The sequence below is a fragment of the Hemitrygon akajei genome, chromosome 4 (assembly GCF_048418815.1).
Source record: "Hemitrygon akajei chromosome 4, sHemAka1.3, whole genome shotgun sequence".
Taxonomy (NCBI): domain Eukaryota; kingdom Metazoa; phylum Chordata; class Chondrichthyes; order Myliobatiformes; family Dasyatidae; genus Hemitrygon; species Hemitrygon akajei.
In genome coordinates this window covers 28,891,233-29,111,933 of record NC_133127.1, presented here as the reverse complement: position 1 = coordinate 29,111,933, position 220,701 = coordinate 28,891,233, and the positions used below count along the sequence as shown (strand labels likewise).

The window sequence follows — 220,701 nt, the reverse complement described above, 5'->3', positions numbered from 1 at the left end:
ACAAAGCAACAAAAAAAATTTACATTTTACTTTGAGGATGTTTATCATCTCAGCCTACCTAAAACCCAAAGAGATGCATCTACACAGCGCAAAGTACTAAGTTGCAAGTAAAAACAAATCAAAACAAATTACTCCAACCTAGTTGATTCTTCAGAGCTAACTCAGAATTTCGATTAGTTTGGTGTTTATGCAAACATCAACATTACTGTTTCATTCAGTGTTTAATTCTGTTTTATTGATATGCATCTGAAAGGGGGAAGAAAATCAACATACAATGAGCTGAAATGATTATTTGGTTCAAATACAAAGTCCAATCCATAAAACAAATATACCAAATTACAGACACTTTCTCACCATTTTACTTCATTGTGCCATTTACTGGAATTACACTGGAACAGTGAAGTCAGTAATAGTGCTTATGGGGCTGAAGTCCATTTTTCTGCTGTGTTAAGATCTGAGGTCTGCGTTCTGTCAAATTATTCTACTTGTGTGGTACCCAAACCCACTGCATTGGCATAAGCTGAAAGAATTTCTATAATTTGTTTTGTTTCAAGCGTTAGACGAGCCTCCGCTAGCCAATCTTGTGCAACCCTTCTTGGTTCTCCACGAAGCTGGTTCACAAATTTAGCAGCAAGCTCTAGGTCACCATGTTCAATGCAGAATGAGGCAAATGACAACAGTTTAAATGTATCCAAGCCTTCAAGGTGAAGTTCCTCAGGAGGCTTTGTTACTTGGGGCTCCATTAATAGAAAGGATTGCAGATAGGAGAGGAAATATTGAAACAGACTATTTCTCGTCTCATCTATCATGGCTACACGCCGTGCTATCTTCCGTACTGTGTAGAACCGATGACGCAATGCCTCTTCGCTGTACACTCCACGAGAAAGACACTCTTGAGGAAGGGCTCCTGCTAAGGCCTGGGTGAATTTGTCATCTCCACAGCTATTTGTAATGGCTTCTATAGCATTCTGCAGAGGCTCTGTTGGGCTATCACCAGAAGCCGTTTTTAATGTGTATTGCAGGGCTTCTATAGAGAGCCAAAGTTGATGTGCCTTTCTAGCCTCCTCTTCTGCAACAACATGACCTGAAAAAAGGTAATATTATTCAACTTACAAAGGGCAGGTATACAATAATTAAAAGTTTATTTTAGATATCTGGAAGCATAACAACAGTTTGAATAATACTGTGTTCTACAGTAACGAAGGTTAGGAAACAGGCTTGTGCAAGCATGCTTTCTGCTATATCTATGTATCCACCACTTTCTGTCCCATTTGAAACAATGACTTTTACTATTTATCAGGGAATCCATAATGTGTGGTCAGAGATGTAATTCCAACCCCAGCAACCACACTTTTGATTGATGAAGCCCTCTATCTTTTGTTCTTCTGCTATAAACATTAAAGAATCTTCATATTCATCTTTCATTTGTCTCATCTATCACTGCCTTTATCATGATACAGTCTCTTGCAAGTGAACCAACCTTGGTATCCTCCTCCCAAGCCAAAGTCTCTAGCAATGAAGATTTTAGTCCTGCAAGACTGTGCTATAATTTCTTCACACTCACTTGTTCTGGACTCCCCCCAAAAGAATACATCAGTTTATATCTAACCTTTTTAAACTGTTATTTTAAAGATTTAAAATCAAAATATTCCACTGCTGGAAATCTGAAATAACAAACTTTAAAAATGTTGCAGCTACTCAAAAGAATCAACAAGATCTGCAGAGAGAAACCAAATTAAACTTTTAAATGTCAATGACTGTTCTTCAGGACCTTGATCAGATTATGCAAACTTCCAGATCAGCAGAGTACTACTTGTATCCATAATTTGATCTGATTTGAGTCTTAAGAGAATAATTTTGGAGCCTACATGATACACCAGTTCATCACTTGCATGTTGTGTCATGCCTGAAAGTGGATGAAGCTCTCTGAATGCAATTGAAGGTTTTGTAAAAACTGATCCTAACTCCACCAAGCACTCCATGATAAAAATAGTAACAATCCATCGATCTTCTACATCTGTTACCCACAGGATCCCAGATGGATGACATTTACATTTCTCCCTGATTACATTAGCTAGAATGATTCTACACTTTATAATGGCCAGAAAGCTAGAACCATAACTTTTTTTTAAAAAAAACTTAATTTGTCATTCTGTCCAATTCCCAGCTGTATTTTTAAACAAATCCGTCTCTCAAAATTTAGGCCATACTATCCTTGTCTGTTTGTCCCAAGGTGCTGATGAATGGTATTGGAATTGGAGTTTGCATACAATGAAGAAGTGATGATAAATGTTTAAGTCAGGCTGACCCGTAACTTCAAGGTGACAGTGCCCCAGTAAATTACCCAGCACCTTTTTCGGTGATTGATGGTGCACGTGAAGAAGTCTTGTTGAATTAATCATGGTGACACAAGATATATGAATAGCAGAAAGTCATATGGCTCCTTGAGCCTGCTCTGCATTCAATTAGATTGTGGCTAAAACACAGTTTCCTGCATTATCTCCATAACCCTCAATTCCCTTGCAATCCAAGAATTTATCTCAGCCTAGAATGTGATAAGGACTCAGCAACTACATTCCTCTCAAATACAGAACTCTCAAAGAAATTTAACCTCCTCTTGGGTCATGAACAACCCATTCTAGATGCCTTCCTTTTCTAGACTTTCACACTCAGGGAAACATCCTCTCAGCATCTATCCTATTAAGATGAGGTGCTTATTGAGTGCAAGGTTAGGACTTAATTCCTTTGAACGTAGAAGGTTAAGGGGAGATTTGATAAAGATATACAAAATGATGAGGGGTATAGATCGGAAAAAGCCTGCTTACATTTACCCTTTGAGATTGGGTGGGACTACAACCAGAAGTCATGTCATAGAAAAAATTATGAGGGGCATCATCTAGCCCATCCCGACCATTTACATTGCCTACTTCCACAACCATAACCCTCCATACCCCTACTATCCATGTACCTATCCAAACTCCGTGTAAACGTTGAAATCACTTGTGCTGGCAGCTCATTCCACACTCTCATGACCCTCTGACTGAAGTTCTCCCTCATGTTTCCCCTCAAACTTTTCACGCTTTATCCTTAACTTATGACCTCTGGTCGTAGTCCCATCCAACCTCAGTGGAAAAATGCCTGCTTTCATTTACCCTATCTGTACCCCTCGTGGTTTTGTATACCTCTATCAAATCTCCTCTCAATCTTATATGTTCCAAGGAATAAAGTCTTAACCTATTCAATCTTTCTTTACAACTCAGATCCTCCAGACCTGGTAACATTCTTGTAATTTTTCTCCGTACTCTTTCAACCATATTTCCATCATTCCTGTGGGTAGGTGACCAAACTGCAAACAATACTCCAAATTAGGTTTCACCAATGTCTTATTCAACTTCAACATAACATCCCATCTCCTGTACTCAGTATTTTGATTATGAAGACCAATATGCCAAAAGCTTTCTTTAGGACCCCATCTACCTATGATGCCACGTTCAATGAATTATAGACCTGTATTTCGAGATCCCTTTGTCTTACTGCTCTCCTCAGTACACTACTATTCTCTGTACAAGGCCTAACCCATTTGGTCCCACTGAAGTGCAACACCTCACACTTGTCTACATTAAATTCCATCTGCCATTTTTTCAGTCCATTTCTCCAGCTGGTCCAGATCATTCTGCAAGCCATGATAGCCTTCCTCACTGTCCACCACACCCCAAATCTTGGTGTCATCTGCAAATTTGCGGATGCAGTTAACCACATTATCATCCAGATCGCAAACAACAAGGGACCCAGCACACCATTGGTCACAGGCCTCTAGTCAGAGACAACCATCTACTACCACTCTCTAGCTTCTCCCACACAGTCAATATCTAATCCAGTTTACTACCTCATATTGAATGCCGTGCAACTCAACCTTTTTGACCAACCTCCTATGCAGGACCTTGTCAAATGCCTTGCTAAAGTCCACATGGACAACATCCACTGCCTTGCCTTCATCCACTTTGCTGGTAACATCCTCGAAAAACTCGATGATTGGTTAGACCATGCACAAAGCCACGTTGACTATCAGTCCGCATCTATCCAAATACTCACACATCCCATCCCTTAGAATACCTTCCAATAACTTTCCCAATTATATGCTCACTGGCCTTTAATTTCCTGGTTTACTTTTAGAACTTTTCTTAAACAGCGGAACAACATTGGCTATTTTTTAATCCTCTGGCACCTCACTGGTCACCAAGGATGATTTAAATATCTCTACTAGGGAACCAGCAATTTATGCAATTGCCTCCCACAGGGTCCGACGGAACACCTTGTCAGGCCCTAGGGATTTATCCACCCTAATTTGCCTCACTTCTATAGACTGTGCCTGTCTCCTGAGTAAATACAGATGCAAAAAGTTAACTTAAGATCTCCCCTATCTTTTTTAGCTCCACACATGGATTTCCATTCTGATCTTCCAGGACCAATTTTGTCCCTTGCAATCCTTTTGCTCTAAACATATCTGTAAAATCCCTCAAGATTCTCCTTTACCTTGTCTGCTTAGGCAACCTCATGCCTTCTTTTAGCCCTCATTAATTATTTCTTCAGTGTTCTCTTGCATCTCCTATACTACATAAGCACCTCAAAGGCAGCATCCATTATTAAGGACCTCCAGCACCCAGGGCATGCCCTTTTCTCACTGTTACCATCAGGTAGGAGGTACAGAAGCCTGAAGGCACACACTCAGTGATTCAGGAACAGCTTCTCCCCCTCTGCCATCCAATTCCTAAATGGACATTGAAGCTTTGGACTCTACCTCACATTTTTTAATATACAATATTTCTGTTTTTGCACATTTTTTAATAATCTATTCAATATACATAATTAATTTACTTGTTTATTTATTATGCTTTATTTTATTTATTTTTTTCCCTCTCTTTGCTAGATTATTAGAGTTAGGAGTTTTTTCCCCATTGGGTGGTTCCGGAGCACGCGTGTTTTCTATATGTTTGTATTCTTCATCACCGCCATCTTTGATAATCCCGTATTGGTATGTGTTCTGTGCATGTATAAAGTAAACTGGAATAAAATTATAGTATGGCTGCTAAACGGATTAATGTAATAAGTTGGAATGTACGTGGTTGGAATCATCCTATTAAACAAAAAAAACTTTTAAAATTATTAATTGATTCCAACCTGATATAATTTTTGCTCAGGAGACGCATATCAGGATGGGAGATCATAATAGATTTTTTCCGCTGGTGGAATGGAATACAGCTCCATGCTACTTCTCAGAGCAAAACTAAGGGCGTGTCTATCTTTATGAAATCTAATATATTTACTCAAGAGGATATTGAATCAGATTCTAATGGTAGATTTTTAATTGTTAAAGGAGTGATTTGTAATAGAAAGGTTGTTTTGGTTAATTTGTATGGTCCTAACTTAGATGATCCTTCTTTTTTAAAAAAAAATTTGCTTTACTGCCAGATTTAAATTAGTATATGTTGATAATGGGTGGGGATTTTAACTGTTGTTTAAATTCTATGATTGACAAGAGCTCAACTAATCAGCAACTTCCAAATAGTTCTGCGTCAGTTATTAACTCCTTTTTGACTGATTTTGGGTTGATAGAATTATGGAGGCATTTACACCCTGATAACAGAGAATATTCCTTTTTTTCCCCCCACATGTTTATAAAAAATATTTGTGGATTGATTATATTATAGTTGATCCCCGCCTTTTGCCTAATGTTAAAAACTGTGAATATGACGCTATTGTTATATCTGATCATGCGCCTTTGAGTTTGTCCTTCGAATTTGATGACGTCATTTTTGGCCATCCACTATGGCGCATGTCTCAGACTTTATTGCAAAACTCTGACTTTATCACTTTTATCGAAAGCCAGATAAAAGAATTTTTTCTTTTTAATGATATAGGAGGCATGCCTAAATTAATTATATGAGATACATTCAAAGCATTTTTATGTGGTCAGATTATTTCTTATTCAGCTAAACTTAAAAAACAGACTAAAGCAGAATTAGATAAAATTTCAAAACAAATTAAAGATTTAGATAATATCTATGCGACTTCTAATATTGACTTATTTAAAAGGGTGGTGCGAATGTGGAGAGGGTAAGGGGTACGTGTAGAAGGGGGGGACAAGGTGTAAGTGTAGCAAAGTATGCGTACAGGACTGGAGACAGAGTATGTAATTGGGGAAGCGTAGGAGGGCAGGGAACAGGTAACTAAAATAGAATGCCAGACGGATATGGCAACCACAAAGAAAGGGGAACCTTGCCACCACAAGACAATGTGTCTGGCAAAGTATCTGAGCTATATACCTATGTCGAGTGTTTTGTTTGCGTCCATACTTATTCCAAGTATTTTGCTTGTGTCTATACTTATTCCGAGTATTTTGCGTGCTTAGCTATGCAATAGCCAATCAATCGATGAATTTGAATCGGTAATCATATTTGCGAATGTAGTGCCCCGTTTTTGGGTATAAGTATGACCTCTGTGAAGCGACAAATTGGGAGTTGGCTACCTTATGCCCGAAGTGCGTGTGTGGCTGCGAACTCCTCTCTGAATAAAAACCGCTTCAGAGGTAATTTCGTGTCTCTGGTGTTTTTCCTCAACTGAGCAGATCAATACTTTCAGGTTAACAGTGGAACTTCAATCATAATATAACCTATTATTAACTCATCCAATTGAAGGTTATCTTAAGTTAAAGAGCCAATTTTGTATGTTTGGAGATAAAAATAATAAACTACTTGCATCTCAATTAAAATTGGCTGGAGCCAAGAGGCAAATTTTGAAAATTCATAGAAAAGATGGTACCCTGGCTTGGGAATATAAAGAAATTAATAAGATTTTTCAAGATTTTTATACTGTACTTTATAAATCTCAATGTCCAGTAGACTCTTCTGAAATGAATGCTCTTTTTTTTTTTTTACAAAAGATTGCTTTCCCTAAAATTTCTGCTGAGGATCAAAAAACTCCCGATGCCCAAATTACTGAATCCGAAATTCATAAAGCTATTTTTTCAATGCAATCTGGTAAGGCCCCGGGACTTGATGGTTATCCTGTAGAATTTTATAAAAAATTTGGAAAATTGCTTTCTCCATATATGTTGGAGATGTTTAAAGATTCTTTCGCGAAAAGTGATTTACCCTCTACTTTTTATGAAGCTTCTATTTCTTTAATTCTCAAAAAGGATAAAGATCCTACTGATTGTGCCTCATACAGACAGACCTATTTCATTATTGAATGTTGATGCCAAGATTCTCTTAAAGATAATGGCCAATCGGTTGGAGAGTATTTTGGGTAAAATCATTTTTAAAGATCAAACAGGCTTTATAAAGGGTCGTTATTCTTTTTCAAATATTCGGAGATTATTTAACATTATATATTCGCCCTCTTCTAAAACTCCACAATGCGTTATATCTTTGGATGCTGAAAAAGAATTTAATCGAGTCGAATGGAAATATTTAATGTTTTAGAAAAATTTGTTTAGTATTAATTTTAATAATTGGATTAAAATGATATATAAAGCTCCTATTGCTACTGTTGTCACTAATAACTGTAGGAATCCTTTTTTTCCAGCCATCACGGGGAACAAGAAAAGGTTGTCCATTAAGTCCTTTGTTATTTAACTTAATATAAGAACCCCTTGCATATTGCTTTTCGTGAAGCCAAAAATATTCATGGGATTTTTGTGAATGAGACCATGCACAAGATCTCTCTTTACGCTGACGATTTATTGGCATATATATCTAAGCCTGAAGAATCTATTCCTGCTTTGCTAAAATTATTTGACAAATTTGAAGACTTTTCAGGATATAAAATAAATTTTAGTAAAAGTGAATTACTTCCTTTAAATGAATCTGTCTCTATATATGATAATATTCCTTTTAAAGTAATGGATTCTTTTAGATATTTAGGTATTATAAATACTAAAAAATATAAGGATCTTTACAAAGCCAATTTTCCTCCTTTAGTGGACTCTATGAAGTATTCATTTAGTAGATGGAGCCCACTTACATTTTCACTTGTTGGTCGTATTCATGTACGTAGTTAAAATGATGATTTTACCAAAATTTTTATATTTATCTCAGAATATTCCTGTTTTTTTGACTAAGTACCGGTAGTTTTTTGATTGGATTGATTCTATTATTATAAAAGACCAAGAATTGGTAAATGTCATTTGCAAAAGTTGAAAAAGGACGGAGGTCTCACTTTGCCTAATCTAAGAATGTATTATTGGGCTGTTATTTTGCAGCATATGTCCTTTTGATTATATTGGGGTGATAGGAATGATCAGCCAATTTGGGTAGACCTGGAACTGACAGCTGTGAAACAGTTTTATTTAACATCGTTATTAGGAGTTGCTCTACCTATACAATTAGCTAAAGTTGCTAATTTAAACCTATATCCTGTGGTTAAGCACTCTTTACAAATTTGGCTCCAGTTCCACAATTTTTTAAATCTTAAAAATTTTAAACTTTGTAGTATAATTTATCGTAATTACTTTTTTTAAACCTTCTTGGAGTGATCCAATTTTTTTACTTTGGAAAAATAAAGGTATTAATTCTTTTTTGGATTTATTTAAAGAAGGTTGATTGATGTCTTTTGAACAATTAGTCGATAAGTATTCTCTCTCATATTCACACTTTTTACAATATCTTCAAGTTAGATATTTTTTACAAAAATATTTAAGTAATTTTCCTTACATATTCGTGGCTGACTTGTTAGATACTACTACGAATATGAACCCCTCATTGAAAGGTTCTATTGGAAGAATTTATAATTTATTATTACAATGGGATAAGCGTCCTTTACTTAAGATTAAACAGGATTGGGAGAAGGAACTCAATTTGACTTTTATATGGGAGGATTGGACGCGGATTCTGAAGTTGGTTAACTCTTCTTCGATCTGTGCTAGTCATTCACTGATTCAATTTAAAATTGTACATCGTTACCATTTGACGAAGGAGAGGCTTTCTAAAATACTTCCCAATATTGACAAGTATTGTGATAGATGTAAAACTGAGATAGCTACACTGACACATATGGTCTGGTCATGTTATGTATTAAAACAGTTTTGGAAGTCAGTCTTTTCAACAATTTCTAAAGCACTCAGAATCAATTTACAACCTAATAAATTGACTGTGCTTTTTGGAATAATTCCTCAAAATATCCATGGTATTTCTGTGTCTGACCAACATGTTATTGCGTTTGTTACATTGATAGCTAGGAGAGCCATCTTGTTGAAATGGAAGGATATATCAGCTCCTACTTTGTCACAATGGTTCTCTCAAGTGATGCTGTGTCTTAGCTTGGAGAAAATTAGAAGTCGAACCTTTGAAACTTTATTTGATTTTGAGAAGAGATGGGGCTCATTTGCTCGTTATTATCATTTCAGTTAACTGATAAGATTTCCTCCACGACCTAAATGTAAATTTTATTTTGATATATCTTTTTGTCTTGTTGGCGGTTTGATGTTTATTTTTAGAAGCTTTTTGTATGACGCATGACTCTGGGATTGTAACTCCAATGGGTTCCTTTTTTTTCCCCTTACTTTTCTTGCTTAGTAGGGTTTTTTTTAATTCACAAAAATTTTCAATCCTTAAGATAATTTCTTCTTTTTTGAGGCATTGTAAGTGTTGTTACTTCAATGTACTATGCTATTTTTTGAATAATAATAATATTTGAAAAGAAAAGATTATGTATTGCATTGAACTGCTGCTGCAAAGTTAACAAATTTCACGTCACATGCCGGTGATAATAAACCTGATTCTGATTTACTCCTACCTGCATATACAAGCTATGCACCTCCTTTTATTTTTCTTAACCAGTGCCTCAATATCTCTTGAAAATCAAGGTTCCCTACAACTGTTTTCTTTACCTTTTATTCTGACAGGAACATTCAAGCTTTGTACTCGTCAAATTTCACTTCTGAAGGCCTCCCACTTTCCACGTATTCCTTTGCCAGAAAACAGCCTGTCCCAATCCACACTTGCCAGATCCTTTCTGATACCATCAAAATTGGCCTTTCTCCAATTCAGAACCTCAACCACGTATCTGACCTATCTTTTTGCATTTTACTTTGAAACTAATGGCATTGTAATCACTAGATGCCAAGTGGTCCCCTATAGAAACTTGTGCCCTGTCTCATCTCCTAATAGCAGATCAAGTACTGCACGCACTCTCACTGGGATTTTTACGTACTGATTAAGGAAACTTTCCTGAACGCATCTGATAAACTCTATCTCATCTAGTCCTTTTACAGTATCGGAGTCGCAGTCAATATGGGAAAGTTAAAATCACCTACTGTAACAACCTTGCATTTCTTGCAACAGCCTGCGATCTCTCTACAAACTTGTTCCTGAATCTCACCTCTCACTAAAAGCAGACATCGATTACGAAATTCACTGTTGCCTTCAGGGAGCTTGCACAACCTTTGTCGGAGGAAAAATGTTTTTGTAGAACGAAACCACAGACCCAGCCCAAAGTGCACAGTCCTTTAGGTAACTGTGGTCCCCACCATACTATATGCTTTGAAGACATCTACTACCTATTCTCTGGCACCTCCAAGGACTGGAGAGGTACGGCCAGTGCTGTAGAGTCCGGCAGCACAGAAATAGGCCATTCATCCCAACCGATCCAAGCCAAACAAGCTGCCCATCTAAACTAGCTCCATTTGCCTGCAAGTACTTTATCTCCTCAGAATCCTCCACATCCATTGAGAAGATAAGCAAACTAATGTCATTATCAAGGCACTATCTATGCTTAGACAGTTCCCATTAGCCGGCCACATCATTTACACCATTATTATGCCAGAGAAAATGAAGGCAAGCATCCAACATGACACCTTCACCAAATCCGATGGATTGTTGGACTTGAAACCCAAAGGTCATTCTGTTCATTGCGACTCCATAGAACTATAGCATTTTCTGTGTATATTCTACCCTTGTTTGCTTTCCAAAATGCATCATCCCTCATTAGAGGGGATTAAACTGTAACTGTCATTGCACATAGAAACCTACAGCACAATACAGGCCCTTCAGCCCACAAAGCTGAGCCAAACATGTCCCTACCTTAAAACTACCTGGGCTTTAACCATAGCTCTCTATTTTTCTAAGCTCCATGTAGCCATCCAGGAGTCTCTTAAAAGACCCCATCATTTCTGTCTCCCACTGCCGCCGGCAGCCCATTCCACACATTCACCACTCCTGTGTAAAAAAACTTACCCCTGACATCTCCTCTGTACCTACTTCCAAACGCCTTAAAACTATGCCCTCTCGTGCTATACATTTCAGCCCTGGGGGAAAAAGCCTCTGACTATCCACATGACCACACAATACCTGTAGAATGCTCTGCCTCAGAAGGCAGTGGAGGACAATTCTCTGGATGCTTTCAAGAAAGAGTTAGAAAGAACTCTTAAAGATAGCAGAGTCAAGGGATATGGGGAGAAGTCAGGAACGGGGTACTGATTGTGGATGATCAGCCATGATCATAGTGAATGGCAGTGCTAGCTCGAAGAGCTGAATGGCCAACTTCTGCACCTATTGTCTATTGTCAATGCCTCTCATTATCCTTGTACACCTCTAACTTTTTAGCTTGTCTACATCACACTGCAGCTTTAGGCAAACGTCCTCTCCATATACAACACTAATACTTTTTCGATCATCCGTAATCTTCCTCACCATACCTTGTCCATTCATAATGGAACTCGTTAGTGTTTGTTACAAACAACAAAGGTGGCAGCACTCACACAAGCTTCCAATTGAAAAGCAACTTTCCATTATCCACACCTATTGCTAAGCCAATTTTGATTCCAATTTGCCAGCCTGCCCTCAATGCCATAAGCTCAAACTTGAGGGTCAGCTTACCATGTGATATCTTGTCAAAAGGCCTCGTGAAAGTCCACATAGACAACATCTAGCATACTCCCCTTATCAAAGAAAAATTAGTAAAATCTGAGATAGCATTTCCCTTGCATTAAATTTAATCTGTGTACATTGTCAGTTCACACTGTAAGCAGATGAACTCCAGAACTCATTAGTTCCTAGTAGCCAAACTGAAAATGATCCATATATTCTTAATGTTTTCCATTAACTAATCCATGCCATGTGGATTGTATATACTTTTGCCACAGCGTTCTGACAAAGAGATGAATTTTAAACGCAGTGGAACAGGCAAGTAGGAAAAGTACTCTGTTAAGTGGACAAGAGCCTTGTTCAGTATTCTTTTGATGGTAACCATCTAAGTAACTGACAGTATTTCTCATGCTGCTAAACAAAACCTGGTAGTTGAGAACCTCAAAAGATGAGACAATTGTAACCATATTCAAACTCCCACTTCTCTTATGAGGTGAAAAGACTGGTCCTGTTAAGAACTTGGCTCAATGGATGTTTCACCTTAGAATTAATATATTTGGTGACCTTTCCTCTATATTTTGTAAGAATTTCCAGCAACAAGAATAGTTTTGAAATTACAGTGTACCCCCTAGTCATAGCAGTTTGCAAAATGGAATTTCCCCTTAAGAGTTCACAAATCACTACACAAAAAATTGAGATATAGAATAAAAAATTTGCACTTAACAAATTTAAGCAAATAAAAATAGATGAAGTGTAAATGAAACAACAAATTTTGAAAATGTTTTCAAGAGTTCACATTGCAGAAAATTGTGCTATAGTTTTCCAGGAACATAATCCCTCTATAACATGGGGGTATACTGTACTGTAGCTTTGAGTAAGTCTTACTAAAGCTTTTCATAAATTACATGAAATATGTGTAATGATGAATAATCACTCACTCTCCATTGCCTTTTCAATACCCTTCAGCCTGGAATAAGCTGCATTCATCTCCAGTGTAAAATTGTCCAGTTGTTCTTGAGATAAGCGTCTGTACTGCATCTCATATTCAGATAATTTCTGTTGTAGCTCCTATGAAGTTTAAAAAAAAAATCAAATGGCAGGAAACTTGTACAAACCTGCATCTAATAGCACTAAATGGCCTTAAGCAATTTTTCTTTATGGCATACATTTCCTTTTGATGTACTTTTAAAAGGAAAAATCAATAAACTCCTTAGAGTGAACATGAATTATAAAATTATTTAATGCAAATGAGCACAGGAATAGACTCTTCAGTCCATGATGTCTATGCTGAGCGTGCTGCCAAACTACATTAATCCTTTCTCTACACACGATCTATAACCTTCCGTTCTCTACATATTCATGCATCTAACTAAAGCCATCTTAAATTCCACTATTATACTTGTTTCCACTAACATCACTGATATCCTATTCCAGACATCTACCACTGTGTAAAAAAAACTTGCTCCGCAAATCCTCTCAACTTTTCCCTTCTCCTATTTGATGCTGCAACCCCGAGGGAAAAAAAATTCTGGTTATCTAAGCAACACACACAAAATGCTGGAGGAACTCAGCAGACCAGGCAACAGCTGTGGAAAAGAGTACAGTCAACGAGACCCTTCAGCAGGACGGATATTTAAGACTCACAGAATTTTATAAACTATTAAGCTTCCGTCAGCCTCTAATGCTCCAGAGAAAATGAATCCGAAAGGTGCAACACAGTCACTTAAACAAAATTCTTCCAAGAGGACCACAACCTTGTCATAGATTTTGGAGGTTTGTGCATCTCAATGATCCGGAGAGGTATATTGGCTGGAGTCAGAGCTTTATGCTTTGGTTCTTGGTAGGGTCACCCATGTCAAACAGGTCAAAGGGTAGAGGCCAAAACCAGAGTGGTCTATCATCCCCCAGGTTCAGTGGCTCAGCTCAGGGCCAACAACCCTGACTGGTCAAACAAAACTGTTATGGAAATAGCAATTAAGGATCCTTCTACATCTGTGTACAACGGTATTCTTGAATCTCCACCCGGGACTTGCATGACTGACAGTAGTGAAAACCGAGCTACTGAGACAATGAAGGAAGCCCTGAACACCGTAAGAGACGGATGACCTTCATTGCTGCCCTAAACATCAGCAGCCTAACAGGCAGTAGGTAGGTTAACAAAATATATTTTAATGTTTTAAACAGAAATAAGCAGGGGTCCATTCACAATCTGTGTCAAATTAACTTGAGCCAGTCAGAATATCATAACTGAATTCCATTCTCAATCTACATAGTAGTAAATCATTGATTACTATCCAGTATTCCACTACACTGATATGTTCCTTAGTGCACAAGATAAATGCCCAAGAATAAGAATGTTAATGGAAGCAGTACTAAAAGGAGTCTTTAAAGCATTATATACAAAGGGATGACAAAGGGATACTGTGCTGGGAAGTTGGCACCAGTCCAGCAATGAATCACACCATATCAGCATGAAGGAGATACCCCTAAAGGCTGGTGTTTGGCAGGTTGGTCAAGTGGAGTGACTTGTCACTCCCCTTTTAAGGATAAAGGGGAAGCCATTTAGGACCGAGATGAGGAAAAACTTCTTCACACAGAGAGTGGTGAATCTGTGGAATTCTCTGCCACAGGAAACAGTTGAAGCCGGTTCATTGGCTATATTTAAGAGGAAGTTAGATATGGCCCTTGTGGCTAAAGGGATCGGGGGTATGGAGAGAAAGCAGGTACAGGGTTCTGAGTTGGATGATCAGCCATGATCATACTGAATGGCGGTGCAGGCTCGAAGGGCCGAATGGCCTACTCCTGCACCTATTTTCTATGTTTCTATGTCACTGTTAAAAGCAAGTGGCTCAGGCTATAATGTGGCCAACACAGTAAGTGCAGGCTGTTGTTGGGAATTTGAGCCATTTCAGCTATAATTTGATTGAATGGCCCAGTCTAGAACCTACTAGTTTTAAATGGAAGTCAAGTAAGTGTTCACTTGGTTTAACATAAACAATTTTAAACATAACCCTGTACCGTGAATATGCAGGATAACCTAATTTTAAATTCAGTTATAATTCTGCAAAGTCAAGATCTCAAGAGCATTACGTGAAAGGAAATATTACTCTCCTCAAGGAGAAAGGAAACATGAAAGGTGGGTCAACCAACTGGTACATAACTGACAGCTAAATACACAAAATTCAGTTCACTCCATAAAATGAGGACATATCCAATTCAGCCAATTAAACCCTCATCAGCCCATGTCCAATCAAAAATGGAGATCACACTTTATATTATTTTTGAATGTAAGGGGGATTGTCCTTATAGAACAATATCGTTTAGCCGAGAGTGCAGAGGTGTTATGGGGATAATTTTATGACTATCTATACATCTTGTAATTTTGTATAAATCCATCAGGTCTCCTTCAACCCTCTTTGCTCCAAAGAAAACTAATCCAGTCTCTCCAGTCTCCCCTCACAACTGCGACACACCCTCCCAGGCAACATCCTGGTGAATTCCTTCAGGTTTCTCTGGAGAGGGTGCTTTCTATACTAAGGGAACCAAAATTGGGGCCTCACCAATGTTTCACAAACTTCCCTCCTTTATATTCTATGGTATGGCTAGTAAAGTAGCATTTTTCTCGACTTCTTTGCCACCTTATCCACCCGAGTTGCCATTTTCAAGGATCGTCGGCATTGTACACCAAACCTGCTGTACTTGAAAGTTCCCTCGGGACAAATCACTATATGACATTTGACCTCCCAAAATGCATCAATTCACATTTACAAGGACTAAATTCCATCTGCTATTCTTCTGCCCAATTTACCAACTGATCAAGATCTCTCCAACACAAAATATTCCTCCTCAACATCCACAACACCATCAAATGTTGTGCCTCCAAGTCCTCTTCTTCCACTTCTCTAACACGTATGTGTTAGTAAGTTTGTTTGTCAATATAAACTGCCACCAGTGTGTTAGGTGAATGTTAGAATCTTGATGGAGTTGAAAATGTGGAGACAGGATTGGAAGAATGGGTTTGCTTTATGAGCCAAACCAGGAGGGTCATTTCAGGCCATTGAGTCTATGACACACAGAAATAAACTTACCTCCTTATATTTCCCTTTGAACTCCTGTTCCTGAACTTTCAGTACATCCCTCAGATGATCAGTGTGAGCAGCAGCTTGCCTACGTAGTTGAGTTCGCATCTCTACCTCCATCGCTTCACGTACTTCTTCAATCTGAATTTGAAAACAATATTATTAACACAGAAATCTCTACCATGAAAAGTGCAATTAAAACAGGTCAACACAGGCAGGTTAATATTCTAGTTATTCTCACTCTTTAGTACTACCACATAACCCTGCATTAATCACTGAAAAATTCTTTATCCCTGCACTTCAAACTAGAAGATGACTGGTAATCCCAAAGGATTTTGGGTTGTCAGAAATGGTCATCGACCTGAGATTTAACTCTTTCTCCACAAACATTGCTTGATTTGCTATGTTTAGCATTTTATGTTCTATTCTTAAGATTTACAGCATCTGCAATTGTTTTGTTGGTAGGTTTTAGGTTCTCTGTACATAAGATTAAAGTACCAAACATAGAAACTGATCAAAAAGAAATGCTGTCTCTTGTAGCTGAAGGACTAAAATACAAGGTGGCAAAAGTTATGTTACAGCTACACAGAGACCTGGTTAGACTTCCAAGCATATCAGGCTGCCATTGCTAAGGAAGGATACATTTGCTTCATTGCAACTGCTGCATAATTTATAAGTCTGGCTCAAATCTTAAACTACAAGATTACATAAAGCAGAGCCGCATTTTGTAGAAAGTAGCTGAAGGGATAAGGAGTGGGTTAAGTGAGTTGATTGAGGTTTTCTAAACTTTAAGCAGAATCAATGGGTAGATAAACTATTTCCACAGATTGGGGATCTACGACGGGAGGTAATAATCTAAAAATTAGATTATGTCTTTGAGGACTGAAATTGCAAATTATTCTATCTGCAAGTGGCAACTGATGTTAGTCAGTTAAGTGACTAGAAGATGTGCAAAGGATTTGTTGTTTTTTTTTCATTGAGTAGTGGGTCCACAGAATGTGCTGCCAGAGGTGGAACTGGAGGCAGATATGACAGAGGAATTTAAGTAGTTCTTAGACACAGGAATATTAGTTTACTGCATGTGAAAAATCATTCTTCTACAATACATAATAAGCAGGTTTCAGACTAGCTTGGCACATTATCACCTCAGCAATGATTGATGCTGCTGATTAATGTTAAAAGTAATTTGTAGATATAGGCAGGATGCTTAGTAGTAAAACCAATAAGTGACTGAGCACAGATCTTGCCTTTTTGTCCTGTTCCAGAAGCCTTTCTGATTGATAATGCTCCAGGGCTTTTGTCACTGCCATTTCTAAAGCCTTCTTATTCTCCAATTTCTGATGCTCAAGTGCCTTTTCAATGTGTTGTTTCTCTCGAACTTGCTGTTCAGCCAGTTCTCTGTTCAACTGGTCAATGCGACGATGGGCATGGGCAATCAAAGAATTAAGGTCATCAGTGCTCAGCTGGCCAGCTACAGTTTGGGAAAAAAAACATTAGAACACAATAGAGAACAAGGGTATCCATGATTAGTAGATCAGGAATCAACCATGCTATGTATTTTGAAATGTCAACATAAGAGTCATCCTCCTCACTACCAAAAAAAAGATCAAATGTACACTTAAGTGTCAGCAAGTCTGCTGTGTTCAGTAATATAGAGGAACAGAAAAAAGAAATCATTGAAATACATGGGATTTACTAGGACTGGAGGCTGCTCATTGAATGCTAAAGGACAATAAGGAATGAAGTATTTTACTATAAAATCCTTGTGCATATTCCCTTTGTGAAAGGGAGATAAAAATGGCAAATTACAAACTTTACCAGCTTAGCAATATCCTCAGTTTCTGCAGCATTATGAATAACCCGTAAGTGAAAATATGTTAATACTGTTCATAAATCGAAAGAAAAAAGATAAATGACAACACTAACAGTAATAACATTAAACTTATACTTTTACTCAGAATATTTAATGAATGATATATGCACAAGGAAAGCAAGCACCAATTAAGGCATCTGGCAATAAGATGAATTGCTTCGATTGCTGATCAACAATGTATTACTTTCCTTTGCACAGGAGATGATTAAATGTAAAGTTTGTGCTCCAAACACTTAATTCCTGTTGCTCATCTGATGAATTAACAAATACTTCTAAAACTGTAAGTATTTTAGACTTAGAGTGTAAGCTTAATGAGTATAAAGGTGTGCTAAGGAAAGTACATACAAAATGCAGAATAAATATAAATAGCCTCAGGTAACATATGTCACTGTAACTCTGGAGGTAGTAACGCTATCCTGATAATTGAGATAAAAGCATCAGAGTTAGGAAATTCCTTTTCTTCCTTTCCATTTGTTCAAGCAGTTCATGGATTATGTCAGAGTTCCCTTCCTGAGAACTGTCCATAAACTAATTTTACTGTAGATCAGAAGTAAACAATTTCAATGAGGATCAATATCCTTATTGTCTTCCCCCACGTAGTTACAATTGGTACAAAATTAGAATGTCCCACATTCAGTGGCTAATTTCGATGGTCTTCATGTCAATTGATGTTGCACTGTTTGTTAAAATATTTAAAATATCATGGAAGAGAGTGCCTTGTTAGTTTCCAAAGCAAAGCTCTTAAGTAGCCAGTAAATATGCAATTGCATTTTTAAAAACAATGGTATCTGATTACTGTGGGAAAGTTACATATAAACAGTTTCCACACACATACACACACACACCACCCCCCCCCCCCCCCACCCAGGACCAGTTCATTAACTGCTACTCCATTCAATTAAGCCCTGAAAATGTTTGCATTTTGGAAACTAGCATTACTATCTTGAAAAGTTCTTTATGGAGAATTTGCATAAAGTCAGATTTCTGTAAGGCTTATGCTTTAATGACCACACTGTATCACCCAATAAAATGGTATCAACAATGAACTGAACTGAAAAACAGAATCAATTTATGACCAACCAATTTAATTCTCAAAAATAAACCAAGCCTCCTGTATAACAAACAACCTCTTCCAATAAAACCAGGATAATTTCCCTCAAGGAATACTGAGTGGAGGATAGCATCCTACTACCTGCTCCCAGTTATGACCAAAACCACAGAATAAAACATGTTCCTTAAAATGCATCGAAAGATCTCCTTTCATCCCAGCAGTACAAACAACTTACACCTCACACTTTCCTATTTCAACATCCCACCTCTCCCAGAGGTATAGAGTTGATGATCCAAATAGTGATTCTTTATCTAAGTGCAGAGAGTAAAGTCAATAGCTAATACCTAAATGTGGGGAAAAAACTCCATTAATTAAGGTCATGAGTGATGCCTCAATGCAATTACAAACAAGAAAAAATCTGCAGATACTGGAAATCTAAGCAACGCACTAAAAATTATGGAGAATTTCAGCCCGAAACGTCAACTGTACTCTTTTCCATGGAGGCTGCCTGGCCTGCTGAGCTCCTCCAGCATTTTATGTGTGTTGCTTCAATATAATTGTCCAGCACAACAGTCTATCCAATTTGGTCTTCACTACCCCAGGATCCACTGTAAACTTAAACTGATGCCTTGCCAAAAATCACAAGTTTCAGCACAGCAAGAATCCTTTGATCCTCTGCTTCAATATATTGCGATTAATTTATCCATTAAACAAAATGGAAAACTGAGATGATACTTAAATTTTTGAACCCTCTATACCTCACTACTGACAATCTGGCAGTTCTGTTTTCAGCAATGCTCCAGTTCCCTATAAGCAGCTTTTCCTTCATAAATTATAGAGTTTGAGCTTTCTAAAATAATTTCCCAATATTTGATCACTTTAATCTAAAAGCACAAGTATAGTTGTGCCACAGGCTAGCTTCTTTTCAGCATTTTATAATTTCAAGTAAGAATACTTGCTGCAATAAGTTCCCTAAATGTCACAGGACTGAAGAGATGGAGCAATACAATACTTCCTGATTTACAGTGACAAGGAATTCAAAGCTCCTGATTTGCTGAGTTGGAACTCCCAGCCTAATGAATGTAGCTGAAGTTCAATGATTTCAGAAGAGCTTGAAACAAACTCGCCAGTCTCACCTAGATCAGCCACTTCTGCAATGAAAAGGGTGGGAAAAATTATTCCATGTTGATAACAGCACCACTACAAGTAGTCACACAAACTGTTCCAGTCGAAATGAGAACAGCAGCGACACATTCACTTTCAAAATGTGTAATGTTACTACCTTTACCATGCTTCACTTCTAAACTGCTAGAAATAAGATATGAAATAAACCTAAACAAAAAGCTAATTAAAATGAAAAGAAAATGCTAAAAATACTGGACCGCCCTGCATCATCAGTGGAGAGAAGAGCAGTTAATATGACCTTCACACACGGTCATCAACTTCAAATGTCAACCGTTTCTCATTCCACAGTTGCTGGCCAACTCACACATCCAGAGATTCTCCTTTTCAATCTTTCATGCATAAACTAAATACACAACCTTGTTCTGAAAGTCATGATCAGTATAAAGAAAGCGAATTTACTTACATGAAGAAAGTACACTAGTGAAGTATGAAAACACGAAATGCAATATACTCCAATTCTAAAAAGATGTGTGTTCTCAGGATGTATTTATGCCCTATGCCAGCTTATTCCGAGATTTGCCTTCCCGAATGACTAGTAGCTGGCCCAAGGTTACGACAAAGACAAAATTATCTTACAATTAGTTGCACTCTCAGACATACCCATAATACTACTGAGAGCTTTCAGGCAAGAATGTTTTGTCGTTGTTACAGTTCTTTTTTTAAAAAAACAAGGGGCTTAAAGAACAATATAGTGTAGGAATCATTTGATTCCCAGCAACTTTCAAACATTCTTCAACTTTTATACTGCTAGATACACAATACTAGTACATAATTACAACAGCAGTCATGAAAATTACTTCCTCCCTCTCCTACGTATATTCTGCAGACCAAATATGTTCATTGTTCTCTGAACATTCCACACCCCAGAGTGACCACGCCAATTCTTGGCGGCTACACATCTGTTAAATCTGTACTTAACCTTTTCCTCACAGTTTAACCAAGTAAAAAAAAACACTACAGACACTAAAAAATTTTTTTTAAAAAAAAAGGTAAATCATTGGAAGTACCCAATAAGTCAGACATAGTGTGTGATGGAAGAAACAGATCAGTGACTTTACACCAGGCCACCGAAGAAAATCAGAATCAGACGTGCAAAACTCCGTCATGAATCTATAACGAAAGCAACAAATCCAAGTTTCCAACACATCTATCTTCTATCATATTCAGTACTTCCAGTATTTTTTTTACTTCAGAATCTAGCAACTGCAGTGCTCTGTAACTTAACTCCACTATTCCTCCCTTTCTCAGTTCTCATTCTTTTCTTTCTACCATCCTTAGGAGCTTAATGTGCAAGGATACACAGTTCATCAGAAGGACAGGCAGAGGTGGCATTGTTCTGTTCATAAAGTGAAATAAAATCATTAGAAAAAGGTGGCAGAGTCGGAAGATGTTGAATCATTGTAGATAGAGCTAAGGAAATGCAAGGGAAAAAGACCCTGATGGGAGTTGCTACGGAGACCCCCAAACAGTAATAAATAAGGATGTGGCCTACAAATTACAACAGGAAATAGAAAATGCATGCCAATAGAGCAATACTACAATAGTTATGGGGGATTTCAATATGAAGGTATATTGGGAAATTCAGGTTGGTGCTGTATTCCAGGATGGGGAAATTCTAGAATGCCTACAAGATGGCTTTTTAAGAACAGTTCGCAGTTGAGTCCACTCGGGGATTAGCTATTCTGGATCGGTGTTGTGCAGTGCACAGGAATTGATCATAGAGAGCTTAAAGTAAAAGAGCCCTTAGAGGCAAGTGATCATAATATGATCGAATTCACCCTGAAATCTGAGAAGTTAAAGTCAGATATATCAGTATTACAGTGGAGTAACGGGAATTTGAGGCTTGAGAGAGGAGTTGGCCAAAATTGATTAGAAAAGAACACTAGCAGGAATGACGGCAGAATAGCAATGGCTGGAATTCCTGCAAACAATTTTGAAGGCACAGGATATATACATTCCAATGAGGAAGTAGTATTCTAAAGGAAGAGAAGACAAAGAGAGGGCACATAATAGAGCAAGATTTAATAAGAGGTTAGAGTATTGAAAAGCTTTTAAAAACCAACAGAAGACAACTAAAAATATCATTAAGAAGGCAAGACGGAATACGAAAGTAAGCTAGCCAATGATATTAAAGATGATACCAAATGTTTCTTCAGGTACATGGAAGTGTAAAAGAGAGGCAATAGTGGATATTGGACCACTGGAAAATGATGTTGGAGAGGTAGTAAAGGGGGACAATGAAATGGTGGATGAACTGAATAAGTATTTTCTGTCAGTCTTCACTATGAAAGACACTAGTGATATGGTGGGCATGAAGTGTGTGAAGTTATAACTAGAGAGAAGGTTATTGAGAAAATGAAAGGTCTGAAGGTAGATAAGTCATCTGGTAAATAAGTCATCTTGGCACGTTGCCAAGTGGATAAGGCCTCAGTCTAGTGATCTGAAGGTTCAAGCCTTAGCTAAGGCAGCGTGTTGTGTCCTTAAGCAAGGCATTTAACCACACATTGCTCTGCCATGACACCAGTGCCAAGTTGTATGGGTCCTAATGCCCTTCCCTTGGACAACTTCGGCAGCGTTGAGAGGGGAGACTTGCAGCATGAGCAACTGCAGGTCTTCCATACAACCTTGCCCAGGCCTCAGTCATCATCGAAAATCAATGGACAGCTGAAAAAGTCATCTGGACCAGACTATGTACACCCCAGGGTTCTGAAGGAGGGTGTGAAGAGATCGTGGAGGTATTAGTAATGATCTTTCAAGAATCGCTACATTCTGAGGTGGTTTCGGAAGATTGAGAAATTGAAATGTCACTCCACTCTTTAAAAGGAAAGGAAACTATAGGCCAGTTAGTCTGAACTCAGTGGTTGGGAAGATGTTGGAGTCAATTATTATGTATGAGGTTTCAGGATACTTGGAGACACATGTCAATCACAAACAAGAGAAAATCTGCAGATGCTGGAAGTCCAAGGAAAAGAGTAAACAGTCAACATTTGAGGCTGAGACCCATCATCACCTGATGAAGGGATTCAGCCCAAAACGTCGACCATTTACTCTTTCCCATAGATGCTGAGTGGCCTGCTGAGTTTTTCCAGCACTTTGTGTGTGTTGATAAAATAAGCCAGAGTCAGCCAAGAGAAAATTTTGACTGAAAAATCTGTTGGAAATGGTGGATGTTGTGTACTTGGAATTGCAGAAGGCATTTGACAAGGTGCCACACATGCTGCTGTTTAACAAGCTATGAGCCCATAGTATTACAGGAAATATTCTAGAATGGATAAAGCAGTGGCTTATTGGCAGTAGGTAAAGAATGGGAATAAAGGGAGCCTTTGCTGGTTGACTGTCAGTGACTAATGGTGTTCCACAGGGGTCTGTGATGGGGCCAATTCTTTTTTATTTTGCATGTCAATGATTTGGATGATAAAATTGATGGCTTTGTTTCAAGCTTGCAGATGATATGAAGACAGGTGGAAGGGCAGGTAGTTTTGAGGAAGTAGAGAGGCTACAGAAGGGCTTAAGACAGATTAGGAGAATGGGCGTAGAAGTGGCAAATGGAATAGTGTTGAGAAGTGCATGGTCATGCACTTTGGCAGAAGAAATTAAAGGGTTGACTATTTCCTAAACAGAGAGAAAATACAAAAAACTGAGGCGTAAAGGGACTTGAGAGTCCTGTTCAGGATTCCCTAAAGGTTAATCTGTAGGTTGAGTCTGGTGAGGAAGGGCGTTTGACAGCTCTGTGCCTGTATTCACTAAAATTCAGAAGAATGAGGGGTGATCTCATTAAAACCTATCAAATCGTGAAAGGCTTTGATAGAGTGGATATGAAGAGGATGTTTCCTCTGACAGGAGAGCCCAAGACCAGAGGACATAGTCTCAGAATAGAGGGGTGTCCTTTCAGAACGGAGATGAGGAGGAATTTCTTTAGCCAGAGAGTGGTGAATCTGTGGAATTCTTTGCCACAAGTAGCTGTGGAGGCCAAGTCTTTATGTATATTCAAGGCAGGGGTTGATAAGATTCTTGATTGGTCAGGGCACGAATGGATATGGGGAGAAGGCAGAATATTGGAAACAAGAGGAAAACTGGATCAGCCATGATGAAATGGTAGAGCAGACTCGATGGGCCAAATAGCCTAATTCTGCTCCTGTATCTTATGGTCTTACATTTGCAGCTGCTTTTAACAAGCCTTCACCATCCTACCTGTCAGCATCACCAAAATTTATCATTCAATCACTCTTGGTCTCAGTCTTCCAATCCCCATACCCTTCTTTGAAACTAAATCCACATCAATTTTTCCTTGTTCTGATAAAAGAGCATCAACACAAACCTTCAGCAGTCTCCCTACACAGATGCCTCCTGATCAGCAGAGCACTTCCAGCACTTTGCTTTTGTTTCATCCCTTTTTAAGCTGTATTTGTTCAACCAAGTTTCTGGAAACTGATATACACATTTCTATTTCAATCATCCTTATGAAATACAATTGTCATCCAAGATCCTACTTTTTACCAGCACTATCCCATTTATGGCCTGTCTTTGTATAAAATACCAGTAACATTCAGCTACTTCCTTTCATTTGTCTATGCATACAGTATAATCCTCCATATAAATTATGGGCTTTTGCCCATATTACAATTCAGCGATCTTCTCACTATTACCTTTACAGATACATTAAAAATATCGAAACAAAACCTCTCCTCCCATTTGCTGTGAAGCAATAATGATTCACTTTAGAAGACATGATTAAACTAGAGAGTGTAGAAAAGACTCATCAGGACATTGTCTGGAGGCTTGAGTTAAAAGAAGAGACTGAACAAGCTGCATCTATTTCCTCTGGACTGAAGGAACAATAATCATATACTTACTGAGATTTTTCCAGCCAGTTTGTACCTCTGGAGTGATGCTTTCCAGTTCTTTCCTGAACTCATCCCTGGCCATAGCCACCAGTTCACTGTATTGAACAACTATTTTGGCTTCTGACTGAGCTGCCTCAACCTTAGTAAAAGAAGAGAAAAAAATGCAACAGGGATATCAGATTATATGAAGTGCAGAGCAATGCAATCCAAAAGAAAGCTGCTGCAGAAAATGGGGAAATTAAATAGTCAGAATATCAACAAATTAATTCAATTTAGCAGCTTTTAAGTCCTGGATTCCTGGTGCAAAAATAACCAAGTATATCATCTGGCATTTGTGAACAGATTTCATGTTTTAACCACATAAAATATGAGGGGGATAGATAGAGTTGACGTGGATAGGCTTTTTCCATTGAGAGTAGGGAAGATTCAAACAAGAGGACACGAGTTAAGAGTTAGGGGGCAAAAGTTTAGGGGTAACACAAGGGGGAACTTCTTTACTCAGAGAGTGGTAGCTGTGTGGAACAAGCTTCCAGTAGAAGTGGTAGAGGCAGGTTCGATATTGTCATTTAAAAAAAAAAATTGGATAGGTATATGGACAGGAAAGGAATGGAGGGTTATGGCCTGAGTGCAGGTAGGTGGGACTAGATGAGAGTAAGCGTTCGGCACAGACTAGAAGGGCCGAGATGGCCTATTTCCGTGCTCTTAATTGTTATGTGGTTATAAAGAGACAGGCATAGTTTGGACCTTCACAGGTTCCTATAGCTACATCCTGTATTTGGGGAGTGGGGATGATCACAGGAGAGTTTACTCAATGTAAAGACAAGTTCAGCCAGATAAAGTTATGTAGGGGAATTGGTTCAAGTCTCTGTACAGAAAGGAGCAAAGAGGCATCAGGATACACTTTATGCCTCCACCCAATATCAGGGTATGTGTAGGGGACTGGACATATGTATATGGGATTACAAATGGTGACAAAGCATAGGTAGGAAAAGGCTGTATAAACCCAGAAAGAATACAGTCATGGAGGAAAGTTAATAACAATGAGTTAAGTGACTCACTGAGAAACAATAGCAAGATAGTATTCACTACTCATGACATTGTCTCTACACTAGAAAAGGATTCTGTTTTTGAAAGGTGAAAAAAAAGTTAGTTTTAGCAATGAAGAATACTCAAGTAATGCCTAGTTCACATCACTTAGAACACAGGTGCACGTGCGCGCACACAGAAAATGGCATATGATAATTTATATTTGGCTCAAAAGCAGATGTGTAAACCATTAGATGGAAAAATTGATGTCTAGAATCCAAATATTACCCATTAAGAACTTCTCTCAAAGGACTGTTTAATGAGTAACATAAACATTAAGAGAAAGAGCAAGATGATTCAAGGAAAGTAAAGCATTAATTACAAATGGATCATCACTCCTACTTTCATTACAAACTTGGTCACTTTTTAAATCAATTGCAACTGGACTACCAAAATAATTGAGTATTAATACAAAAGGAAAGAGAATCTAGACAGGACCTCTATTCCTGCTAGCCTGGCCATCATCTTTTAATACCAAAACCCCATTGATACCTCGTCAAGTTAACAGAGGAACAGACAATTTGGCAAGTTGACGAAAGAGGATATCGAATCAAATTGTCTTGTCCTTGTTGCTGCATCTAATTTTTTTTTAAAAAAAGAGGAAGGGAGTTTTACAAAATTAAAAGCTGCTGATTACCTTCTTTACTACATTATCCAGATCTACTGCCATGTTGTTAAGATTTTTTTCTGCAGCTAGAAGCTGTGGTCTAACATCAGGGATCTGAGCCTCTTTAGCTTCTTCAATTGTATTCCGAAGATTTTTCAATTCTTCCCTTTAAAAAAAATAAGGAGACAAAACAAAAGTTAGTCATACACGTGCGTAAACACTTTGCAAATCTGCATATACCAAGAAAGATAGGCTTTCTCAGTCATTTTATTGCACAAACCAATTGTTACTGTTCACGCCATTTCAGCAGAGGATCCAACAGTTACATTACAAAATACCAGTCTTATGTTAGCTCCTTGTATGAAACTTTGTTGAACCAGGCATTCAGAACTGTTCCAATAATGCACTAAGCCCAGAAGATATTGATCTTGAGACAACACATCTCCAGGGGGAAAATAAAACTGTATTGCAGCCTTAGAAACAGTTTCTTAAACTACAGAAAGATCTGCTCTCAACTGGCACCTCCACAGAAGTCTGGCACATTACCCTATTGTTCCAAGTTTATTTTGTGAATGGTAAATACCACAAACATGGAGGCGTAGAGAATGAATGTTAGGGATGGTGAATGTGGAGTCCATCAATTGAAGTGCCATGATTGTGTCAAGACTATAATAAATCAGAGTTAATTTATCTTTATTTGACCAAACTAAGCAGCAGTAAACAGGTTATTTTTGAGGAAGTAATACCTGATTAATTAAACCATCCACGTTTGTTGAAGTAGAATTATAATGGGGCAAAAATGGCCAGTTTAGATAATTGCCAGGTGATTTTCCACAGTATTAGGTAGTGTTATGCCTGCAGCTCCCTCCTTTGTGAGAATCACAAGATCACTATTGGGTTGGGTCAGGGGACCCAGGAAATGAGAGAGAGACGTGCAAAATGCCTCGTTCCCTGGCGATATAAAACTACGAGACATGGCCATTGTCTCCTGGAGACAATGTTTGTGGATTGGGGACTATGCTACGTGCACACCCTCGGGCAAAGGGGGCTGGTTGAGAGAGAGATTGCATCATCCCTAACCTGATTGACATCTACGACCCTGCGAGTCAGGATAAAAGAGGGGCTGTAGGAACAGCCCCTCAGACGCACCAGAAGAAACGCTAACAATCCCATAATAGCGGGAAGCCATTTGAAGGAAGCCACGTGCGTTCAGTTCCATTGCCTGGGACTGGTGGCTGGTACCACGGAAAACGGCTTTGAACTAACAACGGGGAACCAGCTCCCCCGACTCAACGGACTGGCATCATAAAAGACCCGGGCAAGTTTAAAACCGTCTCTCTTAAACCCAAAGAGCTGCAGCTTGAATGACAGTGACTTTTATTTTTCCATCGGACAATACAGTATCCCCTAGACAACGATAGAGCTATTTCTTATTATTATTATTATACCCGCGCTTTTAGATTGAGTATTGGCGACGTATATAATCTGAATCTTTGTATTAATCTTATTTTTGTGCCCCTTTATCAATAAAGACTTTTAAAAATAGTACCATCAGACTTCAACGGACCTCTCTATCTTTGCTGGTAAGTGACCCAGTTACGGGGTACGTAACAGTAGATAATAATGTTGTTTGAGCAGAGCTGTAGCTGGCTCCAGAGCAAATATTTTCAGCTTCACTGCCAAATTCTACAGATCTTGCCATATTCAATAGTCTCAAACTTCCTTGATACTGTGCAGATGGAACCAAGGTGACTGACGCTGGATTCAAACTCAGGACTATTCACCACCAAGACTGGTGCTGATGCCACTACACCACTGGCTGCCTACTTCTGGCAGTAGATGGCTATAAACAGTACAAGCTTCACCCTCAATGTTCATGCCCTGGTTTGAGAGCATGGAGAACGTGTACCTTAGTTCCTTCCCCTTCCCAGTTTTGCTTCGGTCTTTCTTCTTTGCATTGCAAACTATGCTAGGAATGGTTTCTAGCTCAACGGTTGCAAAAAAAAGGGAAGAACCTATTTGAGGGCATTCCAGTGCAAAGAGTTGTCACCAAAGTATTCCGTCCTTGATGCTAGGATAGATCTTAACCATGTAAACATTAAGAACAAACAAGTAAGGAAACTTACCTGGCCTTTGCCAGTGCTTCAGCTGCACTGTCTACAACCTTGTTACGAGTGCTTAGTGCATCTTCCAAAGCTCGCCATTGTTCTGACTTTCGGTCTGCAGAATGCTGGCAAGGAAGAATTTAATCTCTATAAAATGGAACTTACTGCACAATAACATAGTAAATCTAGAATAGAACATTACCCTTGGTTTCTTGACTAAACAGATGAACTGAATCCATCTTATGGAATTATGCTGTATAAATTTACTTGCAGCAACTCCTTCCAATGCTTAACACAATGGGTAAAAAGTGCATAGGAACACCCAGGATATGAAAGATATTGAACAAAATATCTTTATATTTAAAATTGGAAAGAAAATGGAACCAATTGACAAATGATTTTAATCCCGAACACCTGGGATGTAACATAGCAGCAGATACTAGTCTGTTGCTGACAATACTGAATATAAATTGTTCATTGCTGGTCCTTGGATGTACAAATGCAGAAGAAATTCATCAAGAACGCAGATGCAACTTAGTTTTAAAAAGGTTATCCTAGAGATTTTGGACAAAAGTGTATAAATTCCATTTTAATTATTGTTTTAAAATAATTTTTATCATCAGGAAATGTCAGAACTCAGTGTTCTACAACTGTATACCCTGAGCTTGATCTGCTTTTTACATTTGGGCACAGTTTAAAAATAAAGCAGATTTCTTCTGGATGCAGAGGGCAATATATTTATTATCTGTTTGAACCAGAAGATACAGAAAATGTCAAAAATAATGGGGGAGGGGGTTCTCTGCATCCATATCCAATTTCCTGTGCTGTACCAAAGTAAAAAGAACATATCCATAGGACTGGAGATGAATTTGTAAGGGGACACTAGTACCATGGCACACACAGTAACCAAGAACATAAGCTGAACTAGGAATAAAGTTCTAGCAAAAGACTGTAACAACTAAAATAAATTAAAACACACTAACGCGGGGGTCACGACTTAAGAGTTATTACTGGAGGTACTTGCAAACTGGCATGGATTTGAATGGATTAAAATGGAATGTGTGGTTCAAAGAGTGTCATGAGGGAAAGGAGTTATTAAAAGAATTTGCTAACAATTAATTAATTTGGGTTTTTTCCTACATTAAGTTTTACCTCAGAATCATCCATGGCTTCTTTCAGTCTCTTAGCATGAGAGGTAATGGCTTTAACTGCTGAATCCTGAGCTTCAACTGCCTGGAGTGTTAGTTGAGCACTTTTGCCAAGAGCATCCTCCAAAGTTGAAGTTATTGCTACATAAAAATAATGTATATTTTGGTGAACATTTACAACAGTTTTACATTTCATATTCTTCAAATAAAAAACATTGTCCCAAGAAAGTCAGCAATATCAGATATTTAGTGAAGCTGTATAGGCACAAAAAAAAAAATCAGGTGGCAATTAGTCAACTAAACCTTTGAAGACTATTTGCAATATTGTAACTATGCTAAATCACACTGAATCATAATATATCCTCACTGACACTCATAGATCTGAATCATGAGTGTCATGTCCTCACTGACACTCAGATTCCCTCTGCCAAAATACATCCAGGAGGGAAACACCAACTTCAGCTTCCCAAGATTGCAGATAAAGTTTTGAACACTCTATATCATAAATGAAGAACACTTCTATATTTCAAACTTTATTTTAGTACCAAATGAATTATAGACAACCATAAATTTGATAATTTGTCATTCTTGCAAAGCTGGAATACGACCATAAGACATGGGAGAAGAATTAGGCCATTCAGCCCATTGAGTCTGCTCCGCCATTTCATAATGGCTGATCCTGGATCCTACTCAACCCCAAACACATGCCTTCCTGCCATATCCTTTGATGCCCTGACCTATCAGGAAACTAACAACTTCTGCCTTAAATATACCCAGACTTGGTCTCCACCACAGTCTTCGGCAGGGGTTCCCAACCAGGGGTGCGAGATAGAATTTCAGGGGGTGCGACAAAGAGTGGCTTGCGTCCTTGAGTGATGAGTCACGAGTCATCATTCAGCCAGCTGCCAGTGTGCCTTGAGAAGTGGTAGTAATGTTTGTCCCAAGCACACTCCAGTCTCCCGCTGCCCGAGTTAGCGTTGAGGATTCTCATCAGTGTTACCTGGGAGTTACACCTCAGAGTTGAGGAGTCTCATCAATGTTAGCTAGGTTACATCTCAGAGTTAAAAACCATCTTTATACATCCCCAATCAACCTTCGAGTAACGTCTTCATGCTAAAACCAAACCTGCAAACAGTAGGTAAATAATTCAATTATAAAATTTTAAAAAGCCGCATCTTGATAAAAAGCAGCTGAAGTCATTCATTCGTATTTGTCTCAATGCGTTAAAGAAGTTTTTGAATTTCAAAGGTTTTTTTCTTGAATCATTGATCATTTTGAATTGTGTTAGTTGAGGTATCAAGTTTAGCACCGAGGACTTCGAATCGTGTGATAGGAGTTCATATTTCCGGTAATCATTGGAAATAGGTGTGTAAATTCAGTGAAGAGTAGTCTAATAAGTCGCATCGTGTCCCCATAGCATTTCCACCTGACGATTTATCTTGGCGTAACCGCAGATAATATCGAAATATTCGAAAGCGTATTTCTTGCGATACTTTGCTATAGGCATGTCTGGTTGAGTAAAACGGTCATCCCTGACTTAGTCAGATAGAATATTAGCTCATATTTTTCTCTTTACCCTTAACCCTTCATCATGTCTAAAAGAAGGAAATGGAATGATGACTATGTGCTTTGGTTTCACTTGCACAACAGGAAATGATGGCTTGCAAAAACCCCAATACATTCTTTGTAGCATTGTGTTTTCCAACTCAAATCTGAAGCCATCCAAGCTTCAAGAGCACTTCAAGAACAAGCATTGCAGAGCTGATGTTGAAGGACATGATGTTGGGTCATTGAAAATCAAAAGAGCTTGTTTTGATTCACAAGGAACTCTTCCAAAATTAGGTTTCATTTCTGTTGAAAAACCACTACTTCTTGCTTCATACCAAGTGGCATATAAAGTGGCCAAATCCAAGAAGCCCCATACAATTGCGGAAGATCTCATCAAGCCACGTGCACTGGAAATGGCAACAATTATCCTGGGCAAAGAAGCAAGAAAAAAATTTGTACAGGTGTCCCTATCTAATAATGTCATTCACAACTGAATCAGTGATTTGAGTGAAGATATTTTGGACCAAGTCCTCTCAGATGTCAGAGCTAGTCCTCTTAAAATCTCTATTCAGTTGGATGAGTCAACTGATGTCTCCAGTTGTAGTCAACTCATCACATTAGTGAGGTACGTCAATGATGGTGCTGTGAAGGAAGATCTCCTGTTTTGTAAAGATCTTAAAACAAACACAACTGCAAAGGATGTAAGGCAGCTAGTGAAAGACTTCTTTGCCAAACATGATTTAGATATCAAAGTCATTGGTTCTGTGTGCACTGATGGGGCACCTGCAATGCTTGGAAATAAATCTAGCATTTCTGCATTGATGAAAAAGGAGATTCCAGACTTGCAAGTTACCCACTGTTTTCTTCATCGGCATGCTTTGGCATCAAAAACATTGCCTCCAAATTTGAAGAAAGTCCTTGATAACTGTGTGAAGATCATCAACTGGATCAGGGGATGTGCTTTGAACCATCGCATCTTCAAATCATTTTGTGAGGATCTGGGAAGTGAGCATTCAGTTTTGCTTTTCCACACAGAAGTCTGTTGATTGTCACCACGACAAGCTTTAACCCGCTTCTTTGAACTGCGGAAAGAAATCAAAGATTTTCTGGAGGAGTGTGAATGTGATCTGGTTGGGGCAATAGAATCACAAGAATTCGCCCAAATGCTGGTTTACTTAGCTGACATTTTCACTCATATGAATGACCTAAGTGTTTCTCTTCAAGGAAGAGGGACAAACATATTGAAGGCTTGTGAAAAGTTGAATGCCTTCAAAGAAAAGTTACGTCTTTGGTGTTGAAGGATTGAAAGAGGGAGTCTCTCAAATTTTCCTTCACTAGAAGAGATGGTTAATGATGCTGGATTCATAACTCCTACTGTGTGTGAAGAAATTGTGGCTCATTTGGAAATGCTGTCAGAATCGTTTGATGGATATTTTGCTGCTAGAGACCTGAAGATTTCAGAAGAATGAATCATGAATCCATATTCCTACAATTTGGAGAAAATGTCAGATGATGAAGAGCTGAAGGAAGATCTTATTGATTTGCGGACAAATCGAGCTCTTGAAATGCAATTTGAAAGCAAGACTTTGGAGGAGTTTTGGTGTGCAGCACTGGATATGTTCCCAAGCCTTGGTGGAAAAGCACTCCATGTCCTCATTCCATTTGCAACAACATACTTGTGTGAATCTGGATTCAGTTCTCTTTTGTCAATCAAGACAAAATCTAGGAATCGCCTGAATCCACAGGCAGACCTACGGATCGCAGTCAGCAAGAAAGTTCCACGTTTTGACAAAATCATGAATAAGAAGCAGGAGCAAAGAAGTCACTGAATTTTATGTTCACAATTGGGATTGATTTTACTGTTTACAATTTATATTTGCATTTTATGCACTGAGTTAAAAGCTTATTTTTTTAAGTTCAATTTGTTCACCCACAATATTGTATGCGGTTCAATTTGTGGTTCAAAAATTAGAAATTAGACTTCTTCATCTTCAAATGTGATATTACTTTTGTACGGGGTGCGAATATTAATCAAACATGTCCTAGGGGTGTGGGGCATAGAAAAGGTTGGGAACCACTGGTCTATGGCAAAGCATTCCACATTTACTTTTAGGCCGCCCTTCAATTTTTAAGGGCTGTGCCCTCTAGTTCTGGATACCCCCATATCCTCTCCACATCCACCCTTATCTAGTCCTTTCAACATTCAGTAGGTTTCAATGAGATTCCCCTGCATTTTTCTAAATTCCCGTGAGCACAGGCCCAAAGCTGCCTAATGCTCCTCATATTTTAACCCCTCCATTCCCAGAATCAGCCTCATGGACCTCCTCTGAACTCTTCCCAATGACAAAACATCCTTTCTAAGATACCGGACCAAAACTGTTAACAATACTCCAAGTGCGGTCTGACTCGTGTATTCTAAAGCTTCAGCATTATCTCCTTGCTTTTATATCCTATTTCCCTGGAAATAAATGCATTTGCCTTCTTTATCACAGACTCAACCTGTGAATAAACCTTCTGGGAGTTTTCCATGCCCAAGTCCCTCTGCACCTCTGATGTTTGAACCTTCTCCGCATTTACAAACCCCATTTCCAGAAAAGTTGGGATATTTTCCAAAATGCAATAAAAACAAAAATCTGTGATATGTTAATTCACATGAACCTTTATTTAACTGACAAAAGTACAAAGAAAAGATTTTCAATAGTTCTACTGACCAACTTAATTGTATTTTGTAAATATACACAAGTTCAGAATTTGATGGCTGCAACACACTCAACAAAAGTTGGGACAGAGTTAAAATAAGATTGAAAAGTGCACAGAATATTCAAGTAACACCGGTTTGGTAGACTCCACACTAAGCAGGCTAATTGGTAGCAGGTGAGGTATCATGACTGGGTATAAAAGTAGCGTCCATCAAAGGCTCAGTCTCTGCAAGGATGGGTCGTGGCTCACCCCTTTGTGCCAAAATTCATGAGAGAATTGTTAGTCAGTTCAAAAGGAACATTTCCCAACACAAGAGTGCAGAGAACTTAGGTCTTTCAACATCTACAGTACATAATATTGTGAAAAGATTCAGAGAATTCAGAGACATCTCAGTGCGTAAAGGGCAAGGTCGGAAACCACTGTTGCATGCGCGTGAACTTCGAGCCCTCAGGCGGCACTGCCTAAGAAACCGTCGTGCTACTGTGACAATTATAGCCACCTGGGCTTGGGAATACTTCGGAAAACCATTGTCACTAAACACAGTCCGTCGCTGCATCCAGAAATGCAACTTGAAACTGTATTACACAAGGAGGAAGCCATACATCAATTCTATGCAGAAACGCCGGCGAGTTCTCTGGGCCCGAGCTCATCTCAGATGGACCGAAAGACTGTGGAACCATGTGCTGTAGTCAGATGAGTCCACATTTCAGCTAGTTTTCGGAAAAAACGGGCATTGAGTTCTCCGTGCCAAAGATGAAAACGACCATCCTGATTGTTATCAGTGAAAGGTGCAAAAGCCAGCATCTGTGATGGTATGGGGGTGCATCAGTGCCCACGGCATGGGTGAGTTGCATGTATGTGAAGGTACCATTGACTCTGAGGCGTATATTAGGATATTAGAGAGACATATGTTGCCATCAAGGCGACGTCTCTTCCCGGGACGTCCATGCTTATTTCAGAAGGACAATGCCAGACCACATTCTGCACGGGCTACAATAGCGTGTCTTTGTAGACAGAGTGCGTATGCTTGACTGGCCTGCTGCCAGTCCAGATCTATCTCCTATTGAAAATGTATGGCGCATCAGGAAGAGGAGAATCAGACAACGGAGACCACGGACTGCTGAGCAGCTGAAGTCTTATATCAAGCAAGAATGGACAAAATTTCCAATTGCAAATCTACTACAATTAGTATCCTCAGTTCCAAAACATTAAAGTGTTATTAAAAGGAAAGGTGATGTAACACAATGGTAAACATGCCTCTGTCCCAACTTTTGTTGAGTGTGTTGCAGCCATCAAATTCTAAATTTGTGTATATTTACAAAATACAATTAAGTTGGTCAGTAAAACTATTGAAAATCTTTTCTTTGTACTTTTGTCAGTTAAATAAAGGTTCACGTGAATTAACATATCACAGATTTTTGTTTTTATTGCATTTTGGAAAAAATCCCAACTTTTCTGGAAATGGGGTTTGTAGATAATAGTCTGCACTATTGTTTCTTTACCAAAATGCATTATCATACATTTCCCAAAACTGTATTCCATCTGCTACTTTTTTGCCTATTCTTCCAATTTGTCTAAGTCCTGTTACAATCACATTGCTTCCTCAACACTACCCCCCTCCACCTATCTTCTTTTCATCTGCAAACTTTGCCACAAAGCCATTACTCCGTTACCCAAAACATTGACAAACAATGTGAAAAGTAGCGGTCCCAATACTGACCCCTGAGGAATACCACTAGTCACTGGCAGCCAACCAGAAAAAGACCCCTTTTTCCAACTCACTACCTCCTGCCTGTCAGCCATTCCTGCAGCTATGCCAGTATCCTTCCAGTAACTCCATAGGATTTTATCTCGTTAAGCATCCTCATGGGAGGCACCTTATCAAATGCCTTCTGAAAATTCAAATAAATGACATCCACTACCTCTTCTTCGTCCTCCCTGTTTGTTACTTATTTGAAGTACTCTTTAACGGATTTGTCAGGCAAGATTTCCCTTTACAAAAATCAAGCTGACTTTGATTTATTTTATCATTAGTCTCCAAGTAGCCCAAAACTTCATCCTGAATAATAGACTAAAACACTTTCCCAGCCACTGAGGTTAGGCTACCTAGCCTATAATTTCCTTTCTTTTGCCTTCCTCCCTGCTTAAAGAGTGGAGTGACATTTGCAATCTTCCAGTCTTCCAAGACCATACCAGAATCAAGTGATTCTTGAAAGACCATGTCTCTTCAGCAACCCTTCTTGGGACTCTGGAATGTAGTCCATCTGGTCCAGGTGACTTATCCAGCTTAAGAGCTTTCAGTTTGCCTAGCACTTTTTCCTCTGTAATAGCAATGGCACTCACTCCTGCTCCCTGACACTCACAGACCTCTAGCACACTGCTAGTGTCTTCCACAGTGAAAATTGATGCAAAGTACCATTAAGTTCATCTGCCATCTCTTTGTCCCCCATTACTACCTCAACAGCATCATTTTCCAGCGGACCAATATCAACTCTCACCTCCCTTTTATCCTTTATATAACTGAAAAATCTTTTAGTATCCTGCTGTATACCATTGGCTAGTTGCCCTCATATTTCATCTTTTCCCTTCTTATAGTTTTTTTTTAAGTTGCCTTTTGTTGGATGTTAAAAGCTTCCCAATTATCCAACTTCACACTCATTTTTGCTACCTTATATGCCCTTTCCTTGGCTTTTATGCAGTCCCTAAAATCCCTTGTCAGCCACAGTTGCCTACTCCTGCCATTTGAAAACAACTCCTTTGCAACTTATCTAACCTGCATCTTGTGACCTATTCCGAGAAACGTCAGCCATCTCTACTCTACCGTCATCCCCACTAGTATCCTCCTCCAATCCACCTAGGCAAGCTCTTCTCTCATACCTCTGTAATTCCCTTTGTTCCATTACAATATTGATACACGACTTATGCTTCTCCCTCTCAAATTGCAGTATGAATTCAATCATATGATCACTGCCTCCTTTACATTAATCTTCCTAATAAGATCTGGGTTATTACGCAACACCTAATCTAAGATAGCCTTTCCCCTAGCAAGCTCAAGCTGCCCGTAAGCATTCAACAAACTCCCTCTCTTGCAATCCGACACCACCCTAATTTTCCCAATCCCTTTGCATAATAAGAGATGAACAACAAATTTGCAATCTATAGTAATAATTTTAAAAGCGCTGGCATTACACCAAACTCTGCCCTCAAGGCTGGAAGTTTAAACAAAAAAGACAGAATTACATGGTATAATTTCAAAGTATAACAAAGCAGTTCCTCTGTGTTCTGTCAAATATCAAAGTTCAAAGTAAATTTAGTAACAAAGTACATACAGTTGCAAGAAAAAATTTGTGAACCCTTTGCAATTACCTGTTTTTTTGCATTAATTACTCAAAATGTGGTCTGATCATCTAATAAACAAACACATTCTGCCTAAACTAGTAACACAAAAACAACTGTACTTTTCATGTGTTTATTGAACACATTGTTTAATCTTTCACAGTCCAAGCTGGAAATACTACGTGAACCCTTGTATTTAATAAAAGGTAGAACCTCCTTTAGTAGCAATAACCTCCACCAAACATTTCCTGTAGCTGCTGAACAGATTTCCACAGTGACAAGGAGGAATTTTAGACCATTCCTCCATACAAAACTGTTTCAGTTCATCAATATTTCTGGGATACCTCGAATGAACAGGCCTCTTACCCACAGCATCTCAATTGGGTTAAGGTCGGGATTCTGACTTGACCATTCCAAAACATGAATTTTCTTCTTTTTAAACCATTCTGTTGTTGATTTCCTCTTCTGTCTCGGATCATTGTCTTGATGCATCACCCAACTTCTATTAAGCTTCAGGTGACGAACATTCTTCTGTAAATTGTCTTGACTCCATTTTGAATTTGTTGTTCCCTCAACGAGTGCAAGCTGTCTAGACCCCGAGGCAGCAAAGCAGCCCCAAACCATGATGCTCCTTCCACTATTCTTCACAATTGGGAGGAGGTTTTGGCGTTGGTGTTCAGTGCTCCTTTTCCTCCAAACGTAGTGGTGTGTATTTCTCCCAAAAAGTTCAGTTCAGTTGGTCTTTTCAGTTCAGCTGGTCTTTTGCAAACTTGAGATGTGCAACAGTGTTTTTTTTGGGAGAACAGTGGTTTACTCCGTGGTGTCCTTACATGAACTCCATTCTTGTTCAGTGTTTTTCTGATAGTCAACACATGACCAGAGACCTTAGCAAGTTTGAGATTTTTGGGATCTTTTTCACCCCCTTCAGCATTGCACATTATGCTCTTGGTGTGATCTTTGTAGAACGTCCACTCCTCGAGAGAAAAGCAACAGTACCATGTGTAGACAATTTCTTACTGTGGAGTAATGAACACTCAGATCTTTAGAAAAGCTTTTGTAGCCTTTTCCAGCTTCATACATCTCCACAATTCTTCTCTTAAGATCCTCCAAAAGTTGTTTTGATCGAGGTATGGTGCACATAAACAGATGTTTCTTGAGAAGAGCAAGATCTGTCAGTAACCTGACATGGTGTGTGTGGTTTTTTTTTTTTTACGTATGCAGTGCAGAGCACCTCTACAACCCCAATCTCATTTCATTGATTGAAACACCTGACTCCAAATAGATTTTGTAGAAAGCATTACCCCAGAGATTCACATACTTTTTTTTATACCTAGACTGAGATTGTTTAAATGGTGTACTCAGTATTGACAAGAAGTACAATTGTTCATGTGTTATTAGTTCAGGCAGATTGTGTTTATGTATCATTGACACTTAGATGAAGATCGGATTTTATGAGTAATTAATACAGAAAAGGAGATAATTGCAAAGGGTTCACAAACTTTTTCTTGTAACTGTATATATCACCATATACAAGCTTAAGATTGGTTTTCATCCACAGGAGAACAGAGAAATACAACACAATCAATGAAAACCTACATACAAACAAATACTGACAACTAATATCAACTAATACGTCCATTTAAGATGCATTATCAGGTCACATTGATCATTGTGGTACATGCAGTACCCAAATTGCCATATGTTTCCTGCATTGTAACTCTAAAAACACTTCAATGGCTCTGAAGCACACTGAAATATTCAATATGAAACAAGCTTTTCTTCATTTATTTGAAGTAATTAACAACAATCTGCAAGAAATTATAGAACCCCAGTGCTGTACAAGCTGCCACAGATGGGTGAAGGTTAAAATAAATCATTAAGCAATGCTGGCAGACCACCAACACATAAGGATGGACATACAAGGGCATTAGCTGAAATTTTAAAGTGATTTATTTACCTACAACTTTGGCATGCACCTCATGGTCTTTCTGCTTTAGATGTTTTGCCACCTCTTCAGGTGAACGTTCTTCTACGTGTTGTCCCTTCAAGCCTTCATTTTCACAACCACAGCTTTTACCTTTCCAGAAAGAAAAGTCAAGGACGTTTAATTTAATGACTAAAAGCCCACAATGCAAACAAAAATGAATTAGCCGAACCAAACTACTTTAAAATATTCACAAATCCTTTGACACTCCAGAAACTATTCAAAGTTCAAGGTAAATTTATTATCAAAGTACATATATACAACACTAAGATAATTTTCCTTGTGGGCATACTCAATATATCCATAGGATAATAGCCATTATAGAATCAATGAAAGACCATACCAACAGGTTGGACAACAAGTGTGCAAAAGACAATAAACTGTGCAAATACAAAAAGGAAAAAAAATATAGATAAGCAATAAATATCAAGAACATGAGATGAAGAGTCTTTGAAAATGAGTCCATAGGCTGTGGGAACTGTTCAGTGATGGGTCAAGTGAAGTTAAGTGAAATTATCCCCTCTGGGTTAAGAGCCTGATGACTGAGGGGTAATAACTGTTCCATAACCTGATGGCATGAGTCCTGATGGCAGCAGTGAAAAAAAGCATGACATAGATAGTGGGGGTCTCTGATGACGAATGCTGCTTTCCTGGGACAACGCTCTGTATAGATGTGCTCAATGGTGGGGAGAGCTTTACCCATGATAAACTGGGCCATATTCACTATTTTCTGTAGGATTTTCCATTCAAGGGCATTGGTGTCCATACCAATCAATGATGCAACCAGTCAATATACTTTCCTCCACATAACTATACAAGTCTGTCAAAGTTTTAGATGCCATGCTGAATCTTCGCAAATATATAAAGGGTAGAGGAGCTGCCATGCTTTCTTCATAAATGCACTTTCATGCTGGGTGCAGATCAGGTCCTCTAAAATGATAACACCGAGGAATTTAAGGTTGCTGACTGTCTCCTTCCTCTGATCCCCCAATGAGGACTGGCTCTGGTTTCTTCCTCCTTTTGCATCACAACCTGGTACTCCAGCTGCAGTGCTGCCAACAAAAAAGCCTTGCAGAGGGTGGTTAGGGGAGCAGAGAAGGTTATTGGGGTCTCCCTACCTTCTGTCCAAGACCTCTTTCAGAGTCGATGGCTCCAGAAGACACAGTACATCATTAAAGACCTCTCACACCCTCTCCATGAACTGTTTGTTCTTCTGCCATCAGGCAAACGTTACAGGAGCATCAAAACTAAAACCACAAGACTACTAAACAGCTTCCTCCCACAGGCAGTCAAACTGCTAAATAGCTGCTCTACCTGACTCTGCTTTGGACACAACTTGCACTGGACACTTATAACTTGATTTTAACTGATATGTGGCTGTTGTGTTTTACTATTTATTGTTATGTTTATTATTTAGTGTTGCGTTTGTTATGTTATGATTGCACTGCTCCTGGGAAATGCTGTCTCATTCTGCCCTGCAGAGCTGATGTACGGTTAGAATGACAATAAAGTTTTTGAATCTTGAATAATCAGTTCCATGGTGTTGCTGACACTGATGCCCAGTGAATCCTTTTGCATTATTCAGTTCAAGGGTTTTCCCTATATTTTATACTAATCACATTCAATAAGACTGCCTCTCACAAAAATAGGTGAGAACACATTGAATGGCAGGGCAAGCTTGATTAAACTTGCAATATAAAATAATGCTCTCCGGTCAAAATATGATCTCATGATGGTATACCAGTTTATATCTATTCATGAGGCCCTCCATTGGTTGGGGTTAACCATACATATTGTGCTCTATTTGTCTATGTGAATACGCAAGCCAGGCCACGACAGAGAGCAAGCTGATGCCCATGCAGCAGACTCCACCCCCCCCCCCACACACAGCTGACTAATCCAAAGGAGCAGTAGAGTTTGATATAGTTTGGAACCAGTGGCATTGCAAGAGTTACCAGTCCTACTCAATGTAGGACTGCCTTAGGGACTTCAGCTCCAGACGTTCCTTCTGGATTTACTCCCAAAGCCTTCCGCATGAGTGTGTATAGCCGCAAGGCAGCAGGAGAGGTTTGAGATCAAAGTACTCCTTCTTCTAGATGAGCTGTCAACCACAGCTGACAAGCCCCATCTGCCCAAAATGATTGCTTTTAAGGTGCCAGTAACCCACATTTGCCCCTTGTCCTGTCAGTTGAAGTGGTTCCACCGGGCTTAGTAGCAAAGCCACACGTAGCTAGGAGTCGGACTTGGTTGTCAAAGCTACTTGAGACACACGCTATTGGGAGCATTTAATAGGTAATGGGAGCCTACCTCCCTTGGCTATGACAACCTTAAGGAACCAAGGGATAATTATTATTTTTCCTAAAGAACTATCCACTTTACCTACCATTTTTGTGTTCCATTTCATGCTCACTCATACTTTCTGAACCCAGTTCAACTTGGACCACAGGTGCAGGTACTGATGGGGCATCACCAACAGCAGAAATAATTGCAGCTGCATCTTTAGAAGAATCTGAAAACAGTTTGGGTTTGTGATGAATAAGAAAATTATACGTCTTTCAATTAAATCTTTCAAGAGAAATGCTGTTGTTTAGGTCAACACTGAGTGATTTAAGATATTATACTAATTTCCAAGTACTAAACTATTTAACACCATATTTCAGGACCTTCTATGCACAAATCAAATTGCTCATAGAAAATCGAGTGTTATCAGAATATATTTTTTCATCTGGAGCTCAGTTCACTTGCCTCTTTCTGGGGAGATGCCCTTTCCACATACTTCTCCACACTCTACAATTCTATTTTCTGATTGAAAAGCAATTTAAAATATGTTTCCTTTTTCTTTAGTTATGTTATTGCATTTAACTACTTTGTTTCTTAAGTCTCAATTATTTATTTTGCACCTGCCACACCTCCAAGCCTTGAAGCACCTTCAGTTTAATTTTTTGGAGATCACACAACAAAAAAAAAAATTGACTGAGGTCTACATAATAATTATAAAATTAAGCTGTCTGGATTCAACCTACACTGCAGGAAAATAGATAAAATACTCCCTTCAGCTCAAGGCTGGGCAGAAAAAAAAAGCAGAAGCTAAATATTTTGATATCTTGACAACTGGCCATTGGCACTGAGTGTGATGTGCTTGCTTAGAAACAAATGATAGTATGTATTATGAGTAACAAGAGGGAAAATTAAAGATACATAACTGTCTTCTGAGAGATTAACATAAGCTGGAAAATAAGGCATAACATCTTGCAGTCTTTTCTGAGAAATGCAAATTATATTCAGGTTTAATTATGTGATTTTATAGCATATTTTCTAACAATACTAAATAAACACAGTCAAAAAAATCTTAAATTATATGATTCAAAATTACTTTCTCCTACAGTCTCTTCAATGGGTAAAACTTCTTTATCTTTATTACGCATGGTTTTCGGCTGTTTGGAATCTTTCAGCACTTCAGCAGTTGTTGATATTTTCAATGGTCCCGCCATATCCTTAAAACAGAAAATTAAATGTAGAATTAACCACTGCCATCCTACACATTTCAAAATACTCCAAAGAAAAAAATGCTTGAGCATATATTGACTCATGGCTATTAACTACTCTGATTAGAAATTCTATCATGACCAAAGCATTTGTTTGTAAAGATTTGAATGATACTGCACCATCTAATCTAAAAATTTATTTCCGTATAATAAATTCTGCAAAAGATAGTCATTATTTATCATTACTTTTTAAAATCAGTTCTTCATATTACTGTATTGTGTGTGAGAAACCATAAAAATGACTGAGTAAATTTTTGGAGAGGAGTTAACCAGTGCTGTTCAGTCACGGATTTGATAACTACTTCAGCCCACAAACATTTTAAAGAGTTCTCGATAAACATGACTAACTTTACATATCCAAGATCTAAGACAATGTTGAATTGCAACCAACTGAGGAAAGACAATAACAAGACATTAAGATACCAGAGATTAGAATGGCAACTGTTTCTCTCCACAAAAGCTGTCACGTTTTCCTAGCATTCAGTTTTCATCTCAAACAATCTCAGATTAGAGCCACATTTCAGGAGACAAAAGTCTACTAAGCTCTCCTACAGCTAGTCATAACTCATGATAGCTCAGAAATACCCCTTTGTGTTTTTTTTTATTGTAAGCTTGTTGTTTGAATATTGTGGGTGTATGCATTTGTAAAGTCCAGATACTGCCACTACTGTCTCACTCGTATATCTTATGGTTTTACAGTCTAAACAGGTCATTAGCAATTGCCAGTGGCAGCCATTTGAGAAGCAGGAAAAGAAGCTACAATACAATTAAATGAAAACCTGTTCCGTAGTTTTGACTAGGGGTCTTTGACTTAAAACATTTCATCTGTTTCTCTTTCCACAGACACGACTCAATTTACTAGGAATCTCCAGCATTTTATTCCCACCCCCAAAAAAAGTTAAAACTAATACATGGCCTGAATTCTTTTCAGGTTTGTTACCCAGTACACATTCCCACTTTCAAAGTTTTACATTTGTAATAGTGCACACAGAAAACAGAGGTATTTTACGTTTTAGCATTGGCAGAAAATTTAAAAAAATGTCACATGTAAACAGTTCTACCTAAGTGCAATAAAATAAACAAAAGATTAACAGTATAGATTGTTTCAATGGTTTATGAAGGCATACCTGTTTCTTTGGAGGCATGACAACTGATGGAGGCCCAAGGGTTAGTTCAAACACTTTATCAGAGTATGGGACGGCTTTCTCTACATTCTGTCGAAATTTGGGATCCCACTTTGCATATAATAAAGTGCCACCAAGGCCTCCTCCAATAAATAGGACACTCCCTCCAACAATTTTGCCCACTGAGGCACTATATATTTGAAGACAAAAAAATGTACACGATGATTACAAATTTCAAAGCTTTTTAAACATTACAATAGTCATTCGTTAAGGACAATCAGTTTCTGCCTTCTTTACCATTACTAAATGCAAGTACCACTATGTTAAACATGAGGATCAGGATAAAATTCTCTCACAAATTACTTAAAATTGCTCAACTTAGTAATTTTCAATACAAAACTGAATTTGATTTTATTTGGGTTAATTTTATACATTGTAAAACAAAGCCAAGTACTCAAGTGATAAAGAAACATTATTACCTTGTTTTTAAATTACCAGAATTTATTCTGACAAATTCAAACTTATCAACAGAATCCAGTCCAACTGCAACAACCAGAAATCATGCAAACTAACAAAAAGAACACCTGGAATGAGCAAAAGCTTTTCCCTTTAAGTGAGGACAAAGGAGAGGCTAAATAGAGGGGAAAATTCAATTATCACTGATCAGGCTCGATAGTTGCATCTTTACTATAAAGGACTGGGTCCAACCTTAGCTCATTTTTAATGGTACGCTGCAACAAAGAATACACACACCAGAAGTGTTTTGCTAAAATCAAGCACACACCTTTTTTTGGGAAGAGAAAGTCTACTCAAAGGAAATATACTTTAATAACTTTTATAAACTTAATGTTATATACACACCCAACATTACTTCCAGTTTGATACCCACGATACTGTTGCAAAGGACGGAGTTGTGATTTTCCACAAAGGCACTTCTATAGAGGAAAGAGAAATATATCTTATTAAAACTTATCTGTCCTCAATATTATAATTTAAATTAATATACTACAAATTGAAGGAAATATAAAGGTTTGTTATACAACACCTAAAATTATTTCTAATGTCCAAATTTTTATGAAATTGTAAAACGTGGGATCCAAAAACAACATATAGTTCTTCAGTTGCTCTCTTCTAACTTTCAGCCATTACTCATATGCTTGCAAGCCAATCTTTTGAACAAGATACATGAACACACAGTAACCATTTTTTTCATTTGTATATTGCTGGTTATGACACACAAGCTCACAAAATTACTTTTGAACAAAGTTTGTTGTAACAAACAATATACACAATTTGAATGAACTGATCTGAAATTGTTGTAATTTTCTATAGCTTTTTCATATTGGATTTTTGAAACTTATGCAGACCGTAGATAAGGTATAGTTCAAAAAGTTCAAAGTAAATTATCAAAGCACATATATGTCACCATATACAACTCTGAAATTTATTTTCTTGTGGGCATACTCAATAAATCCATAATAACAATACAATCAATGGAAGTCCACATTAATTTTAATCTAAAAAGTATGCTTTAATCCTAAAAAAAAATGATCTTTGTTCTAAAGGAGCTACAAGGAGTCCCCAAAATTCCAGTTCGAAATGCATTTTCCAAAGGAAATATGGCAAAAACACAAATGGAAATACTGTACTTTGGAAAACAAAAATGCCTAGGTATCTAAACGTTTGGACATCACTGGGTTAAAGTGGAGAGGAATGCATCAGGATACCAACAGACAAACAGAGAGCAATGATACAAGGACAAAGTTCAGGCCACAAATGTATTTAAAACACAAGGAAGAGAATTTTTAAACTTAAGGAGATGACGTGCTTGAAATGAAGATCAAACATTGATAGAAGCAAATGTGATCAAGTACCTTATGACAGGATAGGAGTTCACAGCAAGATGAAGTTTGTGCAAGATAGAAAGCTCTCAAAAAAACACCGGAATAGTCATTTCTAGAGGTGTAAATGGCAACAGAAGCTGAAGTAGGTATGAGCAACATTAGACGGAAATTATGATATATGAATGACTGAAGTTCACAATTAGAGATCAAATACAGTAGCAAGTCTGCAATCAGGATCAGTCCATAATCATGTATGAAGAAATTAATAAAACCAATGCCAAGAATAGTTGGACTGACCTCTACCTTGCTATGGTCCAGTGACAACTGTCACTCACCTCCTCCTACTTAGCCCCTAACAGGACCCCACTAAGGACCACCAGGCTATTGTCACCTGGACCATCACAGAACTTATTAACTCCAGGGATCTCCCATCCACATAGTTCCCTCACCCCACGCCTGTTTCTACCTCCTATCCAAGATCCACAAACTGGCCTGTCCAGGTAGGCCCATTGTTTCTGCTTGTTCCTGTCTCATCAAACTTGTATCTGCACACCTTGACTTTGTTTTATCCCACCAACACCTCCCCCAGTTCAATCCCTTCCTACCTACATTTGTGACACTTCATAGGCTCTGGATCTTTTCAATGACTTCAAGTTCCCTGGCCCTGATCATCTCATTTTCACCATGGATGTCCATCTCCCATCAGGAGGGCCTTAAAGCTCTCCACTTCTTTCTAAAGACACAACCTGTTCCCCTCCACCACCACTCTCCTCCATCTGGTGAAACTGGTCCTCACTCTCAATAATTTCTCCTTCGGCTCCTCCCACCTCCTTCAAGCCAAAAATGTAGCCATGGACATTCCGGTGGGTCCCAGCTGTGCCTGCCATTTGCAGGCTTCATGGAACAGTCTATATTCCAAGCCTACACTGGTATCACTCCCCAACTTTTCCTATGCTACATCAACGACTGCATTGGTGCTGCTTCCTGCATCAATGCAGAGTTCATTGACTTCATTAACTTCGTCTCCAACTTCCACCCTGCCCTCAAGTTTACCTGGTCCATTTCCAATACCTCCCTCCCCTTTCACAATCTCTCTGTCTCTATCTCTGGAGACAGTCTACTGATATCTTTTGTAAACCCACTGATTCCCACTGCTACCTGGACTCTACTTCATCCCACCCTGTCACCTGTAAAAGCATCATCCTCTTCTCCAAGTTCCTCCGTCTCTGCCACATCTGTTCTCAGGATGAGGCTTTTCATTCCAGAACTAATGAGATACACTTTTGCTTCAAAGAAAGGGGCTTCCCGTCCTCCACCATCAATGCTGCCCTCACTCCATCCTCCCGTCAACCCACCAGGGATAGGGTTACTCTTGTCCTCATCTACCACTCCACCAGCCTCCATGTCCAGCACATAATTCTCCATAAATTCCGCCATATTCTACAAGATTCCACCACCAAGCACATCTTTCTCTCCCCCCACTTTCCACAAGGATCACTCCCTATGCAACTCCCTTGTCCATTCATCACTCCCCACTGATTTCCATCCTGGTTCCTATCCGTGCAAGCAGAACAAGTGCTACACCTGTCACTACACCTCCTCCCTCACTACCATTCAGGGCCCCAGCACTCCTCCCAGATGAGTCAATTCTTCACTGTGAGTCTGTTGGGGTCATCTACTGTGCATGACTTGCTGTATATCAGAGAGACGCAATGTAGATTGGGAGAGCACCTACATTCTGTCCACCAGAAAAATAGAGATCTCCCTGTGGCCACCTATTTCAATTCTACTTCCCATTCCCATATGTCAGTCCATGGCCTCCTCTACTGCCACAATAAGGCCATGCGGGTAATGAGGAGCAACATCTTATATTCCGACTGGGTAGCCCATTGATTTCTTGAACTTCCAGTAATTGCCCGCCAATACCATTTCCGTTTTCCCTCTCACCTTATCTCCTTACCTGTCCATCACCTCCTTCTGATGCTCCTGCCCCTTCCCTTTCTTCCATGGGCTTCTACCCTCTCCTACCAGAGTCCCCCTTCTCCAGCCCTTTATCTCTTTCACCAACTTCCCAGATCTTTACTTCACCCCTCCCCTGGTTTCACTCATCACCTACTCCCCTCCCCCCCCCCCACCACCTTCTTACTCTGACGTCTTATCCTTTCTCCCCCTAGTCCTGATGAAGGGTCTCAGCCTGAAATGTCAACTGTTTACTCTTTTCCATAAAGGCTGTTTGGTCTGTTGAGCTCCTCCAGCAAGTGTTCCAAGAGCACTTAGATTGTGGCATTAGTAAAGCAAACAACTTTATTCTCCAACAAAACTGGATGTTAGAGCAGATGGGTAGTGAAAGGGTAGGGCATTTTCTGGGTCAGTGCAGATGCTTATGAAATACCTTCTAGACTCTTGCAAATTTCTAGATGTACAATAGAAAATATGTCAACTGGCTGCATCAAAGCCTGTATGGGGCCTCCAAAGTACAAGATTACAAGACACTGGAGAGGGTTGTACTACAGCCACAATTCTCCCCACCATTGAGGACATCGAGAGACAGTGCCTCAGATGACAGCATCTATCATTGAAGACCTTCCCCATCTCGGACATGGCCACTTCATGCTTCTTACAATCAGGGAGGAGGTACAGAAACTTGAAGACCCACACCCAACATTTTAAGAACCACAGCTTCTTCCCTTCCACCATCAGATTTCTGAATGGTCCACGAATATTTGAAAACTACTGTGTTATGTGTCTTTTGCAATATTTATTTCGCAAGAAAAAATGTGTGAACCCTTTGCAATTGCTTGGTTTTCTGCACTAATTATTCATAAAATGCGGCCTGATCTTCATCTAAACCACAACAATAGACAAACACAATCTGCCTAAACTAGTAACACATAAACAATTGTACTTCTTGTCAATTCTGAGCACATCATTTAAATAGTCACAGTCTAGGTTCAAAGGAGGAAGTGATCCTCTGGGGTAATGCCTTTGACAAAAGCTATTTGGAGACAGGTGTTCCAATCAATGAGGTGAGATTGAAGGTGTGGGCTGTAAAGGTGCCCTGCCCCATAAAGAAGACACATGAAGTCTGGCTACCGCCTGCTCTTCTCAAGAAAGATCTGTTTGCATGCACCATGCTTCAATCAAAACAACTTGCAGAGCACTTTAGAAGAAGAATTTCAGAGATGCATGAAGCTGGAAAAAGGCTAAAAATGCATATCTAAAGTGTTCATCAGTCCACAGTAAGAGAAACTGTCTACAAATGGAGGAAACACAGTACTGTTACTACTCATTCTGCAAAGATCACACCAAGAGCACAATGTGCAATGCTGAAGGAGGTGTAAAAGAACCCAAGGGTAACAGTAAAAAACCTGCAGAAATCTCTAGAACTTGCTAATGTCTCTGTTCGTGTGTCAACTACAAGAAAAATACTGGAAAAAAATTGTTCATGGAAGGACACCACGGAGGAAACCACTGCTTTCCGAACAAAATCATTGCTGAATATTCTCAAGTTTGCAAAAGATGACATAGATGTTCTACAATGCTTCTGGGACAATGTTCTGTGGACAAATGAAACTAAATTTTTGGCAGAATTACACACCACTATGATTGGAGGAAAAAAGACACTATACATCAACACCAAAACCTCATCCCAATGGTGTAAGGTGGAAAGGAGTATCATGGTTTGGGGCTGCTTTGGTGGTTCAGGGTCTGGACAGCTTGCACTCATTGAGAGAACAAGAATTCAAAATCGTATCAAAACACTTTACAGGAGAATGTCAGAGTAGCGGTCCGTCACCCACACTTAATAGAAGTGGGATGATGCAATAAGACAATGACCTGATGCAGAAGAGTAAATCACCAACAGAATGGTTGAAAAAGAAGAAAATTCACGTTTTGGAATGGCCAAGTCAGAGTTCAGACTTTAACCTAATTAAGATACTATGGCATGACCTGAAGAGGGCTGTTCATGCAAGGTATCCCAGAAACATTGATGAACTGAAACAGTTTTGTATGGAGAAATAGTCTAAAATTTCTCCTTGTTGTTGTGCGTCTGATCGGCAGCTACAAGAAATGTTTGGTGGAGGTTATTGTTGCTAAAGGAGGTCTACCAGTTCATAAATACAAGGGTTCACATACTTTTTCCAGCCTGGACTCTGAATGATTAAACAATGTGGTCAATAAAGTCATGAAAAGTACAACTGTTTGTGTGTTATTAGTTCAGGTAGATTGTGTTTGTCTATTAGATGAATATTAAACCACATTTTATGAGTAACTAATTCAGAAAACCGGGTAGCTGCAAAGGGTTCACAAAGTTTTTCTTGCAATTGTGTTGTAGTTCTTAAGCATTGCACTGTATTGTTTCCACAAAACAAATTTCACGGCATACAATGATAATAAAACTAACTCAATGTCATTAAAATGCCACCTGTACATGAGAAATTGAATACAAAATAATGCTTATGGAGAGAAGGGAAGCCCTGGGATAACAGTTCAGAGGAAATGAAGGAAGTCATGCACAGATACTTGGGTAATAAATGGATGAGTAAAACTAAAATCAAGGAAGCATAATCCAGGAGTGGTTGTGATAGATGTTTGTGTGTTCAATTAAACACTGTCAAAGACTGAAGTTACCAGAAATCAAAGAAATACCAATATATTATGGTTACATTCACAGAACATACAACAAGCCTGTCTCAGCTTCATCTGGCACAGAACTAACTGAAAAGACCTAAAGTGAAGTGGAGAAGAAAGAGATGGGGTGACAACTTACACTGAGGGTCAATGTTCAGATTTCAAAACAGGGGTCGATAATAGTTGGCTTCAATAGCAGAGTCACTATCCCAAACCTTTAAATACGTTTTTAAAAGATCACTTAGGATGCAAACCAAAATCAGATTTTGATCCATCAGGATCAAAGTGGCACCAGTTTGATTTCATCAGACAAAAAGAGGAATTGTGGAGAGACTTTTCAGCACCTATCCCAATATTACATCCAAACATAAGAAACCAGAATTGGCCATTCAGTCTCCCACATGAGGTCCACCACTCAATGAAATCATGGCCGACTTTTTTTGCACCTTGGTGCCACTGACCTCATAACCTTCAATTCATTTACAATCTCACAATACATCAGTCTTAAATACCTTTAATGACTGAATCGCCACACCCTTCTGTATAGACAATGCAAAGATTCACTCCCCACTGGAGCAAGCTTTTTTTTCTCAGCTTCCTGAATGGCCAGCCCCTTAATTTGAGATTGTAATGTCTGATTTTATACACCCCAGTCAGGTGAAATATCACCCCCATTTTTGCCTACCTCTCAAAAAAAAGGTTGGAACATATTGAATGGCAAGCCAAGCTTGAAGGGCCAGGTGGCCGACTCCGGTTCCTAGTTTCTAGTGATAATATAATTTAATCTTCTAAAACTGAGCTAGAATCGGGCACACTCAATAAATAAAATAACCTCTAACAGAATTAATGAAAGACCACTCCAACAGGGCAGACAAAGTGTGCAAAAGACAAACTGTACAAATACAAAAAAAAAGAAAAAGAAATAATAATAATAATAATAATAATAATAATAATAATAATAATAATAATAATAATAATAAATAAATAAGCAGTAATGAAGAACATGAGATGAAGTGTCCTTGAAAGTGAGTCCCTAAGTTGTGGAAATTGTTCAGTGACAGGGGCAAGTGAAATGGAATGTAATTATTCCTTCCGGTTCAAGAGCCTGATGGTTGAGGGGTAATAACTGTTCCTGAACCCAGTTGTAAGAGTATTGAGACTCCTGAACCTTTTCCTGTTAGTAGCAGCAAGAAGAGAGCATGACCTGGGTGATGAGGGTCCCTTACGGATGCTGTCTGCCTGCAACAACAATGGACTATGCTGTATCCACTACTTTTTTTTTTAGGATTTTCCATTCAAGGGCATTGGCATTTCCATACCAGGCTGTGATGCAGTCAATCACTACATATCAATAGTAGTTCATCAGCATTTTAGATGTCATGCCAAATCTTCGCAAACTTCCAAGAAATTAGAGGCTTTCTTCAAAATGCACTTACATGCTGGGCCCAGGACAGGCGCTCTGAAATGCTAACACCGAGGAATTTAAAGTTGCTGACCTCCTGATCCCCTGATGAGGATTGGCTTATGGACCTCTGGTTTCCACCTCAATAATAAACTTCTTGGTCTGGCTGACATTGAGTAAAAGGTTGCTGTGGCATCACTCAACCAGATTTTCAATCTTCCTCCTCTTTGCTGATTCGTCACCATCTTTGAGTCAACCAATGACAGTGATGTCATCAGCAAACTTAAATATGGCATTGGAGCTGTGCTTAGCCATACAGCCATAAATGTAAAACAAGAAGAGCAGGAGGATAAGCACACAGAACATGTATTGAAACATAGAAAACCTATAACACAATACAGGCCCTTCAGCCCACGATGCCAAACATGTACTTATTTTAGAAATTACCTAGGATTACCCATAGCCCTCTGTTTTTCTAAGCTCCATGTACCTATCCAGGAGTCTCTAAAAGACCCTATTATATCTGCCTCCACCACCGCTGCCGGCAGCCCACTCCACACACTCACCACCCTCTGCATAAAAAGGTACGTAAGGTTTAGAAAGCCAAAATCAAACAGAGCCCTTGAGGATTATAGGGAAGCCAGAAATGAACTCAAGAATTAGGAAAGCGAGGAAAGGCTATTAAAAGTCTTCAGCAAGTAGGATTAAAGAGAATTAGGGCATTTCAAGACATTTAAGAGGATAAAATGTTCAAGAATAAAATTAAGAATAAAGGAGGGAACATGCTTGGTTGTTGATGAGCTCCTAGATGAGTACAGTACACTGCATCAATATTACCAAGGAGAAAGACATGAATGACAGACAGATCAGCGCAGAGTATGCTAACTTACTAGAGCTTTTTAAGATAAAGGAGGTAAAGTTGAGTTCCTTAAAGAGTATCAGGTTGGAGAGTTCCCCAGGGCCTGATGTGACACAGTCCAGATTATTGAGAGCGGCAAGAGATGAGAGGCTGGGGCCTTGACCAATACCTTTGTGCTCTCTCTAGCCACAGGCAAGACCCAGTGGACTGGTGAGTAACTAATGTTCTTTTAAGTCAAGGGAAATAGGAATAATACTGGAATCTATAGATCAGTCAGTCTCATATCAGTCGTAAAGAAGTTACTGGAGAGGATTCTTAGGGATAAAATCTATGAACATTTGGAAAACCATGGCCTAATTTGGAACAGCCAGCATGGCTTTGTGTGGGGTAGTTCATGGACCTAAAAGTGGAAAAATCCTGACATTCCTCTCCCACCTCAAGACTGCCAGATCAGATTATAGGCCCAAAGCATACATCGTACACATCGCAAATAAATTATCAGTGTAATATCACTGGACTCATTCAAGGCTTTTTAAACAGAAAGTGTTACAAAGAATGACAATTCTTATTTATTTCTACTCTATTAGAGATTGGGAATTTACTTTGCAATGGTGAGCTTTAACTTCACTTTCTTTTTTAATCGAAACTTGCCATTGTTACATTACTACTTGCTGATTTGTGTTATCTACACTTTTTACCCTTCTTCCAATTACTCATGGCAACTAAAATACCTTGCTCTAAAATGTGTGATGATTGTCAATAAAGGATTTAGATTTAAATACATATTCAATTTAACAGCTTGAAGCCCTAAATTAACGCACTGGAAGAATTCTATAACGCTAAAAAACTATACGAAAGATGTAAAGCGAAAAACATAACGTCCAAGATGCCATGTTCATGCACAAGGTCACACCGTTTTCTCTTTAGAACTGCGGATCTTTTAAAATATACATCTTTTTAGACGTGCTTGTCTAGGCGGGGAAATGTGCAGGAGTACTACATTCGATATTTTAGCTTAATTAAATATTAACTTTTTTTTCATGTACATTTCCAAAAACGTCCCACTCTATCGTTGCGACTCAACCTACCCTGATAGATTTACCCAGCAGACTCTAACTCGGAACCTACCCCCTTCCTGTTGCTGATTGGTCGGGAATCCCGTTCCAATCTGTAATCACCCTGGTGGATTGGTGCAGACGCACGTCCATCACTCCTACCTCCCGGCTAATGAAGTTAGATTGAATTAACGGCCTGGCTGCAGCCCCGTGCGGCCTGATTCATTTGCACAGAGGGCAAACGAGCGCAAGCGGGGCCTAGTTGGGCACCTGAGGCCCTGCACCAAACACAGACTTACGGAAAAAATATGACTCCATGCAATCAGACATTTGGTCACCGGCAGACCGGCACTTACCTTCAACGGCGGAGCCACCTTCTTGGAAGCCCTCAACATGTTTCAGCCTCAGCAATGTACGTTGTTTCGTGAAGCAAAATATCACACCGTCCGAATTAAAACATTTTCAGAGAACGTAAAATAAAATGTGGGAAGATAAGCCTCAGGCCTTACTCCGTCCTCTGCGCTGAGGCGTCAACCTTAATTGTAGCTTCCACAGTCCGCTCGTCTCAACCGACCACAGCTGCGACGCCCAAATGCGCATGCGTACACCGCCGACCCTCAACCTAACTTGTCTGACAACCAAACTTACGTGGAAGGATTGATTTCACTGCAACGCGACGTAACTGCTTTGCTATGTGGGGAGCTCCGTATCTACATAGGAAACTAAAATGTAAGCATGGTTTACCAAAGCAAAGAAAACTCTGCGCAACCGATAGATTCTGGCATTGTACCGGATGACTGGAAAATTGCAAATGTCTCACTCCGCTATTTAAGAAGGGTGGGGTGCAGCAGAAAGGAAACTATAGACCTGTTTGCCTGACATCAGTGGTTGGGGAAGTTGTTGGAATCAATTGTCAGGGATGAGATTACGGAGTACCTGGAGGCACATGACAAGATAGGTCAAAGCCAGCATGGTTTCCTGAAAGGAGAATCCTGCCTGACTAATCTACTGCAATTGTTTGGGAAAATTACAAGCAGGGTAGACAAATGAGATGTAGTAGATGTGGTGTACTTGGGTTTTCAGAAGGCCTTTGACAAGGTGCCGCACGTGAGGCTGCAAGATAAGAGCCCATGGAATTACAGGGAAGTTACTAGCATGGGTGGAGCATTAGCTGATCAGCAGAAAACAGAGAGTGAGAATAAAGGGATCCTATTCTGGCTGGCTGCCAGCTACCGGTGGAGTTCCACAGGGGTTGGTGTTGGGACCGTTGCTTTTTACAATGTATGTCAATTATTTGGACGATGGAATTAATGGATTTGTGGCTAAATTTGCTGATGATACAAAGATAGGTGGAGGAGCAGGTAGTGTTGAGGAAACGATGAGACTTAGATAGTTTAGGTCAGGGGTGTCAAACTCATTTTAGGTCACGGGCCGGATTGAGCAAAATGCAGCTTCATGCGGGCCGGATCAGTCGGACGCGTGCGAACGCAGCTTTCGTTGCCTCCGTTTTTTCAGCCTGCTCTCATGTGTCTCAGTCTCTGCTATAACTACAAAGTGTTTCACTTTACAAATTCCGTTTCTTATGAAGAAGACTGCCGAATAAACACTAAAAACCCTGAAAACCTGGTACCTGAATAAACTCAGCATTAGCCATATCATACGCCATAGGCGCTTCGATTACTGGGGCCAGCTTTAATAGTAATTAGATATTATCTCGCGGGCCAAAGATAATTCCACCGCGGGCCTTGAGTTTGACATATATGGTTTAGGTGAACGGGCAAAGAAGTGACAAATGAAATACAATGTTGGAAAGTGTATGGTCATGTACTTTGGTGGAAGAAATAAACAGTCAGACTATTATTTAACACAAAGTACACTGCAGATGCTGTGGTCAAATCAACACGTACAAACAAGCTGGATGAACTCAGCAGGTTGGGCAGCATCCGTTGAAAGGAGACTATTATTTAGATGGGGAGAGAATTCAAAATGCAAAGATGCAAAGGGACTTGGGAGGCCTTGTGCAGGATACCCTAAAGGTTAACCTCCAGGTTGAGTTGGTGATGAAGAAGGCAAATGCAATGATGGCATTCATTTCTCAAGGTTTAGAATATAAGAGCAGGGATGTGATGTTGAGGCTCTATAAGGCACTCATGAGACCACACTTGGAGTATTTGGGCTCCTTATTTTGGAAAGTATATACTGACATTATAGAGAGTTCAGAGAAGGTTAATGAGAATGATTCCAGGAATGAAAGGGTTAATGTATGTGGACCATCTGGCAGCTCTTGGGCTGTATTCCCTGGAATTCAGGAGAATGGGGGGGGGGGTAATATCATAGAAACATTCCAAATGTTAAAAGGCCTAAACAGGTTAGATATGGCAGTTATTTCCCATGGTAGGGGAGTCTAAGACAAAAGGGCATGACTTCAGGATTGAAGGATGTCCTTTTAGAACTGAGATGCAGAGAAATTACTTTAGTCAGATGGTGGTAGATCTGTGAAATTTGTTGCCATGAGTGGCAGTGGAGCCCAAATCATTGGGTGCATTTAAGGCAGAAATAAATAGGTTCTGCCAGGGCATCAAAGGGTATGTGGAGAACGCAGGGGAGTGGGGATGACTGGAAGAATTGTATCAGCCCTTGATTGAATGGTGGGGCAGACTCGATGGCTCAAATGGCCTACTTCTGCTCCTATATCTTATGGTCTTATGCAACCACTAGATAAGTCAGCCACTTTAATGCTAGTACCCAAGTCTCTGAAAGGTAATAATGGAAATCTGAAATAAAATTCTTGGAAATACTCAGCAGGTCATACAGTGTCTGAATATTGTTTTCACGTCAATTAGCTTCAATTGGACCTGGAAATAGGTAAGAAGTTTTAATATGCAGATAAAGAAAAGACCAGAGAAGGACTGTGATGTTCTTATCTTTCTGTTTCGTCAATACATTTCTTGAACACCAAGCGTGTTGTTCTGTCCATCACCTGACACCAAGAGTTGTTCTGTTCATAGGAGTGGAATCAGGAAAAGGCAATCCCAGCAGATGTACATGGTGGGAACTTTCATCAGGACTGGAAAGGAAGGGAGCAGAAGACAGTTTAAGAAGGTGGGGCCTAGCTGGCAAGTGATATAGGTCAAGTTGGCCACATGAGGCAGAAGTCTTGATCGAGGGTTTCGGCCCAAAACATTGACCGTTTATTCCTCTCCATAGATACTGCTAACCTGCTGAGTTCTTCCAGCATTTTGTGTGTGTTGCTCAAAATTTCCAGCACCTGTAGAATCTCTTGTGTTTGTGACTCCACATGTAATGTACAATAATTACTTTGACCAATGCTGGAACAAGTAGATCAAGTTCGTAATTCTCTTCCTGCTGCTGACAATGGTCAGATTCAGATTTATTCGTCATATGTACATTGAAACATACACTAAAGTGGAGCATTTGTGTTGACAATCAATGTCCCTAGGGATGTGCTGGGTCAGCACACAAGTGTCACCACACATTCTGGCACCAATATAGTATGCCAATAATGCTTGATAGCTGTAATTTTCAGGACCTGTGGGTTTGTTGCTGCTTCCAAACTACTTGTAGCAATGGAGAACATATACACATTCTCCATTATTACTCTGTGCTTCTTCCAAATATCACTCGATGTGAGCCCATTTTTGGCCTGATGATTACTGTACTCTAGATGCAATCTCATTAGTGTCTTATATAGTTACAGTAAGACTCTTCTTCATTGAAATAAGGGCCAACATTCTGTTAACTTGCCTTACTATCTGCTGTACTTGTGTACTAGTTTAATGTGTTACAAGCACAAGGACCACCAGTTCAATTTGTCCTCCACCTTTCAGCAGGTTTTTCCCATTAAAATTATATTCCTTTGTTCTTTGACCATAAGTAACAATTTCACATTCTTCCAGCTTATACTCCGTCTACAACTTTTGCTCATTCTCTTGTCCTATCAATATAATTCTGTAAACTTATCCCTGCAAGCGGAAGAAGTGCTACACCTGCCCATTCACCTCTGATCAAGGCCCCAAACACTGCTTCCAGGTGAACAACACTTCAGCTGTGAATCTGCCGAGGTTATCCACTGTGTCTGGTGCTCCCGATGTGGCCTTCTCTACATTAGCAAGACCCGACCTAAATTGGGAGACTGGTTCGTTAAGCATCTCTGCTCCATCCGCAAAAATCAAAATTTCTCAGTGGCCAAATATTTTAATTCTATTTCCCATTCCTGTTCCTCTTGTGCTAAGATGAGGCCACCCTCAAGGTGAATGAGCAATACCTTATATTCCATCTGGGTAGCCTCCAGTCTGAAGGTATGAATATCAAGAAGAGGGACGCCTCACGTCTTAATAAGCTGGTAAGGAAGGCGGGCTCTGTCGTGGGCAAAGTACTGGAGAGTATAACATCGGTAGCTGAGCGAAGGGTGCTGAGTAGGCTACGGTCAATTATGGAAAACCCTGAACATCCTCTACATAGCACCATCCAGAGACAGAGAAGCAGTTTCAGCGACAGGTTGCTATCGATGCAATGTTCCTCAGACAGGATGAAGAGGTCAATACTCCCCAATGCCATTAGGCTTTACAATTCAACCGCCAGGAGTAAGATATGTTAAAGTGCCGGGGTTGATTGTATTTAATGTATTTAAGTAAACTACTTAAGAACTTTTTAAAAGCTATTATTAATGCTTTTTGAGAGAGTGATTTAGATGCATATCATATTTTTACTGAGTTAAGTATTGTATGTAATTAGTTTTGCTACAACAAGTGTATGGGACATTGGAAAAAATGTTGAATTTCCCCATGGGGATGAATAAAGTATCTATCTATCTATCAATTTCTCCTTCCTATGAAAAAATTTCCCCCTTCCTCCTCCTCCTGTTCCCCATTCTGGCCTCTTACCTCTTCTTGGGACCCTCCCTATTGCCTCCCCCAGGCCCCTCCTTCTTCCCTTTTTCCTATAGTGCACTCTCCTCTCCTACCAAATTTCTTCCTCTCTAGCCCTTTACCTTTCCTAACCACCTGGCTTCACCTATCACCTTCCAGCTGGCCTCCTTCCCCTACCCCCACCTTTTTATTCTGGCATCTTCCTCCTTCATTTCCAGTCCTGAAGAAGGGTCTCAGCCTGAAACGCAGACTGTTTATTCCTTTCCATGGATGCTGCCTGACCTGCTGAATTCCTCCTGCATTTTGGGAGTGTTGCTTTGGATTTCCAGCATCTGCAGACTTTCTGGTGTTTAGGATCAGAATCAGGTTTATTATCACCAGCATGTGATGTGAAATTTGTTAACTTAGCAGCAGCAGTTCAATGCAGTACATAATCTAGCAAAGAAAAAATAATAATAATAAATAAACAACTAAATCAATTACGTATATTGAATAGATTTTTTTTAATGTACAAAAACAGAAATACTGTATATTAGAAAAAGAAGTGAGGTAGTGTCCAAAGCTTCAAAATCCATTTAGGAATCAGATGGCAGAGGGGAAGAAGCTATTCCTGAATTGTTGAGTGTGTGCCTTCAGGCTTCTGTATTTCCTATCTGATGGTAACAGTAAGAAAAGGGCATGCCCTGGGTGCTGGAGGTCCTTAATAATGGACGTTGCCTTTCTGAGACACCTCTCCCTAAAGATGTCCTGGGTACTTTGTAGGCTAGTGCCCAAGATGGAGCTGACTAGATTTACAACCAACTAGATTTATCTCTGTAAACGGTCTCTTTCGTTGTTGTAATTTCCCTGCCATTTAACTTTGTATTATTTCGGATTTGGTCACCACACAGTTACTTTGTTCCTCCAAATCAATAATATATATTTTAAACAGTTGCAGTGTAGGAATCAACACACATAGAGATGTCACATCCCCTAAGAAGGATCAGATAAGTTGTGTTGTCTAACTTGAATGAGAAAGGGAAATAAGTTATTTTAAAGTAATTTAATCATGTATGGGAAAGAGGAAAACTTCCTAAATCATGGACAGAAGCAATCATAGTTCCAATACATAAACGAGGCAAAATTGCTAACAATCCAGCAAATTATAGACCAAGAGCATTAATCTCACATTTATGTAAAACCTTGGAAAAAATGTTTATTAAGAGAATGACATATTACATTGAAACCAGATGGAGTATTTTGAAATATCAGATTGGGTTTAGGAGAGGAAGAAGAAACATGGATCCAGTTCCATGTCTAGAATATGAGAGGAGGGCTCAATTGAACAGAGAAAGCGTAGTAGCAGTCTTTTAGATGTAGAGAAAGGATATGATATAATGTGGAAGGAAATTATGTGGATTGAGAATATGAGGTCAAATGCTAAATTGGATTAAAGATTTTTTTAATTGGTAGATCTATCATGGTGCAAGTAGGAAAATCTATTCCAAGTAAACAAGTTGTGGAAAATGGAACCCATCAGGGAAGTATTGTTCGTCCATTATTATCTGCTGTATTGATAAATGATACATTTCCTAATATGGAAAGTAGTACCAGAGTATGGTTATTTGAGGTGAGTGCTATAGTGCCTTTTCCTGGGGTACCTCCATGGTTGTGTGAAGCACCAGTGATGGATATTAAATTAAGTGAAAGGAGACAGAAAAATATAACTGATTTTATATCAAGTTATAGTCTAATCTGATATAAATAATAATTATTGTGGATATTTACAAATATACACAGATGCTTCAAAAATGGTAATAATAGATTAGGGATAGGATTTGTAGTGCCTGATTTCAACATTAAAAAGCAGCTGGGGAATAAATGATTTCTCAGTGTATACAGGTGAAATGACAACTGCACGATTAGCCTTGCGGTGGGTGGAGAAAGAGTTGTAATATTGTCTGATTGAAGCACAACAATCAGAAGTCTAAAAGATTTCCATTCAGAGGCAAGATCAGACATTCTGTATGAGATAATACAAACCTTATTTCAAATTCAAATGATGGGACTCTGTACATGCTTAATGTGAATTCCAGCACATGTTGGTATTGGAGGGAATGAACAAGCGAATAAATTAGCAAAGGAGGGAACAGGATGAGAAGTGGATACATATTCAAATAAATCACAGTAAAGGAGAAATGTGAAACGTTATTACAGGTGAAATAAAAAAATGTGGGGAAACCAATGGGATGAAGAGCGAACAGGAGGACATCTTTATAATATCCAGAAAGAAGTGGGATGGTCAAGGAAGGCAGGGAAGAGCAGGAGGAAGGAGGTGATAATATCGAGATGGAGGTTTGGGCATACACGGTTAAATAATACATTGTTTTTAATGAAGAAACACAATGATAGGAGGTGTGTGTATTGTAATCAACAAGCAATCGTTGATCATGCACTGGTGAGATCACAAGATTGTTTCTTTAAATATAGTATGCAGTTTCTTAAGAATACAGCTGTTTTATAGAATTTGATCCAAATATGATTTGATCTAGGATTTGGAGATCCTGACCTCCTCTCCCTTTCAGAAGGTGGCAATCTTAAAGCTGTTTGCCAACTGCCATAAAACCATAGAAGAACATTGGTTAGACCACGCTTAAGAGTATTGAGTACAGTTAGTTCTGGTCACCACAGCAGAGAGAGTACTGTAGCTATTGAGCAGGATGTCGCCCGGAATGGAGGACTACAAGTAATAAGGAGCGATTGGATCAGCTGGGTTTATTCACGATGGGAATTAGGAGGCCGAGAGGTGGCTATAAAGAATTTTTTTAAATTATGAGAGGCACAGAGAGAATTGATTGTTAGAATTTTATTCCTAGTGCAGAGGAGTCTGGGCCCACAGGTTTAAGGTGAGAGGGGAAAAATTAACAGAGATCTGAAATCAGAATCAGATTTATTGTCATTGACATATGATGTGATTTTTTTTGTTTTGCAGCAGCAGCACAGTGCAAGACATAAAAAACTTGTAACTAATAAAAACAAATTGTGCAAAAAAAGGAATAATAAGTTAGTGTTCGTGAGTTAATAGATCATTCAGAAATCTGATGGCAGATGGAAGAAACTCTCCTTAATCATTGACACGTGTGATTCTGCAGATGTTGAAAATCCAGAGCAACACGCACAAAATGCTGGAGGAACTCAGCAGGTCAAGCAGCATCTATGGAAAGAATAACCAGTCAATGTTTCGGGTCGAGACGCTTCATTGGGTCCTGATTCATTTCCATAGATGCTGTCTGACCTGCAGAGTTCCTCTAGCATTTTGTGTGTTTTACTCTGAATCAGCGAGTATGGGTCTTCAAGCTTCTGTGCTTCCTCTCTGATGGTAGTGACAAGAAATGGACATCAGACACAAAATGCTGGAGGAACTCAGCAGGTCTGGATTTACAGCATCTGCAGAATACTGTGTTTTTGAGAAAAGGGCATGTTCCAGATGGTGAGGTCCTTTAAGGATAAATGCCACCTTCTTGACACATCATTTCTTGAAGATTTTTATTTATTTACTTAGAGATACAGCATGGAACAGGCCCTTCATACAATTGAACCGCACCACCCAGTAACCGACCGATTTAACCCTAGCCTAATCATGGGACAATTTACAATGACCAATTAACCTATTAACTGGTATGTTTTTGGACTGCAGGAGGAAACCGAAGTATTCAGAGGAAACCCATGTGGTCACAGGGAGAACATACAAATACGTTACAGATGGCGTTGGAATTGAACTCCGAACTCTGAGCTGTAATAGCATCACTCTGATCACTACACTACTTGGCAGTGATGCCCTTTGAACACAGGGAAGGTCACGTCCATGATGAAGCTGGCTGAGTCTAGGACCATTTTTCACATAGAGTGTTGAATATCTGGAACTAGTGGAGGCAGAATCAATTACGACGTTTAAAAGGAGTTTGCACAGGTTTGCATAGGAAGGGAGTACAGGGATACAGGCCTAATGCAGATAAATGAAAGTCACATAGATAGGCATGAGACAGCATGGACATAAATGAGCCAAAAGTCCTATTTTTATTCTGTACATTTCTATGATCTTGATCCAAGAGAACTAGGCTGACAAAAAAATCCAAAAATATTCCAGTTATTTGCTCTGGTCACACTGACTTTGTTCAGTTGTGTTGCCAAGAAACAAGAGATGTTAAAATACTGGACACAAGCAAGAGAAAATCTGCAGATGCTGGAAATCCAAGCCACAAAATGCTGGAGGAACTCAGCAGGCCAGACAGCATCTAGGAAAAAGAGTACAGTTGACGTTTCAGGCCACTTCAGTCCTGCCAAAGGATCTTGGCCCAAAACATCAAATGTACTCTTTTCCATAGATGCTGTCTGGCTTGCAAAGTTCATCCAGCATGTTGTGTGTTAAAATGCTTGAGTTTGCACAGAGAAGCCAAACAAAAGCAGTGACCTCTAGTGTTAGGGACCTGAGTTGCAGGCTGGATAAAAACCTTCACCCCATCAATCATTGAAAACATTAATTTCTTCATTTATTAGTGTACAGTGCCTGCAATGTTGTAAGCTCTCTAGGGTGAACGGAAAATCCTACAGAAGGTAGTGGATTCAGCCCAGTACAGCATGGGTAAAGCCGTCCTGAACATTGAGCAGATCTACATGAAAAGTCACTGTAGAAAAGCAGCATCCATCATCAAACATCTTCAGCTCCCAGGCCATGCTCCATTGCCGCTGCTGTTATCAGGTAGAAGTTACAAGTGTCTCAGGACTCGCACCACCAGGTTCAGGAAACACCAGTTACTACCCCTCAATCATCATGCTCCTGAGCAAAAGGAGGTAACTACACTCATTCTATTTCTGCTGGTCCCACAACTAATGGTCTTACGTTAGGGACTCTTTATCTTGTTATTTCATGCTCTTTCAGTTTGGATTATTTCATACCAGTTATTTATCGCTATTTATTTATATTTGCGTCTGCACAGTTTGTTGTTCATTGATCCTGGTTACAGTTATTGTTCTATAGATTTGCTAAGTATGCCCACAGGAAATAGAATCTCAGGGTTGTATGTGGTGACATATTTGTGCTCTGATAATAGACTTTACCTCTGAGCTTTTTGAAAATGCACTGTAGTTACTCACGTGGGCTACTCTGGTTGCAGCTTACAAATCCCTGACTTCAACCATTAAGCAGCAGGTATATGGGAGAACCACCCTCAAACATCCCACCAAATCACACACTAACCTGACACAGAAATACACCGGTATCCTTCCTTCATCACCACTGGAACTCAGTCCTGAACCTCACCAGGACCACGGCACTAACTTCTCCCGTACTTCCTGTGTTAATTCAAGAAGATGGCTTACCAACAACTTCACGAGGGTATGGTAGGGTAATAACTAGTACAACTTTTTACAGTACCGGGGACCCAGATTCAGTTCCGGCAGCTGCCTGTGAGGAGTCTGTATGTTCTCCCTGTGACTGGGTGGGTTTCCTCCAACAGTCCAAAGACGTACCAGTCAGTAGGCTAATTGGTCATTGTAAGTTGTCCCATGATTAGGCTAGGATTAAATCAGAGGATTGTGTGGTGGCTGGAAGGGCCTATCCCTCACTGTATCTCGATAAATAAAATTAGGGAAGGCCAATAAATTTGGGATAGCTTTGCCAGCTATCACAAAAATGAATAAATAAAATAAAAGTAAACAGTCTTGTAAATCTGTAATATTACCTCAAATCAAAATGTTTTATAAGGGAAGAGCTACTGGTTCAGATTAATAAAAGACAGTTTTAAGATTGAAAGCAAGAAAAAGCTGCAGAGAGTTGTAAACTCAGCCTGCTCCATCACCAGCACAAGCCTCCCCAGCATTGAGGACATCTTCAAATAATGGTGCCTCCAGAAGGCAGCATCCATCATTAAGGACCCTCACCATCTAGGTCAAGCCCCCTTCTCATTACTACCATCAGAGAGGAGCTTGAAGACCTACACTCAGCGTTTTAGGAACTGCTTTCCCCCCTCCCCCATCAGATTTCTAAAGGATCCATGAACACTATCTCACTATTCTTCTTTTTCATGATTCATTTATAATATGTTTTATTATAACTTAGTCACTTATTGTGTCTTGCACTGTTCTGCTGCCACAAAAACAACACATTTCACAACATACACTCAGTGTCTATTTTATTAGGTCCACCTACTTATTAATGCAATTAATTAATCAGCCAATCATGTGGCAGCAAATCAATGCCTGAAGGACATGGTCAAGAGGTTCAGTTCTTGTTCAGACCAAACATCAGAATGTGATCTTAATTATTTGTCTTAATGCCAGACAGGGTGGTTTGAGTATCTCAGAAACTGTTGATCTCTTGGGGTTTTCACACACAGCAGTCTCTAGAGTTTACAGCGAATGGTGTAATAAACAACAACAACAACAAAAATCAGTGAGTGGCAGTTCTGTGGGTTAAAACACCTTGAAATGAGAGAAGTCAAAGGAGAATGGACAGACTTGTTCAAGCTGATAGGAAGGCAACAGTCTCTTAAATGACCACATGTTACAACAGTGTTGTGTAGAAGAGCATCTCTGAACGCACAACAGGTTCGACCAGGCATGGGCAAACTACGGCCCAGGGGTTAAGCTTTTTAATCCGGCCCGCAGAACTTGATGAAATTATATTAATAAACCTTGTTAACGTTTTTTCCCCACAATTCTGGCGTTATTTTTTTCAATAAGCCTTACATGTTACATGTCATTTCTGTTAAGTGATGGACATGAGTAGTGCGCAGGTGCACGTACGTTCTCAAAATAAAAAATGCGCTCCAGATCAAATAACGCGCTCTGCATACTGGCGCGCTGTCACTGTTCTGTCAGTGACACTGGTCGTTGTTGAGTTTTGGCACGGGGACAATTGAATAAGAAGGAGCAGGACAAGTAGACCTGCATCTCCTACCGTTTTTGAAATAAAGACAGTCAGGAGGAGAGTGATGATGATAATATCTTGAAGGATAACAGAATTTTCAGTGCTTTAAAATAATAACTGTTACTATTAAAAAAGCTGTATTTTATCCATTTAATTTTCAGTGTTTTAAAAGTCATTTCAATAAATAGCTAAATACCATGGGACTTCAAAGACAGATATTTTGTTGTAATGCATTTGTTCATTTTCAATTGAAATTAAAGCACATGTTTTCTACATATCCCATGATATTTTATTTTCTCTTATGAGGTGTATTACCAAAACACTCCGTCCATCTGCTCCTGGTCCGGCCCCCCTGTCAAATTTTAGAACCCTTTGTGGCCCACAAGTCAAAAAGTTTGCCCACCCCTGGGTTAGACCTTGAATTGGATGAGCAACAGCAGCATAAGACCATGAGCATGCACTCAGTGGCCATTTAATAGGTACAGGGGATATGAAGTAAAGTGCCCACTGAGTGTATGTCAGATAGATAGATAGATAGATAGATACTTTATTCATCCCCATGGGGAAATTCAACTTTTTTTTCCAATGTCCCATACACTTGTTGTAGCAAAACTAATTACATACAATACTTAACTCAGTAAAAAATATGATATGCATCTAAATCACTATCTCAAAAAGCATTAATAATAGCTTTTAAAAAGTTCTTAAGTCCTGGCGGTAGAATTGTAAAGCCTAATGGCATTGGGGAGTATTGACCTCTTCATCCTGTCTGAGGAGCATTGCATCGATAGTAACCTGTCGCTGAAACTGCTTCTCTGTCTCTGGATGGTGCTATGTAGAGGATGTTCAGAGTTATCCATAATTGACCGTAGCCTACTCAGCGCCCTTCGCTCAGCTACCGATGTTAAACTCTCGAGTACTTTGCCCACGACAGAGCCCGCCTTCCTTACCAGCTTATTAAGACGTGAGGCGTCCCTCTTCTTAATGCTTCCTCCCCAACACGCCACCACAAAGAAGAGGGCGCTCTCCACAACTGACCTATAGAACATCTTCAGCATCTCACTACAGACATTGAATGACGCCAACCTTCTTAGGAAGTACAGTCGACTCTGTGCCTTCCTGCACAAGGCATCTGTGTTGGCAGTCCAGTCTAGCTTCTCGTCTAACTGTACTCCCAGATACTTGTAGGTCTTAACCTGCTCCACACATTCTCCATTAATGATCACTGGCTCCATATGAGGCCTAGATCTCCTAAAGTCCACCACCATCTCCTTGGTCTTGGTGATATTGAGACGCAGGTAGTTTGAGTTGCACCATATCACAAAGTCCTGTATCAGTTTCCTATACTCCTCCTCCTGTCCATTCCTGACACATCCCACTATGGCCGTGTCATCAGCGAACTTCTGCACATGGCAGGACTCCGAGTTATATTGGAAGTCTGATGTGTACAGGGTGAACAGGACCGGAGAGAGTACGGTTCCCTGCCGCGCCCCTGTGCTGCTGACCACCGTGTCAGACCTACAGTCTCCCAACCGCACATACTGAGGTCTATCTGTCAAGTAGTCCACTATCCAATCCACCATGTGAGAGTCTACTCCCATCTCCGTTAGTTTGTGCCTTAAGATCTTGGGCTGGATGGTGTTAAAGGCACTAGAGAAGTCAAGGAATGTAATCCTCACAGCACAACTGACCCCCTCTAGGTGAGAGTAAACCTGATTCTGGCTGAATACAAGTTGCTGCCTATGGAACTGTCAGCCAGAGCCAGCAAGATTAAGCTCTATCTGATAATATAATCACATGGATTCAGAATAAATTAATTAGATAAAATTAAATGATAATAGATGTTAAAACTCATGAATATACTTGAGTCAATTCGTCTGTTTACAATCCAGAGAAAACTCATAAACAGCACAGAAATGGGCTTTATGAATCTCTTCCCATGCCCTTGCGACCTTTAAAAATATATTTAATTTTATAGATGAGGTTGAAATTCAGTTGTATTCTGTTCTCCCAAATAAATTATTACAAGCAAACTGAATATTATGTCTTCCGATTATTCATATATTTGCTTTGAAATCGATTAATAGAACAAACGATAAATACACCCTGTTCAGAGAATTGGTGTTAGATTTTGGGTTGCGCGAGTCGGGAAGTTTGACTCCGTGGAACCACCGTAGGTGCGAGTCCCGGGTGAAGATGGCGCTACTGAAGAGTGGAATCGGTGGGTTGTGCAGAACGGTGGCTGGTGATTGTGGGTAGGAGTGGGCGGAAGAGACAGTCTCAGAGGGGAGGACAAGGGTGCGACGGGTAGATTCAGACCCCCCCCACCCCCATGCACTCTACCGAAGGCACGATGTCCCCGAGCCTCGACCCTCACTGCTACCCCAGGGCCCGATTCACTCCCTCTGAGCCCGGCTGCCCCTGGAGCTTTACCCCACCCGAACCATATTCTTGAAATGTTCAGTGTACCTCACATTTTCTGTGTATTTTCAGACACGTTAAATAGACGTTTAGCATAAGTATTTCAGTGTCACAAGTAACATTCAAATATTTAGGCAGGTTTGCTGTGTTGCTTAGCCATTCTAAATGACACGTACTTGTAGGTAAAAGTCTTTGTTTTATGAGTGAAAGCTAAGTAAATGAGCACGGTTTTCAAACTGTTTTATTGCATTTAAAGGAGCATTGAGGCTGCTCCTTCCTCTAGCCCAAAATAATGCTTCAAGAAACGCCTCCATGCAGCAGCTGGTCTCCAAGTTTTCCACCTTCAGCCTTCGCCATGATTCATCTCCGACCATTTCTTCAGTAACCAAATTGAGATCAACTATGGAGCATAAATTTATTTGTGCACACAAACTTGCTGTTTTCGAAAGGTAAGTGTTAAATCTCTTTTCATATTCAGGGAGGAAAGTGAATTTTGATGCAGTTTAACAGTTGAAATGCCAATTTTCTGATCATTACTGTGTCTATTTGGTTGTATTATTATACCATTAGTAACAGAGCAATGAGCCTGTTCTTCTTAATTTAGCTTGGTATTGTTTATACTTTAGAGGGTAGGAATTCACCCTCTGTCTTTGTACTAAACATGCATTACAGTAATTATTGTCAGAATTTTCACATTTCTGTTTCCAACAGGATATCGGTCCTTTTGGAAATAGAAAAAGTGAGGAGGTCCTGAAAGGATAACTAAGGGCGCTAGGTAGAAAGTTGAGAAGCAGGACTTCCAGGGTAGCAAATCTCTGGATTGTTGACTGTGCCAAGCGCCAGTGAGGATAACAATAGGATGATTTGGCAGATGAATGTGTGACTGAGAAACTTGTACAGGTGACAGGGTTTCAGATCATTATGATCTCTTCTGGGGAAGATATGACCTGTACAAAAAGGACAGATGACACTTGAACCCAAGGGAGACCAAGATCCTTTCAGGAATGTTTAAACTAATTTGGCAGGGAGATGCGGATCCAGGGTGATAGGGCTGAGGAAGGGGTGTCAGTTTACAAGCAGAGGAAGAGTGTAGTGAGAGGCAGATGATAGGGCAAATTGCTGTCAGTGGGATGAATTGCAATGTTAATCAAAAAGAGTGAGAGACAAAGTTGAAGATTTTGTATTAGAAACCATGCAGCATACAGAATAAGGCAGATGATCTTGTAGTGCAGTTAGAAATTGGGAAGTATGATATTGTGGGTACCACTGAGTCGTGGCTGATAAAAGAATACAGTTGGGAGCTTAACATCCAAGGATACACTTTGTATCAAAAGTAAAGGAAGGTAGGCAGAGAGGTGGGGTGGCTTTATTGGTTTAAAAAAAAATCAAATCCTACAAAAGAAGTGACATATAGAAGAAGATGTAGAATCGTTGTGGGTAGAGTTAAGAAACTGCAGGGGTAAAACAACCCTGATGGTAGTTGTATACAGGCCTCCGAACAGTAGCCAAGATGTGGGCTACAATTACAACGGGAGATAGAAAAGGCATGTCAAAAGGGCAATGTTATGGGGATTTCTCATGCCTCTGTAGATTGGGAGAATCAGGTTGGTGCAGGATTTCAAGAGGGGTAATTTCTAGAATGCCTACGAGATGGCTTTTGAGAGCAGCTTGTGGTTGAGCCCACTAGTGGATCAGTTGTTATGGATTGGGTGTTGTGTAATAAACTGAATTTGATTAGGGAGTTTAAGATAAAGGAACCCTTCGGAGACAGTGATCATAATATGATAGAATTCACCCTGCAGTTTGTGAGGGAGATGCAGAAGTCAGACTTATCATTATTACAGTGCAGTAAATGGAATTACAGAGGCATGAGAGAGGAGCTGGCAAAAGTTGATTGGAAAGATGATGGCAGAGCAGCAATGGCTGGAGTCTGTGGGAGCAACTCGGAAAGTGCAGGATAGATACATCCCAAAGAAGTAATCTAAAGGCAGGATGACACAACCGTGGCTGACAAGTCAAAGACAACATCAAAGCAAAAGAGAGGACATGTAATTGAGCAAAAATCAATGGTAATTTAGAAGATTGGGAAACTTTAAAAATGCCGACAGAAGCCACCAAAAAAGCCAGAGGTGGGAAAAGATGAAATATGGAGGTAAGCTAGCCAACAATATCAAAGAAGAGACCAAATGTTTTTTTCAGATATATAAAGAATGAAAGAGAGGCAAGAATAAATATGGACTGCTGGAAATGACGCTGGAGAGGTAGTAATGGAGGACAAGTAAATGGCAGACAAACTAAATAATTATTTTGCATTAGTCCACCATGGATTGGTAGTATGGTAGTAACTGGTAGTATGTTGAAGATTCAAATGCGCCAAGGGGCAGAACTAAGTGCTGTTACTACTACTATGGAGAAGGTGCTTGGGAAACTGAAAGGTCTGAAGGTAGGTAAGTCACCTGGACCAGACGGACTACACCCCAGGATTCTGAAAGAGGTAGCTGAAGAGATTGTGAAGGCATTAGTAATGAACTTTCAAGAATAAATAGATTCTGGCAAGGTTCTAGAGGACTGGAAAATTACAAAGTCACTTCACTCTTCAAGAAGGTAAAGAGGCAGAAGAAAGGAAATTATAGGCCGGTAGCTTGACCTCAGTGTTTAAGAAGATGTTAGAGTCCATTATTAAGAATGTGCTTTTGAGGTACTTGGAGGCACATGATAAAATAAGCCAAAATCAGCATGGTTTCTTTCAGGGGAAATCTTGCTTGACAATATCTGTTGGAATTCTTAGATGAAATAACAAGCAGGATAGACAGAGGAGAAACAGTGGATGTTGTGTACTTGGATTTTCAGAAGGCCTTTGACAAGGGACATGAGGCTGCTTAACAAGATGAGCCCACGGTGTTGCTGGAGAGATACTAGCATGGATAGAGCATTGGCTGATGGGCAGGAGGTAAAGAATGGGAATAAAGAGAGCCTTTTCTGATTGGCTGCAGGTGGTTATTGGTGTTCCACAGATGGTGCGACTGTTTCTTTTCACATTGTATGTTAGTGACGGATGACGGAATTCATGGCTTTGCAGCCAAGTTTGCAAATGATACAAAGATAGGTGGAGAGGCACGTAGAACTTGGACAGATTAGGAGAATGCACAAAGAGGTGTCAAATTGAATACAGTATTGGCAAGTGTATGGTCATGCACTATGGTAGAAGGAATAGATGTGTAGGCTGTTTTCTAACTAGAGAGACAATTCAAAAGTCCAAGATGCAAATGGACCTGGGAGTCCTTGTGCAGAATTCACTCAAGATTAATTTGCAGGTTGAGTTTGATGAGGAAGGCAAATGCGATGTTAGCATTCATTTCAAGAGGACTAGAATATAAGAGCAAGGATGTTATGTTGAGACTTTATAAAGCACCGTTGAGGCCTCACTTGGAGTATTGTGAGCAGTTTGGGCCTCTTATCTTAGAAAGGATGTGCTGAAACTGGAGAGGGTTCAAAGGAGGTTCGCAAAAATTATTATAGGATTGAATGGCTTGTCATATGAAGAGCATTTGATAGCTCTGTGCCTGTATTCATTTGAATTCAGAAGGATGAGGGGTGACCTCACTGAATCCTATTGAATGGTGAAAGGCCTTGATAGAGTGGATGTGGAGAGGATGCTTCCACTGGTGGGAGAGTCTAAGACCAGAGACCAGGTTGAGTCTGTGGTGAGGAAGGCAAATGCAATCTTAGCATTCAATTCGAGAGGACTAGAATATGATAGCAAGGATGTAATGCTGAGACTTTATAAAGCACTGGTGAGGCCTCACTTGGAGTATTGTGAACAGTTTTGGGCCTCTTATTTCAGAAAGGATGTGCTGACATTAGGGTTCAGAGGAGGTTCAGGAGAATGATTCCATGTGTGGAACAATTGATGGCTCTGGGCCTACACTTGCTGGAATTTAATAGAATAATGGATTGAGATATTGAAAGGCCTTGAGAGAGTGAAAGTGGAGAAGATGTATGGTGGGGGAGTCCAGGACCAGTGAGCATTGCTTTAGATAAGAGGGACATCCATTTAGAACTGAGATGGGAAGAAATTTCTTTAGCCAGAGACTGGTGAATCTATGGAATTAGTTGCCACAGGCAGCTGTGGAGGACAGTGGCTGGGTGTATTTAAGGCGGAGGTTGGCAGGTTCTTCATTAATCAGGATGTGAAAGGTTTTGGGGAGAAGGCAGGAGAATGGGGTTGAGAAGGAAATGGATCAGCCATGATGAAATAGCAGAGCAGACTCGATGGGCTGAATGGCCTGATTCTGCTCCTATGTTTTATGGTCTATGTTGATATCCAAAAGAGGAAATAAGTAGTAGTTTAACTGCCAAGGTTTTTAATTGATGCCCCCTGTCAAGCTGGTCTGTTGATTTCTCAGGTTGACTTATACACCTCACTGTAAATGATCCAGCAATGTCAAGTTCCACTGTAAATTTTTTTTTGCATTCCGGTGTCATTGATAAGAAAACAAAAAAGGTTTCCTGAAACTGTTAATCAAAGGGTGAAAGTAATCAGGGGCACCTACCCTGAGAAACTTGAAGTATACAGAGAACAATTTTATTTGTTAAATTAATCTCCAAAATATTTCTTCTTGTGCATAGTGTGACTCCTCAGTTTCCCAGTTTTCAACAGCCTGTAAGAACCCTTACCTATTGTAGCATCCGCAAAGGAAAGCGTAAAACAGTGAAATCTGTTGTCAAGAGATTCCTTCGGCTACATTGTGGACTCTGGGTGCGAAGGAAGGTAGGTACTTCCAGCATTCTGTACATTCTAAAGGAACTATCACAAAATGAATTATGAACTAAATGAAGAAATTATACAGCTGGAGTTTTTGTTGACGAATAGGTGTAGGATAGTTATGGAGCAGAATTCCAAAGAAATTTCACTTCACATTTAGTGGAGCAACTAGTGCAAGGTCATTGCAGCATGTAGTTAAGAATTAACTGGCATCTTGGCCATTGCAATAATGATTGCAATAAAGTTGGCATTTAGAAATAACAAAGTTTGTTGCAATTGTAAAGGGTGTTTTTGCGTCCACACGTGGAGAACTGTGCAAAGTTTTGGAATCCTTGTCTAAGGAAGTATATTCTAGCATTAGAGACAGTCTCTAAGAGGAGATTTGCCTTGCTGATTCCTGGGATGAGACAAAGGCAAGCCTTAATGCAAGAAGTACTTGTAATAAGATGGATTGTATTCTTCAAGTAGCTACATTTTCCAAAATGAGAAAGAAATCATGGAGGGTATTCCTAGAGTAATGCAAACAAAGAATCAGGCTTTCTTAAATCTGGTCATGGATAATGAGGCATGTTCTCAGTATAAATGTTCCCTTAGGACAGGGGTTCCCAACCTGTGTTCCAAGAACTCCTCAGTTAATGGTATCAATCCATGGCATTAAAAAAGGTTAGAAAGATATTTCCAGGAGGTACTTCATTACACTCAACAAAAATTAATCCTACTGTGAGGAAAGATTTTAAAGAGGAATAAACCAACTACAACTGACCAAATAATTTATCATTTTATAAGAGGAAACATGCAAAAACGATAAAATTAACAGCAGACTGGAAGACTGACACAAATTCAGAGTCCATCAAAAATGGACAAAAAATAACTGGAAAATAAGCAATCGGGGAAAACGGGCAATTAATATAAAAACAGCCAATAAGAGTTAATCTTTAAGTATATAGCGCAGAGGAGAGAGTTCCAAATGAACATTGGTGCTTTAGCAAATGAGGTTGGAGAAATATTTACGACGAACAAGAAAATGCTATAAGAGTTAACTTACTTTGCTTCGATCTTTATGGTCAAAGATACTACAAGCAACCCATGAGTACTGAATACTATTAAATAAGGCCTGTGGGAAAAGCCTAAAAATTACAGACCCGTGATCCTCACATCTGTAGTAAGGAAGTTATTCCTGAAAGATAGAATTAATGAGCACTTAGAAAGGCAGGAACCGATTAGAATTGGTCCAAAAGGCTTTGACCCGTGTGATCCAGGGAAAATTGGATTCAAAGTTGCTTGGCAATAGAAGACAGAGGGTGATGGTAAAGAGTTGTTTATTTTGATTGGATACCTGTGACTAGAGGTGTTCCACAGAGATCAGTGCTGGGTCTGGGTCCCTTGTTTCTTAAATAAGTGAATGATTAGGATGGAGATGTAGGAGGCGTGGTCAGTAAATTTGCAGATGAGATAAAGGTCCCTGGAGTTGTTAATAATATAGATAGTAGACTTGTGTTACAGTGTGATATTGATGTGTTGGTGAATTGGACTGAAAAATGGCAGAACGAACTTTACTCTTGATAAGTATGAAGTGATGTATTTTGGAGTTCAGTGAGTCTAGGATAAACACATGAGGGACTTTAGTATGCAAGTCTAAAGATCATTGAAGGTGGCAGCACAGTTGGATAACAGTTTAGCAGGCATACTAGCCTTCGTTAATCAGGCCATTGAATACAAGAGCAGAGGGGTTATGCTTCCACTTTATAAAATATTGGTCAAGCATCAGCTAGAGTAGTACATGCATTTCTGGTAAACACACTATAGGAAGCATGTGATAGGGCTAGAGAGGATGCAGAGGAGATTCCCCAAGATGTCACCTGGGATGGAGCATTTCAATTATGATGAAAGTCTGGAGAGTATATTTCTGCTTTTCCTGGAATGGCGGAAGTTCAGAGGGGACATGACTGCGGTATATAATGCTATCATGAGTCTAGATAGGTATTCTGCAGGAAACTTTATCCCCAAGGACAGTTGGATAAAAATAAAAGACATAGACTTTGGGTAAGAAGTAAGAGATTTAGAGGAGATTTGACAGGATCTTTATCACTACCAGAGAGAATGGTGGAAGCAGAGTCACTAAGATGGAAGAAGTGCCTAAGCATTGAAGATTATGTGCCAAATTCTGGAAGATGGGGTTAATACAGATGGGTGCTCACTGGTGGGTGTGGATGTGGTGGCCTGAATAGCCTGTTTCCATGCTGCGTGACTACATTATGACTAAGGTCAGTGAGGAATTAAATTCCATCATCATCACTAGTATTAGGCAAACTAATACTGAGGATAAAAACTGATGTCCCATTATCTTGATGGCTTGCTTTCTCAGATCCGAAGTAAATGGATTGGTTGTAATCTTCCAAAATTCCTTAGAATCTGGAAAAGTGCTGTGAGGAATTGAAAACAACCAATTCATAAAGGGCAACACAGTAAAAAGTGGGGAGCTATATGCAAATTAGCCTAGTATATTTTGTTGAAAAAATGCTGGAAACAGTTGAAGAGATAATAGCATATTCATGAAGAAGGAATGTCTGATAAGTTTATTAGAATTCTTTGAAATGACAGCCAGAATAGAGAGAGGGGAGGCAATAGAGAGAGGGGAAGACATTCAACAAAATGTCTCATGACACGTTCAGTAACAAGATCCCATGGTGTTCGAGATAATAAACTGGCATTGATGGAGAGTCAGTGAATAGGTGGGAAGCAGTAAGGAGGGAAGTGGGGTTCACTTCCACACTGGCAAGATTACAGTCGAGAGCGGCAGGGCTCAGTGTGGGACAGCTACAGGTTACAATATTAACAACTTGGAACAAGAAACTTACTGCCCCTTACGCCACTGGTGTTTAGAGCAGCAATGAAGGTCCTCCATATAGAAGGAATCCTCATTGCTGTTTCCATAACAATTTATTTTTGGCCATTCAGGGTTTTCCTGAGCTGAACCCCCAAACCTGGAAGACCGGTGGACCACTCTTAGTCTGGCCTCAACCCTTTGACCCGTTTGACATGGGCGACCCTACCAAGCATAAAGCCCTGACTCCAGCCAGCATAGCTCTCCGGGTCATTGAGGCACGCAAGCCTCCAAACAGGGTTATGGTCCTCTTGGAGGTGGAACAAGAGAACAAATATACTACTGACAAATACACAGAAAATACAAAAGTAGTTGGGAAGGCACGTGGGGAAATGTGAAATTCATTTTGGAAGTAAGAGTGTTTGTGGCATGGTAGGGAGTGGTTAGCACAACACTTTACGGTACCAGCAACATGGGTTCATTTCCCGCTGCTAACTGTAAGAAGTTTCTATGTTCTCCCTGTGTCTGCATGGGTTCCCTCCGGGTGCTGTGGTTTTCTTCCACAGTCCAATCAGTTGGTATGTTAATTGGTCATTTAAAATTGTTTCGTGATTAGACTGGGGTTAAATTGGGGGATTGCTGGTCAGTGCAGATTGAATGGCCTATTCCACACTGTATCTGAATAATTTTAAAAAACCTAAAGAATCAAGCTTTATCGAAATGGAGAAAAGATGAAAACTGCAGCATGGATAAATTGGGCCAAAGGGCCTTTTTCTGTGCTGTATAACTCTTAAAAATACATGAATTAAACAAAGGAATTTTGGGAGTACCTTGTTCACAGAAAACTAACATACGTATGCAGCAGGTAATAGGGAAGACTTTGGTGCCTTGTAAATGTACAGTTTTTCATAGCTTTAATTATGACCATTGTTGTAAGACCAGTTGTGGTAGTCTGCTCCACCACTCAATTGGATATTGGGTGATCTGGCATTATAATCTAAAAAGGGTAGAATTATAAAAGTTGGGAAATCTTAACAGCAATTGCACAAAATATTATTCACACCTCATCTAGAAAGTTTTAAGTCCCCCTATTTAAGGAAAGATATTATTGAAGTCAGTTCAGAGAAAATTCACTAAGATAATCCTAGATTTGAGGGGATTGTGGTATGAGAAAATGTTAAACAGATTTGAATTCTGTTCATTTTAGTTTAAATAAATAAAAGGTGATCTTGAAACATAACATTTTTGGAGTGCTGGACAGGGTAAATACTGAGAGAATATTACCTCGCATAGAAGAGGCCAAAACCAAAAGGTATGGTCTCAGAATTAGAGAATTCCCATTTGAGGGGAAAATTCCTTCTGAGAGTTGAGAGTTTTTGTAAATTTCTATAAAGTGCTGTGGAGTCTGAGCCCTTGTTTATTTAAGACTAAGATAGACAGTTAGTAACATAATAGGGGATTATGGAGAAAGGGCAGCAATGCCGGATCAACATGATCCTACTGAATGCTGGAGCTGCCTACCACACCTGTTCTTACTATTTATAATCTTATAAGTGAACCTATGAAATACATGTGAGACCAAGTTTAAAAAAAAAATCAGTAATTGTTTGCTAAACCTATTTTTCTTGTGTGTATTTGTTTGTTTATTTTTGTTTAACGATCCAGTGCCGAGTGGGCTCCTCTGGCCCTTCAACCCTTGTCCCCCAGCAACCCCTGTCAAACTGAATTAACCCTAACCTAGTATTGGTACAAATTACAATGATCAATTAACCTACTCGGTACTTCTTGGACTGTGGGAGAAAACTGGAATACATGGGGAAAACCCACATATTCCTCAGAGAGGACGTGCAGACTCCTTACAGAATGGTGCCAGAATTGAACTCCGAATTCTGGAACATCCCGTGCTGCCTGCTACACTACTGTGGCGCCCATGTTTCTTTGGATTGTCCAGCAAATGTCAAAAAGCATGAATTTTTCACTCAAACCTGCTTTTTCTTTTTTGAGAATGAACAGGCAGTGTCCTCAGGGTTTGAACCGAGAATGCACGTGAGTTCTGCTAATCAGATCCTCAACAATGCTCTTTTATTTCAGGCAGGTTATAAGAAAAAACTTTGGAAAAAGAGACCTGCTAGAAAAAGGCGACTTAGACAACATGTCTTCTGCAACAAAACCCAAAGCAAGATGCTGGACAAAATGACCACTGATTTCTGGAAAAGGCGGAACTGGTATGTGAATGATCCATACCAGATGTACCATGATCGAACAAACCTGAAGGTTTGAACATCTGTGACACTTATGCCAAAATCTGCAATTGGTGGCTTTGTTCCTGGAGCAGAATTAGCAGCTGCTGCACTGAGCATACTTGGAGCTTGATGGAGACCAACTTTAAAATCATTGACATTGTGAATGCTGAAAAGCTGGAAAAGATGGTCCTTTTGTCCTTTGTTTCATGCACGTCTGTATTTAATGTAATAAAACTTCCCAACAATCCAACAATGTCATTTCTTACTATGTTTTTGAGGATCTGGCACTTTCAGTGTCATTGGGACATTCCCTAACAAGAGTTGCAGAAGATTTTTACTGAGGTCCATGTCTGGTTGTTCAGTAACAAAGAAACTAGGGCTAAACAATACAAGGGAAAATGGGCCCTCAGCTTTCCAGCCCAGAACCTTCAGATTCCCTCAATTTTCTCACTTCTGTTTCTTAAATATCCTCAATATCCAACGTCATGGCAAGCTAACAAAGACTTAGTCAGTGCCTTCTCCTTTAGTTGGGAGTTATTTTAAGTTTGTATGATTATGCACACTTAAATCATCTTTAAATACTTCACCATCACATGGGGGGCATTCTATGTTGATGATATGTCAACTTGCCAAGCAAAATTGTGGGTCTGCTATTTTGGTACCGGATTGAGTGTTTTGATGCATTTCACTCTGTTTTGATGTGCACATAAGTAAACTTGAATTGTGATTCATATTAAAGGTAACATAAATACAAGGTCTTGTTGGCTTCCAAAAAATGTTAGAATTGAAAGACTTAAGTTACTATTCTTCTTATGAAGTATCTTGTCTCTATTTCATATCTCTGTACTGGGACGCATCTCATGGGTAACAAGGTCATGAGACTAAACAAATTGATGAAGGTGAAGTAGTGTATATGGATTTCAGCAAGGCATTTGATAAGGTACCCCATGCAAGGCTTATTGAGAAAGTAAGGAGGCATGGGATCCAAGAGACCTTGCTTTGTGGATCCAGAACTGGCTTGCCCACAGAAGGCAAAGAGTGGTTGTAGATAGGTCATATTCTGCATGGAGGTCTCTGACCAGTAGTGTGCCTCAGGGATCTGTTCTGGGACCCCTTATCTTTGTGGTTTTTATAAATGACCTGTTGAGGAAGTGGAGGGATGAGTTAGTAAATTTGCTGATGACAAAGGTTGGGCGTGTTGTGCACAGTGTGGAGGGCTGTAAGAGGTTACAGCAGAACATCGATAGGATGCAAAACTGGGCTGAGAAGTGGCAGCTGGAGATAAGTGTGAGGTGGTTCATTTTGGTAGGTCAAATATGATGGCAGAATATAGTATTAATGGTAAGACTCTTGGCAGTGTGGAGGATCAGAGGGATCTTGGGGTCTGAGTCCATAGGGCATTCAAAGCTGCTGCGCAGGTTGACTCTGATTAAGAAGGCATATGATGCATTGGTCTTCATCAACCGTGGGATTAAGCTTAAGAGCCAAGAGGTAATGTTGCAGCTATATAGGACCCTGGTCAGACCCCACTTGGAATACTGTGCTCAGTTCTGGTCACCTCACTACAGGAAGGATGTGGAAACCATAGAAAGGGTGCAGAAGAGATTTAGAATGATGTTGCCTAGATTGGGGAGCATCTCTTATGAGAATAGGTTGAGTGAACCTTGTATTTTCCCCTTGGAGTGGCAGAGGATGAGAGGTGACCTGATAAAAGTGTATAAGATGATGAGAGGCATTGATCGTGTGGATAGTCAGAGGCTTTTTCCCAGGGCTGAAATGACTAGCACGAGAGGGCACAGTTTTAAGGTGCTGGGAAGTAGGTACAGAGGAGAGGTCAGGGTAAGTTTTTTATGCAGAGAGTGGTGAGTGCGTGGAATGGGCTGCAGGTGATGTTGGTGGAGGCGGATACGATAGGGTCTTTTAAGAGACTCCTGGATAGGTACATGGAGCTTAGAAAAATAGAGGGCTATGGGTAACCCTAGGTAATTTCCAAAGTAAGTACAGGTAGTCCCAGAGTTACGAACGACCGACTTACGGACAACTCGTACTTACGAACCGAAGAAGGAGAACACCGTCTGCCATCTTAAGTCAGATTGTGACGTCGTCCGCTATTTTAAGTCATTGCTATTGACACTGTGTTGAGTGTTTAACTTTGTATTTGGCTTAAATTTTTCTTAGTAAGATTCACCCTGACCCCCCCCCGTTCCGGTCGGCTGGTGGCGCAGTGAGATCAGCGCCGGGCTCAAGAACAGAGTTTCCCGAGTTCAATCGAATGAAAGACCGCTCCCGTGCCGAGTTGATGTTGATCCAGTGACTCCCGTACCATCCATGCCGGGTTGATGTCGAGCTCGCAACTCGACCTCTTAAAAAAAAAACACGGCCACCTCCAGTTTAAATTCCCACGTGAAATATTGTGGACGATCAAATACCCAAACCCAGCACAGCTCCCACTTGTCCCATTTAGCCTGTCTCAGTGCGGTGGAGTTTAGGACCCAGGGAATTCAGTGCAGTGGTCCTTAGGACCCATCGGACCTCAAGAGCTGGCACAGCTCGGAACCCACCACCCACAGTGTTTCTGTTCCATTGATGGGAAGCGATCGCGACTGAAAATAAAGTGGAAATAATAAAGCGTTTGGAAAGAGGTGAAATGCCTCTGGAAACGTCATTGGAAAAGCGTCAGGCTACAGTCGGTCAACGATCGGAACAATTTTAAAGGATTTAGGATAAAGTGAGAATAATGGAGCATGTGAAAGCCCTGCCCCGATGAAAGCTACAATTATTACTAAACAATGCAGTGGTTTAATTATTGGAATACATACGTTTCTTAAGTGTTTTATATGCATAGAAAGGTAAAATATATACTATATTCTAAGTCAAACGTTTGTCTGACGCTAAATAATACCAGATGTACTTGTTCCGACTTGCGTACAAATCCGACTTAAAGACGGACTCAGGAACGGAACTGGTACGTAACCCAGGAACTGCCTGTATGTGTTCAGCACAGTATTGAGCTGTAAGTTTTCTATGTTTCTGTGTCACATGTGAACAATATATAACAGTGGAAATCAAATGCCCTGCCCTAATCCCTTGCAAAGAACATACTATATGCAAAGTGTGTGTGTATAAAGCATGAAAGTGAAGCCATCCCCTTTACAATCTTTCAGTCTTTTATTACAATTCCAAGAGTTCTGTGATAAATGTAAGACAACAATCCCATAATTCATGCAGTACTCTGAATGCAACCAGTGTAACGGCAACAACAATTTCCCTATATACAATTAACATCTGTATTTAGGCGAAACAAACGTGAATGAATACAACTGTAAAGTGCTCTGGCCTGCCAGATCTGCAGTTTGCAAATTTAAGGAAATAAAAAGGTTCTTGCACACTAGAAGGGCAAAAGAAAAGAAAATAGTAGAAATTAAGACAATCACCATCTTCACTGATCTATTGTGAAAGGTCTTTAAAAACCAGTGCACATAGCAAGTAAATCTTTTTAAATATAAGTAGCTGAAAATGCTTGGGAAAATGCAAGTATTTTGACCTGTGCATTATCTCCCATTTAGTTGCACAATGGTATTCAGCATAGTCTGCATTGTTACAAAAACATGTAATTATTTTTACATTTGCATTCATTGTGTCTAAATGTGAACAAGCTAGCAGAGTGGTTTAGTACCGGTACTCTGATAAGGCAGCACACATCCATGCCATTGCCTGCTACTGCAGAGCAAGGAAAAATTAGTTAATAGGTGTGTGCTTGACATGTAACACTAGTGTATATTTTCTAGCCCACCTACCTACTTAACGTTTTGTTCAGCTTGCATGAAGGGTGTATGAGATAAATGCATCACCACTCAAGAAAAGAGACGGTTTCCCTCAGAAACTCTACCGAAGCAGTTTTAAAACCTTTGAATGATGGGAGATAATTGTACCTGTAGATACATCTAATTGTAATTACGGTGATCTGCCATATGTCTCCAGGTGCTGTGACATTGGACTGCGCCAAGTAGGTTATTGAATCATTCATGAGAGATGGAGTCAGTACAGCCTATTATGTTTATAGTGAATTTTTGAAATAGCGACCCAATTATTCCAGTCACATCATTCTTTTCATGTACTCTGGAAAATCTTTCCCGCTCAAGTAAATTTCATTCTTACTATTGAATCTGTCTCCATCACTATTTAAGTCCATGAAGTACAGACCAGTAATAAATTTGAAGTTTAGATACATGACATATTTGGAAAAATAGTTCTTCTATGAAAGGAGGAAGTGGTGATATCTAGCATTTAACTGCAACCTGCACTCATTTAGTATTTTCAATAAAGGAAAAAGAAATGGATCCTATAAAAGAGGTTCTGTCTTGTTAAAGGAGGTGGAGAGGCTCGGTGGTTGGAGAGGATCCAGTGATGAATTCACATTTGCCTTTGGTGGGACAGAGATTTAGGGGTGACTCATAAAATACTGGATTCAAATATGGTATTGGTTGGAGGAACTTAGAGACTATGGGGTGAAGCCATGGCAGAATTTAGGCACAAAGTGATTTAAATTGTGATTTGCAAGAACCTCTCCATTCCTTCATGGACCATCCAAAATTGAGAAGCTACTGAAATCTCTTCTACATTGTTTTAAAATTATCTACCTGCAACCTTCATTTAATACCACACAAATTCTCCTGACACATAGGTAACTGCAGAATTGCATGGTTATATCTTAATTTGCTAATTAGAAGCATCTTGAAATCTAAAGTGCAATATATTATTTTTAAACAGTTGGAAAAGAATCAATATCAATGAGGAAACCTGTTTGATCAGAAAATGGATGAGGAAAAATCCAATCACCCTAAAAAGAAAACTTTACATTCCTTTCAGCCTTATTTTAATAGTCTGCTTCGCTATTTCAATGTCTATTCCATGTGGTGAGCTTAAAATATTTATTTATGTCTGCCCAAAAATTCACTTGCATTACCCCTTGCACTTGGGCATTGATTTAGCTTAATTTGGGGTTCTGGTTCAATGAAGTCAATAATATAAAATCATCAAATCTATCAATGAATTTTGTATTTTGTTTTCTATTTTGTCCTTATACTAGTAAGGTATGTGATATGGTAATCATGCTATTTGACTAGTAATCCATGTAATATGCATTCATATCAAGCTCTGGTTGTTCAGTCTTTGCAATGAGAATTCCAAGCATGCAATCAATAAGAAGCCAGTATTGAAATTATGGTTAAATTCCAATTTGTTCACCAGTGTCATTCTTACATGGTCTATTGGTATGAATCTTTAACAACATAATTTTAACATCAAATGTTATCTCAATATTTGGCTAGATTGATTCCATGATATCTGAAATAAATCTCACAAATTCAAACACAGACGGAGGGCAGTTTGTTTCGACCTGTGCAATTGATTCACATTGGAACAATCTACCTTAGTTTTACATTCCTACTTTCTCCACATATGCTTCATAAAATCTGTTCTACTTTTTTTGCTACATAGTTTATAATACTCTATCTTGGAATATGCATTAATTGTTCAAAATATTAAATATTCTTCATAGTATACTCAATCTGATTAGAACATTGCACGAAAGGCATTAAGAGTGCCTACAAACTTGTTATCAAATTCACACGATCTATACAGAGTTCCTGCTTCCAAAAAACATCCTACTGGACTGAGGACTTGTAGACATAGGGAGAATTTGAGCCATAAATCAATTTGGAGGGGGTGCACTTTTTCAGTACTGAGAAATTTCTGACTGCACCCAGGGAAGGGGTTGGGGGCAATCTCCCTCACAGATTCAGGGATGAGCTGCCTGCATCCAGCCTGAACCCAGTGAATTTCCTGTCTTTTACCTGTAGCCAGTGGTGGGCTGCCAGTCAGAATGTGCTGCCTAACTCTAACCTGGACCCAGGGATAGTCATAGGGCATTGAAGCAAAAATGGCAATATTTTTTCTTTTATCAGTTCACAGCTGGCCAAACTGATGGTCAACCATAGGTCATGCATTCATTCTTCAAAGTTGAATATCAGTTCTTTCATCTCTACCACTCCCAGCTGTACAAATTAAAGATCAGAGAACAGAGTTTCACACAAGCTTCTTGTTCTTTTCTTGCCTTCTGTGGTACCAACAAGCATTCAAGGTTTGATGATCAGATGATGTTCCAATGAATTTTCATAGATTGCTTATCAGATTTATCTAAAATATGGTTTGGCACTAAAAATTTCTTCCAGGAGAAGTTTATTGTAGGCTTACGCACAATTTTCTTCTCTCTGAAGCAAGGCCTTAAAGTTACCACAGAGAACTTAGAGTTTGAGCTAGCTGAGTTCTCATCAGACCAAGGTAAGGATAGATTCTGTAAACCTCACATGAACACTGCCCTCTTGTTCATCGAGGATGTCTATCGTGATGGACTTAGACAACATTAAGAAGGGCTTTCAGAATTGTTTGGGGATGCTCATTCAGAGTGAAGGAACCACACATGGACTCACATCAGCGCATTCACAAAGCATGTAAGAAACAGTGCAAGCCCAATGAATATTATTGGTCAACAGATCTGCATGAGTTCTTGGGCCTGATTTCCCAATATCTTCAGGTGAATTGTAATATGGCTTAATGCACTAGTTTGTTGTCAGTGCTTGGTGTCACTGTGTATATACTTTCGTTGCTAAGTGCTTACACTGTAGCCCACTTTCTATTTCTTTATAAAACAGGAATCTGCACCTTGATCTGATATCTAACCTATATCAGAAGTCCAGAGCAATGCAAAGAAAGAACTATACAAAAAGAATTGGATCCAATGGAAAATAAAAGACCATAACAAGAATTCTACTACAGCTCTTTCACACAAGTCAATGTTGCTAGTCCCTCGCTAAACTCCTTCCCATGATAGAAGATAGTGTGCATCTCTTTGAGGTTGCAGTGCCAGCGATTCCCAAGCTGAACAATGTTCTTGGTCAGGAGATCCAAACATGCCTTCTGAAACAGAAGTTTATTAGTGGATCCAACCGCAGCAAACAGCTCATAGAATTGGATATAAAGGAACAGAAGAAATGCACTGCTGAGAGTATTCTGATTGTCCAATTAGCAGCTTGCCCACTAACAACAAACTCCTTAAGTGCTTGTCCACATTGGAACCCTGACTGATGGATATAGCATCAATTTAAAATACATGAAACACTTACCAACACTCACCTCAAAAGTGTTCAGTTAGGGCCATGACCTAGTAGTTACAAATTTTCATTCAGACAAATATTTGCCTCAAGTTGAAAAGGAAGCAAAGTTGGACTTGTGATGAATTAAGTTTACAAAAGGCAACACTCTGATATTTGCTGTAATGAGTTGCTTCTTTGAACCTAAACTGTAAAGACTTCTAGGTAACATCATTGATTACAATGCCATCTATACCATAAAAGATGCACTTAAAGCAGAGAATGTCCAAGATACAGTAGTTTGTAAGGCAAATAGTGGTCTTGTCTGTGGCAAGCTCAACAAGTGTATGCAAGAGGCCAAAAAGAAGTATTCAAAGAACAAACACCGGTTCATAAAGTAATAGGAGCAAGAGAGGAAAAGCATCAAGAGATGATCACACACCAGAAACTCTCAGCAAAACGCTCTACCTAAGCAGTTGTGATAGTTGCTGCTAAAAAAGCAAGGAAAGCTGTTGTAAGAAAAACTGATCCAGTTAGTTAAAGCAATGTTTGAGACAAAGGATGATTTATAAGTAGCTCTTCAACACCATGCTAGATTGTTCGTTATAAATTTCTTAGAGCCTCGTATCACAGTGACTTTGTTCCTTTACACGATTTCTCATCAAAGTAACGTCTTTACATCTTCTTGTTCTCATCACTCTCATCATGGTATTTCGGCAGACCATGAGCCTCCTGGAAAACATAGAACTAATTTCAATGTTGAAAGCCAGTTCCAGTGCTCATTTCACCTCTGATTGTCCAATTAGGTGCTTGCGATACAGAGACACTGGGCATCCAGGTACTGGAGATCCTAAACAATAGCTCTCAAAGCACTAAAACATTTTAAGTTACTCTTAGTAAAGTTGGAGAAAGCAGAAGCTCTACAAAACTATAAGAAACACAGGGATTAATTCCTTCACTGATATTTCCCTTGACAGCACCTATCAAATTTGTGACATCTATCATCTAAAAGCTGTAGATGACTGACACATGAAATGCCACCACTTTAGAGACACAAGAGATTCTGCAGGTGCTGGAAATCTTGAGCAGCACACAAACCAAATGCTGGAGGAACTCAGCAGGTCAGGCAGTATCTATGGAGGGAAATAAACAATTGATGTTTCAGGCTGAGACCCTTCACCAGGACTGGAGGCCACTACTTGCAAGCTACCCCTGCAAAGTATCACCATCTTGACTTGGCAACATAGTGCAAGTCCTTCATTGGTATTGGGCTATCTCCCTTCAAATGTACTCTGGGAGTACATTTACCCCAATGGTTTAAGGCAGCAGTTTATGGATACGACAAATACTAACATCCCGAAAGAGGATATGAAATATCAACTAGTTTAAGATCAGTTTCACAGAGGGATTATTATTGTTAATGAACACCTATTTACAATGGCATTTGGTGGAAAGCTATGGAAAGGGGGCACAATTAAAATAAGCAATTTTCTACAACATTGGATTGATAGTAAGACCTGTAATATTAAGACATCTTAACATCCCCAACCCCACCACTCCCTAATGTTGTACATGGTTCTACCTCACAGCAAGTTTGGAACTCTGCTTCTTTCATACTTCTTATAATAACATCACCATCAACAGTAAAAACTGGTCAGCAGATCACCAGTATTATGTGACAAAGTTTCCTCAACATTAAAGGGATTAGCACTAACACATATAGCCCTTTGACAAGCACACTATCCTTATCTTTACCCTTTTCCAAAGATTCCTACTTGGAGTTTTAGGATTTAATTCTAGGACTTCCACTTTTAACCCTTGGCTCAGCCCTTCACCTGGATTTCCAGATTTGAAAACAACCAGCAGTCTTAAAATTCATTGCAAATCATACACTTACCACAAAAAATATTGCTTTATGTATACTAGACCTAATTGCATGATCCAACATTTTAGAGATAAGTTGATAAGTAGGAAAATTGTTCATAACTTATAACTGATGTCCAGAAGAGAATCAAGGGTTTTAAACTTTAATGTGGGTACAGATGGAAGAGACCTGAAGCAGCTGGTGATTTGACATGAAATTTGGTGACAGGATCAGTTTAAACTTGCTCTAGGCAATAAAGATTTGCATTTGTATGGTGTATTTCACAGCAATAGGATATCCCAATGTGCTTTAAAGCAATGAACTGCTTTGCAAAATAATTCTGACAGCAAATTAGCACATTGGAATGTGACAATGACCAGATTATCTCTGCTGGGTGTTGAGTGATATGAACCACTCTAGTTCCAACTAGCATCTATACCTCGGAGACCTCACAAGGCCTTGGTTTTACCAACCTACATGAAAGATATCAACCTGCTCAAAAGCTAACCAATGAGTTACTAAGTGACGAGCTAATGAAATTCTAAAGTACACTCAAATCAACACAAGCCAGCTGTTCTAGACAATCACTACCACGCCTGATAAAAGGAAGTTCTAGCAACTAAACACATCCCCAAATAAGAAACCCCAGTATCAGTGTAAACCTCTACAACTTCACTTTTGCTCCATACAATTTGAGAGTTCGAAATCTGAATGGAAAGCATGCAAGGAAAGGGTTAATTAAATATTTCAATCTTTTTTCCCCCACAAGCTACTTTATAATAAAAACTGTCTCAAAATTGCTACAACTACTTGTCAAGTCCCATCCAAGTGTATGAACTTTCAAAACCACTGCAAAAGCCAGGCTATTCCAAGGCTTTAAAAACCACAAAGTACCAAATGTATAGCCTACAACACTCTATCACTAATGATTATCTTAGCCTGCCACTTACTTGTACATCATTAATCATGGGCTCAGGGTCCTTGTCCATTGTCTTGCCTCCTTGGAGCCTATTGTAATCCTCAATAGAAATGGGACCTCTGAGGCAGCAAATGGACACACTCTGCCATTCATTCATCTGCCTCCATCACCTAAATGTAGGATTACAATTTCAGATATATATCTCATCTGCTACAGTGTTGATTTTGAGAAGATCTGAGCCTGAGTTTAAAATAAGACACTGGTTATACTCTAAAGCCACAATTTGACACCCTCGAGGCCAAAAGGATATGGTTCTTCCCCGATATCTAAAGTTAGCTGTTTCACCTCCAGTTTCAGCAGTTCATCTTCATTTGAGCCTGGTGTGGGCACAGTCCTTTCATAGTTCATGGACCTCTTCTAAATTCAAACGTCTGGAGGACTTTAGCAACACACTTGCACTAAAAATGTACGAAAAGTGTACACTTGCTAAACTGAGCCACAGCTGAAAACTCCCCTTTCTTCACAAAGAGACAAGGGCACGTTACAGAGCAAAGGAAAATCTTTAGGGCGAAGGGGAATGAAAATACATTTTTAAGCAGCCAAGAAGTTTCCAGGATTGCTTTTTAATGTTGAATGAGGCATGCCATATAATATTAGTAGAAAGAACATTTGCTAAAATGATATTTAATTCTGCTGCTCAAAGCACTAACTAGCTGATGAGAATCCACTGTATAATAATCCTGCCCGATGTAACTTCCCCACTGTGGCATTTTCCAATATTTCCTTCCACAGCCATAGTTGACTCTAACAAAGCTGCACACACAAATGTGAAATAGCTTCATTCAGCTTTACAGAGATGTGGTTACGATATCTGGGTGACCATATTCCTGCAATTTTCACTGCTGGAGAAATTGTGCTAAATATGCATGAAAACGAGAGAAATGCAATGCTCACTCCTCCCTCCCTAAAAGAAAAATCACATTTATTGGTGCATTCTTTCTATTGTCTTATTTATTTTCAATAATATTCCACTGGGATCCTTCAACTAACTGACAAATTAATCATGTGAATTACCATTACAGAATAGGACTTTCAAAGGAAGGAATATATTAAATTTCATTGTGAGTTTGAAAAATGGAGCGAAGGCAGGTTAATGGATTTGAGGCAGCAGACTGGCCATAATCTAGCTGAACGGTAGGACATGCTCAAGAGTTGAATGTGTTCCTCTATCATTTCAATGTCCATCCTTGCCTGAGCATGTAATGCTTTTATCATAAGTGACAGTTCTCACTCGATACTTAAATTGTCTCGCTGGAAGAAGTAGTGAGAGGAAATCAGCCCTTTGGCTTCCTAAATGGATAGTGTTCTGTTTGAATATGATGCAGCAACGAGCAGAGACCAGAAGAACACCAATCCAATGGAACCAGGTAAAGAAACATAAAAGCTGCTACGCCTTTTGTTTTTTTGTCTAGGTGCAAAAATAAAACGTTGACTGTCATCATCAACAGTGCAAATCCAAGGAGATTCATCCCAGTAGCCTGGTCAGTCTTCTCATTGTGCACAGTGTGATTAGAGTTTCAGGTCATACATTTAATGTGTTTATGTACAACACAGCAGACACACTTGTGCAGAGTCAGCAGACATACCTATGAATGATGCAATTGACATTCCAGTGCAGACGACAGCACATACTGTGCACAAAACATTATTTATACCTGTGCATAGTACAACACATATACCTATGCATACATCACATACACCAGTGCTCAGAATAATGCATTTGTGTACAGGGTGTGACAGAAATCCTTGTACACAAAATAGCATAAGTGCCTATATATTGAAGAACGGTTATCCCTGTGAGTAGTGGAACAAACGTACCTGTATATTGTAGAGTAGATTTCCCTGTTTACATAAGATTTTGATCAATTTTTGTTTCTAGATTGCTCCAAAGTGAAAACACTACATGTTGGAATGTTCTTACATAAATCTGAAGACACTTTGGACCTACAAGCATTTCAATCACTTCCCCATCACTCCTGAATTTTTGTTTCAACAACCACGTGTGAATTTTGGAAGCTAACAGAGACAAAACAGAAACACGTTACGATGCGGTTTATACCCATGAACAGTCGCTGAAGGCATCTGCAGAAAACATGAAGCACTCTCTAGCCAGGGGTTCCTCTGCAGTTCCCTGTGTGTCACTTGTTGCTTGGCTCGTGAAGGCAGGACAAAAACAAAAAGGAGGGCAAATCCAGTCACTCCAGTCCGATGGTTCCTTGGCGTCACGTGGATTCGCTGCTACAGCCTGAGGTACTTTTTCTCCTGGGTGGTGGATTAGGGTGCCTTTGCTCTGCCTATAAAAACACATACAGACATTCAACCACTAAAATGGCCAATAGACAGACAGCTGTTCCACTCATCATTTAGCAGCTAGGAGGAGAGTTAAGAAAAGAATGGGTGCAGGTTCAATCTCCAATCTGTGCTGAGGTAGCTAATCTTATCTGGCCAGCTAAAATGACCTTGGCAAATAAGGCAAGGGTTATTTCCTTACATACAGTACTGCGCAACGTACACACATAGATATATATATATATTTAGGGTGCCTAATACTTTTGTATTTGTCAACGTGAAGCGGAGAGGAAGTTTGTAAATCTGGCGGGAGCAAAGGATGTTAGGAATGGCAAGAGTGGTGCACCATGGGAAGGGTGTGGGAGAAGTGGCAGAGAAGGAGTGCTGGGGCAGGGGGTGGTACGGGTGCAGACACAACCAGCCCTGAGACACCAGACAAGGTCATTAGATTCCAAACAACTGGTTTATTGATCATTACAGAATGTCCCTCTGGTGCTTCCCCTCTCCCTTACGCTTTTCCCATCCGTGATTCCCCTCTCCCTGCCCCCTTCCCACTCTCAGTCCACAATATGGACCCATATCAAAATCAGGTTTATCATCGCTCTCATATGTCATAAAATTTGATTCTTTTTGCAGCAGCAGTACAGTGCAATACATAATATTATTACAGTGCTGTGCAAAAGTCTTAGACTCCCTAGCTAGATAAATATATGCCTAAGACTTTTGCACAGTACTGTAGAACATAGAGCATTACACACAGGAACAGGCCACGATGTCTTTGCTGAACATGATGGAGAATTAAACCTCCCTTATTCTGTACATAATCCATATCCCTCCATTCTCTATATTTTCCAATTTAAATGCCTCTTGAACAACACCACTGTATCTGTTTCCACTACCACCGTGACAGCCTGTTCCAAACACCTAGCAGTCTCTTTCTAAAACCTTTGCTCCTCACATTCTGTTTGAACTTTCCTCTTCTCCCCCTTAAAGCTATGCCCTCTCGTAGTCAACATTTTAACCCTGGAATAAAAAGATTCCGGCTGTCCACTCCACCTCTGCCTCTCATCACTTTATAAACTTCTACCAGGTCTTCCCTCAGCCTCTGACACTCCAGAGAACACAACCCATGTCTGTCCAAACATCTTCATATACCTGATACCCTCTAATCAAGGCAGCAACTAAGTAAACCTCTCCTGCACCATTTCCAAAGCCGCCACATCCAGAGCTGCACGTACCATTCCAAGGGCAGCCGAACAAAGGTTTCATAAAAATATAAGTTGATCATCGGGCAGAAGATACAAAAGTCTGGGATATCGTTACACCCTACAGTTGAAGAACAGGACTGGCGGAGAGGCACTTGTTATCTAGATGCACCATGGTTGTGCAGGGTAACTACTTGGCCTGTGACTGCAAGAAATGCAGCTGTGGACACAGCTCAGCACATCGTAGAAAACATTCTCCCCTCTATGGACTCCGTCTACATTTCTTACTGTCTCAGTAAAGCAACCAGCAAAATCAGAGACCCCTCCCACCCAGACATCCTCTCTTCTCCCCTCTCCCTTCGGACAGAAGATACAAATACAGGTGTGCCCCCCCCCTTTACTAAGGTAGAGCGTTCCTATGAAACCTTTCTTAAATCGAAATGGTGTAAAGCGAAGAACCATTAATTTATATGGGAAAAATTTTCGTAAAAGCGAAAATCCTCTTTGTAATGTGAAAACAGGTTACTAATGTAGGTCTTTTGTAAAAGCGAGGTGGCGTAAAGTGCCCATTTGTAAAGCGGGGGACACCTGTACTTGAAAGCACGCAGCACCTAGCTGAAGGGAAACTTCTACCTCGTTGTTGTAAGGCTACTGAATGGTCCCCTGGAACAATTAGATAGACTCTTGACCTCTCATCATGGCTTGCACTGCGCTTTCTCTGTAACACTTTATTCTGCACTCTGCTTTTCCCCTGTACTACCTCCACGTACTGATGTGATGAAATGATCTGTATGGATGGCACGCAAAGCAAAGCCCTTTTACGCTACCTTGGTACATGTGACAGTACTAAGCCCATTTACCCATATAATTTACCATCCAATAATCAGGAAAAGTCGCATGCCCCTATGTGACAGACTGGACACAGTTGGACTCAAGATTGTGCATCAGTTCCACTGGTCAAACTCACTGTTAGTACTCACCTTCTGAATGTATGTTTGGTCACTTGGTTGGGGTAGCAGGAAGGCTGCCTGCTACCCGAACTCTCTACCCCGCCCCTCCCCACCCAAGTCACCCCCTGATGTGGTATAAACCACCAAACAGCTCACAGCCTGCAATTAAAAAAGGACACGCTGGAAAATTCAGCAGGCAAGGCAGCCCAGAGACGCTTTATCAGAAACACTAACTCTGATTCTCTCTCTGCAGGCACTGCCCGACCTGGTGAGTCATTCTGGCATCTTCTGTTTTTATTTCTAGTTTCCTCTCTCTTCAGTTTGTTGATTTTCCTTTTCTGCTCATGGTCCAGACTGTTCGTTTGAAAAGGGGGAAGGCAAGTCTGACATTGTCTTAAAGAAGCTGCTACTGAACCACATAGTCACTGACCATGCACAAGTAATCCTTGTCGTCAGATGCCCTTTCAATTACCTCAGTGTTTAGATAAGCTACAGTCAGTAATTTTCTAATATACTTTGTTGATCATGTTTGGTCCTTGTATAGTTATTTTTAAAATGCCATTTTCCCTCAAACTTGGCTTACCACGCTATTTCGTTTAGGGCTGCAGTTTATAATCAATACTCCAGCAGCTGCTTTGCTGATTCAAGATGCTGCTCAGCAAATAAAAGTTCTCCCTTACAGGGTTGAAGGTCAATTGAACCACATCAGTTGGAACTTGATAATTATGACCGTACGTTTCAGAATCAGGTTTAATATCACAGCAATACGTTGTGAAATTTGTTGTCTTTGCTGCAGCAGTACAATGTAACACATAATAATAGAGAGAAAAAAACTGTGAATTACAGTAAGTATATATAAAATAGTTAAATTAAATAAGTAGTGCAAAAATAAAAATAAAAAGAGGTAGTGAGGTAGTGTTCACGGGTTCAATGTCCATTCAGAAATCAGATGACAGGGGGGAAGAAGCTGTTCCTGAATTGTTGAGTGTGTGCCTTCAGGCTTCTGTACCTCCTTCCTGATGGTAGCAATGAGACAGGGCACTTCCTTGTTTTCATCACTAAAAGTAACCACATCAGCAAGCAAACATCATAGTTTCTCATTGAGAAAGGAGGAGATAAAGCAGGAGATAAGTTGGGGGTGGAAAGAAGGGGACAAACAGGAGCCAGAAAATGGATTTGTATGGTTGGTCGTGCTTTACTTGACAAGAGCTTCCAGTTTCTTTTGAAAGGATCAATTTGATGAAATAAAAGAAAAGCTTCGTTTTTCTGTTTAGCACAGCTGAATTTATTTTAGCCAGCTGGAAAGTAATTCTTGCCATACAGCCCCTCAGAAGACCTGGCACTGTAGCGTAGTGGGTAGCACCACAGATTGCAGTGCCAGCAAACCGGGTTCAATTCCTGCCGCTGCCTGTAAGGAGTTTGTACGTTCTTCCTGTGACCATGTCGATTTCCCCTAGGTGCTCTGGTTTTCTCCTACATTCCGGAGACATATGGGTTAGTAAGTTAATTTGGGTGGTGTGGGTTGTTGGATAGGAAGGACCTATTCAAATGTTGTACCTCTGAATAACTAAAATACAATTGAAAGATGAGGCCCGATTGACTTGTTTTTGCTAACTCGCTCAAAAGCAGAATATCAGGTAGCAGGTCCCATAACTTACCTCACTGCGTTGCCTTCTCTTTCTAAGTAGTTTAGAGGATTGTTGGAGCATGCGTCCTGTTATCTCATTGTCAGAGCGCTCTACTGTTTTAGTCTTACTCTGTTCTTCATCTGACCTTGGGCCCTGATCAATATTTACTTCATCATCTTTTAATGTCCAGTTAACCAGCTAAGGGATGAAGAAGAGTGATACAAAAGATAAAGCAATGGATCTGTCTGTTTGCTTTAAGGGAGTGCTGCTAGCAACCAAACCAAAGCACACTCAGTAGTGTTACACTGGAAACACAGAAGGTGCAAGCTCTCCACACACAACACCCTTCTGAACCACACTTCAGTTCTGGTCACCTCATTATAGGAAGAAGGTGGACAGAGGGTGCAGAGGATTCTGCCAGGATGTTTTACAAGCTTAGCTTGAGCGAGCGAGGGTTTGGAGTGAAGGAAGATGAGAGGTGACTTGTTAAAAGTGTACAAAATTATAAGGCATAGATCACATGGACAGCCACAGACTTTCTTCCAGGGCAGAAATGCCTAATACACAGGGGCATAACTTTAAGTGTACGAGGGAGGATGTCATAGGTAGGATTTTAACATAGAGTGTGGTAGGTGCATGGAATGGCATTGCCAAGGATGGTGATAGAGGGAGATATATCAGAGGCATTTAAGATACTTTTAGATAAACACATGGATAAAAGAAAAACGGAGGACTATGTAGGAGGGATGGGTGGCAGATTGGAGGTATGTTTCTACCAAAAGAGGTGTAAGTTGCTCCTTCCCTCCACTAGCCTACAGGCCACCCTTGGGCAAGGTGCAGCACTTGCTTAGCCCCCCCAGTCAGGGTCACATGAAGCCATGGGAGCAGTTGGTGCAAGGTCGCATGAGCAGTTGGTGCATATCACAAGTCCTGGTTTTACATCCACGGACAACCTCTGAAGGGTAATGATAATAGCTGGGGGGGGGGGGGGTCACCCATCCTGTAAAGACACTGCCCTGAAGAAAGCAATGGCAAACCACTTCTGTAGAAAAATTTGCCAAGAACAATCATGGTCATGAGAGCATGATCACCTACGTCATATGACACGGCACATAATGATGTTGATGATAATTCTGTAGGAGGGAAGAATTAGATTGATCCTTAAGTAGATGAGAGGTAGGCACAACTTCGCGGGCTGAAGGGCCTGTATGGTGCTGTACTGTTCTATGTTCTACGCTCAAGGGTAGCTAGTGAAGTTAAACATACTAGAAGTGATTCTGTGGAAATAAATTCTGATTAGTAAATCATGACAAAAGAGCGAGCAGAAAGATGCTGGTGTAGAGCTTGTACATGGCCATGCAGTTATGCTGATCAGTTGTCTGGGTTCTGTCAATCCCAGGCAAAGCTTAAAAGTAATGCTGACAAAACTGAGATAGTGGATGAATCCTGACACCCAGCTAAGTTAACAATACTTTACAAAACAAAATTGTTTTCTGTTGTGGATACCAAGCACATGATACATTGAAGACTACTTCTGAAATAGAACATAGAAAACCTACAGCACAATACAGGCCCTTCGGCCCACAATGCTGTGCCGAACATGTCCTTACCTTAGAAATTACCTAGGGTTACCCATAGCCCTCTATTTTTCTAAGCTCCATGTACCTATCTATGTTGTAACCTTGTCTAAAACAAAGACAAAGTCTAGACACAATGCATTCTTTACTATCTTGAGTTTAGTGCATATGATCAATGTTGAATTTTCCTGTCACAGCATTCCACTGAATATTATGCAGCAACTTAACGTAATCTCCTTTGCCTTTAAACCCATTAACTAAACAGCAGTCTGCTTTTAGGATAAGAGTTGGGATATTTAGACCTGAATGTGAGGAAGATACAAAGACGTGAGGACGCAAACGATCAGACTCAAGGACAGCTTCTATCCCGCTGACCTCAGACTCTCCAACGGACCTCTCATACACTAAGGGACGAACTCTTGATCTCCCAGTCTAACTTGTCATGGTTCTTGCATTTTATCTGTCTGCCTGCACTGCACTTCCTCTGCAAATGCAACACCATATTCTGCAGTCTGTTTTCCTTCTCACTTCTTCAGTGATCTGTCTGGATGGCACAAAAAAGCTAAAGGCTTTCACTGTAGCTTGGCACATCATGTGACAATAATAAAGCAATCAAATGTTTGTGAATCTTTGGAATTCACTGTCTGAGAGGGCCCCAAATGCTCAGTCATTGAATATATTGAAGGCTATAAAATTCGTGGATTTCTTTGCCCTGATGTGGAAGGCCGATTGTGAAAGGCCGATACTGAAAGGTGAAGATCTGTGCTGGGGCCACGTGCTTTCACTCAAGTTCTTATGAGTGTTCCTGAGATACAGATCCTTTACAGTGCCATTCTCTTCCAGCTTGTGTGAACAATATTTTTAAAAAACTGTTCATGCTTTAAGAGGGATGAGAGGCAAATTGGAGAAGATGCCCAATTACACAAAAAAACAAACAATTTACCCAATAAAATAATCCAAGCATTGGGAATGGTAGCTTTGTCTAATCAGACAAGTAATCAGGCCCCGGGTTGACCGCAGTTGTAAACACACAACTCTGCTCAGAGTGAAAATGCCAGCTTGCTGCACCAGCAGGGAGGATTTGAAGTCAAGCTGACTGCATGAGCATCAAAGACAGCAGTGTGCACAGCTGATCACAGCAAGCCACGAGCATGTTTACTCCATTGTACAATCAAGGCAGTGCTCTTGAATGAGTTTGATAAAGACATGATGAATTTATAGAGTAACAGAACATCATTTAATCATTGGCAGATTGTTCCAAAAACACTTTCAAAAATTCACTGACAAATAGTTTGAGTGTATTGGATTATCCATTTCAAAAGTATGTCATAAAATAGAATATTGACAGCCCAGTGCATTAAAGTGAAATCGTTATGTCAGCATTCCTTAAGCACTGGACTCTCACAGTGACTGAAGCACTAATCCTGCTTGGCAGTGCCACACAAGCAGTAATGCTCAGCAGGTATACAACAGAGCGGACATCAGAGACCTACTTTTATGCTTCTTGAGCCAAAGGCAGTTCATGCAGACTGGAAAAACTTACACAACATTCCATTGCGTTGATGAAGAATGAACGGACAAATTAAACAGGCAGAAAAAGAAAAAGAGAAAGCCATTATTACATTTGCAATAATTATGCCAAACTCCAGGTGCACCTGGCTCCTTGCAGTTTGGTTACACATGTTGTTGATCAACTTTCCAGCCCAAGACCCCTCCCCAGACACTAACTCTGCCAGCAGGAGAACACACAATAGCTCTATTTGGTTCTGTTTGGTGGCCATTCAATTGCAGTGCCCATACGTCACCTAGGCAGAGGTTGGTCACATCAGTCTAGGTGATGTCCGAGGACCTTCACCTTGTCTTGGCGGAGAGGCCTGTGAGCTCCTGAGGTCCCGAGAATGATACTGTCTGGAGTTTAGCTCCTGTTAGGATCACCCATGGTGGTAAGGTAAAGGCCAAGGTTCCAGACAAAGAGCGATCCAACCAAGACCTCAGTGGTAGAGCTAGTGGAAGATGATGACCTATCACAAGAGCAGTGAAGGCAGAGGAAGCCTGCAGCAGAGAAGGGTCCCCTGTCATCTTGGATAATGCCACTGGACTGTAGCCCCAGTCTGTGCATCAGCCTCCCCAAGTTAAACAAAGTCACACACAGGCGTTCTCCATTAAGGGAATGACCCCTTGAGAGAACATCATATGCAACACGAGCACTACCTCAATGCAACTCAGAGTAGGTTATTCTGAAAGCTTTAGGGACAAGCCAGGGCCACTTATTGAGGGAGACAAAGCAAGATATGGTTGAGTTTTCCTAAACCTCTCCTTATATTTCAAAATAAAAACTAAAAGATTGGGTGAAAATCAGAACAGAAATTGAATATTTCTTTAAAGTTGTTTACTCAGGCCATTGAACTGAAGGGGTGCCATCCTGGAAAAGTAAAATTTGAATGTTCAGAATTTGAAGGATATCTCTTGGTATCTATGCCTCTATGTCAGCCATGCAGTGGGCAGAGCAATCATGCAGTGAGCCCAAGGAACCTGTTTGAATGCCAATCCTACTATAACAGTAAAAAAAAACAATGCACCATGTTTGTTAGGGGAAAGAATCATGAGTTTAGTTGGTGAACATGGGAAGAATGTCATGTTGTAATAACTCAAACAGCAGAGCATTTTCATTTTTAAAAATCAAAAAATTCATTTTTAACTATCAAAGGGTACTGTTTAAAAATATGGGATAGTGAAGATGTAATGGGTGAAACATGGAAAGATCTAATATTAACCCAAGAGGTGAAAGCAGGATGGAATGGGAGCAAATCTAGAACTGCACATAAGGGATTCTGCAGATGCGGGATATCTTGAGCAACATGTTCAAAATACTGGAGGAGCTCAGCAAGTCAGGCAGTATCCATGGAGGGGAATAAACAATTGACATCCCAATGAGTAGGTCTCGGCCTGATGCCAACTGTTTATTCCCCTCCGTAGATGCAGCCTGACTTGCTGAGTTCCTCCAGTATTTAGTGTGTGTTGTTCTCAAACAGAAGTTGGACTTAAGTTAGAAATCAGAATGGAAAAAAGCTGCAGGCATATCCAAGACATTTTCTGTAAGATTTAAAGGAAACACATAACCATAAATTCACCTTTGGCTTACTCCCAAAGTGTAAGTTTCACTATCCCAAGTTTCACTATCCAAACTACACAAGTTGCAACTACACAAACTACACAATCCGATGTTGGGATCTGGCATATTTTAAGCCTAATTCAAAGTTTATTTCATTATAAAGTATTCCTCAAATACTGATTCTTTTCAATTATTTAGAGGACATCTTTCTGAGGTGAGTGGAGGAATGTTTAGGGGAATTGTCAGCCATCGTTTTTCTTGCACAGGGAATGTCCTACTGAGAGTAATGGTAGAGGCTGACACATTAGAGACATATAAAAGTCTCTTATAAGAAAAAATGTGAGTTATGGGCTATGTATGAGGGAAGGATTAGATGGAATATGAAGGGGCTTCAAAGGTTAGCACAACATTGTGGGCCAAAGGGCCAGTACTCTGGTGTACTGTTCTATGTTTAATGCTCTATTTGAGTATCAATTCTTCAATGGTTAAAAAAAAGGGATTGTGAATCAGATCATTGAGAATTTCCATTTGCCTTGGCATTTATTAATTAAAACCATTATGTGAGCACTTATTAAAATCTATAAGCAGACACACTTCAGCAGTCAGTTAATTTCAGTCTTGTCAGCACGTAGTTGTTAATTCCATCGCAAGCTGCTTCATTCTTGGGCGGTAAAGTGGGACATTGATTATAGTGCTGCTCCCTCACAGATCCAGATGCAATCCTGACCTCTGATGTGGGATTTCCACGTTCTCCCTGTGTCTGCTTGGCTTTCCTCAAGGTGCTCTGGTTTCCTCCCACCTCCCAAAGTGCTGAACTGGCAGCAGTAAGTTAATGCGTGGTGGGAGAATGTGTCAGTCTGATGGGAATGTGAGGGGGAAGATGTTACAGAGAAATAAGTGGAGGGTTTGGGACTGGTGTCAATTGGCAAAGGCATACATCTGCTCATTGGGCCAAATGGCTGCACTGGAAAGTAATGTATGAATATGCGTAATTCAAAGTTATGGCTGGTATGCAATGCAGAAACATTTGCTATGTTACGTAAGATTTGATCATTCACCAGTTAAGGGACAGATGCTGAAGACTCCAAGGACCATGGGTCTCTGGTGCACCCACTCTACTGATTGAGAGCTGCTGCCCCCTTCCCAGAATGCCAAGCCTGAAACTACCATCACTCCCGTTTCCTAATCCCAAAGTCTATCACCAGTTCCAGGAGCTTCTTTCATAGTTGCTCACATCTCACAGTAGTGTTGGTTGTGAAGGCCAAACCGGGAGTTACAGGAGGCTGCCATACAGTGCGCCTCTCCTCGATTCCAGGCCTCAGGAGAAAGCACTGCTCAGCACCCTCCCACGCTCCCATCCTATCCCAGCTTTCCAGTGACAGAGCCGGTATATTCATCAGCTGATACTCATTTTCTGCAAGTCCTGTGCGTTGCCTCCCAGGGAATGACAAATACTTCCCCAATGGTCTCACACCCTCGCAGGAGCTCTAATATGACTCTCTGATGCATTCATTTTGCTTACTTAGTTTGTAACAACCATGAAGAGCAGCCCGAATTAACTCCTCAGGCTCCCATGTCACTTTGACTGGGGAGGTAGTGTTAAGCATGGGTACCATTGGCTGTCTCCTATGATATAATCCATCATTGATAAGGCCAATTCAAGGGTCTCCATTGTCTCCCTTATGGAAGTCTGCTAACTCTGGACTTACTATCACTTCCCTTTTACAAGGCTGTTCAACTCCCTCCATAGATGCTGTCTGATGTGCTGATGAGCCACAAAATGGAAACACGCCCTTCAGCCCATCTAGTCCGTACCGAAATATTATTCTGCCTAGTCCCATTGATCTGCACCTAGACCAAAGCCATCCATATCCCTGCCATCCATGTACTTATCCAAACTTCTCTTAAAAGTTGAATTCAAACCCGCATCCACTACTTCTACTGGTCACTCATTCCACATTCTCACCACCCTCTGAATGAAGAAGTTCCCACTTAGACATTTCACCTCTCACCTTTAACGCACGACTTCCGGTTGTAGTCTCACCCAAACTCAGTGGAAATACCTTGCTTGCATTTACCATGTCTATACCGCCCATGATTTTGTATACCACTATCAAATCACCCCTCATTCTCCTGCATTCCAGGGAATAAAGTTCTAACCTATTCAATCTCGCCCTATGAACTAGATCCTCAAATCCCAGCAACATCCTTGTAAATTTTTTCTGTACTCTTTCAACCTTCTAGAATTTTGTGTGCGATTTTCAAGGATATCTCTATCTGCACAATCTCTTGTATCTCCCTCTAACAAGGCTCTTCCCTTAATGCAGAAACTCCTTCCCCTTCCCCAGCTGCTATGTAGAGCAGTGACTGGATGATTATTCTTCCCTTTATGGGATGTAGCCTCAAGATTCAGAGGGGTAGATTTAGGATGGAGATGCAGAGGAACTGCATTTTGCAGAGGGTGGTGAATCTGTGGAATTCTCTGCCCAATGAAGCAGTGGAGGCTACTTCAGTAAATATACTCAAGGCAAAGTTGGATAGACTTTTGCATTGTAGGGGAATTAAGGGTTCTGGGGAAAAGTCAGGTCGGTGGAGATGAGTCCATGGCCAGATCAGCCATGACCTTATTAAATGGTGGAGCAGGCTCGACGGACCAGATGGCCAACTCCTACTCCTATTACTGATGTTCTTATGTTCTTTACATTTAACGTTTAAATTAAGCTGCACCTGAACTTTCCAATAGTATTTATTCCTTTGCAAAACTGACTGTGAGAGACATGACAGTGATCTTAATCTGAGACACAGTAGCACTCCAGAAAATAATGGAAATCTTGTAAAATTAAACTACTTATGCTACAGAAAATGCAGCTGGTCACTGCCAATACATTGAATCGACTCAGCATATTCTTTCTAGAAAGAAAGCATTGGCAGCTCTCAGCTGATCAGGTAGCATCAGTGGGAAATAGAATTGATCTTCTGAGTCAGAGCAGGTAAAGTGAGAAATTAATCATGTTTGAAGTTGCAGAAATGGGGAGGTGGAGAGGACAGAAGGGAATGGAGAAAATTGAGACTGCAGCTGCTGGAATCTGGAGTGGTTCAGCAAGTCAGGTAGCATCTATAGAGAGAAGGGGACTGTCAACATTTCAGGCCAAGAACTTCCAAGTGGACTGAAAGATCAAGTGACAATTAGCAGTACAGAGTGGTGTAGGGAAGAGATGGGAAAGAGCAGGAAGGATACAGGTGGATCCAAGTGAGAGGGGGATAACAGACAGATGGGGGAGGGAGACTGGGAACAGTGCCAAAAGCTGAGAAGTGACAAGGGGCTGAAGATGTTGGAATCTGATAGGAGTAAAAGGTGGAGCAGAGGAAAAGGGGAGAGAGGTGATGGGGGCAACTCGTAGGAGGAGTGGGTGGATGATGGGAGGTGGAGGGGGTGGAGGAGGGGACTGATGGGAGCTGGACAGATCAGGCAGAAAAGAAAAGAGACGGAGAAGAAATTTACCAAAAGTTGGAGAAGTCAGAGTCCATGCTGCCAAATTGGAGAGGGAATGTCTGTGACAGAATGCAGACCAAAGTTATCAAGGTAATAATTACTTTAAAAAGTAATTGTTGGGACAAAATGATTCACTGACAAATTGAAACAAAGAAACAACCACAAAAGGGGGTTCCCTGAAACGGTGGGAAAATGCTGAAATTGCTGATCTCAATATTTTGTCCCAGGGGTTGCTGTGTCCCTGTCTAGAGGAGGATGTCCTGGAACATAGGAGGTGGAAGATGCTGTTTTGGATTTCCAGCATCTTTGGTGTTTTGGCTTAAGTATAATTTTCAGCCTTGTTTGCAAAATAGTATGTCACTCACATTCTCTTTTGGAACTTCCTGCTTGACAAGAATAGATACAACTTCTGTCCTTAATGTGAAGGATGTAAGAAATAAAGTCAATTCAATTCAATAACTCAGACCTACACTGCACTGAAAGTTATTTACAATCTTTGACAGAGGCAATGGAAAGTTCCTCAGAAACACAAGAGATTTTGCAGATGCCGGAAATCCAGAGTAACACACAAAAAATACCGGAGGAACTCAGCAGACCAGCAGCATCACTGGAGAGAAATAAATAGTCAACCTTTTGGGATAAGACCCTTCATCAGAACTATTTCTGATAAGGATAGGTCCTAATTACAAGTCTTGGCCCGAAACGTTGATTGTTTATTCCTCTCTATGGACGCTGCCCAACTTGCTAAGTTCCTCCAGCACTTTGTAGGTGTTGCACCTGAATCACGTCATTGAACATCTTGGCATGCTTGAGAAGGAAGTCAATGCAACACTCTTCTCCTCTTGGGAACAGTTACCTGATCCTCCTGATGAGGGCCAGATGCATGGTTTATTGTTAAAGAGCTCCTATCTGCATAACACCTGGTAAAAGATTCTAGGATACCCTCTCCTGTTCTACTACACAGATGTAATTCAGGCTCTTGGCTCTTTCTCCAAATACATTTCAATAGTGGCAATCCCAATTTAGTGTTTGGACCGTCAAGCTTTATTTTCCATCCTTTAATCATAAAATATTTGTGATTGTGTCTTTTATACCATTACCATAAAACCATAAGACATAGGAGAGAACTGGGCCATTCAGCCCATCGAGTCTGCTCCACCATTCCATCATGGCTGATTTATTACCCTTCTCAACCCCATTCTCCTGCCTTCTCCCATAACCTTTGATGCACTGACTAAGCAAGGACCTATCAATCCCTGCTTTAAATATACCAAATGATTTGGCCTCCACAGCTGTCTGTGGCAATGAAGTCCACATATTTGCCACCCTCTGGCTAAAGAAATTCCTCCTCAGCTCTGTTCTAATAGGCAGTCGCTCTATTCTAAGGCTGTGCCCTCTTGTCCTAAACTCCCCCACTATGAGAAACATCCTCTTCACACTCACTCTATCTAGACCTTTCAATATTCAGTAGGTTTCTCAGTACCTCCAGTTGAACTTTGTCTTTTTGTGTGCTTTCCCCCCAGCCGTCAGTCTGTGGTTTTGTATTGCCATGTGTTCTAGTTTGTTTTCATGCTGCATGCGCTCCTGTCCCCGCCCCTGCTCTACTCTGCCTCTCACCTGTTTCTCATTATTACCTGTATTGCTGCCACCTGTGCCTCATTGTGCTCCACCTATCATCTACCTCTCTGTTTATTGCTCAGTGTATTTCAGCCCTGTGTTTTCACCTGTTTGTTGCTAGATTATGCCAGTGAATTTTTCTGAGCCTTTCCAGCATCGTATTTGCACTTTATCCGTCTGAATATTGACTCTGCCTGTTTCCTGATTCTGGTTTTTGGATTTCTCTGAATGTTTTGGTCTCTGCCTGAACTTTGATGCCAACTTTGTTTGCACCTCGAGATTTGTTACTCAATTAGTATCACTGTGTGCACGGTAATTGGTCTGCAATTGGATCCCTGCTCCAGCATCATAGAAACATAGAAAACCTACAGCACAATACAGGCCCTTTGGCCCACAAAGTTGTCCTGAACATGTCACGTTTCAATGAGATCCTCCCTCATTCTTCTAAACTTCAGCAATTACAGGTACAGAGCCATCAAACACTCTTCATATATTAATCCTTTCATTCCTGGGATCATTCTCATAAACATTCTCTGGATCCTCTCCAAAGCCAGCATATCTTTTCTTATCTAAGGCACCCAAAACTTCTCACAATATTCATAGTGTGGTCTGACCAGTGTCTAATAAAGCCTCAGCTTGCATCCTTGCTTTTACACTTCAGTCCTCTTCAAAGGAATGATAACTTTGCATTTGCCTTTCTTACCTCTAACTCAACCCGCAAGTTAACCTGCACTAGGATTCCCAAGTACCTTTGCACCTCCAATTTTTGAATTTATTCCTTCTGCTGAAGTGCATAACAATACAGTTCCCTACACTATATTCCATCTGCCACTTCTTTGCTAATTCCCCCAGTCTATCTAAGATCCTCTGCAGTCTCTCTGCTTCCTCAACGCTACCTGCCCCTCCATCTATCTTCGTATTGTCCGCAAACTTAGCCACAAAGCCATCAAATCCGTCATCCAAATCATTGACATATAACGTGAAAGAAAGCAGTCCAAACACCAACTCCAGCAGAACACCACTCGTCACTGGCAGCCACTCATTACTTGGCAGATAAACCCCCAACAGCATCAGCCACTCTCTGGCTGTGGAGCCACTTCCACGCATATCAGCAGGGGCAGTTTATTTAAACACTGAGGGCTCATTTGGACATGTCCTCACCAGTGTCCATTGGTGACCAACCTTCATAAGGAGGGGAGGAGAAATGGTTTTCTGCAGCAAGTTTCCATGATCTAGACTGTATTATTCTGTTGGAACTTTCAAAAGAAAATTAGATAAAAAGCTTATACATGGGGAAAAAAAGGCAAAGTGACCTGCTTAGGACAGTGAGGTGGATAATTCCTACTTCCAGCAGATGTACAATGGGTTGGTGGCCTCCCCCTGTGCAGTATGATTCAAAGTCAAAGTAAATTTATAATCAACTACGCATATGTCACCATATATGACCTTCAGATTAATTTTCTTGCAGGAATTTACAGGAAAATAAAGAAATACAACAGAATTTATGAAAAGCTATACATAAACAAAGACTGGCAACCAAACTATGTGCAAAAGAAGACAAATTGTGCTAATAAAAAATTAAAAATAATAAAACTGAGACCATGGGTTGTAGCATCCTTAAAAGTGAGTCTGTGGGTTGTGGAATCAGTTCAGTGTTGAGGAGTTATCCATGCTGGTTCAGGAGTGTTGTTGGGTAATAACTGTTCCTGAACCTGGAGTGTGGGAACTAAGGCTCCTGTACCTCCTGCCCGATGGTAGCAGTGAGAAGAGAGCATGTAGAGAATGTAGGACTGGACAGCTAAGACAATGGAATAAGATATTCAAATTAGATAAATTCTGGTCTGGTTAGATATCAAGCACATGCTTTATAACCTATGGATACCTTAAGCAATGCATTTTACTGTAGAGACTTTAGGGCCGTTATTTCAGAAAGGCATTGGAAAGACCTAAGATCACGTTAGTGTTAGCTTTACCATAGCAATTCATCCTTTAGTACAATGCCATAATAGCCAACAGGTTAGTCAGCACAGTCAATGGCTCAGACACACAGAATGAGCCCAGGATGAGTTCCATTGCCTAATCCCAGCAGTTTATGACTCACCTGTTATTATATTGAATATGATGCCATTTTTAAAAACTGGAGGAAAAAGGAACAGCAATGGAAAAGGTATAGCATCAAAATTAAAGCATCACCTGAATTTGCAAATAACCATTAATCAAAACCAAATCCCAATAGCAGTCAGTCATTCTGGTCATAAATTGATCATTCAATTCATTGCTGAGTGTGGGGATCTTGCTGCATGAGGTGTTTCTACATAGAAACTGTGAATGCACTTTCAAAGCCATTTGGGATCATTTACAACAATACAATAACACAGTATGGAAAACACAATTTGGGGAGGGGGGTTGGCATGGTAGCTAGCGGTCAGTGTAACGTTGTTACAGTGCTAGTGACCCAGGTTCCATTCCTGCACCTGTCTGTAAGGAGTCTTTACGTTCTCCCTGTGACCCCACGTCTTTCCTCAGGGTGCTCCAGTTTCTTCCCATATCCCAAGGAAATAGGTTATTATTGGTTGACAATCTTTTCACAGGGCTTGTATTCTTAAGGGCTGACAATCTTTTCATGGGGATTGTACCTTTAAGGGCTGTCAATCTTTACATGGGATTGTACCTTTAAGGGCTGACAATTTTTTCTAAGTCGCACAATGCTACAAAGATACTGCTGACAGGTGGAAACTGCCCTTTTGTGGTTTCACACTTGTTTTTAAACAATCTCACGCTCTTTTGTAGGGACCTGACCTGATGCTACTGCGACATAAGACTATACAACATAGGAATAGGGTTACGCTGTTCAGCCCATCAAGTCTGCACTGCCATTACATCATGGCTGATTTATTACCCCTCTCAACCCCATTCTCCTGCCCTCTCCCAGTAATCTTTGATACCCTTACGAATCAAGAATCTATCAACCTCCATTTTTGCGGACACCAAAGTCCATAAACCAAGTCATCAAATCTGTCATCCAAATCATTGACAAATAACATGAAAAGAAATGGTCCAAGCACTGATCTCTGCACAGCACCACTAATCATCAACAGCCAACCAGAAAAGTTCTCCACTGTTTGTCTCCTGCCAGTCAGCCAATCTTCTATCCATGAAAGTATCTCTCCTGTAACACCATGGGCTCTGGTCTTGTTTAGCAGTCTCAAGTGCAGCACCTTGTCAAAGGCCTTCTGAAAATCCAAGTAAACAACAGACTATCCTGCCTGTGTCAGTGCCAGACACCCTGAGCCAATAGGCTGGTCCTGGACTTATTTCCACTTGGCATGATTAACTTATTATTATTTAATTATTTATAGTTTTCTATTGCTATATTTCTACACTATCCTTGGTTGGCACGGCTGTAACGAAACCCAGTTTCTCTCGGGATCAATAAAGTATGTCTGTCTGTCTGTCTATTATTTCCTCAATGAATTCCAAAAGATTTGTCAAGCAACATTTCCCTTTAAGTAAACCATGCTGACTCCGGCCTATTTTATCAGAAACCTTGTCCTTAACAATGGACTCCAACACCTTCCCAACCACTGAAGTTAGGCTAATAGGCCTATACTTTTCTGGCTTTTGCTGCCCTCCTTTCTTAAAAAGTGGAGTGGCATTTGCAATTTTACAGTCCTCTGCAACCATTCCAGAATCTGCTGATTCTTGAAAGATACTTGGGTCAATGATTTGATACATCAAAAAAGTTGCCATTCCATTTTGGATGTTCAAGGAATACTCAAGGATTCAGTTATCCCAGTTCTGGAACAGAATTACAAAGCTTACACAAGGCCAGGGAAGTTTCTACAAAATTCTTCTCTGGCGAACAATGCGTAGAGGCTGATAATCACCTCAGCAACGTCTAGCAGCCGCCATCTGGATGTTTTTTTAATTATTATATTAAGTGCAATCGTGAACAATAGCCAGATCAGAAATGCTGATCAAGTCAGCTAGTTCCCAAAGAGAACTTTGATAGGCCAATCAGACAGTTCACTGCTGCTCAGCGACTGAACACAAAAAAATGTACAATTAAGAAACATTTAAAAAAAGTAGAAATACTGGAGTCATGATAATCATGATGAAGTCTGGTGGAGAGAGACATTTATACACATGCTGTCCTCCATAATTCAGAGAGATTGAAGGATAAGGTTGCAGGGTGACAAAACGTGGCAGGAGCACTTGGAACGTTCTCTCCATTTGGGCAAAGATGGGCGTGGCAAGCGTAGCACAGATAACTAAATCCCTTTTATGTCTCCCTCCGTTTTCCTCACCCTCCCATATAACCAGCAACAGAAATTAACTATCAGGATTTCAGAATTCTGATTGTAACATCCAGTGGTGAAAGTGGGCAATGACGAATTTATTGGGAAAATTATAAACAGAAACAAAATGAAAGGAAAAGCTGGCAAAGGACTCAACCTACAGGGTAAAGAAACAGGAAAATGTTGAAAAGATTATAATAAAGTTTCTGGTTAAGGATGCCAACAGGATGTGCAGGATTATTCCACTGTTTCATATTATTTCTATGTAGTGATACAGCGTGGATAGACCCCTCCGGTCTTTCGAGCTACACCACCCCGTCAACCCCCAACAAACCCCATTAACCCCAACCTAATAACCTCATCATGGAACAATTTACAATGACCAATTAAATTACCCACTACATCTTTGGACTGTGGAGGAAACTGGAGCACCCGGGGTGGGGGGGGGTGGGGGGGGGTGTATCTACACACTCCACAGGGACGACGTACAGAGACTCCTTACAGAACGGCACTGGAATTGAACTCCGAACTCTGGAACACCCAGAGGTGTAATTGAGTCATGCTAACCGGTACTGTGGTTGCCCGTTAACGAACAGAAAATAAACTTGGGTTAAAAAGATCGTTTCCTGTGGGGTGCCACAGGATCATTACTGGGGTCTCAATTATTTATAATCTATATCGACAACTCGGGTGAAGGGGCCCAGCCCGGAAACAGTCTTCTTAGCCCAACAGTTTAATAACCAAGTACACTGCCTCACACCTTACTGACCAAACATGCCCTTCTGTGTGTTTTCTTTTCCTCATGTTTATCTAGGTCCTCCAATCAATGCAAGTTAACCACAATATAGCACATTTTATATTCTCACCACTCTTTGATTTAGGAGATTTCTCCTTATTTCCTTATTGGCTTTATTGAAGATTGCCTTGCATTTACAATCTCCCGGTAAGCGTGAAGCTTATTTGAACGAATGCTTACCCGAGTTATCAACTGTCTCTGTGATGTTCCGTGGTGTACTCTGGGCTTGGCTCTGTGCACTGCTTATCTGTTCAGTGGGATCATCGATGCTCTCTCCTCGAATCATCGTTAGGTCTTGCATGCTGAAGCTTCTTAGCCTCTCTGAGAGAGCTCCTTGTCCCTGGAGCAAGGGGGAAGGTTAGTTTCATCACATGACTTGTGAGCATTATAGAGACATAAGTGTGTGTGTGGGTTGGGGCACTGCTTGTAAATATTGTACACATACTGCTCCATTCATTATCATCATCATTAGATAGATAGATAGATAGATAGATACTTTATTCATCCCCATGGGGAAATTCAACTTTTTTCCAATGTCCCATACACTTGTTGTAGCAAAACTAATTACATACAATACTTAACTCAGTAAAAAATATGATATGCATCTAAATCACTATCTCAAAAAGCATTAATAATAGCTTTTAAAAAAAAGTTCTTAAGTCCTGGCGGTAGAATTGTAAAGCCTAATGGCATTGGGGAGTATTGACCTCTTCATCCTGTCTGAGGAGCATTGCATCGATAGTAACCTGTCGCTGAAGCTGCTTCTCTGTCTCTGGATGGTGCTATGTAGAGGATGTTCAGAGTTTTCCATAATTGATCGTAGCCTACTCAGCGCCCTTCGCTCAGCTACCGATGTTAAACTCTCCAGTACTTTGCCCACGACAGAGCCCGCCTTCCTTACCAGCTTATTAAGACGTGAGGCGTCCCTCTTCTTAATGCTTCCTCCCCAACACACCACCACAAAGAAGAGGGCGCTCTCCACAACTGACCTATAGAACATCTTCAGCATCTCACTACAGACATTGAATGACGCCAACCTTCTAAGGAAGTACAGTCGACTCTGTGCCTTCCTGCACAAGGCATCTGTGTTGGCATTATGTGCCATGTCATATGACGTAGGTGATCATGGTCTTTCCATGACCATGATTGTTCTTGGTAAGTTTTTCTATAGAATTGCTTTACCATTTCCTTCTTCTGGGAAGTGCCTTTACAAGCCATTAACAATACTGTTCAGAGATTGCCTGGCGTCAGTGGTTGCATAACCAGGACATGTGACATGCACCAGCTGCTCATATGAGCATCCGTCACTTGCTCCCATGACTTCACATGACCCTGATCCAGGGGCTATGCCTTGCCCAAGGGTGCCCTGCAGGCTAGCAGAGGGAGGAGCGCCTTATGCCTCCAACCTGTCACTCCATTAAAGTAACAAAATCATCAAAACTGGTAAAACTGACTTTAACTTCGAGCTTCTACTACGGTGGGACAAAGTTGAGATGGATCATCCATTCAGTATATGTAGCCGAAATTGTTGTCAATGCTTTGACCTCACCTTCAGCCATCAAATGCTGGGCCTCACTATTGATAAAGCTGGGGTGACCCATAGACCCAATCCTAACTAGGTATGGCACATTAGAAATGCGATATGTACACGTTCCCCTTCCCCCACTTTCTTACTGTGGCTCCATCCCTTTTCCTTTCTGTTCCAGATGAAGGGTTCCAGCCCAAAACGTCAGCTGCTTATTTATTTCCATAATCTGTTATCAGTTGGTGGAAAACTACTACCGTGCCAGCTGTAAGATGGTGGTTCATTCCCTACCACTGTAAGGAGTTTGTATGTTCTCCTCCATGAGAACGTGTGGGTTTCCTCTGGGTGCTCTGGTTTCCTCCCACATTCCAAAGACATACTCGTGAGTTGTGAGCATGCTCTGTTGGTGTTGGAAGCATAGCAACATTTGTGGGCTGCTCAGCACAATCTCGCTGATTTGATTTGACACATTTCACCGTATGTGACAAATAGAGCTAATCTTTAATCTTTTCTTTGCCTGTCCTGCTGAGTTCCTCCAGCATTTTGTGGTGTGTTACTCTTCGATACAACCCATGTGATTCCATAGTAAACACAAAACTTCCTCCGTTAATAGCAATCATTCACAGATGGAATATTTTGTGTTTTTCTGAATAAGGTGCAGAGAAGTTTGCCTGGTAGAATGTCTCATTTATAAAGAGAGATGGGATAACCTGGGTTCGTTCTCCTTGGAGCAGAAGAAGCTGAAGAGGAGAGGGAGTCTGACAGAGGTATATGAAAGTAAGGAGGGTAGATGGTAAGACACATGGCAGAGGTGACCAAGACCAGAGAGCATAAGTTTAAGAAGAGGAGGAAAAGATTTAGGGAAGCTCTAGGCTTTATAAAATTTGATGATAGCCTAACTTACAAATAAGACATTCAATTAGCTCATCATTCCTGGATTTCTATCCCCAGGATCATTCTTATGAACCTCCTCTGAATCCTCTCCAATGCCAGCACATCCTTTTTCAGATAAGGGGCCCAAAATGTTTGGGGGAGGGGTTGCAATCAGTGCAAGAGTTCATTTGTTGGTGATGGCAGTACGAGGTTTTAAAAGAGCTCAGGCCCTTTTGGGACTTCTCGGCGGGCTGTTATCCATGTGAGAGGTCATTCATTCTCCCACATCATTGAGCACATCTACACGGAGCGCTGCTACAGGAAAGCAGTTTCCATCATCAAGGACCCACACCACCCAGGTCATGCTCACTTCTCGCTGCTGCTATCAGGAAGAAGGGTCAGGAGCCTCAGGTCCCACACCAATAGGTTCAGGATCAACCGTCTGACTCTCAAACCAGAGGGAATAATTTCATTCAACTTCACTTGCCCCATCATTAAAATGTTCCCACAACCTATGGACTCATTTTCAAGGACTCTTCATCTCAAGTTCTTGATTTTTATTATTATTATTATTTCTTTTTTTATTTTGTATTTGCAATTTGTTATATTTTGCATATTGGTAGTTTGTCCGTCCTGTTGGGTGCAGTCTTTCATTGATTCTATTATGCTTTTTGGATGTTTTGAGTATGCCCGCAAGAAAACAAATCTCAGGGTTGTATATGGTGCTATATGTATGTGGCTGCCTGTAAGCTAACAAATCTCAAGGTTGTATAATTTATACATTCTTTAATAATAAATGTACTTTGAATCTTTGAATAAGTACATTGATAATAAATTTACTTTGTACTTTGTACTTCGCTTGTTGTGAGTGAAAAATCCCAGGAGTTCAGCAGTTTTTGAGGTACTCAATTCACCCTGAATGGCACCAACAATCATTCCTTGCTCAAAGTCACTCAGATCACATTTCTCCCACATTCTGATGTTTTGGTCTAAACAACAACTGAACCTCTTGACCATTCCTGCATGCGTTGATGCACTGAGTTGCTGCCACATGGTTGGCTGATTAGATATTTGGATTAACAAGCAGGTAAACAGGTGTACCTTATAAAGTGGCCTCTGGGTGTAGTCAACATTCTCTACAAAATGGACTATGCTGCAAACCACAGGACATATAGGGTGTTCCAAACTGTACACTTCATGCAGTCAGACAGACTGAGCCCTGCAAGATTTGCACTCACTGCCAGTTTGCAAACTCTGACAACACAGCAGTGTGTTAGGATTACTCAATCAACCGGGGTTTTAAGAAGCTATAGCACAATGAGATACAGTTTCTATTCCACAAGAGTTCCAGTTTCCATGCTAGTTAACCTCTCCCCATGCAATTACCGAAGAAATTTTCCCCTTTGTCTGTGCACTCACATGTATAAAGCCAGTATACCTTGGAAGGATGCTTGGGAAGCAGAAGATAAAGGAGTATGACTTAAATTCTCAAATATTTAATACATCCCTGCATTTATTTGATCCTTTAGTTTAATGAAATAATTAAACAGATGCCTGTGTTGCAATATTGGATTCAGAGGAGGCTCACGAGAATGATCTCGGGAATGATATATGAGGAGTGTTTGATGGCTCTGGGCCTGTATTCACTAGAGTTTAGAAGAATGAGGGGGGATCTCATGGAAACCTATTGAATATTGAAAGGCTAGATAGTGTGGATGTAGAGAGGATGTTTCCTTTAGTAGGGGAGGTGGTCTAGGACCAGAGGGCACAGCCTCAGAAAAAATGGACATCACTTTAGCCAGAGGGAAGTGAGTCTGTGGTATTCATTGCCACAGACGGATGTGGAGGCCAAGTCATGGCATATACTTAAAGCAGAGGTTGATAGGTTCTGGATTAGAAAAGGTTTCAAAGGTTACAGGGAGAAGGCAGGAGAATAGGCTTGAGAGAGATAATAAATCAGCCACAATGGAATGGCAGAGCAGACTCGATGATCCAAACGGCCTAGTTCTCCTCCTCTGTCTTATGGTCTTATGGTTTTATAATTAACACTCTTCATCACACCAAAACTGTAAAGCACATCCAAATATAGAGAACCTCTGTAGATCTGCTCCCCTTGCTTGATCATTGATAATACACTTGACTTCATCCTTACTATCATATTGGAAGTCACAGGTTTCTCCAGATCAGTGTTACTTGTCTGTGGGAGTTCATATTAGTTACCTATGCTTTAAACGCAGAAACCAACAAATGGCAAAAAGCAAGGAATCTGAATTAGGCAGGGTTTATTAGTACGGGGTTAGTAGCTACACATTCCAAATTATCTTCCCCTCTTTTAACTCCATATAAAGGATTAGGTTGAGAAGGCTTGACACCTATTGCAGAGAAAGCAGTTCTGATAAGCTGAAAATCATAAACACACAAGAGATTCTGCAGATGCTGGAAATCTGGAGTAACACACTCGGAGAAGCAGGGTGGACTCAGCAGCTTTGGCCGCATCTATGGAGAGGAATAAAAAGCCAACGGGCCTCCGCCCGAAACGTCTATTCCTCCCTATATTAAGGGGTTCCCAACCTGGGGTCCACGGATCCCTTGTTTAATGGTATTGATCCATGGCATTAAAAAATGTTGGGAATCCTGCCACAGATGCTGCCTGACCTGCTGAGCTCTCCCAGCATTTTTGTCTACTATGATAAGCTGACATAGTACAGGGAAGGGGAAAGACATCTCAGGCTACTCACATTGAACATGTGTATGAACATTGCCTGTCACTTCCTGTATATCCAACCTCATGTAGTCAGCTCCACTAACTTCAGTCACAGAACTAAGAATGCCTGGCTCTTCCCACAAGAATTCAAACTTCTTCCCACAGACACCACCTTTAACAATCCAGCAGAGACAAGGACTGCCACAGTAAAAATAATTCACTATTATAATATAGTCATAGCTGCCTAAAAGCAGCTATTCCAGTAGGAATTGTGAAATGAAGTAAATAAAATACTCTAATGAATTCATTGGAATGACACTATTTTATGTCCCATGAACTGATCTGAATAACACAATATCAACATGGATTCAAAAATATAAAGCCAAGAGATTCTGCAGATGTTGAAAATCCAGAGTAACACTCACAAAATGTGCAGGAACTCAGCAGATCAGGCAGCATCTATAGAGCTGAATAAAGAGAGGATATTTCTGACTAAGACCCTTCATAGTTCTCTGGATGTCCAGTCTCCGCAGAATCTCTTGTGTTTAGAGAAATTAGGTGGTTTATGTGCATAATCACATGTGCTTTAAACTTATGCTCTATCAAAAGCATTCTGAAGATCCAAGAATGTCCATTGGTTGTCCCTTATAGAGTCATAGATTCATAGAATAGTACAGCATAGAAACAGGCCCTTTGGCCCATCTAAACTGCCTCTTCCCATCAACCTACGCTGGGACCACAGTCCTCCAAACCCCTCCCATCTATGTATCTATCCAAACTTCTCTTAAATGTTGAAATCGAGCTCGCATGCACCACTTGTGCTGGCAGCTCATTTCACGCTCTCACAAACCTGAGTGAAGACATTTCTCCTCATGTGCCTCTTTTTACCTTTCACTCTTAACCCATGAACTCTAGTTGTAGTCCCACCCAACCTCAGTGGAAAAAGCCTGCTTGCATTTACTCTATTTATACCCCCCATAATTTTGCATACCTCTATAAAATGTCCTCTCAATCTTCTAAGTTCCAAGAAATAAAGTCCTAATCTATCCTTATAACTCAGGTCCTCCAGTCCCAGCAACATCCTTGTAAGTTTTCTCTCTACTCTTTCAATCTTGTTTACATCTTTCCTGTAGGTAGGTGACTAAAACTGTGCACAGTATTTCAAATTAGGCCTCACCAATGTATTATAAAACTAAAACATAGACTCCCATCTTCTGTACACAATAATTTGATTTATGAAGGCCAATGTGCCAAAAGCTTTTATTATGACCCAATCAACCTGTGATGCCACTTCCAATGAATTATGGACCTGTATTCCCAGATCCCTCTGCTCTGCAGCACTGCTCAGTGCTGAACCATTCACTGTGTAAGACCTACCCTGCTTGGTCCTACCGATGAGCAACACCTCACATTGTTTACATTAATTCTATCTGCCATTTTTCAGTCCATTTTTCCAGCTGGTCCAGACCCTGCTGCAAGCTCTGATAGCCTTCCTCACTGTCCACTACACCCCCAATCTCGGTGTCATTCACCAATTTGCTGATCCAGTTAACCTCATTATCACTCAGATCGTTGATATAGATGACAAAACGTTTTTTTCTAGTTTACTATTTGCAACCTCAAGAAATTCCATTAGAGTTGTTAGGTTCTATAGAAGCTAGAAACCCAGTGTAATATACACACACAATGCTGGAGGAGCTTAGCAGCATCTATGGAAAGGAATAAACAGACATTGTACATGCCAAGGCTATTCATTAGGAATCTAAAGGGTCTTGTCCCGAAACGTCGACTCTTTATTCCTCTCTGGAGATACTGCCTGACCTGTGGAGTTCCTCCAGAATTTTGTGTGTTACATGGAATCAAAGTATTTAATTGCTTTTTCACCATTACTAATATCACCAAACTCATATAGCAAAAGGGCAAGGCCATTACATCAATTTAGGTTCATTGAATCATAAAGCGTTCAGTGGGTTTCTACCAATACTGGAGTTGATCTTGCTAAAGATGCTGATCTTGCTATCAGTCTATTGGCGTTACTTCCCCCAGATCCCAGCTGGATGAACATGAACGGAATACAATTATCATATTAGCATTTTGGAATCATTAACGTTTCCACTAGAATTCACAGAGTCCACACCTGGAGTACTGTGCGCAGTTCTGGTCTCCATACTTGAGAAAGGATACACTGGCTTTGGAGGTTCACCAGGTTGATTCCAGGGATGAAAGGGTTAACCAATTAGGAGACTTATTGAGTCGCCTGGGACTATACTCTCTGGAATTCAGAAGAATGAGAGGGGATCTTATAGAATCATACAAAATTTTGAAAGGGATAGATAAGATAGAAGTAGAAAAGTTGTTTCCATTGGTAGGTGAGACTAGAACTAGGGGACATTGCCTGAAGGTTCGGGGGAGAAGATTTAGGACGGAGATGAGGAGAAACTGTTTTTCCCAGAGAGTGGCGAATCTGTGGAATTCTCTGCCCAGGGAAGAAGTTGAGGCTTCTTCACTAAATATATTTAAGATAAGAGTTAGATAGATTTTTACATACAGTAGTAGAGGAATTAAGGGTTATGAGGAAAAGGCAGGTGGATGAAGCTGAGTTTATGGACAGATCAGCAATGAATGGCAGGGCAGGCTCGATGGGCCGGATGGCCTACTCCTGCTCCTATTTCTTATGTTTTTATACAAGCAAGGAAACAAGTCCTTCAGCCCAACCTGTCCATGCTGACCCAGTTGCTTACCCGAGTTAGTCCCATTTTTCTATGATTAGCCAATTTCCCTCTAAACAGTTCCTATCCGTGTACATGTTCAAATGCTTTTAAACATTGTAGTTGTGCCCACTTCTATCACTTCTTCTGGCAGCTCATTCTATTATCACCATCACCTTCTTTCTGAAAAGGTTTCCCCTCGGGTCCCTTTTAAACCTTCCCTCTCTCGTCTTCTATCCGTGTACCAGTGTAAACTCTTTTTAACATTGTCTGATACCACCAGCTTTAAGAATAGCTACTTCCCTTCTACCTTTTGGTTCTTGAACCAACCTGCACAACCCTAATCACTATCTCAGTATAGCAACACTTTGCACTACAATGTACTTCTATTGTAATAACTATCTATATTTTCTCTTGTATAATTTATCATAATTTATGTTTGTTCTTGTGAGTGATGCGGCTCTGATGATACCTATGTGTTTGTGATGTTGTTGCAATTAATACTTTTAATTGCATATTGCATACCACCCTCAGACTCCTACCTCCAAGCCAATTTTGTATCTAGTTTGCTAGCTTACCCTGATTCACACTGACCTAACCTTCAAGACCAGTCTACCATCTGGGACCTTGTCAAAGACCTTGCTAACATGTAAGCAATGTTTACCACCTGCCATCGTCAATCCTCTTGACACTGTGACAAGCAGGGAGGACGCTGTGAAGGGCCTGATATCATGCTCTATTTTGCTATGACTCTGAGTTTCAGGCAACCAGGTGAAGGCAAGAACACGAGGACCGTGCAATGTGCTCTTTACGATTGGAATATGGCTTCAATTCCCCAGGCTGCTTATTTTGTTTCTCAGGAACCACAATCACCCAAAGTTCTTTGTTGGTTATTTGGTAATTTCATATAGAAGTTCAAGATCTTTAGCAGCAGGTGGAGACTTGATGGCTCAACACTTAGGTATTTGATGTCAGTAATATAGAAACATAGAAAACCTACAGCACAATACAGGCCCTTTGGCCCACAATGCTGTGCCAAACATGTGCTTACTTTAGAAATTACCTAGGGTTACCTGTAGCCCTCTATTTTTCTAAGCTCCATGTTCCTATCCAGGAGTCTCTTATTAAAAGACCCTATCATTTCCGCCTCCACCAATGTCGCTCATTTCACGCACTCACCACTCTCTGCAAAAAAAAACTTACCCCTGACATCTCCTCTGTACCTGCTTCCAAGCACCTTAAAATTGTGCTCTCTCATGTTAGCCATTTCAGCCCTGGGAAATAGCCTCTGACTATACACACAATCAATGTATCTCATCATCTTATACGCCTAATCATCAGTTCATCAGTTGGTGCCAGAGTAGCAACCAAGGCACAAGAGTCTCTCAATAAAATTATCATCCGAATACTTCCATGATCTTGGTCCCACAGCATTCTTCCACTTTGGAATCGTTCTGTAATTGTGTAAAAAAAAACCTGCTTCTTTGACAAAGTTTATGGTCCCTGTCGACATATTATCCTGTCTAATTACATTCCTGTGATGCGAAATGGGATTTTGAGGCCTCAAAATTCCAAATCAAAATCTTTTGTGTAGAGGCAACACTTCATTCAAAAATACATCACGTTAAATCAAGTAATTTCCTTGTCGTCTTAAGCCTGCGGGGAAAAATCCAACAGAAGTACAAAACAGGGAGAAATATGCAAATTGTCTATAAGACTGGAATTTCATAGCGGGTCAATCAATGTGTCAGTGGCATCACTGTCCAAAAAACTTCTGTTATTGAAACAGATGTACAGGAATCATGTCAACATGACTGCCTTTGGGAATGGCATTTGTTGAACTATATCGGAGCTAACAAGAATAGGAAGCCAAATGTAGTAAGAGTAGAAAAATACAGCAGACTGTCATAAGCACAGATCCTCAGACCTCCAGCCCAAGGTTGGCCTGGAAAGTAATAGTGTGTTCATGCATCAGGAGAACTCCTTATCGGTTAATTTTGGTGCAACACATTCAACATGCTGGAGGAACTCTGCATGTGTGGAAATGAATAAACAGTTGTCATTTCTGGCCAAGACCCTTCTTCGGAACTGGAAAAGAAGGGGGAAGAAACCAGAATAAAAAAGGTTGGGGGAGGTGAAGGAGGTTAGCTGGTAGGTGGAAAAGGTAAAGGACTGGAGAAGAAAGAATCTGATAGGAGAGGAGAGTGGACCATAGGAGAAAGGGAAGGAGGAGGGGACCCAGGGGGAAATGATAAGCAGGTGAGAAGAGGTAAAAGGCCAGTGTGGGGAATAGAGAGAGGGGGAAGGGGAGGGAACTTACTTTAACCTGAAGGAGAAATCAACATTCATGCCATCAGAGTGGAGGCTCCCAGACAGAATACAAGGTGTTGCTCCTCCACCCTGATAGTGGCCTCATCTTGGGACAAGAGGAGGTCATGGCTCATGGACCGACATGTTGGACCAGGAATGGGGATGGGAATTCAAATGTTTGGCCTCTGGGAAGTCCCGCTTTTGGTGTATGGAGCAGAGATGCTCAACAAAGCGGTGCCCCAAAGTTAATTTTGGTTTTAATGTGGGATTACTCTCTTTTTGTTACTAAATCTGGAATTATTTCCTCGTTAATGTTCTGGGTCTGATTCTGAACTCAGCTGTTTGACAGCTGCTCTTCAGCGGTGTTTTTGTGTACGTAACTCCAGTTAATCTAGAGATACGGAGAACTGGCTGAGCAGAATTGCTCAAATCAAACTCAGTTATTGGCCACTGGGTTTGTTTAATTGGAATAGAAACATTTTCACAGCCAAAGGTTGAGAGCTGAATGTGCTGATTTCTATTAAAAAAAACAGCGTGAACTTGAACAATTAGTCGATGCATTTGCAAAGATCTCATGCTCCTTATACTATTATCTGGTTAAGCAAAACACAAGTTAAAGTCAAGCAATCTACTTTCTTGTTAGAATACATGGCAAAAAGATGGAGAAAGTTTAGATTCATCCCACTACATTCTATACAGAACAAATGGAGAGAGAAAAGGGTAAGTGGACATTGAGCAGAGGGATGGATGGTGGGGGAGGTGGTGTCACATCGTCCAACTGACACTGAATTTGTCAGACTCCGATGGGCAAGTTGAAAATGTACTTTAAGTACATTCTATTGCTGGAAGTTTTGCAGCTACCTCTTAGCCTCATTCCATTGCTTTTTTAAGTGAACACAGAGCAAATGTACGACATGGAAGGAGGAATCATCCGCTTGGTCTTTTGTGCCTGCTGCACCATTTAATGAGATAGGAAACTCCCTCTCTGTATCTATCCTGTCAGGAATTTTCAGGATCTTACTGTGTTTCACTTAAGTCCCCCATCACACTTCTAAACTCTGGCGATACAAGCAACATTCTCTATAATTGTTTTACAGCTGCGCGGACCAACCCTTGTTCCGAGCAGGAGATGTTTACACAGCCTGAAAACTGTGCAGCACTTTATATAAAAGAAAATTCTGGCTGTGTGGCAAAAACGGAAATGTGCACAGGAGCATTTCAGTTACTGTACGGCCTCACAACTGCGCAGCTCAGAGGGAACAGTAGATACAAGCCTAACCTGTCCAACCTTTCCTCTTCAGGCTGCTCACTCATTCCTGGCATCAGTTGAAAGAAAATCTACTGGGCTGTTTCCAATGCATTAAAAGCCTTCCTGAAAGGAGCCCAGTGCCCTACATAGTACTCCAGAGTAACACATACGAAGGGGGAACGCAGCAGGTCAGGCAACATCTACACTGAGGAATAAACAGTCAACGTTTCACACCAAGACTCCTCATCGTGAAGGGAGAAGAAGTCAGAATGCGAAGGTGAGTCAGGGGAAGACTTCTGTTACTGCCCCTTTCCTTTCCAATCCTGATGAAGGGTCTTAGTCCAAAATATTGACTGTTTATTCCTCTCCACAGGTGCTGTCTGACCTGCTGAGTATCTCCAGCATTTTGTGTGTGTTACTCTCAATTTCCAGCATCTGTAAATCTCTTGTGTTCATCGCACCCCAGACCTGGTCTCATCAAAGTCCTATATGATTCAAGCAGTTAACATTTTTTGCTAGGGGGTGCTATAATCTATTCAACAATTTCTAAACCACCAAATGCGCTTATCTGTGGGGATCTACCTCACACTTGGTTCCTGTAATCATAATCAGGTACTCTCATAATGTAGGTGCTTCTAAACTGTTGTACACCTGCACCTGGGGAGACATTGTATGACATCAACAACATAACAGTAGAGTCAAAGCATGTCACAGCACAGAAATAGGTCCTTTGGCCCATCTAGTGCGTGTCAAAATATCATTCTGCTTAGCCCCATCAATGTACCATGACCATAGCTCACCATACACCTCCCATCCTTGCACTTATCCAAACTTTTCTTAACTTTTGAAATCGAACCCACATCCACTACTTCTGACAGCAGATTGTTCTGTACTCTCACCACCCTGAGTGAAGAAGCTCCCCCTTGGGTTCCCCTTAAATATTTCACCTTTCACCCATAATCTATGACCTTTATTTCTAGTCTCAGGGTTTGATTTATCTATCCATTTTTTGGTTTGAATGTTAATATAGTTCAGTCAGACACAGACAATTCAGAAACGAGAAAATAAAGATCAAGTTCTATACCAGAGAAGAATTCTTTGTGTTGCTTTGTATAGCTCTTTCTTTATATAAAAGATGTGTCAAAGGCACTATAGAAACTTACTCTGTAACTAATCATGCAAAATGCGTAACCATTTTTATTCATTTTTCAGAAACTGGACAATGCTGGCAAACTTAGCAGCTCTTGCCCATCCAAACTGCCATTGAGAAGGTGGTAGTGAACGGCCTCGTTGAATAGTTGTATTATTTTATCTCCGTTTTGTGTACCACATTATGAAGAAAGGAATAGAATACAGCCATTGTTTAAGCCGGTCAGAACCATGCATTAAATCAGAAGCATAAATGAAATAATGTTAAAGTCTGATTCTGAATCACATTGAAGACCAACCCCAACTCAGAAAATGTTAGTGAATCAGATGAGATTTTACAATAAGATTCAGTATTTGCATACAAAATGCAGGAGGAACTCAGTGGGTCAGGCAGCATCTGTGGAAATGGGCAGTCAAGATTTCAGGTCATCTGGATAGAGGGAAGAGAGCCAGGACAAAGGGCGAAGCAAGAGCTACAAAGAAAAAGGTGGACTGAGGTGAGCAGGGGTAATAGGGGCAGGTGGAGAAGGTAAGAGTGGGAACCGCCAGAGGCTGGGAGGTGTTGGTGGAGGCAACAGAGGTGGTAGATGGTGGAATCCGATAAGGAAGGAAGGAGGTAAATAAGGAAATGTGAGCAAAAACATTGACATAGGGTGGATGCAACCTAGAATATAGAACCTGCAATGATGAGGAAGAAGGAGTCTAACAGGCTTCAGATAGAAATTGGAAAGATATGGGAAATAAAATAATTTGCAGGTCTAGAGGAGAAAGCAAGAGTATAGACCGACTGAACTGGTCTGCAAAGAGCTGACATGGACTCAGTGGGTGGAATACTCACCTCCTAGGCTGGAATGATTTTGTGCTCCCATTGTTTAGTGAACTTTGTTTCTGAATTCCCTTCATGATCTCAGCAGTACTTGGACACATCACTGGCATGTTTAAGTTTTGGTAATACTAACAGGAAGGAGAGGAATCGTAGTTATAAGGGAAGGCTGGAGAGGCTAAGTCTCTTCACACTGGAATGTAGGAGTCTGAGGTGTGAACTTATGTCGAGGTTTATAAGATTATAAGGGGCATAGGTAGGATAGAGCTTTTTTTCCCAGGACAGAGCTGTCTAGAAATTGAAGACACAAGTTTAAGGAGAAATTTAAAGGAGATTTGATGGGTAGGGTGATGAATACCTGGAACAAGCTACCAGAGGCCATTTAAAAGGCATTTGAGCAAGGGACTTAGATAGGAGAGGTTCAAAATTCAAAGTCAAAGTAAATATTCTTATGTGACCAGATACTACCTCAAGATACATTTTCTTGTGGTCATTGACATTGGATACAAAAATATACAGAATCAGTGAAAAACTGCACACAAAGACAAACAACTAGTGTGCAAAAGAAGACAAAATGTGCAAATACAAAAACAAACGAAGAATAAATAATAACTCATATTGAGAACATGAGTTGTCGAATCCTTGAGAGTGAGTCCATAGATTGTGGAATCAGTTTAGTGTTGAGGTGAGTGAAGTTATCCACATTGGTTGAAGAAAATGATCTAATGGGGACCAAATGCATCCAGTGTAGCTCAGTCTCACAGTTGACACAGTGGGCTAGAAAGAGCCTGTTTCTGTACTGTACATTTCTATGATTCTATGGTCTGATGGCAGAGGTGATTCCCCAAGATGATGCCTGGCCTGGAACATTTCAGCTATGGTGAGGTTGGCCGTTTAACTTTGGAGTGGAGAAGGGTTAGCGATAATCTAACTGAGGTGTACAAAATATGAGGGCCAAGGAGAGGGTAGTTTTGGGAGAAAGTTTTCCACTTGGTTGGGCTAGCTATAAATAGAGAGCATAGGTTTAAGTGAGGTGTAGGAAGTTTACAGGGGATTTGAGGATGATTTCTGTTCATCTCAAGGGTGGGGTGGTGCAGGTGGATGTTCTCATAACATTGAAGAAGGATTCGGATGAGCACTTGAAACATTATGGTATAGAAGATGGGCTGGAAAATAGGAACATGATGTTCAGCACAAACACAGAGGCCCAAAAAGCCTGTTCCCACACCTTGGGACACTAAGCACAGATTTTCATCAAACTGACCTATAATCACTATAGGACACGTCAAATGCTGTGGGGTTCTACTGGGATATTATGAACTGTGATGATGAGCTTGTAATCAGGCTGCTGCAAAGCAGGAAGTCAAATATTATTTTGATTAAATGGTTCCAGGGATTACATTCTATCCGTAACGACGGGTGTCGTGTGCTGAGGTGCCGAGGGACGGGTTCTGCGGTGATTACCTTGGCAGCAGCTGTGACAGCAGCAGTCGCCGCCACATTCAGCCCACGCCTTCCAAACTGCACCACCGCCTCGTAGCTCCGATCCTTTGCCTGGCTCAGGTATTCATCAATCTCCTGCAAGGAAAACAAGCAAAGTGTGAGAAAGAGTCTTCTGCTGGGCTAGGCCACACCTCAGGCAGGCTCACATACACGAGTCTGGTACTCTCTCCTTCTCCCCCACAATTAGAACAACCATCCTGTCCTGGCCTACCTGTTTTTGTCCAGGCCTAACTCTACTGCTGTAGCTTTTCTGAAAAAAAAAGAGAATCAAAAGTATAATTCTTTGATTTTTGGTCATATTGTAGCCCATTCTACAGTCAACAATTACCGTGGACCTGTTCAATTTGCAAATAGTCCTAACTCATACATTGTCTCACTTGGCACAAGACCTTGTCCCTTGAAGACCTGAGTTTTCAAATCAGTTGTAGCATGGAGAATCAAGACTCTGACCAGATCACGCGTAAAGGATAATCAAATCTCCCTCCCATTCACCACATGGCGAACAGAAAGCACAACTCACTCACTTATGAAGAGCAAATGGACCTATCATTCCTGTCCCATCATCGTCCCTGTCTCACTCCCATGAAGAAACAAAGCCCCCACCCAATCAACACACGAAGAGCAGAAGACACGAACAGACCTACCACGCAGTAAGACTATCTCTCAGCAGACCCTGTTTTAACCAGTTACTTATATATCCACGCCCGTAGAATATCTTCCAATAACTGAAGTTAGCTGTGATCTACTCTTGGGTAATGGAATGGGAATTGGAGCTGTACACCAAATGGAAAATCAAACCCCATCATATTTGCTCAATCCAACAATGAGAATCCAGAGGAACCAGATAAATTACACAAGTTCCAAACATTCTACACTTACAAGTCACAGCATAGAATTTCCTGACTATCCACTTTACTCTAAAGCGAAAATCACCACAGTGCAATTCTCAATATGGGAAGTTATGCTTATTTTAGAAAAGCATTGAGCCGATTTCCCCAGCAGAGGCTTTCTGTTTCCCTGTAGTACTTTTCTCTTAACACACAGAGCAAACTAAAAATTAATTAAGCTACAGAGTAGCTGTTACGCAATTCAGTCACGAGGGGAGGGGTGGGGGGGGGGGGTTGCGACACATGTTGCAATTAATCAGAGGCAAAAATCTAAGTCACGTTGTCTGGCATCTTTAAGTTACACTGGAATGTCCGGTGCAGGTGCAGGTGCAGCTTCAAAGGGAACAGGGTGTTTTCCAGGCAGGTCACAGTCTGTGCTGGGTGAAAGCTTTAACTAGTTTGTAAAATAAACCAACTTGTTTATTCAATAATCAAAAATTGTGTATTCAACAATTTTTCTCTCAACAAACGGCTTTGCAAACTTGTACTGATGTTTTTCCAAACTAATTTTAGGTTTGGCAACCTAATATCGGTACACATACGTACCTTTCAGCAACTGTCAACAATTTATCGTGCTATCCAGCACATCTATGACATTTTTTTAACCTTGCCCAACCATGGCTTTGTGCCAAAGCATTGAAAACGGATGGTAAACAGTTCTGACCCTTTACTGCTAGTCTTCTAATGGGAGACAGGTCTACTTTCACAGTGCTGCTAAAGTCAATCAGCTTATAATTCTGAGGAACAAGAGTTAAGTATAGTGGCTGATTTTGACAAACTACAGTAAAGGGTCCAGAGGAGGTTTCAAAGAATTCTCCCGGGATTGAAACAAGGAGCATTTGATGGCTCTAGGCCTGTACTCACTGGAGTTTAGAGGAACAAAATCAGGGCTCTCATTGAAACATAACAAATATTGAAAGGCCTTCCTCCGTTTTGTAGTTCCAAGAACTAATTAAAAGAAAAGCACGGGAGCCTGGGATAACTCGTATAGACTTAGTTTCTCTCTTTAGTAAGGAATGCACTTCTGACATGGCAGTGTAGTGACATACGCCATTCACGTACTTTGTACATATAACCCGTAATGAATTATGTAAACAGCAAAGAGTGCTTAATCAAACAATATATTTACAAGATTACTCAAATAATAAATACACACCACTCCTCCCTGCTTAGCTGTAAACTCCAACTCAACACAGAATGCATCTCAACTATCCCGCCACTGCCTGTTACAGTTCAAGGTCGTACACAGGGCCCATATGTCTAAAACTAAATTATCTCGTATTTACTCAGATGTTAATCCCTGATGCGACAAATGCAAAAGGGGCAAGGCTTCCCTTATTCACATGTACTGGACATGCCCTGGCTTGGAAAAATACTGGAGAGATGTTTTCCAAACTCTATCCCAAATACTTAATTACAACCTGGAACCTAACCCTTTGATTGCTCTTTTCAGCACCTTGGGAGAGGGGGACATGCGCCTAAGTCCGACCAAACGTCGCATACTGGCTTTTGCCTCTCTTCTGGCCAGGCGCGCAGTCTTGCTCAGGTGGAGGGATGCCGCCCCGCCCACCCACGCTCAGTGGCTCAGGGACATCATGTCCAGTCTACACCTTAAGAAGATCCATTATTCAACTCTCAATTCAGACATAAAGTTTCAAAAGGTGTGGGGACCCTTTCTTGAATATTTTCAGAATTCCCAGCCAAACTAAAGGTTCATCCCTTCTTCCTTTCCTCTGCACATAACTCCCTGACTTTCAGCATTCTCCAGTAAAATTCTACAAAGTCAGACATGTAAACGTACAACAGTTTATGCGTTAGGAAAATACACCTTCTCTATACCATTGCAGCTCTGTGGGGACAAAGGTTCTGTTTAACCCCTTTTGCTAATGCAATGATGGCTTGGAGATAGGAATTGGGAGGGATGGGTCGGGGCAGGGAGGAAACCAAAGCATGATTGTACTATGGGTGCATCTCCTTCATAGATGTGAATTGCGTATTTGTTACATTATTCTGTACTGCACAAACCTCCTTTGTACTATGCTTTCTTGATTTAAAAAAAAACAATAAAAATATTGCTGAGAAAAAAAAGTACAAAAATCCTATAGCCGAGTCCATCATGGGTAAAGCCCTCTTCACTATTGACCACATCTACATGGAGCATTGTCACAGGAAAGCAGCATGCATCATCAAGGATCCCCACCACCCAGGCCATGCCCTCTTCTTATTGCTTCCATCAGGAAGAAGGTACAGGGGCCTCAGGACTCACTCCACCTGGTTCAGTAACAGTCATTACCCCTCAATCATCAGGCTCTTGAACCAGTGGGGATAACTTCACTTGCCCCATCAATGAACTGTTCGCATAACCTACGGACTCACTTTCAAGGACTCTTTATCTCATGTTCTCGATATTTATTGCTTATTTATTTAATATGATTATTTCCTTTTTTTCTTTTGTATTTGCACAGTTGTCTTTTGTACACTAGTAGTTTGCCCATCCTGTTGGCTGCAGTCTTTCATTGATTCTATTGTGTTTCTTGGATTTACTGTGTATGCCCACAGTAATAAATCTCAGGGTTAAATATGGTGACATATATGTACTTTGATAATAAATTTACTTTGAATTTTGAACAGGAAGTTTCTCATTGTATCTTGGTACATGTAACAACAAGAAACCAGTAATAACTTGAACCAATTGTTGAAGAATCTTGTTCCTCTGTTTATCTGTAACTAGGAGGGTTTACATTAACTTGATTGCCTTAACACTGTTAGCTGAAAGCAAGGTGGGTTTCCTATTCATCTTGACAGTATCAATTGCTTTGCATACGCATCTTTTTCATGAACACAGTTCATGATTTGATGGAATTAGAAGAACAATGAAGGCAGCATAGTGGTGTAGCCAGTGGAGCTGCTGAATCACAGATCCCAAGACCTAGGTTAATCCTAATCTCTGATGCTCTGTGTGTAGAGTTCACATGTTCTCCCTGTGACTCTATAACTTCCTCTGGGTGCCCACATCAATATGCCAGAGTGCTAGTTAGGAGGTTAATTGGCAATTGTGAATTGGCACTGGTATGTAGGTGAGTGGTAGAATCCGGGAGTATGCAGAGAAAGAGGTAGGACTAGCATAAGTGGGTGGCTGATGGTCAGTGTGGACCTATTAGACTAAGGGCCTGTTTCCATGCTCTACCATGTGCTAGATATGTATCTTATGGATGGGGGAATCAAGGGATATGGGGACAAGGCAGGAACCGGGTTTTGCTGGTAGATGATCAGATATGATCTCGGAATGGTGGTGCAGGCTCGAAGGGCCAAATGGTCTACTTCTGCACCTATTGTCTATTGTCATATGACCCTATCACTCTATAAGGCTTGATGACTATCAATAAACTTGTGCTTGTGACTTCCGAGGTGACAGGGCTTGAGTTAGCAGAGTTCAATGAAGTCCTTGATGCTGGAAATCTGGAACAATAGCAGGTCTTTTACCCTAAATGTTAACTCCATTACTCTTTACTGATGCTGCCTGAGTGTTTCCAGCATCTTCTGCTTGCATTTGGTTCAGTTAAATAGATTGCTCCATGGTCTTGGAGAAAAAGTAACTCTCATGAAGGGCAAGTGGCACCCACAAATCCTTTCATCCCTTGTCACTAGTTACTTTTCCAGCAATATTATGTCCAAGCAAACATCAAGAAAAAAACAATGTGCTTCAGTGCAGATGGCTCCTTTACTGTTATCATCCAACCACTAGAGGGAGATGATATCAATCCAGTCACAATAAATCTATTTAAGGAACTAACATTCTGTAGATGCTGGATATCTGAAATAAAAACAGTAAATGTGGGAAATGCTCAGCAGATCAGACAGCATCTGTAAAGAGAATTAACATTTCGGGTTAAAGGAATTTAAACAGAAATGCTAATTATTTCTGTTCAGCCTGACCTGAGTATTGCAAGCAGTTTTTGTTTTTAAACTCTTAATGGAAAGATTCTTAAAGAATTGCTGCACTTTCCTATCATCCTATAGCTGACAAGTTGCAATTGGAAGGGGTGTTTTTTTAGAACAAAGATGAAGAGAAATTTCTTTAGCCAGAGAGTGGTGAATCTGTGGAATTCGTTGCCACAGATGGCCATGAAGGCCAAGTCTTTACGTATGTTTAAGGCAGAAGATGATAGATTCTTGATTGATCAAGACGTGAAGGGATACGGGGAGAAAGCAGGAGATTGGGACTGAGAGGAAAAATGGATCAACCATGATGAAATGGCGGAGCAGACTCGATGGCCCAGATGACCTAATTCTGCTGCTATACCTTATGGTCTTATAGAATTGGAATTGGTTTGTTATTGTTACATATACAGTGAAAAACTTATCTTGCGTACTGTTCACAGAGATCAGATCATTACACAGTGCATTGCAGTAGAGCAAGCTAACGCAATAACAGAATGCAGAATAAAGTGTAATAGCTACAGCGGAAGTGCAGTGCAGGCAAACAATACAGTGTGTAAGATCATAACACAGTAGATTATGAGATCAAGAGTCCAATGTTATCATACTAGACAACTATTTAATAGTTTCATAAAAGCAGTGTAGAAACTGTCATTGAGCCTGGTGGCACGTACTTTCAGTTTTTTGTATCTTCAGCCTGATTGAAGACGGGAGAAGAGAGAATATCCAGGGTGGTTGGGGCCTTTGATTATGCTGGCTTTTACTGAGACAGCGAGAGGTATAGACTGAGTTCATGGAGGGGAGGCCTGGTTTCTGTGCTGTGCTAAGCTGTGTTGACAACTCTGCAATTCCTTGTGGTCACATGCAGAGCAGCTGTGCTCCTGCAGATATAGATTTACCTTCAGTAAAAGTGTATCATAAAGTTGCCAGCCAAGTTATCAACAAGACTTAGAGACCACATTAACCACAGCCATGCAGGAAGCACACTACAGGTTCTGGCAAGCTGCTGAATTCATCTCGTCAAAATCAACTTTGATAAATATCACCCTAAGTACTTTGAAAAAGTTGGCACGAGGCATTACCATCTAAAAGAGAGCCACTTATCCCCTCCCATCATAAACCCGGATTCATTCTGTGCACTGGTTAGTGAATACGTCAGGTGGAGAAGCCTGAAGAAGCATCTCTGATCATCCCTGTCACCCGTGGTTACTATGAAGTTCTGGGAAAGGAAAGACTGAAAAGCAGCCAGTTGCTGTCAGGAACTTCAGCAGGACAGCAGAGAGAACACGAGGGGATCTGGCAGGTCTTATTAACCAATAGCAGAAATTTTGATGCAAAAAAAGGGAAACTCTCACTTTTGGAAAGGTGAAGGCCTGATCAGTTTTTTTTCTCTTTCTGTGTTTGGTTTTCCTTCTGCTTCCTAAAGACACCGTTGAAACAGGGGCCTTCATTTTATTTTATTTTATTTAGAGATACAGCGTGGAACAGGCCCTTCTGGTCCAATGAGCCGCAGCACCCAGCAACCCACCTAACCTAATCATAGGACAATCTACAATGAACAATTAATCCACTAAGATGCATATTTACCTCATTATTCCTTAGCACTTATACCATCCTTAAAATTTTGCACACATTTGGCTTGGTTCTAAATTTATTAGCAAGATTGTGGGAATGCCACTTAAACTACACCTTACTTTATCCTTTCACACAAAGCCTTCAGAACATACCATCCATGTGCTGAATATCATCCCCACACTGACAGACAAATAAGCTGTTCTACGTAAAATTCCTCACCAACTAAGAACTAAGCTTTGATACGAGGTGGCCCAATGCTATAAGGATATCAGGGCACAATGCAGTAAAAGAGATGAAAGATTTTGTTATTTAACAACAGAGGAACTTCTCTGCTTTAGGAGCCAAGAGGCATTTTTCAATGTTGTGTAACAGCCTGGTTTGTTACATCACAAACCTGTGTTTGAATTGCCACAACATCTTGACTGATTTAGAATAATCCATGTTACTTAGATTTAGCTATTATAAACAAGGAAGGTTCTCCCTACAAGTAAATGATTCAAAGACCAAGGTATACAGATTTAAAACTTTACAGAAAAAATTTAGACCATGTTGGGAAGATGTTTTTCACTCAGAGAGAAACTAAGATCTGGAATTCACTGTCTGCAAAGGTGACAGAGCAGAATCAACCAGGATCTTCAGAAGGGAATTGTGGATTGAAGGGATCATCGTCAGCCAAAGGGCCCGTACATCGTGGGCTGAAGAACCTGACATTATGAGCTGAAGAGCCTGTATATCATAGGCCAAAGGGCCTGTACATCTTGATTGAAGGACCTGTACATCATGGGCAAAAGGGCCTGTACATCATGGGCCAAACAGCCTATACATTGTGGGCCAAAGAGCATATACATCATGGGCTAAAGAGCCTATACATCGTGGGCTGAAGCGACTGTATATCATAGGCCAAAGAGCCTATACATCGTGGGCTGAAGAGCCTGAAATCGTGGGCCAAAGGGCCTGTACATAGTGGGCCAAAGGGCCTATACATCGTGGGCCAAAGAGCATATACATCATGGGCCAAAGGGCCTATACATCGTGGGCTGAAGAGCCTGACATCGTGGGCCAAAGGATCTGTATTGTGCTGTAAAGTTCTATATTGAATTGAATGGATATGACTGAACAAAATATTTTGCAGGACAATGGGGAAAGAGCATGGGAATGGAATTGATGGGATTGCTCCATGTGGAGCTTGGGTAAATATAAAGAGCCAACGGACCTTCTTCTGTGCCATAACAATAGAACAAATTTATGATTCCAGGGTGCATTTACATGGAATGCAAATTGATCTTAATCCTGGACCCGTCAGCCCATGATTCTCAAGTCTTGGCTGAGACAGCATAGACTGAGGGATTGCTCATACGATGGCAACAGGGACATGTGAAGGTTGGAAGGTTAATAGGGCACAACCCCCATTCGCTACTCCCAATAACCTAGTGAGGTTATGGGCAACTGCACACAAGCCCACTAAGGTGCTCGCATGATACCTCTTACAGAAAGAGACAGTGCCTTTCAAGGATGTTTCATCTCATCAGTATTTATTGCTTATTTATTTATTTATTATTATTAATTCTTTCTTCTTGTATTTCTTCTTTGTATTTCTTCTTGTATTATTAATTCTTTCTTCTTGTTGACTTTTGCACATTGGTTGAATGCCTAAATAGGTGCAGTCTTTCACTGATTCTATTATGGATTTATTGACAATGCTTGTAAGAAAATGAATTCAGGGTTGTATCTGGTGACAATAAATTTACTTTGAACTTTGAACTAAGAACTTCTGAACTTTGATCCACTCCAACAGTACAATATTTTAAGGAGAAGGACTTGACCAGATAGGATGGTGTCAGAAAGTACCTCTTCCTTCAATGTGAAGAATAATGCTACAATTCTTTCTCATAGAATGCTGTTCAGACAGGGACTTCAGAGAACCTTCCAGTAAAATGGTGTCATATTTGGTCGCAGTGGCCTTAATGGGTCCAACAAGTGGTGCAAATGTTTGTCTTAAACATTTTTTCTTGTGTTTGCAAGACCCTGTTGGACATTGGTAACACAAAATACTGCAAATCTTGTTCAATGGTGAGACTGACGGTGGGGGAGCTGTGTTCTTGAGCAGGACAGGCCATCATGCCACAGCATTGCCTGTTACAGCTAGCAGGAAGCGATGAGGGAGAGAACAGGGTCGCGACGGGTGCACTCAAATCCACGATGGGTTGGGGGCTATGCCCCTGCAGACTGATCTCCCGTCGGTGGTGTTCTACAGCGTTCACTCCCAGGAAGACAAGCTGGATTGCCTTAGTCTGCATCTGACCCAGCGCAAGATGAGCAACTGCCATGTGCTTGTTTTTGCGGAAATGTGGCTCCAGGACAACATTCCAGACACCATCAATCTTCAGGTCATGCCACTCAGGGTCTTGTACTAATATTATTTTGTGACTGTCTGTGCTGTTGTAACTATTTTACATCGAACTGCTTGCTGTGAGTTTGCATCTGTTTTATCTACCGGGTGAGTTCAGCCACGCCATATTACTAGTTGTCTACATTCTGGCTTCCCGATGCAGTCTCAATGCTACGTGTGATGTCATACACACTACCGTCACAAGACTCCAGATTCAACACCCCAATGCGTACATTGCAGTATCGGGAGAGTTCAACCATGTTTCTCTCTTGACGACCCTACCCACCTTAAATCAGCTTGTCAAGTGTCATACAAGAGAAAATAAAACATTGGATCTTGTGTATGCAAAAGCCGCACAGCTCTTCTCTCACTAGGAAGATCAGATCACAACCTAATTCCCCTCATGCCCTTGTATAAGCCCAAAGTTCTGCAACAGCTAGTTACCACCAAGACAGTAAAGATATGGTCTCCAGAAGCCATCAAGGCCTTGAAGGGCTACTTTGAGGTTACTGATTGGAATGTCCTTTGTAAACCAGATGGGGAGGGCATTAACAGACTAACTGATTGCATCACTGGCTACATCAACTTCTGTGTGAACACTGGAATACCATCAAGGACAAATCGCTGCTTCCCTAACAACAAATCATGGGTCACCAGTGATCTTCTCAACCACAGAAAGAAAGCCTTTAGATCAGCAGATGGAGGGATTGAAACATGTGCAGAGGGAGCTAAAGGAGAAAATCAAGGAATACTAGAAAGAGCTGGAGAACAAGCTTGGGCAGAGTACCACATGGGAGGTGTGGAGAGGTAAGGAGAACATCACTGGCTTCAATCAGTCTAGCTGTACAGCATCAGAATGCAGCTGTGAATCGGTTAATGAGCTAAACCAATTGTCCAAAAGGTTTGACAATTGCCCTCCTGATCACACACCCTTCAGCAGAGGGACCCAATGCTCCCTCAACAACAATGCCTCCCCTCTCCCCTCTTCCCTCCTCCTCACTCCAGTTCAACACATGGATGAAGAAGATAGCCTACTACAATCTACATCCCCTCCTTACCCTGCACCTACCATCCACACCTCCACGTAACAAAGGCCATCGTCCCAATCTTCACTTCCCCCAGCCCCCACCTTCCACCATCCCCCGAGTCATCATGAACTGCCCTTCACTACTGAGCAGGTGTGAAGGGCTCTGGGGAAACTCAGACATGGCAAATCATTGAGATCTGATGGTGTGAACCCCAGGGTCCGGAAGGAGTGTGCTGAGCAGCTGTGTGGAGTTCTCCAGCGCATTTTCCATCTGAATCTCAGTCTGGAAAGGGTCCCAATTGTGTGGAAAATATCATGTGTGGTTCCAGTACCCAGGAAGGGCCTAATGAAAGTCTTGAATAACTCAGGGACACGTACTACTATTATTTTGTGACACTCTGGGCTGTTGTAACTATTTTACATTGAACTGCTTGCTGTGAGTTTGCATTTGTTTTATCCATCTATCCAGTGGCCCTGACCTCACACATCATGAAGACCCTAGAGCAGCTGGTCCTGGCTCACCTCCGACCCCTAGTCAGATCAGCCCTCCATCCCCTGCTGCTTATCTACCAGGAGCTAGAGTCAGTGCCTTGTGCTTTGGGTGTTGGTAGGGTCACCCATGCCAAACAGATCAAAGGGTAGGGGCCAGACTAAGAATGGTCCACTGGTCCTCCAGGTTCAGGAGGCTAACTACCCTGACTGATCAAAAAAAATAGTTGCAGATACAGCAATGAAGAATCCTTCATCTATGTGTGATGGTACAGACAGACAGACAGAGATGGAGGACCTTTGCTGCTGCCCTAAACACCAGCAGTGTAATGGGCAGTAAGTAAGTATGTTCTTGGTACAATGACAATCAAACTTGAACTTGAACGTCTAAGTTAATGGTTCTTGGACCAAGATAAACAGATGATGAAGATACCGATTAGCCATGGTCTCAGGAATTGGTGGTATGGTATCGATGGGCTTAATAGACAACCTGTGTTAGTGAGCAGAATTGGTTTGTAAACCCAGTTTACCTATTGTAATTAACCAGTGTACTGGAATAGTAAAGTTACTTCATAAGCTGACTCACCTGCTCTTTTGAAGAGAGTGTTGGATGCACAAATTTCCTGTAGAGAACACTGGAGCCTTTCGTGTAGGGGGACAGCAGCCAAATTACAAAGGCAATCTTAAGTTCATAATAAAACGGAAACCTGGCCGAAGAAGAAGAGATGTTTCTAAGATATATCTCATCTTTCCTTATAGAATAAGAGTACACAAGATGCTCACGTTAAAAGCTTTCATCTTTAACCACTCTCTACCACAGATGTATACATACACACACTCACACACATTAAATGTGCACTCACTAATACAGATGTATACATGCGTGTTATGTTGTAGAGAGTGCAGAGCTTATTTATTTATTACTATTATTGTTGTACTTTATTTTTTCTCAGCTCAAGCTGGTAAAACCTGAGGTACGGGCACAGCCAAGCACACCAATTTTTCAATTGCCAGAAATTTTCAGACTATTCTCGTGGTAGGCCTAATTGTTTAATGCTATTGTGTAGTGACTTTGGAATGACACTAGTTTTAGATATTACTATTGGGGCAATGTATACCCTTTTCAGGTTCCATGGTCTTTCAGTTTCCTCTTTTAATTCAGCATATTTCAGGTGTTTTTCACTTCGTAATTTCTGTATGTTATGTGTGTTTGCAATGGCAATATCTATTAAGTAAGTTGTTCTTGCTTGTTTATTCTGTAACATTATGTCTGGACGGTTATTATGGATTGTCCTATCTGTAATAATGGATTGGTCGTAATATAAGTTGTAGCACTCTGACTCTAAAACTGGATTAGGCTTGTACTTATAGTAAGGTATGGTGTCTTTTTTGAGTTTGTATTTTAAAGCAAGATTGTGGTGAATGATATTTGCCACTTGATTCTGCCTGTGTAAGTAATCAGATTGAGTTAAACTGCTGCAGGATCCTATAATGTGTTCGATTATTTCTGGTTTCCCTTGGCATTTTCTGTATTTATCATCTTGAATTTGTTGAGTCTTTTATTATGTATTTTTGATCATTTTTTGTGTTAACCACCTGGTCCTGTATTGCCACAGGGAACCCCTCTGTTTCAGAGAAGAGGTCTCCAAGTCTGAGCCAGGCGTTTGACGCTTCCTTATTGACATCTAGTCTACTCAGATCATGGGGATGTCTTCCACAGAGTGTCATGCTCTTCCATTGGCTAACTTAATCTTCTGCAGTGATCATTTCTTCATTTTTCTGGGTTGTGCTTTCATTTAAGTTTAGTGGTGTATACTTCTAAACAGAATTGCATATGGAGTGCTGAATCCTGTTTTCATTGATGAAAATATATCCTTAGAAGTTTTATCTGACTGCTGTGTAAACTTTTATCTCTCTTCCTCCTTCTGTCCTAGGTAGGGTTAATCTAAGTATGTTCCAGTGTGACAGTGTTTTCTAAAATTTATCATTTCAATTCTTATTTTTCTATGTAAATTTTTTGGATTAGTTTCAGACTAATTATTATTGTTCTTTCTTTTTTTTTTGTATTTGCTCAGCTTGTTGCCTTTTGCACGTGAGTTGTCCACCCTATTGACGCGGTCTTTTATTGATTCTATTATGGTATTGTACTGAGAATGCCTGCAAGAAAATGAATATGGTGACCAGATTCATGTGATATCATCAAAAGAGTTTATTTTATGTTAGGACTCAGATTGTTCAATGCAAGCAGATGATTTTCAAAATAGAATTAAATATACCTGAAAGGGAAAAGCTTGCGTGCGCTATGGAAAGGTCAGGATGATGAGATTAACTGGATCCATCTTCCAAAAAGCCAGTCGAGATGTGTGGAATTAAAGAGCCTTCATGTGTATCCAGCTTCCACTATCAATGGATGTGTATTGATCAAACGATTAAGTCAATTAGAGAGTGAGATCATGCCTGACTCTGAACAAATTGGATCTCCGGGACAATGAGCACGCGCAGCTCTTAAATCTGTTTCTCTATATTCCTCTGTGTGATTAGAATATTTTCCATTTCACCTTTGGAAAGGGGGATACGCTGGGAGAGTTGAGCTGAGATGGAAGACCATGTTAGTAAATGCAGGGCAGAGTCAAGGACACATTAGAAGTCTTCGTCAATCTAATTCCTATGTCCTTACTAGGTACAGAAGATGCAGCTGCCTTTACAGCATATTATGTCCCATTTACCAAGCCTTAGCCCTTCCTGATTTCATTGCCAACAAACGCCAGTAGTCTGCAGAGTCCCACTGATGCTTGACTGACATTGTCCAAATTTATTTCACTACAGAGTCCCACATCCCGCAAGTCTTTATCATGGGCTCAATATGAACCAAATCCCCAGGGAGGATTAGTGTATGACATCCAGATTGCCTATTCCAGTGCCATAAATCTCAATGATTTTGTTAGGAACAGGGGCCAGTTAAAAACCTATTGTGTCACTAGTCTCTCTAAATATGATTCTACAATCTGCAGTAATTCTGGTCTAAATGCAGGAATGATTTAATTTAGCAAGAAAAACAAATTTAAAGAAGTTTGAAAAAGTCATGATGGTTGATAGTGGACGTAAATGGACTAGATGGGCCAAAAGAGCTGTTTCTGTGCTGTAATGCTCTATGACTCTATGGATAGAGGTTGGCAGGGCTTTCTGAGGTTATAAGGATCAATGGTCCAAGCAGACTGACTCAGTGTGTGGAACGTCTCCATAAAACGTGTAAACACTCAGTTGACAGCAGAGCACAACCAGAAAAATTGTGCTAAAGTTCTAATCAATGCTGGGTGGCGGGGGGAGGGGCAATTACCTTTACATTAAATATTCCAGGCACGTCACTGTTAACAATGTACCCATTGTCTTCCATTGAATGTAATGTGCAGTTATTTCATAGTGTCTGAATAATCATGATGAGCTCTGGAGTGTGGGGGGTAGGCTGCGGCGAGAATAATCATGGTATTGACCAGTTTGGATGCACATTCTCTTCCTCTCTAGGGAAATTCTACAAATCAGATCAGATTATTTTATTTTATTTAGAGATACAGCACGGGGTTGCAGCTCCTTCTGGCACAAGGAGCCTGCACCGCCCAATTACACCACGGTGCAATGAAATCATTTCCTCACTTGAAGCTCACAGAGAAAACGGCATTCATGGTAATAACAAGTAAAACAATAAATTCAACAACAACGGCAAAAAGCAGAGTGATGCAAAAGTTCTACAGTTTCCAAAATTTTAGCACTGCACTTTTCATGAAAAGCTCACAACTTAAAAAATTGAATGGTCCTTATTAAATGCAAGGATTTAAAACTGCTACGATAGATGAAGCCTGTGAAAGGGAACTTGGCCCTGAAAATGCAGAAGGATCGAGCTATTTGTCTCAACTGTGGCTAAAAGCATTTTCCAGCTTGAAGGATGTAATGCTGAGGTTTTATATGGTGTTGGTCAGACCACATTTGGAGTATTGTGAGCAGTTTTGGACCCCTAACGAAGAAAGGATATGTTAGCATTGGAGAAGGTCCAGAGGATGTTCTCAAAAATGATCCTGGGAATGAAAGGGTTAACTCACAAGGAGCATTTGATGGCTCTGGGCCTGTACTCTCTGGAGTTTAGAAGAATGAGGAGGTATCTCACTGAAAACTATCAAATACTGAAAGGCCTAGACAAAAATGAACATAAAGAGAATGTTTCCTATAGTGGGGGAGTCTAGGACCAGAGAGCACAGCCTCAGAATAGAAGAATGTCTCTTTAGAACAGTGATGAGGAGGAATTTCATTAGCCAGTGGGTCTGAATCTGTGGAACTCATTGCCACAGACAGCTGTGGAGGCCAAGTCATTGGGTACATTTAAGCAGAGGTTGATAGGTTCTTCAATAGTAAGGGTGTCAAAGGTTACAGGGAAAAGGCAGGGGTTGAGAAGGATAATAAATCAGCCCTTATGGAATAGCAGAGCATACTCGATGGGTCAAATGGCTTAATTTTGCTCCTACATCCTACAGTCTTATGGTCTAAGTCATGTTGTCAGTCTGCATTGCAATGACTTGACAAATGAATTATATCCTTTCAATGTAATTTGGATGTATCTTTTTACATCTCTATCCCTTGAACCAAAGGGGTAGCTTCATTCAGTTTCACTTGTCCCATCATTGAAACGATCCCACAACCAATGGACTCACTTTCAATGCTTCTTCATCTCATGTTCTTGACATTTATTGTTTATTTATTTATTATTATTGTTTCTTCTTTTTGCATCTGCACAGTTTGTTGTCTTCTGCACTCTAGATGAACGACTTAGTTGAGTGGTCTTTCATTGATTCTGATATGGTTATTATTCTATAGATTTGTTGAGTATGCTCACAAGGAAAGGGTTGTATATGGTGACGTATATGTTCTTTGATAGTAAAATGATGAGTATTTATGATGAGTGCCCTGCTTTTGGGTGAGTGTACATTCACCACACTTTACCATTCAGCTCTGGGGTTTACATTACAGTAAGTTCAGAATCAAGGCTGGGATGCAGTAAAATAAAGACTGAATCTTACCATGGAAGAAATAGGTCTGTGAATGTTTCCACTGTGGTGAACAGTGCAAATATGATCCAGTACATCATCCATTTTACCTGGTTTACAGAAAAAATTTAAAACATGTTGGCTGAAGATATGAAGGCAAGGTACAATTTGTGCATCAAATTCATTTTCATTATTAATAAATAAGTTGTTCCATGATTTAAACATGCTAAAATTAATGTATATAAAATATTTCTCAACAAGAAATTGATTATTTAAATTATGCTGAACCAGAAATGCAGAACAGACTCAATGCACCAAATAGACTAATTGTGCTCCTATGTCTTATGATCTAATGGTATCCACATCGTCTAGTCACTCTTTGGTTGCATTGGGAATAACCAGCTGCACTACTCGGAAAAACAAGGAAGGTCTGTGTAATTTAGCTGCTTAACTGCACCTACACATTACACAAGGATCAAGAAAATAGGAACAGGAGTTGATCACCAGGACCCTCAAATGTGCCCCACCATTCAATATGATCTGCCCCAGATTCCAGCTCCTCTACACAAGATCCTCATACTTCTCTAACCCCAAATCTTTCAAAAATGTATCTGCCTCCATTTCAACTACTTTCAACCTGGGCTCCCCAACTGACACAGTTCTACAGATGTACAGAAGAAAGCATTCTGACTGGCTGCATCATGGCTTGGTAAGGAATCTCCAATGCACAGGACTCAACCAGTCCCATCATGGATTCGGGTCTACCCATGATTGAGGACATCTACAAGAGACAATGTCTTGGGAAGGTGCTATGCATCAAGAAGGAACCCCACCATGTTATTTGGCAGGAAGAACTGGAGCCTGAAACCCACACCTCAAGGCATAACAACAGCCTCTTCCCTACTGCCATCTGGTTCTTGAGCTGAACTGAAAAACCCCAACACTGCCTCAGATTATGACATGATGTTTATTTTATTTATTTTGTCATGTAAGTTATGTATAAGTGATGTTAATTTAAGTTTATGTTAACTTACGATTGTCATGTTTGCACTATACTGTGCTACAACTGCAGAAATCTAATTTTCATGGCATTTATTCCTCAGGTTTATTGCCCAGGACAATAAGCCTGGTTTGAACTCTCTGGAGCAGGGAGATGCCAAGATTCCCTACATCTTGTGAGAAGAAATTCTTCCATTTGAAATGACCGCTCTCTGTACCCTTATTGAAGACCCTACAACAAGAAAAACATCTCAGGATTGCCCTTCAGATCTTACATGTTTCAATAATATCACCCTTACTCTTCCAAATTCTAAAGAATACCAACCTAATATTTTTAGCTATTCAAGACTGGACAACCCTCTCATCCCAGAAATTAGCTTGGTGAATCTCTTCTGATATGATATCCTTTATTAAGTAAGAATTTCAAAAGTGTATACATTATTCCACGTGTGGCCTCATTAGTATCCTATATAATCGTAACAATAATTTATTTCTTTAAACACTCTAGTATTTAAAGGCAATATGCCATTTGCTTATTACTTATTTGTTGCACTTGCTTGCTAACATACTGTGTTTGGAGCTCCAGAAAACCTAGATCACTCTCTACTCCACCTACTTACAGTCTCTCTCCATTTAGAGAACAGCCTGTCTTTTTGTTTCTTTTATTTAAAGCACAATCTAACACTTTCCTACCTTAAAACCTATTTGCCATGATTTTGCTCTCTCATTCATCTACAAACAGTATATCCTGTTGGAGAATCCAAATATCCTCATTCCAACATGCCTTTCCATCTATTTTCGTCATCAGCAGATTTAGACACCTTACACTCTATTTCCTCCTTCTGCAATTCATTCATATAGATGGCAAATAATGCAGGCACTGATCCTTGGGACACAACGTGAGCTTTCTAGTCTGAAAACAATCCATTTATGCCACTCTCTCACTTCCAGTCGTCAGTCCATGTTAACAAACCTTTCCCAATACCATAAGTTCTACTATCGTGCACCAGCCTATTATGTGGCATCTTATCAACCCTGACTTTAAGGCAGTATTCATCATTAAGGACCCCCATCACCCAGGACATGCCCTCTTCACATTGCTACCATCAGGGAGGAGGTACAGGAGCCTGAAGGCCCACGCTCAATGATTCAGGATCAGCTTCTTCCCCTCAACCATCAGATTTCTGATGGACATTGAACCCATGAACACTACCTCATTACTTTCTTTTCTCTTTTTGCACTACTTATTTAATTTAACTTTTATATATACCTCTTACCATAATTTACAGTTTTTATGTTTTGCAATCTACCACATAACATCAAATTTCACAACACGTGCCAGTGATATTAAACCTGATTCTGATTCTGAATAGAAATAAATGATAAAGTAGAGCTTGCAAAATTCACATTGCATCAAATAAAATTAGACTTGAATTTGCTAGCAGAATACAAATCCTCTCATTCACTGACTAAATACACAATGCTTTATTCTACACTGTCATAAGTCACATAAGACAGAGCTCAAAGCACAGTTGCTATCTATACATAGGATATAATGGTATCTTCAGTTACATTTTGTTTTGTGTATCTGTATTCAAATATTATGCACATTCATGAAAACTAATAGTGTGCAATTTTCAAAATACACAGAACCACAAAAGGAATTTAAATTTATTCCCTATTCTATATGTACATTGTTTTCTTTCTCCCTCTCTCACTCTTTCTCTCTCTTGTTCTCTCTCTCTCACACACTCTCTCTCTCTCTCTCTCTCTCTCTCTCTCTCTCTCTCTCTCTCTCTCTCTCTCTCTCTCTCTCTCTCTCTCTCTCTCTCTCTTATATTCAATCCATACATGTTACCACATCAAACATTTAATGCATAAAACAGAGGATAAATTTCCACCTTCCTGATTACTGTAAAATAAGAATAATCAGGATAAGTATATTAAAACAACTTACAATACAATTAAAAAGCAGCAGTAGAACTAAATTCATGTAATCAAATCTTCCACAAGTGTTAAGGGGACAGTTTATTTCTTGCAAACTTCTTTCCTCTCCTTCCCACTTCCTACTGTTGTGTTTTTACCACCAGTGCATTATCCCATCCAGCAATTCAGGGGCATCTGGGAGTTATGGAGCAGCTCCAACAAATAGTTACAAACTCAAGCATCATGTTCCCATTTATTGCAAAGAAATTGGAGTTTAGAATTGGGGAGGTTTTGTTGCAGTTGAACAGGGGAGGCTACATCTAGAACACTGTACACAGCTTTGGGCCCCTAGGAGCCTTGGAGATGCTAGAGGAACTCAGCAGGTCACGCTACAACCAGAGAGGGAAAGAACAGATGGCACTTCAGGCCAAGACACTTCTTCAAAAATGAAGATTTCTTCTGTTCTCTTCCCCCCACAGATGCTCCCTAACCTGAAGAGTTTCTCCAGCTGTTTGCTTTTTACTCCAGATTTCAACACCCGGAGCCTCTTGTGTCTCCAGAACCAAAACAATTGTTTATGATGTAATGATTAGTTCTCTCCTCTCAGTTTTGTTCTTTTTTCTGACCACTTATGAATATTCAAGCTACTCATGGTCCAACTACTAATCAGTAATTTACCTTGTTTTCCTCCTATCCTTAGCCATCTTTGGTGGCATACTTAGTGTCCTACCCCCGAACACCATTCCCAACTATTTTAATCAGATAAAGAGGGAATTCAGGAAGGTGATGGGATATGGGAAACTGGAATCATTCCGAGACTTTCCCTGTAAGGGTTTGTTTTCAGATTTCTTAATAAAATTTACATAATCAGATTGGTAACTACAAATACAAATTTAAGAAATTTCACAGAACAAGGAGATCTTTGGAGAATATTTTTAATGTAGTGTGTTACTGATATCTGGAATATGAAATTGCTGTAGATTCAATTGCAACTGTCAAACAGGTATTAAATATACATAAACTTGAACAGGTAGAAAAAATTTAGAAATAGGGTGTTAGAATAATCAGGTATTGTTACAGAAAAATGCGTGGTAATAATTAGATAGTGTTGCAGAGCCAAAATGGGATAAATGGTCTCTTTCTGTGCTCACTTAGTGAAAATGCTCAAGGGATGGAGAGCACTGTTCCATCTAAGCTCACCAGTACACGACTGTGCAGTAACTGAAATGCTTCTACGCACATAGCCTTTGTCGCCATGCAGCTGAAACTTTTTTTTTTATAATGTGCCATGCAGTTTTCAGGTCATGCAAAGCTCAGAGCAATGGTTGGTGCACACAGCTGTAAAAAAAAACAATTAGAGGGAACATTGGTGGTGAGGGAAATTGCCCCAAGTTGAAATCTTAGGAGAGCTGAGAAAAGTTATTCCACAATTTTGGTGCTATTGGAGGAACGCTGACCATCGCCGCAGCAAATGCTAAAACAAAAAGTCAATACTTACATATTCTTTTACATTCTTTGTCTTTACAGCCTTGTATGAAGAATAAGCTGGATAGAGTGTGCCAAAAATCAGCCTACAAAAGATAACATCTGTTACACTAATGCGTATCGTATGCCAATGAAGTATTAGCAGAAGAAGGAATCACAATACTAATTCACATCCCTAGAGAAGAGCATTTCAAATGTTAGCTGTGACTCAGGGGGGTAGCCTTCTTGCCTTTAAACTGATTGGTTCAAGTGTCTATCCAAAAGCGTAAGCCCAAAGTCCAAGCTAATACTAAATTGAACTGTTGGGCGAACTGTCTTTTATATAAGACATTAAACTGTGGGCTAAACTGCCTTCTCAGGAGGACCTAAAACATCCCATAGTGTTACTTTGATGAGGAACTAGTGAGGTATCTTGTCTCCTGGGTAAGGATACTCTCTACTCTCTGATGAAAAGATTGAGTGGTAATCAAGTCACACGTGATTCTAAAAAGGGTTGATAGGTTAACTATTAAGAGATTGTTTTCCATTATCCAGAGAGTAAGGTTAGGGGGCATATTCTCAGGATAAGTGATTGGCTATTCACAAATGAGTTGACAAGAAAATGGCTTACACAGAGCTATAAATCATTGCAACTCTCCATCCCACAGTGCTGTGGATGTTCAGGTTTGAGACTGATAGATTTTCAGGCACTTAAGGGAATCAGGCAAGAAAGTCAATGAGGCACCATTGAAGGGCATAAGGAGTTTGAGCAATTATGTGGCCTATTCCTCCTCCCAGTTCTTATATCGGTACATTTCAAATGCCACCAACATTTATAAAACAGATAACCAGGCGCCTATTGCATTGTTCCATGTTGCTGTGTGGAATCTGACCGCACTAGACAATAATTACATTTCAAAGGCAATTAATTACTTTGGGATACCCAGGGATACTGAAAGGCTCTAAATGGAAGCTTCTTTCAATAGAATGGCATCAAATGACTGAAATGAGTTAAAAATCAGAACCAAAATTGCTTTATTGGCTCAATAGCAACTCAGGAGGAGAACTATTCCTTACGGTGAAAGATAGTGAGTATACTGTAATGTAGCGCATCACAGTTGGCTTGGAATGTATTGGTATTGGTTTATCAATGTCACAAGTACTGAGCTACAGTGAAAAGTCTGCCTTGCCTACTGTTCATACAGATCAATTCATTACACAGTAATCACATTGAGCTTAAGGTTTAAAAAGTACAGTACAATAGCATGGTGGTTAGCCTATTGCTTTACAGCACCAGTAACCTGGGTTCAATTCCCACCGTTGTCCTTAAGGAACTTGTACATTTTCCCAGTGACCACATGGGTTTCCTCCCGGTGCTCCCACATTCCAAAGGCGTATGAGTTAGTATGTCAATAGATCACACGGGTGTAATTGGGCAGCATGGGCTCATTGGCCAGAAGCGCCTTTTACCATACTGTATCTCTAAAAAACAATTGTGCCATTGTGAAAGAGCTCCCAGATTCATGAGCAGGTTAAGATGTTACAGAAGCATACTGGAGTTTGAAAGGTTCTCAAGATTGGAATCCCAAGGGGGCTGGTGGCCCAATGTACACAGTTAAGAGCTTGAAATAAAGACTGAGGACCCATCCATTCAGGTAGGATGGGTTGTCAGGAGCCAACGTGACTATTAACAAAGGGTGCTGAACTAACAATTCCTTTCCATTATGATACAAATGTAGGGTGGCAACAGCTCATAGAAATACATCACAGGCAAAGCAATGCACCACGCAGCGGGGGGGGGGGGGGGGGGGGGGCTCTGTACTACTAAAGGTACCCTCTTCAAGGTTAAACCAAAACCCTCTCTGCAGTCACGGGTGTTAGATAAAGTCTTTGTCCATGCAATCCAGTAAGAGGCTGATTATGATCCACAAACCTCCCTCCTATCATTCATCAAATTCAAGCACTAAACCATTACAAAATATAACAACATGTCCCAAAAGCAACAAGGGTCAGGACATACTGTACAAAGATTCATTACTAAGTAATGTATCTGATTTTGTTATCAGATTAATGACGTATAAATATTTATTTAATTACTGTCATAGTATAACTGCATTCAATGAAAAAATTTGATAGGGAGAAGCTAAAACCACTACTAGAAGTTTACAATAAGCCATAGAAGGTCTGCAGTGAGCTCAACAAATCTGGCAAGTGATAAACCATCTGAAGATCAATGGGAAAAGTCACAAAGGAATTAGATGTGCTGCAGAATCAGCTTATGCAAACAAGGCCAATATTTTATCCAAATAAATATCCAGGGCAATTAAAGAATTTAGAAAAAACTGAAAGAAAAACTTCATGGTATAAAGAGAATCTGAGGGCAGAATGAAGTCTAAGATTCAGTAGACTCTGAAGATGGAGGATGGTAGAGCTAATCTGGGATTGGAATTGGGTCTGATGTTAGTGTTGGTCTGAGGGTAGTGGTGATCTATGGATGGAGTGAGGTCGGGGATGGAGCTGGTCTGACAATGGAGTTTGTCTAAGGATGGAGTGGGGTCTGGGGATGCGGTTGGTATGAGGATGGAGTTGGTCTGGCAAAGGAGTTGGGTTTGAGGATGGAGTTGTGTCTGAAGAGGTGGGATCTGAGGATGTAGTTGGTTTGAGGGTGGAGTTGATCTGAGGATGGAGTTGGTCAGACGATGGAGCTGGGACTGAAGAGGTGGGATCTGAGGTTATGGTTGGCCTGGCAATGGAGTTGGGTCTGAGGAAGTGGGGTCTAGGATGTGGTTGGTCTGAGGATGTCGCTAGTCCTAGGATGGAACTGGTCTGAAGATGGAGTGGGGTCTGTACCTGGAGTTTGTCTGAGGATGAAGTTGTGGCTGAGGAAAGATTGGGATTTGCAGCTGAATCAGAATCAGAATTAAGTTTAATATCACCGGCATTGGTCGTGAGATTTGTTAACTTTGGGACAGCAGTGCAGTGCGATACTTGATAACATAAAAAAACTCTGAATTACAGTAAATATATATATAATGTGTGTGTATTAAATAGTTAAATAAGTAGTGCAAAAACAGAAATGAAAACGTAGTGAGGTAGTGTTCATGGGTTCAATTCCCATTTAGGAATCGGATGGCAGAGGGAAAGAAGCTGTTCCTGAATCGCTGAGCATGTGGCTTTAGACTCCCGAACCTCTGAGAAGAGGGCACGTCCTGGGTGGTGGGTGTCTTTGATGATGGACGCCGCCTTTTTGAGGCACCGCTCTTTGAAGATGTCCTGGATACTATGGAGGATGAGATGGGCTGAGTACTGAGATTACAATATCAAATATCAACAGCAACTCATTATATTGCAGACCTGCACAAACATGCAGCCACTTTCTGCTGTTTAAATAACGACACCAGCGTTGTAACTTCCAAATCCAAATTCGGAGCTTTTCATTTTTTATCATTTCAATTTAAAAAGTTGCACTTTGAAAATGAATAACATGGCATCACTGAAGCTAATATCTCGTATAAACTTCAATTATACTGCGAAATTTCTCAGACGAACATTACTTATTGCTGGTTGTAATAGTTAGTGTGTATGGCATTGTTGAAATGCATTTGGGCATTTAGCTTTCCTGATGCAGAGCCCGGGGAATTACATTGGATTTCATTATAGGCACCGATCAGACATTAGATTTTACTGACCGCCATGTGATACTCCCAATGCTCCGTTTTATTTAACATTGTGTTAGAGACAGTAAGTCCACTCTCAACAAGTCACAAAACGGACTTATCTATCCTCACCCGACCGACTGTTGCTGGGAAGCACCAATTCATATTTACATTTCTACGTAGTCATTTTTTGTGTGTGCTTGTATCGATGGTGCGAATTGTAGTTCGCCATTTTTACATTGTGAGCCTACAACCACCTCGGGAGTTCCATCTCACGCCTGTCAGTTTGACGATGGCATCCGACTTCAGGACGTCTCCAGGTTACAACAGACTTCCATTCCCAAAGAGAGATTGTAATCCAAACTGCTCATCAATTGGAAGTTAATAGAAGTAATGTGTAGACGGGGCTCACAGACACAGCTGTGACGGGAGGGAGCGAGAAGTGACTGGGTAGATTTTCTCAGCGCTCCCTGTTGTTGAAGCTCGGGGTGGGGGTGGTGGTGAGAGAGGACACGCGAAAATTACCTGTTCCCGCCTGGCAGAAGTTGCCTGCTGCTCCACATCCCATCCATCCCTCTGGTCTCCCAAACACTTGTCCAAGTATACGGAGTGCCCATAAATCGGACGTTCATAACTCTGGGAGGGGGTGGGCATGTCTCAGATTTGGGATTGGTTGAGTCAGGGCTTACTCCCGATCAGGGGAATCCGTCTGAAATTCATGAAGGATCCAGCCACCCTGCTTATGGACTGTTTGACCCACTCCCATAAGGGAAGAGGCTACCTTCGCAGCATCCACGCCAGGACCACCAGACTCAAAAACAGTTACTTCAACCCACCCCCCCCCCCAGCATAAATGCTGATAAACAACTCCCTCCCACCCCCACACCATCCCTCATCACCACTACATACACATCACCAGCGTCACTTTATGGACATACAATAAGTCTGGGTATATAACAGTTATTTGAACATTGTGTTTTTTTTAGGATTGCATTTTTATTTATGTTTATTGTGAATTTAATTGTGTTCTTTATGCTTATAGCGTAGCAATCATATTCAGACTAACAATCATTTCCTTTCACTTTACACTCAGGTACGGAAGCAATCTTGAATTGCTTGACCTGTCATCTTTGCTTGATTGTTACCTTCACACAATGCAGTACAGGAAGTCTCCCTTTCCACTTCTCCATAACTGCTGAGTTTAGAGTCACAGAGTCATGAAGCACAGGAAGAAGCCCTTCAGCCCATCTGGTCTGTGCCAAACTTTTATTCTGCCTGGTCCCATTGACCTGCTCCAGGACCATAGCCCTCCATACTACTGCTCTGCCCCCTCCCTCCCCCCCCACCCCCCCCCCCATCGTCATCCAACATCCTTGTAAATTTTCTCTGTACTCTTTCAATCTTATTGATATCTTTCCTGTAGGTAGGTAATTAAAACTGCACACAATACTCCAAATTTGGCCTCACCAACATCTTATACAACTTCAACATAATATCTCAACTCCTGTACTCAATATTTTGATCTGACTAATAGTGCCGAAAGTTCTTTTATGACCTTATCTATCTTTGACACCATTTTAAAGGAATTATGGATCTCTGTTCCCAGATGCCCCTTCCTACCACACTCCTCAAGTGCCCTACTGTTCACTACCCACCTCCTCCCAAAATGCAACATCTTAAACTTTATGCATTAAATTCCATCTGCCATTTTTAGCCATTTTTCCAGCTAATCTAGCTTCCTCGTTGTCTGCAAATTTGCTGATCCAAAACATAGATTATTTTGGAAAAATAATCATAGAAAAAAAAAGACAGACTCATGTTGAGTTCAGACTGGCAATGCTAGGGTTGTGCTTGGTTCTGGTATTTGCATTTTATACCAGAGCAAATCTCTATTTAGGACAAAAAAAACCTTCAGGCATTTCAGCCCTCCTCCATTATCTGTTATTTGCAGTTCTCTCCAACAGAGCCAAGAGAATCAGCTGAACCTACATGAACTTAACGCGTTTACCAAGACATCTTAAGCTTTGCATAGGGTCGAATGACGTGGTCACGGGGTTGCACAGTACGTAGTGGTTAGCACAACACTTTACAGTACAGGCAAACCGGGTTCAAGCAAGGAGTTTGTACGTTCTCCCCGTGGGCACATGGGTTTCCTCCGGGTGCTCCAGTTTCCTCCCATAGTCCAAAGAGGTACCGGTTGATCGGTTGATTGGTCACGGTAAATTGTCTAGTGATTAGGCTAGGATTAAATCAGGGGACTGCTGGGTAGCGAGGCTCAAAGGGCCAGAAGGGCCTATTCCACGTGGTATCTCAATAAATAAATAAAGCTATGATTAGAAAACTCAACAGCTTCACAAACAAAATAAATTTTATGGTTTGGATATGAATTCTCTCAAAGGTGGCCGAGATATTCAAACCTCAGTTGATAGCATGAAATACAATAACAGTGTCAGCACCATTGCACACAGCTTTTAACTTTAACTGCTGCTGCCAGATGGAGATGAAATTCTAGACGAGCTGATCTCATAAGATCCCAGAGCACAGAAACAGACCCTCCAGTTCACTCGGACCATGCCTGATATCAAGTACTCAGTTTCTTTTTGGCTTACTTATAAATATTCTAAACTTTGTTTAGCCCTCTTGTATAATATTTAACAATAAGTGAAAATTTCACTCTTGCTGCTGAGCTGTCCGTCAGAACTTGTTAATGTGGTTGTCCGGCCAGCCAGCTCGTTGGTACCAATGCTGTTGACCGTGAGACTATAAGACTTACAAGCAGACTTAGACAATTCGGCTAATCAAATCTGCTCTGCCAATCAATCATAGCTGATTTATTATCCTTCTTAAAGCCATTCTCCTGCCTTCTCCTTGTAACTTTGACACCTTTACTAATCAAGAACCTATCAACCTCCTCTTTAAATATACCCAGTGAATTGGCCTCCATAGCAATGAGTTCCACTGATTCACCACCCACTGACAAAAGAAATTCCTTCTCATCTCTGTTTAAAGGGACATCCTTATACCCTGGGCTCTACCTTCTGGTCCTTGACTCCTCCCACTGTAGGAAATAGCCTCTTCATGCCCATTCTATCCAGGCCTTTCAATATTCAATAGATTTCAATGAGATTCCCCTCCACCACCGCCACCATTTTTTCCTTAAAGTGACACCTGAACAGCTGATGTTCAGAAAGGGAAGGCACACAAGAGAAGTTAGTCCAGTCTCGTGGGAGGTTCCCCTCAAGGTCATTATTGAGCACTGCCACTAACCGGGGATCTTAGTTCTTGTAGTATACTTGACTGCAGTGGTCAATGACATCTTATAGAGGCATGCTGGTCACGTTGAGAGTTTGAATCCCAGTAGGGATGATGGGGTATTTAAATTCAAATAGTTAAATAAATATGAAAGTAATGCTTATATGAAGTAGTTGTAACCATGAAGTTATCAGATTGGGTCAAAAGCCCAATTGGTTCATTAATGTCCTTCAGTTCAAAGTTTAAACATCAAAGTACATTTACTGCAAAGTGCAGACTGTGTACATCACCATATACAATTCTGAGATTCATTTTCTTGTGACCGTTCACAGTAAACATAAAGAAACACAACAGAATCAATGATAAACCACGCCTAACAAGACAAACACCAATATGCAAAAGACAACAAGCTGCAAATACAGAAAAGAGAAAAATAATAATAGTAAGTAAAAATGCAATAAATGCCGGGAACATGAGATGAAGCATCATTGAAAGTTAGTCCATTAGTTTTGGAAACAGTTCAGTGATGGGGCAAGTGAAGAGCCCCATCTGGTTCAAGAGCCTGATGATTAGGAGTAATAACTGTTCCTAAACCTGATGATGTGAGTCTTGAGGCTCCTGCACCTGATGGCAGCAGCGAGAAGAGAGCACGGTCCTGATGGTGGGGGTTCTTAATGATGGAGCCTGCTTTCTTGTGGCTGCGCTCTATGAAGACATGCTCAATGCTGAGTGAAGGCAGGAAATCTGCTGCCCTTCGCTTGTCTGACCTATGAGCCAAAAGTATGGCCATTTATTATCTATTTCCTCAGTTCAGGGACAATTAGGTTCATTTCAACAGAGAGCAGGAGTAGGGAGGGAGATATTTAAGTTTCAGATACAGCATCTAATTATTGTCAAGACTTCTCCAGTACACTTTTCTTAATTAATAATTAACATTTTTCTAAATCAACAAATAAAAAATTGACCAGGACACGAAAGATAGTGGTGCATGTTATTGAAGTTATTTCCTGTAATCTTTTTATGCTAATCTGCCTGAGTAAACAGGACCTCAATTTAATGTTTCTTTAAATAAAGCAGCACCTACAACAGTGCAGAACTCCACATTGGCACTGACATCATCCTAAATTGCGCCCAAGTGGGAAATGAACCTTTAACTTTAGAGCCACTCCTTTTATTACAAATATTGTACATGAGCTTGATAAATGAAAGCTTATGCTAATATCAACAACAAACAATGGATCTCAGAAACCCCATTCAGTGTGCATTAAATATGATCTTATTACAACATATCTCTAAATTACATAAAACACTGACTTTTCATTCTTTCTTTCTATTAAAAATATTCCTCCTTGTGTCACTGCATAATTTTTGACTCTGTAAGCAGACTGACTGAAAGTCCAGTTTAAGGTCAGTGTTCTGTGTAACAGAGACATATTGTAAGCCAAAACCTTTTAATGAATGCCCTAAGGCATTCCTGCAGCAATGATGTAGTTGGGAGAGGAACCAATGCATATGCCAAGAGGCAGAATCAACTGACACCTTCCAAATGATCTCTCCAGATGTACATTCAGTGGCCACTTTATTAGATACGTCCTGAATCCAGTAAAGTAGCTACTGAGTGTATGCTCGTGGTCTTCTGCTGTTGTAGCCCATCCACTTCAAGGTTCAGAGGGTTGTGCATTCAGAGATGCTTTTCTGCACACCATTCTTGTAATGTGTGGTTATCTGAGTTCCTGGCACCTTCTTGTCCCCTTTGACCTCTCTCATTAACAAGGTGTTTTTGCCCACAAAACTATCACTCACTGGATTTTTTTTTGTTTTTTGCACCATTCTCTTGTCAACTCTAGAGACAGTTGTGTGTGAAAATCCCAGGTGATCAGCAGTTTGCTGTGATACTCAAACCACCCCATCTGGCACCACCAATCACTCCTGGGTCAAAATCACTTAGATCACATTTCTTCCCCATTCTGATGTTTGGTCTGAGCAACAAATGAACCTCTTAACCATGTCTGCAAGTTGTTATGCATTGAGTTGCTGTCACATGATTGGCTGACTAGATATTTGTATTAATGAGCAGGTGTACAGGTGTGCCTAATATAATGGCCATGGAGAGTATATAATCAAGATGGGCCTTTATTATCACAACTCCTGCTCTATTGGATTTAGAATCACATCTTTGTGGGCCTCTATGTCATCTATTTCTTTCTGATATTCCCCAGAACCAGTTCTTGTGCAGGATCTCATCTCAAAATATTGACAAACATCATAGCTGTAAATGACAGGGCATAGATAAGAAGGATGCAAGCAGCAGATTGGAGGGGGATGAACATTGGCTTCTGTCCCCATGCTTTCCAGTTCTGACCAAGGGTCTCAGCCCAAAATATCGACTGATTATTACCCTCCATAGAAGCTGTCTGCCTTGCTGAGTTCCTCCAGCATTTTGTGTACTTTGCTCAAGATTTAATAGGAACCTAAGAGACAATTTCTTTACATTAAGGATGACACCTATGTGAATGAGCTGCCAAAGCAAGTGGTTGAGGCAGGTACGATAAAAACTTCTAAAAGACAATTGGACAGGTACATGGATAAGAAAGGTTTCAAAGGTTATAGACCAAGAGCTGGCAAATGGGACTAGCTTGGACGGGGCATTCTGGTTGACATGGACACATTGGACTGAAGGGACTATTTCTGGTCTGACTCCCTGAGTCTATGATCCTGATCATCTTCCCTCAAGTTTCCTTAAATCCATATTCTTCACAATAGGCTGCAGCTGTTATTAAGGATATGCTGGATTCACATGGGTTTATGAGGGGTTTACTGCTTTGGTTTTAGTCAGGCCGCCATGTTGCTTCCCGTTTTTACTGTTTTGGTTTTGCAAAAGAAAGTTAAAGACTGCCTATGTTAAAACTAACCCAGCAAATTACTGCTCAAAACATCAGATATAAAATGCTGGCAACTCAGGCTGCACCTAGGGAAATGAATAAACAGTGCCATTTCGGACCAAGACTCTTCTTCAGGTCTTGAAAGGAAAGGGGAAGACACGTCGGAATAAACAGATGGGGGGAGATGAAGGAGGATAGTCAGAAGGTGATAGCTGAAGCCTGGTGGGCAGAAAAGATTAAAAGCCGGAGAGGGAGGAGAGGAGTTTGGACTAGAGGAGAAAGGGAAGGAGGAGGGGACTCGGGGAGGTGATAGGCAGGTGAGGAGAGATAAGAGGCCAGAGTGGAGAATAGAAGAGGAGGGAAAAATATTTTTACTGGAAGGAGAAATCAATTTTCAGGCTATCAGGTTGGAGGCTACCCAGATGGGATATAAGGTGTTGCTCTTCCACCCTGAGGAAGTCATGTACTAACATGTCAGAATGGGAATGGGAATAGGAATTAAAATGTTTGGCCACCAGGTTGTGCCACTTTTGGCAGATGGAATGAAGATGCTGCTCAATCCCTTTTCTCTCAATCTTCAGCAAATTGATTGAAAGCATTGTTGGCAGTGACGTCCAGTAACACCTAAAGGAGACTTGGCTGATGATGTGTACTTGGATTTTCAGAAGGCCTTTGACAAGGTGCCATACAAGTGGGTGCTTAACAAGCTTTGAGGAAAGATTCCACCATGGATAAAATAGCAGCTGATTGGCAGGAAGCAAAGAGTGGAAATAAAGGGAGCCTTTTCTGGTTGGCTGCTAGTGACTAGTGGTGTTCCGTAGGGGTCTGTGTTGAGACCGATTCTTTTTATGCTGGATGGCAATGATTTGGATGATAGAATTGATAACTTTGTTGCAAAGTTTGCAGATGATATGAAGATAGGTGGAGGGCAGGTAGTTTTGAAGAAGTAGAGAGGCTGCAGATAGACATAGAGAGATTAGGAGAATGGAGAAGTGGTAGATAGAATACAGTGTTGGGAAGTGTATAGTCACACACTTTCATAGAAGAAATGAAAGGGTTAACTATTTTCTAACTGGAGAGAAAATACAAAAAACTGAGACATAAAGGGACTCGGGAGTCCTTGTGCAGGATTCCCTAAAGGTTAATTTGCAGGTTGAGTCTGTGGTGAGGAAGGCAAATGCAGTGTTAGCATTCATTTCAAGGGGACAAGAATATAAAAGCAAGGATGTAATGCTGAGACTTTATAAAGCACTGATGAGGCCTCACTTGGAGTATTGTGATCAGTTTTGGGCCACTGATCTTAGAAATGATGTGCTGAAACTGGAGAGGGTTCAAAGGAGGTTCATACAAATGATTCCAGGATTAAACGGCTTGTCATATGAAGAGCATTTGATGACATTGGGCCTGTATTGACTAGAATTCAGAAGAATGATTGAAACCTAACAAATGGTGAGAAGCCTTGATAGAGTGGATGTGGAGAGGATGCTTCCTATGGTGGAAGAGTCTAAGACAAGAAGACACAGTGTCAGAATAGAGGGGCATCCTCTTAGAACAGAGATGAGGAGGAATTTCTTCAGCCAGAGGGTGGTAACTCTGTGGATTTCTTTGCCAAGACAGTTGTGGAGGCCAATTATTTATGTATGTTTAAGGCAGAGGCTGATAGATTCTTGATTGGTCAGGGCATAAAGGTACACGGGGGAAAAGCGGGAGATTGGGGCTGAGAGGAAAAATAGATCAGCTGCGATGAAATGACGGAGCAGACTCGATGGGCCAAATGGCCTAATTCTGCTCCTATATCTTATGGTCTTAAACTGCTCCTGACACTTGATTTGGGTTTTCAGTGGACCAGCAGGTTCCAGACCCTTATCCAAACGATATTCCAAAGGTAAAACTTCCAGAGATAAAATGCAACTTCATCTCCTTAAGTTAGTGGATCAATGGACGTACATCTCCACCTCCAGAACTGACTCTAAGACTTGAACCCATAAGTTTAACCTGAGGAATAAGAAGCTTAGAGGGGATCTCACCCAAAGAGTGATTGTGATGTGAATGCAGTGCCCCAGAAGGGGGTGGAGGCAGATAATCTCACTACATTTAAGAAGTGTGATGTTATAGGATACAGACTAAGTGCTGGTTAGTGGAGATAGCTCCATTGGTTCTTGTTGATTGGCACAGACCATGACTTGACTTGTTGGCAAGACCCCACATGCTCTATGAGTCAGAATGATCTGGTTTCATTTGTGCTGACAAATTACTCTTGGAGTAGGAGGAGGCAGGAGAATCAAAAGGGAATTACACATTGAGAGGAAAAAGCAGAACAAGTGCTACACCTGCCCCTACACCTCCTCAGGGCCCTAAACAGTCCTTCCAGGTGAGGCGACACTTCACCTGTGAGTCATTTGGGGTCATAGTGTGTCCAGTGTTCCAGTATGGCCTCTTGTATGTAGATTGAGAGACCGCTTCGCTGAGCACCTACACTTCAACCACCAGAACAAGCAGGATCTCCCAGTGGCCGTCCATTTTAATTCCACTTTCCCATTCCCATTCCGATATGTCTATCCATGGCCTCCTCCACTGTCATGATGAGGAACAACACCTTATATTCCGTTCGGGCAACCTCCAACCTGGTGGCATTTCTCAAACTTCCAGTTATGCCCCACCCCCTTCACCATTTCCCATCCCCTTTCTCCCCCCTCACCTTATCTCCTCGCCTGCCTATTGCCTCCCTCTGGTGCTCCCCCCCCCCCTTGCTTTCTTCCATGGCCTTCTGTCTCTTTCACCAATCAGCTTTGCAGCTTTTTACCTCATTCCTCCCCCTCCGAGTTTCACCTGTCACCTTGTGTGTCCTGCCAAAAGGTCTCGGCCCGAAATGTGGGCTATACTCTTTTCCATAGATGCTGACTTCCTCCAGCATTTTGTGCGTGTTGCTTGGATTTCCAGCATCTGCGGACTTTCTTTTGTTTATAAATTGAGAGAGAATGTTACTGTGAAATAATTGGGGAGTGGGGAGGCAGGATTGCTCTAAGATCTAGCATGGATTTAAGGAGACAAATCTATGCCATACGTACTATAAATATGTAAAGGAAAGAGAAATTTGACTGAGTGATAGCAAGAAGCCCTAATTAATTACATTCAATGGTAATCAAAGCGAACACTCCATTGACTGGAGAGTTGTCTGGCTAAAACGAAGATGGTTTTAATTGTTGGTGGGAGGGGTGGAGGGGGGTCAGAGACACCTCGACAGTGGTTCAACAAGGTAGTTCACCACAGGTAATGAACACAGGCATTGTTCACGATGTGCATTCCTACATATGAGAATAAAAAGGCCTTCGGTATTTGTTAAAATGTACAACATTAATTAGCAATGAAAAACAAACAGTGGAAAAATAAACTGAACCACATGGCATGTCCGTGTCCAATCATGCAGGTACAAACATTGCTCTTTCAGACATTTTCAGTCTGTTGAGATGAAAGCATTTAGTGAGTCGCTATAAAATCTCCTCTCTAATTTCCATAAGACCATGAGACCATAAGATACTGTATAGGAACAGAATTAGGCCATTTGGCCCATCGAGTCTGCTGTGCCATTTCATCATGGCTGATCCATTTTTCCTCTCAGCCCCAATCTCCTGCTTTACCCCCCCGTGTCCCTTAATGCCCTGACCAATCAAGAATCTATCAATTTATGCCTTAAATACACATAAAAACTTGGCCTCCACAGCTGCCTGTGGCAACAAATTCCACAGATTCACCACTCTCTGGCTAAAGAAATTCCTCCTGATCTCTGTTCTAAAAGGACGCCCCTCTATTCTGAGGCTGTGTCCTCTGGTCTCAGACTCTCCCATCACAGGAAACATCATCTCCACATCCATTTTATCAAGGCTTTTCACCATTTGATATGTTTCAATGAGGTCACCCCTCATTCTTCTGAATTCCAGCGAATACAGACCCAGAACCATCAAACGCTCTTCATGTGACAAGCCATTCAATCCTGGAATTGTTTTTGTGAACCTCCTTTGAACCGTCTCCAGTTTCAGCACATCATTGTAAAATAAGGGGCCCAAAGCTGCTCACAATATTCCAAGTGAGGTCTCACCAATGACTTATAGTGTAGAACTGCAACATAAATGCCACATCTCCTATCCCCACAATGCTGTGCAAAAGTCTTAGGTCCATATATACAGCTAGGATGCCTAAGACTTTTGCACAGTACTTTACATGGAGTCAAGAGCGAGTTTGTAAATCTGGCAGGAGCAAAGGACACTGGGAACGACAAGGGTGGAATGTCACGGTAGGAATGTGGGACAGGTGACAGAGAAGTAGTGCCATGGGTGGGGTGTTGGCATTGTTGCAGACACATCCAGCACTGAGACACCAGGCAAGGTCATTTGATTCCGAACAATTGGTTAATTGATCATTAGAGCATGTCTTTCTGTTACTTCCCACTCCCTCCCTTCTGCCTTCCCCTTTTCCCAATCATGATTCCCTCTCCCTGCCCTCTTCCCATCTTCCCACTCTCAGTCCACAACAGAGATCTAATTCAGAATCAGGCTTATCATCACTCACAAGTCATGACATTTTGTTTTTGCAGCAGTAGCAGTACAGTGTAATACATAAAATGACTGTGCAAAACTCTTAGGTGGCCTAGCTATAAAGTACTGTTATGCCCTGACTGAAGCAAACTAGTGTACTAATTGTCTTTTTTACCACCCTGTCTACTTGTGATGCCACTTTCAATGAATTCCGGACTTGTACTCTGAGGTCCCTCTCTAGGCGCCTACTAGTCATAATATAAGTCCTAAGCTGGTTTGATTTTCTAAAATGGACCACTTCACACTCATCTGTATTAAAATCCATTTGCCATTTCTCAGCCCACTTCACTGACGGATCAAGATCCCCCCTGTAATCTTTGATAACCTTCTTCATTCTCAACAATACCTCCTAATTTTATGCCATCTGCAAACTGACTGATCAAGCTCTGTGCATTCACAGACTAACATTTACATGAAGTATCAATAGCAAGTGCCCATAACTGCAGCACACCGCGAGTCACCAGCCTCCATTCGAAGAAACAACACTCACCCACTATCCTCTGCTTCCAACCACCAAGCTAATTTTTAATTCATCTTACTAGCTCTCTCTAAGTTCCTGGGACTTGACCATCTAGATCAGCCTCAAGGTGTGTGACCTCATTGAAGGCTTTACTAAAGGTCCACACAGAGAATATCTACTGCGCTACCCTCATCTATCTTTCTGGTTACCTCCAAAAAATTCCAAGAAACACATCAAACACAAATTTTCTACGTGCAAGTCATATTAACTCCTCCTAATCAGATTCGGTATTTACAAATGCTGGTAGATCCTGTCCCTCAGAATTCCCTCCAATAATTCCCCCACTACTGATATCAGGTTGACCTGCCTGTAGATCCCTGGCTTGCCCTTTCCATCCTTCTTAAACAACAGACTTACATCAGCAACCTTCCAGTATTCAGGAACTTAACTGGAGTCTGACAATAAAGCAAGTATTTCTGTAAGGCCCACCACAATTTCCTCCCTTGCCTTTCAACAAAATCTGATGGTGCACTTGGGCAGGCCCTGTGGACTTATCCTCCTTAATGCTCTGTAAAGCTGCAAATATGTACCTTCTCCCTGTAATACAAATGTTCTTTAAAACATATTCACTTGTTTCACTTACCTTTTAAGTAACTATGATTTTCTCGTCAGTAAACACGGAGGAGAAATGTTTATTAAAAATCTCACTGGCTTGCGACATACGTGGCCCTGCTGATCTTTCAGAGGATCTACTCTCTCCTTTACTCTTAATATAGCTGTGGAACCTCTTGAGATTTTCTTTACCCTACCTGCCAGATCTATGTCTACCTTCTTTACCCTCCTGATTTCCCTCTAAGAATACTCTTAATCATAGCCATCAAGGGATACTCTCATCCCTGAACTTCTAAACCTGATATATTTTTTTTCTTGACTATAGTCTGAATATCTCATGTCAGCCAAGGTTCCCAAAACTTGCCAAGTTTACCCTTCACTCTTACAGGTCCTGGACTCGTGAGGTGCTGCTTAAAGATGAATGACAATTATGATAAAATATTATTGACCTGAAATGTTAACCCTGTTTCTCTCACCACAGAAGCTTCTGAACCTGTCAAGTACTTTCAACATTGTAGTAAGATATTGGTGATACAAAGCTGTTGGTGAGGCCTGTTTTGGAATACTGAGTGCAGTTTTGGTCACCCATCTACAGGGAAGATGTAAACAAGCTTGAAAGAGTACATGGAAAACTTAGAAGGATGTTGCCGGGTCTGGAGGACCTGAGTTATAAAGATAGATTTAATAGGTTAGGACTGTATTCTTTAGAACGCAGAAGATTGAGAGGAGATCTGATGGAGGTATACAAAATTATGAAGGGTATAGAAAGCTTTTTCCATTGGGGTTAGGCTGGACTACAACCAGAGGTCACAGGTTAAGGGTGAAAGGTGAGAGGTTTAAGGGGAACATGAGGTGGATCTTCATTCAGAAAGTTGTTTGAATTTGGAATGAGCTGCCAACACATGTGGTGCATGTGAGCTCGGTTTCAAAGTTTAAGAGAAGTCTGGATAGGTACATAGATGGTAGGGGCATGGAGGGCTGTGGTCCCAATGCAGGTCGATGGGAGAAGGCAGTTTAAATGGTTTTGACATGGATAGATGGGCTGAAGGGCCTGTTTCTGCGGTGTACTTCTCTATGACTCAGTGAGTAGTCAATGCAGAGTATGACACTGTGTGATCTAGTTATTGCACAGCAACAGCTATTGTATTCCTACCAGCCCATGCTATTAGAGCCGGCTGTATATTGTATTTGGTTATCACACTAAAAGCACTGCTGAATGTCTACTCTAGTTGACAGTTGGCAGTGACAGTACATTGGCTTCCCTGGAGGAAAGGTCTGCAGTTCTTCAGCAACGTTTACAACCACAGCTTCTCCCATGCCCTTTAAAGCCAATAAAGTACTTTTTGAAATGGAGTCACCATTTCCACATTGGAAGCATAGCAGCCAGTTTGTACACAGCAAGTTCCCATAAGTAGCCGTCAGAAAACATCAGATCGCCAGATAACTTCAGACACAACAGATTCTGCAGACGCAGAAATCTTGAGCAACACAGACTCAAAGTGTTGAAGGAACTCAGCAAGTCAGGCAGCATCAATGGTGGAAATAAGCCCGGAGTGTCGACAATTTGTTTCCCCTCATAGATCCTGCCTGACTTTCCAAGTTCCTTCAGCACTTAAAAGATGAGAGATTAGCTTTATTTGTCGCATGCACTTTGAAACATAAAGTGAAATGTGTCATTTGCGCCAAATCAAATCACTGAGGATCTACTAGACGGCAGTGCTTCCGACACATAACTTACTAACCCTAACCATATTTCTTTGGAATGTGGGAGGAAACTGGACACCCGGAGGAAACCCAAGCAGTCATGCGGAGACTGTTCAAACTCCATACAGAGAGCAGTGGGAATTGAAACCCGACCTTACAGCTAGTGCCATATTAGCATTATGCTGACTGCCACACTAATGTGCCACCCCATATAATGTGGAACACTTCATGAATTTACGTCTGTTCCTCTCCAGATAATTTACTTTTCTGATGTTTATTGTGACCAAAAACAAAATGGTCAAGATCTGGACTGCTCAGTACTTGCTTGAAATACTGCACTGGGATACTTTACATCCAGCTGTGAGAGAAGACGGTTATATTTTACTGATATTCTATATGTGCTTGTCAAAATTGTATGTGCAAGGACTAGGCCTCAAGCCACAGAGTTGTCTGTTAACAGCCGCCAGGAGGGAGGCGTTGGAACTGGTGCGCCCCACCGGGGGAAGTGTGGCACAGCATCCAGGCTGGAGTCAGTGCTGCCCCCCAGTGTTCACTTGGCAGAAGACAAGCTCTATTGTGTCTTGAGTCTGGACTTTTTTATTGCGCGACCGTGTCTTACCAATACCTCTACGTGCTTGCTGTCCTGTATGTGCTATGTGTGCTTTGTGCTATGTGATTATTAGTATTGTGTTTTGCACCTTGGCCTCAGCATAAGCTGTCTTGTTTGGCTGTATTCATGGGTATTCATGTACAGTTGAATGACAATTAAACTTGAATTGAATTAAATCCTCTCTGAAGGAAGGCGCTTGCCACTACGTAGCATGCCCTTAGCCAAGGTTGCTGAGCTCAGGGACACTGCCTTGGGTTTCTACCATTTAAGTATTCCCAATCAGAACTGAGTTTATTGTCACTGATTTAATTTGTTGTTTTGTGCAGCAGTGCAATACATAAAGAACTACTGTAAGTAGGATAAGAAATACATTAAAAATAAGTAGTGCAAAGAGAGAACAAAATACTGAGGTAATTAGTGTTCATGGGTTCATGAACCATTCAGAGATCTGATGGCAAGGGCGAAGAAACTGTTCCAAAACTCTTGAGCGTGGGTCTTTAGGCTCCTGTCCTTCCTCCCTGATTGTAGCAGTAGGAAAAGGACACGTCCTAGGTGGTTCAATCATGCCATGCGCTAAGGTGACTAGAGACCTTGGGCATTTTCCACCTATTTATTTTAGCGATCTAGGTAGCACTGGCATAACCATTACTTATTACCATTGGGAAGGGCCCATGGCAGCCATTGCAGTACTTCTGGTGAAGGCATTCCCACACTGGGGTTAGAGAGACAGACAGACAGACAGACATAGAGCGAGAGACAGACAGACATAGAGACAGAGACAGAGAGAGAGACTGAGACATAGAAACAGAGACAGAGACACAGAGAGAGAGTTCCGTGTCTCCGAATATTTCCATGTCATAAGGAAATATAAAATGAGTGTTGCCAGTGTTTTCCTGTGGTTTGCATTGGTGTTTATGGATGATGTTTCGATTAAAGAGAGATTAGCTTTATTTGTCACATGTACATCAAAACATACGGTGAGATACATTTTTTGCATCAGTGACCAACAAAGTCCGAGGATGTGCTGGGTGGAGACAGCCAATGTGTTTCGCCTTGCTTCTTCCAGCCAACATAGCATGCCCCTCCCTACAACTCACTAAGCATAACCCGCAGATTTTTGGAATGTGAGAGGAAACCCACGCAGTCACGGAGTAAATGTACAAACCCCTTACAGACAGCAGCAGGAACTGAACCATGATTGCTGGTGCCTTAAAGCGTTACAATTCCTTAAATTGTTATAGCCGGGGCTGGAAGTAGAGATAGCGTCTCGACTGGAACTAGTAGCTCCAACTATCTATTAAACGCTCCCAATGGCGCACGTCTCAAACAGTCTCTTAACAACCCAGTCTAGCTCCTGGCCTTCGCATGTGGCTTAGCTACTAAGCCCGGCGGAACCGTTTCTACTGATAGGAGAAGGGGCGCCTTAAAACCAGTCGCTTTGAGCAGACGAGGCTTCTCAGCTGTGGTTGGCAGTACATCTAAGAGAGGGCAAACTGATCTCGAACCTCTGCTGCCTTGCATTTATACAATGCTCATGGGGAAGGCTTCGGGAGTGAACTCCCAGGGAAAAATCCGGAGCTGGACTCCCTAAGGCAGTCCTACATTGAGCTCAATGCTGACTGGCCATTCCTGTGACGCCACTGGTGCCAAACAGCATCCGTTTCTGCCGTCCCTTTGGGGTCATGGGACGCGTGGAGAGGGGGACTGCTCAGGCTTGCTATCTAGACAGCCAGAACGCAATATCCAAGGGTTTCAGCCAGAAATGTCAACTGTACTCTTTTTCCATACATGCTTCCTGGCCTGCTGAGTTCCTCCAGCAATGTGTGTATCTGTCGATCCATGGCCGTCCCTGGGCCGACAGAGGTCTATTCCTACTACTTACTACCCACTACGCAGCCATGCTGGCCACCACGAGAACTAGGAGAGGATCATGGTGTGAGTTTGAGGGGATACCAGAGACAGGAGATCAAATCCATCCATTTGATCACTTCGACTCCCTTTGCCAACAAAGGCCTCTGCGGAACGCCCCCAAGCGCCTTCTTTCAGAATTTGACCCCAGCTCAGAGAACGGCACCACAGGGTCCAGCAGCCTTTCACAAACACCTGCTTCCACTTCTCCTGCCCTTACCATCCCCTTTCATCCACCTGAGTGTATTGGTCCGCGGTTCGCCACCAAGACCCCGTACATAGGAAGCAGCCACCATGAGAGGGCATCTCGAGACGCCTGAGCGGCTATTAGCGTCCCGGCGAGATGCAGAAAGGGGAAGCGAGGCGAACTGCCGTTTCCACCCTTATCATGCAGAGCCTAGTGAAAGCAAATACTGAAATAATAGAGGACTCCTTCCCAGTTAAACATCTGCTGAGCAGTCGATGAAAACGCCTCGTAAGGCGGTGCTGTTTGGATGGTCTGCTTACAGCCACGCCCAGTTTCCCGGCGAAGACACAGCATCCTCATCCCTTGTCAGTGCGGAGTATTCACGCCCACTGCCGGGAACTGGCCGATCAATACATCTCGTCCAGCCGCGACGTTGCCAGTTTTAAAACCTCCATCTCTCAACTCCATCATTACTTCGGGGCATTTGGTTTCTTCTCAGACGCATGGGATATATTTGGACTGTTTTGTTATTAGGGAAGAATTGGGGTGGTTTTTGGATTTGGAGAGGTGCCCTGCGAGGCACTTGGTACACTGAAATGCTTGTCCAGACCTGGACTCGCTCTGCTTCGGCAGATGCAGCAACAACTGCAGGGAAGTCTGATCTCTCAGTCCGTCCCGCGGCTGTCCTGATCAATGCGCGCAGATAAAACCCAGTCATCGGCATGTACACACGAAACCAGGCCCTTCCCTTAAAACGTTTACGTTGCAGGTCCAGTCCTGACTCAGCGATTTGACTCGAAACGTCGGCAGTACCTTTCCTCCCTCTGACCCGCTGAGTTCCTCCAGTAGAATATTTGTCAGAATCACAATCAACTCCATTATCATCGGCGTCCATTGTGAAAATTGTTGTTTTGTGACCGGTCAACACATAAAAATTACTGTAAATTATAAAATACATTAATAGTGCAAAAGACCAATAAGCCGGTGACTCAGCCTCCTGGGCCCCTTGGGGCGGAGAATTCCAAAAATTCACCACCATCTGAGTGAAGAATTATCTCCTCATCTCAGTGCACTGCCCACTGCAGCCTTCCATGGACCTGCATCGCGTGCTGAAGGCGGCCCAGTGAATTGTCAGGATGGAGCTCCCAAGACTGGACACCATATATTCCAGCAGACGCAGGAGGAAAGCAATCAGCATAACCAGAGGCACCATACACCAGGGCCACTCCCCGTTTGACCCGCTGCTGTCCAGCAACTGATGCAGAGCCAACAACCTGTCTCTTAATTTGAACAAAAGAGATGGTTGTTGACTTCAGGAGGGCACAGAGACGACCACTCCCCCTCGACGGCTCCTCTGTAGAGATCGTAAAGAGCACCAAATTTCTTGGTGTTCACCTGACGGAGAATCTCACCTGGTCCCTCAACACCAGCTCCATAGCAAAGAAAGCCCAGCAGCGTCTCTACTTTCTGCAAAGGCTGAGGAAAGTCCATCTCCCACCCCCCATCCTCATCACATTCTACAGGGGTTGTATTGAGAGCATCCTGAGCAGCTGCATCACTGCCTGGTTCGGAAATTGCACCATCTCGGATCGCAAGACCCTGCAGCGGATAGTGAGGTCAGCTGAGAAGATCATCGGGGTCTCTCTTCCTGCTATCACGGACATTTACACTACATGCTGCATCCGCAAAGGAAACAGCATTATGAAGGACCCCATGCACCCCTCATACAATCTCTTCTCCCTCCTGCCGTCTGGGAAAAGACTCCGAAGCATTCGGCCAGACTATGTAACAGTTTCTTCCCCCAAGCTATCAGACTCCTCAATACCCGAAGCCTGGACTGACACCTTGCCCTATTGTCCTGTTTATTATTTATTGTAATGCCTGCACTGTCTTTGTGCACTTTATGTAGTCCTGTGTAGGTCTGTAGTCTAGTGTAGCTTTCTCTGTGTTGTTTTTTTACGTAGTTCAGTCTAGTTTTTGTACTGCGTCATGTAACACCATGGTCCTGAAAAATGTTGTCTCATTTTTACTATGTACTGTACCAGCAGTTATGGTTGAAATGACAATAAAAGTGACTTGACTTGACTTGAAAAGCCAGGACACTAAAGGCCCGAACAAATAGACTGAGGAACAGCTTCTACCCCAGAGCTGTGGCCTCCATCACACCACTCCCACAGAGCAACGATTGAAACTGTGAGCACACACAAGGACTCAAATACTTGCACTAACGGCACTTTGTGCATTACTGTGACATTCTGGTGCTGCTGCAACTTATTTTCTGCTACTTATCTAATTAATACCGTTTTTCTATTACTGTCTTGTTTTTATCTACCGCTTTGTTTGATTGCCTGAGAGGAAGCCAAACAGAGTTTCAATGTACCTATGGATAATGAGAATAAAGATAATTCAATTCAATATCTTTTAACTTTAAGACCAGAATACATAGGTGCAGAATTGGGCCATTCAGCTCATCGAGTCTGCTGGCCATTCCATCATGGCTGATCCATTTCCCTCCCAACCCCATTCTCCCACCTTCTCCCTGTAATCTTTCACGCCCTGACTTATCAAGAATCTGTCAACCTCCACCTTAAACACCGGAGAATACAACCCTAGACTCTTCAATGTCTCCTCATCTGAAAGTCCCACCACCCCTGAAAGCCAAACCTTCTGGAACTCCCTGTCATAGGAATATGCTTCTTTATGTAAAGCAGCCACAACAGTACACAATATTTAAGAAGTGATCTCAACAACACATGGTTGATGGCGGGATCCTCAGTGGTGTGAAGGAACTGTGGGATCTTACAGGTCTTTTACACAGAGAGTGGTGGATGGGTGGAACGCCCTGCCAACAGTAGAGGTAGAGGCAAATAGACTAAAGCCATGTAAGAACCTTTTAGGTAAGTTCAAGGAAGGTAGAAAAATAGAGGGCAATGTAGGAGGGAAGGGTTTACAATGACCTTGGAGTAGGTTAAAAGGCTGGCAAAACGTCACGAGACAAAAGACCTGTAATGTATTGCAGTGTTCTATATTCTATATTATTTATTGAAGGAAGTTGCTTCAGGTTTCTCCAAGTGTTCTGTTGCTGCCCTTCATAGATGCGTCTTCTAAACAATAGACCATGGATAAGCTACCTTAACTATTTTTGCGTTCATTATTGTACAGTACACTGGACTACAGCTTCCAACTCATTAGCCTACTCAGTGATTCAAAGCCCGAGCCTTCTAACCCACCTCACCAGGGCTCACTTCCCAGCACTTACCCATTTTATCCCATACTCTTTTCAGAAATAGCATAGTCTAGTCCAGAAACTCCATCTCGAACAGCACTGTGGGAGTGTTGTAATATTGGGATCTGGTTGGTTTGTGTTGTGATTCGGTTGGTGTACGCCTTGCTGGGATCCAGTGTGCTGATACAGTGTCGGAACATGGTGGGTTTATGCCGTGTGGAGGCCTTGCATTTTTGTGCTGCATTAATGCATGGTGGGTCCATGCTGTATTGGGGCCTGGTCAGATTGTGCTGTGTTGGGGCCCTGGTGAGTCTGGCATATGTTAGGATCCAATAGGTAAATTGGCTTATTATTCAAACTTGGACCAAATTTAATTTCCAAAATTTATATGATACTATATTGGAATTAAATTGTTAAATTGATACGATAGTTTATTATTTTCACAGAATGACAAACTTTGTTTTGCATGCCATCCGCACTGGTCATTTCGTGAAGGTAGTACAAAGAAGACAATAGCAGAGTGCAGAATAAAGTGTCCCCGTTACAGGGAAAGGGCAGTGGGGGCAGTTAAAACGGTGCAAGGTCATAACGAGGTAGATGGTGATGCGAAGATTCCATTTAATGGTACAAGGGAACCGTTCAATAGTCCTATAACAGCGAAGCAGAAGCTGCACTTTCAGGCTTTTGCATCTTTTGCCTGATCGGAGGGGGAGAAGAGGGAATGTCCGGGCTTGGTGCTGTGTTGTGGTATCGTGGGTTTGTACTGTGTTGGGATCTGCTGGGTTTGTAGAGGTCTTTCTTTCAGCGGTCTTGAATTGCATTCACGAAGGTGACTAAACGCTCAGCAGGTCTGACATCATCCGAAGTGGGGTGAGGGGAGGGGGTTAATTCCAGTGTCATTTGCATCTCAATATTTCTTGTTGGGATTACTCCCTTTTTTTGGTGGGGTGGGGGAGGACACTGGGAGGCAGGGATCGGAGATCCGCAACGCAAGCGCCCCCACTGCAAACTGGCAATTTACCGCTGTCATTTAAGCATCGTATTAAAAACTAAAACAAAGAAACAGCCTGAGCAGACGGAGCAGTCGAGTTTACACCCAACAATAAATCCAATTGGAGCAGACTCAGTGATTGCGTGCAACCTGTTTATTGTCTCAAAATAAGAAGCAAGAATGTGGAGGAAAGGGGCGACGAGGGGTAGGGGTGTGGCTGACCACCAAAGGACTTTTTGCAGAGAAAAACTGAAAGGTAAAATTGGGAACATGTAAAAACCCGCCTCAGATTTCCCCGGAGCGTTGGAAGAAAGAAAACGAACTTTTCGGGGCAAAAAAGAGAACAAATAGTTTAACACAGTTAGAGTGTGCAACGTTCACCTCGAACCACGGGTGTGGGCACCACTGGAGATGAGTATAAGCCTTAATAACAACCTCCATCTTCGGCAGCTGCTGTTGTGACCCACTGAGACCTAACCGAACACGCCAGTGAAACTGGATCCGTGTCGGTCTAATTATAAATACCGTTTAATGCGACTGTGATCTGTACAGCTGGCCCAGAGAGCTCCAGACCCTGCCTGTCGGTTATGGGAGGCAGCGAGGAGCGAGCGTTCCCTACCCTACTCCAGTTTTTCTTTCATCAGACAGCGATAATTTCAGTCTCTCATCCACCGCCTTTATTTCAGTGCGTTCCGTATCAACACATGAATCAGCTCCCACGCACAACTCAGTTCCTTCTCTGAACACAGACCAAGTCATCATTGAAAGACATTTGCAGAGAATATCACCGGTCGATCTCACACACACCTTTTAAGCTGCGGTCAGCGCGGAGCCTGTCTCAGACACATGGCCAGTTAAAGAATTCACGCCATTATTTACAGGACTAACACGAGCAAAATGATGAAGGGTCTCCGCCCGAATTTAGATACTGCCTGACCTGCTGAGTTCTTCCAGTGTGTGTTACTCTGGACTTCCAGCACCTGCAGAACCTCTTGTGTTTATTATTTACAGGAGACCCTGGCTCCTGTCATTTATTTAATTTGGGGTCGTTGGTAACGCGAGACCGTTGTTCATTCAGTGATTATATATAGACCTGTCAAATGCCGAAACACCCCCCCCCCCCAAATATTCCTCGACACCCAAAGAATAATACCCCTCTTTGCGGCGGGGTTGCTTAGATCTTGAAGGTTAGGAAAGAGTATTTTAAATAAACAAGGAAAGCGACAATATTTCTGTCGGGGCGTACTGCGTTCATCTAATGAGCTGTACTACAAAGCAATACTCCATTATAGCTGCAGTATCAAACGGCAGAGGGACAATAAATAAACGCGAACATTTGAGAGAGAATAAAACATCTTAAAACCTACAATACTCACACGACTAGTCTAGAAATGATCCATGAGACCATGGCGGTTGGAAGGGCTTGTTTGTCTGCTAGCAAGGGAGGAGTTTCCTCTCTAACGGATCCCGGGCTCGACCATTTGTATGTTTCGTCACTTCACCGTCAAGCCCAAGTGCTCCGGGAAGGGATCATAGAAAGATAAGGACTATTCTTTAACCATGTCCTCTCACGCAGGACAGCGGGTAGCGCTGAAGCTGAATGCGCCTCCCCACATCAGTATTTACATAACCTCTCTCGCAACCGAACTCTTCCCCCGACGGACACCATATAAGGCAAAGGCGAATAAACTGGTAGATTGTGCTTTTAATTCTCCGCTGGTGATCATCCGGGAGGACAAACCGGAATAATCCTCTCGGGCGCTTTGTGCTTTGTCATGGTTACTTGCAGTAACCCTGTTCCCAGCATAATAGCGATGGGCCAAATGGAGTTAATCTGTGCTGCATCATTGCAGGAACAAGATGCTATGTTCTGGGGCAACGGGCAAAACTCAAAGGGTCGGGCAGCACCTATGGAGAGAAATGGACAGGTGATGTTGTGGATCCAGCCCCTTACTCAGGACTGACCACCTGAGCTGTGTGTTGTGCTGCCTCATTCTATGACCCTACATAACAATACCTATATTTTAGATACTTCTGTTAACCAGTCCGGCCTTGAATTTGAGCTTGCCTAGAGGCCAGGCAGCTTTTGCTCTCTCTCTCTCTCTCTCTTTCTCTCTGCAGTCCATTGCTGGGTGGGACCAGCAGATCCTGGTTCTCTGCATCACTTCACTGGGCAATGAATTGGTTCTTGGTTACTGACAGAACTCACATCATCTAGAAGGTTCACCATTTTAATGTGTTTTTTACAAGTTCCAAGTTCAGTTTATTGCCGTTCAACTGTATACATGTACACCGCCAAACGAAATGTACCTCCAAACCAAGGTGCAAAACACAGAACATATCATTCACATCCTTAACATTACCACAAATAAGTTAATAAATAATAAGGTGCATTTGCAACACAATTTCGAACGAGGTTGGAGGCGACATTGGATGCACAACAACTCTGGCAAGGTCTGCAAGACATTACTTCCTACAAAGCGAAACCCAATAGCATGAATGGCAGCGTGGCTTCACTACCAGATGAACTCAATGCCTTCTATGCACACTTTGAAAGGGGGAACACAACTACAGCTGTGAAGATCCCTGCTGCACCTGATGACCCTGTCATCTCCGTCTCAGAGGCAAATGTCTTTAAAGAAAGTGAACCTCGCAAGCCAGAAGGTCCCAATGGAGTACCTGGTAAGGCCCTGAAAACCTGTGCCAACCAACTAGTGGGAGTATTCAAGGACATTTTCAATCTTTCACTGCTACAGGTAGAAGTTCCCACTCCTTTTGAAAAGGTAACAATTATACCAGTGCCTAAGAAGAAGAATATGAGCTGCCTTAATGACTATTGCCCCGTAGCACTCACGACAGTGATGAAATATTTTCAGAGATTGGTCATGACTAGACTGAACTCCTGCCTCAGCAATGACCTGGACTCATTGCAATTTCCCTATTGCCACAATAGGTCAATGGCAGATGCAATCTCAGGATGCTGTTCATCGACTATAGGTCAGCATTTAATACCATCATTCCCACAATCCTGATTGAAAAGATGCAGAACCTGGGCCTCTGTACCTGCCACTGAAATTGGATCCTTGACTTCCTAACCAGAAGACCACAGTCTGTGCGGATTGGTGATAACATATCCTCCTCACTGATGATCAACACTGGTGCACCTCAGGGGTGGGTGCATAGCCTACTGCTTTACTCTCTATATACACATGACTGTGTGGCTAGGCATAGCTCAAATACCATTTTGCTGAAGATATAACCATTATTGGGAGAATCTCACATGGTGATGAAAGGATGTACATGAGTAAGATATGCCAACTAGGGGAGTGGTGTCGTAGCAACAAACTGGCACTCAACGTCAGTAAGACAAAAGAGCTGATTGTGGACTTCAGGAAGGGTAAGACGAAGGAACACATACCAATCCTCATTGAGGGATCAGATGTGGAGAGAGTGAGCAGCTTCAAGTTCCTGGATGTCAAGATCTCTGAGGATCCAACCTGGTCCCAACATATCGATGTAGTTATAAAGAAGGCAAGACAGCAGCTATACTTTATTAGGAATTTGAAGAGATTTGACATGTCAACAAATATACTCAAAAACTTCTATTGTTGTACCGTGGAGAGCATTCTGACAGGCTGCATCACTGTCTGGTGTGGAGGGGCTACTGCACAGGACCAAAAGGAGCTGTAGAAGGTTGTAAATCTAGTCAGCTCCATCTTGGGTATTAGCCTACAAAGTACCCAAGACATCTTCAGGAAGCGGTGTCTCAGAAAGGCAGCATTCTTTATTAAGGACCTCCAGCACCCACGGCATGCCCTTTTCTCACTGTAACCATCAGGTAGGAGGTACAGAAGCCTGAAGGCACACACTCAACGATTCAGGAACAGCTTCTTCCCCTCTGCCATCCGATTCCTAAATGGACATTGAATCTTTGGACACTACCTCACTTTTTTTAAATATACATTATTTCTGTTTTTGCATGTTTTTAAATCTATTCAATATATGTAATTGATTTACTTGTTTATTTATTATTATTATTTTTTCTCTGCTAGATTATGTATTGCATTGAACTGCTGCTGCTAAGTTAACAAATTTCACGTCACATGCCGGTGATAATAAACCTGATTCTGATTCCGATTCATTAAAAAGTAAACAATATAACACTGCTGGTACTTCATACATGATGAGACCTGGATAGTGACAGGGAGTTCAATAGTCTAATGGCCTGTGGAAAGAAGCTGTTTCTCATCCTAACAGCTTTTGTCCTAATGCTATGGTACCTCCTGCCTGATGGTAGGGAACCTCTCCAGTTTCAACACATCCTTCCTAAGATAAGAGGCCCAAAAATGCTCACAATACTCCAAATGAGGCCTTACTATTGCTCTATAAAGTCTCAACATTACATCCTGCTTTTATATTCTAGTCCTCTTGAAATTAATGCTAACATTGCATTTGCCTTTCTCACTACAAACTCAACCTCCAAATTTTCCTTTAGAGAATCCTGCACAAGGATTCCCAAGTCCTGTTGTGCTTCAGAATTTTGTATTTTCTCACCATTTAGAAAATAGTCAACCTTTCATTTCTTCTACCAAAGTGCATGACCATACACTTCCTGACACTGTATTCTATTTGCCACTTCTTTGCCCATTCTCTAATCTGTCTAAGTCCTTCTGTATCCGCTCTACTTCATCAGAACTACCTGCCCCTCCATCTATCTTCATATTGTCTGCAAACTTTGCAACAAAGTCATCAACTCCAACATCCAAATCAATGACATATATAACATAAGAACAATCAGTCCCCACACAGACGTCTGTGGAACACCACTAGTCACTGGCAGCCAATCAGGAAATGTTCCCTTTATTCCCATTTTTCATGCCTGCCAATCAGCCACTACTTTATCCATGTCAGAATCTTTCCCATAACACCATGGGCTCAAAGCTTGTTAAGCAGCCTCAGGTGTAGCACCTTGTCAAAAGCCTTCTGACAATCCAAGTACACAACATCAATCAGTTCTCATTTCTCTATCCTGCTTGTTATTTCTTCAAGGAATTCCAACAGAAACTCCTCAGTGCTGTCATTTCAGAGGGCCTGTTCTGGGCCTGGCATGCAAGTGCAATTACAAAGAAAGCATAGCAGTACCTCTACTTGCTGAGAAGTTGGTGAAGATTCGGCATGACATCTAATGCTTTGACAATTTCTATAGATGTGCAGTGGATAGTATATTGGCTGGTTGCATCACTGGTATAGAAACACCAATACCCTTGAACAGAAAATACTAGAAAAAGTAGTGGATTCAGCCCAGCCCATCATGGGTAAAGCCTTCTCCTTCACTGAGCATATTTACATAGAGTGTTGTCGCAGGAAAGCAGCATCGATCATCAGGGATCTCCACCACCCAGGACATGCTCTCTTCTTGCTGCTGCCATCAGGAAGAAGGTACAGGAGCCTCAAGATTCACATACCAGGTTCAGCAACAGTTATTACCACTCAATCATCAGGCTCTTGCACCAGTAGGAATAAATTCATTCAACTTCACTTGCACCTTTACTGAACTGTTCCCACAACCTATGGACTCACTTTCAAAGACTCTTCATCTTTGTATTAATATTTATTGTGTATTTATTGACTTATTTATTTTACATCTGCACATTGACTGTTTGCCTGCCCTGTTGGGTCCAGTCTTTCATTGCTTCCATTATGGTTCTTGGAAATACTAAGTATGCCCTCATGGAAATGAATCTCAGGGTTGTATATGGTGACATATCTGTACTTCAATACTAAATTTACTTTGAACTTTGAAATCTGATGGATGTGTATGCTTTAGAGAGCATACAGAGGAGATTTACCAGGACGATGCCTGGTTAAGAAAACGTGTTGATAGGTTGAACAACCTAAGGCTTTTCTCTTTGGAGAGAATGAGGATAAGAGGTGATTTGAAAGAAGTATATAAGATGATAGGAAGCATAGATTGACTGGAGAGCCAGGTACTTTTTCCCAGGGTGGAAATGGCTAAAACAAGGGACATATTTTTAAGATGATTGGAGGAAAGTGCAGGATGGATGTCAGAGGTAGATTTTTTTTTATACAGAGAGTAGTGGGTGCATGGAATGCCTTATCAGTGGAGGTGGTAGAGGCTGATACATTAGGTACATTTAAGTAACTCTTAGTGGATGATGCTAAAACAGAGGGATAAGTGGGAAGGAAGGGTTAGATTGATGTCAGAGTTGTTTAAAATGTTGGCACAACATCATGGACTGTGTTGTGACTGTGAACAAAGTCACTGGAAAGACGCTGAAGCTGGCAATATAGATGTCTTTATTCAGCAAAACAAGCAAGCATCATACTGGAGATACTCTTGGAAGAAGAGGCTCCTAAACGCAAAGTGCATCATATTTTTATACCCTTAAGATCAAAGGTAACTCAATGCAGTTTCAATACTTTGGGTTGACAATGCTTCCTTTAAGTTGCATATAATTTTCAAACACCAAGATCTTCACACTAACACTCCAGAGTCCTTAGAAAGAATGTTAATCACTACTGTCTCCTAGCTGTGTTCATGCATTTGCAGGCATTTCAGGTCAATGAGGTGCTTCCTGGTTTGTAATCCACCCCAATCTCCAGCTCCAAGAAGACCATTGTTCTGAGCTTCATTTTAAATTCAATCTGCAATCCACATTCAAATCTGAAGACTGATTGCTGTTGAAATTAATATTTGTTATATTCCATAACTCCAGAATACACCCTAACTAGCTGAAAGGTCTGTACTGTGCTGTAATATCCTATGTTCTAACCATAGTGTGTGACTTGGAGGTGGTGGATCATGTGGACTCCCACACTTCTTCCTCTGATGAGCGAGCGACAGAGAGGGAACAATATGGATTGCGCGCAGGGATGGAATAGTGGGCACCCAGTCGTGATGGTACAGGCAGTGTGAACAATAGACAATAGACAATAGACAGTAGGTGCAGGAGTAGGCCATTCAGCCCTTCTAGCCAGCACCGCCATTCACTGTGATCATGGCTGATCATACACAATCAGTGCTCCGTTCCTGCCCTCTCTCCATATCCCTTGACCCCACTATCTATAAGAGCTCTATCTAACTCTCTCTTGAATGCATCCAGAGACTTGGTCTCCACTGCCTTCTGGGGCAGAGCATTCCACATATCCACCACTCCCTGGGTGAAAAAGTTTTTCCGTATCTCTGTTCTAAATGGCCTACCCCTTATTTTTAAACTGTGGCCTCTAGTTCTGGACTCACCCATCAGCGGGAACATGCTTCCTGCCTCCAGTGTGTCCAATCCCTTAATAATCTTATATGTTTCAATCAGATCCCCTCTCATCCTTCTAAATTCCAGTGTATACAAGCCCAGTCGCTCCAATCTTTCAACATATGACAGTCCCGCCATTCCAGGAATTAACCTTGTGAACCTACGCTGCACTCCCTCAATAACAAGAATGTCCTTCCTCAAATTTGGAGACCAAAACTGCACACAATACTCCAGGTGGGGTCTCACCAGGGCCCTGTACAGCTGCAGAAGGACCTCTTTACTCCTACACTCAATTCCTCTTGTTATAAAAGCCGGCATGCCATTAGCTTTCTTCACTGCCTGCTGTACCTGCATGCTTGCTTTCATTGACTGATGTACAAGAACACCTAGATCTCGTTGTACTTCCCCTTTTCCTAACCTGACTCCATTTAGATAGTAATCTGCCTTCCTGTTCTTGCCACCAAAGTGGATAACCTCACATTTATCCACATTAAACTGCATCTGCCATACATTTGTCCACCCACCAAACCTGTCCAAGTCACCCTGCATTCTCATAACATCCTCCTGACACTTCACACTGCCACCCAGCTTTGTGTCATCAGCAAATTTGCTAATGTTACTTTTAATCCCTTCATCTAAATCAGGGGTGTCAAAATCATTTTAGGTCACGGGCCGGATTGAGCAAAATGCAGCTTCATGCGGGCCGGATCAGTCGGACGCGTGCGAACGCAGCTTTCGTTGCCTCCGTTTTTTCAGCCTGCTCTCATGTGTCTCAGTCTCTGCTATAACTACAAAGTGTTTCACTTTACAAATTCCGTTTCTTATGAAGAAGACTGCCGAGCAAGACTGCCGAATAAACACTAAAAACCCTGAAAACCTGGTACCTGAATAAACTCAGCATTAGCCATATCATACGCCATAGGCGCTTCGATTACTGGGGCCAGCTTTAATAGTAATTAGATATTATCTCGCGGACCAAAGATAATTCCAGGCCCGCGGGCCTTGAGTTTGACATATATGATCTAAATCATTAATGTATATTGTAAACAGCTGCGGTCCCAGCACCGAACCTTGCGGTACCCCACTGGTCACAGCCTGCCATTCCGAAAGGGACCCGTTAATCACTACTCTTTGTTTCCTGTCAGCCAGCCAATTTTCAATCCATGTCAGTACTCTGCCCCCAATACCATGTGCCCTAATTTTGCCCACTAATCTTCTATGTGGGACTTTATCAAAAGCTTTCTGGAAGTCCAGGTACACTACATCCACTGGCTCTCTCTTGTCCATTTTCATAGTTACATCCTCAAAGAACTCCAGAAGATTAGTCAAGCATGATTTTCCCTTCATAAATCCATGCTGACTCGGACTGATCCTTCTACTGCTATCCAAACGTGTCATAATTTCCTCTTTTATAATTGACTCCAGTATCTTTCCCACCACTGACGTCAGGCTGACCAATCTATAATTCCCTGTTTTCTCTCTCCCTCCTTTCTTGAAAAGTGGGACAACATTAGCCACCCTCCAATCAGCAGGAACTGTTCCTGAATCTATAGAACATTGGAAAATGATTACCAATGCATCCACGATTTCTAGAGCCACCTCTTTAAGTACCCTGGGATGCAGACCATCAGGTCCCGGGGTCTTATCAGCCTTCAGACTCAACAGTTTATCCAACACCGTTTCTTGCCTAATATAATTTTCCTTCAGTTTATCCTTTACCCTAGTTCCTTTGGCCACTATTACATCTGGGAGATTGTTTGTGTCTTCCCTAGTGAAGACAGATCCAAAGTACCTGTTTAACTCATCTGCCATTTCCTTGTTCTCCATAATAAATTCACCCGTTTCTGTCTTCAATGGCCCAATTTTGGTCTTAACTATTTTTTTGCTATTCACATACCTAAAGAAGCTTTTACTATTCTCCTTTATATTCTTGGCTAGTTTACCTTCGTACCTCATTTTTTCTTGGTGTATTGCCTTTTTTGTTATCTTCTGTTGCTCTTTAAAAGCTTCCCAGTCCTCCGGTTTCCCGCTCATCTTTGCTATGTTATACTTCTTCTCTTTTATTTTTATACTGCCCTTTACTTCCCTCATCAGCCACAGCCGCCCCTTACTCCCCTTAGGATCTTTCTTCCTCTTTGGAATGAACCGATCCTGCACCTTCTGCATTATTCCTAGAAATACCTGCCATTTTTGTTCCACTGTCTTCCCTGCTAGGGTATTGTTCCATTGAACTTTGGCCAGCTCCTCCCTCATAGCTTCGTAGTTCCCTTTGTTCAACTGTAATACTGACACATCCGATTTTCCCTTCTCCTTCTCAAATTGTAGGTTAAAACATATCATATTATGGTCACTACCTCCTAATGGTTCCTTTACCTCGAGGTCCCTGATCAAATCCGGTTCATTGCACAACACTAAATCTAGAATTGCCTTCTCCCTGGTAGGCTCCAGTACAAGCTGTTCTAAGAATCCATCTCGGAGGCACTCCACAAACTCCCTTTCTTGGGGTCCAGTACCATTCTGATTCTCCCAGTCTACCTGCATGTTGAAATCCCCCATGACAACTGTATTACCTTTGCGACATGCCAATTTTAACTCTTCATTCAACTTACACCCTACATCCAGACTGCTGTTTGGGGGCCTGTAGATAACTCCCATTAGGGTCTTTCTACCCTTAGAATTTCTCAGTTCTATCTATACTGACTCTACATCCCCAGATTCTATGTCCCCCCTCGCAAGGGACTGAATATCATTCCTCACCAACAGAGCCACCCCACCCCCTCTGCCAGTCAGTCTGTCCTTTCAATAAGATGTATATTCTTGAATATTCATTTCCCAGGCCCTGTCCGCTTGAAGCCATGTCTCAGTTATTCCCACAACATCGTACTTGCCAATTTCCAACAGGCTCATCTACTTTATTCCTTATACTTTGTGCATTCATATATAATACTTTTAATTCGGTGCTCCCCTCTCCTTTCATATCAATTCCTATTTCACTTGGCCATACTGTATGATCTCATCTTGAGCTTTCTACTCCATTGATTCTGTTGTCCTTTTTAACTTTTCTTATTTTCACTTTCCCTTTAACTCCATCCTTGTATTTCCAATGTGGGACATGAAGGCTAATACAACAGTAAGAGGGTGGAGTGGTACACAGGAGGTGTGGAGAGGCATGAAGAACATCACTGGCTTCAATCAGCCTAGCTGCAGAGCCTCGGAATACAGCTGTGGATGGGCTAATGAGTTAAAACAATTCTTCAATAGGTTTGACAACTGTCCTCCTATTCACATCCCCTCAGCATCCCAGTCTGATGTCAAGGCACCCAGTGCAACAATGCCTCCCCTCCTCCTGTTCAACATTTGGATGAACGCAGGCTACCATTGTCTACATATCCTCCTTCCCCTGCATCTAGCATCCACACCTCCACATAACAAAGGCTATTGTCCCAATCTTCACCTCCCCCAGCCCCCACCTCTACTCCCCACTCATCATAGATTCACCTTCACTACTGAGCAGGTGAGAAGGGCTCTGGGGAAACTCAGACATGGCAAATCATCGGGACCGGATGGTGCGAAACCCAAGGTCCTGAAAGAGTGAGCTGAGCAGCTGTGTGGAGTCTCCAGAGCATTTTCAATCTGAATCTCAGCCTGGAAAGGGTCCCAATTGTGTGTGGTCCCAGTACCCAAGAAGAGCCAACCAAAAATCTTGAATGTCTACCGTCCAGTGGCCCTGATCTCACACATCACGAAGACCCTAGAGAGGCTGGCCCTGGCTCACTTTTGACCCCAGGTCAGATCAGCCCTTGATCCCCTGCAGTTTGTCTACCAGGAGCACATTGGAGTCGATGGTGCTGTGATCTACCTGCTGAACAGAGTCTACTCCCATTTGGATAAGCAGGGCAGAGCTGTGACGATCATGTTTTTTTTTATTTCTCAAGTGCCTTCAATACCATACAGCTCTCACTGTTGGGGTAAGTGCTCTGTTCAATGCAGGTTGGCACTTCCATTGTATCCTGGATAATGTTTGACCTGACTGGCAGACCACAGTTTGTGCAGCTTCAGAGCTGAGTGTCAGACATGGCTATAAGCAGCACTGTGGCTCCACAGGGGACTGTATTGGCTCCCTTCCTGTTCACCCTGTATACCTCGGACTTTAGATACAACACTGAGTCACGTCATTTGTAGAAATTCTCTGATGACTTAGCAATAGTTGGGTGTATAAAGGGAGGATGAATACAGGGCCCTGGTGGAGAATGTTGTCAAATGGTGCAAGCTGAATCATCTGCAGCTCAATCTCAGTAAGATAAAGGAGATGGTGATGGACTTCAGGAAGACTAAGCCTGCATTGCTCCGTTATCGATGGTGTGGACCTACAAGTACTTGGGGGTGCACTTGGATGACAGACTTGAGTGGAGCACCAACACAGAGGCCATGTACAAGAAGGGCCTGGGTTGCCTCTACTTCCAGAGGAGACTGAAGTCCTTTAAAGTATGTAGGCCTCTCGTCCACATGTTCTACCAGTCTGTTGTCGCTAGTACAATCTCCTATGTGGTGGTGTGCTGGGTCAATGGCATCAACACGGGTGATGCCAACAGGCTCAATAAACTGATTAGAAACTGTGGCTCTGTTATAGAGTTAAACTGGGCACACTCGGAGCTGTGGTAGAACAAAGGACCCTATGGAAAATCCTGGCAATTCTGAACAATGTTTCTCACCCTCTGTATGCCACCTTGGCTGAACAGAGGAGCACTTTTAGTATTAGACTGAGACAACTGCACTGCTCCAAAGAGCGGTGTATGAGGTCATCCTCACCCTTGGCCATTAGGCTCTATAATGAGTCAACCTATAGCCAGGAAAGTGATATTGCCCTCCTGTTAGACTGTTTGAGGTAACTTGTTTTTTTTATTCTATCTTACTTCTCTTCTAATATTGTTTCTCTGTGAACTTACCGTGACACTGTAATTTCCTTTGGCGTCAATAAAGTATCTACCTATTTATTTGGAATTTCATTTTCTTGCAGGGGGCTCCCCTCACACCTGTCATCCTTGTACATTAGTAATAAACCTGCGGTTAATTTAAATAAATAAATTATTAATTAGACTCTCTGAAAAGGCTAAAGTCTGTTTTCGTTTGCCTTGATCAGCTCACCAATTACCTGGCTCCTTACTCATCTTGCTTACACTTTAGTCAAACATGTGACACTTGATCTGACTCATCGTGAATCTCCTCAATCAACATTGACTGGGTCCTGCCAATAAGTATATAATTGGAGACTTGAAAATATCATTTGACCAAGTGGAGCCATTGTCCAGAGGTCATCCAGAGGACAAAATATTTAAATGAAGCAAAGATGCTAGTAGAATGCATAAAATTTAGTAATTTGAAACAAGTTTGCTATACAACAAATAACAGAATGAAAAGGGGTTTGAAATCCAGCAAAATAATTATCCGTTCTAGACTGAAGCGATATAATCTGACTGGCTTTCAGCTATATTTCTTTTACTAACACATTGACCCCACGATGGAGTGATCTATTGCCTCAAGAGGAAGTTGACTTTTCTGTTTTATTTTCCTCCTCATACTCGAATGTTGATGAATTTGTCAATTTCACATCTAAGTGTAATGCCCTGGTTCATATTTCTGCCAGGGGGTTTCATAAGGATTGTCATTGATGTGTTGTGTGAATCCTCCAAACCTGCTGTTTCTAATTACTGAACATTGCACATTCAGTGATTGTCAGTCTTTCTGTGTAGCTTTTCATTGATTCTATTGTATTTCTTTGTCCTGCTATGAATGCCTGCATGAAAATAAATCTCAGGGTAGTATTTGTGACATACACGGACCTTGATTATACATTTGCTTTGACCTTGGAATTCAAAAGGCATTATTTACCATAAAGAAGATCATGCTTTGGAAAAACAAGGCAGAATGATTGTTTGAAATCTGCAGTTATTGAAGTGAATTTGATAACTGTTTATGGTTTCTGTCTCCTTACTCAGGTATTATTTGGGTCCTGCAAGTTCTCTTCCAAATTATTGCACAATAAACTGACCGGACAAAATCGCATGGAAGCCATTCAAGGCTGTTATTGAAAATTTTCTTTGCGATTACAGAGCACCAATCTATGTGCAGCTGGTTGACAACATGCTTCAAGCATACAAATCCATAAAGTGCAATATATCACTAAAGATTTATTTTCTGCATTCCCATTTAGACATCTTCCCTGCAAATCTTGGAGTCAGTGATGAGCATGGTGAAAGGTTTCACCAGGACATTGCAGCCACAGAGAAATGGTATCAGGGCAACTGGAATCCATCCATGCTGGCTGATTATTGTTGGACACTTAAGCAAGAAGCCTCAGACACTGAGTACAAATGAAAATCATCAACAAACCATTTTCTGCTTAGTTGAACTTTTGCAAAGCATCAGCACTGTTATGCAATTAAATGCATTATATTCAATAAAAGTTCACTTCTTTCTCCAAACTCCTGCATGATACAAGTAGTCTGAAATTATATTTGTGTTCAGCTTCAAGTGGTCTATCATAAACAGAAATTTTTTTTTGAGGAAGTCACACTTTTTAAAAATTTATTTATTAAATTTTTAGAAAATTACAAGAATAAATGTAATGATAAAATAGTAAGAGAGAGAAAAAATAATATTAACCCTCCCCCGCCCCCCTTAACCCTTGTCTAAAAAAAGAAAAAAAGGAAAGAAGAGAAAGATTGCCTGGATATCGGAGGATCCCCACATGCTCCATGGAGTTCAAAATAATTTTAATTTTAATTTTTACTTTCCCCAGGAAGCCACACTTGAGAAAAAAAAATTGCTGTCCAGTGAAATCAGCACCCAAATATTCTAAAAACATAAGAGAGGGTCAGTTATTATACTGACACAATTAGAATAGGCTGTCTGAATTAATTCCAAAACATGATCATTGATGATTGATCGAAATACATATAAATTTATATACACCAATGGCCACTTTATCAGGTAATCTGTATACCTGCTCGTTTTATGCAAATATCTAATCAGCCAATCATGAGGCAGCAATTCAATACAAAAAAGCACAGAGACATGGCCAAGAGGTTCATTTGTTGTTCAGACCAAACATCAGAATGGGAATGAAATGTGTCCTAAGTGACTTTGACCATGTAATGATGGTTGGTGCCAGATGGGGTGGTTTGAGTATCTCAGAAACTGCTGATCTCCTGGGATTTTCACAACAACATTCTCTTGAGTTTACAGAGAATGGTGTGAAACAAAACATCCGGTGAGCGGCAGTTCTGTGGGCAAAAGCACCTTTTAGTGAGAGAGGTGTTATAAGGATTAACCCACAAGTATTAACCATCAACAATAATGATCATTTAGGTACAGGGCAGCTCTCTATTTACTGACAAGTACCTTTATTGGCTCTGTTAGCAAACATTAATTTGTTTCTGGCCAACAAAGTTCAGAGGAGAATGGCCAGATTAGTTCAAGCTGACAGGAAAACTATGTCACAACAGTGGTGTGCAGGAGAGCATCTCTGAATGCTTAACATGTCGAGTCTTGAAGTGAACCTTGCGGCTACAGTGTAGAAAGTGTCGGTGATGGTTATTAGATGTGCTGAATACAATGTCCACTGAGTGTAAATAGCACCAACTTCAGCATTGCTATTTCTTCCTTTTACTTCATTAAGTTGTTACTTTCTGGCTATAATCATCACATTCATTCAATCTAAACTCCCAGGAGCTGTAATCAAACTTTCTCCATCACATCACAGTAAAATGACTTTAGACTAGTCCCCGGTGTGGATACCCTGGCAACACCAGGCTGCTCTGCCAGTGCTCCCTACAAATATGGTCTTGTCTCGTGATGTCACTGCAGCTGATATCTTTCCAAAATAGAGAACACAGCTGTTGCTTGATGAGCTCATTAGCACGTGTAAAGCAGCAAGACAGGTACAAGAAAGTACTTACCGACTCCCCTCCTCTACTGACACTGAGGCAAGAGATTCAAGATAGTTTAATGCCATTTCCAGCTAACAAGTGTAAAGAAGATTAAAATAATTGTTCCTCTGGATCCCATGCAACACAAAAAGAACACACCCAAAAAGATGAGGAACACAGTAATTATAAAAACACACTAAATATAAATACGTAAGATAGCTTATACATAGATTGATTGTGAAGTCATAAAGAGTGTCAGTACAGAAGGTGACTCCAATAGGGAATGATAAAGCAGTGGTGGTGGGGTTGTGGGGGGTGGATTACTGGGTGCAGGTGTTGATCAGCCTTACCACTTGGGAAAAGGAACTAACTTTGAGTCTGGTGGTCTGGCATGGATGCCACATAGCCTCCTCCTGGATGCAATTGGGATAAATGGTCATTAGCAGGGTGGGTGCAATCCTTCAACTGGCCCTTTTCGGACGCCTTTTTGTATGTACTACATGCCCTTGATGGGAGGTAGGCTGGTGCCTGATGCGTTGGGATCACGGACATTTACACTACACGCTGTATCCGCAAAGCAAACAGCATTATGAAGGACCCCATGCACCCCTCGTACAATCTCTTTTCCCTCCTGCTGTCTGGGAAAACGCACCTAAACATTTGGGTTCTCACGACCAGACTATGTAACAGTTTCTTCCCCCAAGCCATCAGACTCCTCAATACCCAGCACCTGGCCTGACACCTTGCCCAATTGTCTTGTTTATTATTTATTGTAATGCCTGCACTCTTTTGTGCACTTTATGCAGTCCTGGGTAGGTCTGTAGTCTAGTTTAGTTGTTGTGTGTTTTTTCTCTTTTTTTGTAGTTCAGTCTAGTTTTTTGTAATGTGTCATGTAACACCATGGTCCTGAAAAACGTTGTCTCGTTTTTGCTATGTACTGTACCAGCAGTTATGGTCGAAATGACAATAAAAGTGACTTGACTTGACTTGACTAACTGTTGTGGAGTTTTCCTGTCCACCGCAGTGCTGTTTCCGTCCCATGTGGTGATGCAGCTTGTTAGGATGACGTGAGTGTAGATGTACGTAGCTCAGCTCTCTTCAGCCTCCTCAGAAAGTTGGTGAGCTTTCCTAATTGTGTATGGTGTGTTCTGGGATCATGATAGATTATGCAAGATGCATGCTGAAATTGTTCACACATTCACCTGCTGTACTGCCGATGCAGAAAGGGGTGTGAATGGTGTGAGTTCTTCTAAAGTCAATAACCATCTCCTTTGTCTTGTCAGCAATGAGGAAGGGGAGGTTATTTTCCTAGCACCACACCTCGAGCTCTTCATCTCCTCTTTGTAGGCTGCCTTATTGTTGTTAGTGATGACCCTCACCACTGTCATGTCATGCTAGGGAGAGAGGAGCAGTTGTGCATCGTGACCATCTGAGGTTTGAGGCTGAGTAGTGTGTGTAGACCAAGGATTTGGAGTTTAGTCACCAAAATCTGTGGGACAATAGTGTCGAATGCCAAACTGAAATCCAGAAACAGCATTCTTGCATAAGTCTCCCTGTTTTCTAGGTGTGTCAGGGCCAGGTGCTATGGCATCTGTCATGGAACGGTTCTGTCAGTAAATGTATTGGTGAGTGTCCAGTGTGGCAGGAATGGAATTTCTGATATGCGCCATTACCAGCCATTCAAAGCACTGCATGACGATTAGCGTCAGTGCCAATGGGTAGTAGGTATTTAGTTCTGAAGGTGTAGCGTCCTTCAGTACAGGGATGATGTTGGCTGATTTGAAGCATGTGGGGGCACCAGCCTGAATGAGTGATGTGTTGAGGATGTACTTGGCCTGGGATGTAGTCAGGCCCGGCTGCGTTACGAGGGTTGACTCTGCAGAGTCCTTCTTATATCTGCTGCTGTTACAGACGGGTGGCTACTCACCTGGGAGAGGGATAGCTTTCATGACTGGCATTATGTTGCAAGCCTCAAAGCGTGTATAAAATTTGTTTAGAGCATCAGGGAGGAATCATCACTGATAGAGTTGATACGAGGAAATCTGCAGATGCTGGAAATTCAAACAACAACACATGGGTCTCGGCCCGAAACGTCGACAGCGCTTCTCCCTATAGATGCTGCCTGGCCTGCTGTGTTCCACCAGCATTTTGTGTGTGTTGTTGATACAGTTGATGTTGTTTTTCCTTGCATAATCAGTAATGCCCTTGATTCTCAGCCACCTACAATGGAATTGTTATTGGATAGGTGCTCCTGAATTTGTTTTTTGAACAAAGGTGGTCTTAACCCTCTTGATGTCCAGGAAGAGATTTCTCCTGGCTGCACTGAGGGCTGGTCTGTTAGCAGACTTGAAGGCAGCATCCCAGGCTTCCAGTAGGGAGCACAGCTCAGCTTTCAGTCAGGGCTTCTAGTTGGGCCGTAAGATGACTATTCTTGAGGTAGCAATATTGTCTACACACTTACTGATGTACTGATGACAGATGAAGCATATTCCTCGAGATCTGTGCCTTCTCTGTTTGTGGTGGCCTCCTTGAACACCTGGAAATTAATCTGTCCAAAACAGTACTGAAGCACAGAGATTGCCTCATTAGGCCATACAGTGAAGGTTGTCTTGACTGGTTTCTCCATTTTCAGCAGTGGTTGATCTGCTGGGATTAACATTATGGAGATGTGGTCAGAGAGATCAAGATGAGTGTGTGGAAAGTACCACATACATTTGTGTAAACATGGTCCAGTCTGTTTGTTTCCCTAGTGGCCACGGTGACGTGTTGGCGGAATTTGGGTAAAATGTCCTGCAAGTTAACATAATTGAAGTCTCCTGCAATTATGAAAAGACCATCTGTAAATTCCCTGAGCAGGTAATATGGCAGGCATTTTTTTTATAAGATGTTCAACTTCCCCAGAGCTGTGACTGCTAACCACAGATGAGCTTGTGCACCATTCTTTGTTAATGTCCCCACAGATTCCACCTCTTTTGGATTTCTGTCTGAGTGGAACAGAGTCATCCCATCGAGTTGAAGCACTGAGTTGGGCATGTTGTTGAGGCACGTTTTGGTGAAAACCAGAATGCAGCAGCTTCTCCTCTCTTTGTGAGTTTATGGTTTGCACATCAAGAATGCACTTCTATCACCTTTGCACATGGCATCAGGTGGAGTTTTTAAACTGTAAGGTCGTTATTGAAGCATATATGATCCCCAGGGGTTTCAACAGGGTGGATGTGGAGAAGATGTTTCCCATTGTGGGATAATGCCCTTAGAACATAGAAATCTACAGAACATTACAGGCCATTCGGCCCACAATGTTGTGCTGACCATGCAACCAACTCTAGAAATTGCCTAGAATTTCCATAGCACATAGCCCTCTATTTTCCTCCAGCATTCTGGGTGTGTTGCTCAAGATTTAATAGGAACACAGAAACATAGAAAACCTACAGCATAATACAGGCCCTTCGGCCCACAATGCTGTGCCGAACATGTATTTACTTTAGAAATTACCTAGGGTTACCCAAAGCCCTCTATTTTTCTAAGCTCGATGTACATATCCAAGAGTCTCTTAAAAGACTCTATTGTATTTGCCTCCACCACCGCCACCGGCAGCCCATTTCACACACTCACCGGTCTCTGCATAAAAAACTTACCCCTGACATCTCCTCTGTACCTACTTCCAAGCACCTTAAAACTGTGCCCCTTTGTGTTAGCCATTTCAGCCCTAGGAGAAAGCCTCTAGCTGTCCACACGACCAATGCTCCTCATCATTTTATACACTTCTATCAGGTCACCTCTCATCCTCCGTTGCTCCAAGGAGAAATGGCTAAGTTCACTCAACCTATTCTCCTAAATTACACCCTCCAATCCAGGCAGCATCCTTTTAAATCTTCTCTGCACTCACTCTATAGTATCCACATCCTTCCTGTAATGAGGTGACCAGAACTGAACAGTGGGGTCTGACCAAGGTCTTATATAGCGGTAACATTACCTCACAGCTCTTGAACTCAATCCCACAGTTGATGAATGCCAACACACCATACGCCTTCTTAACAACCCTGTCAACCTGCGCAGCAGCTTTGAGTGTCCGAAGGACATATACCCCAAGATCTTCCTGATCCTCCACATTCAGGTCATTTATAAAAATCACGAAGAGTAGTGATCCCAGAACAGATCCTTGAGGAACATCACTGTTCACCAATCTCCTTGTAGCATACAAATCATCTACAACCACCCTTTGCCTTCTGTGGGCAAGCCAATTCTGGATCCACAAAGCAAGGTCTCCTTGGACCCCATGCCTACTTACTTTCTGAAGGAGCCTTGCATGGGGAACCTTACCAAATGCCTTACTGAAATCCATATACACTACATCCACAGCTCTACCTTCATCAATGTGTTTTGTTACACCCTCAAAGGATTGTATCAGGCTTGTAAGGCATGACCTGCCCTTGACAAAGCCATGCTAACTATCTCTAATCAGATTGTTTCTCTCCAAATGCTCATAAATCCTGCTTCTCAGGATCTTCTCCAACAACTTGTCCACCACTGAAGTCAGACTCACTGGTCTATAATTTCCTGGTTTATCTCTACTCCCTTTCTTGAACAAGGAAACAATATTTGCAACCCTCCAATCCTCCAGTACTTCTCCCATCCCTATTGATGCCACAAAGATCATCACAAGCTTGACAATCTCCTCCGTCACTTCCAACAGTAGCCTGGTGTATATCTCATCCGGTCCCAGTGACTTACCTAACTTAATGCTTTTCAAAAGTTCCAACACATCCTCTTTCTTAATGTCTATATGCTCAAGCATTTCAGTCCGCTGTAAGTCATCCCCATTATTGCCAAGGTCTTTTTTCCCTGGTGAATACTGAAGAAGACTTTCTTGCCTTGAAATCACGTGTTTATAAGTGACCATTAATGGAATCGGAATTGGAACTGGTTTATTATTGATACATGAGATTCTGCATATGCTGGAAATCCAGAGTAACACACACACACACACACAAAATACTGGAGGAACTCAGCAGGTCAGGTAGCATCTATGGAGTTGAATAAAGAGTTGATATTTTGGGCTTCAGGAGCATCAAGTCAATGTCAACCTCATCAACTCTGGAGATCCCCCATTCACTGCTACTAGCCTCATTGTCCCCTTAACCCTTACTTCTCATTTCTATCTCCTACTCAAGGGATGAAGGGTCTTGCCCCAAAACACCAACTCTTATTCCTCTCCATAGATGCTGCCTGACCTGTTGAGTTCCTCCAGCATTGTGTGTGTGTGTTATTCTGGTCTAATATTGTCACAGGTACCCAGGTACAGTGAAAAGTTTATCGTTCACACAGATCATTACATGGTACATCAAGGCAGTACAAGGTAAAACAATAACAGGTGTAGAATAAAGTGGAAGTGCAGAGCAGGTAAATAGAGAGATGCAAACTCATAGTAAGGTAGATTGTGAGGTCAAGAGTCCAACCTATCATACTAGGGAAATATTTATAAAAGACTATTAAATAGTTCCTTAGAGTGATAAGTTAGACAAAAAGGGTAGAAGCTCCCCTTGAGCCTGGTGTTTTTGGGCTTTTGCATCTTCTGCCTGATGGAAGAGTGGGGAAGAGAGAATGTTCAGGGTAGGTGGGGTCTTTGATTAGACTGGCTACTTTACTGAGGCAGTGAGAAATACAGATAGTGACCATGGAAGGGAGGCTGGTGTGATGTGCTAAGCTAGACTGGCAATTCTCTGCAGTTTCCTGCAGTCAAATGCAGAGAGATTGCCATACCCAGCCACTATGCATCCAGGTAGGATGCTTTCTATGGTGCATTAAAAACAAATGATGAGGGTCAATGGGTCAACAAATCAAATTTCCTTAGCATCTTGAGAAATTTCACATGCCATCTTTAAAAAAAAAATAGAGTATCCAATGTGCCTGTAACTTTTAAAGCATCCAGTTAGTTTGTAAATTTTACCTGGATTTATGCCAGCAGAGATGACTTGCTTCAGTACAGACCTGGCTAGTGATACATCTTCTGGTTTCCTTATACCATTCCTGGAATTCCTTGCCAAAGAATATTGGAAAGGACACACTATTTCCACAAGCTCAATGACAGTACAATTTGGGAAATTCTGTGTTTAGCTGCTCTAACAAATTAAGAACCTGCTGTATCAACCTTTTCATTAAATATACACAATGACATAGCCTCTGCAGCTGTCTGAGGCAACAAAATCCACACATTCACCACCCTCTGGCTATATAAAAAAAACCTCCTCGTCTCTGTTCTAAAGGGACAACCTTGTATTCTGAAGCTGTACTTCTTGGTCCTAGACTCTCCCTTATTGAAAATATCCTTCCCATGTCCACTCTATCTAATCCTTTCTATATTCGATAGCTTTTAATAAGATCAACCTCCATTCTTCTAAACTTCAGCAAGAATGGCCTAGAGCCATCAAACACAAAGCCATCAAGATCATTCTTGTGAAGTTCCTCATGACCCTCTCCAATGCCAGCACATGCTTTTCCAGATAAGGGACCCAAAACCGCTCACAATACTCCAAATGAAGTCTGACCAATGCCTAATAAAGCTTCAGAATTTCATCCTTGCTTTTATATTATTGTATTCGCTTCTAGTTGATGAAAATTTAGGGAGAATAAAAACTGAGAATAATGTTGGATTAGTCTAAATGGAAGGGTGAATGTCAGCATGAATTTAGTAGATGTCAGCCATGCTGTATCTCTCTGACTCTAAAATCAATGCATTTACAATTTATGTATTTATAAATAGTCTTGCTGGGGTCCTCGGCAGAACAAAAATTTTGTTTTTTAAATTGTGTAAGATGGGGTTTGGATGCACAGACTGGGAGTAATCCCTCAATGTTCAAAAAACAAAAGAGCTGATTGTGGATTATGGGAGGAACAGAGACAGGCTCGGCCTGATCAACATCAATGGGTCTGCAGTTGGGAGGGTGACTTGTTTCAAGTTCTTTGGTATACACATCACCAATGATCTCACCTGGACTGTACACACTGGCTTTGTGGCAAAAAAAGCACAACAGCATCTCTTCCTCCTCAGATGACTGAAGAAGTTCGGCATGAGCCCCCAAATCCTCAAGACCTTCTACAGGGGCACCACTGAGAACATACTGACTGGCCATATCACCACTGGTACGGGAACTGCCTCAACCTTGATTGCTAGGCACTGCACAGAGTGGTACAGACAACCTAATACATCTGTGGACGTGAACTTCCTTCCATTGAGGACATTTATAGCAACAGAAAGAAGGCTGAAAGATCATCGGGGACACCGGTCTTCCCGGCCATAAACTGTTTCAGCTGCTTCTGTCTGGCAAACACAACCGCAGCATTAATGCCAGGACTAACAGGCTACGGGACAGCTTCTTTCTACAAGCCATTAAATTCACACGTCTGTACATTGCAATGGAATCATAACACAAAGATTTTTACATTTCCTCCCATTGTGGGATGGATGTAAGATTTAAATAAATTCTAGATCTAATCCCCTGTTCCACAAACTGTTAACCTGTCTAAGCTATGAAGCAAATAAACAGGCCACAGAATTTGCCTTTGTATTCCTGAACTGTGAACACTCATAAACATGAGAAATTGTGCTGTTGCTGGAAATCCAAAGCAAGAACACAAAATACAGGAGGAACCTAGCAGGTCAGGCAGCATCCACAGCAATGAAGATGGGAAGGGTCTCAGCCTGAAATGTAGACTGTTCATTTCCATGGATGTTTCCTGACCTGCTGAGTTCCTCCAACATTTTCTGAAAACTCATGTTTGCCAGCTGATGAACTTTAATGGGAAGTTTTTATGTGTGGTCAGGAGTTAAGGACAGAGGCAGGGTGAAATATGATACCTTGTGAGAAACTAATGACGAAGGCCTATTGACTGTCAATAAATTCTTTACAAGGTACTGGTTTGACGCATAACCTTTACAAAAAGGCAAGAACAGGGCAGACCTAGTGGATAAATCTCTAAATCTTAAAATACTACATATTTTTAAACATTTTAATTACGAATAAAATAACAGATGATTAAGTATAATTTCAATAGCTTCAATGGGTGACTTTACCTCAATACTTTAGATTTGAACACGTTTCCACAGAAGGATACACCAGCAATGGGAGCACATCTGTTGGGAGTTAAGTATTGTCACAATGTCCCCACGAGCATAATTCATTGAGTCCTCAGTCACATTTCCCCCATTTCCTGGATGATTGTTCTCATCCCCCCCACCATTCCTCAGGCAGAACAGAGATAGAATTCGCCTCGTCCTCATTTTTCACTCCACCAGCCTTCCACCTCCACCATTTCCACCTGCTGCAAAGGGATTCCACCATCATCTGCATCTTTCCCTTTCCACCCCTTTCTGGTTCCTGCAGGTAACACTCTCTGTGATACCCTATTCTGCTCATCCCTCCCCACCCATCCCTTTCCCTTCCGAGGCACTTTCCCCCGTGACTGCGGGAGGGCAAAGTTTGTCCCTACACCTGCTCCCTCACCACTACCCAGGGACCTAATCAGCCTTTTCAGGAGAGGCATAGACTCCCATGCACCTCCTCCAACCCAGTCTTTCACACTTAATGCTCTCAATGTGCCCTTCTCTAGATCAGCAACATCAATTACAGACCAGTTGACCGTTTTGTGGATGCCTGCACTCTATCTGCAAAAGCCGTCTGTTGATTCGAATGTAGAATTGATATTTTTCTTGTCATTTACCATTGATTTTTTTGTTAGTCTTTGCTTCTGTATAGGTTTTCATAAATCCTACTGTATATGCCTGCAAGAAAATGAATCTCAAGATAGTATATGGTAACACATATGTACGTACTGTGATAATAAATTTGACTTTGACTTAACTTTCCTAAATTTGCTTATATTTTTATATAATCCCGTATATACATGTAATGGTTCAGTGAATTTTCCAGTCATTCAAGTACAGTTGCTTTTGGATTTTTTTCTAGAAACTTATTTTTCCGTAGCAGGTGTCACGTTACTTGAATCTGGCTATTTTATGGGTTAATTGTCATCATTTAAAATCTGTTTTATCTAGTCTAAGTACGACACAACCACAACAGCTTTTTCTTTAGTCACTTGTTCTCTCAGTTCCCTCTTTTTCATTCTTTGCTCTTGTAACATTTAATAAAATGGCCATAATTAGCAAGTTTTATGTCTCATTCTTGACTTCTGAAGAGCCAAAAGCATCAGGATTCAAGACATGCTAAACTCCTGGTTTCTAACCATTTCAACTCCCTTTCCCATTCCCCCACCTATCTGTCCTTGACTTCCTCCATTGCCAGGCTGAGGACAAATCAGACTAAAAGAACAACATCTCACGTTGCTCTTGGGTATCCTATAACCCAATGGAATAAACACTGAATTATCCAACTGAAGGTAACCTTTCCCTCTCCTACTGTCCCACCCCAGGCTCTCTCTCTCTCTCTTTTCACTTCACCATCCCTTATTAACTAGATTTGTTATCCTCTGCCCAATGGTTCCATCTGCTCATCACCTACCTGTTTTTTTTTTTGCCCTTGATCTACCTTTCCTATTTGCTCCCTCATTAGGTTCTGTCCAGATCTGCACCTCTGCACCAAATCTGGCTCTTCTTATTCTCTCCTTCTCACATCTGTGTCCATCTGCCCAATTTCTTTTGGCTTAACCGTCTTCCATTATCACCTACCAGCCTCTGTCTCAAACGCTCCCCTCCCATCTGCCCATTACTTCCATCATATCTGGACACCTTATCATCTACCAGCTTCCGTTTTGCCCCTCTCTCACCTCTTTATACTGGCTCTATAACTCTCAGACTCAAAATGCCGACCATCCCTTTCCCACCACAGATACTGCTGAGCCCACTGAGTTCCTCCAGCAGTTTCCCTTTTTGCTCATAGGCAGTCCTCCTGTCAAAAGCATTGTCAATTTCCATAGCAGATCTTTTAAAAGGCCTCCTGCTGTGTGTCCATATCATGCTCCCTACATAGACACTGATGCTTGCTTGTGAAGCCGTTCTTGTCTTTTCAAAACCAATTAGTGCCTGTAAGTTACATGTGACAATAATTAGTAACACAAACAAAATTCTGGAGGAACTCAGCAGGTCAGGTAGCATCTATGGAGAGGAATAAAGAGTCAATGTTTTGGGCCAATACCCATCATGAGGAAGGGGGAAGAAACCAGAATAAGACAGTGGGGGAAGGGGAAAGAGTACATGCTGGAGGATGAAGTCAGGTGAGTGGGACGGTAGGTGGTGAGGGAAGAGGGGATGAAGTAAGAAGCTGGGAGCTGATGGGTGGAAGGAGCAAAGGGCTGAGAAAGGAATCTGATAAGAGAGGAGAGTGAATGAAGGGAGAAAGTGAAGGGAGAAGGTGATGGGCAGATGAGGAGAAAAGAAGGGATAAGAGGGGGACCAGAATAGGGAATGGAAAAGAAAAGAAGGGGGAGGGGAGAAGTAGTTTGAAAGTTGGTTCTCAACTTCAAACTATCTGCATGCAAGTTAAAAGCATTAACCTTCATAATCTTTGGATTAATAGTTATGGTAACCTGACCTCAGTTTGCAATTCCCTGACACCGTGACAAATAAAAGCTCAGTCTGAGGAAAAACCAAACAGATAAGTTCCTGATTTCACATAATATAATCAGGACATTCATATGAAAACAATTTAGTTAATTGTTTTTGTCATTCCCAATCAGGCATAAATTGCAAAATGTTTTCAAGGAGATGATGCTGAAGACTGGGTAATTTCACATCCGATGTTGTTATCTGCAAACACCAGACTTTTTGTTGTGTGTCTATTGAAGTTATCCACTGGAGATTAAACTGAACTTTCAATTGTATATCAAAGCTGGGGAAATTAATCTCTGACTTGGTAGAACTACAAGAAGCTCTCTTTAGTAACCATTTTGCTTAGAGATTTTAAAATCACACTGTTGAAGCCTCTCATAACAGGTGATTATACATCTGAAATGGTTCATTACAAGATGAAACCTTTTAACCAGCAATCCTTCTTAGTTTACAGTTTTCATTTTCTTTTTAAATTTAAGAGCTAATTTACTTCTGCAACCTAAACTTCTATGGTTGCCACTTTCTACCTGGTTCCATTCTGAGGAAACAATTCATAATACTGAAATTGGTTCAAAATCTTTCTATTTGACCATTTTACCAAAAGATTAGAAAACGAAGTGAGATCTGGACATCCCTTTGACCATTCCTTCACATGCACTAAACCAGATAACTCATTATTTCGGAGGCCCATCAGAAGTATTTATTGTAAACTCAGTAACTCCAGGGTTAAAAGTGGGTGAAATAGTAATGTGTAAATTAAATAAACTTGAACTAAGAGTCTTCTGAAACTCAATGCTAAACATTTGCAAATAAGCACAGATGCGACTCAGGCCCATGCCCTCCATTTATTTTCTGGTGCATCACCAGCTGCATTGTTTCTGCTACGTGTGCTCATGCATAACACAGCAATGTCATTGCTTTTGCTGTGATGCTCTCAATTTCACATGGTCCTCTTCTGATTCTTCCCATCCAAGATATCAGCTCACTGCCACCTTCTCGAGGATCTTGACATTTCTGTCCATGTCCCAAACCCCAGTCACCAGCTGAACTCCCCAGAGAGCCTGATTGCTATTAGAAACAGATCCTTAGGATTTTGGACTGGAGTTTCAATGACCTTGACCAATCATGAAATGCTCTGCAGTACCTGGCCTTCCTAGTGGGAAAAGATGAAGAGGTATTCAAAGACGATGAGGAGGTAAAGAGTAGAAGGAGCAGGGTAATATATTTCCACCTCTTTCATTTCCATCTGACTGAGCAGCAATGATTCGCCATTGTCAAAGACAAAGTCAATGTAAAATTTATTATCTAAGTATGTGTATGTTATCATATTCCACCTTGAGATTAATTTTCTTGCAGGTATTTACAATACAATAAAGAAAAACAATAGAACTTACGGAAAATGATACATAAACAAAGACTAACAAACAACCAATGTGCAAAAGACAAATTGTGAAACTAATAAAAGAAAGATACTGAGAACATGAATTGTAAGGAGTCCTTGAATGTGAGTCTGTAGATTGTAGAGTCATTTCAGAGTTGAAGCGAGTAAAGTTATCCATGCCAGTTCAGAAGCCTGATGATTGTAGGGTAATAACTGTTCCTGAACCTGATGGTGTAGGGTCTAAGGCTTTTGTACCTCCTGCCCGATGGTCGTAGTGAGAAGAGGACATAGCCTGGGTAATGGGGTCCTTGGAGATGGCTGCTGCTTTCTTGTGACAGCACTCCACGTAAATGTGCTCAGTGGTGGGGAGGACTTTGCCTGTGATGGACTGGGCTGAATCCACCACTCTTTGTAGACTTTTCCATTCTTCATGAGTGGTGTTTCTGTACCAGGCCTTGATGCAGCCAGTTAGGATGCTCTCCACTGTACATACAGTAGTTTGTTAAAGTTTTTGTTGGCATTGTGGATGTTGCAGCAAGGCAAGGGTTAAGATAATGTGCAGGCAAGGATTGCTTACAGATAGTGTGCAGTCAACCAAGGCAAGAGAAGTCTTTGAAGAGCTTAGCTTCTCTTTGCACAACATGGGGCCAGAGCCAGTTGGCAAACCAAGAGGGTCTCATGATGTTGTGTCATTGATTGGGCGCTTCCCTGAATACAAGAAGTTCTTTACAACCTGTTTATAAGGCTCTCATATAACTTTAGCAACAGCAATGGTTAAAAGGACAAATCGTGGAAATCCTACTGGCGCTAGTGCTGCTGGCCCTGCACTCCTGGGGGTGTCTGCAGTTGAGAGATGTGGGAGCGATGATGAGGCCTGCTTGTCAGACGGTTCCTCTGAGCCTGTGGAAGCACAACGCAGTGATGGCTCGGGCAGTGACCTCGCGGCCGCAATTTATGAGTTGGCCGATGCAGTCTGGACTTTAACCAGTAGAATGGACAAATTCAAGAGTCATTTAGACCTTATCATTCAAGAATCTAAGGAAATGAAGCAGACTTTGGAATCTTTAAATTTGACAGACAGACAGACATACTTTATTGATCCCGAGGGAAATTGGGTTTTGTTACAACCGCACCAACCAAGAATAGTGAAGAAATATAGCAATATAAAATCATAAATAATTAAATAATAACAAGTTAATCATGCCAAGTGGCAATAAGTCCAGGACCAGCCTATTGGCTCGGGGTGTCTGACACTCCGAGGGAGGAGTTGTAAAGTTTGATGGCCACAGGCAGGAATGACTTCCTATGACGCTCAGTGTTACATCTCAAAGTCACCAATTGATCAATATTTTTATCTGTCTAGTCAATTTCTATATAAAAATGCCATTTATTTGTTCAAACTTTAGAACTGCTTAGTGACAGGGGCCATGCTGCAATACTTGTGCACAGGCAGAGCAAGTGTAGTTGAGGAATGAGTGCAAGTTTTCAGAGTCCAGTTAATCAGTGATGACACCATCAGACACTAGAGCAACCCTGTAACATGATGTGTCTGTGTCTTGGAATCCATCAGGCTATCCATTTTCTGCACCCAATCCTTTCAACCTCTTCCCAAAGAAGAGCGCAATAAGAAGATTGAACTTTTATTTCAAGTTCTCCATACTTACCTCAGTCACCATTTGTGTTCATCAAAAGCAATGAATCAGAACACAACAAAGAACTTATTAATATTGAACTATTTCCCTTGCGCTCACATTAACCAGGCAGTCCAAGCCCAATGGCAGCAACAGGTGAGCTGAATGGCTGCTGATGACCTGGGTAATTCAGACGCTCTCCTGGTTGGCCTCAACGGTTATAAACAGTTCTGGCATCGACCTCAGCACGAGCTTCAGCAGATGGCCATCCAGGTGACCTCAAGAATAATAGCAATGATGGAATGGCAGGGATAAGATTGGCCATGCTGCCATCTGGAGAGATCCTACTGACTTGGCACCTCTGTGAACACCCCCTCCCTCCACGACCAAGGTGAGAATGTTGACAATCTTCTGCAATCGTCCTTCTAAAGATTCAGAGCCAATATGTCAAGAGACTGAGTTCACATGGCACCAGGCTGCTGTTTCATGCAAATGGCAGTAATTACAATAGGAGGATAGAAGAGCCAACCTCTACCTTGGTCCAGGGTTGGACTCAGACCTTGGAATCCTTCTTCCCTAGAGTGGAAGTTTTCAGGTGGTGATCTCAGGCATCAGGTACTACATGCCATTGGGTGACAGATAGTCACCAAGAGGGCAACCCTTGGGCAAGACAGAGGCAGACCCCCCAAGTCACCTTAGACATGATCTACAGGCTTTCTGATCAACTCCGGATCACACCAAGTATTTTTTTCATAACTTGTCTCTATGAGGTCATATTTTGATAAATCTCAGTTACATTTTAAGGAGGACAGGAGGCCCATGAATTTAAAGCCGAGATAATGTTTGTAATTCTCAGGGAATCTGGAGCTCATATTCCAGAGCCTAAGCTGCATCTTTTGGTGGGGTTTCCATTTGACTTGAAGAATCATTGAATTGAGATTTTCCAAAACATTCCTTCATCCTTCATTTCCTGAGAGCAGTTCAGTAAATTAAAAAACAGAAAATATTGAAGAGATAGCAGAATAATGCAAAAACCTATCAACAATGGTTCCCCACAAATGCTGCTCAACCTACTGAATACTTCCAGCTTTTTTTCATTTATTTTATAGACCTTTTATCCACACTATTTCTCCCTTGTAAAATTTAGATCCCCACTGCTTGTCAATTAGTTCTCAGCGATGCTCACATTTCATTGAGTTTATCAGTTGCAATGACAGCTTTTTATTAAGGTGGATGTTACATATAGTGGGCGAGTCTAGGACCAGAGGGCACAACCTCAGAATACAAGAATGTCCATTTCGATAAGAGATAAAGAGGAATTTTGTTAGCTAAAGGGTGATGAATCTGTGGATTCATTGCCACAGACGGTTGTGTAGGCCAGGTCACTGGATATTTTTAATGCAGAGGCTGAGAGTAAGGGAGTCAAAGGTTACAGGGAGAAGGCAGGTCAAAAGGATTGAGAGGGATAGTAAGTCAGCCATGATCGAATAGTGGAATGGACTGGAGGGGCCGAATGGCTTAATTCTGCTCTCGTGTTTTATGGTCTTATGGCCTTATGTCAATTCTCAAGGGGTTTTCAGCACTGTACCATATTTCAAATGTTTATCTTATGCCAATTTTCCCAATGCTTTAATGCAGTATTGTCATGTTTTATAGATGTTGTGATCAGAGATCATTATGATGCTCCCAACTCTCAGGAGAAGTTTCTTGCAATATTCTTGATCATTGCCTGGGTTGATACACAGTTACTGTTTTCTGTCTTCATTTTACCCTGAAACACTATTTTAGTTTCACACTGAGGTTCCATACCAACCTCTGTATTGGCTGCAGCACTCAAATCAATTTGCTGCGATAGTGTAATTTCCCTCAGGAATTCTCCATAAATATGTTGCGGTGCTGTGATTTGTTGCAACTTGCAGTACAGCTCCATTTGTTGCTTTAGAAATTTCTCCATTTTCTTGCATGTTCCCTCTGCAAGTTAGCTCACACTCAGACTAATGGATTTATTCTACCTCCAAATATACCATCAAGTCATTATTATGCCTATTTTGAAGAACATCAGAACAAAAGTAAGATTAAATTTACACAAATTATGTGATAATATCATTAGAACTAAATTGGAAAATTGCTAAATTGGTTTATTATTTTCACATGTTCAAAGTTACAGAGAAAAGCTTTGTTTTGCATGCCATCCACTCAGATCATTCATTACAACAGTACATTGAGATTGTAGAAGGGAAAACAATAAAAATGCAGAATAAAGTGTCACAGAGAAAGACAGTAAATTACAAAGACATAATGAAGGAAACCACGAGGTCAAGAGTCCATCTTATCATACGAGGGTATCATACAGTGGTCTTACAACAATGGGATAGAAGCTGTCCTTTAACCTGATGGTTCAAGTACTTACAGCCTTCTGCATCTCTTGCTCAATGGGAGGGCAGAGAGGAGAGATAATGTCTGAGATGGCAAAGAAGCAGCAGGTGGCCATTGAGACTCCCAAGCCTGATCTGTATTCACTTAGATCAAAGCTGAGTGTTATTTTAATGCTGTTTCCTCCCACCTTCATTATTTTCCTTTCACTCTGGCTCCCAATTACATAATATCCTCACATCCTGAAATCTACTATTCTCAATCTTACATACCCTAATTGTCCCAGCATGCACTGTCAACGGGTGGGGGGGGGGGGGGCGTATCCACACAACCCATCTTCTGTTAGCTTTTTTGTATATAAAGAAATTTACAAATTTGCTCCCAAGTATTCAAATACCAATGTTAACATTATCCTTTCCCTTTATCCACCCTACTGAATCCTTTTCACATTGTAAACATCTTAGACTATAAAGTACAAGAGAAGAATCAGGCTATTCAGCCCATCGAGTCATATCATGGCTGATTATTTTTCAGCACCATTCTCCCATCTGCTCCCATATCTCTTAATCTCCATTACCAATCAAGAATCTAAAAATCTCTTCTTTAAATACACCCAGTGACTGGGCCACCACAGCCCTCTGTGGCAATGGATACCACAGATTCACGATCCTAGGGCTGAAGAAATTCCTCCCCATCTTAAGCAGATTACTTTCAAGAGGAACCCAAGCTATGTTGATGCAGCATATCCTCATAATATGACCTAAACCCCAGTATTATTCTGATGGATGTGCACAGCCCCCACTTCTCAGACCTTTCAGAAGAGGTCAGACCAAGGCTCTTCAGAAGAGAAAAAAATCCTCTTCATTTTATTCTGACCATCTTATAATGCCTGATGTTCTATCAGTCTTCAGAGTCAGAATCATCTATTATCACTGGCATATATTGTGAAATTTGTTGTTTTGTAACAGTAGTACAGTACAATACATAAAAATCACTATACTGTACATTCCAATAAGAAATGTATAAAAATAAATATGTAGTACAAAAAAATAGAGAGCAACATAGTAAGGTAATGTTCTTGGTTTTGTGATCATCTTTTGTTCAATGCATTATAATGATTTAGAATTGGTCCCTTTCAACAAGGAAAGAAAAATTTCCCAATCTGCAAGTGAGCTGTGTCCAATGTGGATTCAACTTTAGTGGCCAGAGAAAGATCTTTACAGATTCTTAATTTATGGTAGACATGAATTTGCTGTTGAAACAAAATGTAAGTGACCCAGCATAATCCATATATAGTGGTATTCAACAGTTAGGATTCTATTTCTGACTCATGTTCACACTCTGTCCCATCCTGACTGGACACCTTCTGCCACACTCCTCCAGCCACTCCATCTCATGTCTTGGTGACACAAGAAGACTACAGATGCTGGAATCCGGAGGGGTAAAAAAAAACTGCTGGGGAACTTGGCAGTTCAAGCAACATGTGTAGAGGAAATGGGCAGTTGCTGTTTCAGGTCATGACCCTTCATTCAACAGTACAAGCTTGGTTAATGACAATCACAAGGGATTCTGAAGATGCTGGAAATCCAGAGCAAGACACATACAATGCTGGAGAAATTCACCCCTTCTCACCTGTCCATCACCTTCATATGGTTCTCTACTTCCTTCCTTTCTCCCATGGTCAACTCCCCTCTCCTATCAGATTCCTTCTTATTCAGCCTCTAGCTCTTCCACCTATCAATCCCAACTTCTCACCTCATTCCCCACCCGTCCAGCTTCCACTTCACCTGATTTCACATATCACCTGTCAGCATGTACTCCTTCCCCTCTCCCCACCTTCATATTTGGCTTCTTCCCCCTCCTTTCCAGTCCTGATGAAGGGTCTCGGCCTGAAATGTTGACTATTTATTCCCCTCCATAGATGCTGTCTGATCTGTTGAGTTCCCCCAGTATGTTGTGGGTGTTAATCTTGTTTAATGAATTTTAACACAATCCAGTCCAGAAGCACTCAGTAGGTCAGAAAGCTTCCATGAAGAAAGGGAGAAAAAGTGTTACAATTGGTCTTTAATCTTGGCCATATCATATTCAAAATTTGGTTAATGTGACCCGTTGAACCTTACCAGCTTTGTTCATTGATATTTGGATCTTTTCTGTGGAAAATTAATTTTTCTTAAATGTTTCTTGGCTGTAAAAAGCTCCTCCAGTATCATGGTGGCTAGAGTATTAGATTGTCTTCAGCAGACCTGGACCAGTGAGTTCAAATCTCACCACAATAGCTGGGCAATTTTAATTAATGTAATTAAATGATTATCATCAGTAATTATGGCCATTAGGCAATCAGATTGTTCTAAAAACCTATCTGGTTCACTAATGTTTTTGAGGGAGGGAAACCTGATCTGTCTTCACTGTTGCTGCAACCTACAGCAATGTTTGGACTCTTTATTGCTTCCTGAATGACGTAGGTCTAAGTGCTGACCTGGTCAGTCATCCCGTGGAGTAACAGTGCTAAGTACAGAAAAGGAAAAAAATAAAATGCATTGGAAGATAGAATTTAAATATTCTTTACATTGTACCATCAGCCTTGAATGAATTTGCCACAGTCACTACTAGTCTCATATGGAGATGTGTGCATAGGTGTGTACTCACAAAACCACTCTGAGTCTCCCTGAGGACTTGATCTGTGCTGGTGATCCAAAGTTATATAAATCTGGGTAGGACTTCCAGAAGACCTTCGAGACCATTAGGAGGTAATGTTGTACCAAACTGGAGTCACACATGGATTCTTGCCAGTTGTAGCAGATCTTGCACAATATTACTTTCAACGAGATGAGGTTGGTTAGTATAAATGGCAATAACCCATTGTTCCTGAATGAACTCAATGCCTTTTGTACATACTTTGATCAGGAGAACTATGACACAACCACATCTACAAAAGGTGTCTGGTTCAGTCGGTGTGCTTGGCTGAGTACTAAAGCTCAGTGCAGGCCAACTGACTAGTTGTAGACAGAGTCAACATTTCGCTACTGAGGTTTGAGGTTCACACTTGCTTCAAAAAATATCTATTGTACTGGTGCCCAAGAATAGCCTGCCTCTATGCCTACTGTCTAGTAGTGCTCACATCAACTGTAATGAAGTGCTTTGCGAAGTTGGTTATGGTGCGAATCACCTCTTGCGTCAATGATGACCTAGATCCACATCAGTGCTTGACTCCGGAGCGAAGGCTCCCGAGTTTGAATCCAAGTCGGGCCACCCCTGAGCATGCTTTCCATCCGTGCCGGGTCGAGCGTCAAGCTAGCCACTTGGCCTTGTAAAAAAATACAAGGGTTGAGTCAAGAACATTCATATCATGACCCGGTTAATCTGAAAGGAGACCAATCCTGACACCACGTGCCAGACAAGAATGGCTGACTGTCTGGTGCGACACGCTAAGAAAAAATATGCACTTCAATTTACCTCCCACCACAACAGGTCAACAACAGATGTGATTTCCCTGGTTCTTCACTCTACTCTGGACCTTCCGGACAACAGGAATTCATGCTGTTTTTTGACTACAGCTTGGAATTCAATACGATCATCCCATCTAAGCCCATCATCAAGTCTCTGTACCTCCTTCTGCAACTGGATACTTGAATTCCTCAACAGCAGACCTCAGTCAGTGAAGATTAGTTACAACATCTCCTCCTTGCTGACCATCAACATAACAGTCCTCAAGTCTGCGTGTTTAGCCCCACTCTACTCTTCCTACTTGCATGATGGTGTGACTAAGCATAGCTCCAATGCCATATACAAATTTGCTGACAACACCACTGTTGTTGAACACAGGTGATGATGGGTTAGCATACGGAAGCAAGATAGGTCACCTGGTTGAATGGTGGCACAACAACCTTTTGGGTCAAAGTCAGTAAATCTAAAGTTCTGATTGTTGACTTAGGGAGGGGAAAAGAGGGTGAAAATGTGCCAATTTACGTTGGGGGATTGGAAGAACTTTTGACATCTTGACTAATCAAAAACTTATCAACCTCCGCTTTAAATATACCTAATGGCTTGGCCTCAACAGCTATCTGTTGAAATGCATTCCACAGATTCACCACCTATTTTAAGTAGTCAGATAGCAGATTATTAGAGTTTCATGGGAATAATGTATGATTCTATAGCTTTAGTCTTACTATCTCTGTATGTTGCTGGGTGTCATCCTTTGTTTGACAACACCATTGTGCACAGCCTTGGCTGTTCATGTTGCTGTAATTTTTTTTATTTGTTGTAATGCCCTCTCCCCTCACTAATTCTGTCTCAGATTATACTGTCTGTGCTGAGTATCATGTGACCCTCAGTGGATTGACTCCAAAACGCAGGAAAGGTCCTTCACGGAGTGGGAGTTCAGTCAGTTTCCGTGGTCGTTTTCCTCAGCTTCCTTTTCTTTCTCTTTTTCTCCCGGCTCGTGGACTCTATCTCTGCTTGGGCAGAACATTCACGCAGAAGGCAAAGTCTGCACGCAAAATAAGTTTGCCTTTGGAGCTGATTGTAGCGTTCGTTGCATCTCACGGTTTTCATTACCTCCCGCTGACAGGAGATTTATATCCCACAGGAGAGCTCACTGTTGCCAAGGCTGTTACTGTTCCTCTTTTTTGTAATCTTAAATTTATTGCCTTACCTTCTGAAGGCTGCAGGCTTCAATTGTTTTGCTGATGGATCACCCCAGCTAGAAGCTTTCTATTTATAGCCTCAGATTCCCCTACATCTCACAGCGGGCTGCTAGCTAATTATCATAAATTAGGAGATTATTTGCTGCCACTGTTAATAATGCATGGATCATGCAAAGCTTTCCATTTGGTCACTGCACAGCTCTGTTGATAAAAAAATTGCAAATGAGAAATCACATTATATAGTACAGTGAGTAAATTTAACAATAAACCATCATTGGTGGTGTATATCTCACACTGAAGAAATACCTCATTGTCGAGTCTATAGGCTAAGCTGTTGTCAATGTTTAGTTCATTACTACTGTCACATGTTCTCCAAGAGGATCACAACCTTGGTGTAGGGTTTGGAGGCTTGCGTGCCTCAATGACCTGGAGATCTATGCTGGCTAGAGTCAGGGCCCTGTGCTTTGGTTCTTGGTATGGTCACCTATGCCAAACAGGTCAAAGGGCAGAGACCAGACTAAGAGTGGTCTACTGGTTCTATGGGTTCAGGATTTCAAGCTAACAACCCTGACTGGTCAAAAAATCGTTATGGAAACAGCAATGAAGAAACTTTATCTGTGTGTAATGGTACGGACAGACAGAGATAGAGATGGAGGTCTTCACTGCTGCCTCAACACCAGCAGTGTAGCAGGCAATAAGTAAGTACTGAGATGCAGTGGAAAACTTTGTTTGCACACCATTCAGATAGTCCACATCATACATAATTATGTTGAGGTAGTAGAAAAGAAGACAGAACACACAATATAATGTTATGGCTACGGGGAACTGCAGTGCAGGTAAACAGTGAAGGTCAAGGGCTGACCATCACAACAGGTCAACAGCAGACACCTTTTCATTGGTTCTTCACTCAGCTCTGAAACACCCAGACAAAAAAGATGCATACATAAGGATGCACTTTATTGACTATAGCTCAGCATTCAACACCATCGTCCCCTTGAAACTCATCATGGATTAGTACCAACTTCTTCTCCACATCCACCATCAGCACAGGTGCACCACAAGGCTATGAACTTACCCTCTTGCACTCCTCACTTTGTACCTATGATTGCAAGGCTAAGTACAGCTCCAATGTTGTATTTAAGTTTGCTGACAACTCCATTGTTGTTGACCAAATCAAAGGTGGTGACGAATTGGCATATAGGAGGGAGACTGAAAATCTGGCTGAGTGGTGCCACAACAAGAACCTCACATTTAAAGTAAAACCAAAGAACTGATCATTGACTATACAGTATGGAGAAGAAGCCGGAGGTCCATGAGCCAGTCCTCATAAGGGAATTAGAAGTAGACAGGGTCATTAACTTTAAATTCCTTGGTGTTATCATATCAGAGGATCTGTCCTGGGACCAGCACATAAGTGCCCTTACAAAGAAGGCAAAATAGCAGCTCTACTTTCTTAGAAGTTTGTGAAGATTCCACACACCATCTATAACTTTGACAAACTTCTATAGAGGCACAGTGGAGAGTATCCTGACAGGATACATCATGTCCTGGTATGGAAGCACCAATGCTCATGGACAAGAAAATCCAGAGAAAGTGATGAATACAGCCCAGTCCTTCGCAGGCAAAACCCTCCCCTTATTGAGCACATTTACATGGAGCACTGTCACAAGAAAGCAACATCCATCACCTCGGTCCCACCATCCAGGCCATGCTCTTTTCTCTCTACTACCAGTGGGTAGGAAGCACAGGAGCCTGAGGTCCTGCACTACCAGGTTCAGGAACAGTCATTACCCTACAATGAAATGGTATGGATAACTTCACCCAACACAACTCTCGACTGATTCCACAATCTACAGACTCACTCTTAAGAACTCCACAACTTATGCTCTTAGTGTTATTTTTATTTGCACAATTTATCTCCTTTTGTACATTAGTTTTTCATAAATTCTACTGTATTTCTTTATTTTCCTTTAAATGCCATCAGGTAGGAGGTACAGAAGCCTGAAGGCACACATTCAGCAATTCAGGAACAGTTTCTTCCCCTCTGCCATCCGATTCCTAAATGGACATTGAATCCCTAGACACTACCTCACTTTAAAAAAAAATACAGTATTTCTGATTTTTGCATGTCTTTTAATCTATTCAATATGTGTATACTGTAATTGATATACTTATTTATTTATTATTTTTTTCTCTTCTACATTATGTATTGCATTGAACTGCTGCTGCTGAGTTAACTAATTTCACATCACATGCTGGTGATAACAGACCTGATTTTGATTCTGAAAAAATTGCCTTTGACTTTGATTGGGAGATCAAGAACTCATCTTCAGTATATGACAGGTCTGGTCAAGAATCTGATAACAGGGGACTGGAAGCTATCCATGAGTTTGGTAGGTGTGATTTTAGGCTTTTTTAAAATCTTCTGCCCAATGGAAGAGGGGAGAAGAGAGAATAATTGGGGTGGGAAGGGTTATTGCCCCTGCTTTCCTGGGGCAGCTGGGATCAATGGAAGGGGAGGCTGGTTTGTGTAGTGGACTGGGCTGCATTCACAACTCTCTGCTCTTTCTTGCAGTCTTGTGCAGTGCAGTTGCCATACCAAGCTGTGATGTATCTGGATAGGATATTTACCATGGTGCATCTGCAAAAAATGTTAAGAGTCATCAGGGACATGCTGAATTTCCTTAGCTTTCTGAGAAAGTAGAAGAGCTAGTGTGCTTTCTTGGCTGGACCAGGACAAATTGTTGGTGATATATACACCCAGGAGCTTGAGCCATCTCAGCCATCTATCACCAATGATGCAGACAGGGACCTGGACTTCACATTGCTCCCTGAAGTGAATGACAAGCTCCCTCATTCATCTGACATTGAGGGAAAGGTTGTCTAGGCATTATGATCTCCGTCTCCTTCCTGCACTCTGTCCTGTCTTTGCTTGAGGTCCAGTCCACTATGAACTAGGCAGCACAGCTAGTAAAGCTGCTGCCTCACAGTGCCGAGGACCTGAGTTCAATCCTGACTGCATGGAATTGCATGTTCTTCCTACGACCACATACCTTCCCTACGGAACTCCACTTCCCTCCCACAAAAAAATTACAGCTATAAAGTCATTGATGGAGTGTAAGGAAAAAGGTAAATGTGATTCCTCCTTGGTAAATGCTAAAATAAAATGCAAATCTGTAAGACAAAGTGCTGTTAGGTTGGGGAGGGATTGTTCTGAGAAAGTACAAAAGAACCAGTTCACAGCAGTGTTTTGTGAAAGTTAATGGGAGTACAAGTTTACAGCCATAACAGCGGAACATGGTGAAAAATGTTTTTCATGAGAAGGCAAGTAGAGCCCGGATAGCTCACTCGGTAGAGCATCAGACTTTTAATCTGAGAGAAGGCAAGTTCATTGTGCAGGTGCAGGTACCAAATGCATGGATACCAGTGAAGGGTATAAAAGAAGCACCTTCTTGGTGCAAGAGGAAAGAGCTTTATCCCAGGCTAGGTCACAGCTGATGACTAGTGCTAAGATAGAGAACGGAAGATCAAAGAGAGTCAGAGTATGTTGAGTTGGAGTTAGACTTCAATTTAGAGAGAGCAGAGAGGCTGTGTGGAAGTATTCCCCAGATCAGCTCATTTAGAGGACAGGTAGTAATTTGATTGCTGTACTGCTACCACTTACTGGCTGCAGAGATTTGATTTTACTTTTGTATTGCATTTGTCATAGTTTTAATGAAGTGTTTTCTTCTAGCCTTGAACATGTGTGTCATCTCCTTTTGTTTGCAAACACATATACGAACACCTTGAGTTGAGCCAGGAAAGAACACGTAATGAAATTTAGAATAATTTTCATTTACATGGAGGTTGGCAATAAAGTAAAATAGGATTAGCAGGGGACTAATATAGCTGCGTGTTTGCCGACAGGTATGAACTTATTGGGCCGAAGGTCCCATTTCAAAGTAAACTTATTATCATAGGTCACCTTGAGATTCATTTTCTTTCAGGTATTCAGAGTAAAATAAAGAAATACAATAGGATCAACAAAAAACTACACACAAAGACTGACAAATAACCAAAGTGCAAAAGAAGACAAAATGTGCAAAAAGAGGTATCATAATAATAATAATAATAATAATAATAATAATAATAATAATAATAATAATAATAGTGTTATTAAATTTTTGATAGAATTTACCTCAAGGCTTAAAAATCTGCTCAATAGTAAAAATATAACAAAGTCAATAAACACTTTCACTATACCCATATTAATATGTTCATTTGGCTTAATATCTTGGTCTGAAACCGATGAGGAAAATTTACAAAGAAATATAAGAACTGAAATTACAAATTTTAGAAAACAGTATGTACACTCGAACATAAGGTTAACACTACCTAGGACAGAAGGAGGAAGAGAAATAACAGACATATAAAAATCTACACAACAGTCAGATAAAACTTCTAAGGATGTACTTTTATCAATGAAAACAGGGTTAGGCACTCCATGCAAGCATATGCAATTCTGATTAGAAGTATACACCACTAAACTTAAATGAGAGCACAACCCAGAAAAATGAAGGAATTATCAATACTGAAGAAAAAGTTAACCAGTGGAAGAGCGTGACCCTCCATGGAAGACATCCCCACGATCTGAGCAGACTAGATGTCGACAAGGAATTGTTGAACACCTGGCTCAGGGTGGGAGACCTTTTCCCAGAAACAGAAGGGATCTTTGTAACAATACAGGACCAGGTGGTTAACATACAAAAAAAATCATCAAAATTTCATAATAAAAGACCAACAAATTCAAGATGATAAATGCAGAAAATGCCCAGAGAAACCAGAAACAATGCAACACATTACAGGATCCTGCAGCAGTTTAACTCAATCTGATGGAGTCCCCAGTAGGGATCCAAAAACCTGACCCAACTAACTGGACATCTTTAGTCTCTCACTGCTGCATTCAGAGGTTCACACCTGCTTCAAAAGGGCGACAATCATATCAGGATGAGCGATCTCAATGGCTATTGCCCAGTGGCACTCACATCTACTCTGATGAGATAGGTCATGGCTAGAAGCAGCCCCTGCCTAAGCAAGAATCTGGACCCATTACCTGGTGCTGCTGAGTTCCTCCAGTATTTTGTGTGTGTGGCTTGGATTTCCTGCATCTGCAGATTTTCTCTTGCCCGTTACAATTTGTCTATTGCCATAATAGGTCTTCAGTGGATGCAGTCTTACTGGCTCTCTGCCTTGGATCACCTGGAGAAGAGCAATACCTATGTCAGGCTGCTGTTTATTGATTACAGCTCAGTGTTCAATACAGTCATTCCCTCAGTTCTAATCAACAAGCTCCAAAATCTGGACCTCAGTAACCTCCCTCTACAAATGAATCCTTGGCTCCCTCACTGGAAGACCACAATCTGTGCAGATTGGAAATAACATCTCCTTACTGACAATCAACAGTGGCACATCTCAAGGATATGTGCTGAGTCCACTGCTTTACTCTCTCTACACCTACGAATGTATGGCTAGGCACAGTTCAAACAGCTTCTATAAATTTGTTAACGACACAACTATTGTCAGAATTTCAGTTGGAGATAAGGAGGCATACAGGAGTGAGGCAGGTTAGCTGGTTGGGTGATATCACAGTAACAACCTTGCACTAAGACCAAGGAACTGATTGTGGACTTCAGGAAGGGGAAGTCAAGGGAACACAACCGGTCCTCATTGAGGGATCAGCAGTGGAAAGGGAGAGCAGTTTCAAGTTCCTGGGTGTCAGTATCTCCGAGGATCTATCCTGGGCCCAACATGTGATGCAATTACGAAGAAGGCATGACAGTGGCTATATTTCGTTCAGTGTTTGAGGAGAATTGGTATATCATTAAAGATACTTGCAAATTTCTACAGATGTACCATGGAGGGAATCCAAACTGATTGCATCACCATCTGGTATGGGGGTGTCACTGCACAGGATTGTGAAAAGCTGCAGAAATTTTTAAACTCAACCAGCTCCATCGTGGGCACCAGCCTCCTCAGCCTCCAGGTCACCTTCAAAAAGCGATGCCTCAAACAGATGACATCCATTATTATGGATCCCCCATCACTCACGACATGCCCTCTTCACATTCCTACCATCAGAGAGGAGGTACAGGAGGCTGAAGGCACATACTCAACATTTGAGGAACAGCTTTTTCCCCTCTGCTTCTTGAAGAAATATTTGAATATATGCAGAATGAGATATCTTACATCCAACCTCTTCAGGTGATGGAACTGGTGTTGAATTTGAGAGATTGATTTTAAACTGATGAACTGAGAGCCAGTATCTGTAGAAGGACCACACTGAGAAATTAGTGAAAGGTAAATAGAGCAGGATTTGAGGCATACATTTCTTTCCACGGTCCCTGAAAGACCAGCTGGCAACAAGGCTTTTCCATGGAGAGAGAAGGGTCAGGACTCTGCCAGTGGCTCTCCCACCTATAACTTCTCCAATAACCGTCACAGGGAAATTTCTTCTGGGGAACTGGTGGATATTGGTTACTTGGATCTGCTGACCAGATCCAACAGCAATGACAAGTTTGCACTAAGCATGCTGCTCGGAGTTAAGGTTCCTTTGATGTTCAGGCATCTTGAGTTGGATATGTGCAAGTACATACTGCTGGTTCTGGGTTGTAAATGGGCCCAGACCCAAATCTACAGTAATGCTTCTTAATCTAGAATTTCCCCACAAGACTGTGTGCTTAGTCCATTGCTGTTTATACTGCTAACACATGACTGTGCAGCCAGATTCAATGAGAACCTGATCATTAAATTTGCTGATGATACCACAGTGGTGGGGCTCATCAGCAAAAATGATGAAACAATGTACAGGGAGGAGGTTAAACACATAGAGAGCTGGTGCAGTGACAACAACTTGATGCTTAATGTCACCAAAACCAAGGAGATGATCGTCGATTTCAGACGGTCTCAGCCTGAGCACATACCCCTCAGCATCAGCAGCTCCACAGTGGAGAGAGTGGAAAACATCAAGTTCCTTGGGGTGCAGATCTCGGACAATCTCACCTGGTCCAGGAACACCACTGGGATTGTGAAACGGGCACAGCAGAGATTGCACTTTCTGAGGAAGCTTAAACAAGCATCACTCCCCACTAACATCTTAACTACATTCTACAGAGGAGTGGTTGAGAGTGTGCTGACCTTTTGCATCACAACCTGGTACTCCAGCTGCAGTGCTGCCGACAAAAAAGCCTTGCAGAGGGTGGTTAGGGGAGCAGAGAAGGTTATTGGGGTCTCCCTACCTTCTGTCCAAGACCTCTTTCAGAGTCGATGCCTCCAGAAGACACGGTACATCATTAACGACCCCTCACACCCTCTCCATGAACTGTTTGTTCTTCTGCCATCAGGTAAACGTTACAGGAGCATCAAAACTAAAACCACAAGACTACTAAACAGCTTCCTCCCACAGGCAGTCAGACTGCTAAATAGCTGCTCTATCTGACTCTGCTTTGGACACTTTTAACTTGCACTGGACACTTATAACTTGTTTTTAACTGACATGTGGCTGTTGTGTTTTATGATTTATTGTTATGTTTATTATTTAGTGTTGCGTTTGTTATGTTATGATTGCACTGCTCCTGGGAAATGCTGTCTCATTCTGCCCTGCAGAGCTGATGCACAGTTAGAATGACAATAAAGTTTTTGAATCTTGAATCTTAAAACAAGCTGAAAGCAACTTTGCTGCTTGATGCATCCCAGTATTCTAATGTAGAGAGATTAAAAGATTCTGGCTTCTTCCCCCTTCCTTTTCCGTCCTGATGAAAGGCCTTGGCCCAAAATGTTTCCTTTTTATTCATTTCCATAGGTGATGCCTGACCTACTGAGTTCGTCCAGCATTTTGTGTGTGTTGATCTGGATTTCCAGCATCTGCAGAATCTCTTGTGTGTTAGTTCCTCTCCTAATGGCAACCTTGCTACTTCTTTACCACTTGTCTATTTTCTACAAAACCTGAGTTCACGCTCAGCCCGCACGGATGGAAAGCGTGCAAGGAGCCGGCCGGATTCGAATCTGAGACCACTCGCCTCAAAGTCCAGTGTGGATGCCACTACACCAACAGCCGGAATCTCTCATGTAAAAGATTAAAGATTAGCTTAATTTGTCATGTGTACATCAAAACATACAGAGAAATGAGTCACTTGCATTATTGTTTTTCTTTTGTGCTGTGCTGCAAGTTTCACCAAATTTCTGGTGCCAACAGTGCATGCCCACAACTCTCTTTGGTCTTTGAGAGGAAACCGGAGCACCTGGAGGAAACATAACAGTCATGGGGAGAATGTACAAACTTACAGTCGGTGGCAGGGAACAAACGCAATCAGTGATTGTTGGCATTGTAAAATGATTGTGCTAGCCACTATGCTACTGTGCTGCCCCATTATCAAAAACCTTCAAGACTTTCCTCTCCTATCGCAGCTAAATCTATAAAATAATACCATTTAGCTTAAGAGTAAACAAAAATAAGTCACTCCAGTCCCTCAGTGGAGTGCATACTCTTCTGGGGATATCATGTGTGGTGACAGGTGTACAGTTGAACCTCAGCGATGCTAAACGTACAATATAAAATTCCTGCTAATAAGATCTGTTTTTTTTTCAACTATAGAAAATGGAATATAGAGCAGTACAGCATAGGGATAGGCCCTTCAGCCCGTAACATTGGTGCTGTACTTGATGCCAAATTAAACTAAATCTATTCTGCCTGTAAATGATCCACATCCCTCCATTCCCTGCAAATATGTATGCTGAACTAACAATCTTTTAAACACCATGACTTTCACCAGCACTCCAGGCACCTACCACTCCCCATGTAAAACAAACCATAAATCTCCTTTAACTTTTCCTCTCTCATCTTACAAGCATACCCTCTAATATTTGGCATTCCTACACTGGATAAAGATTCGGACTTTCCACCCTCTCTCTGGTTCTCATAATTTTATAAACCTCTATTGGGTCTGAGAATTTATGGGGACTTCGATACAAACAAAAAATATATATTTAGAAACATGAACAAGAGAAATTTTTACTGCAATCAGATTCCAGTAGAGAAAATACTATAAGGTTAACTTAGAAGGTAAAGTTATTTATTGAATTATTGAGATTCTTTGTCCTTTGAGCCATGCCACCCAGTAACCCGATTTAATCCTAGCCTAGTCATGGGGCAATTTACAATGACCAATTAACCTACCAACCAGTACATCTTTGGACTGTGGGAGAAAACCACACGGTCACAGGGAGAGCGATCAGGCAGAGACGGGAATTGAACCCCAGGTCGCTGGCACTGTAAAGCGTTGTGCTAACCACTATACCACCATGCCGCTCCCAAAGCTGAAACAAAAGCAGAAACACTCTGGCTAAACAGCATCTGTGGAGAGGCTGTTTCAACCCCAGTTTGTGTTTTCAGTGCCAGGGCAATTGCTGCCTGCAGGGCCCATGCTTTGCAAGTTGCAGCAATTTATTTGCACCCTACTCTCTGCCCAGTTTGGAATGATCTCCTGCAAGCACCAATCAGCTGTGCCTCTATCTGAGATTGACTCGTTACGTCAGTCTTTCTTAGATTCCTATTCTTGTTTGTAACTCTTGTATTGGTGCCAGTATTTTTGCTACCAGTTTCCTTTTCACTCACTGTATTTGGCTCTGGGCTTTCCATTGTCCTCTTTGTCCTTGTTGTGTCAAGGACTTGATTATGCACTTTTGTTTCTGCACAATAGGGTGGTTTTACAGTGCCAGCTGTAAGATCAGGGTTCAATTCCTGCCACCGTCTACAAGGAGTTTGTACATTCTCCCCGTGACTGCATATGTTTCCTTTAGGAGCTCCAGTTTCCTCCCACATATGGGTTAGTTTAGTAAGTCATGGGCATGCTATGTTGGTGCCAGAAGCGTGGGCTGCCTCGAGCACATCTCTAGATTGTGTTGCTTGTTGCTGCATTTCACAGTATATTTTTGATGTTTCAATGCAAATGTCCCGCTTGGTGGCACAATAATATCAGCGCCAGACTCCTGAGCGAAGGTTCACGAGTTTGAATCCAAGTCGTGTTGAGCGTCGAGCTAGCAACTCGGCCTCGTAAAAACAAGAATAGCTTGCTACGGAAACACTGTCATGACGGTGCCCCGATAACTCCACTGCCGAGTTAAGGGTTAGTCATCTTCTTCTTCTTCTTCTTCTTCAATGAAAATGTGACAAATAAAACTAATATTTTAATATTTTTATTAACCTTCAGCGGATGAAAACAATTGTTTCAAAGTAGGCTCATTCACACTTCCTTGACTTTTATTCAATGTGGATCTGTTCCAAGTCTAAAGTTTTAATGGTGTACATAGGTACTGTACTTACTGTACAGTACACTCTCAATCATTTGTACAATAGCTATTTGGCACTGTATTGTGAAAATTGGCAAAAAGAGTAGCTTGTACTCATTAGTTTTCAATAGCACCTCCCAATGGTGTGACTTCTGCTACCAAGGACAAGGGAACCATATGAGCGGGGATACCCCTAGAAGAATGTCCATCTATTCTGAGTGTATGTCCTCTGGTGTCAGACTCCCCCACCACAGGAAACATCCTCTCCACATCAACCCCATCAAGGCCTTTCAACATTCACTAAGTTTCAGTGAGGTCACCCGTCATTCTTCTGAATTCCAGTGAGTAGAAGCCCAGAGCCCTCAAACATTCCTCATGTGACAAGCCTTTCCATCCAGGAATCATTTTTGTTAACCTCCTTTGAACCCTCTCCAACGTAGGCATTCAGTGAAGAACAAAGAAACTCAATAGAATCAATGAAAAAACTGCACACAAAGACTGATAAGCAACCAAGGTGCAAAAGAAGACAATCTGTGGAAATATAAACAAATGTTAATATTAATAATCAATCAATAAATAAATTAATTAATAATACTGAGAACATGAGTTGTAGAACCCTCAAAAGTGAGTCTATACATTGTGTTCAATGTTGAGGAGAGTGAAGTTATCCACGTTGTTTCAGGAGCCTAATGGCTGAAGGATAATAACTGTTCATGAATGTGGTGGTGTGGGACCTAAGGCTCCTGTACCTCCTTTCTGATATCAGCAATGAGAAGAGAGCATGGCCTGGATGGTAGGGGTCCCTGATGGTGGATGCTGCTGTCTTGTGGCAGTGTTCCCTGTAGATGTGCTCAACGGTGGGGAGAGCTTTTACTGTGATGGACTGGGCTGAATCCACCACTTTTTGTAGGGTTTTCCTTTCTTGGGCATTGCTGTTTCCATACCAGGCTGTAATGCAACCAGTCAGGACACTCTCCAATGTAAAACTATAGAAGTTTGTCGAAGTTTTAGATAACATCTTCTCATGCCTGTTGAGAACACCTTCTGAGTAAATAATGCCAATTTTAAAAGCTGTGTCTATATTGCGAAAATACACTTAAAAAAAGATTTTGGAATATATGTCTGAAATTAATCCAGGCGTAGTTTTCCCCTGTGGTTGTACTGAGATTCTGAACTTGTCAAAGATTTCATTCAACAAGTAACTTTTACTTCTCCCAGAATGCAAAATCTTGGCATATTGTCAAGGAAGTGGAATCATATGGCATAGGAATAGGCCCTTCAGCCTAACTGTTGCAAGGCAACCAAGATGGCCTCTTAAGCTGGTCCTATTTACCTACATTTGGTCCCTATCCCTCTCTTCCTAACAATGTACCTGCCCAAATCTTTGTTAACTGTTGTTTTGTACCTATCTCAACCACTTCCTCTGGTAGCTTGTTCCATATATTTACCACAATCAGTATGAAAAAGTTGCCCCTCACGTTCCTCTTAAACTTCTTTGATGCTGCGGTGTTCAACGAACTTGGCAATTAGCTTACAGGTGTTTCATCACCAACCAAGATGATATCCTCAACGGTTTCAGTCGTTGGTGTTTCTCTTTGGTAGTGTTTGTGTTTATAAAGGCCCCTGTTCACTTGCCTCGGTCTTGATTGGCTACCTCTTCAGCTGACCTTTGAATTCTATTGGCTCATGTTTCCTTGGCTCATAGGGGTTAAGGACTCCCATTGATCCATTCAGGTAACTTGTCTTTGAGAAGGATATCTTAACCTTTTTAATCCTTGACCTGTTGTATAAAATTCCTTTGAATCATCTCACGAAGCTCAACACTGAACTCTCTACTCTGAGCTCCAACACGACACAACATCACCAGAAAGATACAGTAATGATTCTGCAATGTTGTTGAACCCTCCACATACACAGAATGCAACTCTGAGATTCATTCCCCTGCAGGCAGCCACAAAACATAGGAACACCACTGAACCCGATCAAGAAAACATCAAACACCCAACACACGAAGCAAAGAACAAATTGCGCAATGGGCAAAGGGCAAGTGAACAACACCTAGAATATCAAAACGCAAACCACAAGTCCAGTAGTACTAAATAAAAACACAAAATGCTGGCAGAACTCAGCAGGCCAGACAGCATCTATGGGAGGAGGTAGTGACGACGTTTCAGGCCAAAACCCTTAATCAGGAGTGAAGTAACATGGGATGGTCGAGGGGGGATAAGAAGTGGGGGGAGGGATAAAGTAGAGAGCTGGGAAGTGATAGGCTGGAGGGAAATGGGCTAGGGGGAAGGTGGAGAATTATGGGAAATAAAAGAGAAAGAAAGGTAGGGCTGGGGGGAGATTATAGTGAGGGGGGAAAAAAGAGAAAGAGAACCAGACTGAAATAATAGATAGGGATGGGGGTAAGGTGGGGGGGGGGCAGGGGTATCAACGGAGGTCTGTGAGTTAGTACTTCCAGTAGTACTAAGTTTAGTTCACCTCAGTGCTGAGCCACTGGCCCACTGCAAGCTGCAGAACCACTCTTCCCTTCAGTCCTGATCAAACCGCTCAAAAGCATTAAAAAAAAACAGAATCCAGGAACACATGCAACATGAACCTCCAAAATGAGTCCACAGCCTTGCCGATCAATCCTTGCAACATGATCCCAAGACTCCTGCACTTTCCTCTGACGGCAGCTAGCTGATGAGGCCAAAGTCGGAACCAGAGATTCCTGCACCAGGTGTCAGGCAGGAGTGTACTTTGGACTTTGGTGAGCTCCTGATACCTTGATAACCTGAATGCCATCTATGGAGGGAAATGGACAATTAACCTTTTGATATGAGCTTCATCATGAGGATTGGAAAGAAAGAGGGGAGGTAGCTAGTAAAGGGGGGGGGGGAAGGGGTGGAGCAAGAGCCCCTCCCATCATTTATTCCTGTAACTGTGCCAAGTGTTACACCTGCCTCTACACCTTGAGCATCACACTATTCAGAGCCTAAACAGTCCTTCCAGGTAAGATAGTCCTTCCCATGAGTCCATTGCTGTCATTGATTGCATCGGGCACTCTCAGCGTGGCCTCCTCTACATTGCTCTCAGTGACAGCCATTTTAATTCCATCTTCCATTCCTGAACCAACAGAGCCTCTTCCACTGCTGAATTGAAACTAGACATATATTCAAGGAAACCAGCAGATCGGGCAGCAGCCATGAAAATTAATAAATAGTCTGTGGCGACCCACTTACTAGCACACTCGAACCGGCTCACAATTAGCCAGCGCGCAGGCACAAAGGCCAGGTCCGCAACAAAGGGAAAAAGCCTGCGGGGGTTTGTGAATACGTGTCTCTTGGAGCATCCGCGCCCGGGGAGGGCGGGATGAGGGAGGCTTTAAAGCAAGGCTGTGAAGTTCGAATAAATTATTCTTTGATTGCAGTTTACCGACTCCGTGTCGTTATTTTAGCGCTGCGTGTAGCACACCGCTACAATTGGTGACCCTGACGGTCTAAACGAATTTTGGACCGGAGATGACCGATGCCGCATTTGTTCATGCGGTTTTGTTGAAACTGCCAAGCTTCTGGACGCTGCGACCTCACCTATGGTTCCAGCAAGCAGAAGCCCAATTCCACATTCGGCAGATAACCTCAGAGGACACCCGTTACTACTACGTGGTGAGCTCCCTCGACCAGGACACAGCGGCCCAGGTTGCGGAGTTCGTACAGTCTCCCCCAGCGGACGGCAAGTACACGGAATTCAAAGCCCTGCTCCTAAGGACTTTCGGACTCTCACGCCGCGAGCGGGCTGCCTGTTTACTGCACCTGGATGGCTTGGGAGACAGGCCTCCATCAGCTTTAATGAATGAGATGTTGTCTCTGGCTGACGGACACACACCCTGCCTCATGTTTGAGCAGGCATTCCTAGAGCAGCTGCCCGAGGACATACGCCTGCTGCTGTCCGATGTGGATTTCAGCGACCCCCGGAAGGTGGCAGCCTGGGCGGACTTGCTGTGGAACGCCAAGAAGGTGAGTGGGGCGTCCATCGCACGGATCACCCGGCCACGCTCCCAGCAGCAAACCAGTCCAGGCCCGGCCGCAGAGCCCACTAGCCCCAGAGGCAGGGATGGGGAGCCCAACGAACAATGGTGTTTCTACCACCAGCGGTGGGGCGCAGAAGCCCACCGTTGTCGCCCGCCCTGCAAGTTCCCGGGAAACGCCAGGGCCAGCCGTCGCTAATGGCTACGGCGGCTGGCCTTCGGGATAGCCTCCTGTATGTGTGGGACCAGCGGTCGGGACGCCGTTTTTTGGTCGACACCGGTGCCGAGATCAGCGTCTTACCTCCGACGAGTTACGACACCCGCAGCAGGGCACCGGGTCCCCCCCGAGGGCCGTGAACGGCAGCACAGTAAGGACCTATGGCACCCGTCAGGTGCAGCTACAGTTCGGCTCCAGCCGGTTCGCGTGGGACTTCACACTGGCCGCCGTAGCCCAACCGCTTCTGGGTGCGGATTTTTTGCGGTCTCACAGCCTACTGGTCGACCTGCCCAGGAAGAGACTGGTCCACGCCGAGACCTTTCAGATGTTCTCCCTGGGTGCAGCCCAGTTGCCAGCCCCTCACCTCGGCTCCATCATGCTGTCCGACAACAACTTCACCAGGGTCCTGGCGGATTTCCCATCGGTTCTGGCACCGCAGTTCACGGTAGCCATGCCCCGACACGGCGTACAGCACCACATCCCGACCCAGGGACCACCCCTCCACGCCCGCGCACGAAGGCTTCCCCCGGACAAGCTCCGACTGGCGAAGGAGGAGTTCAAGAGGATGGAGGAATTGGGGATCATCCGGCGGTCCGACAGCCCATGGGCCTCCCCCCTGCACATGGTGCCCTAAGCAACCGGGAGCTGGAGACCATGTGGCGACTACCGCAGGCTGAACGAGGCTACCACACCGGACTGTTATCCTGTGCCGCACATTCAGGACTTTGCAGCAAACCTGCACGGCGCACGGATCTTCTCCAAGGTAGACCTCGTCCGAGGATACCATCAAATCCCGATGCATCCGGACGACGTCCCCAAAACGGCTCTCATCACCCCGTTCGGCCTTTTCGAGTTCCTCCGCATGCCGTTCGGCCTGAAGAATGCCGCACAGACGTTCCAGCGGTTAATGGACGCGGTGGGACGCGACCTGGACTATGCATTCATCTATTTGGACGACATCTTCATAGCCAGCAGCAGTCGTCAGGAGCATCTGTCCCACCTCCGTCAACTCTATGCCCAGCTGAGTGACTACGGTCTGACAATCAACCCGGCCAAATGCCAGTTCGGGCTCGACACCATTGACTTCCTGGGCCACAGGATTACTAAAGACAGGGCAACCCCTCTGCCCGCTAAGGTAGATGCGGTTCGCCATTTCCCCCGACCCACCACGGTCAAAGGCCTTCAGGAATTTGTAGGTATGGTCAATTTCTACCACTGCTTCCTCCCTTCAGCTGCCCGGATCATGCGCCCCCTGTTCGCCCTGCTGTCCGGTCCGGGCAAGGACATTACCTGGGACGAGGAGTCCACCGCCACTTTCATTCAAACAAAGGAAGCCTTGGCGAACGCCACGATGCTAGTGCACCCCAGAATGGATGTCCCTACCGCCCTCACAGTGGACGCATCTAACACGGCAGTCAGTGGGGTACTGGAGCAGCTCATCGCAGGCCGCTGGCAACCCCTGGCGTTTTTCGGCAAACACCTGCGGCCACCCGAGCTCAAATGCAGTGCTTTCGACCGGGAACTGTTGGCGCTATACCTGGCAATCTGGCATTTCAGGTACTTCTTAGAAGGTAGGCCCTTCACCGCGTTCACAGACCACAAACCGCTTACCTTCACGTTCACGAAGGTGTCCGAACCCTGGTCGTCCCGCCAGCAGCGCCATCTGTCCTACATCTCTGAATACACGACGGACATCCGGCATGTCTCGAGAAAGGACAATGTCGTGGCGGATGCGCTCTCTCGCCCTAACATTCATGCCCTTTGAGGCGCTGGCGGAGGCGCAGCAGGCAGACGAGGAGATCCCTAGTTACAGAACCGCAGTCTCCGGTTTGCAGCTCCAGGACCTCCCCGTAGGCCCAGGTGAGAGGACCCTACTCTGTGACGTCGCCACCGGCCAACCCCGCTCCGTCGTTCCGGCACCTTGGCGGCGACGTGTTTTTGACTCCATTCATAACTTTGTGTACCCCTCCATCAGATTTGTTTGGCACGGACTCCGCAAGCAGGTCAGTGAATGGGCCAGAACGTGCATGCACTGCCAGACGGCCAAAGTGCAGCGGCACACCAAGGCCCCGCCGCAGCAGTTCCACCCCACCCACCGGCGTTTCGACCACATTCATGTGGATATCGTGGGCCCCCTGCCAGTGTCGCGTGGAGCGCGGCACCTCCTGACTATCGTGGACCGGTTCACAAGATGGCCAGAGGCGATCCCGCTCATCGACACCACCTCCGAATCTTGCACCCGGGCACTGATCGCCACCTGGGTGTCCCGCTTTGGTGTACCGGCCCACATTACCTCCGACAGAGGCGCCCAGTTCACCTCCAGCCTGTGGTCAGCTATGGCCAGCCTTTTGGGGACTCAGCTGCACCACACCACTGCCTACCACCCACAGTCGAACGGACTAGTGGAGCGTTACTACCGTCACCTAAAGTCGGCTCGCGTGGCCCGCCTCCGAGGAGCTAACTGGGCAGACGAGCTTCCCTGGGTCCTACTCGGCATCCGCACGGCGCCCAAAGACAATCTGCATGCCTCGTCGGCCGAGTTGGTGTACGGCACACCCCTGGTCGTCCCCGGGGAGTTCATACCAGCCCCCAAGGGGGCAAGAGGAAGAACCCGCAGCAGTCCTGGGCAGACTACGCGAGAGGCTCGGTGACCTGGCCCCCATACCCACTTCGCAGCATGGGCAGAACCCGACCTGCGTACCCAAAGACCTGCAGAACTGTAAGTTTGTGTTTGTACGAAGGGGCGGGCATCGGCCACCGCTACAATGGCCCTACGAGGGGCCGCTTACAGTGCTCTGGAACGACGGGTCCACGTTTGTGCTGGACGTTGGGG

The 220,701-nt window shown here is 41.6% G+C and overlaps 3 protein-coding genes across 14 annotated transcripts; 1 reads left to right on the top strand and 2 right to left on the bottom strand.

The window, feature by feature from the left end:
* Positions 1 to 208: 208 nt before the first annotated feature.
* Positions 209 to 54,476, bottom strand: immt (inner membrane protein, mitochondrial (mitofilin)). 3 transcript variants are annotated; one of them, XM_073042211.1, is made up of 14 exons: positions 54,225 to 54,476; positions 44,938 to 45,011; positions 44,080 to 44,266; positions 42,781 to 42,901; positions 41,791 to 41,916; positions 39,381 to 39,500; positions 29,844 to 29,980; positions 28,713 to 28,816; positions 26,617 to 26,752; positions 24,903 to 25,032; positions 17,188 to 17,411; positions 15,950 to 16,081; positions 12,800 to 12,929; positions 209 to 1,084 (listed from the first exon to the last, which is right to left on the bottom strand). In XM_073042211.1, exons 1-14 carry the CDS (start codon positions 54,261 to 54,263, stop codon positions 477 to 479), a joined length of 2,268 nt encoding a protein of 755 aa, XP_072898312.1. In that variant the 5' UTR covers positions 54,264 to 54,476; the 3' UTR covers positions 209 to 476. The 3 variants fall into 3 exon arrangements, with proteins under 3 accessions (XP_072898312.1, XP_072898313.1, XP_072898314.1); XM_073042212.1 differs by lacking the exon at positions 39,381 to 39,500; XM_073042213.1 differs by lacking the exon at positions 41,791 to 41,916.
* A 102-nt stretch (positions 54,477 to 54,578) lies between these two features.
* On the top strand, positions 54,579 to 78,170 carry mrpl35 (mitochondrial ribosomal protein L35). Of its 2 annotated transcripts, none has more exons than XM_073042215.1 (4): positions 54,579 to 54,597; positions 68,342 to 68,534; positions 72,715 to 72,856; positions 77,766 to 78,170. In XM_073042215.1, the coding sequence occupies exons 2-4, from the start codon at positions 68,398 to 68,400 to the stop codon at positions 77,952 to 77,954; spliced, it is 468 nt and encodes a 155-aa protein (XP_072898316.1). In that variant the 5' UTR covers positions 54,579 to 54,597; positions 68,342 to 68,397; the 3' UTR covers positions 77,955 to 78,170. The 2 variants fall into 2 exon arrangements, with proteins under 2 accessions (XP_072898316.1, XP_072898315.1); XM_073042214.1 differs by lacking the exon at positions 54,579 to 54,597 and adding an exon at positions 67,794 to 67,885.
* A 2,893-nt stretch (positions 78,171 to 81,063) lies between these two features.
* Positions 81,064 to 169,352, bottom strand: LOC140726183 (receptor expression-enhancing protein 1-like). 9 transcript variants are annotated; one of them, XM_073042201.1, is made up of 10 exons: positions 168,905 to 169,352; positions 143,483 to 143,555; positions 139,093 to 139,169; positions 134,613 to 134,733; positions 123,932 to 123,970; positions 123,682 to 123,795; positions 109,057 to 109,216; positions 105,884 to 105,919; positions 94,014 to 94,159; positions 81,064 to 90,205 (listed from the first exon to the last, which is right to left on the bottom strand). In XM_073042201.1, the coding sequence occupies exons 1-10, from the start codon at positions 168,934 to 168,936 to the stop codon at positions 90,134 to 90,136; spliced, it is 870 nt and encodes a 289-aa protein (XP_072898302.1). In that variant the 5' UTR covers positions 168,937 to 169,352; the 3' UTR covers positions 81,064 to 90,133. The 9 variants fall into 9 exon arrangements, with proteins under 9 accessions (XP_072898302.1, XP_072898310.1, XP_072898303.1 ...); XM_073042203.1 differs by lacking the exon at positions 81,064 to 90,205 and adding an exon at positions 93,394 to 93,413; XM_073042209.1 differs by lacking the exon at positions 94,014 to 94,159 and having other exon boundaries at positions 168,905 to 169,346.
* Positions 169,353 to 220,701: the final 51,349 nt, after the last annotated feature.

Coding starts and splice junctions, on each gene's coding strand:
- immt (XM_073042211.1), bottom strand. CDS start 54,263: ATGTTGAGGGCTTCCAAGAAGGTGGCTCCGCCGTTGAAG. Junction 44,267..44,937: donor CAAACTGGAAGTAATGTTGG/GTGTGTATATAA, acceptor TCAAATATATAG/TGCCTCAGTGGGCAAAATTG. Junction 1,085..12,799: donor TATTGAAAAGGCAATGGAGA/GTGAGTGATTAT, acceptor ACCTTTTTTCAG/GTCATGTTGTTGCAGAAGAG.
- mrpl35 (XM_073042214.1), top strand. CDS start 67,861: ATGGCGCTACTGAAGAGTGGAATCG. Junction 67,886..68,341: donor GCTACTGAAGAGTGGAATCG/GTGGGTTGTGCA, acceptor TTGCATTTAAAG/GAGCATTGAGGCTGCTCCTT. Junction 72,857..77,765: donor GACTCTGGGTGCGAAGGAAG/GTAGGTACTTCC, acceptor CTTTTATTTCAG/GCAGGTTATAAGAAAAAACT.
- LOC140726183 (XM_073042201.1), bottom strand. CDS start 168,936: ATGGTCTCATGGATCATTTCTAGACTAGTCGT. Junction 94,160..105,883: donor CATATTCAATATAATAACAG/GTGAGTCATAAA, acceptor GGACATTAAAAG/ATGATGAAGTAAATATTGAT. Junction 90,206..94,013: donor AGAGAAGGCAACGCAGTGAG/GTAAGTTATGGG, acceptor GTGTTTTTATAG/GCAGAGCAAAGGCACCCTAA.